At 39.8% G+C, this 240,888-nt stretch overlaps 2 protein-coding genes and 1 pseudogene across 3 annotated transcripts; 1 reads left to right on the top strand and 2 right to left on the bottom strand.

Moving 5' to 3' along the window:
• Positions 1-12,469: 12,469 nt before the first annotated feature.
• Positions 12,470-14,855, bottom strand: LOC135710533 (uncharacterized; annotated as a pseudogene).
• Positions 14,856-23,161: 8,306 nt separating this feature from the next.
• Positions 23,162-168,185, top strand: Dh44-R1 (Diuretic hormone 44 receptor 1). 2 transcript variants are annotated; one of them, XR_010518425.1, is made up of 12 exons: positions 23,162-23,243; positions 32,864-33,047; positions 33,138-33,231; positions 33,652-33,751; positions 60,092-60,172; positions 70,504-70,580; positions 71,493-71,603; positions 85,459-85,644; positions 86,283-86,410; positions 96,953-97,113; positions 109,655-109,714; positions 166,101-166,120. XR_010518425.1 is itself a non-coding variant. In XM_065233161.1 (12 exons), exons 2-12 carry the CDS (start codon positions 32,935-32,937, stop codon positions 167,388-167,390), a joined length of 1,134 nt encoding a protein of 377 aa, XP_065089233.1. In that variant the 5' UTR covers positions 23,162-23,243; positions 32,864-32,934; the 3' UTR covers positions 167,391-168,185. The 2 variants fall into 2 exon arrangements, 1 of the variants encoding a protein (XP_065089233.1); XM_065233161.1 differs by lacking the exon at positions 96,953-97,113 and adding an exon at positions 167,367-168,185 and having other exon boundaries at positions 166,101-166,260.
• An 8,436-nt stretch (positions 168,186-176,621) lies between these two features.
• Positions 176,622-178,656, bottom strand: LOC135710532 (ionotropic receptor 75a-like). Its single transcript, XM_065233130.1, has 4 exons — positions 178,034-178,656; positions 177,658-177,976; positions 176,940-177,598; positions 176,622-176,880 (listed from the first exon to the last, which is right to left on the bottom strand). The coding sequence occupies exons 1-4, from the start codon at positions 178,654-178,656 to the stop codon at positions 176,622-176,624; spliced, it is 1,860 nt and encodes a 619-aa protein (XP_065089202.1).
• Between the last annotated feature and the right edge of the window lie 62,232 nt (positions 178,657-240,888).

Genomic DNA, 240,888 nt, shown 5'->3' with positions numbered 1-240,888 from the left:
TTTTCGATGGTGCAACTTGATCATTTTCATTTTAGCGCCATCTAGTGAGTGAATTCTGTCATACACTATCCATAGTTTTGAAGACCTTGTATTTTTGAACATCTTTACAGAAAGAAGCAACATCCTATATGGTTGGGATCTCGTGATACAAACTTTTCTAATATCAAAATATGCCTTTTCATGGGTATATTTTTGTAATGACCCCTCCAAAGCCCACCCCCCCCCCCTCCTGAGATATCCACCCCAAAAATAACCTGATAATTGTAACGGGAAGTCCACTAAATTACCTATGCACAACATTTAAATTTAAGAAATCCATTGAAAATTCGTTAAGATACGGCAATTTCAATTTGGGGTCAAATTGACCCAAAAGTTAAAGACAACGTAAGTATTTAAATAAATGTTTTCCAACAAATATTTTTTCAAGTTTTTTTTAAGTAAATTTTATCGACTATTACAGAGCTCCAGTGGACGCGCCTAGTCGTGAAAGAATAAGAAAAATCCATTGACAAATAAAAATGTTACAGCCTATCAAAGTGGCCTGGGGTCAAATTGACCCCAAGGTACAGACAAAGGGTTAAAGATCTTAAAGATCGATTTTTACAATTTTTTAATAAATAAAGAATCGATCCTAAAAATCGAAAATCGATATCAAAAAGATCGATCTCCCAAAGATCGATCCAAGATCGCCCAATACTAGATCAACCTCACCTAAGTTATGTGAAAACGATCCCACGTTTTACAAATACTTCTTGGGTGGTGTCCCAATCGCCGAGTTAAATTTATCTCGTGGTCAAAAGTTACATTTCGAAAGTTATTTTCAATGTTCGAAAATCCCGGTGATTTCGAGCGATTGGTTTTCAAACAGAACTCAGCCACGGTTGCCAAAATTTAACTTCTAGTCGGTCATAAATAACCACGCTCGGATAGTAGGGTTATTCGATAACTTTCCATTTGTCACTTTTAACCACGAGTTAAACTTAACTAGCTATTTGGGACACAGGCTTGGCAGTAAAATAAGGGGCCAGCCATAAATAGTGTAGCATTTTTGACGTAGGACTAAGTCTGTGATTTCTATATGGGGGTACACTTTGTGAAAACCGAAAATGAAACATGTAACAAAATTATGAAAGATTGTTAACGTTAATAACTCAGCTGCCTCTGGACTAATTTCAATAATTTTAGCACCAATCGATCAGAAGTGTTTCTACGCATCTGTTAAATTTGAAACTTTATCATTTTCAAACTGTCACTGTTGGAAATTGCACGAATGTTAAAATTATCACCGATTGCCTGCGAAAAGCGATTTCCCTAACACAGATTTCAAAGTTGAATTCGATCTGGTCTCACCAAACGATGAGTGGTGGTGTTCTCCAGTACACAACGAAAGGCTGCCTGCAAGCAGCGAGCTGCAACCCACATGAGCATCCATAGAAAGAGGAAGAAGCCGGACTGCTATTGATCAGAATCAGTAGCTCTTCGTGAGTCACTGTGGGCCATCTATGTCAAGCGCGTCATACTAAAGAGCTGCAGTTAACAAATATAATTTATTATATAAGACGACGTAGTCCTACGTCGCCATTGCGTTCAATCCCATAGGGCTGTATCTTGTAGTGTTTGATCATTTAACCCCCCACACCTTGATAGCAACCTAAAGAAATAGTTCATGAACTTTGGCTGAACACTTTTTTTCACGAAATTTGTGCAACAAGCTAAAATTAAATGAAAATGGTTTTTTTTTTCATACATTTGTAACCGTCCCCAGAGAGCTAAAAAAATTTAATTCTGTCTCGAGCTCAATCTCTCAACATGGCATGTATTTTGATGACACTCGATTTGTGATTTCCCTCTCACAGATTACAAAATAGAGTACTACTACTACATGCATTTAGATTATCATCCATATACATATTGTCTGTGAGGACTACCCTAGCACTGCGATCATCAAATTAATCAGCTGACCAGCCGTATGATGTAGCAGTAGGAAGCTAGATTGTTCGAGCGTGGCTTTGTTCCAGTCATCGACAATCAACAACAGATCACTTTTGCTTTCTAAATGGATGAGTCTCACGGGAGATAAATTTTTGTTTGAGAGCGAGAGATTTGGTCTACGAACCGTTCTCCACGTCCACGATCGTATAGTGGGATTGGGATAGTTGGGTTTAGATACGAATTTGTATTTTTAGTAATAAGTGGCAATAAGTTGGTCCTGCGAGACCAACAATAAATATAGTTGTTCATGTGAATAAATGTAGTGTTGTAGTGCGATTGTATGAGTCCCAAGGAAACTGATGTGTTTTACCTTTGTTACTAGCGTAACATAGGTATTAGAATCGATTTTCACACGTCCTGCCGTCTGCGCCCGATAGCCATCCACACAAGCTATCTCACCTGTCCAAAACATTCTCAATCGATAGAACTCGGCGCGATCTGGCTCGACAGTTTAATTACGACATCGTATGATACCTGCAATAATAAATCAAGAATATGGTTGATACGTGCATGTCGGTTCACCCGTTTTTTTTTTTTTTTTTCAGAAGAAGGCTTTATGTTTAGTTTGGGCGTTATGATGAGAATAAGAAATCGTACACAAAATCGTGGAATGTAGGGGAGAATAGTCCATAATGCACCCCTGGGGTAAAATGGTCCCGTGCAGTTTTTCGATGCTTATCCATTACTAATTCTGGAAATATCATGTGCCAGAATGTTAGTTCAAGCACTGAACTAGCAATGCTGATTTTTAAATTCACGAATTGACAATCGGAAAGCTATGAAAAACAGCGCAGGGCCATTTCACGCCAGGGGTGCGTTGAGAACCATCGTACCCTACGTATTCCAATAGATCTTTTCGATGCTTAATCGTCTTTCTCTATCTACCACACATGTATGAATCGACGGTGTATTTTCCCACTAATGTGTTTCCCTCTTGCTCGCACTCGTTGGATTTAAATTGTACAGTAGTTGCGCCGATTAGACGTCGAGAAGCTCTATAAGACCAGTCAGATGTTGTCCCTTCATATATGTGCACGGCCGATGAGATCAACCCAAAAAAAGCCTCAATAATCTGCTGGAAAATGAAGAAAATTTACCAAAATTTAAAAGTAGTACCAATAGACCAAGAAAATCCAATCGTTAGAACTCTGGCATTTTTTCCTTGAAAAAGTGCGAAAAAACTGGAAAAACAGTAAGTAAATCGCACTTTTTACGATTAATGAGTAAAGTAAAATCAAATTTGGGTTGATCTCGTTGGCCGAGTGCAGAGAGTTTTTCCACCTGTCTGCACACGTTATTTCTAAACAATCCAAATTTAAGTAAGATCTACTCATTTCCATTAGAATTAGGGCTAAACAATATAGAGCGAACTAGATTGTAACTGACAAGATAACAAATTAACATTCGGATTCAGGTGTTCATTCGCCATCTTGTCAGTCCCAACTTTGTTTACTCAATTTTGGGGGATATGAGTAGATCCTAGTTGCTTAGAAATAGCGTGCATCCTGCATTTTTTTGTTCAGGATAGTGTATCTGACGCTTTAAACCTTGGTCTCTATATATTATATAATATATATAATATTCACAAGGAGGATAGTGTAACTAACGCTTTAGACCTTGGTCTATGTATCACCCTCATTTTTAAAAATCGCTATTAGAACTGGTACATCGTGAATCTCTCACCGATCAGCTCCTGCCGAGTTCACGGGTAAACTTATGTTAATCTGCTGAAAAAAATTGACATAACTACGTAGCCCTGTTTACTGTAAATGAATACCGGAATAATGCTCGCGTAACATTTGAACAGGAGCTATCAACTTTTGTAAACAATTTGCTACACTGTTAAATATCGACACATTTTTATTGGTAATTTTCCATGTAAAATATCACATGATTTTCATGTGTCCACACATAAACAGAATCCAGCCAGAAGTACACATGATATTTATGAGTCAAATGAATAGTATGTGTGGTTACACATGAATTTGATGTGTACACATAAGAACTATGTGTCCGACATATATAGATATATATCATTTGTTTATCACATTCCAAAAATTCATGTGTAGGACACATAAAAATTCGCATTGAATTTTTATTAGTGTAGGCCCTTTTCACAAGAACCGATGTACACCCTACCCGATGGTGTTGTAAGTTTGCGTAGACGCATTCGGTTCACGCGAAAAGGGCTTAACAAGTTTTGTGTACAAAAGTTGATAGGCCCGTCTCAAATGTTACGCGAGTATTCTTCATGTGTTCATTTTAAGAAAACAGGGCCCCGCTGTTGTGTCACTTTTTATCGAGTGAGTGAACTCAAATCCATCCGTGCACTCGTCTATTGGGGGTGCCGTAGGCAGTGATGCCACAATTCGACAGTGAGCATGCATAAGGGCCTATACGCGATGATCGATTCTCTTCGTCGATTTTCTCTTTTGTTAATAACTCGCTAGATTTAACGTTTCTCGGTGCGTTTGCTGTTGCTTTTGATAGCCAATACAACCTGTTACTACTCTGCATTGACCAAATTCTAGTTTTGCTTAGCTGTAGCAATGCAAAGAGAAAATCGAGGAAGAGAATCGATCATCGCGTATTCGCCCTTATGCATGCTCACTGTCGAATTGTTCGAATTTAACTCGCGTAACATTTGAAAAGGGCCTATCCTCGTTGATCGATTCTTTTCATCGACTTTTTCTTTGATTAACCACGACATCATAAATGAATTTCTCGCTAAGCTCACAAGACAGTTCGACAGAAGATGATGTTAGGTTTATAGTCGCTATATTTATAGCATGCCGGATAGAATCTCGCGAACTAATTGAGCTGTCAAATATCTGTTTGACCAATTGAACTGTCAAATCACGACCAACAACAGAAAAGAGCACATCAGCTATTGCGAACAAAACTTTCGGAACCCGTTTTCTCGTGACTTAAGACTCGCCTACGCAAACTAACACCATCTTTGGGGAAAATTTCCTCTATCCGATGATGCCGGTAATTTGCGTTCGATTGGCTAGGAAAGAATAATCCACGTTTTGTTTATAAAACTTGATAGTACCATTTCAATTGTTGGTCTACAATATATTGAAATTGTTCCGCTTTTTGATAGATTGAAATTCAATCCGCCAAACTATAAATATAGCTATAAATATAGCTTAAATCAACACACTGAATGGGAAATTCAATTGCACTCGGGTTATTCGCGAAAGAGAATATCGATTAAGAGAATCAGGCTGATTGATTATTTAACTTTATTGGTATATATTGTATATAATAAGATTGTGCTTAAAGTATGTAGAGCACAATAAAGCAGATAAATAATAAAGTAATAAAGCTCCAGTTGTAAGCCAAGAAGAAGAAAGTGATTTATATATACTTTGCACTACTAGATAAGCCACAATTATATCTTAAAATTATTGTCATGTCAGAAAATTAACGAGTGGACATAAATCAATTGATTATTAAATAATAATTGCTGTTCAATTGAGCAGTGCAGAAACTGAGACCAGTAAAAATAAAAATATCCTCTAAGGCCTCGTATATCTATGGATAATATCAAAAACGAGATTATACTGGGTAACAAAGGTTCTATTCACCTGCCCGGTGGATCAATTTGGGTTTTTTTTTTTTTGTGTGTGCCTAGAAGAAAGGTCTAAGAGCAAGAATTTGAGGCTCGCCTATCCATCACTGGCCTATATCCCATCGGTCAAACAACCTACCACTCAAATCTGAATTTGTACATTCACTGAAAAACAAAGGTAAGTTCTGTTTGACCCGGTTCATCATGCATATGATATACAGATTTGAGTTTTTCAAAAAAAAGTTGTAGCTAATCTCAAAACCTACAAAAGCTTCATAAATCATTTCATGGAATTCTGTTGATGAAAAAAGTTAGAGGCAAATGAATGTAAATCAATGCACGAAATGACTGTAAATGATTTGCCATGCCTGGGCACCAGACATGTTTTGCATTGCACTACCCTCTATGAACAATCAGCGGTAAACAGATTATGCGTAGCTTCCGATATATGTCACCGCAATCAACAGCAGTGACATCTAATGGAAAATGAATGCATGAATGAATGCAGTGATGGAAAAGTTCGCGAAAACTCACTATGACTCGCGAACTTTTCCCTTGGTGAACTTCGTGAAATATCGCGAACTTTTCCAACACTGAATGAATGAATGATTTTTTTTAGCGTTCTGAAGGTCAATCGCTGTGGTAACCTTATTTCTGATCAACCTCATTACTACAAAAATAAATTCAAGAGCACAAATATCAGCTCTTAAAAACTTATAACAATGAAACTGGAACTTCGCGTTTTCTGCAGTGCAGTACTCATGGAGTTCCAATTTTATGAGTGATGTCACAAATGCGTTTAAGATTTGTGCTCTAGAAAGTGATACGGAATATCAACCATCATGACGGTTGTAATTTAGGAACCAAAAGGTATTTAACATGTATTCGCATGTTTATGAAGTCATGAATATAACCAAGTTTTACTAAGTAGGAAATCCAAAATATCTACATACGACTGAAATCATAGATTAGTTCTATTGCATTTAAAATCAATATTTAGAAAAATGCACGAGAATTTCACTAAACAGCTGAACGTAGTCTACGTTAACCATGCAGTCGTGTCTTGTACACAACCCCACCAAATTTTTTTTAAATCTCTTATGAAGTTCATAGAGTAGACTTGTCCTTTCCTATTCTGAGCTGCATGGGAGTGATTCATACCTGAATGAAATCCCTGCTATCATTGTTTGTTGGTATTAAGAACTTACCAGTAACAAGTTCTAGAAAGTTTCACAAGCAAACACCTATTTGATGAATAATGTTGTAGATCAGTTTATTTGAAGAAAATTTTGTTCAAAAAAAAAAGTTTTGTCTCTAGTGGTTAATGTTTATTATAAGTTTTTTTTCAAAGCAGCAAAGGGTGATTTCTGTAGAATCGTTTTTTTAAAAATAAGTTCGTTACTTAAAGAAAATCATTTTCAACTTTCAACCAAAAACAGAAAGCAAATAGGCATCAGCAAAAATGTGCACCACGAAATGTTCTTAAGTTTCTAGAATACTAAGGGTTTTTAAGGGATCAACCTAAATTACTGATTCTAAATTATAAATCGTGAGAATCTTCCCATTGCCCGATTGGGTAGTATCAAAATAAAATGTTCGTCCCTTTACAACAAAGGTCATAAATTAATTTAAATTTTTTTTTTTGCTGCTTTCAGGACCGGAAAAAAAAACAACAGCATGCAAGCTGCAAGCCAACCGACTGAGTGAGAGGACAGCAAAAAATCTCTCCAACATAGAACAAAAGCCTAGCATCATTCCTCGCAAACCACACAAGGAACAAGGAAAAAGTTCTCCGCCCTCTGGGATCACAGCAGAACATTATTCCTCGAAAGCCGTACCATAGCAAAAAGTAAACATTCCAGAAAAGCATGAGGTGAAATGAAACTGTAGCCAGGGAAAAAAAAATACCCGGAAATCCATTTTCCTATTCTAATTCCATCATAAGGCTATTACGTCTTCCCGGATGAAAAGAGGCGAAACATTTCATTCTCCTGATTAAACCCAAAGAAACGACCAGGGGAGAGGTCAGTTTTTCTAGTGTAATTGCGAAAAGTAGTGTGGTGGAAGTATTTTACAACCATGAAGCAGCGGCGGGAAACACGTGCTAACGAATGGAGAGCGACGAGTTTTTCAAAGTAATTAAGGGCAAGTTGTGAACAAGAACCCAACCATAATAGCGAAACTCTACGATTATCACTCGAGTGCTAAAACTGTCAAGTGCGTTCGCATCTGAAGGGTGTTCGTGGGTGAACGGAAAACAAGTTAAGGGGAAATAAATAAAACCGACGACTACGGCGGCGGTGGCGACGGCTCTCCGAGCTTGAAACGTTCCGGCATAGTGGCGGACTACGGGGAACTGAGCACCCTTTTGCAGGATCCCTTTGCGGAGTTCGAAAACAGCACCGAGCTAGCATGCCATCTGCAGGCGCACCAGGATGCACTAGCAGAGGTGAGTGCGATGATTTGATTAAATGTTGTTTTTTAAGTTTTATGTGGTATAATTTGGTTTCTGAAGAACATCTACCCTCAGCCCCCCTTGCAGCACATTTTGCATCTCATTGCTTATCGCATATTAGCGTATTGTGTGCTCTCAACTTACTGCTCTAGATGCATTTTCACAGTTATTAATCGAGAGCATTCGATGCCCGTAACATTTTTTGCATTAGTATAATTGTGTGCAAGAAATTTCACTTGCTGCATTCCTTGACATTGAAGGAGCATTAGATAATTCATCTCACGATTCAATGACTACAGCTATGATGAAACGTGGTTTCGATCAAAGCATTAAAAATTTGATCAATGAGATGTTATCAAAAAGAGAACTATCAGCAAACCTTGGACCAATTTGTAAATTCAACCTCTTAAAATGTTCGTTTTGGTTTGAAAACAAACATATAAAAATTTGAAGTTCGTACGTTAACGTTTAGAGGTCGCTCATCGACTCTAAATCAATGGTAGTGTAGGAGACCACCCATGCCTCGGCGACCACGGTACCTTGGTGTACACTGCATAGGTATCACCATGAAGCCATGGTATAAGCCATGAAAAGATACTCGAACACGTATGCTGAACGTCAACATAAAACAGTATGTTACATAGTCACTCTTCTTCCAAGAAAATGTAAGAGTGTAAATGAAAGCTCTATCTCTCTCTCTCTCTTCAAAACTAGGACAACACTGTCATGCGTAAAATGTGAAAAAGAAAATGAAAGAAGAAGTTGCGGCAGTTGGCATTGGATCCGAAATCTTCTTGGTTTGTTAGGGGAAATTCCATGGCAACTAACAGTGCTTTGGAAACAAGTGAAAATTTAGCTACATATACATAGAGCTTACCTATGCCTATTGAAGTCATTCTTGTAACGAACTTTGAAGCAGACGTACTAGCAGCAGTAACAGCAGTAGCAGTAACAGTAGCAGCGGCAACAATACAGGTAGCGAGAAACCAATTGCTTTCGTGTAGCCGTGACAAAGGCTGGAAATCTCTGTCCGGTTACGACTGTATCCAGTTTGTGTCTTAACAGTGGCAACCCTTATTTCAGTGCGTTTAGATGCGTCGTTTCAGGCAGTGAAAAGCATCCTCAAAATGGCTCATAAACTTAGAAGTGAAACTCTCGTTAAATTTGTGGAACCTGAATGTGAAGTTACCACTGGAGCTCGTCTTCCGACAATACGGCAAGTGCTAGCTACCTTTTACTACCAGCATCGATCCGCAAAGCTTCCGGTCAGATTGAGTGCTAGAAATACCGCTAAACAGGTGTTGTGCTTCTGGCAGAAATCAAAAATACCGGTCGTTCAGGAAATTCACTGTATTAAGAAAATTGAAACACTGCATACCGAGTAGTTTGTAATTTGCTAAAATATGAAACGGGCAAATAGCAAAGCACAAATAAAACGCGAATCCCATTTTAAAACCAAGCTTGACGACTTGTTTGACATTGCAAAGAGCATGGCAATACCGGAAATGGAACGAAGCGCCCAGCAAGAAACGGATCCTGGTGTAAGACAGGCGATTCTCGAAGACATAGCATTTCTGAAGAATCAGAAAGATGGCCAACGACGCGTAGTGAGTGAAGCGTAAAGAAGAGAGGCAAAAGCTCTAGGCAGAACGTCGAAGAAAAAGTAATAGTAAATAGTAATAGGGTAGAGCGCTACTTCGTCGTAATCGTCCATTTCCGTTCTATCGATCAGAAAAGATCAATAATATCAATGATTTCACCGTGCACAAATCAATAATAGGTTTGTTCCGATGCGTTAGTTCATTAGCTACAACATAAATCCTGTTAGAGCGCATTGTATGAATATTTACGCTCATTGTTTTCAAAACAAAAGAAGCGCTCCTAGCGAATCCCCTTTTTCTACTTTTATCAGTAGGACGAAGAAAATCTAAGGGCGTTTCAATGCGTTAGGACGGAATTGAAACTCGTAGAATGAATTAGAATCAAGAAGCAGTATTAGATTTTAAACAATATCTCAACAATTTGTGACTCTATTTCAAATCTAACGTATCCATACGTATCGGAAAGGTGAATAAATTTAGAAGTCATTTTTGACAGAAATATTCCATTTTTGTTTAAACTGGTTCAGAAAAGAGAGGTAAAGCGCGGGCTGTGCTTAACAGGACGGAAATTAGATCAAAAACCCTATTCAGTTTCTTTGCTTGATTACAGTGCAGTAAATTTATTTCATTATAGTCACTTCGTATGACTCGACCTATCCGATGATGAGCCTGACGATGCAGACAAGCGTGTGGAGCATCGCTCACGACGAGGAACTCAAAATGTTGTAACCCCAGAATTATCCCAGGCTCTTGATGCAGCAAAAGTCAGCACAGATTCTGCCACAGTTATTCTGGCAGCAGCTGCAAAATCGTTTGGGGTTGATCTAGGGAATACTAACATCAACCGTTCCACTATGCATCGATTGCGATTGCGACCGGTCTGAATCGTCCTTGAAATTGATGGAGAATTTCAGTCCCGATGAAATCCTTACAGTTCACTGGGACGGTAAAGTGGTGAGTTCTTTGATAGGAAAGGAACTGGTCGATCACCAAGCAGTACTTGTGACAGGAAAAAGCACGACACAGCTTCTTGGCGTTCCATTTGTTGAAAGAGGGACAGGAAAAGCCATCGGAGAAGCTGTTGTGGAATTGATTAAAGCTTGGAACTTAACTGATCGAATTAAAGCTATGTCCTTTGACACCCCCAGTGTCAATACAGGTATTTATCATATCTTATGCTTAAGTCGTTACTTTCCTTTTTTGCTACTTAATGATTTTCAAACACGGTTACTAATTAAAGGCTGGAAGAACGGTGCAGCTTCGTGGATAGAGCGCCAACTTGAGGCGAACCTTCTATGGCTACCCTGTAGGCACCATATTTTAGAGCTAGCCCTAGAAAGTGTCATCCATACCATCATGGGGCCGACAAGCGGACCCGACATTATTATATTCAAGCAATTTCAAAGCCACTGGAAGTCAATAGATAAGGAAAATACGAAGTTCTGCTGACATACGAATTACCACATTTTTTGAGAAATCGCATAACTCAAGTTGCAAGCTTCGCGGAACACAACATCATTGTGAGTATTTTATCTTAACTCATATGATAAGAAAATGATATTATTTCAATGAAATTTCGTAGCTTGGACAGCCGAGGGATGATTACCGTGAGTTTCTGGAACTTACAATCATTTTTTTGGGCAAAGTTCCTCCAAGAGGAATTTATTTCCGTGAACCGGGACCTGGATGGCACGGGCTATCTACAGTCTAAAGATGTATCTCTTCAGGGCGCAGTTTCATCTCCACAAAGACCCGGCCGGATTGCTTGTAGTATGCGCTTTCATAGTTGGAGTGTATGTGGAAGCGTGGTTTTCCGCACCTTTCGCTGCATCTGCTCCTCGCAGTGATCTCAAGTTTATAGCGGATCTTAAGGAGTTCGAAAGTTTCAATCCAGATGCTGCTGGGGCTGCGCAAAGAAAATTTTCAGGCCATTTCTGGTATCTAAGTGAAGAACTAATTGGTCTCTCTGTGTTTGACACTGGCTTATCTTCCAAAGAACAAGAGAAGCTTGTCCAATCCATTCGAACAAGGCAAGGCAATGATGATCCGACAAAGAAACGGAATATTCTTCTCACTGAGTTGAGTACAATTTCGCTGGACCAGCTGACAACTACCAATACTGTTGAATTTTTTAGAGTATTGGGGACTGATATCAGCTTCTTCGATGAACCAGTAAGTTAATGGAGTACTAATAAGGAATACCAAAAAGGAGAAGAAATCGTTACTCGGTTTCAAGAGGTAAACGACCACGCAGAGAGAGCAATCAAATTGATGCAGGATCAGGGTTCAGCAAAGTCATTTTCAATTGAAAATCGTCAAGCTAACAACCATCACTTTCAATTGAAAATCATTATGTCTTCTCTTCGAGCAGATTCCCTTCAACATCAACAAAACCCCTTTCGATCAGTTTTCATGCTGTTTGTTTTTGCATAGTTTGTGTTCATAACGTTTTTCACTGTCAAATGAACTTATAGGCGTTTTGAAATGAAGCACTCCTTACCGAATTCACGCGGTTTGTTTTGATTTTTGACATATCACTCGGTTCATTTCAGCGCATGCATACACGCTATTTCAAAACTACCCAAATTTGGGTAGAATCCACCCAGATCGGTCAAAACTGAACCTACCCAAAAATGAGTAAACTGTGTTGGGAGAGACAAGTTGACAAATGAACAGCATCGACATGAATCCGATCGACGGATTGGATGGAAAGCGATTTTTTTTCTCACAAATAAATTATTTGAGGAATTTCTTTTCTCGTCCAAAATAAATTTATTTTACTTTTTAATCATCAGTAAGTTAAAAATAAGTAATAATAAAAAAAAATACAGAAAGAAATTGAATTCACTGGTTTTCATCTTTCCAGTTACACATTGTAGGCAAAATTTTGTCGAATACTTCCTTGTTGAGCTTCACTAACAACAATTTCTGCAGAGTGTCTTCCCCAAGTGTCGATCGTGTGTTTGTTAGAATCAGGGCCAAAGCACTGAACGCTCGCTCAACCGACACTTGATTGGACGGTGTGGCCAGCACGACGGAAACCACCGCACTGAGTTCAGGGTGGGTTCCCTTACGGTCCATCAAAAATCTCCAGACATCAAAATTGAAGCTTCGTCTTGGTTCAACTTCCACTGCCTTCAGTTGCTGCATGAAACCAGTTTCTTCACCAGCAACTATGGTTACCGTTGAGCTTCCAAAAAGTTGAGTGATGAAGATATCGTTTTCGTCTTCCAGAGAAATAGATGATGGCGGATCACAAGAGGTTTTGGATTTTGGGGAACGAATATCATGGATCCTGTTCCAGGTCTCTACGATGTAAGCTTAAAATAAATCAATAAATAAATAATTATAATTCAATGCATACGAGTGTAGGTGGAGAGAGATAGCGGGTGGGGTGCAATGGGACTTTCTTTCAATAAAGTAAAGTGGGTGTTAGGTTGATGTGGTGGTAGATAGGGTGGGAGGTAGATAGAGTGGGAGTTACAGTGGGTGGTAAATAGAGTGAGAGGTTAAAACCAAGAAGATTCGAGCTTCTATAAGGTGATCTCAAGTACATGTCCAAAGTAAACAGCCATATATCCTTTGATTTTTTCCATTTGAAAGTGGATTCCGATATCATATTTGCTGTCTCTGCTGCCTTTACCTACCCCGCTTCCCTCTATCCCACAAACTGAGTACTTGAGAACACCTCTTATAAGCTAGACTCATCTTGGTAGATAAAGTAGAAGGTAGATAGAATGAGTTGTAGATAGAATTAGTGCTAAATAGAATGAATGCTAGATAGAGTAGGAGGTAAATACAATGGGAGTTAGACTGTGAGATAGAGAGAGAGAAAGAGATAGATAGAGAGATAGATAGATAGATCTCGAGGTAGATAGACCGGGAGATAAATAATGTGCGAGGTGATACAATGGGGGTGGATAGAATGGATGGTAGATTAAGTGGGAGGAAAATAATATAGTTGGTAGATAGAGTTGGAGGTAGATACAATGGGAGATAGATAGCTAAGGAGGTGGATAGAGTGGAAGGTACAGTGACAGATAGATAGACCATGGGAGATAGATAAAGTGGTAGGTATATAGAATCGGAAGTATAGCTTTCTCCCAAGTTCCCATTGAGTTCAACCCACCGCTTTTTCTCGGCGGGTGTTCAAGCAATCGCTTTGATTTTCTGCGAGTGACTAGATCTTCATTGACACGTATCACATGCAGATCAGATTAACTGATTGAAAATCCGGCAAAAATAGCGGTGGGTACAACTCAGAGGGTAACGCGTTCTTCGGATGATAGCTGTAGAAAGAGTGGGTGGTAGAGTGCCAGGTAGATAGAGTGGGAAGTAGAGAAAAAAAGATATATGAAAATTGTATGTCTTACTTGAATCTCCTCTTTTTCCTCGTTGCTAAATAGCTTTGAACCTGCGTAGTTCAATCGCGGATCTAGATAAAGGGTCATTTTAAAAGCCCTTGAGTTTTTCAAGTTCCGCAAACGGTTATTCACACTAACAACCAGCACACCAGCGAAAGGATTCGGCTCGGTTTGTTTGACCTTTTGAGTGGCAATAATCCACTGCAGGTAGAAATCAGATAACGATACATGCTCGGCTTGCATGTCTTTTGTTAATACGTACAACGGTTTGAAAGCTTGCTCGTACTTTTCGGCGAATTCCCAACTGTCAGACATATCTATAACAAAATCGGCAATTATTTAAGGAAATGAAAGGACACTTTAAACATTACTCAATTCCTGAAACTGCTCTGCAAGTTGATCAAAAAATGGCCGCTGCATACATAAATTCCACCCCAACGCGTTTGCCCCCAGACCGGAGGATAGGTAGCGCCATATAGCTCAAAAAACGTTGTGTATTTTACCGACCTGCATTTTTTGGCCACTTTCGTCAGTTTCTGCACTTCTTCGTTGGATTTGTTTACTACGTCCAAAATAGCTAACTGTAACGTATGCACTGCACAGCGAACAAGATTCAGATGCTCCTGCAGTTGGTCACTCAACGCCGCTGTAAGCAACTCCTGCTGTTTTCCATCCTCTTCTTCAGTCGTTATGTTGACTCCATTCGGATCGTCGGTGGCATCGTATACTGTGAGGAAGTTTGCTTCGAACTCCTGCTTCAACTGCCGCACAGCAGCCAGCATGTTGGCACCGTTGTCACACGTTACAGAAAAAATCTGATCAACAGTCAAGCCGTAGCTTTGGATCACCATCATGATCTGATCCTTTAAAAAAGCCGCGGTCTGTCCCTCTTTGACTTCGATGACCCCTGGAGGTTAAACGTAAAAATGACCATTACGTAGGGTAACAGGGTTTAATTCGGCTTAATGTTCCTATTTTGGACCTCACTGAAAGCAAGTTGTTTAAATCCTAGGTTTTGTGTTAAACCCAAAATAGGAGCATACGCTGAGATAAAATCCCTTAACCCTTTGTGATAATGCGTATGTTACAAACCCAGTGTTCGCGTGGCAATTTTATCGTCGATTGCATACCTGGCCAAAATGGCCAGTACGTGCCTGTTGTGACGTGCCGCAGAATCAACTATTAACGAGACTAAGACTCCCTGCATCTCGCTGGCGATCGCATCCTTCACCATCTCCGCACTGACTGTCACATGGCCCTTCAATATGCGGGTATCCATCGACATGCCTACCGCTGCTGTAAGAGGATCAAAAAGCTGGCGCATAACTTCCCATTCCAAGCAGGATACGGGAAGATTATGGTTTGCGACCAGCTTTACTGATACTTCAACAATCAGTCGCTTGTCAATGGCGCATGGCCGTTTCGTGACAATCCTCGGCTTTTTAGCCGACGGTTCTCCTTCCTTTTGCAACCCTTCGCTGTTGGCCTTTTCCGTGTGGCGTGTTCGGAAATGTCGAACAAAATTGTTTATATCCAACTTTCGCTGTATATAGGTGCACCCACTACCGCTATCGATGTTACAGATGGCTTTAGCGCCATCACGCGTAATGAACTTAGCGGCCTTTTCTGCTAGCGTAACACCATCACTACGTTTTTTCTCGCATTTTTGTGGAGTCGAGGATGGTCCTGGACAATCCATTTTTTCGGTTCACCGATACAAAGTAATAAATAGGAAAGAAGGAACGACGCGACGCGTGACAAGTCGATTCAGCACCGAATTGAAGTGAAACCAAAGCAAATCGAAGGAGGCAGATTTCGAGTCGTTCATTACGTCAATTGAAACAAGTTTTTGCTTCAAATGAAATGAACTCATGAACTTGAAGAACGAAAATAACTGATAGACAAGTCTTGTTTGACAGAAAACACGTTCATCGTGACTCGATAACAAGATGCAGAATGAAATACACGAAAACGATCCTGCTCGAAACGAAACGATTGCGTGAAAAATTCATTTTCCTTTCTATGTTTCGAAAATGATGGACCCTGTGCAGGATTATAACAGAAATGTGACAAAAAAAGAAGAAGACTTCCAGAATCTGCTGTTAAATGTGGAAGATTTGCGGAAGAAGCTTCCAAATAAACAAAAGACAACACTACAAAACTTTGTTAATAAGTAAAATAAATTAATTGGACTGCCTTCATTACTTTGCTTTAATCCACTTTTGAACTAACGACTATATTGAACTAAAACACATTAAATGGAAAACATATCACTTAAAAACTACACAAAAATAATTAATATGCATATACACTATGTTTTGAAAAAGTTGCTTACACCAAATGAGATCAATCTGACGTTCCATTATCTGTTTGAGGAATACCCACAAACGACGTATTTTTACCTATAACGCATACACTACGGAAGCGTGCTTGCCGTGGCATGGGGGGTCTCCTACACTACCATTCATTTAGAGCCGATGAGCGACCTCTAAACGTTAACGTACGAACTTCAAATTTTTATATGTTTGTTTTCTAACCAAAACGAACGTTTAAAAAGGTTGAATTTACAAATTGGTCGAATTTTAGAAAATAAGGGACGACCTAATGCTCACTCATCAGTGCAAGAGCAACTAAAGGATGCCCGCAAGGAGGCGTGTTATCACCTCTATTGTAGTCTTTAATAGTCGATGATCTTCTCAAAAATGTAATAGCCCAAGGCTTCGACATAGTTGGCTTCGCAGATGATATAGTCGTAATTGTACGTGGCAAATATGATTGTATTATCGCTAACAGAATGTAAATTGCCTTAAATTTTGTCTCATCATGGTTGGGAAGGATTGAACATTAATCCTTCTAAAATTACTATTGTGCCATTTACGCGAAGGAAGAAATTTTCATTGGACAACATAAGATTGAAAGGCACACTGATTGAACTTTCTAATGATGTCAAATATCTTGAAGTAATCCTTGATAGAGTAAACTTAATTGGAGCATGCATCTAGAGCAGGCAATAAACAACGCTACTAATGCTCTATGAATATGCAAAAGAACAGTGGGGACTGAAACCGAAAATGATCCATTGGATTTACTCGGCAATTGTAAAACCCAGGGTTACTTATGGTGCATTGGTCAAAAGATAGAATGTTACTCAGAGACAGTTAGAAAAAATTCCAAAAGTGCATTGATAAGTACACCATCGAAAGCATTGGATGCTTTGCTTTATATGCTACCATTGCATCAATGTGTACATTTAGAAGCCGAAAAAAGTGCTCTAAGGATTACAAGGTTAAAACTCTTTGAAGGAGACCTCAGAGGACATCTTAGGATTCTAAAAACTGTTAGTATCAACTCTCTGCAGCTCGGAGATTATAACCAGCCTTTGCTCCGGTGGAGTAAGTCGTACGATGGGTCTTTCCAGGTTGAGCCTCAATCGGTTCTATCGGCTGCTAGTTCAACGCTTATCGACGGTTTCGCTTTACATGGCCTCACGCAGATCAATGGTGTAGGAACGCTCGCTTTCTAGACCTTGTTCTGTCTAACGAAGCTGCAACTCTGGCATGCACCGTTTCGGAAGCCATGCTTTAGACGTCCTGATGAACCTCCCAGCGCCAGTCGTTTTTGAGGATTGTTCCGAAAATAATCTTACACTGGATTTCCGTCGAGCCTACTATGTTGCGGTTAGTGCTGCTATTTCCGGTATCGATTGGCGACCATTAGTATTAGCTGGATTTGTACCTATTACCCGCACCACACCAAAGCCACCGTGGTCTAACGGTTACTTTCATCGAAAGTGAAACGGTATAGAGCTAAATCGCTACGAAGATACTGCCAAAATCGTTCGTACATTACGAAGCAGGAGTTCAACCGCACAAGTAACGACTTTAGGAAATGCAACAGATCCCTGTATCGACGATACGTCTTCCGTACGCAATCATTTCTTCGCAGAGATCCAAAGCGTTTCTGGTCGTTTGTAAACTCTAAAAAGAACGAAGTCGGTTTGCCATTGTCAGTTCATCTCGGTGAGCAAACCGCTGAATCTGAACCGGAGAAATGCCGCCTTTTTGCTCAACATTTCATGAGTTTGTTCAATGAATCTTCGGCCTCACCAAATCAAGTCACGATTGCTATAAGCGATTCTTCAACAGATGCATTTGAGCTCCGCCCGTTTCACATCAGTGAACATACCGTCAATCTAGCTCTTCAAAGGTTGAAATTCTCGTTTGCTGCCGGGCCATACGGCATTCCTGCTTCCGCTCTTAAGCTGTGTTCGGAGTCGTTGCTCACTCCCTTGGTGAAGTTATTTAATCTGTCACTACAGGAGAGTAAATTTTCTGAGGTGTGCAAATTTTCGTATTTGTTCCCCGTCCACAAGAAAGGTGATAAAAAGAATGTCCAGAATTACAGAGGCATCACATCACTATGTTGCTGCTCCAAAGTGGTTGTCTCCAGAACCACTGGGGTTGCACCCGCGAATTTGCTTGCCTTTGCTGGGCAGCACGAAGAGGTGGGAAATCCTCCGCCCTGAATGCCGGGGTTTTGTCCTTCTTGTTGCTTGCCGCCTGCTTTCGGATGCGTTTGAATTCTTTGCATTTGAAGCACTGTCTGTCGGAACCTTGATGTGCACCACCACAGTTGCCGCATTTTAACGCCACGACTCTATCCTCAAGGCTGTCAGAAGTGGCGTGTTCGTGTGCACAGTTGCTGCAGCGCGGCTTGAAGTTGCAGTTGCGGGTACCGTGTCGCTCGCACTGCGTTACGTCACGATGGCCGCCACGGTATGGCTCCCACCTTACAATGATGGAGTAGATCGAGCGGATGGCTTGCTGCGCATTGAGCGTCACCGTCCCTTTCTGTAAGTGCACCAGGTAAAGACAATCCGGGTACGTCTTCACGTTTTCGTCTCTCCATGTCATTCGGAAGACAGCGATTGGGGCCAGCTTTTGCCGGTTCTTGATTTTGGCTTCTACCATCTTGGGGTCGAAGTTTGATAGACCCCTGATGACTACCTTGAAGGGCTTCTCACTGGGGATGTCATGCGTGAAGAATTTCACCTTGGAATCCTTCAGATATTTCACAGGCACCTCGTACTCCGCTTTCGTACGGAGCATCACCTTGGTGCCGATCCTGCCGAGCTTAAACTCATCTGCAACGCCCAGCGATGAGAGATCGAAAATCAGCGTGTTGATTGGCACTTGTTTCACCACCAGTGGAGGAAGCTTCATTTTTACTGAACTCGGGCTGGTAGCAGTTTCGTTGTCGACGGCGTCACCGAAATCACCAATGACGCTGACGTTCGTCGCGGTGGCACCGCTTTCGCTAGGAGCCTGCTCCGGGAGCGCTGTCTTCCCATCACACGAAGCGACCGACACTACTGACGACACGATTAAACTGCGAATATTTGGAACAAACTAGAAACTTTCGAACAACTCAACAGAGTGAGCAAAAACCGATCTGTGTTCTGATCACATTCACTGAATTACAATCTGTTCACACCAGACCAAGCCGTGCTCCGACCAGCATTGGATTGGATTGTTGTGAAAGAAAAACTGGCGCTACTTGACTCTTTCACACTAGTGCAAGTCGATTCCGACTGGATTACGGCGCACAGTGGTGCCAATGGTATCAAAACACGCACTTTTTTATTTACGCTGAAATAATTGCAACCTGGGTTATTTCTAGTGACTAAAAAAATGACTCGGGATCAAAATCAGACCACCTCAAAGGCACCGAACAAAATTATTTTGTATCTCATCATATTAAAAAAAAGATTTTGCATTACTGGATAAATCATTAATTTTCTTTACCATAAGAAGGAGTGTTGTAAATTGAGAAACTTCTCAGAAGACACCTAGTACCTTTAATCAATCATTTCAGCGTAAATAAAAAAGCGCGTGTTTTGATACCCTTGGCACCACTGTGCGGCTGCCCAGTCATGCTGCCTATTGCGGGAAGCCTTTCCTCCGGACGATGTGGGTGCATTCGCCGTCGTTTTTGTATTGGTGCGATGCGTGCTCATACGTCGTGTCCGACGCTTATCCGTCCGTTGCTCGAAAGTAAATGACGAAGAAAACGATTTGGCAAGCGTTTCTATTATCGCTGCTTTTCTCCACCCTTCCATTCATTGGTTAAATGGTGAGCGGTCAACCGAGCGGTGAGCTCGCTCATGTGAGCATGCGCAATGTGTCGTGTGTTCGATTTGCGCTCTATCGTTACATCCGTGTTGGGGATTTTTTGTTACCTGCCTGAATTTTGATTTTTTTTAATGTGATCCCCAGTATAGAAATTTAAGACGTAGTCCTATGTCAAAACAATTGAACAAATTTTACCAAACTTTCTTGTTCTATGATTACCATCAATCATACTGTCATTGGTAGAAAGGTACAGTAGCAGCACCCCCCTTACCCGTGTCTCCTCGAGATCGTTAAGTTGACGATAACAGGAGTACATACAGCGGTAGAGGTAACAACAGCTACAATTTTCAAACCTATCGACTAGATGTTTACGTCACATGACAACTTCAGTGTGAAACAATCGATAGAACCATAGAGGTAACTCTAAGACCACTGGGTCCCGAAGAAAATCATTATTATTTTTGGCTCACTCAGTACCAGAACAACGGTCCCAAGCAGTCCCAAGCTATTTCACTCACCCCTGCATGTTCTGCATGAATCCACACACCCCTGATGTTATCTGTCAAACTTTCATAGCGAATCAAAACAAACATAGTGTAGTAATAGAATTTCAACTAGAATAGGGTACGTTAATCGTTTGCTTGGGACCAATAGGCTACTAAAGTGGTGAGCCAATTTAAAATCGTTAGTTTCGTATTGATTGTTGATAGAACTGTCTCCGCACATCGAAGGTACGTTAGCAAATCGTCGATCATCTCTTTGGCCAATGGTGGCGGGAGAGATACCCCTCACCATTCCTCCCCAACACACAGTGGGACGAATTAAAAAAAATTGGACATGGCTATTTGCGACGAAACTATTGAGTATAGCTTTTTGTTGTTTTCTAGAATGTTTCTTTATTTTTTAAGTACTTTATTTATGTAGTAAAAAATTTTGGTTAAGGACGGTATACACTCAGATAAAAAAAAAGTAACTTTTTTATGTCTTGTTAAATTTGATGAACACCTATGGAAACATTGAAGATGCAGTCTTTTTTAAGAAACTTTGTCTAGAGTGTAAACTTTCTTTCTCTCAAGTGGACAAAGCTATAGGGTAAAAATGGACTACAAACGGTAGTACTCCCTTAAAAAACGATTTTTCACAATAACTGTTTTCTTTGAATTTTCTCGTTTTTTTAAATATTCTACAAAGTTGTAAGTGCTTTAAAAATGCACATTTTTGCACGGAACAGTAAGTCGCTATCTCTTTGTTGAAAGGATTTACGCCAGTTTTTACAATTTTGTTTACACTATGTTTAAGGATGTGTACCTTGTAGGTTAGCAGGTATTAGCAGCTAATGACAACGTCATTTCATTCAGAAACTTATACCCTACTGTATCATATTCAATTCATAGGGGGATCCAAGGGGATGCTTAATAAATTTTCAAAAAATGTACCTCAATGTTTTGTTACGTTTTGCTTTTCATGAAGATTTTTCCAAGTATTTACATACATGAAGACAAAAAGCGTGTTGCTTACTGTTAATTATGGCAAAAGAAATCATTATTGTTAACATTTGCACTAGCTATCAATATTAAATGGCAATACAGCAGGTGGTAACACATTTATTTGAACTTAATTGCGTTTAATCCCGTAATTGATGTTGACACTAACGAATCCTGGAATTTTCCTGATTCACGGCGCAGACATTATAAGAGCTTCTATTCTTCCTGTTGGTACTCTACCAGAAGAACCTCAAGAATGCCGAAATAAGGACATCAAAAACTTTCGAGAACATCAGGCAAGGAAATGTTCACGGTACATATATGTGCTTTTTTATATTTTCTAATCATATTTAAGCTTTATGTTTTGTTGTTGTATTCAACAATGTAGCCACAAATCAATACATTTTCAGCCGACTGATGGTGTCTTCAGACCCATTGACTTCATCAATGCGAAAGATTCCAAGAAGGAAAAGCATTCCATTCAGAGGAGATGCATTGAAGTTTTTGAAAGAACCGAGTATTTTAAAGAACAAGATGCCATGTTCATCCAGCGATGAAGATTGGGAGGAGAACGATCAACTGCAATAAAAATTGTAACCAAACAGAAATCAAAAGAGTTTGAATAAATGTTTTATCACCTGCTTAATTGCCATTTACTTTTGATAGCTAGTGCAAATGTTCACCATAATGATTTCTTTTGTCATAATAAACAGTAAGCAACACGTTTTTTGCCTTCATGTTTGTACATACTTGGAAAAATCTTCATGAATACCGCAAAACGTAACAAAACATTGAGGTACATTTTTTGAATATTTATTAAGCATCCCCTTGGATCCCCCAATGAATTGTATATGAAACAGTAGGATATAAGTTGCTGAATGAAATGACATTGTCATTAGCTGCTAATACCTGCTAACCTGCAAGGTACACCCCCTTAAAGATAGTGAAAAAAAATTGTAAAAACTGGCGTAAATCCTTTCAACAAAGAGATAGCTGGGATAGTTTTTTTTTTATCTGAGTGTATACCCTCCTTAACCAAATTTTTTCACTACATAAATAAAGAACTTAAAAAATAAAGAAACATTCTAGAAGACAACAAAAAGCTATACTCAATAGTTTCGTTGCAAATAGCCATATCCCCATTTTTTTTAATTCGTCCCACTGCGCAACAGGAGAGTTTGGTAAAGGACATGATTAACTCGTGCCTTCCTCAAAATTGACCTTTGTTCGCATGAATATTAGACCAAATGATCATCAGGCCGAATGGTATTCAGGCTGAATGGTTTTCGGCTTACCCAGACTTAAATAAATGTTGATAAGCTTCCAGATACAGATAAGAATTGTAAAGCAAGCACCCTTATAGTTTCAAAATTTCAACTGGTATAACGGAAATAATAACTTCCTATGCTTCAGAGTGGTGTACACAAAACCACTTCTTTCATTTGCTTCTTATATTATAAAAATACTAACAAACATGTTCAGACACTGACAGTATTTTCCCTTCTCCCATTTCAGACGCCATACGATGGCTGCCCGGTCAACTTCGATAGCATCCTGTGCTGGCCGAAAACGCCCCGCAGTACCTGGGCAGTGCTTCCATGCTTCAAGGAGTTCAAGGGCGTTTATTATGATTCACTTCGTAAGTACTGCTAACGATACAACCATGTAACTAAAAGTTTCCAAGCTCCTAATTGTTTCAACTTTTAACCTCAAGCAAATGTACGTTCCCCTCCAGGGTGGGGCACAACAATGACTTTTCTTCACTTCCGGTTGCTGCATTCATCTCGAAACGTATCTAAGCCAAGGCAAAAAGTCCCCATTCAAAATAATTCTATTCAATTTGTTGCGGAAAGTTTTCACTATAGTCTGAATTTTTTCCCGGACAACGCTTGTGGAATTACCTCTCCTCTCCTCACCTATTACCCCGCTTTGGTGTTCACTTATGCCACACTCATCTGGGATCGGAAAGTTTTGCCCAAAGCTTTATCATGTTATTAAATTCACGAATTTTTAATGTGCTGTGGCTTCGCCGGTACACTTTGCTGCCGGTCGATTGCCGCTCTCTAGTGAAGTTGCATCGTATGACAATTTCGACTTTGCTACACACAGACTCACGGTGTTCAACTCTCCGCGTGTTGTCGTCGTCGTCGCCGCGCGCCGTAAAAGTTTCATATTTGACAGGGATGACTAGATGGTTGCAGCTGTTACCGGCAACGAGGAGGTCCCTTGACGGTGCGATGGGTTGATGGTGAGGTAATTTGAAAATCATGTGAAACAATGTTTTAATCAATGCTGGAATTTTTAACGTCAACGAAAGTATGTTTCCCAGTCTGAGTGCGAAGCCTGTTACACAGCACGACTGTCCCCGACACCAGCACGCAGTTGAGTTTAGAGTTGATAGCAATATTTCCGCTGGCAGTTTTTTTTATATAACCTAAAATTCCCTTACCGCTTGGGCGGCAATCAAAAACGCGATTACCATTAATAAGTGCAATCGTGAAATTAAATTATTTCAGCAGTGCCTTTTTCCTCCCCAACCAGCGACGCTGACGTGTCATCACAGTGGAAAACTGAATTTATGAAAGCGAGAAACCAGCAGCAAAACTAACACTCATAAACACAATGTACATTCGGCACTCAACGTGACTGACGGTCATTTTGTCATGATAATTACTTGACCCCCTTCTCGCGCATGTAGTGAAGAGTTGCAGGCGATGACAGTAGCTGCAACTGGATCCCGTGGTAATTTTTGTTTTTCTTGGCGTGAAAAAAATAACGCTCAAGAGATAATGGTTCGTGGAGTATCAGAGAAGAGGCTGCATTCAACGGTTTTAATTGAATTGAGTGCCCCGGAAAACGGCGCCGGTGGTGTAGTGGTAAGCGTGATTACCTCTCACCCCAGCAGGCCTGGGTTCAAACCCAGTCGGCGCCGCCGGGATGTTCTGAGGCATAATATCTCTGATCACGCCTTCCTTCGGATGGGAAGTAAAGCCGTTGGTCCCCGGTTCATAAGTTGATGGGTCGATAGGTAGGGTCCAGGTGTGGGAGCTGCCTTCCTGGCACGTCGGTAGCATTGGTGCTCAGCACGGAAAACAAGATCGACGGAAAAAAAAACAAACCAAAGGAGTGCCCGGAGAGGCATTTGTATTCGGTAATTGTCGATATCACGAAAAACTCAGCGGAGTCAATCATGAAACAATAAGCATGGATGGCAAGGTGGATGATGTGACGAGAAAATATTTACTTGATGAAAAGGGATCCTCTGTGATTCTGAGCTTATCGGTGTGTATCAAAATAAATCAAAATAATATACATAATATGATTAGTATGTTTACTATAAGCTCTATAATAATGAATCCAGGATGCCGGTTGCGCCGGATTGGGGATCGGATGCATTGTTTGCGGGAGCGGATGCGTATCTTCGGGGGAGCGATTGAGATTTGTTTTTATCGTTCCCTTTGGCCAGAGGCATGACCTCGATCGCGTGAAGCATGTTCTCGGGGTTTTTACGGTTGAGTGTCTGCGAGTGGTCCATTATGATTTTTTTTTTTGACGTAGGGCTACGTCTGTGATTTCTATATGGGAATACACTTTGTGAAAATCAAAAATGGAACATGTAACAAGATAATGAAAGATTTTGAACGTTAATAACTCAGCTGGTCCAGTACCAATTTCAATAATTTTATCACCAATCGATCAGAAATATTTTCATTTTTCAAAATGTCACTATTGAAAATTTCACGAATGTACAACTGTTGCTATGATAATTACACAGATTTCAAAGTTAAATTTCATCCGATCTCACCAAACGGTGTTTATGCAATCACCGCGTGGTGAGTGGTGGTGCTCTCCGGTACACAACGGAAGGCTGCCTACAAGCAGCGAGCTGCAGTCCACATAAGCATCCATAGAAGGAGGAAGAAGCCGCACTGCTATTGATTGGAATCAGTAGCTCTTCGTGAGTCGCTGTGGACCATCTATGCCAAGCGCATTATACTATAGAGTATAAACAGAGAGAACCCTGCTCAAATTCGAACGATGCAAATTTTCCACCGTTGATGTTCAATTAAAATTGCGAGAAGATTGGAGGATTGGTGCCGATTTCCTTTTTTTTTTCATTTTTCACCAGATATTTTCAATATAGCTTGCTTCTCCTATCATCAGAATTGTGCATGTTTTCCACCAAATAAAACTTGTCTCTATTTTCAGATTTTTCATCATAAATTTTCAAAAAAGCAGCTTCCCTCCAATCATCAGAATGGTGCAAATTTTACACCAGAAATTATTATTAAAATTTGTTTCTCTATTCAGCAAATTTAAGACCAAAAATTTTCCCTAAAGCTTGCCCATCCGTTCACCAGAACGGTGTAGCTTTTCCACCAGAAATTTTAATAAAGCTTGTGCGTTCATTTACCAGACAAATTTTCTATTCATTTCATTTATCAGAACGATGCAATTTTTGCACCAGAAAAATTAATAAACCTTGCTTTTACATTCACCACAGTGTTGCGAACTTTCCACCAGAAATTTTCAGTTAAATGTGCACCTCTAAATTTTAAGCACGATTCAATTTTAGAACCAGAGTTATTCATTTTGATTAGTCCTTCCATGCACCACCTTGATAATATAGTTACACCAGAAATATTCTATAAAAAGCTTTTTCTTCGATTTATCACCACGAAGGTGAATTTTTTTAACCTTAAATTTACCCTTTTCTTGTAACCCTCCATGATCCTAAATCCGATCGACGTTGTTCATTTGTCAACATTCGCGTTAACATTGTGTCCGCTAAAAGTTATTTTTAATTCGTTTGACTGTAGTTTTTAATCGTTTTTTCAACGTTGACGTATTATCTGGACCTGCTTTCATCGCTAAATTGTGGAGTTGATTTGTGAATTTGCTGTTTTGGACGATTCCGAAGGATTTAATTTTCAACCACATTCCTGTATTCGGGCTAACGCTATCATTTGTTGCTGTTCACTGAGTTTTTGTTCGCTGTAAGGATGGAGAAAAAACAATGCGGAGAATGCCAGTTGGAAATCAACGAAATCGAGCCGTTGCGCTGCGGTTTTTGTGAGGTTTACTTCCACATCAGCATGCAATGTTGTGGTTTCAACCTCAGTCGTGCGAGCAAAGACCTATTCTCGCAAGGCAAGGCTGTATTCGTTTGTTCAAATTGCCGGGATAAAATGAATGGCAGAAGTGTGAAACAGTATTTTACTGATGAGCTCACACACGACACGACTCCGTCACCTGATGGCTTACCGGCTCAGGTTCAACAACTGTTCAACTTGGTGGAATCACTGAGTGATAAAGTTGACAAGTGCATTTCCATGGATATTCCTGCTGAGCGACCATCGAATCGATCAAGGAAGGGAAATGCCTGGCCCAGACTTGGTGTTAAACGTCGTCGTGGTAATGAAGGTGGACCGATTGGCACTTCTTCTGTGCGTGGGACCAATGCAATTGATCTCAGTGACTTGTCTGTACCGTGTCTAACACCACCGATCTCCCCTCCAAAGTTCTGGCTCTACCTGTCCGGATTACACCCGTTAATAACTGCTGAGGACATTCAAAAAATTACTTCTCGCTGCTTGGATCTAACAACACCTGCTGACGTCGTGCGTCTCGTTCCCAAGGAAGTGGATATGACGAAGCTGACTTTCATTTCCTTCAAAGTTGGCTTGGATCCATCGCTGACAGAACTAGCTCTCGACGCTTCTACGTGGCCTGATGGGATATTATTCCGTGAATTCACCGACTACTCAAAAACCAGTCTGGATCCAACGGCAATCCACTGACAAATACTTAATACCCTGGACAGACTATGGCTTATATCATGTAATATAGGCTGTCTTGCAATGAGCACTCATACATAGGATTTCCAGTGAAAACTAGATGTATGAGTGCTCATTGCAAGACAGCCTATATTACATGATATAAGCCATAGTCTGTACGGGGAATAAGGCTCTATCATGTGGACGGTGGAAACCCTAGGGTTAGCACCATTATCAATAATCATTCTTTGTGACATTCTGTGGACGGTGAAAACCCTAGGGTTTCCACCAGAGGTGAGTATCTGTACCATTCACCAAATATTCCCGCGCCAAATATTTCCATGTTGCAGCACACGACCCGTGACGCTAGTCGTTTATGGGTTTATTACCAAAACGTACGTGGACTGCGTACCAAGATCGACGACTTTTACTGCAACGTCCTGGAGTGCAATTTTGACGTCATCATTTTAATCGAGACGGGGCTTAACGAGGCTATCAATTCGACGCAGCTTTTCGGAAGCAACTACAATGTATACCGATGTGACCGAAGCCATATAAACAGCAGCAAATCTCGTTTCGGAGGGGTTCTAATTGCCGTACATCACCGTTTCATCAGTAGCAGTGTCATTGCAACGAGCGGAGAAACGATAGAACAAGTGTGTGTATCGACGAGGATTGGATCCAAGCGACTATTGCTGTGTGCAATTTACGTTCCTCCAGACAAGAGCAAGGATCTCAGCGTTTTGAATGGGCATATTGAATCGATCCAAGAGCTTTGTAACAGCGGCTCTGACAGCGATTGCTTGCTGGTATGCGGTGACTACAATCAACCTGGGATATCCTGGAGTTGGGCTGATGGCGAGATTCGACCTGTGAACTCTGTTCCTTTACCAGTTGCTAGCTCATTCTTGATTGATGGCATGGATTTCCACAACCTGCATCAGAGAAATCTCGAGCGCAACCACTTAGGACGCATCCTGGATTTGTTCTTTTGCCATACGGACTTTCCTGTGGAAATCTCGAGATCTGTTTCACCACTCTTGCCAGTTGATCTTCATCATCCGCCACCAGTCATCTGCTTACCATCTCTAGTTGATGACGGAGCACTGCTGCTGAATGCGAGTGATGAGCTTGCGTTAGAATACAGCAAGATTGATTTCGATGTTCTAATGGACTTCCTTTCCGTCACTGACTGGGATCTTCTTTTCGATGGACTGAATGCTGATGAAATGGCTGAAACGTTGTGTGCTGTGCTAAATAATTGGATGGATACAAACGTACCGATTCGTCTGCCTGCTGTTTCTCCTGCGTGGAGCACCGCTTTGCTACGAAAACTAAACGAAAAAGAAATGCTTCGCAACGTAGACTTCGGCGATACCGTTCCCTGGCAAATAAGCGTAGTTTTCACTTGGCGTGTAACGAGTACCGTAATCTAAACTCTTCGCTCTACAAATCGTACGTTTTACGAGTGCAAACTAATTTAAGGCGAAACCCCAAGAGCTTTTGGAGCTATGTTAACTCGAAGAGGAAAAATTCAACAATGCCTGCAAGCGTTCTTTTCAATGACGTTGAATCGTCGATAGGCGGGGAGAAATGTGAGCTTTTTGCTGCTCATTTTTCGTCGGTTTTTGCCGCTGAATCCATCACCTCGACTGAACTTGTCTCGGCTGTTTCGGATGTGCCTTCAAACCTTGTTGACATAAACACTTTTGAAATAACGCCCGTTATGGTAACTAATGCCGCCAAGAAAATGAAATGTACCTTCTCGCCTGGACCAGATGGCATTCCTTCTGCAGTGTATGTATTGTCGTACCATTGGAGCGCTTGTTGAACCGCTTTGCAGAATCTTCAACAAATCTTTTGTAGAGTCGAAATTTCCTGCAATCTGGAAAGAGTCATTTATGGTTCCGGTAAAGGGTGTCCACGATGAAATTGCCACACTATGAAATTGCTCTAACTTTTTAACCGTTGGGTAGAATTTAATGAAAATTTGGGTGGATTTAGTTCATAGTGCATTATTTACATCCTGCAAGTTTTAAAGTCCTGTGATCAAAACTCGCGGAAATGGAGTCGAAAGAACAGCTCGTGCGTGATAAAATCTTGCGCATTCATCTCGAGAACAAGGATCTCTCGCATCGTTCCATCGCTAAAACGTTGGGAATCGTGAATTCCACGGTGTCGCGAGTGATTAAGCGGTTCGAGGAACGGTTGACCACCGATCGGAAGCCCAGAAGTGAAGGAAAAAGTATTCCGTACAACACCAAAAATCACAACCGCGTAGTTGGGGCCTTCAACCGAAATCCGAACGCCTCCGTTAGGGATGTGGCTAAGAAGCTGCACCTAAGCCGAAGTTTTGTCCAGAAGGCCAAAACTAAGGCTGGGCTTCGAACGTTCAAGGTACAAAAGGCCCCTAATCGCGACGAGAAGCAGAACAAGTCCGCCAAAACCCGTGCCAGAAAGTTGTACCTCAACATGCTGACGAAAGTTGAATGCTGCATCATGGACGACGAAACATATGTGAAGGCCGACTTCAAACAGATCCCCGGCAACCTGTTTTTCACGGCCAAGGATAAGTTCAGCGTTCCGGAGCATGTCCGCACTCAGAAGATGTCCAAATTTGCGAAGAAATTCCTGGTTTGGCAAGCCATCTGCACGTGCGGGAAGCGGAGTGCACCTTTCGTGACCCAGGACACGATGAACGGACAGGTGTACATAAAAGAGTGCCTCCAGAAGCGGCTGCTTCCTCTCCAGAAGGCCCACAACGTCCCAACAATCTTCTGGCCGGATTTGGCCTCATGCCACTACTCCAAGGACGTGCTGAAGTGGTATGCGGACAATAAGGTCAATTTCGTGCCGAAAATGCTCAACCCTCCCAACACTCCGGAGCTCCGCCCCATCGAGAAGTACTGGGCGATTATGAAGCAGCACCTTCTTAAAGGTAGGTAGGTCTTCCTAAGGTAGTGAATACAGTCGAGGAACTGAAGAAAGTATGGGTTTACATGCAAAAAACGGTTGATTCTGATCTAAAAGCAGCATTTGATACGATCAACCATGGCATTATGTTGGCAAAGCTATCCAAACTCGGTGCGTCGGACCGTTTGACGTCGTGGTTGTGCTCCTACTTGACTGACAGGTCTCTGCGAGTGAAACTCGATTCCAGTACTTCCTCGTATTTCACGAACTCGTCAGGTGTACCACAGGGTAGCAATCTTGGCCCGTTGCTGTTTGTGTTGTACATCAACGACGCACTTCTTCTACTTTTAGATGGCTGTAAGCTTGCGTATGCCGATGACCTAAAGCTGTACTTCGTGGTGCGGACTGCTGAGGATTGCATTCGTCTTCAATCGGTATTGGATCTGTTCGTTGATTGGTGTCGTCGGAATAAGCTTACCCTCAGCATTCCTAAATGTATGGTAATGTCGTATTACTGCATCAGGCAGCCGATTGTTTTTGACTATGCCATCAACGGTGTGGTTCTTCAAAGAACCGACCAGTTCAGCGATCTTGGTGTTCTACTGGACCATAAGTTGACGTTCAACCTCCACCGCTCTGCTCTGATCACAAAGGCGAATCGCCAGCTAGGTTTTGTGTCGAAAATATCGAAGGACTTCATTGACCCACACTGCCTGAAAGCTCCCTATTGCTCACTTGTGCGACCAATCCTGGAAAATGCCTCCTTGGTCTGGTTTCCTCATCAGTTGACCTGGAGCTTGAGGATCGAAAGTGTTCAGCGCAAGTTTATCAGGATAGCATTACGTAATCTACCATGGCGTGATCCGCAAAATCTCCCGCCGTATTCTGATCGCTGCAATCTGCTGAGCTTGAATACTCTGGAATGCCGACGGAAAAATCAGCAAGCAGTTTTTGTTGCCAAGCTATTGAATGGTGAGGTCGACTGCTCGAGGCTTCTCTCGCTGTTGGATATCCGAGTACCACCGAGAACATTACGAAGTGGCACCCTTCTCCAACCGCGGTACCATCGAACGGCGTTCGGTTACAACGAACCACTAACAACACTTGAATTGTTTTAGCTTTAAGGTTGTTTCATGTAGACAATAGTCCGATGAATAAAATTAAATAATAATAATAATAATAATAATAATAATGATCAACCTTGAAAAAATAATTACACCATAAATTTTTTGTATTCACCAATGTGGTGCAATTTTTTGACCAAAAAATTTCATTGAAGTTTGTCCCTTCATGCACCTTTGTGATGCAATTTTCAGGCACCATCTCAAAGGAATTGACGCAATAAAAGGGTTTCAATTTTACCTTCAAATCAAGTTATCAAGAAATCTAGAATTTTTTATCATAACTTTGTAAATTTGGAATTTAAAATCGTATTTATAAAAGGTGAGGCAATTGTCCCACCTTGCCCCACCCTGTGCTTGCCAGTGGTGCAGCTCCACTTGGTTGTTTGAGTGAGATCATTCCTTTTTATTTATTTATACAGTAACCCCTCCCTATCGTTAGGACATCAATTCAGTTTATCGCTTACCAAATCAAACCCTGCTGCAAACCCTACCCTCTTACCCAACATCCCAGAGACTCCTCGTGAAAGTGCAGAGGATTTCTCGGCTTTATTCGGCACATTCCTACCCATTCCTTTCTTGACCTGCGTTCGGGCGCGGCCGGTGCTGGTATTGCCTAGTTTGAGATCACCAGTTTTTACACATTGAGGATGATTGCTAGTCCCAAGCATCGTCTATTGGTTCTCTGTGTAATTACAGCTGATCTGGCAATAACAGAGTAGCAACCCTGGGCGGTCAATCATGCTCATGCTCATGCTGTTTTATTTGGTAAATTTAGAAACTATCCTTGTTCTAGTAGTTCTCACTTCGAAATGTAGGTGACGAAAGCTCGGGAAAGTTTCACTGCAAGACGCCAATTGTAATGTTGGAGAATTCATAACAACGCCGTCTGTGTATGTTTTGCCGCATCGACTGCTTTGTAAATGCCTTAATTAATGCATTAAGCAACACAACCACAAGCCTTTCTTTGCACAATGAATCCTGCATAAATTTTAATAGACTCATCACCATAAATTTATTCCATAATTCCCAAAAAGCAACACATAATTTAATTGCTCTGCAGCGGAGAAGCAACATTGTATTGATTGCCGTTGCCATCAATTAAGCCTATCGATATGAGCCAAATCTATTATTATACTCGATATTGTCGAGTAATAAATATTCATTTTTGCATCGTTTAAACCTGTTCCAACAGATTGAATGGCATATCCCGACTCCGATTAATCTCACATGTGCAGCATTTCAATTTAAACCCAGTCAGTTGGTTATTAAAACAATTCATTTGGACCTGTTGATAAATCGAATACCACCATGGGGTCCTGTTGAAAGCAGTTGAACAAAAAATAATGCACTCACTCACACCTCACACGTAACACCTAGGTACCTGCATCACTGCGGGTGCAATAATTAAACGCCTTTTTTCTCATTTTCATTATCCCTCATTCCAGAGAACGTCACCCGCTATTGCCACGCCGACGGCAAGTGGGACAACTACAGTCACTACACGGCCTGCCATCACATGACCGAACCACCGCCGGACATAGTCGAGGTCACGTCGATCATCTACTACTCCGGATATATTGTTAGCCTAGTTGCGTTAAGTCTCGCTGTGATAGTTTTCATCTACTTCAAGTAAGTTTTTCACATAATGACGACAACAGCGGAAAATGGGGAAAACGACGCTAATCTACTTGGGATTTTCTCTTGTCTCCTTTTCCATAGGGATTTACGTTGCTTGCGTAATACGATTCATGCAAATCTGTTCATTACCTACATCCTGTCCGCCCTGATGTGGATGGTCATTCTGACGCTGCAGGTGAGTTGCAAAATCCAGCAATAATTAGTCTCGATGTGGTAGGGGTTGCTATGCCGTGAACCCTTTGTAATTTATGGTGAGCTCACTAAACAAATTGCATTGGAGATCTGCAAAAGCTTCGATTCCTTATCCTTTGTTCAAAGAGCACTAAGTTGACATTTTAAGTTCCATCTATACCTACTACTCATTTATATCCCGCAGAATCAGTTGAAGCAAACAATACGCTTAGACGGGTTCTTTTTATATTGAAACAGAAACCAATCATTCCAATAGAATGCACACATCAAACGGAATCGAATAACTACTACTACTAGCACTGACTGCCACTAGCTCGTATATAACCTGTCCACTGCAAATATTGTTTAATCTGTTCTTTTCTTCTTTTCCATTCCATCGAATCCACCACCCTGCGGGGGACAGCTCTCTGGCGGTGCAAACAGTGGCACGACTAGTTGTGTAATCTTCGTTACCCTGCTGCACTACTTCACGCTTACCAACTTCTTCTGGATGCTGGTCGAAGGTAAGTCGGCACTGAATGTCCGATTGGGCAGGGTTAAGACTCTTGTTGTGGTTTCTGTTTTTCTCCAATTTCCGACCTCCGGGCCCATCCGACAACATGAGGTGGAAAACCACAAATGCTCCTCTCCTAACCAACATCATCCGAGCACAGCTTTGCTTTCAAGGCGATGGTAGGTGGGTTTTCGGTTTCGGTGGGATTCATTTTGTAATTCGTCCAGGACTTTCATCCGGTGCGGATGGCGATGGGCAATGTGTCTGGTCCGTAGCCAGGTTAATGGAACGACAAATTGAACTAATAAGTGTGTGGGAAACGACAGCTCTGTTGCAACTCCGTCACGTCACTGTGGTTGAACTGGCAGTGTCGTCATCGTCATCGTGTCGAGATGTGGTTTAGGAATCCTAGGATCATCGTGTTATTACGGTTGAAAAAGCATGACTTGCATAGTACCTGGCGAAGATGCTGCACTGTCTGCGGTGATTAGATGATGGCTGTGTTTTGTAGATCATAAATACTAATTTGTTAGTTGGTAAATGGACTGGAAAATGACAATCAAGTTTTGTTCTACATTAATCGCATGGAATCCGAGACACAGTCATTTAAGATTTTTGACATTTGACTCGATATATTGCTGCATTCCAGATTTTGGCCACAATTTTTCGAAACCAAAATATGAAAATTAATTGTTTACTTGTTCCTCTGTCCTCATCCGGAGTCATGTTTGACAGCTTCATTTAATTTCATCTTGTCGAAATGAAATCGATATAACTGTGAAACATGTGTTCATTTCATCTATCATTTGCTTTCATTTTGGAAATTAGTGACGGAAAAACGTAGAAGAAGAAAGTGGTGGCAGGTATACCCAAAACAAGTTGGCTGTGAACAACTTTATCGGGCATTCACGAACGCTCCATGTTGAGAAGGCTACGATTGAGGGTTTGTTTCGGCAACAAAAACCCCCCGCCAAAAAGCCAAGGGGTTATCTCAAAACGACCCTCGGCGGTTGACCAGCAATGCCTAACGGAATCAAAGGTAAAGCTAATTTCTTATCACAACTTCCCCCGGTCGTGTTTCGAATGAAAGGAATGAAAGAGCTTCTGGAGCCCCCTGGAAGAAAGCGATGGGTTTGTCTATGAATGCGAGGCTAATGAAATGGCATTTGGCTGATGAACCGAAGCTTGTAAAAGCGGGTATTGGTGGTGAGGTGAGATTGATTCGACGAGCCGTCACAACTGGCATGATATGGTTGTGCGAAGGTTATTTCAGACCACGATTGCAAATGTTCACCTCCCTGAGCATTTTTTTAACTTTTCCAGAATTTGATGATCTTTCCGTTCAGAAATTCTGCAATTTTCTCTAAAATTCGCTAGACTTCTCTGCAGTTCACTGAACTCCACTGAAAGACACCGAAACATCTTTGAGATGTTCCCTGAGTCTCTCTGAGATTTTCCTAACTGCAATGTACCTATTTGTTTGGTATTTGAAATTAGGAAAATTTCAGAAAGATTCAAGGAGCACCTCCAAAATATTTGGATGCATTTCAAAGAATTTTAGTGAGCTCCAGAGAAATCTGGTGAATTTTACAGAAATTTCCTGAATTTCTGAAATGTAGCTTTCTCTGAAGTCCACTGATCTTCTTTTGAATTTCGGAAATTTATCTATAAATTGAAAAATTTCCCTAGAAATCACTAAACTTCTACGAAGCACTCTAAACTTCTCTGAACTTCTCAGAAAAATGCTGAGATGATCAGTGAGCTAATGAAAAGAAGAAAATATGAAGCTTAAAGGACTTCAAAAGTGCTTAATAGATGATCTGCGAACTGCAGAGCTGTTAATAAAACTACTGAGAGGTTCAAAGAACTTCGGAGACGAGCTCCAAAAGAGTACATGCACCTCAATCGGTGTTCAGGAAAAGGATAAGGTCATGGAAATTCTGAGAGGTTTAACAAATTTCAGAGTTGTGAAGGGTTTCAAATATTGGGGTGATAGTTTTTTTTAAGATTATTCTAAATATTTTTTACAACAATGAACAATTTGCAAATTCTATTTTTTAACAAGTACCGTAAAATGGGGTAACATTGATAGTTTTTTAAAGTAGATTCTAAATATTTTTACAGCGATGACTGTTTTTCAAATTTTATATTTTTAAAACAAGTACTGAGGATCCAAGAGTTTATTCGTTACTAATATGTTGAACGAAAATTAAAGCATTTGCACTATTTTTTTTTAGTTTTGTGACCGAACTCCGATTTTGGGTTACTTTGATAATGCTCGATGAATGTAGAAAAAAAATGCGTAAAACTCAAACAATAGTTCATAAAATATGAAACTTTGAATGAGTATATAATCAGAAAATATCATAAGCAATAAGAATACCACATTGAATTTGTGATGGCTATATAGGAAATACATTTCATAAGTGATGGTTTGAGTGCTTTTTCAAACAGGCGAAAACACGAAAATTATTTTTTAATATGTTTGTAAAATATGTAACACATACTATATAAAAACTGTATACGATATCAACGGAAATACCCTAAGCTACAATATGGCCAATGTGGCCATTTTCTGCTGGAACGAATGGTTGGAAGTATAGGGGATAACTCTTTTAGTGCTTGTTGGTTTCCTGTAAATTTCGTATTCAAGCGAAGATGATGATGACGATTTCTTGATGACTAGAATATCGAGAAATGCGAGTTTCACGTTTTCTTCAACCTCGTGAGTGAATTTGATATCCTTGTGAATTCTGTTGATCTCATCTAAAATTTGTGGAAGGGCTTCCCGTTTAACTACGCTGAAGATATCGTCAACAAACCTCCACCAACGGTTTGGTAATAGTCCTTTCTCCTTAAGAATTGTCTCCAAGTTGGCCATGAAAAGTTCACACAGGAAGGGGGATAGGGGCTTTCCCATTGGGGCTCCTTTCGTCTGCTTGTAGGAGGTACCTCGGAAAGAGAAGTAGTTCCTTTGCATACAAAGGCGGGTCAGCTTAAGGTACGTCCGAACCTTGTTTCTCCATGCTGCATCCTCTCGTTGTGTTAATAGCCAGTCGTCCAAATGGTTGATCGCTTCCTTGACCGGTACGTTGGGAAAAAGAGCTGTGACGTCGAAAGATACCATAATCTCGTCCTCGTTGATGAAGATTGTAGTTGCTGGGCGAACTCCTGGGTGTTACTGCTTTACTCTGGAACTGATTCGACATACTCTGGAACTCTTTGACTAGCCACTTCGCTAGTTTGTGGGTGGGGGAACCAAATGCAGACACGATCTCTCGCATTTCATTTCCCGGTTTGTGGACTTTGGGGAGACCTTTGATCCTGGGTAGAATGTGATTGGGTTCCCGTAAACGGCCTGCTCCATCTCTTAATATTGATTTGCACTCATTCAGTGCTTTCTTCACCCGTTTCACTGTGTTCTGTAAGGGGTCTACTCGAAGCTGTCTATACGGTCCGTTGTTAATCTTCGTTGTCATTTGATTGTCTTAATCGTCTTTGTCCATGATAACGCCCGTGTTGCCCTTGTCTGCTTTAACGTAGTATACTGCTTTACTTTTCAGTTTCTTTACAATCCGAATTTCCTTCTCGTTGGCGCGACATTGTTCTTGTTCGTCCTTGATTATGTTCGAACCCATCAATGAAGTGAACCCTCGGCGTCGTGGTGGTCCAGAAAAGAACCGTTTTGTCGTGATGGTTGAGTAATGCTGTGCTATTAGGATGTTCAACACGGATGAGCTGTATGCTTTTTTGGAACGAGGGTGACACGCATGGTATAGATGGCCTACAGTGACTCGCGAAGAGCTACTGAATCCGATAAGTAGCGGTGTGGCTTCTTCATCCTTCTTCGGTGAATGGACGCTCATGTGAGCTGCTGCTTGCTGCATCCTTTCGTTGTGTACTAATGAACAATGTTCAACGTCACGCGCCGAAAGCACTGCTGCTGCTGATGACGACAGACCGGACACAACCACACACGGTGATTGAACAAGCACCGTTCGGCGAGATCGGATGGAATTAGATTTTGAAATCTGTGTTAGGGAAAGCGTTTTTTCCAGGCTATTGGTAAAAATTTTGATCACTAATGCAATAGTTGGACATTTGTGTAATTTTCAATAGTGACCTATTGAAAATTGATAAAGTGTTCATTTTAGCAGATTTTTATAAAAAAAATACAACTGATTGGCTTATTTCGAATTAAAGTTCATTCGCTATTGACAGAGTTATTTATGGTCAAAACCTGACCACTTTTCGTATCGCGGTCGATTTTGATTTTTTTTCCCTCAATATGTTGCCGAAAGACGTAATGATGTAGGATTAAATTAAGTAAACCAATACATTCACACCTTGTACAGACCAGGTTGAGACAACATGTATCACCGCAATGTTTCCCTGCGCATAGCAATTTCAACTACAGAAATAATTTTCAAATACCGCGAAGCGAAGTAAACTCTTCTCAGCAATAACTTTATGTGGGGTAAATAAAACGCATCAAGAGAATGTTTTTAGATCCGCATGGTTGCCAGCAAGCATGGGAAAAATCGATTCATTTTGCATTTACTACTCACTCACACGCATACAACATCAGAAACGAACAGCAGCTTGTGCGAGCCGCACTGATTTCGTTCGTATTCGCATTGCTTCTATTTCCTTCGATGAACGCAGAATTGAGCAAAACAGACAGCTGAGCGTAACATGAATGATTCTGGGTGTAGTAGTGTGGATCATTCCTCTCTTTTTATTTTTTCTATGCTGAACCTTTTACGATTGCATTCTGCTGAGTGAGCTGAATGAGAATTTTGCAGAAAGAATCACTTTTTATTTTCTAGCTTTAAAAATACATTGACACATTTAAATTGCTATTAATATGGAGAAAAAGGTTATACTGTAACAGATAAATACAAGCGTCAAGCAAATACCGTAAAACTGCTGTGGCCGATTCAAATGATTTAAATCAGTGAGCCAAAAACTATCTGACTCGGCTATTTAAATCGTTAGCATTCGGATCTTACGCATTCAATCTGGTTCTCCCTCGGTAGAGAAAATTTTTCGGCTGCCTTTCAGTTTATCCTTCTTTCATTCTATTGCTGTCAGTTCTGAGTCGACCTGCAGAGTCACTTGGTTGGAATAATTTACGCTCGTTCGGCAATCTGTTTGTAGGTGATGATGGCTATTTTGATTCTGTGGTGCTCGCGCGACTGAACGAATTTTCCCATGCTTGGTTGCCAGCTTTCCTGTTGGAGTTAGAAAGTTATTCTTTCCTTCACTGAAGTATAACAATAGTTGTAGTTACACTTTCAAATTTGGATTGTAAACAATAAACATATGACAGCTTGAAATAACATATTAGGTAAATCCAGGAAAAATACGGGATTTTTTATTCACCAGGAAACACCGGAAAAAAGTCGATAAGTTGAATAATCCACCAGGATATAATAATCTTGTTTCAATGATTTCAATAATTTCCAAATTTATACACACATTTAAAAACTTCTATCGGTTAAATGCATAAGTTTCTTCCCTAGGGATGACCGTACCTGCTGACTTGGTATAATGGTCATCCGTGCCACATGCTCGCTGTTCGTGGTGGTGGATAACAGCTACCTTCCCATAGCTTTAAATTCCCTCTGGTGGCTGCGAACTTTTCCCTCCAGACAATAACAGTCAACACTAATAATTTCGATCAAACTAATAATACTTCAAATTTGCTGTAAGTTGAGCAATATTTACCTCAAGTAAGAGTATAGTAAATGTACCGCGTATTTATAGTTATTTTATTTCTTCAAATCAATTGGATTGCAGATAGCGACGTGATTCGTTGAAAATTGTGCAAAAATTTACAGGACTAATTGCTGAGTCGCTTTCAAATAAAGTTATGATAGAGCAAATCAATCCTTATTTTAAACATATTTTTTTTATGTATTGATATGAAGATAAGAACAGTCGAATTTCACTCGTTGGGCTATCTTTAAGTGGGCTAAGTTTTAGTTGGGTTCCCGTTAGTTGGGCTGTAGCCCACCTAAATCGAAGTCAAACGTATTTTCTAACAGTGTTTATTCCTTTTCGAGGGACTCATGCATGAACAATTTGGGTAGTAAACGATTTTGATGATAATAAACAATCGGTGTATCCCTTAACCAATGTTCAACTATGACAGCTCAGCCAAACTAACGAAAGCCTTTCACTAAGTGGGCTAGGGGTTTAGCCCAACAAGAGAAAGTGACTGTACTATGTTTTAATAAATAAAATTAATCCAAATGGATAGCATCTACCACTCACTATAGCAACACAATATAGACTTAATAGATAGACTGTGGATTACCCTCGCTGTTCGACTTGATCAAGTTAAAAAACCACTAATTTATAAGGAATTGAAGTAATGCTTTTTCTTTAAGTCTATGACTAGACACTGAAGAAGTTTGCAAGTAGTAAACGAAATACGAATCTGGTATGTATTATTTAAAGTCTCAGTAAAATAACATAGTGAAAGTGGAAAGTTTTACAATATAGTTGTATCATTAAAACTAAAAAAAAAACAACGTAATAAGGTACACTAATTGTACTCAACCTGTAATTGTATGTAGGGCCATAAACGGTATGGATGAATCCGTGGCAACGTCACCCACGTGTATCCACGGGATAAATGAGAATATTGTTCCAACAACAAGATCATACAACCGGTCAAAAAACAGGCCATCCAACAGGAGGATGGCCCAATGAGTGGGGAGAAGAGCCCACCCTCTATTCACGAAATGTTAAAGACAGATAGTTGGCATTTCCACGTTCCCCATCCATCACGCTTCAATCGGATGCCCTGGTGGACCCTCCCGTACACGGTAAGAAAAAAAATACTCAAAATTAAGTTAAAAAAAACTCAACGTTGGGTTCTATCATTTGAGGTCCGCCGTTGAGTAAATCAGAAAAGCGGCGTTGGTTAAAATTTACTCAACTATTGAGTAATAACAAATAAACTCAAATATAAGTTTATTTTAATTGAGGTTGCTCTTATGCGACTTTAACCATTTCATTTTCACAAGCGTTGATAGACGAGTGGTCAACACACGGGCCCCGTAATCTCAACGTCCATGGTTCGGTTCCAGTCTGCTCCATTTTATTATTTTTTTGTCAACTTCAGGATTACTCAAAATTGAGTTTTCTTCTTTAACTTAATTTTACCTAGCCCCACGGAAGCCACGTGATGAGTGAAAGGAACTCAATTTTGGGTACTTTTTTCTTACCGTGTACCCAGCATTTAGTGGTTCATATAATAATGGAATGAAAGATAAAAGAAAAATAAAGAAAACATCTCACCTTATATGTTGGCACGGAATCCATTACATCACGATGATTTCGAAGAGCTCCCATAGATATGTGGCATAAACAGCACTCTCGCTTTTCCTTCCTCACACAGCAGCAAAAACCCCCAACAACCACCAAACACACTCTAGCTGCTCCGACTCGAGGGATCTCAGCATAGAAAAAAAAGAAGACTGCGACCTCTTTTCACACCAATCACTCGCGACACAAAGGCTTCAGTACACAGTCTGGAATACGCACCACTAACTTCTCACCGGCCGAATCAACTCGCGACCAACGCCGAAATCAGAACCGACAACTCCACCGACCGAAAATAAACGCGTCTAATAGCGGCCACGGAACAGTTCGATTCAATCCAAACAGGTAGCATATGTGCCAAAATTGACTCACTCACAAATTTTTGATCCAACCGTTGAGTCAATGAGAACGTTTTTCACATTCTTTAGACACCGTTAAACACAAGTGTTACCAAAAATGGGAAGGCACTGTGTTTAGGCAAATTTTCTTTTACGATTTTACTAACGAAATTCATCAAACTTGAACGTGCTTGATTTCCGACTAAACGTTCATTCGGACAATCGTGCATATACCAAACGTTTGTATGCCAAACGGGGTGCCTTTGTAAACAAACAACTGATATACATCGGCTTTAATGAAGGTATCATTTCGGCTTTTTCTATTGTTATAACACACACGGTAAGTGATTAGATCCATTTAAAATTCTGCAATTTCATCTTACACTCTCTTGTGTGATTATCATCAGCTCTCTTTCTCAGAAGCATTTAGCATAATACAACTGATTGCATTTTAAGTCATGATCTGAAAGCAATCTCGAAACCTCAAGTTCAACGATGCATCACCCCCTCACTCAAGCTTCTCTTGCAATCACCATAAAAGCTTAATCCTTTTTCATCTCCGCAACTACATGCCACAGAAACTGAATTAAATAATTCCGAACTGGAACAACGACCACTGGCTGCCATCGCCATTGTTACCCTTTTTAAGAACAGAACTTTTCTTAATTACACCAAACTTTCCAACTTTGGCTGTTGTACAGAACAAAGCGAACCCAAAGTTATGGAATGCATAGCTGGGTTTTTTTACTGCAACCCTAAACGCTCGTCATCTGCATCTGATTCGTGGATACTTTTCGTCGCGAATTAAGTATCTTGGCGAGGAATCCGGGATGTGCGGGTGGGTGGTGCTCTAAGAATAAAGAACTCGACTGCATAAGAAAATGGATGCAAGACTGACTCTGACGCTACGCTATTATGCACATGAAACCATCGCACAGTGGGACAACTCCTTGCAAAACCTGGACATAATTCTGAAATACCATGAAACGCACCAGTATTGGCCATGTTCCTAATTTGGCCATCTTTTGATGATATTTCACGTTGTTTAGAATTTTGAGATTTCCAGTTACCTTATTTTTTTTTTGTACAAATCGTATTCATCGGTGTACGACCACAAAATGTACGAATATTGTTATTTAATTGGTTTTATGAGGTGTGGCCAAAAATAAACCTATGGTCCAATTGTCTAAATTGTCTAAATTCAGCAGTAGTACTAGAACAGGTTATCACAAGAAAAAGGCCAAAATCTATTTCGAGTGGAAAATGCATCCTTCCCATTTGTACACGGTAAGAAAAAAGTACCCAAAGGAAAGTTCACTTTTACCTACTTTTGACTAGTTTGTCTCCTTTTCTTCTTCTAATGTTGTCAGAAACGGAGGAGCAAAAACACCCAACAGGGGCAGTAAAGTGTGGGAACCCAACGTTGACTATAATCATATTTACCTACTGTTGGGTACAACAAATTTTCTGCATCTCTCGCTTCGCCTGTGTCGATTATCTTCAATCGTTCGCTAGTTAGTGGTGTTTTCCCCACAATGTGGAAGGTTGCGTCCATCACACCTATTCACAAAGCTGGAAACATCCACAACGTTGAAAATTATCGCGGAATTTCGATTCTAAGCTGCCTCCCAAAAGCTCTGGAGAAGATCGTATATGAGGTCGTATATCAAGCGGTTAGGCCAATAATTACCGAACATCAGCACGGCTTCGTGAGAAAACGCTCTACAACAACCAACTTAATGGTGTTTGTCAACTCGCTGATCAACTCCATTGAAAAACGACGACAAGTTGATGCGATCTACGTGGACTTCAGTAAGGCGTTCGATAGGGTTCCACATGTGCTTGCAGTGGACAAAATGAGGTGTATGGAATTACCTAATTGGGCCACGAAGTGGCTACAGTCTTACTTAACTGACCGCTCAGCCTATGTGAGCATTAACGGTGTTAATTCGCCTAGTTTCGAGATACCCTCTGGTGTTCCCCAAGGTAGCCATTTGGGGCCTTTAATTTTCATCCTGTTCGTGAACGATCTGTGTAGTCGACTGTGTTCTTCGAAACTTATGTTCGCCGATGACTTAAAGATCTTTCGTACAATTAAGTCAAGACTTGACTGTTGCGCACTCCAGAAGGATATTGATTCCCTTTTGCGCTGGTGTACATTGAACGGTATGCAGGTTAATGTCACAAAAGGCTGCGCAATATCTTTTAGCCGTTCCCGCGAGCCCTTACGACATGACTATAGGATAGGACTCAGTAGTTTGCTCTTCGTTTCTTCAGTTAAGGATTTGGGTGTTATCATCGACTCTAAAGTCAGATTCAATGAGCACATCTCCATGATAACTGCTAAAGCATTCGCCACATTAGGTTTCTTGAAACGAAACAGAAACGCATTCCAGAACATCTACGCGCTGAAATCACTATACTGTGCTCTCATCCGCAGTCTTCTAGAGTATGCTGTTGTTGTGTGGGCACCCTTTCACGCTATTCAAGCTAACGGAATCGAAGCCATTCAGCGAAACTTCGTAAGATACGCTTTACGTGTTCTGCCCTGGAAAGATTCGGTAAATTTGCCGCCTTACGAAGAACGGTGCAGGCTGATTGACCTGGACACGTTGGCAGCAAGGAGGAAACTACTTCAGCGACTCTTTGTGTTTGGATTGCTTAACGGTGATGTGGATTGCAACTCTCTTGTGAGCCAAATCTACATCAATGCTCCTCAAAGAGTTCTACTTAGTAACACGCTTCTGTGGCAACCTACCCATCGGACCAACTATGGATTCAACGAACCGTGGACTTTGTGCTGTCGTGTTTTTAATGAAACATTTGATGTATATGATTTTAACATTAGTAAGTCTACTTACATACATAGAATTCGACACCTAGCCTAGAAAATATCTGTACAACATTATGTTGAAGATTTAATTAATTAAATAAATAAACAAACTTACTTTTGGGTAGAAAGCTAGTGGTAAATTCCATACGAATTGCACACAAGTAAATGAAAACTGCTTTGACCCGCTTTACCTACCTTTGGGTTCCTGCACTATAGTGCCGAGATAAGTGAAAAAAAGCTTACTTTTTAGGTACTGTTTTTTTTACCGTGTACTGTCATAATTTGTGTTAAAACCTACCTAGAATACTAGGGCTACTCATTTTTAAGAGCTGAAAATCATTCATTTCAGCCAAAAGGGAAGATACCCAAAAATGAGCAAACCTACATTTACTCAAATCTGGGTTAACGTGCCTACGGTGGAAATTGAGTAGAGTTGAGTCAGATATTAACGGGTGCTAACTTGGTAAACGTTAGTCATTTTTATAAAAATTAAATTTTGATCAATACTTACAATTATTTAACCTTCTTAGTGCATAAGGGTCTTGAGGGGCTTAACTTTTTTGAAACGAACATTTTGCTGTAAAAAGAAGCCTCTAAGCGCGGCCCTACAACAAAAGTGACACATTGTGCATTAGGGTCTAAAAAGACTCAGACTGCAACCCGCTTTCAAAAATCAATTTTTGAACCGATTCTTGAGCTATTCACATCAAAAGAAAAATAAAGGTTCCTATAATGGCACCCTGTCCGGGATTTTTCCAAATTGGGTTGTTTAGGATACCTGGTATCGGTACCAATAGGACACAAATGGATAATTCCAAAACCTAATATACTGCCCAAGTAACATTACAAGCTTCATAGAGTATAGCATTCTTCAAGCCTAAATCATGATCAACAGAACCCTCATAAAACCAAAATTGTTACTTGGGTGGTAACGTCTGATGGCTCAAAATTTATGATTTTTCATCCAGAAGCAAAAAGGCATTATGCCATGGATCGTATAGTGAATCTGGTCACATTCGTATACCCGAAACCGATTCCGGAAGGGCCTAAAAAAGTACACATGTTAAACGTCATGTGCATAGACATCATGCCATGCACCAACAGGTCGGTCTGGATACCCAGAACTGGTTCCAGCAGGGCCCAAAAAACACTTCCAGAACCTGTGGACCAGCAGATGGATCTCATCACATTTATATACTGGGAACTGGCTCCGGCAGGGCCACAAAAAGGACTCTTCCAAAACCTTATGTACTGGTACCGTCCGACGGCTTCAAATTTATGATTTTCCATCAAGAGCTAACTAGACATCATACCATGGACCAAAAGGTGGATCTGGCCACATTTGGATACCCGGAACCGGTTCCAGCGTGGCCCAAAAATCAAACACTTCCAAACACTCACGTACTGGTACCGTCCGACGACTCCAAATGTAATATTTTGCATCAAGAAGTAAAAAGACATCATACCATGGACCAACAGATGAAGCTGGTCTCTTCTAGATAGCCGAATCCAGTTCCAGCAGGGCTCCAGGAAGGATACTTCTAAAATCTGATATACTGGTAACGTCCGACGGCTCAAAATTTATGATTTTTCATCCAGAAATAAAAAGACATCATGCCATGGACCAGCAGGTGGATCTAACCACCTCTGGATAGCCAGAACCGGTTCTGGCAGGGCCTCAAAGAAGACACTTTCAAAACCTGATGTACTGGTACCGTCCGGTGGCTCAAAAAAAAAACGAACAAAAAGGTGAATCTGGCCACATCTGATAAACAGACCCGATTCCGGCAGGGCCCCAATTAGGACACATTTTAAACCATATGTGCTGGTACCGTCCGACAGCTCAACATTTATGATTTGTGCCCTATAGGAACTGGTGCCAGGTATCCTTAATGAATATCCTAAAAATATCACCTCAAGTGCATACTATTCCTTATATTTAATAATGTGATAATGTTTGCACCATCGTACAAATAAGGTTCCCGTTTCACCTGTGTATACAATGCCTTGGTTTACTTTGCATGCACGTAACCTATAGCTCATACCGCAGTAGGCTGTGTATAAAAGAAAATGATTTACTTAGTTTGACAGTTGCACCATGACGAAGTGACAGCGTATTCGTGATTTGTCCCACGCGCAAATGTCACAAAAAGACATTTCAATCGCCGTGGGAGTGTCCCGGTGGACCGTCAAAAGGGTTTTAGACCGAGAAAAGAAAGGACAACTATCCGCGAAGGTGGCCACAGGTCGTCCGAGGTCACCTCGGGCTCCGAGGGTTATCGTTGCTATCAAAAGGAAGATTCGGGTGAATCCAGTGTATTCAATAAGGAAAATGGCAAAGGAACACGGGATCAGTGACTTTACGGCACGGAAGATCGTAAAGGAAGATTGTGGGGCGAAGTCGCATCCGGGAGCTACAAGTCAAACGATGCAAGAAAATATTGAACTTCATTAAGCGAAAAAATCCGGTAATCCTGTTCAACGACGAAAGCATGTTTACCGTCGATCCCGTATCAAATTCTAGAACCGACCGGTATATTCGTTCTCTTCCGGTAAAAGACGTGGCCGACGAGCACAAAAACGTGTATCTGACCAAGCATCCTGCTAGCGTTATGGTGTTTGGATTGGTGGCTTCCGATGGCAAAAAATGGACCCGGTGTTTATTCCAGAAGGCGACAAGGTCAACACGGAGGTCCACATCGGGATTTTAAGTAAGCAAGTTCTTCCGTGGATCAAAGAACAGTACGGTCCGAAGCCAAATGTTGTATTTCAACAAGATGGGGCTCCGTGCCACACCTCGAACCGCACTCAGTAGTGGTTGCAGGAAAATCTTCCGTTCTGGGCGAAGGATATGTGGCCGCCATCCAGCCATCTTAATCCACTGGATTACTCAATATGGCGCGTCATGAGAGCCAAGGCCTGTTCTAAACGCCACCCGAGTACAGCAAGCCTCAGACAAACATTGACCCGTACCTGGAGAGAAATGGATCCAGACTACATTATTAGAACCTGCCGTGCATTCCGGAAGCGTGTGGAGGCCGAAATTGCTGCAAGTAGAAACTCGATCGATGATTAACATAGTTTAAGACTCTGAGAAACATCTCCCCTTTAAATAAATAAATAAAAACTTTGAAACGAAATTATTGAGATTTTTTTTTTAATTTTGACCTTGCTCAATGGTGCAAACATTATCACGCATACGGTACGACCCATTAAGTGGCGCACATCGGTTTCGTCCACTGTTTTGGCGATTTTATCCCACCAATTTTTCATCTGAGCTACAATTTTAATGACTGTACCTTTTACCTTCAGTTTCCTCTTCATAATTGCCCAGTAGTTTTCAATGGGCCTGAACTGGGCGGATTTAGGGCTTTCTGAACAAACTGAACTCTGTTGTCATTATACCATTGTTGTACTTCCCGGCTGTAGTGACAACTCGCAAGATCCAGACAAAATGTCACCAGACCATCATGTGACTGGATGAAGGGCAGAATTCACTTCTGGATACATTCAGTTTTGTAAACCTCCGAGTTCATCATGTTCTCAGTGACGAAAACCTTTGTCTTCTGACCGCAGCTGCAAATTCCCTGCTAGATCATATATTTTCGTGCGAATTTATCCGCTAAAACAAATTTTAATCTACCAGAACCAGGGTCGTGGAAGCTGCTGAAGTCGACCTTTACAGGTTATAGGTTTCTCCATCCATAAGAATGCACCCACCGGACTTAGTCAGCAGGTTGTCATGCAGCTTTCGAGCACGGGTTCTAGCTACGGTATTCTGTTTAAGTGATCGATTTGGTTTTGAGCACGTGCCATAAGCGAACTCCACACGTATCAATATATTGACGTGAAGGGGAATTATTCCCATTATTCACAGAAATATTGTCAATACCGATGTATTGACGTCAATATTGAATGTACGATTATTGTCAATAAAAGCAATCGTGTAGGGTTCACTATACGCTGTTTCTAGGAAAATTCAACACTTTAGCAAGCTTGGACGCGGACCACGATGGATTTTCCAGGTGACGATTTTTTTTTCTACGCTGCCTAGTGACTGTCTCCAAAACAAGAGCGTTTTATGAACTGAAAAAATACACTGTTATCAATCAATAGACGTCAAAAGCTTCTGAAAACGTCCACTAGGAACGCTGCAATCAGCAAAAGAGTTTGTTCCATTACTACGGTTTACGGCTACCGAAACATGCACTGCAACGCTGATTTCGTCTTTTCAATTCTTTGGTACAAGCAATGTAAATATTTACCTTATTTGACAAAACCCAGGTAATCATGACGTTTGATTATTGAAAACAATTTGAATGAAGAAAAGAGACCTACTGCTGTCATGCTTACCTGAGAATTGTCAAATAATGTAAATATTTACACCGATTGCATCGAAGAATGCTGCCTATCCTAAAGTCCATCAAGAACTGCTTTGTCCAGTCAATGAACGTCCTGTCATGCAGAATCCAAGAAAATCCAATCGGCCATCTTCAAGCAGGATCAAGGTTCATTGAATGACTTGGAGAACGTTGCCTGAAAAATTAAAAATTTAGAGGGTATCAAAACTAAAAATACTTACCAACTTTATTACCGAAAAACTTGTGTAACAATCCGTAATTTTCAAGAACCTGTAAGCGGGGGACGTTATTATGCTCCTCAAAAGTTGCCGTTTGTTTGATGCTCCATTCAGAATTTAAGGAAATTTTTATTTGAACCATTTACTCTAAACTTGGGAAGGTTTTACACACCAAAAAACATATCTACTCAGATTTTGACTACCTGATTTATGAAGCAAGAATGAGTTGGACCTACTCAGTCACTGGGTGGACTCAAAATAGCGTGTAGTTACAGCTATTCAGCTGTTTATCAGAATTGATGTAAAAAACTACCTCCCAAAAGCTTCCGATACATTGAGATGTGATTTTTGAAAAGCTGATAAAATTTTCTTTTACACAATGCCAAATTAGTAGAGACTTTTGTAATTTATGACTAAACACTGATGGTTATAAAAATTAGATTTTATCGATCGTACACCAAACCGGAGGATGTAAGATTTGCTTACAATTATGTGAGATTCATTATCGCAGGATGTTAGTGGAGATCGCATGAACGGAGGATGCGATATACCAAGCTGCGGTCCAATGCAAGAACATTGGAGATCGATAAATGTGGAGTGTAGTGCTGTTAATTTTCATATCATTCGATTGAAGATGAACCAATACAACCATTCAATCAATTCTGTGAAAACGAATTCTCACATGACCATAATTTGAAGAGCCCCTTTCTCATTCGAAGCTCATCGTCACTGTCAATTGAGTATGCTTATAAATACGAGAGTGAAGTATGGAAGAAACCCACCAAACTGGTTCCGAACAGACAAGGCGACCCGATGTCGGATCAATGTAAGGAAAATTTAAGGTCGATGTCGACCCAATGTCGTGTTGTTGGCGGGTCAATTATGGGTTTATGTCGGGTCAATGTCAGGTCAGCATCGGGTTGGAGTTTTGTAGACGTCAGGTTGGTGTCGGGTCGGCTTAGCTTTTTCGCCGGAATGTCGACCAGAGCTCTGTTTATCTGTAGGTTGCACTCAATTGAATTATATCAAGCGTTTCTCAAATGAGAATGATCCATGCCTTTGTCAAATGACTAAGCAACTGATATCACCCATTCGAAGGAGGTCCCCTTTGACAGCGGATAGCTGTTTTTGTCATTTTCATCAAAAATGTTCAATTGATTTTGAGAATTTACAGCACTGAGTGGAGTGTATAAGTGAGAGAACTTAATGCGTTATTCCAGCTCAAGTGGGTACACCACCTGTGGTCACCAATTTGAGCCAAACTTGGTCAAAACGCTTATTTTGGCATTCTGAACAAACGCCTTCTTTGATTTTGCTCTGAAGTGCCTGTATCCCCCTCGGCTACAACCCTGGATGTTCGAAATTTAAAAAAAAATCATCTTTCAGAAGATATTACTCCACAACCAAATAAGCTATTCGTGATATTAGAACGTCAATTTGAAGGTTTTTTAATGTAGATTCTTATAGATGCACCCATATTTTGTTTTTTTTTTATAGTATCTACAGGCTGATAACCGGCAGGTATTAAAATTGTTAAAAAATGGCCATCATGAGCGGGTTTTTTTGTTTCTTAATATTGTGACCAATGTGAATCTATATTGAAAAAAAAAACCTTTAATTTGACGTACTAAGATCACCAATAGCTTATTTGGTTGTGGAGTAAAGTTTAATTTTTTTTAAATCTTGAAAATCCAGGGTTGTAGCCCAGAAGGATCTAGGCACTTTAGAGTAAAATCAAAAAAGGCGTTTGTTCAGGATGCCAAAATAAGCGTTTTGGCCAAGTTTGGCTCAAATCGGTGACATCGACCACAACTTTTTTAAATTCTGTACCCACTTGATTACCCACATGACAAAAAAGAAAGGTAGCTGGCTGGACTCGAACCACGAACGTTACGATCATCAAACCTGTGCTTTCTCCACTGCTTTCAAGATAGGCTGAAACCGAATAAGAAGCGCTCACAGTACAATAATTTTATTTCGCATGCTTTTTCTATTGAATGGGAATTGGAGAGAATTATGGCAAGCGTGTGGGTCGTTCTACAATGCAATAAATAAAAAGTTGACAGCGTAGACAGAACACAAAATTAGAAAGATAAAATAAATCATTGCACCGTCTGCATGACCAACAAATGTCATTCTCTATGGTATTCGCTGCGAAGGATGGTAGGAAATGCAACTAACATTGAATGTATTTTTTTTTTTCGTGTAGGGAAATAAGTTGAAAGAACTTACAAACCTTTTTAATTTTATTTTATGGATATGATGAACACTTAGAAGAAAAATAAAACCTTTAATTAAATGACTAACCAGGAGTAGTTTTGTACTTTGAAATTCTCCCAAAAATATATTTCTCTACCGATTGAGCTGACAATTTGGATTTCCCAATAGAATTTAATTAGGATTTTGTGAAAACTATTCAAAGATCCTAATCCGAAAAATTATGTCCACCTTCACCACCACTGTGCATCAGCTCCCTTTTTTTCCGCCACCCGCCCGCCAACAATAACGACCGAATGAGCAAGGGGACAAAGGAACGTGATATAAATGAAATTTTTAGCGCTTCTATTCTGATCCCCACTCACCTCCCGGAGGTTCCTTCCTGCACGCCAAGGACCACGCTGGCGAAGGATAACAATAATTGGAAGCCGACGGGAGACGGACGTTCTGTATGAACTGGTTGAAAATGCAACGTGCTCTCGTTGTACCTTCAAGCAGAGACAGAAGCAATTCAGCAGAATGCTGGAAATAACTATGTATTAAAGTCTGTCACTGCCGGGAAAACTTTTTCCCGGACGTGAGATATATTCGAAGACAGCAGCACATGCCACAGATAGGGAAGATACACCAGCTGGCTGCTGCTGCTGCTAACTTAGCTGATGAAGCAGCACTACTTGACGGATTGATTAGTTATTCATATGCTTCTTCTCTCGCTCGCTATTGAACGACTGAGTGGCTGAGATTCATCACCAGCTACCGTGTGGAAGCACACTTGCAGCAGCTAATTTATAAACTTTATGATAGAGCTCAACTTTGGCTCTACCAGCAAGAGTACATTACGGTGATTGAGCTACTCATCGCCGTGCTGCGAATGTACCTTCTATTATGGTGTTACTACTGAATCCAACCGAGAAGGTAACGATAACGAATATATCAACGAACCATCAACAACGAACGACCCAAGGTAGGGAGGATGTCTGGTGCTTGTGCAAGGAATACCAACGAGTTGGGAATGAAGCATCATAGTGTGAGATTTCTTCAGCTGTGGTCGACACTTGCGTGCACAGGATTGGGTTCAAAGGTTGGGGCCATAACTTCTATAACCCAAGTCCTACAAATTCAAAGAAAAAACCTGAATTTTTCCACCTATGGGTAAGATCTGGTGGTATCCGGAACATGATCGGATGAAACCCTTATTTTTAATTTATTATGTTAATTGATGTGTAGTATGATGGGTTTTGGTCATAGCCAGAAACTGGCCACTTCCTCGGAGGCACCCGGAACACAGCCGGATGTGGCCAATGTGGTCCTGGACAAACGATGTGGCTGTCATCGATCTTGTTTTTGAATTCTGATGTTTGGCACAATGCAGATTCCTTCTAGTCGCCAGACCCATACTCACCGGACCTTGTTCCGGTCATTTCTCGGGAACAGGCTGTTCGTTTTCAAAAATATTCAATAGCGATCGATAAGACCCCTTGGTGGTTGTTGCGCCCAACTCGGTGCAGTGGTTGCTGCGAAACGCGCCTTGCTTTATTTCCTCATGGATGCACATTAGGGTGTTTCATTTTGAAAAAAGTGATGAATTTTTGATAGGCCACCCTCCAGTTCGATTCATAGCCCCAAAATATGAACCTGTGCAAAAAATGGTAAAGATTGATGAAGGTTTAGAGGTCGCGCCAATGATTTGGATTTTGTATGGAGATTTTGGTGAATTAGTATGGGAAATTATTGATTTTCGTTTACATTGCTCTAACTTTGGTTGTAGTTGTCCAAACGTTGAAAAAAAAAAATATGTGGTTGTCATGACAATGATCAACAAGCCTGTTGTTGTTGCGATGAAATTGGCGTTGTTGCCTTGTACATATTCATCTGTCAATTTACCCTATTTTGCCATTTTTTCACATTTTTATAATTCTTGATACGCTGCAAAACTGAGCGTAGCAACTGTAGGCTTTTTGTTTATTGCCATAGCAATAACATACTAAATTTTTTCGACATTTGGACAAGTAGAAGCAAAGTTATAGCGATATAAGCGATTTTTTAAATTCTTCCATAGTAATTCCCATACAAATTTCAAATCATTGGCGCGACCTCTAAACCTTCATCAATCTTTACCAATTTTTGCACAGGTTCATATTTTGGGGCTATGAATCGAACTGGAGGGTGGCCCATCAGAAATTCATCACTTTTTTCAGAATGAAGCACCCTAATGCACATGCACACGTACAGACATCTTCCGATCTCGTTGAGCTAAGTTGATTGGTATATGAAAAATACCTCGTATGAAAAATTGGTTTTCAAGCGATATGTATACCCTTCTCTAAAAGAAGAGTGAAAAGCCAAACGACACTGAAGTATTGATACTTTAACACGTTGATGGTCGCTGCCTTTTCAGGACCACCATAAATTTGTAAAAGAGTATTTTTTGGACATTTATCAAGGTCATCAATCGGATGTTAGTTCCTATATCAAGATAGAGCTGGATTAGGGCGTACAGTGTTGGGAAAATATCACAAAATCAAATCTCACCAACGCCCAAGATCACGCTTGATTTTCGTAGACAAAAATCAACAATCAAACAACTGCGGTTGATTTTGCAAGCTGTGATATCGCAGCTCGGAATATCAAGCTAACAAAACTCACCAACTGCAAATCTCACCAAACTGTGGTGAGATTGAGTTTAATGATTTTTGCTTTACTCCCGAATGCAACCGAAACTTCCATAACGGCTTGCAGCAGTCCCTTCGCGTCTGCCATCGGTGAAGATTAAAAAAATAGCAAACTATGCTTTCTCTTTCTAAGAAAACGATGTGCAATGGTATCATTTTTGAGTCGAGTCAACTCTCAGTTTGACTTTTGCACGTTGTGAATAGTCTTGCAATATCAAAGGAGCTTGTAAAATCAATATCAAGCATGATATTTTGTTCCAATATCACGCGTGATATTGCGAGCGCATGAGAGCGGAAAAATATCAATTGATTTCTGATTTTGTCAACACTGAGGGAGTAACAGTTTTTTTTTTAAACAATGACTTGTTTCGATGATGTCTTGAAAGTCAAGGCTCGCCCACGCAAATCAACATCACCATTAGGTAGGGTAAGACTTTCCCTACCCGACGGTTGATTGCGTGGGCGTGCCTTGAAATCCTAAAAATCATCGAGAGAAGTCATTATTTCTATCTAGATATGCTTCAATACATGTAAACATGTATTTTAAGGCAACATTGGGGGTGCAATTTCAAAAACCAAAGTCGGTCGCGTTAATCCTTAATAAGCCAATCGATAGGAAATTTTTCTACAAATCTGTTAAAATTAAGACTATAATTTTTCAAAATGTCACTATTGAAAATTGCACGAATGTATAACAGTTGCTATGATAATTAAATTTATCACCGATTGCCTGCGAAAAGCGATTTCCCTAACACAGCTTTCAAAGTTGAATTCCATCCGTTGTCACCAAACGGTGTTTATTCAATCACCACGTGGTGATTGTACTGGTAGTGTTCTCCAGTACACAACGAAAGGCTACCTGTAAGCAGCGAGCTGCAGCCCACATGAGCATCCATAGAAGGAGGAAGAAACCGCACCGCTATTGATCGGAATCAGTAGCTTCTTGTGAGTCGCTGTGGGCCATCTATGTCAAGTGCGTCATACTAAAGAAAAGAAACAGAGAGAATCGAAAATCGAGAAACAAAACACAAGCTCCTGCTGCAGTTAACAAATAAGATTTATTATATAAACATCGAGTGACAAAAGAAAAACTTGTGATTTGTTCTGACCTCATCACTGAGGATCCTTCCTAAGGACCCATTTGACAATTCCTGGAATATGGAATTGATGGCACACATATTTTAAGCTGAGATAAAAAATATTAAATTTAAAATTTTCAAGAAAATTCCGTTTCTTTCGACTCAAACGCAAAGGGCGGTAGTTTTGAAGAATCCGTTGAGCTGATTACCATTCTCAAAAACCCATTTGACAATCTCTGGAACATAGAAGTGATGCCATGAATATTTAAAGCTGACTATGGGAGATAGAAAATATGAAATTTAAAATTCTTGAAAATTCCATTTATTTGAACTCAAACACAAAGAGTGGTAGTTTTGAACTATCCTTTGACCTGATAATCATTCAGAATCATTCTTTAGGATCCATTACGTCATTCATCCATTCCAATATACGTCAGCTTCAAATATTAATGGCTTTAATTCCATGTTCCAGGAGTTGTCAAATGGGTCCATGCAATTTTACTTAATCATAGTTCCACCACATTTTGTTATTGAGGATTCAACTTAAATGTTGCCACATCTGCCTGTCAATTATTAGGCTAATTATTGAGTTAATTATTGATTTTAGGGTGCATTTTACATGTTACTAGTTATTGGTGAAAAATATGGCCTTCCAACGCCTTGTGACGAATCGATCCGACGCGATATTCTCCGATTTTAATTACACCATGCGTAATTTATTTGTTTTGGTCAATCATTCAAAGTTTCAAGATACAATTCAGCCGTTTGAAACTCGCAAAAAAATTAGTTAAAATGGCGTATTTGATATATTTTTTTTTATTTTTTTAAAAGTTTGTAGATTTTCAAGTGTCTAACTTGAAAAATTCACAGAAGATATAATTTTTCAGAAGGTTTTAAATCAAATAGGAAAAATGACGGCTTCGGCATGACAGACTATTTTCGGAAACCCAAATTGAAACGCTAATTTCACAAGATTTTCTTATGAGAACACTTCGCTGAATGCATTCAAACGATTCTTTAAGTTTTCAGATTCAATTTGATTGTATTTTTACCACTGAAAAAAAGCAATCTAGCCGAGTTTTCTTGAAAAGAAAACACACGCACTACAAAATGCTGCTGATTTCAAGCTGCCGATGAAAACACAGCTGTTTAACACGCAGCTCAAATAGAAAGGTTGCCGAATAAAAAGGTGTTGCCCATAATAGTCGCTCTCACTAGAGAAGTTTGAAGCTTTGTAAAAGCGTTTCAAAACAGTTTTTGACAATTATTTCGACTGAAATTGTTAGAGCAGCTGACAGCAAAATATTGTAAACAAACCAACACTGCATATGTGTGCGTTCCTGAGAGAAAAAGGCTATAGAAAAATGGTCGCTGCTTAGATTGCCGAGAATACGTAAATTCCTCTATATTAAAAAAATATTGAAGAGGCCCATTTTTTGTACAGTGTATTTTGATTTCTTTTTTTAAATAATATGCCTATAATTACTCATAAAATTTACCATTTACGCAGCCGTCATTTTGATTGGACGTTCTTGAGCTATGATTTGCTGAAAAATAGGGTAAATGACAGCTTCGGTACGCAATGACTGTTTTCGGTAACCTAAATTTAAACGTCAATTTCTCTGTATTTTATCACCACAACACTTCGCTGAATGTATTCAAACGATTTCTTAGTCTTTCAGCTTCTATTTTATGTGATTTTTACAACTTCGCCAGGTTTTTCACGCAATGAATCATACACACTTAGAAATACTTAAATTTACACGTGACGGAATCCGTCTTTGACATAAAGGATGAGACGTAAACAAATATGTCATGTAAAATTAAGTGCTCTGAGACTGAAAGGTTCGTTACTATGTCAAAATTGACGCTCGTATATGAGTTAACAACGGAGTCAACCCAGCGTCAACACTTAACAAGTCACCGGCACCGGCAGCACCAACGGGCACCTGCACCGAGACAGCAAAGTCAGCATTATCACCACGCGGCAACAGCCACATGGACGGATCGAGTATCGGCACCACGACGGACTACGTGACTGGAAGACCATCGTCGTTGCTAGGTGCTAGGTCAGCTCTTTTAGGGAACAGGCAAAGGTAGCTAGGTGTTCGACATGATTTAATAAAGACATTATTGTTTGAACCATCGACGTGTGTAGTTCGTAGTTTAGTTTTTATAAACCCGAAATTCCGTAGTACGGTTTTAAGTTATGTCAGTCTCAGTGCACATAAATTTACATGAATTTTTCTAAGTGTGTACATACTCTAAAATGTGGCTGATTTCGAGTTGCCGATAATAGAACAGCTCCTTAACACGCAGTTTAAATGGAAAGGTTGCCAAAGAAAAAGAGATTGCTATTGTCACAAACGTTTTTAATTAGTTTTGATCAGCGAATCCAAACACATAAAGCAACCAAATCGGTTGCTACGACTACCATGACAAACTCGCTCTGTAACATAGCTCGATCGGAGTGGTAGAAGGATAATGATATATTGCTTGCCTGCTTTGTTGCAATATACACGGATGAGGACATAGCTTTCTCTGAATCGAGAAAAGACATAACAAAAAAAATTCCATTAACACACGTGTATCATCTTCGGCTTTACTTTGGGAAGCAGCTAGCCAACAATTTGCTCGTTTCCTTCTACCGCCTCGAGTCATGAAAAAAAGGAAGAAGATTATATCATTATTGCTAAAGAGCCTGAATTTATAAAGAGACGACATCTTATCCATTTGACAGGTCTTCTGCTCGATTGGAATGACTTTTCCTATGACATTGACAGACAATCGATTGTTCCAATTTTGACATGTCGTCTCTTCATAAATTTAGGCTCTGCTTTCCCCTCCTAACATAGCGTTATCATTCGGTTCGTTGATCGCTTGTCATTTTGTCATTTGGAGATATTCTTGATTCCTTGGTTTTGATCCATTCTATAGATTGGAATGGTTAGAGCAGCATGCAACAAATAAATTTAAACAAACAAGTGACGAGAGTACGTTAATTCCCCTTTCAAATACGCCACTTTAAACTTGTTGGCGAAATTCAAAATGGCCGAATATCAACTCAAATGTGAATGTTTGACCAAAACTAACAATTACGCAAAGTTTCATACAAATCGAAGAAGGTCGAGTTTGAAAATCTTTTTTTTTTTTATTTGGCCTGGAACGGCTCTGCTCTGCTGCTGCGGCTGAGAAAGTTTGTTCTCCACTTCGCTCTCCGGTGTGGTTGTGGCAATCGTGACGTGACCAACAAAACCAACTCGTAGAAAGCACCGACTTCAATCGATGGGGGATCATAATCCGGATTAGGAAAGATCTAAGGAAAAGTGATATTGATTATCGTTTCGTGAGCAAACGGTCGTCTATCGGTGGAAAGATTGGCGCTTCATTGGATGTCCAACGAGCCTTATAAAACATACTTTTAGGAGCAATCAAATCAAATGGTTATTCACATTATCATCTTCAGTGAATTCATGAAAATGGAAAACCCCTCTAATCGGCAAAGACTGCAATTCACCAAAATGCCAACCCAACTCAGCTTTCGGGTCCACATTTTTACAAGCAATTATGTTTCACATCTGCATATTCCATTTCCTCTAACTCCATTCGACGGCAATTCCCGTTTCGCATGCACTCATTGCTTGCTTGCTTGCATGGTAGCTAGAATCCGGAAGCTGCTGTCGACTCTAATGAAAATTGATACCGATCTAGCGTCTAATGGTGCAACCACACGATACTGGCTGTCTTTTTTTCCGTCTTACTTCTTTCGAGTTGCTTTACTAGCTACCTAAGGTAGGTTTGTCATTTATGGACCATTAACGCTTAGTGGACCTCTATTGGATTTATTCAATTTTTCATCAAAATTTGAGAGATTTTCCGGCAATTTCCATCGGAAAACACCTTTTTCAACTAAATCTGCATAGGATTAATGAAAAACATTAGTCAAAATTTGCATTTAATCGAAGACATCATATCAAGAAGACTAGCAACTTTGCCAGAATCCAAGCGACAGATACAATAGCGCTGCGCTTGAGTGAAGGTGGAAGCAACGCATAGAAAAAAAATGAGCATATACACACTTAAATATTTTCGCCGAGATTCCAACAGCCGAGTAATTCTGCAATTGCCGAGACTCAGCTAACAAATAACATTTTGCTGAGCTGTCAGCTAACAAACAGATATTTTGCAGAGATATCAGCAAAAGAGAATGCCGAGGTAATCGGCTTTTGGAGATTTTACCGAGCTAGATTAAGTTTGTACACAAACCTGTCTTCTGAGGATGCAATCTTTGCTATCAAATTCGTTCGAAGCATTTACATTTGAGCGGCAGATGACGAGGTTGTACCTGTCTCATAGCGTTCGTATGAGAAAATGGAAGAGTTGCCAGTCTTCTTGATTTGTTGTCTTCGGTAAAGAATAAACTTGCACCTAATGGAAAAAAACATTGCTGAACAAACAATTTAAAAGTCATGAATTTAGTGTCAATGCGAGGCCAACATATCAAGAAGACTGGAAACTCTCCCGACCGCTATGAGACAGAAACAATCGTGCCATCTACCGCTCAAAAGTAAATGCTCCAAACGAATTCGTTAGTAAAGACTGCAACCTGCAAAGAGTGGTTTGTGTATTTGCTAAATTTTCTTTTCACTGCTTCCACCTTCGCTCGAGTGCAACGCTACTGTATCTGTCACGCTTGTATTCTGGCAAAGATGGCAGCCTTCTTGATATAGCTAATACGGGGTCCATAATAGACCAACTCACCCTTCCTACCGATACGATGTGTTCCATTTTCCACACCCAATCAACGTCCAGCGGCGGCTGCCATCTAGCTTCTTGCAGTTGCCTGATCCCATCCGAGACGGGCAGCTGGTCTGGCAGTCGTTCGATACAGTGGCTGTGGAAACTAATTGCGGTATAATTAAACCTTCAAACTGTCGCTTCCTCCTCCACTACCGAAATGGATAAACTACGATGTGCGAGAAGCGCATTATCCATCCAAGCCCCCACCGTGCGCCCTCTCTTTCCGCCATAAAACGTCACGCAAAGACGCGCGCTCGCTCCTTGATGGTCAGAAATCAGAAACTAATGACTCTTGAGCACGTTTAATCGTTTTCCATCAGACTGGTGACTATGGCTGCGTTCTGTCTTCGTGCTCAATATCACTTTGTTCATTCTGGAACTGATATGGGAATGGAAGTGACAGTGGCGTTATCAAGGTCACCTACTTACCATCTGTGCGGGATGCTTTGTTCTTCTTTTAACGGAGCTAATGAAACTTTTATTTCCTATCATTGCAGGACTCTATCTGTACATGTTGGTTGTGGAAACATTTTCCGGCGATAACTTACGGTTCAAATTGTATGCCGCCATCGGATGGGGTAAGTAACGAATGAAGCACTGTATTTTAGCAGTTCATGAAATAGATTTGGTCGACTATCTTCCATCATTAAATCGCAATGACAGCGTTTGAACGTAGCCTGAGTCAAAAGAAGGCTTAGAAAACTTGGAGGACCTAATTGGTGGAAAATGTCGTAAAGACATGACCTTTTCAAAACGGTGACGTAACATACAACCAGCGATGCCATGTATCTTGATTTTTGTACATGTTGGGACCCCCATGTTTACTTTTATTCCAAAAATTAACTAATTTTTGAGCTAACAAACTTGTCCCGGAACCTTACGGTATCAAAATAAGCAAAGGGGTCCAAACATTTGACATCGAGTTCTATGCCTCAGCAATAGAAGCTTTTAAATCGGCAAACCCTAGAGTGTGAGATTTCACGGGCCTCAGGCTTAACATATGCCATGCCCATTAGACTGATGCAAATTTTGACATTTTCGGTCCACAGTGCTCATACGGTTCCAAATTGGGTCCTGATTAGTCTCCCAAAATGTGAACTCATTTGCAAAGAAACTGACTTGGCACAAACCATTTGAAGTTTATATGGAAATTACTATGGGAAATCAAAACTTTTTGTTCATTGTCTCCTTACCTTTTTCCATATTGCACTGTTCAAAAATTCAAAAGCTATACTGATGGAAAATTTTCTCAGCTCCAACTTAGCAGAATGAGCCAAACGTCAAATAAAATAGTTATTAATTGTTTAAGAGATTGATAATCTTATGGCATGATCAAGCAGCTGTTTTGTGAGCAACACTGTATTTTGCAGTGTGACATAGTAGCCATGATATTTGTGGTCTATTCCAAGCACCAGAAACACCAATGTTGCCTGCTGAACAGTTGATTGAGCATAATCGTAAGACATTAGTGGCTTGAATTATTGATAACGTTTGATGCTTACATTATATTGATAGTTGTAGTTGTAGCTGAGAAAATTTTCTACGAGCTCAGTTATCATTTTTTAAAGCAGAGCGATATGGTAAATTGTTAGATGGATATGAACAAAACATTTGGTTTTCCTATAGTAATTTCCATATAAACTTCAAATGGTTTGTGCCAAGTCAGTTTCTTATCGAATGAGTTCAAATTTTGGGAGGCTGATCAGGACCCGATTTGGAACCGTTTGAGCACTGTGGAGCAAAAATGTCAAAATTTGCATCAGTCTAATGCCCATATCGAGAAGTTGAAGGTTCGATCAAGTCTTGACTACTAGGGATTAAAACTTCATTTTTGCAAATAGAAAGGTCATGTTCTCCTTCAGCAATTATTGGGTCGGCTTACAAAGATGACCTTTTTTTTTCCTTTGGTTTGTTTTTTCCGTCGATCTTGTTTTCCGTGCTGGGCACCAATGCTACCGACGTGCCAGGAAGGCAGCTCTCACACCTGGATCCTACCTATCGACCCATCAACTCATGAACCGGGGACCAACGGTTTGACTTCCCTTCCGAAGGACGGCGTGATCAGATATGTTATGCCTCAGAACATCCCGGCGGCGCCGACTGGGATTGAACCTAGGCCTGTTGGGGTGAGAGGTAATCACGCTTACCACTACACCACCGGCGCCGTTGTAAAGAAAAAAAAAGATGACCTTAACACCAGGTTTTATCATGAGGATGTTGAATCAGTGAAAGAAATTACACTATGATTATCATAAAATTTACATGGCTGAACTATAGTCGGCCATAATATTTAAGTTTTAAAAGTGTCCGAATTTATTGACAGTCCAGATTTCGATGCATTACAGTGACGGGAAGAATACAACAGGCTCTAAAGATTACCCAATATTGATGTTTGAAGGACGGTCTAAAAATTACCCCGTCAAAAGACGTAATTGTTCCTTTTACTAAAAAGAGGAAATTCCACCTAAAAGCTCTTAACCTTGGCGGAACAGAAATTCAATTTAGTGATCAGGTAAAATACTTAGGAGTAATTCTAAATGCTAGGCAACCAGGCAACCTGTGCTTTATGGTTATGCTCCAAAACCGTTGGACGGAACTGGGGCTTGCAACCAAAAATTATTATGTGGATTAACACATCTAATAAAGGTTGAACACGAAAAAATCCGGACACATTAAAACCGCTGCTATTAAGGCCTTTTTTGAGTAAGAGTGTATAGAATCACAGTAGACATTGGTAGTCAGGATAAGTTCATTTGTTTACACCATGGCTTCACCGGTGCAAGCACGTCGCGATTCGATCCTCGAAATGAAAATCCCGGTGTATCCGCTCCTGTCAGTTTTCGATCAAATTCTTGGGTAGGAATTTTATACCTCGGTTGATCAGAAGAGTGCCCAGAAGAATGTAAAATCAAAAGGAAGTCGAAATTCCCGCAGAAGTTCATTGTTTGGCAAAGCAAGAGCCATATACCTTCCTTTTACGAAGAAGACTACCCGGAACCACTGTTTTCGTTGTTAGTAAAGAGGTTGAATTTATAAAGAGACGACGTGTCAAAATTGGAACAATTGATTATCTGTCAAAGTCATACACGGATAGAAATTCGCTTATACATTTTGGCAAATTTCCTTTGTTGATTATTCATAAAATGTATAAGTCAACTAATAAGCAGATGCCTTGCAAAAAGTTGATGAAGATCATGTATCAAATAAAATGTATAAATGGTCACACATACCGTTTATGCGTTCTTATAGGACGTATGTGGTTTGTCTTATGGAATGTATAAGGCTGATGTTTTGGCAAAAATGTATAAGTGAAACACATGAATAAGATAATGAATTTTCGTTTCGTGTAGGAAAAGTGATTTCAATCAAGCAGAAGACCTGTCTAATGGATAAGATGTCGCCCGTTTATCCAATTCCGTCTCTTTAGTTGTTAGATATCCACTAAGCACAACAAAACGACAACCGAAACGATCAGTAAAAACATGTTGCTCAATGAAGAAAAATAACAGTCTACGACAAGCTCCACCTGTATCAAACAATTTCTAGCGTCACCTTTTAAATACACCAATCTACATTGATCGATTCTCTTCATCGACTCTCTCTCGCAGGTCAGTTCGACAGAAGATAATGTTAGCTTGCGCCTGAATCATTATTTATTAAAAGCCCTAACTCATAGGAGTGTTTCCCCGATCAATTACTTCTGACGTAGGACTACGTTTGTGATTTCTATATGGGGGTACACTTTGTGAAAAAAATAATGAAAGATTTCAAATGTTAATAGTTCAACTGCCCCTAGACCAATTACAATAATTTTAGCCCCAATCGATCAGAAATTTCAAAATGTCACTAGAGAAAATTGCACGAATGTGCAAATGTTGCTATAATTATTAAAATGATCACCAATTGCCTGCTAAAAGCGATATCCCTAACGCAGATTTCAAAGTTGAATTCCGTTCAGTCTCACCAAACGGTGTTTATTTAATCACCGCGTGGTGAGTGGTGGTGTTCTTCAGTACACAACGAAAAGCTCCCCACAAGCAGCTAGCTATCAAGGCTAGCCTCAACCGCTGATCGGATTCGGTTCCAATCACCGTGTGTGGTGGTGTCCAGTCGTCGGCATCAGCAACAGTGCTTTCGGCGCGTGCGTTGAACATTGTTCTCCAGTACACAACGAAAGGCTATCTGCAAGCAGCGAGCTGCAGCCCACATGAGTATCCATAGAAGGAGGAAGAAGCCGCACCGCTATTGATCGGAATCAGTAGCTCTTCGTGAGTCGCTGTGGGCCATATATGTCAACCGCGTCACCCTCATTCCAAACAACATACAGCTTATCAGCCTCATCTATGTTCAACACCCTAATAGCTCAGCATACTCAACCATCACGACAAAACGGTAAAAGAGTATGTTTTGGACATTTGTCAAGATCATATCATGATAGAGCTGGAATTGGGGCGTAACAGCTTTTTTAAACAATGACTTCTTTCGATGATGTCTTGAAAATCAAGGCTCGCCCACGCAAATCAACACCACCATCAGGTAGGGTAAGACTTCTCCTATCCGACGGTAGTTTAATTTAATTTAGTTATTTATTTATTTAATATTTCTCATCTGACTTTGTGTTGTCTTAATGAAATTTGATAATTTGATGGGGGAAAGCCGAAATGGCGTAAAAACCCCACATCTTTTCACAATACACAATACAAAATACAATATATGAATGTAATTCCAGGATCAAGCGTAATTCCTAAATCGCGGCTACTGCTCACACGTTGCAAAGGTTCATTGTTGATTGTATAGTTGAACTTGATTGGCTTCTGCTTGTGATGAAAAGAGATGATGCTACATTTTTTAATACTCAGCGTGACGAAGTTCCTGGAACACCAATCCTCAAAGCCTTCGATCATATGCTGTAACTGTAAACAGTCAGTAAGGCTTCGAACTACAACATAAATCTTAACATCATCTGCATAGAAAGAGAGACAGCTAGCCGCAATAATCAATCCAACCTCGTTAATGAAGATTGAAAATAGCAGCGGTCCTAAGTTGCTGCCTTGAGGGACACCGGATGTATTGGTGAAAGAGTTTGATTGTGCTGCTCCGATTTTCACGCAGAGCTCTCGATTTGTCAAGTAAGAATTGAACCAACGAATGAAGCCCTGTGACACACCAAGCTTATCCAGTTTAGCTAGCAAGATAGCATGATCAACTCGATCAAAAGCAGCCTTCAAATCCGTATAGACGACATCTGTTTGTGCTCCTGCTTCCGTATTCCGAAGACAGGAGGATACTAATGGTGCTAGATTTGTAGAGACAGATCTCTTAGAGTAGAACCCATGCTGGTCCGGAGAAATATAACTACAGCAGCTTGCAAATAGGGCGTCATTAATGATTATTTCAACCACTTTAGAGCAGGCACAGAGTGAAGCGATTCCGCGATAGTTTTCAATTTTGCGCTTTTCTCCTTTCTTGAATACTGGGAACATAAAGGAGGATTTCCAACTCCTAGGGAATTCACCTTGCTGCAGTGAAAGGTTGAACAACTTCGTTAATGGCTTAGTAAGTGCGGAGGAACATTTCTTCAGGATACATGCGGGGATCCCATCAGGACCAGCAGCAATCGAATGTTTCATCTTTTTAATGGCAGACTCCACTAGCTCCTCGGATATCTCAAAGATGCCGAAACGAAACACATCATTTGGCGTATCTCTGGTTGCCTCGTTCACTTGATCCGCTGAGGCAGTTGTGTCGTTGAAGGCGTGTCTGAAGCGTTCTGCCAGAAGGTTACATTTCTCGAATGGAGTGCGCGCATGTCTATCTCCAAGAGAGATTTCCGTAGGAAGGCCAACTTCGTTTCTCTTAGTGTTGACAAACGACCAAAACAATTTAGGGTTGGTGCGAAGGTTGTGCTGCATTCGCCTAGTATACCGTTTGTAGAGAAACCGATTATACTTCCGATAGTTGTTGCTAGCTCGAGAGAACCATCGTTTTGTGAGAGGGGTGGGTGTTTGACAGTATTTTCGAAGGGCTGCTGATCGCAGTCGCTTGAGGTGACGGAGTCGAGCGTTTGACGAAGCGGGTTGTAAAGGAGGTCTTGGTAATGGTACACAAGTAGTGATTAAGCGGTTGACAATCCCAATGAAATTTTCGACAGCCTCGTCGACGCTGGGTGATTGCTCAAGCATTTGCCAATCGACTTGTTCAAGCGCATGAGTCAGTGCAAGAAAGTCTGCTTTGCGGAAATCAAGACCTAGCACATCTTCGGTGGGTTCAAAGCTGATGGGAGCATGAAGGCTGATGGATGTTTCCAACGCGGGGTGATCGGCATCAAGACTTATCAAAGGATCTGCAGCTTCAGATAACGAGCATTCCGGGAGAGCGAGCTCGTTCGCCAGTACAAGGTCAAGCAGTCGAGCATTCCTACTTAAAACGGTGTTGATTTGCGCTAAGCCATGCAGGTTGAAACCATCAAGTAGAGTGCCACATGATGCAGATATACTTAAACGAAGAACATCAACAGTTGGCAGCTGATTGTTCGTGTCTGTATTCCAAATCAAGCCAGATTGATTGTAATCACCGAGTAGCAGAGCCAAGTCATTGTTGTCCAATCGAGATAACACTGCGCCAATTGAGTTGACGTGGTTTTCAATGCAGTTTAGGTCAGATTTTCGGTCCGGTGGTAAGTAAATAACGCCTACGCTAACTGTTCTGCTCGTAGTTTTGATCTTAACCCACAGTTGCTCAAGCGAAGCAGTGATCGGTGTAGGGTCGAGACAGCAATTTAAGCGCTTTGCAACAGCTATGAGTACACCACCTCCACGAGATTTAGTGCTGTTTAGACGGCTACGATCATTGCGAAATACTGTGAATAAGCTACCGAAAAGTTGCGATGAATTGATTCGACCGTCAAGCCACGTTTCGGCAAGCACCACAGCATCATAGTTGCACTCGAGAGCAGCCAGGAAAAATTCATCAATCTTCGTACGTAACCAACGAACGTTTTGATAGTAGATCAGCAGTTCACCAGGTGATCCAGATTGAAGCGCAGAAGTACGTTGTTCGGCTAGTGACGATGGTTGACTACCGATGGATGAATTGCCTGATTGCACAAGCTGGAAGCCTCCCTCACCAGATCCTATCACAGGACCGGGACGGCTGTTGAACGCAGGCTGGACGGTCACGACTGTGAAGGAGGGCTTGAACGCTTCCAAAATACTTTGCGTTGTGCGTCCCGGAAGGCATGGTGTCGGTGACTGTGTTGCATTGGATGTGATGGTACTGTGATAATGAAGGTTATCAGTGCGGATAGTGTTCAAAACGTGATTGTACTTGCCTGCGCAGGCAGTTTGGAAGACCCCATCTCCAAAATCATACACAGGGCCGGGACGGCTGAAGGTCGCTGGCAGGTTAGGCTCGACTGTGATGACAGGATTAGGGGCTTCCGTTCTGCTAAGATCGATGCGTCCCGGTTCCGAAAGCTGAGCAGCGAAAACATTGGCAGGCGTTTTAGGCAAAACATCTTGAACAACAGGTATTGAGACGTCATTACAGCAGTGTTGAAGGCTTCGTTCGTAACATCCAGGATTGGTATCAGGAACTTGATTGGGAATACGAGATGTGGTGCTGAAACTCGTAAATAAATCAGGCGGAGAATTGTTGCAATCATTCGGTAACTTACCTGAATTGAGAGCTTGGAAGACCCCGCCGCCATTCTCAACCACAGGGCCAGAACGACTACGATGACAGGAACCAGCAAGCACGACTGGGTTGAGAGGCTTTGGGGCTTCCATGAGGCAACAGGCAGTGCGTTCTGGTTCGGCGGATCCACGAGTAAGATTCAGCAGCTTATCTCGACATTCTGATGGGCTCGATTTCAACCACTCGGAGCAGGTTCCTCCGAACCGCCAGTTGGCCTATTTGATGCTGATCACTCGTCTTTCGTTTTTTTCATAATTTTCAAACTCTCGAAAGTAAACATTTTCAGGCCACGAATTGCTTGAATGGTTGTTGGTTTGCAGGGTTCGTGCCTTGAATTCTTAAAAATCATCTAGAGAAGTCATTGTTTACAAAAGCAGTTACGCCTAATTCCAGTTCTATCAAGTTATGTTTATATCTAACATACGATGCTCTTGAAGGCAACATTGGGGGTGCAATTTCAAAAACCAAAGTCAGTCGCGGCATGAGAGTGGTCTGATTTTGATCAAGAGATGATGGATTTTTATTCTTAATACGGCAATCGATAGGATTTTTTTCTACGAATCTGTTAAAATTAAGACTTCATTATTTTTCAAAATGTCACTTTTGTTGCTATGATAGTTAAAATTATCACCGATTGCCTGCGAAAAGCGATTTTCCTAACACAGATTTCAAAGTTGAATTCCATCCGGTCTCACCAAACGGTGTTTATTCAATTGCAGTTAACAAATAAGATTTATTATATCAGACCACGTAGTCCTACGTCACCATTGCGTACAACCTCATAGGGCTGTCCCTTGTAGTTTTTTTTTAGTCATTTTAACGCTTTTGGGTTATTCGTGACTTTTCTGGGGGTGAGATTTGTTCATGTGACTTTGGCGTGGTATGAATTCTAACCACTACACCGGGGTCGCCCCCTCGATCGATTACTTGTTTTGCACCCAATACATACTGAATTGATATCACATACGTTGGAAAAAAATTACCGGGTTTTTGAACAGTTAAATATGTTTTATCATTAAATAGTGTTAACTGAACAACATCTGTAAAAATTCACAATATTTTTATCACTGATTTTTAAACTTTTACCAAATAGTCTATAGTTATAAAATACCGACCAGTGGAGACCTGGATTAGTGTGTAGGAGTTACTTCACTTTTACCGCGTATCAAGTCTTTACTTATGAGTCTGCCCTTCGCTTTTGGCTCTTAGTATTGTTGGTGCATTTGGCATGTAGAACTTCAAAATTCCTTGGAGTAACTGCCAACTTGACAGTGCCATGCAGTTCTACATAAATACATACTCAACACCACTCAAGCTGTGAGTTTTTCAATCCACTCCAGAAAACGCGTCAGAGAGGATTGGATGCATATGTAACTCGAGAATTACGCTTTCAAGTTCTCGAAAAATAGATTCCAACAATTTGATCTGGAAAATCTACATTTGGCAAACAACAATCGTCACTTTAGCACTCCTTCGTCGACTGATTCACTTGCAGAAGAAAAATACAACGCTTTCCTTCGGCCACTTTACATATTTTAGCATCTGTAATGAATCGAGTGAAATTGGTTCCTTTCGTAGTTTTCCTAGTTTCAGCGTTGACTCCTGCACGACTAGCGAGAGTAGGTTAGTAACTGAGTTGAATTCAACTCAAAAGTGCAAAAAGTGTGGTTACTTGGGCTAGTTCGTGAGTAGAATTTTCCTCGATTTTCCTTTTATTCAAGTTTTACCTGGAAAATCGTGGAAAATTTTTCTCACTCACTGATTACTCCCACTTTTTACACTTTCAAGTCGAACTCGTATTACTCTCATTGGCCGTGTGTGATATTCCGGACAGCTCCGCAGTAAATATATAGTGCATTCCAGCGCTAGCGAGTGTAAGCAGATCAAGTTGCACTTGGCTCCATGCCTCTCCATCTCACTTGACGTCAAACCATTTGCAGTAGAACATAGAGAGTGATAAACGATTGCGATAGAGGCTGTGCAGTGTGCATCCTTTCACCATTATCGTATTGTGTCGTGTCGTCCTTGATAGCAACAACACAACACTCGGAGCTAACATTTTCCCACTTTAACTTGTTGCAAACGGCAAAGCCACCGCTCCAGCAAACAAACGTAGCTGAAGTTGGAAAAAATATTGTAATTGTTGGTTGGCAGTACCTACGATGTACGGTTGTTGTTTGTCTTGTACCGGAGAGCAGCACTACAGCAGAAAGTACCAGTCTGTGGGCGCTAATGAGTCGAAGGCGAGCTCTGAACTGATGGGAAACTTTTAACGAAATGAGAAATTTTAATTACATTTAAGCGCACAAGTACCTTCCTCCATCCCTACCGCCGCCCGTTGTTGCCACTTGAGAGCTGATGAAGTGGTTGCGATTATTGCTTCTTGGTCTTGAGCCAAGGGCGATGGTTCGTGGGCGTGAGCACTGCAGCGGTTCTGACGCCCTGTGCGATTGGTTGCAATTAGTCGTAATTTGATCTATTGTTCCCGTCGCTTTCAGAGATGGTTCTGTTTTGAAACTAAGCGAAATGATTTAAAAGTTTAGAACAAAAAATTTGATTTTGTTGGAATCCTCCTAGTGTAGAAAATCGACGTCAGATGTATTTTTAATTACGTGGAAAGTCTGCCTCCTCTTGTAGAGAAGAAGTCATAACTCATACATTTGATGTTGTTTGTATGACATAATTATGACGGAAAAGCAGAGTTGAAAAAAAAAATCTACCCCGCAATTATCACATCGTCCAAGTAACAACAAGTATAACGACCATCTAGCAGGCGTCCATCATCCTTATCCTTCTGACTTATATCCTATTCATAGACTCGCGAACACATCACAGACGGGATAATAATGATTATTTCCTTCGCGTCAGCTCATCCAGCCAGTTTCTATTTAGCAGTAATTTCTCACCCCGAGGGTGCAATATTCTTCAGCAAGCAACCTCCCAACTCACCCGCATTCCCCCCACACACATACACATTTATGACGCTGTTTGTGGCCGGTTTTTATTGCAACCGACATTCCACCCGCGCTCGCTAACGATGACGATGAAGTAGATTCTTTGACCTCGCAACCATCCTCCCATTCATAATGAATTCAGCTTCACTGGCGCAGCGGGTAATTACACGCTTCTCACACCCACATTCACTAACTGTGCCCCATTATCATCTCAACAATTCCTCACGGCCTCGTTTTTTTTTTTTTTAATTTTCTTCCAGGAGGTCCCGGACTGTTTGTGACCCTGTGGGTCATTGCCAAGGGCATCGCCATTTCCGGTCTTGATCCAGCGGCCGCGGTAAGTCAACATATTCTGCTCCTCGAGCATCCAATGATTCAAATTAATTGAAAGCCATCATGGCGTGTCATTAATGATTGCCCATCCCGCAAAACATGCTCCTCAAACAAACAAACAACATTTACGTCTTGGAACATCTGGGGAAAATGTTCGTCCGGATAAACACGCGCTAAAGTGATCCAATTTTCTCCAGCGAAAATAACTCGTGGATGGGAGGAGCTCTCGAATGCTAGGGTTGCCAGAGGACACCATTTTTGGCAGCGACGGGTTCGCTTCCTGATCCGGCCGACTTACCGATTTCCCTGTCCACAGAGTATCATTGTCATTGAAAACCGTTTACCTTGGCAACCCTAGCATGCTCCCCCAGCAGGAGGTCGTTTATTACCCAATTGCTAATGAATCATAATGCTCACTCTCCGCTTTGCTAGATCTACTAAAATGGCCATTCCAAAACACAACCCCCCAGCACCGCCTTCTTTCTGCCCAAGACAGTACACAATAAGCGAAACACTCGACTCGAACAAACGGAGCCGACATGACGCGACGACGACGACCTATGCTACATCCATCCATCAGCATGGAATGAGATTTTCCAAACGATTCTAGGGCAACCTCTCATACGCCCCCTCATTGACATTTCCTCCGACGCTGACCACTGACTGACACAGGCCAAGGTGAAATATTGCGATGCTAGGATTTTCGGCCGAATTTGATACGTGACGGCCGTCTTTGACCTCTGCTCGAACACGACGATCAATGAACATTTCTTAGCCCCGGGGAGATAAGTCGGAGCAGGAGGGTCCGTTGAGATTGTCCCTCGAGATGAGGTTATTTATTTTACGTGAGCATATCAATTTGAATTGCCTTAACCGAACCTTTCCGCCTGTTCCCTCTTTGTTTGTCCAATTGCAGCACGAAATCGACTGTTCCTGGATGCGAGAATCGGTCGTGGACTGGATCTTCCAAGGGCCCGTTTGTGCGGTGCTCATCATCAATCTAGTGTTTCTCATTCGAATTATGTGGGTAAGTATACTGGGAGAAGCGAAGGGTTTGATTTTGCTGTTTTGTCGGCCTGGAATGTTCCCTTTTATAGCCGTTTAAAGTTATTAATTGCTTCCGATATGGGATATTATTACCAGAACCGGAAAGGAAACGACTCTGGTTGGAATGTAAATGGCATTCATAAATTTAAGTCCGACTGGATTTGGTTGCATGGCAAAATGTGATATGATAAGAGTTTTGAACTCTAAATAGAATGTTCCTTTAAAATCCATGTACGAAAAAGCATAGCAGTGGTAATTTTTGAGTTCTGTTTCTCGCAAATATTACCAATTCAGAGAAAAATTAGCGTTTGGCGTCAGATTATCAGCTTTAATAGCATGCTGTGGCTGTCAATTGCATCAAATTATTTTCCCTGAAACGGGAATATGCCCAGAAATATTTGCAAGAAGCTGAACAAACCATGAAAATGTTAAGCCTTTCTTAATTTTAGCTTGACCCCAAATAACCTTTATTTTTTCTAAGCCAGATTTCTATAAAAAAAAATTATTGTCCATGAGTTTTGTTTTTCTGAGAATTATGAACAATACCATAACTTTTGATTTTCAGTCAGGAAATAAGGATTCCTTATTCGCGAATAAGGGTACCCACAGATCTCATTTGTTTCAATACATAAAGCTATACTGTTTCCGATAAAGTTGTAGTACTGTGCTATAACAAAAAGTCTGGGCCATTCCTAATGATCCTGGCCATATATTAAATTGCTGTCTTGAGCAAAGTTGTTCAGGTAACCAAGTCTTTTTCGAATGGCGGCCATACTAGCTCAGAACTCTCTCACTACATGGCGCTACTTTTTTTACGTAGTACTACGTCTTTGTGAGCTATACTGGGATGCAAATCAAAAAAAAAATATGTAACGAAATAGTGTTAGGTTTTAAACGCTTATAACTTTGCCATTTATTGATCGATTTGAATTCTTGTTATACCATTTGATTCAGAATTGATGTGAGATTTGTTTGGAACAAAGATTATAGTAATTTATTATATGTAAACTATTGACAAGTGATCAAACTTTTAGGCCGCAATCAATCAATCACGTGCTCGCTTGCTATGACTATCGAGAGAACAGAGAGAGATGACCGGTTGTGAGGTTATGAAAGAGCTTACCAGTACGTTTTGCTTCAGATCATCTGGAGATGTGACGGTTGTAACATCCTTAGACGCCGTACACGGCCGATGAAACTAACTCAAAATTGAGCAGGATTTCTCTCAAAATTGTAGAAAGTGAGTAAAATTTTCCTCAAAAATCTACTTGAAAAAAGAGAAATGTCACGCTTTTTAAGTCTATGAGTACACTAGTCTAAATTACAGCCCAAGTAACATTTTAAGTTTTAAGAAATACTACATAGCAACTATAAAACAACATTCATAAAACCCTGGTCAAGGTTATTTTGTCATTAATGCATCCACTAAAACCTCATGTCTATATGTCTAGTTGGCCCACCCTGGAGATGGTTCTGAAGGGTGTATTCTCGAAGCTCTTCAAGATTGATTTACTGCAAAAAGTTGTATGACGAACGCATTGAGAATCATTTGAAAGCTACAACAAAAGCTATTTAGCAACAATAAAAACCCTTTCCGAGCCATTTCCCCTAGCCGCATGCTGAATCCACTAGGAAATCATCAATCAAGAAATAGAAAAGGATTTATGAATCCGATCTTATCAAAATAATTAAAATAGAAACTGACGGTATAAAAATCTTGTTGAATATCCAAATTTATTACAATACTTCTCTCTAGTTTTAAGTACGTGAAAACATCGAAAAAATTTAGCCCACCCTCGTAAAACGTCGATTTGACTAATTATTTAAAATTGAAAAAAAATATATGTATTGTTCAGATCGAGCTTGGTCGAGATATTTTTTCTTTTTATTATTTTCGCATTAAAATGTTTGCTCATTACTAAATTTACCAAAATATAGTTTTATCTAAGGAAATACTGATTGAAAATCGAAGATTGTACAAAAAACAAGCAAACTAATTGTACATAACCGTGGCATAAAAGTTGATTTTCATGGGTCATTTGTGAAAAGTTGTTTTGCTTTCAAGAATTCCTTAACAAATTAATTAGGTTTTAAAATGGCTTTTATGAAGAAAACTTGGAGACTGAATTGTATTTATCTAAAGCCATTTTGCTTGAACCTAACCCGTTCAGATTTATGGCAGCATTTATGGAGACAAAGTTGCCTGAAAAAAGTTAAAAGTTAAGTCTTTCGATAGTTGCGCTGTGGGATCCAGTGTTCTTCCAGGCGGTTTTCTCCCGATGGATTGGGAGCAGTTACTCAGATAGTTTGCGATACTGTTTTACAACATTTCGCATTTCGAACAGCTGGAAGCACAATCGTTCCCGAAAAAGATTCCCTTCTTCCGGATGGTTACAGAAGTGCACCATCCAATGATGCAGAGATATACGGTTGAATGAAATTTTCGAAGAGTCTTTCGCCGAATAAAATCGCTGCTTTGGATCGGAAACCAGCTAATCTCCGCTAACTAACAGTTTCAGTGGTTTGCTGTTGGTTGTTATTTCGATTGTTATCGCAAGATCTGCAGAAGGCTGGTATGTTTTTATGTGAGCTGGTTCTTCTAAAGAAGTAAATTTATCTGAAATCGATTTTATTTTTTCATCCTACTTCGTCTATCCTTCGAGATTTCCTTGTCATAAATTTGGCATTTACTAACTGTGAGGAACCATCTTTTAACCTCAATTTGTAAACAAAGTAATTGGGGAGTTAATGATGCACTTTAAAAAGGCTAAAAAGCAACAATAAATGCTTTTTTATCTAATGTAAAACCTAATTGTTTTATGGTTGCTTTTATAATGATAGAACACGTTTATAAAGTATTTTAACATGACATTACTAAACAATTGCTAATGACGTTTATGCTTGAATAACAGAACAGTTTAAAGGAGGGATTGATAACTGTTTTAAATTTATTTTTAAAACTTAAGACAGTTTTTGAATTTCTTGCCAGACTATAAAAGGTTTTTAAAACATCAAAAAGCTGAATTACTCAGCAGGAATGTTTTACACTTTAAAATGCTATATTTAAACTAAATGGATTGTTCATTGCCGTTATAAAACCATCATAAATCAGAGTGGATGCTAAATGGTTGCTGAATTGTTACAAACTTATTCTTCAACGTTTCACGGGAAAAACTGAAATCAAAAATACAGGAAATATTGAAATATTGAAATATTGAAAAACTCACAGAAGGCCATGAATTCCACAGTTTGCGCTTTGCGTACGACGAAAAGGCAATCTTATTAATTAGTTATTTCTCAGACTACGCGCTCTTGCCTGCAGAGATCGATGTGCCAGTAGAGTGGGACAGTCATTATGCGCACAGCGTACAACAGAAACACAGAGAGCACTGGATCAGAGACAATGTTTAATAAGAGACGCGCGAAGACTGAAGCCAAAAGTTCCAATCGAACCGTCAAACGCGGTTCCAATCGAGCAATGTAAATAAATACGAGCGCTTCACGAGGAAAGCCAGTATTGGAGTATTGAGATGGCGGTTGAAATTTAATTTTTGAGATTTAATTATAATTAAGTTTGCGTATGAAAAGTGCAATGGGATGCTCTTGGACTTTTGGAATACAAATAAAACACAATTAAAATCTTTTGAGATTATTTTTTTTATATTAAAATCAATGTCAAAAAGCAAATATTAAAAAAATACAAAGCCGCTGTCAAGTTTTTAAAGGGTGATACGGTCAAAATTTGGTCAATATCAACTTGACGTATTTCTTTCAATTTTGCATTTAAAAAACCTGAACACCCCTCATTTTGAAGGTGTGTGTGTGTAGAATGTTGCTCCTATCTTGATTTTGGAATTCACTCTTCAGTTGTCAAAATGCCGTCCAAGCAAGAAGAGCAGCGTATCAAAATTTTGCTCGCGCATCGCGAAAATCCGAGCTACTCGCACGCAAAGTTGGCAAAATCGCTAAAAGTTGCCAAATCAACCGTTACAAATGTAATTAAAGTGTTTGGGGAACGTTTGTCGACAGCCAGGAAGTCTGGATCGGGGGGAAATCGAAAACCGGAAGCCGCTGAGACGACAAAGAGAGTTGCCGGTAGTTTCAAGTGAAACCCTAACCTCTCTCTCCGAGATGCCGCAAATAAGCTGGGTGTATCGTCTACAACCGTGCATCGAGCCAAAAAACGAGCCGGACTATCGACTTACAAGAAGGTAGTGACTCCAAATCGCGATGATAAACAAAATACGACGGCCAAAGCGCGATCCCGGAGGCTGTACACGACGATGCTGACGAAGTTTGACTGCGTGGTAATGGACGACGAAACCTACGTCAAAGCCGACTACAAGCAGCTTCCGGGACAGGAGTTTTATACGGCAAAAGGAAGGGGAAAGGTAGCAGATGTTTTCAAGCACATGAAACTGTCAAAGTTCGCAAAGAAATATCTGGTTTGGCAAGCCATCTGTACCTGTGGCTTGAAAAGCAGCATTTTCATAGCTTCCGGGACTGTCAACCAAGAAATTTACGTGAAAGAGTGTTTGAATAAACGTCTGCTGCCTTTCCTGAAGAAACACGGTTGTTCCGTACTGTTTTGGCCGGATTTGGCATCTTGCCATTACGGTAAAAAGGCCATGGAGTGGTACGCCGCCAACAACGTGCAGGTGGTTCCCAAGGACAAGAACCCTCCCAACACGCCAGAGCTCCGCCCAATTGAGAAATACTGGGCTATTGTCAAGCGGAACCTAAAGAAGACCAAAAAAACTGCTAAGGGCGAGCAGCAGTTCAAGGCAAACTGGCTTTCTGCGGCGAAGAAGGTGGACAAGGTGGCTGTACAAAATCTGATGGCAGGGGTCAAGCGTAAGGCCCGGCAATTCGGATTTGGAAAAGCGGAAGCCTAACTGAATATTTTTCCTGAATTTTATACTAATTGAACTTGAAAAAGAAATTTAATTTGATTTTTTAAATAAACGATTTCACCGATTTACACGCGTTTTCCCTTGACCAAATTTTGACCGTATCACCCTTTAATCACTAGATTTGTATGGCTGATGAATACAAAGTCAGAACATTTTGAACTTATCATCTAGTTATACATAGCATCATCAAGGTAGGTAACCGGGTTGGAATATTATTGTTATTCATCAACTGTATTCTCGTAATGTTCTCACGAAATATGCGCTCCAGTGCAACGAAAAACATAAACACAGGCCCTGTAACCTTTTTTCAAGGCGTTTCCGGTGTAATCTGTCAAGATAGTGAATTTGGGGAAAAATGTCTCCATCAGTGGGATTTCTCTATTACTTTTTAAAGGGACGCATCTGCTTTTGTAAACAATGCATTTGATCGTTGGTTTGACGTAACTCATAGCTCACCCACGGTGGTGTTAGCATGCGTGGGCGAGCTACCAGCTAAGCCAAATCGACGAGCAAATGCATTGTTTTCAAAATATGTCCATTAGAATAAGAAAGCGTTGTAAAAAAAATGATTATTCGAATACTTCGTTTGAATACCGATACTACTGAAATGATTAAAAAGATATTCGCTCAAATTTAAAGTCACTCGAAGTAAACACAAAATTGCGCGTTGTCAAACCTTGCAGACAAAATACCTTTGTTGGCCGTGCAACCAGATTAACTTTTATTCGCTCCGCGCGTCTCTTATAAAACATCGTCTCTGCACTGAATGTATTTCTTCTGACGCTGAGAGTGTCCAGACTATCAATGAGCGATCTTGGATCGAAACACAAAAACTCGATTCTTTTAGTTCGATTAATTGATTTTATTCATCGATCCCAAACAAGCAGTGAATCCAAACACATAAAGCAACCAACGATACAGACAAAATCGGTTGCTACGACTACCATGACAAACTCGCTCTGTAACATATCTCGATCGGAGTGGTAGAAGGATAATGATACAGGGGAAATGACGGCTTCGGCATGACAGACTATTTTCGGCAACCCAAATTGAAACACTATTTTCACTTCGCTGAATGCATGCAAACGATTCTTTATGCTTTCAGCTTCAATTTGACTATATTTTTACCACTGAGAAAAAGCAATCTAGCAGGGTTTTCTTGAAATGAAACACACGTACTACAAATTGTAGCTGATTTCGAGTTGCCGATAATAGAACAGCAGATTTACATGCAGTTCAAATGGAACGGTTGCCTTGCCGAAGAAAAACTGGTTGCCGACAATACTCGCTCTCACTAGAGAAGATTGGAGCTTTGTAAAAGCGTTTCAAAACAGTTTTTGACAATTCTTTCGACTGAAATTGTTAGAGCAGCTGGCAGCAAATGTTTGTAAACAAACCAATACTGCATATGTGTGCGTTCCATAGAGAAAAAGGCTATAGAAAGAAGGTCGCTGCTTAGGTTGCCGAGAATACGTAAATTCCCCTATTGCATGCCTGCTTTGTTACAATATACACGGATGAGGACATGGCTTGATCTGAATCGAGAAAAGACATAACAAAATAATTCCCATTAACACACGTGTATCATCTTCGGCTTTACTTTGGGAAGCAGCTTGCCAACAATTTGCGTTTCCTTCTACCGCCCCGAGCGAGCAGTGTAGCACGGGCTACTTGTCATGAAAAAGAAGCAAGAAGATTATATCATTATTGCTTTCCACATAGCGATATCATTCGGTTCGTTGATCGCTTGTCATTTGGTGATATTTTTGATTCCTTGCAATCAAGACAAAAATCGACTAGATCGATCCTTTTCATTCGATATTTGTTTCGATCCAAAAAGAAAATTTCAGTGCTTTTGCATTTGCAATTTAATATTGATTTTTTTTTGCCTTGCACATCACTTGCTTTGAACGTGGATTCTGCCAAACAATCAGTGTGACAGTTCAGTAGGCAAGAACGAGAAAGAGAAAGTTTGGGGCTCCAGAGATGCTTATAGACCTTTTTGACGATTAATTGTCTTTGTCTATCTATCACACATGGATGAACGGACGGTTTGTTTTCCCACTAATCTGTTTCCCTCTTGCTCGCGCTCATTCGATTTAAATTGTGCAGTAGAGCACGGCAGTTTGACGAGAGGTTCAAATACGTTGCGCTGGTGGATACATTTGCTTTTGCAACGCTCCTTGATCCCCGTTTCAAGACACTGTACCTGGAGCAGTGCTGAGATTTGTCATTGTCCTTGACAGACTTTCGCGCGATATTGACAAAATTGTTCGTCACACAGTCAATGATAGACTTGATCCTCAAAAAAACCTTCGTCAAAATCTCATTCATTTTTTCGTCTATGATAAAGATTCACCTGGTAAAAAAAAGTGTAATTTCGTACATTCTATGTTACATTATTGTTATCCAAACAGTTCAAGACGTATGTTCGTCACTGACAGCATTATCATTCACAATTGACATGGTTTGCCTTGATTGTGACTTTTAGCTCAAATGAGTGACCAAAGCAGAATTGTCAATATCACCGTGTAGTGTCGAGATTTTGCAGCACTGACCTGGAGTCTTCAGCTCACGCTCGGGCAGTTAAAATTGTGTCTGAGCAGATCTACAGTACCAAAATAGCATACGATGATATGCACACATCTGTCCCCTCACCAAAACCAACCGGAGGCCTGTGGGATATTCATGACGAAATGGTAAAGAAAGTTATTAATCTACATAGGTACAAACATTCATTTCTTATGAGATATTTCAGATTCATCAGTCCTCTGCTATGTCAGAACTAGATTGCCATGGGGGCATATCGGCAGAGTTACAAAATTTCTTGCATCAGCCGGTTTTTCCAAGTTCTGTCGATCGTTTTCAAGCATGAGAGAAAATCCGTTTTGAATAACCTCATGTTTACTCCATTGCTCGAGACTAATTGTCAAAAATGGTAAGAAGTGTTCCGTCAGAGAGTTCTCTAAAACTGGTGAAACCACACATATATCGGCTCAATGCAAATGCTCAACTCAATGCAAAACGCATGGCTCAAAGCTACTTGAGGTCCTTTTCGGATGAGTTTTGGGATATCTGAATTAAGTACTTTCCCTACTTACCTGCTTTTACACTCCGACCATTAGACTGATGCAAAGTTTGAAATTTCCGCTCCACAGTGCTCAAACGGTTCCAAATTGGGTCCTGATTAGCCTCCCAAAATTTGAACTCATTTAGTGAGAAACTGACTTGGCACAAACCATATGAAGTTTATATGGAAATTACTATGAGTAACCATAATTTCGGTTCATATCTATCTCAAAATTCACCAGTTTACTCTACTCCAGAAAATGGTAGGTGAGCTTGTTGACTACAACTTCGAACAAATGTAAGGAACAAAAATAATTAATGATTCAAGTTACTGATGTCTTATGATTATGCTCAATCAACTGTTCAGCAGGCAACATTGGTGTTTAGCGCGTTGAATAGAGGAAAAAAATCATGGCTACTATGTCACACTGCAAAATACAGTGCTGCCCACAATACAGTTGCTTAAACTTGCCATAAGAATATCAATATCTTAAACAATTAATGACTATTTTATTTGACATTTGGCTGAAAAACAATTTTCTGCAAAGTTGTAGCTGATAAAAATTCCCATAAGAAAAGCAATAGAACATGTTAACAGTACAATATGGAAAAAGGCAATGGACAAAAAGTTTGGTTTTCCAATAGTAATTTCCATATAAACTTCAAATAGTTTGTACCAAGTCAGTTTCTTATCGAATGAGTTTAAACTTTCGGAGGCTAATCAGGACCTGACTTGAAACCGTTTGAACACTGTGGAGTAAAAATTTCAAATTTTGCATCAGTTTACCGACCATTCAATCGTTTTGTTTCATATGTTAATGTTTCGTTTTTTAAATCGTTCATTGAATACCAATAAAACGAATATTATATCCTGTTAAATCACTCACCTAAGCAAGTATCCTGAGCAAAAACTTCCACAGTCAAAAGAAATCAAATTAGTCATTTACTATATTCTCATCACGTATGTATGTTACACTCACAACTTTAACTTCGTACGTGCTAAACAAATTTATTTCTAAATTATATCAATCATCGCACTAAATGACTATTATAACCGAAATGTCATAACAAGATAGCTTATGTAACGTAATATCAACTTATGACTGAACTTGGCGTTAATTTGCACTAACTTTCGTATGATCCGTTATATTTGAAACATTTTTGTGCCATTTTGAGAAATGAATCGATTCAAAAGATTGATTCAAAAAGATCGATTCAAAAAAATCGATTCAAAATGCTTGATTAAATCGGTGAAACGATTATTTTCAAAAAAAAATAAATCGATTCACTAAGATCCATTCTTTCCTCAAGATCGCCCAATGCTAGTCCAGACCAATCAGCTGACACCAATTTTCATAAGGTATCAGCCAGTAATGCCACATATACAGAATTATCTGTAATCATACAGATTTTTTGTCAATATTTTGATACAGATGTCTGTATATACAGATTACAGATTTTTTTAAATAAACAGTTTTTTTTAAATAAAGGGAATATATTTTGTATTGTTTTTTAATAAATATATATTGATTAATTCCGATGAATAATCGTATCTTCCTGTTGAGCAGCTTAAATTCAATCTGAGCATCAAACCCAAATCGTATTTTTAACTAAATAAATTATTATTGTTTTAACTTCAAATAGGCTTGGAATCTTTCGAATGGACTTCTGATGTTCAGATGTTCTGATTTCTCGTTGGCAGAAATATTGGTTTCCCTTTCTATTCCCCCTTCAGATACGAAGTTAATTAAATATATTTTGTTAACTCGGTAAACAAGTCATTTTAGAAAACCCCCAAAGTGGTTGATTACAGTTTGTGAGTCGAAGAATCAACTGGATATTTTTATATTTAAAAACGTAATTATAGATATAAAGAATATTGCATGCAATTCGACTAAACTTTCTGTAAAAGTTCTGTGTTACGTCCAATGTCCAGATAAAGGTTTGTGCTTAACTGGTGCTTAATGTTTTGTATTTTCAGACAGTAAAAAACATACAAAACACTACGTAAATTCGCACTGAGACCATAATATAGAAATTATACAGATTTTTTCAAAGATTTTTGTCAGCCAGATATAGATTAAAAAGATTTTTTGCGATGAAAATACAGATTGAACTTTGGAAGGTAACGCAGGGCCCAGCGAAGAAACCTGCGTGGAACGCTTTCTATCCTGTCGGATCAATTTTGGTAGAAAGGATTCCAAACTGCTGATTCATATTCCAGTATCGATCGAACGAGTGCACAGTATAATGATTTCAAACAGTACACGTCTTTGAAATCTTTAGTTACGCGTAAAATCAGCCCTAGGTTTCTCGAAGCTTTATCCGTTATATAAGACACCTGTCTACTGAATGTCATTTTGGAATCCAAGATCACCCACGACAAAGAATAGTCGTAGATATGGGGACTATCCAAGTAACCAACAAGCCTGCTAATCGCCTTTTTGCAATATAATGCTGATATACCACTGATATAAAGTTTCAAAGCCCTATAACAACTTTATATTGCAAAAAGGGCGATTAGAGTGCTATTAACGGGCTTGGTGGTTATTTGGGTATGGCTTCTTGTGAATGAAATTACAGCCCACTTATTCGGGTTTAGCACCAAAATATTTTGAAATCGTCTGCACATGATGAACGACCCAAGTAGTACAATTCTGTCCCAAAAAGTTGCAGCAACTTGTTTATAACTGAAATAAGTCGTATATAAGTTTTCAAGACCAATTTATAACATGGGTGCTACTAGGGGAGGTCCTTTTAGTAAAATGCTGATGTCATTCAGGTACAATAGAAAAATTCACGGGGCCAGATGGCTGCCTTGAGGAACTCCAGAAGAGGCAGGGTTAGGGTGGGGCTTATTTTTCAAAATCTTTTGGGGACACGTTTTCTCATGTGGAAAATGATTACTAGGGCCAAATGAACAACATATCCAAAAATGAGCGTTTTTTGTTAAGATTTAGAGGTGGCGCCAGAGGCCTAAGGGCCAAAAGAAATTTTTGTTGCACACTTCTCAAGTAATAATTTCGGTTTTATAAGGGTTCTGTAGACCATAATTTAGACTTGTAGCATGCTTTAAAACCTCCATAAAACTTGCAATGTTATTTGGGTTGGTATCTAAGTGAGGAACTAGTTGGGCTTGCTGTATTCGATGAAAGTCTTCCCGACATATGGAGCGACAGAATCTCGCAAAATTAGCTTCACTCTACTGAAAGGGCTATCCGTCAAATTCATGATTATAATCGTAATGTAACTCAAAACGAAAATTTCCAGAATCTTATTGTAAACGTGAACTTCCACAAGAAAAACCTAACTGACTTGAAGAAAAGTACTATTGTTGATAAGTACTCGTCATAGTGAGGTCATATTCGAGAATTGGATTTTATGGATTAATAAAATTTAACACAAATATAATGAACACATTTCTAGATAAACATTTCAAAATGTCCTATCTGCATTGATCGATTCTCTTCCGTTAATAACTCAGCTGTAAAAGCTTTCCCTATTGTATTTGACATTTTGGATGCTAGATATTAGAGATGAACTAGCCTAAGGCTAAAAATCTCTTAAATAAAGAATTAAAAAAAAAAAAAAAAAAAAGGATGCTAGATAAGAATCTCCTTTATCGAACTATGTTGTAAAATTAGCGCGAAATCTGTTTGCATAGCAGTGGTTATCAAAAGGTCAAAGCAGATAGGACCATTTGAAATGTTCATCGAGATTTAATCATTTTCTCTCTCTCTTCTCTCTCACTTTCTCTCTCTCACACTCTCACGTTTTCGCTCGATCTGTATCGTACTCATACCAAGGGGGGGAGGTGGCTGTCAAATACAAACAATTGTGGTCTACCTCGCATAACTGGTTCCAAACGTAAACAAGCCATAAGAAACCTACAGTGTTTGTTTGCGTTTGGAACCAATTTCATACAAGAATGATCAGTAGGCTAATTTGACAGCACGTCCCACCCCAGACTCATACGCTCACTGCATCTAGCACTGCCAAGAATACTGTTTGCGCTAGATCATATTCGCGGGTGTAAGTCGGTTTGAACTTACACCTACGAATATGATCTAGCGCAAACAGTATGCTATGCCGTATATCTCGAAAATGGTTAAAGATATCGCCAAACGGACAAAATTTTTGTCCTTCAGGTTAACGAAATCACGTGTTTACTTAAAAACGCACTAGACTTGTTCGAAAATCAGCTTCGTTCGATATATTGGACTTAGGCCTCTGGCGCCACCTCTAAATCTTAACGAAAAACGCTCATTTTTGGATATGTTGTTCGTTTGGCCCTAGTAATCATTTTTCACATGAGAAAACGTGTCCCCGAAAGATTTTGAAAAATAAGCCCCACCCTAAGGGTAGGTGTTATGGAGGCAGTCTCCAATCTTGACGTTAAGACCGGCCGACCGGTCAAGTAAAATTGGAACCAATCAAGAAGACAGCCGGTGAAACCAAACCTGGCGAGTTTAGCAACAGCAATTTTGTGGTTGATTTTGTCAAAAGCGGATGGCAAATCTGTGTAGATAACATACGTAGTGAAGCAAAGTATAAAGCGAGTAAAGTATCGATGCACTTCTTCACCAGAATATCAGGAATTCCATCGGGTCCAAGTGAAGTCGAAGATTTCAATTTAGAAGTAGCCATCAAAATCTAGGAGTCTATGGCTACAGCTCTTGCTGGAACGTTTGTAGCAGCTTCGGTAATCTGTTGCGGTTGCAGTAGGGCTGAAAAAAATCACTGAAATTCATCAAAGTTCACTATGGATGAAACATTCATTTCATAGAATACGTAGAGAACAGTAGGCAGAGTTCCGGTTCACTCGAAGCTTCAGCGTCATTCAACTTAATCGTCGATGGCAATCCATTTTCTTTCCTCTGACTTCGAACATAGTTCCAAAAAGGACTTCGGATTAGATTTCATGGATGCTTGAATGTTGCGCTGGTTGTGCTGGGCTGGGTTGTGATCCAATTCGTGTCCGTTGTTTTGCGCTTAAAGTCGTTGCCGTTAAATCAGTTCGAAGTCTTTCTCTGTTGGTTTCTTGAACAATTATAAAGGTTTCAGAGACAGTAGGTGGTTAGCCTAAGGTCTCATATCCGCCGGGGCCATCTTAGGTGTAACTTCCGGGGAGGAGCATTTCTTATTCAGCCGCTGGATGCCAGTCAGACGCTTTTGCCCAGTCATGGAGTTGGCAGTCTTTTGTGATCATATGAATCGTGGAGGCGTAAGGTACGAACTTGTGAGGACCGGAGCTAGGTAAATCGGTCCTTCCAGATTGTCACTCACCATTTATTTTAAAATTTTAATCGTGACGTGACAACGTACAGAATCTCGTTCAATCTGTAGAACATCAATATTTCTACTCCGGGATGATTAAGAGAATCAACAAATATAAATTTACTATGACATCGTACAAGCCTTTACGGATATATGTACATACTAAATCACTAAGCCCCATCTTTAGTAAAGTTCCGATTTTAGAAGCCTCCTTTTTGAAAATATTTCCTAATGTTACGGTTATGTGAAATTATTGAAAGAAAGTCAGATGCGTGGAGGGGCTGACAAAACCGGTCATTACTGTATGTGGTTCTCTGTGCAAATCCACTTGTTCTAATAAGTAACAGAGTAGCAACTACGATATCCACGGTTTTGAAAAAAAAATAAATGTGTCGTAGAATCTTAGATTTTCCTGTTGAGTGTTGAAATGCTGAACCACTGAATGTGATGTGAGCTGAAACTGTAACCACTATTATGTAACACGTGCAATACTAAGTGAGCACTGAAAGAAACCAGATTCATATGAGAATGCCTGAGCACATTAATTGCAACCACTTCTCCCCTTCGCTTCCACAGGTGCTAATCACTAAACTCCGCTCGGCCAACACCGTCGAAACGCGCCAGTATCGAAAGGCATCGAAGGCCCTGCTAGTACTGATTCCGCTGCTCGGTATAACCTACCTGGTCGTCCTGGCCGCACCGTCCGAGGGTGTCGTGAGTGACATTTTCGCCGTGGCACGGGCACTGCTGCTGAGCACGCAGGTAAGATGCATAACGAATGAGGTCATTAAATTATGTCTGAGTAGACTGTATATAATTACAGCAAAGGTCTCAAGTGCACAGAACTCTAGAGGATTTAGCTCCCGTGAAACTACTTTAATACTGCAACGTAACCTTCAATCTAGCATGGTTGGTAGAAACGGGCAGCTCCATATAATTAGGGGGTAATCATGGTAGTGTTTACACAAGAAACTGGAACGACTGAACATGGGAATCGGTTTGACGTGTAACTATGGGCTATCAGAACTTCACTGTTTGAACAGCTGAGTCGTTGTAATTTTCTTGATATTGAAATACCAACAAAATGGATTACGACAAAAAACAGTAATTTGCATAATAAAATAATATCTATAATACCGGGTGCAGCAGAAGCCAAAGGTCAAACAAGGCATTAGAAACACGAGCTCAGCAAAAACAAATCCCAAGAACAATATTAACTGCAACCCTTCTGTCACATGATACTGCAGATGAATCATAATCATTTTCCGTTCAATTTTTTTTTTTTTTTCGTCTTCCACAAATTGAAACTGAGAATAACCGATCGTAAAGCATAACCGGACCAGCCTTCTCAATTCCATGTTTTATACTCTTTCTCTCCTTCTCTATCTTAATTCCACCAGGGCTTCTCGGTGTCGCTGTTCTACTGCTTCCTGAACTCGGAGGTCCGACTGGCCCTGAGGCACCGGCTGGAGCGCTGGCGAGACGAGCGGAACATCCGAATAGGTCAGGTCCGGCAGCGAAGTCGCCGGTAAGTAAATGTTTCCGTTCAGATTAGCCGGCACGGGGACCAACCGGGCTATAGCGTGTCTATTGGGACGAGCACCGGGACCGACGGACGACAATAACAACAATAGCACTCCGCTAGCGCACAAATAATGGCAGCGATTCTGCTTTTCTATATAGTGACCGACCGTCCCTGTACTTCCTTGCTTAAAGCGATTTTCTTATTTATGTCCAACTCCCTTCCCCCCGGAGCCCCTACCATTATTGTTGTAGCTGTCCACTTTATACCCCTTTCTTGGGGTGCTGTAGCTCCGTTTGGCTCGGTCTAGGTATAAGTGCTATCGGCAGTCATTCTCCTCTGAGGGTGGTCAATTGCTTATTTCTTAAGTAGGTACCGGGTGTTTCTTTAAAAGCAATCGTATTTTTTCATCTCGCTCACTTCATTCAGTCTTCTGATAGATTGTTGTTCAAAATGGGGTGCCGTTTTTTAAACTGAGCGACATCGACCATTGTGACCCACCCAGAACATCCAGGAAAATTTACCAAATATTTCGTTTTTCGATTTCGGCGAAAGTGGTTCCCGGAAAACAGCCATTTTTTTACAGACGCCACCATGGTAAATTATAGAAGTACGAAGAAAATCCTAGGGATTATTCAGTAGGACTTCCGGAGGAAGTCGAATGAAGCCTTTGGGGATCAACAGCAAACAAAACAATCGATATGTAGGGATGTTCCGATATTTGCGATATGTATGTATTTACAATCCAGCTCCCACTGTGTCTTATGGCTGCAAGAAGATTGAATCTGGAAGCTAGAAGGTGATAGCTCTAACGCAGTTCCAGTAGCCCATTTCAAGAACGCAAGCTATTTTTGCACACAATAAGCCCCGCCCCAATAAATTATCGATGCTAATAAACCACTGATACTGTATCGAAACTTTCAATCAAGCAGAAGTGCAATTTTTGATTGACGCATATTTGATGAGCATCAGTTAAATGATTGTATTTTGTATTTTTTTATTTAAATAATATAACTAAGATGTAAGTCAGCACCATCTGGAACAAACTGCTGTCTTCCGGAATTCCACTATCCAACAGCATCTGAAAGAAGTGGAAATCCATTTGGTCCCCGTTGCGGAATTCACTTATATTGTTACTACACAATTTGTACAATTCCACTTCACACTGTTAATTATTTCAAATTTGAATTTAATTTAACACAAAAAAAAATCACGCAGCAAAACAAAAATACGTCAATTCAGCAGCGCAGCTTACTTTGATCATTATGTTCAGATATATGCGATACATCGCAATATCGATATTTTTCGCACTATTTCGGACACATTTGTGTGTCGATATTTTCGTCAGTATCGATTTTTTTTTTCTTATTTTGTTTTCCGTACTGAGTACCAATGCTACCAACGCCAGGGAGGCAGCTCCCACACCAGGGTCGTACCTATCGACACATCAACTCATGGACCGGAGGACCAACGGCTTTACTTCCCGTGATCAGAGATTTTATCCCTCAGAAAATCCCGGCAGCGCTGACTGGCCCTTTGTGGTGAGAGGCAATTACGCTTACCACTATACCCAGTGATGCAAAATATCACGACACTCACGTGACACTCGTCTTCGCATCAACCGACTATCGCTGACAGATCGTTTTGTCACGCAGTGAGAGTTAGAGCCATGGCAAACATCAATCACCAGTAATGGTCACTGCTCACAAGCAAATCGTTACACTCGCTGCTGATAATGAAAAGCACAACGAAAACATTAAAGACTTCTGCAGTACGATCATGAGAAAAAGCGAAGCGACAGAAGAAAATGAAAACAATGCCTACGCATTCCAAGTTCATCTCGGCAGGCGCGTGACTGTGTGAGTTACAAACAAAGTAGGCAACATTAAACGGGAGCTGTTGGGCTCACTCACCAACACACTCACATAAGCTAGCAAAGCAGCAACTGCTTCAAAACGAGCACAAATGAGTGTCGTGATTGTTAGGAATGACCAGATTGGTGATGGATCAGAACAGAAGACGACATTCACCAGTTGCTTTTTACTTCTTTCGTCAACTTGATGGATGGTCATGGAGAGAGCTTCGACGAGCACATTGATAGGAATGTACAAAGCGCTACTACCATCAGCTGTTTGATGATGGTGATTGTGTTAGGTCGCAACTCTGACTATACCACCAGCACCAGCATTTTCAAGCCGAATAGCAAACCGATTGGTCAGGATTGTTTCCGTGGCATTTTTCATTTAAATGACACTGAATCCCACGGTGATAGTGCGTGATTTTGCTGTGAAGATCAGTACTACGGTGAAATTTGAAAACAACGGTTAGGATTTTGATTTTTTTTTTAATATAGCTTGAAAACGACTTATTTGATTAAAATAAGATCTGAGAAAAAAGTTGTAGGTAATTAAATGTTCTTTGAGAGTTCTTTAATTAAATGTTCTTTATTATATACACTGAAAGATATAAATAAGTAGATTCATGTTAAAATAATAAAATTGTTATTTTCCCGGAAGCTTCTTCCCTTTCGATTCTCTTAATATTTTTTTGTGACGAAAACTAAAGTTATGTGAAGGTTAGCTGGTTGTATGTTTACATAAATTTTTTTTAATCATATTGAATTTTAAAACATACTTAAATTATACAAATTAAAGTAAAAAGGGATTCTACGCCTGATTCTACGCATAATTAAAAAAAAATGTATCATATTATTATGTTTTCCTAAGTCCAACCGTTTTAAAGAAATTGTGAGTTTTAAACATGAGAAACCGCAACAATAGACACAATTTTAACCAGGTAACGATTTAAGTGACACATTTCTCATATATTGGTTACTACCCAATTTTATCAATTAAATATGCTTATTTGTCTCATGAAATTTTTTTAAAACGGCATATTTTAACATGTTTATTTTACAAAAAATCAAAACTAAATATACGATGAACATGGCATCTGTGAAAAGACAATAATAGATTTTTTTATATTATTATTTATTTATTATTAGTAAATTCATGTAAAAAAATATAAAACGATGATTTTCGTAATATTTGCAAAGAAAGCTAAAGTTATGTGAACAATGTTAGTGGATTATTTCTTTAAATATTTTTTATTATTTAAAATATATTTTTAATTCTAGAACATATTTAAATTAAAAATTCAAATTAACTTAAGATCGGCTGGACTTAGACATTGAAAATATGAATGCTAATTTGTTAAAACTGATGCGATGTTCTGAAACTAAATAAAATTAAAAAAAAACTCGAATTACTGGCTCACACTTAACACCAACTTTAATGACATAACTTCAACTTTCATCACAAAAAATAATACGAAAATTGAAGTGGGGATCCACAGAGAAAATCAAAGTTGTATTATTATCTAATGTGAATATACTGATTTTTATCTTCAAGTGTATTTTTTTTTTCTCAAAGAACATTTAATTACCTACAATTTATTCTTATATGTACTATTACTAGCTAAGTGTGCCCGGCCTTGCTCGGGATTCAATATTAGCTTAAGTTTATGCACCGATTCAAAAAGCATGCTATACTTTTCTGTTTCATTTGTATATGAGCCCCCAGAGGGGGAGGTGTCTCGTTCCATCATAAGAACCTGTCGAGTCAGACAGACATACAGAAATTTATTTTCATATAGGGGAAGTGGATGTAATGTCGGCCTAAATGCCCTTAATTTGAGCCCATACCTAAATTTAAAATCGACTAAATTTTCAATAACGACAGGTTTTATGTGGGTTTAGGCTTGTATAATGCTATAAAACCTCTATAAAGCTTGCAATGGCAGGGTAGAGCACAATTTCGACCTAATCGCCCATTTTGGGCCTATCAAGCAACAAACATCAAACAAATCCATTGTTTCAGAGTTAACAAGTAGATTATGCAGTGTTCACTCGGCTGTCGACAGAAGCAGACCACTCTCAATGTGTGTCACACGATCGTCTGTTTACTCAGCACATTGTTGCAATGGAAGCACTCTGGTCCCTGTTGGCGAATCGGCCATACAATGAAACCACTGGAGGCGGCTCCCGTTCTGATGAAGGAGGCTTATTGGATAGCGGAAAATAAAATGTTTATTGTGTTGTACCTTTTGACTATAGTTTTAAGATGTATTGTATAGTGAACAAGAATCCTCGGCTCTGTAAAGTAAAGTCGGTTGAGCCTTATCAAATAAATTAATTAACAACAAGTAGATTATGCGTTTGGTACGATAATTTTGTTAAACAGCTACCGAACGAAGTCAATGAGAACGCGTGATATGAATGTTTGCACCCATTTTCCTCAAAATCAAAAGAAGCGCTTCGACCTAATCAATTTTTATCTTCATCGGATAGGCTGAAGTGAATTTAATGGTGTTTGAATGGTGTTTCAATGCATTAGGCCTAATTTAGAACCCGTAGGCCGAGTTTGAGATCAAAAAGTAGTGTTAGATTTTTAACAATAGCTCAACAATTTGTTTCCCTTTATCAAATCTTATGGTACGCATGGAAAGGTAAATAAATTTAGAAGTCATATGCAGTGAAAATATTCCGTTTTGTGAAAAAAAAACCTTAGTAGGCCCAAAATTAGATCTAAGCCCTACTTGGGTTTGCGTCGAAGCCGTCGGAGTGATGGCCACTTAACGCTTGACAAATCCGTCATAGCTGTCAAAGTCATGCAAAAGTTGCACAGTGGGGATTTTTGCTACAAAAGGCTTGAAATTGTCGGCCGCTGAAATCTCATATTATAACATATGACTTCCTCTGGGAAATATGTCAAGAATTCTATTCTGCATATTTTCAATCGGCGCACGCACTTAGCATGTTTGGAGCCTGTTTGCCCCAAAATCTCATATTTTCTGTAGTTTTGTTTTCCCCATTATGATACTTCACTGATTCAAATAGTCAGTAACTTTTATCAGAAGTAACCAATATTTCTTCTAGTAGTCAGCTTGTGCCTTTGAAAAACTATCAACAACATTTATAGGAGAGCATGGGGTCAAATAAACCAGATTTTTTAATAAAATATAAATATTTAAAAATTAAATATGAGGTGCACAAAACACCCAGAAAGTGGATTACAATAGTCTAAAGGACAAAACTGATTCAAGTACATGTTTTGAGCGTATTTTTCCCAGATATCTCATATCAAAACAATTCACTTTATTTGATAGATTTCTGATGACTGAACAGTTTCTGCCGCTGAAATACTAACACGAGATTTAGGTTTTATTGAAGTAAAAAGGAATCTAAGCATCTAGTGTGCTTGTTTTCATACTGTGTACGGACAAATAAATACATGTTTAGGACCTAATTTGCCCCAAAATCCTCTATCAGTTGAAAGCAAATAAACTGGTTTATTGGCTTAAATAGACAATATCTTTCTTTTGAAATTTCCATTTCGAAACCAGTAAGTGAGCTTTGACGCCGATTACAATGTGTGGTTTCAGCGGCAGACAATTTCAAGCCCTTTTGTTGCAAAAATCCCCACTGTGCGTTGCGTGAAACGGTCCGTAGCTAACCCCTGCAAACCATACACTAAGATAAATAAACCTAAGAATTTCATAAGGCACGACTTATGAACTATACTTTTGAATTCCATAAGCGCGACTTATGAACGATTATCGTCTTATATGAGGTTGTTTTTATCAGTGCTGCAACATCTCGACCATACACGGTGATATTGACAAAACAGTTTTGGTCGCTCATTCGACCTAAAAGTTATCTTCAAGGGAAACCATGACAATTGTTAATGGTTAACATGTGCAGGTTTTGTTATTAGTTAAATTTGTAACGAAATTAAATGTAATCAGCAAAATAATCCATGAAACCGTTGAGGCGAACAAGCATCTTAGTCCTTAAATGACTGGAAATCAATAATATGCCACATAATACACAAAATTACCCTTTTTCTTACCAGGTCATTTACGAAAAAAATTATGAGAATTTGACGATTTTTTTTTTTTTTTGAAAATCAATTTTTCCAGTTACGGTATCAAACAACATGTTGTCAATATCACGTGAAGTATTTCAATGACAATTATATATCTCAGCACTGGTTGCCTTTAGCCTTTTCCATATCCCAAGCATTGACAAACGAGTGGTCAAGACACGGAACCCGTAAAATCAACGATCATGGTTCGATCCCAGTTTCCTCCGTTTTAATATTTTTAATAATTAATTATTTTTAATAATTTAATAACTCCTAACGATTTCTTGTGGAGAAAAAACACAAGGCAATCTTATGAATACATCGATAGTTTATTTCGCTGGGTGTATAAAAAATGTGGACTCCCACGTGGCATCAATTCTGATGAATTTAAAAGAACGGAATCCTTTGCGCATCTTCACTTAAAAAGCTGTCAAATAGTTACACTTACAAGTGAATTTTGAAAAATACGCTATTGTAATAAATGAAAGATAAAAAAATGTGACATTCACATTGATGCTTAATTTGATTTGCTTTCAAGTTAAATTAAGACTGCTGCAAAATAAATTATACGATGCTATTTAATCGGAACATGGCGAAGTGAAATTAAGTTTGTCCAATTGGTGCCGCACCCTATGCATACATTTTGGATCGAAATAAGATAGAAACTTGAACACATACGCTGAGGCAAAAGAACGTGAGAATTTCATAAGAACCACTTATTTAATTTAGCCGGTATGAATTTAATTGATTTACCTTATGAAAAATAATGTTGACAAAACCATAATAAAATGGAGCAGACTGGAACCGAACCATGGACGTTGAGACTAAGAGACTTGTGTGTTAACCACTCGTTTTTAAATGGCTTGAATGAAATGGTTAAAGGTCTATTAGGTCGTTCATAAGTCAAGCTTTATGAAATTCTTAAATTTATTTTCCTCAGTGTAATCTAAGAAACCAACAACACCACTGCCTGGGACTAGCATTCATCCTCAATGTGTAAATACTGGTAATCTAAAATTGGACAATATCAGCGCCGGCCACGTCCGAATGCTGGTCAAAAAGCAATGGGTAGGAATAGGTTGACGTAATACTTGCTTTAATGAAAGCCGAGAACACCTCTGGACTTCCACGAGAAATCACTGGGTTGTTGGATAAAAGGGTTGGAATTGCAGCAGCATTCGTTTTGGTAAAGGATATGCTGAATTGATGTCCTAACGATTCAATAGCGTGAATGAGCTTGGGTTTGAACCCACGGTTTACTGCTCAGTAAGCAAAATCGATCGCCACTAGGCCACCGAGCTCTTTATATCAGAAAACAATTACGATCAAGTTTCCGTTCAATTTGTGTTTACTATGTTTCGATCCTGGCGGCGATCTCACCGACGACGACAACAACAATTGCTCTTGAGAAGAATTTGATATGGATTTCCAATCAACACGTCTTTCCTAAAACTCAAATATTTCGGTCAATAGTGTAAGGTTCTTGGGTTCTAACCCACGATCCTCTGCTTAGTAAGCAAAAGCGGTCGCGCTAAAGCCACCGTGCTTCTTACATCACAACAAGCTACGACCGACAATCGTTTATTATCGGTTACAAGAAGCTATTACAATGAAATTAAATCCCGAAAGTAGTTAGCAATGTCTCTCGAACCGGATCAGGCTTATGTCACATTTGTCTAAACATACGTATTACTTTTTCGAATCGTTCCACCGATTTCTATTATTAACAAGTTTCGACAGTAAATAAAGGCCTGGGTAGATCAACTCAGTAATGTAACTTGGCTTGGTCTTTTACTCAATAAGCAAAAACGGTTGCTCTTTAGCCACCATTTCTCTTACATTACCACAATCTATGACTGACTTAACAAAAAGCTATTCAAATGAAGCGACGTGCCCGAAAGCAGCCTAGAATGTCTTCCAAACTGGATCACGCATGCACCCTTTCCGAAAGTCATGGTTTAAACAATTCAACTTTTGGTTATTAGCTGCACTTTATTACTCTCGGAACCCAAGGACGGTGGTTTATTATGTTGTGGTAGAGCTTGGGATCAATCTTATTAAGCAAAAACGATCCCTCCACCCTGGACCCTCATCGATCATGTAAAAACCACAACACTCCACAACAAAATATGATTGAATTTTTTGCTTGGTATGTAATGAACAACAGAAATACGTTATACTTCGAATAGTTTCAGCGGTTGATGGTTAATTTTAAATGTACGGCAACTACGATGGCAAATACGACTGTGCCTAGGACGACAACAACAGCGAATTTGGAACTTACCATTTGTGTAGGATATAACCAACAATCAATACGAAACTAGCCTATTGGTCCTAAGCAAATCGAATAACGTACCCCATTCTAGTTAAAATTTTAGTACTAGTCAATGTTTGTTTGGATTTTCCTGTTGTTATTGGATTTTCCTATGTTTCGAGGGGTGAATCGACTAGCTTGGGATCGAAGATAGTACCAGAGCTGAGCCAAAAAGTTGAGCACGTTTCTTCGGGACCTACTAGTCTTAGAGTTACCTCTATGATATAACACCTTTGCCCGGCACCTCCTGCATCTTCATGTCCGCTATCTGTCACTGTTTAGAAAAATATGTAATAGCAATTTCCTTTCTTGCATTGTCATGGTCATCTGGGAGGAGATTCGCTTCTACTGCTTTCCCGAGGAACCGTTCGCGGCCACCAACCACTCTTGGGCGTTTCCAGCGAGGCATCCTTCAGATTGCTCGCAATATCCGACACCGGCGAGAGACCAGCAGGCGAGCACTTTTGCAAGCGGAAAACTTGTTGATTCACGGCAACGTCGGCCACCGAATCACCACCAAAACTCAGATTGTAGCCACGCAATATTTAGATATCCCCAAATAACCTACAACACACCACTAATGCAAAAACTGCAATGTAATGCGGATATAAGGCTAATATGAATATTGAAAGCCGTGAATCAGCCTTATATTGCTAAAAGGGCCCTTATCGTACTATAAATGGGCCTGGTTGTTACTTGAGATTTTTTCATTCATTATTGCCTTTCAACCAAAATTTAAAATAAAAATTTCAACCGACAAAGACAAACATTGGTGCCCTTTTCCCTAAAAATCCATACACATTACAAACAGCACATCGGCAGCCGATAGAGTACTCACAATCACCTGATGTTATCTAGCATTAATCACATTTTAGACTACGTAACCTTTGATAACAGCGAACGAATGGATTTTCAAAATTCATGATTTTGATAAAAAAAAATATCAGTCGATTCTTCACATCCACCGTTCGAAGCAACTGTGGGACAGTATGGCTAGTGCCAGAGCATGCATTGGCTGTATCCGTTCCCTTGAGGAACCCTGCGGAGCCGTATGCCACGGCTTAACCAGAACCTGTGGAGTGTTCATCAACAACTGGACGAGAGGTTGGTGTGGATGTGGCACGTGCTTTAGCCAAACCTTCCACTGCAGCGTAGGTCTTCTCAGTTCAACGATTCAAGCCGTCTTGGTGTTGCTGTTCATTTTGCTGATAAGTGTAATCGCGATTAGCGTATATTGGAACGCTAACTCCGTAACGGCTGGCGAGGTCGTGTACCATGCGACGACGGTGGATTATTACGACACAGTGCAGATGAATGTGGATGAGTTGGAGTCCACCAATAGCAATGTTACTACTGCTACCACTAGTTATGACGATGATGCTATAAAAAAGGAAATCGACGAAGGAATCAAACTTATCGGCAACAATTCTGAGTTGGTGCGAATGGGTAATCAATCGACTGAGCTCTACGGCAATTCTGAGCCTCCACTAGCAACAACCACTGCCTTCGATGAAGCTGAGCAGAGTGCGGTGACTAAATTCGATAAAGTCGAACACGACCAAGAGATCGAAACTGTGGGAGGGCTGCACTGGATCAAAGAGAAAGTATGGGGAACATGAAACAAATTCGCAACGAAACTGATTTGAAAAATATTTAAAAATTAATTAAATAAAAAAAAAACTGAAAACAACTCTAACGACACTTTTTATGCGTGAGAAGGAAAACTCGTTATTCATTTGTGCTGTTTTTCTTCGATACAGCTTGTCCCATATTCTTCGCTTTTCTCCTTCTGATTCTCTCTCTCTCGCTCTGGCCATTCCGCAAACGACTATAAATTCAACGTGTGGGACTCTCGAACCCAGGCCGTAAATAGTAGTGATTATGAGATTCAACTTCGATTAACGACTCTCTAGCAAGTACTCGAATACATGGCAGCACTTACCCGGTGCACAATCCGATGGCACCACCAGTCTGTGCCAGGAAGAAATTATAAAAAGTGCTCTCATTCAGAGAAACATAAAACCCCCTTTTTTAAAGCTGTCGGGAAGTTTTTAGAACCAAGTTGCAGCAGGAAAAATAACATCATTATAAAACTATTCTTTTTAATTTGCTGTCCCCTTTCGAATCTTCTGTTGGTAGCTTTTTGCATCTGGTTATTCGTATTGTAGATTCCACTATGCTCAGTTTTAATTTCCTACGACTTCCCACGCAGAAGAAGGTTGGATAATCATTATTTTATTGTTTGTTTCCGTCAGTTTAGAATATTAATTTCCCATACCATTCTGATTTAAGTTTACTGTGTTCTTGCAGGTGCTTAAGTTTCGAAAATCAAGACGGTTTTGTGACCTGTACCACCACGGTTGAGTGTACAGTTTAGAATCACATCAAACCTCACAAAAACACACACACACAGAGAGAACATGGGGGCAGCAAGTCTGCCCTGTTACTGCTAGAGCATGCTGCAGCTGATGGTAAGTGTTTCTCGATGTCTTGTCAGTTATCTTCCCCTCATGCCCCCTCGGATTCCCTGGGGAAAGCTGACGGACGGTGATGGATTGTTCCGTGTACACTGTAAACCTACTCTTCACCATCTCGCACACGTGTGATGCACATATGTCTACTATTGCCACAGTAAAATACTGCCTGGACACACACTCACACACACATACATACACATTTTCTGCCAAAAAGCTTCTATCAGTTGCTCCTGCTTTAGACCTTACCGCATGCTCTAGCAGTAGATACCTCTTCTAATCGTAGACCTATGAACTCTCCTGTCGAGATTTTCGCTGCAGTACATATTCGTTAGGGTGCCAATGAATGTATATTTATTACCTCGAAAAAATACCCACAACAAAGACGACAAAATTTAAGATTTTTTATGAGCAGTTCCACGCCAACGGACGAAACGATTTTATTTTTCCCTTTCCAAATTCTATGAAACTTTGCATAAAGGGTGTACGGAATCAAATTGCATCACAAGAAAAGATTCGGCAAAATTTACCTATTTAACCTATCACCTTCAAACTTTTTCCATGTTCGTTTAATTCAATTTCATTGCCATATCCAAATGCACGTACCAACTTTTTTTGACGTATGATTACGTCTTCCGGCAACATATTGGGGGTGCAATTTCAGAAAACCAAAATCGACCGCAATACGAAAATAGGTCAGGTTTTGACCACATATAACTCTGTCAATAGCAAATGGATTTTAATTCTAAACAAACCGAACGATTGGAAATGTATCTACCAATGTGCTAAATTGAACACTTTATTCATTTTCAATAAGTCACTATTGAAAAATACACAAATGCCCAACTGTTGCAATGATGATCAAAATTATCACCGATTGCCTGCGAAAAGCGCCTTCCCTAATACAGATTTAAAAATCAAATTCGATGCGGTCTCACTGAACGGGGCTCATTTAATCACCGTGTGTGGTGGTGTCCGGTCGTCGGTGTCAGCAGCGGCAGTGCTTGCGGCGTGTGGCGTTGAACATTGTTCTCCAGTACACAACGAAAGGCAGCCTGCAAGCAGAAAGCATCCATGAGCATCTATAGAAGAAGGAAGAAGCCGCACCGCTATGGATCGGAAACAGTTTCTTCGTGAGTCGCTGCGGGTCATCTATGCCAAATATGGCCCCGGCCATTTGTGGAGTCCACGAGGAATCACCTTAATAGTTTCGCATAACGTTACATATTAGACTTATAATTGTCCGAAGCATGACATGATCAGCTCTCATAATAAGGAAAAAAAAAACTAACACGAAAGCGTAACATGTCATATGACATTTTAGCTAATTACTGTACTGCCACTCATGCCAACTATTTTTTTCAATTGAAATGCTAGATATTCACCAATATTTTCGTTTCGCGCCACCCTTGCTCCAAACAACATACAGCTCGCCAGCCTCATCCGTGTTGAACACTCTAATAGCTCAGGATTACTCGACCATTACGACAAAACGAATGTTCGCTCGCCTTTCTGCCAGCCACGTCACCCCCAAATCTCTTTCATACTGTACCCAGCAACCAAACGTTTGTCGTCAAATGCGTAACAGTATTGAAGTGGTACATACAAAGAATTATTCTCGCAATGACCAAATACCACATGACCATGTCAATTAACCAGAGACACTTCGTAAGATTTTCTCCAGGGGGCTAGAAAAAATTAAAAAAAATCGTATTTATAAGATTAGTTGCGATTGGAAAAATTTAAGCAAGAAATTCCTCCAATCAATATTCGGTTTTTTTTTTCTTATAATATATTGATTAAAACAAAAATTCCGAAAATGCGCATCACAAAACGAGGCGCTTCCGTGATGGGAAAAGTGGTTTCCCTAACACAGTCGCCGAATATTGATACCAAGCACTGAGCATGCCTAGGCTACAAAATGGTGAGTTGACAACCTGGAAGGAGCGGAATACCTAGCCCTGGTCCTCACAAGTCCCTACTTCACGCCTCCTCGAGTCATATGATAACAAAAGACTGCCAGCTAAAACATGGACACAGCTGGGTGGCGTAGCCGGGGCAATGTTGCCAGTCCTGCAATAGCAAAGTGAAGAGGTGCGACGCGAACACTGGCGCGGTAACCATAGTACGGTGATAGAGGAAATGCTTCACCAAACCCGATCGTCTGTTCATCATGGAGGTGCGGCTCAAAACGGCGTCTGTTAGGAGCGGCTGATCACCGTCCTAGTGCCAGCGTGGGACTCTAAACAAAGCTGTGCACCATGGTCCCCCGGCGAGACAGGGGGTTGGGGCATTAGCATTAGCATTAGCATCGAACAAGTTGCACAATATCGTAGGTGGTACGAATTCAAAACTATTAAGAGCAGTACGGATATCTATTACTGGACAGATAGTAAGAAGGAAATAATTACTATCTCCCAGATAAGACATATCCCGCTCCAACAGTTAAGGATTGTCCTGGCCACGTCCTTACAACTGGTAGGGATAGGAAAGGTATGTTAGTCCAACATTTACTTAAGAGAGATGCAGAGAACTCTACGACCCCTCATAAATGTCTCGGGAATTTAGGAATTATGTTAGTAGGGAAGGTAAGCCATAGGATACACCTAGTCAGTGTTGCTGGCAAATTTAGATTTTTTTTTTATAAATGGTGAAATTGCTGTCCAGAGCGTCTGCTGAAAGATAAGGTTGCTGAAATAAAATGAAGATATAACATAGTGAACTCACCATCGTTGTCACACCCGTAGCTAATTAAAAGGAAGGAATTATGTCGTGTTTTATCATTTTTTTTAAAGATTGAGGGCAAAACCCGCGGGAGTGAAAATAATGTTACTACCTCTTCTCCCGTAGGCACAAAACCTCTATATATTTTCAATTTGAATCATGATCAATTAGAGAAAACTTAAGTTCTTGTGATGTATTCAAATTATACGAAATTTATTTCTTTTTTGTTTTTGCGGTAGCTACACCGGTGCTACACTGCCGTACACCGAAATAATTTAGGGTGTAGATATAGGATGCACCTTTGTTTACAAACAAATGATGTTGAGCTGTCAAAGACTCGCGCTTATTCCTGCTTACACTACACCGGTGCAACACCGCAAAAACGAAAACGACATATAACTGGAACAAGCCCACCAAATACAATAACCATGGCAGAACCAACACAACCAAGTTTTGTAAAATTTCTAAAAGAAAAGGGTGAAAACATATACGGGGAAAAATACAACCCAAAATTTGAGCTCTTTTTACTCAATATTGAGTTCAGCCTCTCACTCTTTATAGTTGTCAAAAAAGGAACGATATAGTTCAGCCCAATAAGTTACTTTATTGAGTAAATTGTATATTCTCAAATTTACGTGAATTAAACTTGATTTTGGGTAGAATATACTGAAGAGTAGGTTTTTTTTGCTGGTGTTAAATGGAAACTACTATATGCGATTTACTCAAATTTGGGCGAGACAGGGGGTTGGGGCAGGCCCAAAAAGCCGCCCTGAAAAAAAAACAAGGTTGCAAATACTGAAGAAAGAAATACGGATCGGCACAATCGGCACAGACCTACGCGACGAAATAAGGACTACGATTGGAAACTCGGAACATGGAACTGCAAATCGCTCGGCTTCCCGGGTTGCGATAGGTTAATCTATGACGAACTTCAACCACGCAACTTCGAAGTCGTAGCACTGCAGGAACTTTGCTGGACGGGACAAAAGGTATGGAAAAGCGGGCATCGAGCGGCTACTTTCTACCAGAGCTGTGGCACCACCAACGAGCTGGGAACCGGCTGTGTAGTGCTGGGTAAGTTGCGCCAACGCGTGATTGGTTGGCAGCCGATCAACGAGAGGATGTGCAAGTTGAGGATTTAGGGCCGTTTCTTCGACTACAGTATCATCAACGTGCACTGCCCACACGAAGGGAGAACCGACGACGAGAAAAAAGCGTTCTATGCGCAGCTGGAGCAGGTGTACGACGGCTGTTCGCAACGGGACGTCAAAATCGTCATCGGCGACATGAACGCTCAGGAAGGACGGGAGGCAATGTATAGACCGGCAATCGGGCCAAACAGCTTGCATACCGTATCGAACGACAACGGCCAACGATGCGTGAACTTTGCAGCCTCTCGGGGTATGGTAGTTCGAAGTACCTTTTTCCCCCGCAAGGCCACCTGAAGATCACCTGACCAACACACAGAAAACCAAATCGATCACGTTCTAATCGACGGTCATGTACCGCAGTGCGAACATAGATTCGGACCACTACCTAGTTGCAGTATGCATGCGCTCAAAACTCTCGTCGGTGCATAACACACGTCGAAGTCGAACGCCGCGACTCAACATTGAGCAACTACAGGACGCCGGAGTTGTCCAGGACTACGCGCAGCAGCTGGAAGTTGCACTACCCACGGAAGATCAGCTTGGCGCACGTTGGGACATCCGTTCCACCATAGGTAGTACTGCTGCAGCGGCACTAGGTACTGCAATCCCGGACCGAAGAAATGACTGGTTTGACGGCGAATGCAAACTGTTAGTAGAGGAGAATGCTGCAACACCGCACGAGATTGAATGTGGAGCGATACAGACAAACGCGGAACAGACAAAACTCGGTTTTCCGAAGGAAGACGCGTCAGCAGGAAGACCGAGATCGCGAGACGATGGAAAATCTGTACCGCGTAAACGACACACGGAAGTTCTATGAGAAGCTAAATAGTTCACGCAAAGGCTACGTGCCACAAGCCGATATGTGCAAGGACTTGGACGGTAACCTTCACACGAACGAGTGTGAGGTGATTGAGAGGTGGAAGCAGTACTATGACGAGCACCTCAACGGGGAAGCAGTAGAAAACGAAGGTGGCACGGCAACACGGCTTGAATTCAAGACATATCGTCCAGGACTGGCTTGTACAACATGAACATCGACAGAGCACCTCATAACTCTCAAATTGCTTCCGAATTTCAACCTATCGAAACTTTTCACTGATAACGAGTTAAGAAATCAATTTAATATTTACTATACTTTTGCTGTGACATTATAACTACCTTTCGTAATCCTACGTCAAATCTACGGTCTAGGGGTCATACAACCCCTTACTTTTTTGTGAAAAAATCCATTTTTTTCATATCTTCCTCTGGTTTCACTTCCTTAGGGTGTTTCCGAAGTGCCTGCTTCATGATGGCCTAGTACTTCTCAATTGGCTGCAGTTCCGGTGCGTTCGGGGGATTGAGATGCTTCGGCACGGAAGTGAGCTCCTTAGCCTTGTACCACTCCAGAACATCTTTCGAGTAATGGCACGAGGCTATATCCAGCCAGAAAAGCGTTGGACTATTGTGTGACCTCAGAAGTCGAAGTAGACGCGTTTGGAGGCATTACTTAAGGTATTTAGGCTGGGACACGGATATATGAAAAAAATAAATCTCGTTCCAGTATGATTTCCAGGCGCCCTATGGGCCGACCATGCTGGAGGTGGCCTGGTTCGATTCCCGGTCCGGTCTAGGAATTTTTCGGGTTGGAAAATTTCTCGACTTCCCTGGGCATAGAGTATGATTGTACTTGCCACACAACTATACTAATGCAGAAATGGAACAGGCATCGAAAGCTCTCAATTAACAACTGTGGAAGTGCATCTAGAAAACTAAGTTGAGAGCACTCTATAAGCTAATATGCTATATGCAATAAGCTTGAAATGCGAAGAAGAAGAAGAAGAACCGAAAGAGAGTGATATATTTTCATACACATTGTTCCGATTTTGAACAAAAAAAGTGCTTTAAAATTATTGAAAGTGACGGCGGTTTTTTTTTTTTCTACTTAACAGCGCAGCAGCGAGTTCAAGCTCTTGAGGTTGTGAATAATGTCGTGGAAAGGGCCGTAAAGCTTGTTTCCGACCTCAACAGCTCGGTAACCAAGAATCCCGAACAACATGAATACCTACTGCAAGTTGTGGAGTACCACCGAAAAATGAAGCCGATGAAATACTGAAGTCTGAGCAGCAGCACATCGACTGATAAGGTTTGAATAAATTGTGCGCCAAAGCAAATACACCCTTGTGAAAAATCACGCTTGTTTCCAAATGACCCCCGTGAAACATAATTGTTGTACTATACCGGAAACCTGTGTAATGTTTCATCAAAGTCGAAGATTCTTTGCGCATGATATTGGCTTTCCTCCATGCTGAGTGCATACGAGCTAACCAGTTTTACAATGAAGATCTAGAATACTCAATTAAGCCACTCTGGGCAATTAAGGCAATGCTTGTCTACGCATCTGAGAATCATTATTCAACCATTAAAGTGGTACTCCATGCAATACCATTATCCTAAATTCCTATATGATTATCTGAGCTAATCAGGTTAGTAAGAATACAATGGGGAAGAAGAACTACAAGTAGATACTGTACATGTTCGCTAAATAGCTGGGAATTATTCGCAGTTATACGCCAAAAATAGACGTTACATTTTGTTTGATATTTCGTGGTCATAAATGGTAAGGGGCATTTGAATGGCATATTCAGTGTTAATATAAATAATTTTGTAATTATGTTAAACCTGGCTTAACTCCACATAACATACCGTATGCGTGATAATGTTTGCACCATTGGGCAATGTCAAAATTAAAAAAAAAAATCTCAAAAATTTCATTTCGATTATTTTTTTATTTATTCAAAAGGGGGATGTTTCTCAGAGTCTTAAACTATGTTAATCATCGATCGAGTTTCCATTTGCTGCAATTACGGCCTCCACATGCTTCCAGAATGCACGGCTGTTTCTAATAATGTAGTCTGAGTTTGAGAGTTTGTCTGAGGCTTGCTGTACTCGGGTGGCGTTTAGAAAAGACCTTGGCCTTCATGACGCGCCATTTTGAGTAATCCAGCGCATTAAGATCGGGGCTGGATGGCGGCCACATATCCTTCACCCAGAACGGAAGATGTTCCTGCAACCACTTCTGAGTGCGGTTCAAGGTGTGGCACGGACCCCCATCTTGTTGAAATACAACATTTGGCTTCGGACCGTACTGTTCTTCGATCCACGGAAGAACATACTTACCTAAAATCCCAATGTAGACCTCCGTGTTGACCTTGTCGCCTTCTGGAATGAACACCGGGTCCATTTTTTGCCATCGGAAGCCACCAATCCAAACACCATAACGCTAGTAGGATGCTTGGTCAGAAAACACGTTCTTATGCTCGTCGGCCACGTATTTTACCGGAAGGTAATATACCGGTCGGTTTTGGAATTTGATACGGGATCGACGGTAAACATACTCTCGTCGGTGAACAGGATTACCGGATTTTTTCGCTTAAGGAAGTTCAAGATTTTCTTGCATCGTTCGCCTACGGCTTTTTCAAAGGAGTGAAAGGGTAAGGAAATGTTCACCAAGTTTCACGCACAGACTGATGTTTGCTTATGGGATTTTACCATAAGAGTGAAGAGTTACAGAGTGACCGAAGAGGCGAATTGTCAATAGTAACGGTAATGCGTAATGAGATGGTGTTCTTGCGCTGTTCAAATTTTTCTTCTAGCTCGACAGGGGGCTTTTCAAAGGATTTTTTTTGGCTAGTATTTTTAAGTCAGTCAGAAGCCAATCAAGAGCGTTGTTATTCAGTAATATCAACCGGTGGCTACTAAACATTTTAAATTGGCTCACTACTTGACTAGCCTATTAATCCCAAGTGCATCGATGAATGTACCATAGAGGTAACTCTAAGACCACTGGGTCCCGAAGAAAATCATTATTATTTTTGGCTCACTCAGTACCAGAACAACGGTCCCAAGCAGTCCCAAGCTATTTCACTCACCCCTGCATGTTCTGCATCAATCCACACACCCCTGATGTTATCTGTCAAACTTTCACAGCGAATCAAAACAAACATAGTGTAGTAATAGAATTTCAACTAGAATAGGGTACGTTAATCGTTTGCTTGGGACCAATAGGCTACTAAAGTGGTGAGCCAATTTAAAATCGTTAGTTTCGTATTGATTGTTGAATGTACCCCATTCTAGTCGAAATTCTAGTACTACACTATGTTTGTTTTGATTCGCTATGAAAGTTTGACAGATAAAATGAGGGGTTCGTGGATTTTGCAATGTTTCGAGGGGTGAATCGATTAGCTTAGGACCGAAGAGAGTACCAGAGCTGAGCCAAAAAGTTGAGCACATTTCTTCGGGACCTTCTAGTCTTAGAGTTACCTCTATGGTAATATTGCCTATTTACAGATGCATTATTTCTTCGTCTTATTTGCATTGGATTCATGACGGAAATTATGTTAATTGAATATAATTTAATGCTAACAAATCGAAGATTTGAGGATTACGCTGAATAGGTGTAAAACTATCATTTTGTCCGTGGTATGTTGAAATATTGTTAACTGTGCTTTTAGTGAGTCAACTTATGATTACATCACGAAACATCGAGTTGATGCATATTAACGATTATTTTCCGTTAGTAAATAGTGCTTAACTTTGATACAGCTAGCTAGGAGTCCCACCCTGAGACCTTACCCATAGTTGCCGTTTCGATCAACCAGGATCAACCTTTCAATTGACGGCAAGTGAGAAAAGGGAGTGTTGAAATCTTGGTTGTTACAGGTATCGATAAGCGCTCGATTTCATTTATCGTTCTGCTTACAAAATTCTTGCGAATGGAACAATGCAAAGTCAGCTCAAAGCACTGAATATTTTTCAAATGGTACTTCTGACTCTTGTTCCAAATTTTGCTGCTTCTCTCTAGACTTCAAAATGTAAGCACTTAATTCCAAATTTACGCGGTCATGTTTTTTCTCCAACGAAACCTAATGAAATCAAAGTTTGATGCAATTGGGTTCTTTAAGGGTAATGAGGTTATTGCATTTTCGTAATCTGCATTACAAATGGAAACGAAATCCAAAATTTCATCACTTTTGGAGCACTATTTTAAATAAATGTGATTACATTAGGAAAATTCACCACCTTAGCGCCCCTTGGAAGTACTTTGTATGGGAGTGAGCTGTCATTTTGTTAGGCTTGTGTCAAACAGTGAACTGATTATTTTGCTTTAAATCTTGATTTAAAAATCGACATGGATGTAAATGAGGTCGGAAAAAATATCGTTGTGCTCAGAAAACGAAGCCTTTTTAGATGATCTATAAATACCAATAAATTTTTCAAAATTAAAGAACCCAATTGGTCCCAAAAAATGAAAAAAATGTTCAAAGGAGGAAATGTTACTTACATGTTTCTTCTAAATTTACCACAGTTTTGCTGTGTGAATCAAGGTGATGAATTTGTGAAAGTAAGCTATATAATTATAAATAAAGCACATAAGTGGTTAAGGAAATAGTAAGACATGAGTTCAGGAGTGCTACGAACACATAGAATTATAAACCACGGTAGAATCATTAGAAAGAGTTGACAAGCCCCTTGATTCCCTTTTTCATTTTACAGCTGGTATAATCAATTTGACAGATCGATGTCCTTCTATACCACTTGAAATCACTGAAATGGGGTCGACTTTTAATGATCGAGTTCCACATATGTTATGTGTTAACTCGCTAGTGCAATGCAGTGAAAATATCATTAAGAAACTTCACACTGTTTCAACTCAATGCACGTGATTTTTTTAACGTAGATCAAACAATCCATTGAAGGTTCCCTCGGTGATTCTTTGGTGTTTGACCAGCTCAGTTAGCAAGGAGAATTCTCAAACTGGGCTGCACTTTTAGCCCAGCAAGCAAACAAGTACTGTATTTGGAAGAAACATCGTTCTCTTCTCTTAATTATTTACCATTCGTGAGTTTACTCAAAGGTGCTCCAATGCGCTCAAAGAATTGCTTTCTGTTGAACTCAGCTGGATCAAGCAGACGCACCAATCTACTCAAAGGATAAATTTTGTCCGACCCAACTAAGTGCAACATCTGTTATGAGACGCACATACTCATTTCGAGATTAAATTTTGCAACAACTAACGGTGCTAGCGACTTCGGAAATGGATTTTAATCAACCCTCAGGATCTCAGTTGAACTCAGGAATGTGTCAACACCCAGTGGGAGCAAAATCATCGAAATACCATTTTATTTCAGTGATGTTTGCTCAATTCGCAAAAATGCAAGTTCGCAACTCTATTTAAAATTTGAAATGAACAACCATCTTCATAGGCTCCGTAAAGCTAATGCGATTGAGCCTTCCAAATAAACGAACTGGATAAAAAAACATCTTCATACTATACCTAGTTGTTTAAGTTGTTTGAAACTAGTGAAATCAATCATACATATATATTCATAAGTTTCTGTGATTAAGAAACAATTCCCTGAATTTTAATAAAATTCCCTGCGATTCCCTGATTTTCCATACATAAAAATCAATTCTCTGATATTCTCTGATTTTCCATGTTTTTCCAGATAGTCTACACTCTGATAGAGAACAATTCGTATTATAGTGAGGGGAGCGTCATGTTTTGGTTAGGATGACCAAAACTTAGAAAAATGCTTTCATATTTAATAAGAAAAACCTAACATAATTTCAGCACATCAACCATAATAAGTACATATTTAAAAAGTTCTAAGCTTTTCCTTTCCAAAACCGTTTGAAAATTAAAAATCGATTGAAAAATTATTGAGTTAATCTCTTACTAATAACTTTAAATCTTGGGGGTGCTAGAACAATTGCAATAGGTCACTTGAAAAGTGTTTTTGTCGTGTAACACCGTGTAATGGTCGTAAAAAGAGGTTGGAGCATATATTCCACAAAGACATACGACAATTTTTCTACGCCTCGAATCATACACTGAGACAAAAGAACGTAAGAATTCCATAAGAACCACTTATGAATTTTAGCCACAAGAAATTGGCGTATAAGAGCTACCTCATGTTAGACGAAAATCTTTCATAAGTCGCGCCTTATGAAATTCTGAAGTTTATTTGCCTCAGTGTAGTTTTTTCATAAACGATAAATCAATAGAAAATAACCCATAAATTTGCCAAATTCTCCCATTCTTCCCTTTCTAATATTTGGATGTATTTTTTTTTCTCGTTGTGTGGGCTCTATATTCGCAAATGTTCCATGATTGGAGAATGGGATGTGTTTCAAGTGAAATTCATAACAGCCCCCCATAAATATGATGAGCTCCTTAAAGATAACCGCTTTTCCACCTTGAAGAAGCTTTAAGTTTTCAGCCCTCTTCACAATGCCTCCCATCAGAGTAAAAGCCCACATGCGACCTTCAACCGTTCGTTGGTTGTTATCTACCGCGGTGTAAAGCAGCGAGATACAGTTGCTGGTAAGAGGTCATTTAAAACAAGTAGGTAGAAGAGCACACAAACCAAAGCGTGAAGAATCCAACAAACATGCAGCCAAACAAATAAATTCCTAGCAAGGAAAATAAGACAAGAAATGTCATCACTGGAAATGAATGGAATGAAAGCACGACGACTTGAGTCAGCAATTTAATATGGTCCGTATTTGACTTTCATTTAGCTGCGTGTGTTTGTGTTGATTTCGTTTGGCGTATTAGGCAAAGGAAAAATAGTTAGTTTAGTTTCAAGTCTTCAATTTCGGAAAACTTTTAAAGGTGATCATCGATGTCATAAGCAAACCTTTAACTCTTTTAAGTCTTCTTTTCTCCCCATGGCTGTTTCCCCACAAATGCCAAGCGACTCAGCTTCATCGTGCTCTATGCAAATACGGTTCATGTTGGAGGAGTTACTTTCAAAACTGAAAATAGCGTACCATGGCATAATGTGTTTGCATCGCCGGGTATAACGAAAAGAAATGTTTTCTTCTAATAATGCACATGAAGAAAACAGGAAACACACATTAAATGCCAGTGAGCTTGGGTTGGATGCTTGAGGGAGCTACAGTTCGTAAGAATGAAGCAGATGCATTCGGAGCTTTGCCGGAAAATGCGAAAACTGCTGGAAATGCAAATATGAAGTGACATGACAAGAAATATGTATGCTCGGAAAGTGAGCAAGTGGAGCAGCTTTGTTGCATCAAAACGTTCGCTGATGAAGTTTGTACAGCTGTTGGCATTCGGAGGAGAAGTTGAATTTCAATTGAAAATGGTGTGGAATTAAATTAAGACTAGAGCATATCCTAAATAAAATTTAAAGGTGCAGGAAAGCAAAATCGTACTCGGTGATATAAAATGTCCAATCAAATATAAGGTCAGTTTTCATGAGCGCTGCAGAGCGAATTCATCTGAAAGAACTTATAGGCTTGGAAGAACATTTCAGAAGTTGAAATCCGTTTTTTTTTTGCGATGGAAACTATGACAGAGTAGCAAAATGCATATAAGTGCCTTCTTTCGACGTTTCTGTGTGCTTCGACGACTATCTTCTCTCTATACTCACTACACCCTCAGTCGTTGTTATCAGCCTTCTTCCCATGTCACAAATCAGAAAACTTCACATCATTTTCTTCCCTCTGAACTCGACTGGCAATCTCGTTTGAGTAGCTGAAAATTTTATACGCATCACTTCCCTTCTCTGTATTTTTATCTGCTCCACAATAGCACTGAAATTCACTCGCAAAATGGCATATTCCACTATTTCCCATTTCCCGTCTCGTTTCAGATTCACCAACTCCGGCCTCTCGAAGGAATGCTCGCCTCGCTCTAGAACTGAAAGTTTCCGGTAAGCTATAAGACTTGCTCCCATTCTTCTTGCACCCCTTTTTCTCCAGCAAAATCTAGCAGGTACAAAGCAACTTGCAACTCTGCGGGCTTGTGTCATTTCTTTCGTCCTTTTTCCTTTTCCTCAAATTGCCCCGTGGCTTTCAACAACGGAGCAGTTCCAGGTCAAATAGCGAAAAGTACCAATTTAAGATATTTCCCTTGACTAGACCTATAAATTGGAACTCCGTTCATAGCGATTATGTAACTACTACTTGGTTTCAAAAAGAAAACTTCAGGCTTATGTGGGATTATCATAAGTTGAGTTTTGGAACCGTTCAACGAATTGAATTGGTAACTCTTAAGAGTTGATGAGTAGTTGAATGCCCATGGCGGAATCCAAACTACTCATCTGCAAAAATTGAGTTCGTATTGATGTGAAGCATCATGCTATCCAAAATATCTTTTCAAAAAGTTTACTTATTGAAGAAAGCAAACTTATTGGACGGTAGCTAGAAACTTCAACTGGATTTTTATCCGGCTTCAAAATAGGAACAACTTTTTTTCCGTTTTCCATTTATCAGGAAAGTATGCCAAATGGAAACATCTGTTAAATAATTTAACCAAAAAGGGCAAGACATGAAGAGGATATTGAAAATTCCATCATTACCTGGAGCTATTGTATTTTGAAACACTTTAGCTATAGATCTTACTTCGTCCAAATCAGTCCCCCAGGAATCATCCAAAATATATTCCCGGGTGACAATATTCAGATAATCCCGCGCAACCTGATTCCCTAGAGGTCTAGTAATACCCAAACTGAAGTTGTGGGAACTCTCAAAATGCTTAGCAAATATCTGAGCTTTTCGAATTTGTGTTCGAAATTTTACCACCTCCTTTAATCACTGGAATAGGCTTTGAAGTTTTTGTTTTTAAATGTGTGAGCTTTCAAAAGGGTTTGGAACTCGGGTCCAATTTCAAATCATTATTTTCAAAAGTTTTGTTCCTCAGGGCAGAGAATCACGCTTAATTTTTTTTTTTTTTTTGCAAATTCCGTCCAATAACATTCATGGCAGGATCGCGTGTTCTTTGATATTGCCTCCTACGGACATTTTTCAGAAGGATCAAGAGCTGAAGATCATCATCTATTATAATTTAATCGAATTTAACCTCGCATTTTGGTACTGAGGCAGCTGTTGCTTCAATTATACCGTATGCATGATAATGTTTGCACCATCGTACAAATAAGGTTCCCGTTTCACCTGTGTATACAATGCCTTGGTTTACTTTGCATGCATGTAACCTATAGCTCATACCGTAGTAGGCTGTGTATAAAAGAAAACGATTTACTTAGTTTGACAGTTGCACCATGACGAAGTGGCAGCGTGTTCGTGACGCGCAAATGTCGCAAAAAGAAATTTCAATCGCCGTGGGAGTGTCCCGGTGGACCGTCAAAAGGGTTTTAGACCGAGGAAAGAAAGGACAACTATCCGCGAAGGTGGCCACAGGTCGTCCGCAGTCAGCTCGGGCTCCGAGGGCTATCGCTGCTATCAAAAGGAAGATTCGGGTGAATCCAGTGCGTTCAATAAGGAAAATGGCAAAGGAACACGGGATCAGTGACTTTACGGCACGGAAGATCGTAAAGGAAGATTGCGGGGTGAAGTTGAGGGCACGGAAAAAAACTCACATTATAACCAACCGCATCCGGGAGCTACGAGTCGAACGATGCAAGAAAATCTTGAACTTCATTAAGCGAAAAAATCCAGGTATCCTGTTCACCGACGAGAGCATGTTTACCGTCGATCCCGTATCAAATTCCAGAACCGATCGGTATGTTAGTTCTCTTCCGGTAAAAGACGTGGCCGGCGAGCACAGGAACGTGTATCTGACCAAGCATCCTGCTAGCGTTATGGTGTTTGGATTGGTGGTTTCCGATGGCAAAAAAATGGACCCGGTGTTCATTCCAGAAGGCGACAAGGTCAACACGGAGGTCTACATCGGGATTTTAAGTAGGTATGTTCTTCCGTGGATCAAAGAACAGTACAGTCCGAAGCCAAATGTTGTATTTCAACAAGATGGGGCTCCGTGCCACACCTCGAACCGCACTCAGAAGTGGTTGCAGGAACATCTTCCGTTCTGGGCGAAGGATATGTGGCCGCCATCCAGCCCCGATCTTAATCCGCTAAATTACTCAATATGGCGCGTCATGAAGGCCAAGGCCTGTTCTAAACGCCACCCGAGTACAGCAAGCCTCAGGGTACGGCCAGGGTAGACGCGACCAATTCAAAAGAATCTTATTATTTATTATTATTCCTTGCGTGAGTCGCTTCGCGTCGCGTCGCGTGTCGCGTCTACCCTGGCCGCAGCCTCAGACAAACATTGACCCGTACACTGAACGAATTTGACATATTTCTGTTATGTGGAAGTCTAATAAATTTGCGCTATAAGATAATCCATTGAAAATGATATGATTGAAAATGGGTCAGGTAAATTCTATATGAATATCTGATACATTTACAATGCTGATAATTTGGTAACTTTTATATGATCGTCATATGATAAATGAAAATCGATCAAATTATAATAATTAACTGAAATGGATTTGAAACCCATAAGCATAAGCTATACTTTTCACCACAATATAATATATGTGTCATAAATCAATCGAAGTAAAGTTTATGTGAAAATAACATGAAATTTACTTCTTCTTTTGACACATATATTTAATCGATTTCTAAAAATAAATTCGAAAAATAAACATCAGGCAGTGGGAGCTTTCACAGTTGTGCCTTTTTTTATTGTAGCTGATTTGGGATTCGATCAAGATCTGTTGAGGTGTGATGCTTTCGGTGTCTGTGCTCGATTCAACTGGGCCACGGCTGACTTCAAGATTGAGCTCGTTCAAATAGCATGAAGTAAGAACAGCTCTCCCGACATGGAATGTAGTGCAACTTTATGCTCGTTTTGCTAGAGTGAAGACAAATAGCACTGACAAATTTATGTTCCGTTTCGGTGGTGTGGTTTGTTCAAATCTTTCTTAATGCACCTGTGTGCAATAAATCAACGACTAAATTATATGATTTGATAGAACTGGCTCATGAAGTTCGAGTACTACTTAGGGCTGGAATCTGAATTAGCCATGTAGAAGGCTTACAATTAGAATAATAGCAAAGTAAATATTACAGTAGAACCATTTTTTTTTTCAATCTCAATACATTCTTTTCTGGAACCAATTATCATATGAATGAGTGTACGTGTTAACATCGTTGAAAATTGTTTCAATAATTTATGAAGAACAATCATATAAGATGTATTTTATTGGGAGCGATATTCATCCCAGAAAAACATGCAAAAACAAATGCTTGCTGTTGGATTTCTTAAAAGGCATTTCTATATGACTATTTAATGCTTGGGATAGATCTGTTTACAATCTTTAAACGTCAAAAATCAAAGCAAGCTATTACAATGAGATATACATGTTTTCCTATACTGCAAAGTTAAATGACAGTCCAAAAGTTTCTACATGTCTATTTACACGCGACATATCAACAAACGTCAAAAATCAGTAAAAGCAACTCCAATAAAATATACATGATTATCTTATAAGATATATATTTTAGTGAGCAATATTCATCATGAAAACAGGTATATTTTACTGAATTTTCTCATAGTGCAAACTTATATGATTTTCCATTAGTTTCTAGATGTCTGTTCCCATCCATGACATATCAACAGTTTTTCACCATGAAATATATCAGACAATATTCATATACTTCTTACCTTCGCTAACCACGTTCGAAGCAAAGTATTATCAAGTACTAAGTATGTGAAATTACGATAGAAATCATTCCATATCGCAGTCATAGTTTTTAAGTGATAATCCAATGGAATCTATCAATCATCACATAGAATGAATAAATCTGCTGACATTGCTATGTTATAAGATGGATCCAATAAACGGTACATGTCGATTTGTTTCAGTGTACCTGGAGAGAAATGGATCCAGACTACATTATTAGAACCGGTCGTGCATTCCGGAAGCGTGTGGAGGCCGTAATTGCAGCAAGTGGAAACTCGATCGATGATTAACATTGTTTAAGACTCTGAGAAACGGGTTGTTTCTTTGAATAAATAAAAAAAACTCGAAAACGAAATTTTTGAGATTTTTTTTTAATTTGGACGTTGCACGCATACGGTAGATGAGTGGTTTTCGTGCTATGCAGTGCTGATAAAAATAATTTCTAGATAAACATTTTAAATGTTCCTATTTGCTTTGATCGATTCTCTTCATCAACTTTCTGTTCGGTCATAGCTCAGCTGCAACACCTTGCCCAGTTGTATTCGACATTTTGGACGCTAGATAAGAACCTCCTTTATCAAACTATGTGGTAAAATTTGCGCGAAATCAGTTTGCATAGCAGTTGTTATCAAAAGTGAGAGTCGATGAAGAGAATAGATCAAAGTAGATAGGTACATTTCAAACTACCTGCACGAATTTGAATTTCGTCATGACAGCATTCTCTTGATCAAGGCAAGTTTCGAACCAACATTTCTAGATAGAGCTGGAATTAGGGCGTAACAGCTTTTGTAAACAATGAAACCATGGCACTCCATGGCAAATCGACATCACCATCCAGTAGAGGAGGACTTCTCCTACCCGATGGATATGATGCTTTGTGTAGGCGAGCCTTGAATTCCGAGAAATCAACGAGAGCAGTCAAAGGCTGTTTTGCCCTAATTCCAGCTCTATCAAGATTTGTTTTTGATAATTCGTGTACACTCAAAAATAATACTAATCAAGAATATACTGAGCTTTAATCTTTATTATATTTAGCAGTCTTTATACGTCTAAAATCTATTCTATGAAAAAATACGATTAATTCTTTACAATAATTACAAATGATTGTAAACATTATCAACATAGAAAACTGAAACATCAAAATAAACCGGTTTGAAGGAAAGCAGCAAAAGCTAATTCAACCGTTTGACGTGATATTGATCAGATTCTTACTTGATAATAATTTTAAAGCTTATTCCGAACGTTACAAAATATTGTCTCATTCAAGCAATTGTAAACAAATAATGAGAAAGTCACGAACGAGTTCTTATTTTTGCCTCGTGATGTTTGTAATTCCGCTCAACAGTGCACCCTTAAGGCCCAAGCGCAATGACAGCGGAAGCGGAACGGCAGCAGCAGCGGGAAAGCCCAATCTGAGTAAGCCTACTTGTCGGATTGAAAACTAGTTAGAATCAAATCGACTTCGGTTAGGCATCTTGATGTCATTTGTGACAACTGTCAAACTTTCCGTTTCCGTTCCGCTTCCACCCACATTGCGTTTGGGCTTTTATTCCCGGTTGATAGGGAGCGTTAAAAAAGAACAGCGAATAACCCACAGTTTATGGGATTTTTACAAATCTCTGGTCAAATCTTCCTTCGGAAGGGAAGTAAAGCCGTTGGTCCCAGCCCATGTGTGTTGAATGGGTGCGATATCCTACGCAGGTGTGAAAGTTGCCTTGCACATTCGATTGCCATCAATGGATGTTCGTCGGTGATTGGCACTAGATTGTGGAAGAGAGACCGACGTTAAATAAAGGAATGGAATCTGTCAACGACAACATGAAATGATTTGGGCGATTTAATTTTCTCCATTGGTAATATAGGAGTTTTGTTTTTTTAATGCCTTAGGCCGGAACAAATATCAAATTTTTCTTTTGTCACCCCCCCTTCAAAATTTTAGAATATCACCAAGGGGGAAATAAAATAAAACTTTCAGTGAATATTTATTTTTCGCAAATTCATTTGGGTATGTATACTCGCTTTGCTAGATTTTATTGTTGTTGTTGTTGTTGTTGTATCACCTTGTTCTTTTAAAGAATTTTCACATAAATTGGTACTTGACCCGTACGGCATGACAGGTCCTTGAAATCGGATCAGCCGGTTTCAGTTGTTGAAAACGGATTTTATCGAACATCATTCCTAATCTTGTTTGGCAACTCACTAGGTAAGCCACCTTCAATCTGATCGATCCCTCGTGTTCGTTGCGCACATCTTCGTCTTGTCCCAGTCGGATCACTACAAAGAACCATTTTCAGTGGGTTGTTATCCGACATTATTACGATGTGCCCAGCCCACCGTAGTCGCCAGATTTTCACATTCGATCTACATTTCTTAACTTACAAACCTTCTGCAATGATACTTAATGATTCACTTATTTTCTACAGTGATTCAACAATTTCCGAGCTAAATCCAATCTTTTCAAAATTGGTTTAAAATTTTTAGAAGTGAGACCAAATCAGAAACGATTCAGGAAATTCCTAACTGAGGTGACACTTTTCAAAGCAGATTCAAAACTGAGTCTGAACTTTTTCGAAGTGAGTTCAAACTTTCGAATAAGTCATCAATATTTTTCAAACTGAGTCTTAACATTTCTGTTATGTTATTCAGTCCTTTTTAAAGTTGTCAAAACTTTCCTGAAGTGATTCAACGTATTCCAAATCCAATCTTTCAAGAATTGGTTTCGCATTTTCTGAAGTGAGGCAACTGATTAATCCTATTCCTAAATGAATCCAAGGTTTTCTGCATTGATTCAACTTTTTCCGAACTGAAACCAAACTAGTCAGAACGGGTTTGATATTTTCCTAAGTGAGCTCCAGATTTTTGTTAACTGCTTTGGCATTTGGCAAGGACACAATCTTGCTTAGTGAAAGTGTAGAAAGTTTTCCGAAGTGAACCGACAATTTTTTGAGCTTAAATTTTCCAAATGGTGTCCAACCTTTTCTGAAGTGGTTCAAAACCTTCCCCAGGAAGTTCAAACTTTTCTGTTGAGTGATTGAATTATATTGAATATTAGTCTGAGCTTTCCTGAAGTGATTTACCTAACTTTTAACGTAGATTCCGCTCCCTTAGATCCCTTCCTCGTTCTTGTGAGATTCACATCCTTTGAAAATTAGGCTGAGATTTTAAAGAATGGACTTTCGTGTGTTCATACCTGATGGTAGATTTTTTTTAAAGCAAGCACAATTGTTGATAAAACTGGGTTTACATCCACAAAAGTAGTTATTTGGGTTCCTTGATCAGCCGAGTTGGATTTTGGCTCCGTCCTTTGAAAAACAGGCTCGGATGTTATGATAGCAGATTTTTTTTTGAAGCCAGGTTGGATTTCGGTTCAATCTTTTTGTGCTTGGATTTTTTAGAATGGAACTTGCTGAATACCGCAAGGACGAACCTGATTAATATTCACAAAAGAAGGTATTTTCAAAGAAAATTAATTTGTCTGTTTTTCCGAACTGAATTTTGGCTTCCATTTTTGAAAAATAGGCTTGTATTTTAAAAGAAGTGGCTGAATCCATACTTGAGGGTTGAATTTCTTCAATTTTTGAGAATACCGAGTTTAAATTCACAAAAGTACGTATTTTCATAAAAACTTTGATTTTCTGTTCTGCCAAGTTAAATTACGGCTTCGATCTTTGAAAATAGACTTGAATTTTATAGAATGGACTTTCCTGAATCCATGCGTGATGGTAAATTTTTGAAGCATGCACAATTTTTTAGAAAACTGGGTTTGAATTCTTAAAAGTACGTATTTTTTTATAGAAATTTGGGTTTCTTTTTCAGCCAAGTTGAATTTCGGCTCCTTCCTTTGAAAAATAGGAGTGGATTTTACCGAATTACTGAATCCTTCCGTATTTTCATAGAAATTTGGTTTTTCGGTTCTACCAAATTGCATTTTGCCTCATATCTTTGAAAAATAGGCTTGTATTTTTTAGAATGGATCTTGCTGAATCCATAAGTGAAGGTTGAACCGGGTTTGTAATTCGAAAAGGTTTTTTTTTTGGTTTTCCATTTCTGCTAAGTTGGATTTTGATACTGTCCTTTGAAAGTTAGGTATGCTTAGATTTTATAGAACTGACCTTGCTGAATTCATATGTGATGATTATTTTTTTAAGCACACCCAAAGCCAGGTTTAAATTGGCAAAACTACGTATTTTCGTTAAAATTTGGGTTTTATGTTCATCCAAGATGGATTTTAGCTCCTTTCTTTGAATATTACGCTTGGATTTTGTTGAATAGACCTTCCTGAATCCATACGTCTAGTAAGATTTTTTGAAGCACGAACAATTGTTGAGAAAACTGAGTTATATTTGGATAGAGAGGAAATATCGAAAACAGAACGTTTTTTTTCATAAGAACTGTTACGTTTGTGGTATTCCGCTTGATGGTATTGATGGAATTTATCAATACTTAAAAATCAATTGCTTTGATCCTATTCATCTACATTATTACCAATTTTCTTCCTTGAAAGGATACAAAAACTTATGCGCGAAATGTCTTGTTGATAACTCGAGTGTTACACATAATAAAGTGAACATTTGTGGCATTAGTGTCAAAAATCACGGCTTCAAAGAAGTATAAGGCTAAAGCGGAGGCTAAGAAAAAAAGTTAGCGTTTGAGATATAGCCTGGTTTAGATATAATGTAAAACGAATTTTAAATGTTTTATTTTTTTGGTTTATTTTTTATCCCCCCCCCCTCCTTGACTGGTGCGAGCATCGAGTGACAAAAGAAAATTTTGTGATTTGTTCCGGCCTTATAAAAAAAATAAATTAATAAAAAATCGATATCAACGATATCAAAAGATCGGATGAAAAAAAAATGATTCTGTAAAAATCGCATCGACATCGCCTATTCCTTAAATGTCCGAATTCCGGCAAAAACTTGGCTCATCACCCCTAGCGAACAATTAGTTTCATGAAATTCGGAGAGAGCAGGCATGGAAAATCATTTGCATTCATTTCGTGCATTCATTTACATTCATTTGCCTCTAACTATTTTCTTAAACAGTATTCCGCAAAATGAAGTATATAGCTTTTGTAGGTTTTGTTATTAGCTACAACGTTTGTTATTAAACCAAATCCGTATCTCTTATGCATGACGAACCAGAGCGGATAGAAGCCACTACTGTTTTTCAGTGAATGTGTTTTACATTCACTGAAAAACAGTGACAAGTTCTGCCCGCTCTAGTTCGTGATGCATAAGAGATACAGATTTGAGTTATGAGCAAAAGTTGTAGCTAATAACAAAACCTACAAAAGCTCTATACATTGTTTTGCAGAATACTGTTGATGCAAAAAGTAAGAAGCAAATGAATGTAAATGAATGTATGAAATGAATGTAAATGATTTGCCATGCCTGGGAGAGAGACATATAAAATCGCTTCGTCAGTTGACGTGGAACTGCTCAACTGGCACGATTTGAGGGTGTAATATAAGAACATCAACAGGATCATTAATCAATTTCGAATGATTGCGCGGAGTTGAAAAAAAACCTAGCTCAATCGATCAGATTGCAATTCTAACGCACAACACAAGCATAAGCACATTTCAATCAAATCAAGAGCATCAATGGCGACTGGAAAGTAGCGCTGATGAATGGAAAAATTGAATCGATTGGAAATTCGATGGCGGTGGCAGTGATAGTGGCTTTGATTGCATTGCACGTAAAACCAGATTGTTCGATTGATTGAACGAACTTCTACCGGCGCCATTAGAGGAAGAGCTTTGAGAGTGCAATTATTGTAGCTGTGTACTAAATTAAATTACTATTGGGTTTGGATAAACATACCGGTGCGAATCATGATCACTAACATGATTACCATTAAACCCTAAGTGACCAAGGGGAGGCACCGTCGTTGTTATACCTTCCACACAGCTGCCAAGAAATCGGCTCTTACGCCACTTACTTAATTAGGATCAATGTACGATTTGCTTGGATCGACTGAGATTCCCCAAGGAGAGGGAAATGAGACCATTCCTGCATGGGCTCTATCGAAACTGCGAACAAGCGGTTACTGTAGAAGGATCGACTACCGGAAAAGTCCTAACGATAACAATACACGACCCAAAAGTTGAGCTTTTGCAACTCATCGAAAGTGTATTCCCCCTTGGGGTAATTCGATTTCCCCAGCATGCTGCTCCCTGGCCCAAATTTCGCCCAAATATTATCTGATAGCCTTTTCGCCAATGGAACGATAAACTGATGCACAGAGATAGGTGTATCAAATTACGCTTTGTTCACCATTTCATTCCGGACGAAATCCATCCCTTATCCATCACCAGCCCCCCTAACTAGGGTCACATTCCGGCAATGACTCGGGGGAATTGCTGTTTATAGTCCCAGCTACTAGACTTATGTTTGTATGTTTGATTAAGATTTTCCCCTCTCGGACTGATCCGAAAATAAATATATTCTTGGCCGTCTGGCCGTACTACTCGATCCCCTCCAGCAAAAACCCGAGTCAGATTGGAGCGCAAACAATGTAGCAGTAGCACGACTGCCTTGAGGGATGGGAATTTCCGTAAGTAGATGTCTAAGGTAGAATGGATGATGGCCGCTTTCGCGTAAAAATTAAACATTTCTGGAACGTGCCTTTCTAAAAACATTTTGAAATGCTTTGCATGCCAGAATACACTTATTTCAGAAAAGCCAATAAGTAGGGGAAATGGATGTAATGTCAGCCTAAATGCCCCTAATTTGGGCCCATTCATAAATGCAGCAATCGAGTAAATTTTCAATAGCGACCAAAAATATTCATTAGTACCGGGACCAATGACGCGTTAATCTGGAAAAAAAAAAATCATAAATAGCAGATTTTCAGCGATGGACCCAATCTTAGATCGATAGACCAACATTAAAGTCATTTCCCCTATATCCAAATTTTTCACCACTTGAAATAAAGATCCCTTGCGGTTTCAAATGTATGGTAAATATTTACATTCTACCGTATGCGTGATAATGTTTGCACCATCGTACAAATAAGTTTCCCGTTTTACCTGTGCATACAATGCCTTGGTTTTCTTTGCATGCACGTTACCTATTGGCGTTGACGGCGACTCTGTAGCTCTTTACTCCTACACTGAACCAAAACATCCTCCTATCATTGAATGAAAACTGATTCGCTTGCGCCCTTTAACAATATGCTGTCGAATTCTGGATGATTATCTTTTGGTTGAATTTCTCAGCAGATGATGAAGGTTCATATGATTATCATTTAATTTTAGTATGAGATTTGCATCAAAACTGATTGTTAAAAATTCAGAGCTTAGGGGATAATAATTTGCGAATAGAATTGTGAACACAAGCTTTTAAAATGTTTTTAGGCTTAAAACCGTGTGTGAATTTGCTTCATAAATGTGTGTAAAATATACAACATTCAGAGGAATGACACTGATGAAGACTGCACATTGTAGTCGAAATACGTATCTGTCATGGATACCAAAATTAATTAAGTGGAATTAAATGGAAGATAACCTTTTTTGCTGTTTTATTTAGCATTCCGCTAACAACCCAATTTCATTACTTCAACATTCAGAGGACAATAATTAGCGAACAGGGTTACAAGAACAAGCTTTTCAAATGAATTGAGACTGAAAAATGAAGGTGAAATCAAATGTTTATTTTAATATTTTATTTTGAATTTCTCCGTTAGTACTAGCCCTGATTGCGTCAAAAGAAATTTGTCATTCATGACGCAATCAGAAATAGCCCAGAAAGCTTGAATACATATACTAAATAAAGTAAATTTTTTTTATTCATAATCATTATACGTATACAATTTTCTTCTTAACATTAAATAATTCTGTATTTTTTCTAAAGCAACTGGAGGGCCATCAAATATATCAATATTTAACAAATAGTATCCTTTTTGCTTATCTCCTACAATATAAGCCTGATAATGTTCATCAAAGCTTTTAACTGACCATTGTGAAACAACAACAAAATAATCTCCTTTAATTTTAATAATTTCAACGATTTGATAGATCTCGACATCTGAACTTAAAGAAACTGTCAGGAAGTTTCCAGCTCTATACAATTTATTTCGATACGTTAGCGTATCACTAGAAAAAATGTAATCATGCTCTGCTAGAAGACACAAGTTTGTTAGCACGTCCTGCTTTCGTTTTAAGTTCAGTTTCTTTGCCTGCCGATGTCACCCCGGTAGCTCCTGGTGGCAGCGTGTGTCCTTCGTGGTTCTCCAGTTCTGATGATTGTTGCTATGCAGAGAAAAATGGGTAAAATAAGTAAAAGTCTTCTTTCGGTTATTTGTAAATTGCGTAAATAATGTGTATGTAACCTTGAAGGTATGTAGGTATAAGTCATGGTCATTACGATTACTGTTGATTATTTCAGCGTTAACGTTTGCAATGATGAATTTGCCTTGCGGACGTTAACGTAAACGTTATCGACAATTATCGATTGACAACCCTGGTCCTCACAAGTACCTACTTCAAATCTCAACCGATCAGTCGATAACAACATGGACATAGCTAGAATATATTAGTCATATTCCTGGTCGTATTAGTTGACATACCTGATTGTCACAAGTCTCTGTTTTAATTTGTTGTATTGGCATCGTCTGGCGTTCATCATCGTGTTCTGGGTTCGTTTTTAGCTCAGATTCATTTCCTGCTGAGGCGGCTCCGTATGCTCCGGTAGCTCTCTGTGGCAGTGTGAATTCTTCAGATGATGCTGTGTGTTCTTCGTGATCGTCCAGTTCTGATGGGTGTTGCTATGTGTAAATAGAAAAAAAGGATTAATCCCTTTTTGTTACGGTTATTTATAAATTACATATAAAAGATCCTATCTCAAGTCATCATGGATCATTCCATAACAATTTAGTGTTATACCTGGTCGTCGTAATCAAATTGTTGGTTTGGCATCAATTGAAGAGACTCCAGGACTTGCCTATCATGCTCTATATTCGTTTTTAATTCAGGTCCGTTTCCTGTTGAGGCCGCTCCGTATATTTCGGTAGCTTCCGGTGTCAGCGTGAATATTATGGATGTACTGTGTCCTTCGAGATCCTCTTGTTGCTATATATGAGTAGAGAAACAAGTTTAAAACAAGTAATTCTACTAGGCTATCTAAGGCTCCAATAAGGTGATCCAAGAGACGTTTTGCAGTTGGCCTGACAACTAAAACGCTGTGTGTGTGATTAATCAGTGTTACCAATTCAAGATGTAAATATAAACAAAACTATTTTCTACTTACTGAATGAATGAATTGTCAAAACATAAAAAAAAATATCAGTTGACCGTGTCTCATGGAATACACGGTCAATGGGAACAACTCAGAGAAAGAGAGTCACTTCTACTCAGTTATATGGATAAATTTCTAAAAACTGCAGGAACTCAGCGCTGAGTATCTGCAGTTTGTTTTTAATTTCACATACAACTGAGTAGAAATGTCTCTCTCTCAGAATTATTCTCATTGGCCGTGTGCCTTATGGAACAGCATAATAGATATCAAGGGTAAATTTACAAATAGACATAAGTGTGCTATAAACAGTTGTTTGCATGAGCGAGTAAGCAATAACGGACGATTGAAATTAAAATTATAATGGTGTCAATCAAATATTTTTAACTCAACTGAACAACTAATGTATACAACAGCAACATTCAATTTGATCGGAATCATGAAAATCAGATTCTGCAAAAATATTTAAATTGAACATCTCTTTATCGACTAGGATTGTGAGGTTTGAGAATCTCCGCGTCTAAAGACTGTTAGAGATGACTTTGATCTCTTCGAAAGCATGATAATGCTTTATTGGACTTATCTAAAAATTATGCATGAATATTTGTGCATACTTGAACATCGTTCTCCACTGGTAGGGACTGAGGCATTCCTCTGGTATGATGAGCTGATTCTGTCTCTTCTATTGGATCCAACTCCGTATCAGAGGATTGCAACATGCTTGATGGTGGCGGTGTCTTTTGGATGTGTATAAATGTGCATGATGGTTCCAATGTTGGTATGCACGTACCCTCGCCGATTCCCTGCAACGAAAAAGATTTTTTCAATATAAATAAAATGCAGATAAAGTGAAAATTAGGTAATAATGAAAGTTGAATTTGTTTTATTTTGAATATGCCATGGACATATTTTGTTAAACAAAAACAAAATGATTTTAATCGTCAAATTGTTGTAACTAATAGCTACTTAGGGAAAATTTCCCATACCTAATAATAGTGTTATTTTTCGAGGGAGAGTTTGCAATAGCAAAAAATTAATGATTGAAGTAATTGTTTACAAAACCACACGTCTATCTGAATATATATTTTTATGTATTTTTAAGGTTCAGTCCAAGGTTCTACCGTTTCAACTTCCGGATCTAGTTGTGTTCTAACAAACGACAGGAAAATTGACACTCCGATGCAAAAATTAATCAAGTAGCCCACTAGTGTAGCGGTGGTGTGGTATCACCCAACATCTTGAACAAAATGTTCACTACTTACACTGAATATACTATTTATACTTGCCGTTTGTAATTTCCAATCAGATATCGCCTGATACACAGTAGCCGCATCAATATTGTGATCCTCCAATAGAGAATTCCAATTATCCGTGGTAAGGGTGCCAAATGCATCAGCCGGAAGACCGTGATCTAAAAATGCAGAATATTTTTCACTTAGTAGTCGGACATTTTCTAGTATCCTACATAATTAAAAAAAAGACATTCCGGTTAAAAAATCATGGGGACTTAAACATTATTTGCCTCACCCATTAATGCAACCACAACATCGGCTGGGAGGCCAAGTTTTACGGCCACAATCAAAATAAACATAAAATCTTGGTTGAACACTCTTACATCCATTGCTTAGGATGATATTTATCATAATTTTCTTGGCATTCAATTCACTTCACACAACTTGCAAAATATTCCACTTTCTACCTAGCTTTCTACTCGCAGAACTAATTACAAATGGAGAACTATTTTCCGAGCACGAGGAATAATCGGTTGAACAGTTCGCATCCACATTTTGAATGATTTTCGTAAAGGGGCTGAACCAATACTATTAGCATTTACATTTTGAAAGGCAATAATTTAAACAGAGTGCGATACACATTTCAACTGCCGAAGCGTTCGTTTTGCATATCACGGTACATTCAAAATTCAAAAGTAAAATCATCCGATTTTGAAAGCATCATCGTCCGATTGGAGATGTCATTCGGAAAAAGGATTTCTACACGGTAAGAAAAAAGTACCCAAAATTGAGTTCCTTTCACTCATCACGTGGCTTCCGTGGGGCTAGGTAAAATTAAGTTAAAGAAGAAAACTCAATTTTGAGTAATCGTGATCATGAACCCACGTTGACCAAGTCGATAAAAAATAATAAAACGGAGCAGACTGGAACCAAACCATGGACGTTGAGGTTACGGGGCCCGTATGTTGACCACTCGTCTATCAACGCTTGTGAAGATGAAATGGTTAAAGGCGCATAAAAGCAAACTCAATGAAAATAAACTTATATTTGAGTTCATTTATTATTACTCAATAGTTGAGTAAATTTTAACCAACGCCGCTTTTCTGATTCACTCAACGGCGGACCTTAAATGTTAGAACCCAACGTTGAGTTTATTTTAACTTATTTTTGGGTATTTTATTCTTGCCGTGTATGTTTCAATATCAAGGGTCTGAGGAATCATACGAACAGAGGAAGATGTTTTGGTACAGTGTATGAGAAAATCCATAAGCAAACGTCAGACTGTGCGTGAAACATGGCGGACTCTGTACTATCCTTTAACTCCACTGAAAATTCCAATAAGAAACTGTCTATATTTGCTGGAAGCGCAAATTTTTCAACGCCAATAGCTCATACCGTAGTGTAGTAAAGATGGTGAATTTCGTGGCATCATCTTGAACACCAGCCAACCTCATCGTATCCTCAAGTAACTCTCTCCACGCCTCGTATGAGTACCGATAGATCTCATCATCACCGTCGAGTGGCTTACACTCGGGAATATTGATTGATGACACAGATAGCTGGTTTACTGACGACATAAACCGCGATCCTTCCACATCGTTTAACGGGATTGACGCTTGTGCCCTTTGCGTGCTGGTTGGACCTAGAGCATGATCAAACCCGATGCTACCATCATCACTTATAGGTGCTTCCGATTGTTGTCGTTGATCCAAGCTGCCTTCGAGAGCATCCTTCTCTTTGCGAACTCGCACCAACTCTTGCTCAACCTGTGCACGTTTAGCCTTTTCTGCCTCCAAATCCTTACATAGTGCTTCCAGTTTCGCGCTTCTTTCAACGTTGCTTTCTTTTTTTGCTTTATTTTTCGTCTTCTTTGGTAGTTTATTGAATAAATTTTCTGTAAAAGATCCAAATGCGTCTCAAGTTAGCATGATCGTTTGCAACACTTAATAAAATTGAGATTCAATGTTTAGATAATAAGATATCAATCATTATTTTCATTAGCATCACTTTTACATATCCATTTTTTTTTTTTATTATTTTGTCCTAACGCAAGTTCCGATTTATTCTACCAGTTTACACATTATCTTCTTTTTTTTGTGCTTGTCCTCTCGCAAGCAGATTTGTTCGTACCTGTCCTCACGCAAGTATCAAATTTAATTTACTTTAATTCTTATTTGACCTCTCGCAAGTTTATCTATTTAAAATCGTGTTTCTACAATTGATAACTTGACCTTTCGCAAGATTTTTCGAACCATGAGTAAGCATTTTTTTTGGCTCATATTTTAAAATGGCCGCCATTTTCCATTTGTTTAAACAAATAAAAGAAAATAAAATAACTTCCTTTAACAAAATGTCACATATTCAGGATCGTCTTCATCGAGAAAATTATCAATTATTTTCCTACAGTTTTTTTTTTTTTGTTTTGCACAAGTTAGTATACTTACCCTCGGGAAGCGTTCGCTGCGCATTGTGGTGACCACCCGGCTTCATTTGTTTTTGCCGAATAGGAAAACACTCCTCTGTTACGTCCATTGCTTCAGGAAATCGTCTAAAGAATGACTAGAAAAATTGGTCTTTTGGGTTTCTGCTTCATCCTTCATTTCTTCCCAATGCCAACACATATACATGTTTACCAAGATTATCGCTCTCCCCTTCTGCAGAGAGTGTGTTCAGGGTGTTCAGGGTTCCTTCCACTGATTTGCTAGATAGAGATTCTCGTCATTTGACGAACTTCTTTACTGAGTTTGGGATGTTCCGGTGCGTAAGATTGCCATTTGGGCTTTGCAATGCACCGGACCTGTTCCAAAAAATTTTGCAGAGGAAGATATTGAGCGGCTGCACTGGAGTAAAAAACTATCTCGACGATATTCTCGTGCATGGCAAGACAAAGACGGAACACGATGCAAACCTAGCAGTTGTTTTAGCACGTTTAGAGAACCACAATGTCAAGCTCAACACATCCAAATGTATCTTTGGAAGTCAAAAAGTTAAGTTCTTGGATTCGTCCTTACGGAAAATGGCTGGGAGGTACAAGATGAAAAAGTCAATGCGATCAAGAAGTTCAGGACACCAGCAACCTGTGCTGAAGTTAAGAGTTTCCTCGGATTAATTACTTATATAGACAGATTTATCTTGAACAGGGCCGATAGAACCCAGTACCTCCATGCTCTAGCTAACGCCAGAACTTTCAACTGGACCGAACTAGAAGAAAGGGAGTTCGAACTTCTGAAGAACGATGCTTTGAATGTGATCAAGCGCCTAGGGATAAGATTGAACTCAACCCAAAGGATAAGATTGAACTCTTTGTCGACGCTTCGCCAGTAGGGCTCGGAGCAGTTCTAGTGCAATTCAACGCTGCCGGTACTCCAAGGATTATTGCTTGTGCGTCTAAGGCCCTAACTAGTACAGAACAACGATATCCTCACACACAGAAGGAAGCATTGGCAGTAGTGTGGGGTGTAGAACGTTTTTCGTCTTACCTTCTCAGTAAACCGTTCGTTATACGTACCGATGCGGAGGCTAACGAATATATATTCAACAGTTCACATCGGTTGGGGATAAGAGCCACATCAAGTGCCGAGTCTTGGGCTTTAAGGCTCCAATCGTACGATTACAGCATGAAAAGAATCTCAGGAGGCGAGAACGTAGCCGATTCACTTTCTAGATTGGTCAGGCAAACCCAAGCCTGCGATCCTTTTGACGATGATGATGATGATGATGAAAGCCACTTTTTATAGTCCCTGGACATTGCACAATGGTCCCAAAGCCGTATTTAGGAAGACAAAAATGTTTGCGCTAAAACCGTTGGTTTTAGGCATATGGTGTTTTGGGGAAAGTTTCTTCATATTTTTTGGTCAATCTTTTCATGTTACTGAAATTAGGGTGGTCCATAAAATTGGTGAATTGAAAATGCAAACTTTTTTATTGTTTGAGATAGACCAATGTAGTTTTGTACAAAGTTGCCGAACAATCAATTTGCAGCAACTTTGCAGAAGACACCAAATTTCCATCTCTTATGGTTCATGAGTTATGATTTTTTCAAACAAGCAGGTTAGGGTGGTCCCTGAAAAATAGGTTATCTATGAATATCTTTTCATACGTTCGTTTCTCGTAAAAATAATGTTCTAGACACTTTTAGAACTTTTAATGGCAAATATTTTTGCTGAACCAACCAATTTGCTTTTTTTTTATTGGAAAGTTAAAGGCGATTTTCTTCAAAAAAAATGACACTTTTCAATGGTCAATATCTCTAAAAGGAGCAAACCGATTTTCAAACTTTTAATTCCATTCGAAAGATCGTTTTTTTATTCATTTGTGGTGGGAAAACTGCGACAGCGATTTTTGTTTAAAACATTTAATTTAATTTTAAAAAATTCATATTTTTATGCAAAAAACTGCCATAACTCTTCAAATGAAGGAGATAGTATTTTGATTACTTCGACAAAAATGTGCGCCATCAAAAGTTCTAAAAGTGTCCAGAACAAAGTTTTTGCGATCAAGTATAAATGGGGATGTGACGGCAGCAGTAACCATTCTCGTTATAAACAGAATTTCGTTGATGAAAATGAGGACGGTGAATTAGTTGACTACAATGATTCACACATATTTTCTATTGCTCTGGTTCCTCTTCAGATTTCCGCAAAGATCTCAGAACATGAACATAAGGTTTTCTGGAACAATGATTTGCCATCGTCTGTCTCCCTATGCAGGCCAATCAAGCTTATTTTTTCTAAAGAAACTTCTCAGCTTACGCAAACAGAAGTTAAGAAAGTACGGCAGCAGATACAAAATCTGAAACCGACAGAAATCCCTCACGATGGTCGAAAAATCACCATATTTTCAACCTTGATATTAAGTATGATGGATACCAAGGTAGTAAATGACCTAACAGGGACAAATTCGCAATCTTGCTCTTTTTGTGGTAAGAGTGGAAGGAAACTTAATGACGCTGCAGACAATCATGTTCCAGATGATCCCAAAATGTTTTGCCGTGGATTTGCTCCTCTCCATTGCTCCATAAGGACGATGGAGGTGTTCTTAAAGATTTCCTATCGATCGAAGATGGACAAGCCAACGTGGCGAGTGGCAAAATCGAATGAAAGTGTTCGTCAGCGAGAAATCACAATACGGAGTGAGTTAAAACGGAAACTTGGGCTCAGGATAAGTGAACCATTACCAAGCGGAGGTAACAGCAATGACGGGAACACTGCACGTAAATTTTTCAGAGAGTGGCGTACAGTATGTGAAATAACTGGACTGAACAAGGAGTTGCTTGAAAGAATCTACACTATTCTTGTCGTAATCAACAGTAAGCGCGAAATAAACGGTGAAGCATTTCGTCCCTATCTATCGCTGTCGCAGTTTTCCCACCACAAATGAATAAAAAAACGATCTTTCGAATGGAATTAAAAGTTTGAAAATCGGTTTGCTCCTTTTAGAGATATTGACCATTGAAAAGTGTCATTTTTTGAAGAAAATAGCCTTTAACTTTCCAATAAAAAAAGATAGCAAATTGGTTGGTTCAGCAAAAATATTTGCCATTAAAAGTTCTAAAAGTGTCTAGAACATTATTTTTACGAGAAACAAACGTATGAAAAGATATTCATAGATAACCAATTTTTCCGGGGGCCACCCTAACCTGCTTGTTTGAAAAAATCATAACTCATGAACCATAAGAGATGGAAATTTGGTGTCTTCTGCAAAGTTGCTGCAAATTGATTGTTTGGCAACTTTGTAGAAAACTACATTGGTCTATCTCAAACAATAAAAAAGTTTGCATTTTCAATTCACCAATTTTATGGACCACCCTAATTTCACTAACATGAAAAGATTGGTCAAAAAATATGAAGAAACTTTCCCGAAGACACCATATGCCTAAAATCAACGGTTTTAGCGCAAACATTTTTGTCTTCCTAAATACGGCTTTGGGACCATCGTGCATTGGCTGTATGGAAATATCTTGGAGCGAAATTGAGAAACACTCCGAAACGGATAATGAACTTCAGCTTGTCCTCGATGCCCTGCAGTTCAACGTATGGCCAGATAAGCTGCGGAAGTGTGAAGCACAAAAGAAAAGCTTGCACTATCTGGGATCCATGATTTTTAAAGACGTCAAAACCGTTCTACCGTTAGCCCTTCGGACGAAAGCAATGAATGCTGCACATAGTGGACATGCGGGTGAAGTAGCCATGAAAAGGATCATGCGTGACTTTTTCTGGTGGCCAGGTATGTCCACTGAAGTCGAAAAGTTCGTAAAAAGCTGTCAAACGTGTGTTATGCTGTCGAAAAAGAATCCTCCACTGCCTCTATCTAGTAGGATTCTCCCAGAGGGACCTTGGGAGATCCTGCAAATAGACTTTCTGTCCATGCCAAACTTTGGATCCGTTGAATTCTTAGTTGTCGCAGATACACCATGGTGTGACACCATTCGAACTCATGGTCGGATGGAAATATCGTGGGACATTTCCGAGTCTGTGGGGTCCGGCAGGGTCAAAAGTCCTTGATACAGTCGATCTTCAAAATTGGCCGGCAAGAAATATGCGGACAAAATAAGCCATGCCAGAGATTCAAATATCAACATAGGTGATTCAGTATTGTTGGCACAACATAAGAAGGGCAAAAGTGATCCCACTTTTTCGTCAGAGCGGTTCAAGGTGGTTGCGAGGAATGGTGCAAAGGTGGTCATAATCAGTAAAAATGGAGTTCAATACGCAAGAAACGTCCAAGATTTGAAACTTGCACTGCCAATTTACGAAGAACTAGAAGCAACAACAGACAGCCCAGATTATTCCGGTTCAAACCAAGATGCTGACGATTTGAATCCAATCCCCAAAAACGACTCAGGAGCATCCGTCAACGATCAGCAAGGCGAATTGAAGTCGATACCAGAAGAAGGTGCAGCTAATCTGCCTGTTCCTAAACGCTTAAGAGAACGAATTGGTATCAAGAAACCAGCACGATTTGATAACAAATATGTTTATAATTTATTTTATTAGTGTTCATACTATAACACACCGTCATGATTATTACATCGGACGCTTTGCACTCACTTTTAATATCCAGAAACTTTCTTTGGCAATTCAATTTGTTTTGGTTCCTAAGTTCCAGCGGCAGTGATCATAGTTGGCAAGTTACCTTCACCCCAGCAATCAATAAATATCTTCTTCCATTATAAACTTTCACAAATTATTTAATAGCAAGCAAACTGATCTATACAACTCAGAACACAAGGGACTTTATGATTCAAAACTAAAAACGCGACAAATTAAAACAACTGACAACGAATAGTTCACTGAACTGCAAATTTTGTTTACCATGTATGATAGTTACAAGCGGATGCAGTGTGTACGCTCAAAGTGTGGAACATGTGGAACGGCCTAAAGGAAACAAAATCAACTGACAGTTAGGTACACCCGACTAAAAAAGTAACGCGAATGGGATAACAATAAATCACTTTCAATCGAGTAGCTTTGAAACGACTTTCTACCAGAGGTGTTATGAAAATGAGGCTAGAGCTTAATTTTTTTTTTTAGGAGATGCATAAATAGAACCCTTTTTTCACTAAGTTATAGACTTAAATCCCATTATGCTGTTCCATATTTCGAATGCCAGTAAACATTATTTAAAACTGCTCCAATGATATTATTAATAAGAGTACAGGTGGAGGAAGATGTAGTGAAGAGAAGAGAGAGCTTAAAAGAGTTGAATAAAATTGTATAGTTTATGCATTTGAATATCCGGCATCACGGTTTCTGCTAGCAATACTTTGCAACAAACTAGTTACGCAACAATATCTTGAAGAAGATGTAGCTCAACTGAACTCGAGTATGTGATAATAAATACTAATACAAGCAAAAGATCTGAAATGTTCTCCGTTACTAGGAGTTAGGACGTAACAGAGTAGTGTTTTCCTAAGCGGCAAAAAAATGAAGCCGGGTGGTCACCACACGTAGTAGGCTGTGTATAAAAGAAAACGATTTACATAGTTTGATAGTTGCACCATGACGAAGTGGCAGCGTATTCGTGATTTGTCCCACGCGCAAATGTCGCAAAAAGACATTTCAATCGCCGTGGGAGTGTCCCGGTGGACCGTCAAAAGGGTTTTAGACCGAGAAAAGAAAGGACAACTATCCGCGAAGGTGGCCATAGGTCGTCCGAGGTCAGCTCGGGTTCCGAGGGTTATCGCTGCTATCAAAAGGAAGATTCGGGTGAATCCAGTGCGTTCATGCGTTCCGTGCGAAAATGGCAAAGGAACACGGGATCAGTGACTTTACGGCACGGAAGATCGTAAAGGAAGATTGCGGGGCGAAGTCGAGGGCACGGAGAAAAACTCACATGATTACCAAATGCATCCGGGAGCTACGAGTCGAACGATGCAAGAAAATCTTGAACTTCCTTAAGCGAAAAAATCCGGTAATCCTGTTCACCGACGAGAGCATGTTTACCGTCGATCCCGTATCAAATTCCAGAACCGATCGGTATGTTAGTGCTCTTCCGGTAAAAGACGTGGCGGACGAGCACAAGAACGTGTATCTGACCAAGATCCTGCTAGCGTTATGGTGTTTGGATTGGTGGCTTCCGATGGACCCGGTGTTCATTCTAGAAGGCGACAAGGTCAACACGGAGGTATACATCGGGATTTTAAGTAAGTATGTTCTTCCGTGGATCAAAGAACAGTACGGTCCGAAACCAAATGTTGTATTTCAACAAGATGGGGCCACACCTCGAACCGCACTCAGATGTGGTTGCAGGAACATCTTCCGTTCTGGGTGAAGGATATGTGGCCGCCATCCAGCCCCGATCCTTATCCGTTGGATTACTCAATATGGCGCGTCATGAAGGCCAAGGCCTGTTCTAAACGCGACCCGAGTACAGCAAGCCTCAGACAAACTCTAACCCGTACGTGAAGAGAAATGGATCCAGACTACATTATTAGAACCTGCCGTGCATTCCGGAAGCGTGTGGAGGCCGTAATTGCAGCAAGTGGAAACTCGATCGATGATTAACATAGTTTAAGACTCTGAGAAACATCCCCCCTTTAAATAAATAAAAAAAACTCGAAAACTAAATTTTTGAGATTTTTTTTAATTTTGACGTTGCTCAATGGTGCAAATTAGACCTGTGCGCCGCCGCGCCACGCCGCCGCCGCCGACGATTTTCGTACGCCGCCGCCGCCGATGAAATTTAGCCGGCGCGCCGCCGAAGTAAAATCTTCCACGCCGCCGAATAAATTTATGTCACGCCGATGACAAATCCGTAGCACCCTTTAGGTTAAATTTATCTTGAACGCGTTGAAATTAGCGTGTGGTGCAGCGATTGTCATTTAGTCTTTTGACGTTTGTTTGCACTTTCTCGATCTAGCACACAAGAATGAATAATTCAAGTCGGATTTACATAAAGGAGAATAAGTGAATATAGCGTATCCCAGAATGTCTAAGCACGACTTTCGAACACCCCTGCTTGTTTCAGATGCCGTTTAAACAGCTGATTATCACGCTGAATTATTGTTTACATTTCGACCAACAGTTTCGTGTATCGCAAGTTGCGGTTCTTTACATTTCCGTGACAATGCGAAGCATTTCTCCGGAAAAGCGCAAACAGATCGTGCACAAATGATGTACTATACCCATTTTCTTTTAAATATCATTATTAAGGAAACTTTCAGCCCAATTCCCAACATTTCTCTGAGTAAATTAGCGAAATTGGAAGGTGTAAGCATCGGAGCCGTTCGAAACGCGATTCAGAAGTATGGTGATGAAGCAACTTTCCAGGACAAGCAAAAATCTGGAGGTAAACCGAACCCTTTTGACCAAAATCTGAACCGGAAAATCGTGCAAGCTTTCACTCACAAGAAAAGGCAGGGCTGGTAGCAAGTCACTTTTTAGTGACTTGGTCACTATTTTGAAGCCAGTCACTAAAAAGTCACTTTTTACACCAAAAAGTCATTAAAGTCACTATTTCCCTAAAAATAGCCACAAAAGTCACTTTTTCACTACTAAAATAGAGTGAAATTTAAAAATATCAACAATATATTTAAATTGAGTACTTAGCACTAAAGTCTAAAGTAGTTTTAACAAAATATACGTATCTGTTAAAAAAAAAATTAAAATTTTAAACAGGGTGATCAGTGAACCGCAAAACTTTTGAACACCAGGAAAACTATTGGGAAATGCCTTCAAATTCGATTAAAAATCAGGGAAAATATACCTCCATTCCCAGAAAATACATTGTTAACCTTGGAAATTTGCCAAATGTATTTGTCTGTGATAGATTTTCAAATGTCTTTCAAGGATGATTAATAACTTAAAAAATCCAAAGTATATTTTAATAGAATTTTGAAGGATATCAGAGAAGAATACCAAAGTACAGACTACGAAAGTCTCTTGTGAAATTAAGTGCTCTGAGGACCGATTTCTTCATCTCCACTTAAATCTTAAGCCAGGTTAACCTATATAGTTAAACTTGGCTTAACACATACATGCGTCGCTTTTGATTATTGTTTAAATTATTAGAGACGCAAAATTTAGCTTTGACACAATTTTGGAAATAATTCCAATATAATTGAGGGTGCATTTAACGAGAGTTCTGAGGAAAATTCTATGATGATTAGTTGAGGATTCTAGGTCCAATTCTAATAAGAATTGAGGGGGTTAGAAAAGGGGTGTAAGTGTGTAAGTGACCTTGGTTCGATTCTCTTCACCGACTTTTTCTTTTGACAGTCACAGCTTTACAAACAGATTTTGCGCTATTTCTCCCACATAGTTTGATAAAGGAGGTTCTCATATTGCATCCAGAATGGCACACGAATCAAGGAATTATTATCGAAAGAGAAAGTCGATGAAGAGAAGCGATCAAAGTCACTTACACCCTTTTCCTTCTAACCACTTCAATTCAAAATTAGTTCTGAAATTCTAAAGAGTTCGAAATAAATTCCGAGAATTCCAATGGAATCGAATTTTGAAGGTTCAATCTCGAAGGAATTCTGAGAATAATTTCAAAGTTATTCTGTGATGGATTTCAATTTTAAGAATTCTGAGAAAACACTATGGGAATTCTAAGGAGAATATGAATTGAATTTCCAATTGAATGCAGGGGAGAAATCCATGATTATTCTAAGCTGAAATTTATTAAATGTCTCGAAATTCTAAGGAGAATTCAAATAAATTTAAAATGGATTTATGGAATGGGCCTTCAGGGAGTTCCTAGAAGAACCAATATCAAATCGAAAATGATCTACTTTAACTGTTCATGTGTTATTACTTCATGCGTAAATTTAACGATTTAATTAGTAGGAGATGCTTAACGTCAAATATCAGACTTAAAGTTGAGATTTTATACCATAGATGAGGAGATTAAATTATAGAGTGGATAGTTCCGTTATAATAAGGCAGAGTAAAAATTGTATATACAAAGTAGAAAACGAGCAAAGGAAAATTTTGAGGAAGATACGAATCGGGTAGTTGTTTACGTCAGATGGCGACTTGAGTGTGAAACAATCGATAGAACTGTTTCCGCACATCGGAGGTACATGAACAAATCGGCGATCATCCCTTTTGCCAGTGATGGCAGGGGGAAACACCCCTCAGCATCCCTCATTAACGGATGAGCTTGGTAAAGGAGATGCTCTACTCGATTCGTACCTTCCTCAAAGTTGTCGTTTGTTCGCTTTCTACTTTCTGTATACAAATTTCACACTGCCGTACTATAACGGAACTATCAACTCTTTACTTTCATCTCCTCATCTATTTTTCACTTTAATTCTGATATTTGATGTTAAGCATTTCCAACTACGAAAATAATCTATTTCAAAGAATCTTGTTGATTGTTCTGCAAAGAATTTAAAAAATGCAGTATCATTTTTGTTAAAGCTTATATGCCTCTATGTTTAAGAGGAGGGGAATTATTCTAAAATTCTTGAGATCATTCTGATGAAATTAGCGAATTATCAAAGTTATCTACCTAGATATATCAAAATTTTAAATATTTCGAACGCAGAATCAAATACAAGATCATAAAAATATGAGAATTACTATTTGCTAGTCATCATGTATAACGCTAGCAAAAGTAAATTATTTAAATCATTTCAAATGCTCTTCACAGGAGATTCCGTTGAGAAATTTGATTAAATTAGAGGAATTTATGAAATTTGATTTTAAGTTCCATGACATAAAAAGTTTATTTCAATATCAAACTGTATTTGAATTTCTAAGTTACCATATAAATGGTTACTTATTTCGTATTTACAAGTCACTATTTGGTCACTATTTCCGTAATTTTAGTCACTAAAGTCACTACTATTATATCGCATCAGCTCTACCAGCCCTGAAAAGGGCTTCGGTTCAAGACGTGGCTAGAAAAGTGGGATCCTCGAAAAGTAACGTCCAGCGGGCCAAGGCAAGAATGGGTCTACAGACGTTTAAGAAGCAGAAGAACCCAAAGCGAAGTGAAAAATAAGCCACATCCTTCAAAGCGAGGGCTCGGAAGTTATAGAGAGTTTTGACGTTTAATCGGCGCACACTACTACACCATTTAAATCTAACGAGTACGAGCAAGAGGGAAACAGATTAGTGGGAAAACAAACCGTTAATTCATCCATGTATGCTAGATAGAAAAAAAACTATCAAACGTCAAAAAGGTTTATACGACCAGTTGCTGTGCGGAAAATCGGTGTTTGAGATTATGGAAGTTGAATCATACGTTAAATTTGATTCCAAAACTCTTCGTAGTCATCAGTACTACACCGTAAGTGATAGCCGAAGTGTTTGACGACGCGGATAAGTTGGTTTTTTTTTTTCAAAAAAAAAATCGGTAAAAATGCTATGGGTAAGCCATTTGTGAGTGTGGTATGCTTTCCGAACCGTTTGTGACAACGGAGATAATGACAGCCGATGTTTACGTGCGTGAGTGTTTAAACAAGCGTCTGTTACCCATGATCCGCAAACACTGTTTTGGCCGGATTTGGCGTCGGTTAATTACTCCAAGGACACGATAGCCTGGTATAAAGCCAACAAGGTCCAATTCGTACCCAAGGAGATGAATCCGTTCAACTGTCCCCAGGCCAGGCCAATCGAAACTTTTTGGGCCCTGACCAAAGCATACCTGCGGACACATGTAAAGGCAACGGATTCTGTTACAAAGTTTGTGAAAGACTGGGAAAAAGTATCCAACCGACCACTATTTAACGAGTAGACAGCTAATTGCCTGGACACATCTTTTCCCAGTCCGGTATAATATGGTTTATACAACCATTTTTGCAGACTAAATATCACTAGGTTGTAAGCTAATACTTCCAAGAAATTTGGATCTACGCTTGTGTAATGCACCACAACTGCAGAACAGATGCTCCGAGGTTTCACGTTCCAAATTACAGACACGACAGATATTACTCTGAACCCGACCAATGTTCTTCATGTGATATCTACTAGGACAGTGCCCAGTTACTAGGCCAGTGTATATACTAAGAGCTCTTTTATTGAGCTCTAAGAGCTTTTTGGTGTATGTTATATTAGGAGTTATAAATCTTTTCGGCTGGTTGCAGTTTGTGACAGTCATCTAATTGGCCATCATCCTTTGCTCTTCCCAGCATTTGAGTTCCATTTTTACCGTGCAGTATGATATTCCACAGTATGGCTCACTTTTGGAAAATGTCCCATCGCAACTGAAATATTTGTCCCGGGGCCAAAGATTCCTGCATCTGTTCGTATTCCAATTTTTGAGCCATCTGTGAAAAATATGATTGAGCCTTGACGAATGTTAGAACCACCAGTTTCCCAATCCGAACGTGCCGTTTCACAAACGTTGAAGGGAATTTCATAGTTGTCCTCTGGTTTCATCCAGTCTCCATTCATACTCATCACTGGTCCTCTTTGGATGTATTGTAACCCTAGTAGTGTTACAATTCAATTGTAGAAACTTATATACGACTTATTACAGTCATAAACAAGTTGCTGTAACTTATTGTGATGAAAGTGTGCTACTCGGGAAGATGCTTAGATGACCAACAAGATCACCTGGCACATGTTCATGAAAGGGCAGCAGATTGAGGATTGCTTCTAATGCTTTTTATGGGGTGCTACGCACCGCACCCGTTATTGCAATGCATGCTAGACGTTGAAGTTTTGCTAGTTTCCTCTGTGCAGTAGCCTCTTTTGATTATGACCACCACACTAACGCAGCATGAGAGTTAAGATTACTCAAATTCGCGAAATCGTAGGTCACTCATAGATTGAATAAATTTTCCGACGCTTTTCTGAGGAAAACTTCTCGAATATGAGAAAAACTGATTGAGGGTTTAATCAGTCTTCTAGTACACTTCTAACCTGTGTACAATTTTCTTAATTTTTCCCTGTATTCGAGAAGTTTTCCCCGGGAAAGTGTTGGAAAATTTACTCAAACTCTGAGTGACCTACGTTTTAGCGATTTCCAGTAATCTGAAATCAAATATGGGTAGCATTTTTTGTCAATGTGCGATTGGTTTGGAAAGATTTTTTTTTTTCTAAATCAGGTGAAATAAACTCACGCCGACCCACGCCGCCACGCCGCCGCCGCCAAAATCAAACGGCGTGACGCCGCCACGCCGCCACCGCCGGCAGAAAATAACATATCACGCCGCCGCCGAAAATATTTTGATCGGCGCACAGGTCTAGTGCAAATATCATCACGCATACGGTACTCATTAGCTTTTATAAGAACCGAAATCGAATACTAATTTTTAATATACTTATATTCGTATTCTACATAACGCAAATTCGATGTTGATAGCACAAATAAAGGGTGGAACGGTCGAAAAGAGGTCGTCTAAAAGTTGCTGTATTTTGTTTTTTAATCGTGCACTTAAGAAACATGAACACCCCTCATTTTGTAGGTGTGTGCGTACGGAATGTTATGGAGACAATCTGACTGTAGTTCGTTTGTGTAGGCGTGTTCTAATTCATGAAGAATCGACGTTGTTTACGTTTAGCTTGTATGCCTTTTTCACATGTTGCTCGATAACGTTTTGGTGAACACAAAGCTATGTAAATCCATTACCAAAATTTGGGTTAAGGATTATTAACGTCTTTTTTTCAAATAGACCAATCGATTCTCTTCATCGACTCTCTCTTTCGTTAATAACTCGGCTCCAAAAACATGTTCAGCTGTTCTTAGCGTCCGATTAAAATTATCCAAACAATTACCTTAAGCATCAATGCAGCCAACGAAAGAGAGAGTCGATGAAGAGAATCGATCAATGTAGATTGGTCTATTTGAAAAGTGACGCGAGAATTCTTTCCTTTCCCGACGACCGTCTAGACGTGGCGGACGCTGCTATTGATCTTGAGAATACTGATTCATCGGAATCGGCACACTGAGAATGGATTGCCAATCCCATGCCCCATGCATTTGGTTCTTCGTGCAAATTTCGCTGGATCTAGTCAATAGTGGAATAGCAACGGTCATCACTGCTCATTAGAGTGATGCAAAATTTGAAATTTTCGCTCCACAATACTTAAACGATTCCAAATCGGATCCTGACTAACCTCTCAAAATTGGAACCCATTTGGTGAGAAACTGAGATGGCACAAACCATTTGAAGTTTGTATGGGAATTACTATGGTAAAACCAAGATTTTTGTTCATGTCTATCTAATAATTCACCATATCGGTCTGCTTCAAAAGCTTTCAACTGTACTTGTAGGAAATTTTCCCAGCTACAACTTTGCTCAAGACCTCTTTTTGATTAAATGCAAGGATCGAAAGTTATCAAAGGTTCAATGCGCTGATGTCTTATGATCATGCTAAATCAACTGCTCAGCAGGCAACATTGGTGTTTCTGGAGCGTTGAATACGACACAAAAATAATGGCTACTATGTCACACTGCAAAATACAGTGTTGCCTACAGAGCAGCGACTTGATCATGTCATAAGTTTACCAATCTCTTAAATAATTAATAACTTTTTCCTGTCTCGTTTTACATAGAAACGATTTTCAGCAAAGTTGTAGCTGAGAAAATTTTCTATAATAATGGCTATCGAACTGTTTCGCAGCTCAATATGAAAAAAGACTAGAAGGCAATGAACAAAAAGTTGAGATTTGCCATAGTAATTTACATTTCTAACCAAATGAGTTGTAACTTTGGGATGCTAATCAGGACCCGATTTGAAACCATTTAAGCACTGTGGAGCGAAAAAGTCAAATTTTGCATCAGTCTACTGCTCATTCTCATTCACATGTTCAATATTTCTTGATTTGGAACGACCTGAAAAAAAACGCACCATTCTACTATAGTGCGAATTTTGAATAATGACACTATTTATTGTTATACCTATCTAGATCGATAAAAAGGCGATTGAAGCTTGATAGTGTGATAAATATGAATCGTGATAATTGCATGATTTACTTCACCTCGATAATTCAGTAAACTTTGACCCACAATCGAAGAAGCGAGCATCCCTTACTACATAAATGCTAAAGGCAGATAGCAACTCCAAGCAATCGAATTACAATCGCTTCACAGATCGAAACCCCAAAAAGCTACCATTTGCATACGTGTTCAACCAATATCTCAAAATGTTATTTGGGTACAACCTGTGTTCATTAAACACGCTCGGTAGACGCCAGCCCGAGCCCGTGCCTTTCAGGTAACCCAGCCAGGATCGAAAGTTAATAAAATTTTATGCCAATACCTTCACACACAACACTATGCTTCCGGTACAATCAGAAAGTACGGTCGTTGGTCGTTGGGAAATTAAATTTTCCCAAACTGCTAGCCTGCACACGTATGTATGTAGGTACGTGTGCAACACGGTTCTTCTGTTCGTACAACGTAGAGTCATGCTTTCTCTTCCGGGCTGAGTGGGGGATCTGAAACATGTATTGATGTTCATGGGCATATGCTTTTTGCGAGAACACAAGCCGACGCCAACCCGACACGACCACAGTTGGAAGCATGTTGTATTTTAATTTTAGATGTACTTTGATAACCCGCCGACAGCTGGTGGAACACGAAATTCGGATGTTCGTTTGGACTCCCCTAATAAAAATTGTATGGTTAATTTGCTTTACGACGTGTTCTGGGTATCATCCAAACCATTTGTGGAATAGTTCAATGATTTGGGTTATCGTTCGTTTATGGTTATTTTTTATTAGGGTCGTCTGTTCAATGGGAAAATGCCATCTACCAGCACAATAAGTGCATTAAATACTACATCGGACTAGATAGGAAATTGTGAGCATTTTCCAACTAACCAATTTGCTGGTCCCTATTTGCAAATATTTTACAGAAACCTGCCCAACCACAAATTTAGGGTCAATCACTGCCTCTTTGATGTGAGCATTTGTTTGGAAATTGATATTTTCGATGAGGATTCAATGCCTGGCTTAAAATTAATAACTTCATTGCAGTTGGTTGTAAATGCACAACCGGTGAAATGAAAATTCATTTCATTTCATTAAAAAAAAGACTCACAGCGACAGCAGGATTCCCCCAAAACCGTCAACCATAACGAGGAAATTGAGCTGTTCCAACACAGAAAATTGCCCATTTCCCAGTTGACCTCATTTCGGTGAATGTTCCGGCTGTGGCCAGCCTATCTCAAATGGTTCGATGCTCAGTCATCCAACATACAACATCGCCATTTATGATGAAGGTCACACGAAAACATGATGCTGAAGACCGAGTAACGATATCTCTGGCATTGTTGCAGGACTACATGGTCTATCATCATCGGTATGTTTTGCGTTCCAGAGATGGCTTCTGTGCTGTGCTACAGAAGAGTGCTGTCGCTGTCTGTCTGTCGTCAAGTTTGTTTGCTACCATTTTTTTTTTCAACTTGAAGCTACAGAATAAATAAAGGAGGGAGAAGGGGGGATTCCAGGATTTGATCTGTCAGCTAGTCAGTCGGACTTATGTTATGAGGATTTGCGAGAATTCTACAACATGCCAAAAGAGGGTATGTGAATGGTAGAAGCAGACATTGTTGCTAAGCAGAGTAATTATTTTTCTTTTCACAGAATGTATCACGATAGCCCTTATGGTTCAGAAAACTTAGGAGACAGAGGGTGGAGTAAACGAAGGCGAAACCAATCATTTCGTCGAAAAGCTGTTTTGTTTTTAGTAAATCACAGATGCTCGAGAATTCAGAGAAATTTGTTTTTGCATAAGCAGAAATTCGCTTAACCAGAATTTCGGCTTTTCAATTGTGAGAAATGATTATTCCTTCAGACTAATAGGGGAAATGTATGTAATGTCGGCCTAAGTGTCTCTAATATGGGCCCATAATATGCCCATTCCTGCTCCACCCGTTCTGAACCTCACGGAGACTCCTTGTGCGTCGTGCGATGAAGTTTCGACCGAAAATGAGGAGATGATCGGTTGTGATGGTTGCCAACGTTGGTACCATATCCGTTGCGTCGGGATTACTGATGCGAAGAAGGAAGGTACGTGGTACTGTACCCAAGAACCATGTCAACGGATCAAGAAGAAGAAGAGTCGCAGCAAGAAAAATAACGATGAACAGGATCGCTCTGGAGCATAAGTTGAATGCGATGGAGGAGAAACAAAAACGGATGGAGCAAGAGCTGGAGATGGAGATGAAGATTTAAAAGAAAGAGATGGAGTTCAAGCGATCCATTGAGATGAAGCGGATGCTGTTGGAGAAGCAGTTACGCGAAGAGGAAGAAGAAGAAGAAAAGCTGTTCCAGGAGGAGATATTGAAGCAGCGAAAAGAGCAGTTGAACCGGATGAAAGCCAGGCAGCAGTCGTTCGCGGACGAAATGAAGGAACTGGATGAAGCTATATCGGAGACGAAGAACACCGAAAAGAAGCGAGCAACAAAGGACGTCGATACCGGCGAAGGTACTTCAGGAGTAAAGCCAAAACTGCGCCATTCGAAGATCGGAAAATTGACGGAGCAGAATTTGAAGAAGTTGAGAGCTGCTCGATATGAAAATTCGGATGCATACGATGAAGAGGAGACAGCTGATGAAGTGGAGGATGATCAAACCGAATCCGGCGAAGAATCCGATGGTGTTTCGGAGAAAAATGTAGCTACGAAGAACAGCAAGTCAACGAAAAAGTCCGGTAGATTGAGCCAACACGGGCTGGGGCAGGCACGATCCGGGCCGACCAGAATTCAACTGGCAGCGAGAAGTGGCGTAGGTAAAAGACTATCCACATTCTCTGGAAAGCCGGAATAATGGCCGTTGTTCTACGGAATGTACCAAGCATCGAATGAAGGCTGTGGTTACTCGGACATTGAACACCTGGTGCGGCTGCAAGAATGCCTGACGGGTCTGGCTCTGGAGATGGTGCGTGGACAACTTCTTCTGCCGAAATCGGTTCCGAAGGTTATTGGAAAACTTCACCAGTTATACGGCCGCCCGGAACAGCTACTGCAGAGCCATTTTGGAGAAGGTCCATAAGCTGGAACCACCGAAAGTGGGTAAGCTGGCCAGTTTCATTCCGTTTGGCACGGCAGTCGAGCAGCTGTGCGAACACTTGGAGGCGGCGGAACTCAAACAGCACCTGATAAATCCGCTGCTAATTCAAGATCTGGTTGAAAAGCTCCCAAATAACGGCAAGCGCGAGTGGGTGCACTTCAAGTGCGGGAAAAAGAAAGTAACCCTAAGGACCTTCACCGATTTCCTCTCCGAAATAGTCTCGGAGGCCTGCGAAGCGAACGTCAGCATGGACTACAGGTCAACCGGAAAGTTTAGCAGCGACAACCGTTCGGAGAATGCCCAAAGCAAAGCAAAGGAGAAGGGTGCGGTATTCAACCACAGCGAAGCTGAGAATCGTCAATCCGGCGATGGAGAACGAAGGAATCTAAAGCCGTGCAGGGCGTGTCAGCGTACAGACCATCGGTTGCGGTATTGCCAAGATTTCAAGAACCTGTCGTACGCGGACCGGATGAAGGTTGTGGATCGCTGGAAGCTGTTCCACGTGTATCTGAACGAACACGGTTCGGCGCAGTGTAAGTTCAAGCTGCGATGCAACGTTGGAGAATGCAGACAAGCTCACAATTATCTTCTGCATCCGATCGATGGTGTAATAATACCGATTAGTCTTCACTGCGGAGAAATATCCATCACTGTGTTGGCTTTCCTGGATGAAGGTGCATCGGTGACTCTGATGGAAATGAACTTGACGGATCGCTTGAGAGCAGTCGGAGTCCACCATAAAGTGGAGGCCGACATTGCTAGAATGGAGAAGGAGCCAAAGCGGATGAATTTGTGGGTCTCAGCTGTTGATGCGACGTGCAGACGGTCCGCACTGTCGAAAAGCTGATGTTGCCTACACAAGCTTTGGGCGCAAAGGAGCTTTTGCGGCAGTATAAGCATATGCGAGGATTGCCCATCTCCTCGTATGACGGACGGCCGGAAATACTCATCGGGTTGAACAACATCCACTCGTTCGCCCCGATTGAAGCAAAGCTCGGTGCAGTGGTTGATCCGATAGCCGTGCGGTGCAAGCTCGGATGGACGGTCTATGGACCGTAGCAAGCGAACGCTGTCGAAGCGAGCAGCGAATATCTTGGAATCCACCAGGAAGTGACAAACGAAGACCTAAGCTGCTGAAGGCACACTACGCACTGGAAGAATCGGTCGTTGGCGTACCGCGGGAGTCTGCTGAGGACGAGAGAGCTCGCGAGATCCTCGAGAAGGCCACGAGACGAATCGGTGACCGCTTCGAGACCGGGCTACTGTGGAAGACGGACGATCCAAGGTTCCCGGAAGCAGTTGGAGAAGAAGCTAGAGAAGAATCCGGAACTTCACGTGAACGTTTGTAATCAGATCGATGAGTATCAGGAGAAGGGGTATGCGCACCTTGCTACTCCGGAGGAGCTCGTTGGAACGGAACCCGATAAGGTATGGTACCTTCCACTAAACGTGGTACTGAACCCCAAGCCGATCGAAGAGACGTACGAGGAAGCCAGGGGCCACGTGACATTCCATGGCGTGGTTGAACTAGACCGATTCTCGAGATGGACAACGCTTCAAAGGGTGATGGCGTGTGCGGTCAGGTTCATCGACAATTGCAAACGCAAAGTAGCAGGGCTGCCAATAGTCACCTTGAAGGCAACAGATAACCAGCAACATCAAATCCTGGTACCGATGCAATCGATACAACGTCCGCTCGAGAGAGATGAGTTTCGAACTGCGCAGATCATCCTGTGGAAGCAAGCGCAGTTCGAAAGTTTCCCAGATGAGATGAGCATCCTCACCAAGAATCTGGAACAACAGCCAGATGCAGTAATGGAAACGGTGAAGAAGAGCAGTTGCCTGTACAAATTGACTCCGATGCTGGACAAAGAAGGTGTGCTGCGGTTGGGTGGTAGAATGGAGATGCCTTTCGACAAAAGGTGTCCAATAATTCTGCCAAGAAAGCACGCGACGACGGAGAAGCTGATCCAGTTCTACCACGAGAAGTATGGACACGCCAATCGAGAGACGATGATGAACGAGCTTTGCCAAAGGTTCTGGATTCCGAACACCCGAGCTGCAATCCGTTAAGTGATGAGCAATTGCGTGTGGTGTAAAGTCCATCGTTGTCAGCCGCATGTTCCCAGGATGGCGCCGCTTCCGATACAGCGAGTCACACCCTATCTGCGACCGTTCAACTCGGTAGGTATCGACTATCTAGGTCCGATAGAAGTGACTTTGGGACGAAGAAAGGAGAAACGATGGGTCGCGGTGTTCACTTGCTTGGCTGTACGAGCGGTACACCTAGAAGTGGTGCGTAGTCTCTCAACGCAATCCTGCTTGATGGCCATTCCAAGGTTCAGCTGTAAGCGAGGCGTACCACAGGAAATTTTCTCGGACAACGCGACGTGTTTCGTAGGTGCCGATAACGAGTTGAAGAAGATCAACAGCGACTGTGCGACCAGCATAACGAACGATTATACCGCGTGACACTTCAATCCACCGGCTGCGCTGCACATGGGCGGGATCTGGGAGCGGATGGTGAGGTCGGTAAAGGAGGCGATGAAGGCGCTGGACGATGGGCGAACATTGTCCGACGAGGTTCTGCACACAACACTAGCTGAAGCAGAGGACATGATTAACGCCCGGCCGCTAACATACATGCCGCAGGAATCAGCTGAGGAAGAAGCGATTACCCCGAACCATTTCCTTCGTGGGTCAGTGACAAGTGCGGACTTCGTGGTCCAGCCAGTGGACATTGCGGAGGCTCTACGAGACACTTACAAGCGTTCTCAATACCTGGCGAACCGAATGTGGGAAAGATGGTACAAGGAATACTTGCCGACAATCAACAGACGGACGAAGTGGTTCGAGGAGCAGAAGCCGCTACAGGTGAGCGACCTGGTCTTCTTAGTGGATGGAAAAACCCGGAAAAGCTGGATCCGAGGGATCGTGGAAGAGGTAGTCCGAGGACCAGACGGAAGAGTGAGGCAAGCGATAGTGCGGACTGCTAGAGGAGTCTACTGGCGTGCTGTAGCGAACTTAGCGGTGATGGAGGTCTGAAAGTAAATCCGGGACTTCCGGAAGAACTACCGGATGTTACGGGCTGGGTTATGTCAACACCGTAGGGCAGCAAACCCAAAACAACGGTGTGCGTAGCTGCGGTTGGCGTACCTAATATTATTGCCGTTTCGTACCGTTGTCAGAAGTGAAGAAAGGGAAGAGAAAAACAATATCAAAACAAACCAAACACAATTTATAAATGCATATTGTTAGCATCTAGAATAAAATTATAGAGGAATTTATCAAAACAAAAAGTGTTGAAACGTGAGAAATTTATTTTGGATCATAAAGTTTGTCTATACTGTGCATCTGGTTTACCGTCGGCGACCTGAAAATAGAAGGAAATTATAATTTTCTTTTGTTGAAGCAGATTAAATTGTAAGTAGTTCTAGCAGTTACCTGGAAAAGGAAAAATTAACATAAATTAATTAATTAGTGGAACAGGTATATAGGAAAGCTAGCGACGATTTGAACGGGAGAATTCGTGGTAATTAGAAGGAAGAGCTATAACGAGGAAACGGTTGTATAGCGCACAAAAGCAGAATTAGACCACTTCTTGTAAGTTCTGAATCAAATTTATAGAAATTTATTTGCTAATAAAATCATAATATTACAGTTTGAGCTGCCTCAAAAAAGAGGCTGCTATAAAAATTTTGGTTTGGTATCCGAATAGGCAGTATCACCAGCAATGAACGCAAAACGTGGTTAGCACTCACACACTCATCACGAAACGATTGCTTTCCAAAGTCGACGACGCATCGACCGAAAGAACTGCTGATGAAGAACAATGAGGAGGACCACACAATGGTTGCGGCCTAGTAAACAGACGATCGCGTGACAGCCGAGTGAACACTGACATTCACTTATATTATTAACCATTACGATTGTTTTGTTATTCTCAGGTCTGTAGAGACCTGGAAGTACAATGATGTCGTTAGTCATCAGATAGAAATCGACATTTTCAAGATCAGTGAGAAGTTCAAGAGATAGGTATTTCGTCGTGTGAATTTATGTTCACCGTATAGGAATTGGGCCTATTAGGCTGTTGTAATTATTGTCGTCACAGCCTACACTTCCATTATCTAATCAATTACTGAAATTTAGTGGCAATATTCGTATAATTTGACATCTGCGGTTGTTTTTTCATCTTCTTTATGAAATTTCGATGCATGTTAGGATTCCTGCACGGAACGAAAATGACACTTAAAAACTATTGATTTTCTTTCATTTAAAATTGCACTATTGGAAAATCCTATAGACCGTATCCTTTATCCAGGTGGTTACTGTTTTCCGAAATATGACTCCTAATTGATGGTCATATAAAAATCATTGGCTCATAACTTTCATTAGATTTTTCAAAGCGATATCATTGGAATCCAATTAAATTTAAAGGATTCAGCCAATGTCAATTACGTGAAATTTTGCTTCAGTGTGTGAACCACAATATTTTGCATCACACAACTTTCACGCCAGATTGTACATCCCAAATGAACCCTGCACGCCATCTCCATTAAAACCATGAACCAACATAACCGTATAACACTCGTCCGGTAATAAATCCGTAAAATTACGACACTATAATAATTGCTAAGGCATCAAGTCCATACTGCAAGAACCACGATAGCACTCTTTAAAAGTGATACGGGGAAGGGGGAAGCTGCCAATTTTATGGCACTTTTATTAGGTCAATTTTATATCGTTCGCTCCGCCCCGTTCCGACCGCAGCACACACGGGAACCGGGTGAGGTGCTGGCGCTGCAGCGATGGCGACGATGCAACTGCATCGTTGTTATCATAAAAAATAAATGCGGAGAAAAACGATTGCCCATTCAAAATCCATTGAACAATTTGTCACGTAATGTCGTGCAAACGCGTCAACGATCACACAATGAGGACCTACGGATGTGGCCCACTCTGCTTGCTATCACCCCAAGGAACGAAGAAAACCTGATTTATATGTATGTATGTAGGTGTACGGGTACCGTGAGTCAATATTTGCGTGCACTCGGATGTCGCTACGGAACCGCGTGTGTTTTTCGATCTTGAATGGAAATTAAATCTTCCAGAATCAGAAGCAATGCTCGGTAGCAGCGCTGGAAGAAAAATCCACTCAGAGCTGCTGACGAGGTGGACGGGTATTTGCACATATTGGCATATTTGTTAACAAACGCCATTGCGGTGATTGCGGTGCGGTTGGTCGTTGACAGTCGCAATACGTTGACAGAAGCTCGTGTTAAATTCAACGGAAAGCTGTTCAAAACACTTCAAAGGCGGAAATCTTTCTGCTGGGAACTTTCAGAGCCGTGGGATTTGAATTCAGCGTTAACAACTTCTTTCCCCGAAGCCAAACAGGAAAGGGAAACGAAAATATGTTTACTTATTCGATTCTTTTCTTCTGCGGTGCTTCCTCACATGGTACAGTACGATTGAAGTCACTCATGAATGTCGTCAATTGAAATGTTCAATATTCAAATTCAAGACTCTTTATGGAGGGAGTCTGACTCGATGGAATATTTGTTCTACACAATCAAATTCGAGTAGATAATTCCACCTTCAACCATAGATTCACCTGCTTTGAATCGACCTAAATCCATGTCCATATCCCTCTCTTAACACTCCACCAGGAGCGGTCCGGGGCAGAACGATGAAGAATATATGAGAACGTCATCCGCCTTCGGCTATAAAGCAGTTAAACCAGAAGCTGTTCTGATTTATAGCGGTTTACCAACCTATTGGTTAGCATTCGAAAGTGTACCGGAAGCCCTGGCGCGTACTTCTAAAGATACCAACACAGATACATGCAAATATATGTGCACCGTACATCGTCACATCGCACCATAGAGACGGGTATTAATTTATTCTCTATGTGACCTCTGTTGTGAGCTCCAGTCCTCCTCCGATGATATCACTGATGTGGTGAACGCGAATTGTCGAGGATTGTGCCTAGCAATCAGAATCAGGTCATGCAGAACATCCGAACTGAAAGTGTGCGAATGTTGTCACAATTTTCCTCGACCAACAATGCAACCGACAGACAGCTTGTCCAGTCCGCGTGCCCGGGTCGGTTGAACATTTGGCGCGTCGTGTCGGCAGCATCATAAGTGAAACCGCACAGTGCGGTGTCAAAATGTCATTGTGAAAAAGTCAATTTGCTAATTTGATTGACGGGATCGGTGGTGATGAATTTGTTTATGAAATTTGGCGAAAGGATCCACCTGACCAATGGCAATGTCTTAAAGACATGGTTAAGAAAATCCACAAAAAGCCATTGCCATGGCTGATTTTACAAGGAACATCAATGGGCATTTGTGGATTATTTCAATCTTGTTCTTAAGAACAGACGATTGGAAACTAGGGGAAGGACAGATCCAAGTATCAGCATCAATAGCGACGGCAGAACTATTTTAAATATTTAAAATGTGTGATATTTGCGAATCTTTTACTTAGTCTGACAGTTGTTTTTTTTTTGTCTTTGACTATTTTTGGTTTTAAGTGTTTGACATTCGTTTAAACAAAATTGGATTTCACACGACAGGTAAGTCATTTCTTTGCTGGCCACCGGCACTGAAATCTGCTCATTTTTTTCATAAATTCGGCATTCTTTGGTAGCTGATCTCAGTGCACATAATCGGCCGCACTTCCGGTCCCTGGAAATAGTCATTAATTTCCACGAATTCTTCGTCGTCTGCGAACCAATGTGCTGTCCTCTGATGGAACGAGAACCAGCTGACTACGCCGCCCGTGTACACGGGAGTCCCAGAGTGATGGTCCCGGGTCGTATTACTTCTGGGGGAACGGGGAAAGCCTAAGCCGAAAACGATCAGAACTGTCAAAAACGAAAATCTACACGGTAAAAAAAAAGTACCCAACGGCCAGTTCACTTTTACCTACGTTTGACTAGTTTGTCCTCGAGTTTGTCTCCTTTTCTCCTTGTAATGTTGTCAAAAACGGAGGAGCAAAGTGTAAAGTGTGGGAACCCAACGTTGAGTATAATCATATTTACCTTCTCTTGGGTACAACTAACCTACTTTTGGGTAGAAAGCTAGTGGAAATTTCCATACGAATTGCTCACAAGTAAATGAAAACTACACGGCGAATGAGAACGACTCAAATTTGAGTTTAGTTCACGCCAAAAGTAAAGTAACTTAGCGATGAGTAAAATTTGTCTCATGTTTTCCCAGGTTTTTCCAGGATTTTCCAGGGAAAAATTCCCGAGTTTGAGAAAAGTAAAGATTGGATTCATTCAGTCTATTGGTACTACTAGGAGACTGAATAAAATTTTCGTCAAATTTACTCATCGCTGAGTTCCTGCACTTTTGGCGATTATGAGTGAACTAAACTCAAATTTGGGTCGTTCTCATTCGCCGTGTACTTTGACCCGCTTTACCTACTTTTGGGTTCCTGCACTATTTTAGCAACAATCAATACGAAACTATCGATTTTAAATTGGCTCACTACTTGACTAGCCTATTGGTCCCAAGCAAATCGATTAACGTACCCCATTCTAGTCGAAATTCTAGTACTACACAATGATTGTTTTGATTCGCTATGAAAGTTAAATAGATATAATGAGGCTTTAGTGGATTGTTCCATGTTTCGAGGGGTGCATCGATTAGCTTGGGACCGAAGATAGTACCAGAGCTGAGCCAAAAAGTTGAGCACGTTTCTTCGGGACCTACTAGTCTTAGAGTTACCTCAATGATTATAGTGCCGAGATCAGTGAAAAGAACTTTGGGTACTTTTTTTCTTAGCGTTCTTAGCCAAAAATTAAGCTGCAGTAAAACGGTGAAACGTCATTGAGTGTATGCGTTGAAGTTAAACTGTTTAAAATTGTTTGCTTCGTAGCTATATCTCAAAAATTTGTTAATCTTTATCAAATCCAACGGTACGTATGGAAAGCTGAATAAATTTAAAAGTCATCTTTAACAGAAACATTCCATTTGGACGTAGGACGTCTTTAATTTCTATACTGCGGGTCCATTAAAAAAATTAAAATTCAGACATGTAGGGTAAACGCTCCTATAGTTGCGGTACGTTAGTTCCTATAGTTGTGTATTGAGTCTCCATGCACAACTATAGGAACCTAACGCTTCTAACTACAGGAGCGTTTCCCCTAACGAAAAATTCCAAACACGTACGTAACGATGGAGCGCAAATCGAATACACGACACATTGCACATGCTCACATGAGCGAGCTCACCGCTCGGCTGATCGCTCACCATTTTACCAATGAATGGAAGGGAGGAGAAAAGCAGCGGTAATAAACACACTTGCCAAACCGTTTTCTTCGTCATATGCTTTCAAAGCAAAAAATGGATAAGCGTCGGATACGACGTAGGAGTGGAACAGCACGCATCGCACCAACACGAAAACGACGACGAATGCACCCAAGTCGACCGGAGGAAAGGCTTCCCGCAATAGGCAGCATGACTGGGCCGCCGTCATCCCGTGGTGTGAAAGAGTCAAGTAGCGCTAGGGGAATTTACGTATTCTCGGCAACCTAAGCAGCAACCTTCTTTCTATAGCCTTTTTCTCTAAAGAAACGCACACAAATGCAGTATTGGTTTGTTTACAATCTTTTGCTGCCAGCTGCTCTAACAATTTCAGTCGAAAGAATTGTCAAAAACTGTTTTGAAACGCTTTTACAAAGCTCCAATCTTCTCTAGTGAGAGCGAGTATTGTTGGCAACCAGTTTTTCTTCGGCAACCGTTCCATTTGAACTGCATGTAAATCTGCTGTTCTATTATCGGCAACTCGAAATCAGCTACAATTTGTAGTGCGTGTGTTGCATTTCAAGAAAACCTTGCTAGATTGCTTTTTCTCAGTGGTAAAAATATAGTCAAATTGAAGCTGAAAGCATTAAGAATCGTTTGCATGCATTCAGGAAAGTATTTTCGTAAGAAAATCCAGTGAAAATAGTGTTTCAATTTGTGTTGCCGAAAATAGTCTGTCATGCCGAAGCCGTCATTTCCCCTAGTTGTTTTTTCACAACAATCCAATTCAATGCTGCCATATACTTGCAACTAGGAACGCTCTGACGGAAAATACTCCAAAAGGGACGGGCATTAGTACCATTCTGCAAGCATAAAACAGACTGTAATTCAGCGAATGGCTACGGCATCCTTCGAACGTTACACAGCTGAGTTTGACTACAATGGCCTGCTTAACGCTGTTGCTGCCAGGAAAGCCAACTGAGTCTCTAGAGATACCGAAGCAAACCAGTTTATTCGCTTCGATTCAAAATGGCAGTATCATTTGCGACGGAGCTGGTCACTACAAATTTGGTAGGACTCTGAAGGACGTGGACATCGGAGGCTTTCTGAGTAGCTTCACCATCTTTCGGACGTTCCACTGCAGTCCTTCCGTTAGGCTGACTACAACATTGATCACCTGCAAAATTTCAACCGCTGTGCAATGGTGTAAGTAAGCCACCACGAAAGTACCAGCCTCATGTAAATCTCTTGGATCCCAAATAACCTTTTCTAGGGTCACTATATTTCTACACTTTAGAATTTCTTTTAAGATCTCTAGATGGTGGGTAAAACAGGTTCACAAAATAGAATTATTTTTGAACCATGGAGAGAAATAACAGCAAAGAATCATCAATCAGTGCCAATAGCAGTGTTCAGAAAATCACTATCAGCTTTGGGTCATTAAGTCTCCGTGAGAGAATAAACTTACGTAAATCATCCAGCTCAAAACCTTCCCGGAGATGTCAATTAGTTCTCCATCCACTGAAGTAAATACAACAGTGATTACCTCTCACCCCAGCAGGCCTGGGTTCAATATCCAGTCGGCGCCGCCGGGATGTTCTGAGGCATAACATCTCTGATCACGCCTTCCTTCGGATGGGAAGTAAAGCCGTTGGTCCCCGGTTCATGAGTTGATGGGTCGATAGGTAGGGTCCAGGTGTGGGAGCTGCCTTCCTGGCACGTCGGTAGCATTGGTGCTCAGCACGGAAAACAAGATCGACGGAAAAAACAAACCAAAAGGAACAGTAATATCAACAAATAGCGCCTAAATAAAAGGAGCGCCAAAAGGCAACAGCGATTAGTGCCTATTCGCGAGGGGGGCGACACATCTAAATCTCGATTCTAGATGCTCAAAAAATCTCACACTAGCGAATAAATCTTCGAAAAATCTTCTTTCATTTCTCGCATCTATTTGCATCGCGCATCATCTTTTTGCAGGAAATATTCAAAATCGTGATAAATCTCCTTTCTATCTACTCAGCGTACGCGCAGCTAGCCACAGCAAAACACTATATTTTCTGCATCGTAGATAGAGTCGTCCCCCTCGCCTATTCGTTCCTACACTCAAAATAATTTTCACGTTAATGCTACGTGAAAACATACATAGATTTTTTCCATCGCACTTTTCACGTAAACGTTACGTGATTCTCATATGGAAGCACTCATTTGAGTGAGCTTCAACGTCACTGGATTATCACGTAGAATTTACGTGATTCCTTCAGTACAGCTCATGGTGATTCGGTGGTTCATAATGATGTTAATTCTGGTACGATTTAAATAAAATGAATTCTTGATTTCGCATTAGGCTAAAATCCAGTCTTATTTTATGCATATGCTTTTATTTTGTCTAAAAATATATACATCGGCATAAAAACCAGATTGAAATAAAGTCGACCGGGACAAGGATCGGGGATCACACATATCCGGCACTTGATCTAACTCCATGAGGCTGCTGTATTCACACTAAAACAGACTAAATTATTCTCTATATGAATGTTTAATTCATTAAACTTACCATATTAAATTTTCCCACAAAGTAACATCTACAATAATCTGAAGTAACAGTGGTATGAAAATATACCCACTGAACTAGCACCATATTGTTTACAACTATGAGTGTCACTCATTTTTTTCAGACGTGAAAATCACTTAGGGTTTACGTAAAACGCACATTGAATGTGTGTATGGGCAAATCACGTAAACTTCATTAAAAAATGTAGCGGCTTCGAATGGAATTCCCCCTCATATATAAGTGGTGCCATATAGATTCTACTTGGATCATGTAAAATTGACGGCAAAGCAAAAAGAGATACTCTACGTAATTTTTCACGTGTCGATTATTTTGAGTGTATTCCGCCACCATTTGAAAAACAAAAGGCTTTTCTCAGGGCCACCAATTCAAATACAGTGACTGATTTACGAATAATTAAAAGAACTAAGAGCAAACACGTGTATTCCGACCACTCACAGCCTTTGCGCAACATATACCAGATTTTAGATGTAAAGTATTCATCACCTATTTCTGTTACCATCGGCCTATACTTAGTGATATAAAGGGTGATACGGTCAAAATTTGGTCAAGGGAAAACGCGTGTAAATCGGTGAAATCGTTTATTTAAAAAATCAAATTAAATTTCTTTTTTCAAGTTCAATTAGTATAAAATTCAGGAAAAATATTCAGTTAGGCTTCCGCTTTTCCAAATCCGAATTGCCGGGCCTTACGCTTGACCCCTGCCATCAGATTTTGTACAGCCACCTTGTCCACCTTCTTCGCCGCAGAAAGCCAGTTTGCCTTGAACTGCTGCTCGCCCTTAGCAGTTTTTTTGGTCTTCTTTAGGTTCCACTTGACAATAGCCCAGTATTTCTCAATTGGGCGGAGCTCTGGCGTGTTGGGAGGGTTCTTGTCCTTGGGAACCACCTGCACGTTGTTGGCGGCGTACCACTCCATGGCCTTTTTACCGTAATGGCAAGATGCCAAATCCGGCCAAAACAGTACGGAACAACCGTGTTTCTTCAGGAAAGGCAGCAGACAGTCCCGGAAGCTATGAAAATGCTGCTTTTCAAGCCACAGGTACAGATGGCTTGCCAAACCAGATATTTCTTTGCGAACTTTGACAGTTTCATGTGCTTGAAAACATCTGCTACCTTTCCCCTTCCTTTTGCCGTATAAAACTCCTGTCCCGGAAGCTGCTTGTAGTCGGCTTTGACGTAGGTTTCGTCGTCCATTACCACGCAGTCAAACTTCGTCAGCGTCGTCGTGTACAGCCTCCGGGATCGCGCTTTGGCCGTCGTATTTTGTTTATCATCGCGATTTGGAGTCACTACCTTCTTGTAAGTCGATAGTCCGGCTCGTTTTTTGGCTCGATGCACGGTTGTAGACGATACACCCAGCTTATTTGCGGCATCTCGGAGAGAGAGAGGTTAGGGTTTCGCTTGAAACTACCGGCAACTCTCTTTGTCGTCTAAGCGGCTTCCGGTTTTCGATTTCCCCCCGATCCAGACTTCCTGGCTGTCGACAAACGTTCCCCAAACACTTTAATTACATTTGTAACGGTTGATTTGGCAACTTTTAGCGATTTTGCCAACTTTGCGTGCGAGTAGCTCGGATTTTCGCGATGCGCGAGCAAAATTTTGATACGCTGCTCTTCTTGCTTGGACGGCATTTTGACAACTGAAGAGTGAATTCCAAAATCAAAATAGGAGCAACATTCTACACACACACACCTTCAAAATGAGGGGTGTTCAGGTTTTTTAAATGCAAAATTGAAAGAAATACGTCAAGTTGATATTGACCAAATTTTGACCGTATAACCCTTTAGATAAGTAGTAATATCATCGTTCCGAATTTAATGTCACAAACAAACTTTTAAAATTACAGGTATCAATAATCACTATTTTTTGATCAGCTACACGGTAGCCGTCCCAAACGGCCACCAACTCAAAAACGGAAACAGTTAAGATAATAGATTATCGATCAATTAAAAGAACTAAAGGCTCAACATATTTGTTCCGTTCACTAGCAGTCCTACGTCAAGCTTCCGTTTGTGCCCCTAGGCACAGATCCTTCTACTTTTTGTCGTAGACTACATCTTACGGGAAGATACTGGGGGTAAATCGAAAATCTAAAACTGCGACCGTCACGAAAAGGTGTAAGGTTTTGAACGCTTATAACTTTGTCATTTGTAGATGAAAATAAAATCCAAACCCACTAATCGATAGGAAATAGCTCTAAAAATCTGCTACAATAAAGGCTTTTCCAATTTGTTGAAAAATGTTCATCTAAAAAGTGATAATTATATCACTGTTTTCATGAAATAAACGTGTTCCCCAAAGCAAGTCGTCATAATCGAGTGCCATTTGGTTGTGCATCGGTTCTGCTTGAACCTGTAAAACTAAATAAGTCGTTCCTCCGCTCATGGTCATTGGTTGCTGACCGTCTAGCAGTATAGTTCGTTCGTTCGTTCGCTCTGGTATCGAGTTTCTTCTAATTAATTTTATTGTTAAGTTCACGTCGTAGAAATGCCGTCATTGACAGGCACATTGGCAAGTCTAATTGCACTTGCCACTAAACACTCCTACTACTCCTGCATCGGAGAGCCCTAGTAAAAAGGCCCAAATGGACGCCAGCGCTGCTTCGGATGACGCAGCTAATCGGCTGCTACAGAGCAACCAATTCTCGCTGCTCGGAGTTGAAAATGGCGGTGGTGACGCCACTGAAATTGCCAAAAAGGAGCGGATTGCCCCACTGTTTACCACGATGAAGGACGTCGCCAAGCTTAGGAATGAGCTGGCAAAACTCAAATTGTTCCCGCTATTCAAGATCTGTAGCGTAGGAACAAAGATCATGTGCCCAACCGTGGGGAAATATCCATTCGGAGAAGAGTTATGGATATCAGGAAAACTGCGGGAGCTTAAGGAAATTTCCGTGCAGTTTAGGGAAGTCCATAGCTCTAATAAATTGAGAAGTTAACAGAACTTCTGTGGAGTAAGGATATCTTTAGGGAAGTCCCGACTATCGGGAAAGTTTAAAGATCTTGAAGAGAATATTCAAACAACTACGTTCATTTCAGGAAAATGTTGAAAACTTCATCGAAGATCTAGAGTAGCTTTTAGGAGAACTTCAGAATAGTTCTAACGAGAACTTAGTTCTGAGGAGAACTTCAAAGTAATTCTGAGGAGAACTTCTGAGTAGTTCTGAGGAGAATTTCAATGTAGTTCTGAGGAGAACTTCAAAGTAGTTCTGATGAGAGCTTCAGAGTCATTCTGAGAAGAATTTCAGCGTAGTTCTGAGGAGAACTACTTAAGTATGGTCAATACTTAATATGGTCACCAATGTTCTTATTTTTGAATTGTCTTGTAGTTTGATGCGTCACCACTAGCGTGCCCAGGAATCTTATTAAGGAGGGCATTTTTTTGCTATGGTGCATTTAATCTGGGGATGGGGAGTATTCCAAAGTGCGTGGTGGATGGTGCTGTGCACACACCACTGTTTCCTTACTGTTCAATTGAGCTCATTTTATTTATTTTTTGCTCCGATGGTGGTTCATCTTCTTCAATGCAAACTGCTTTCAGATAGCCTATGAAATTGGCAATATAATCCCACCATTATCAATATACCTGATGACAATGACCAACTGCTCGTGGTGGCCACAATCGCTCGTCTTATCTGGAATGATTGCCACTGGTTTTCCTCGCAAGGTTTTCGCAATGTTCCGCAACATTACATTGTGCAACGACATAATCAAGTCATTTTGAATACGGTTACTTGTGTACTGGAAATTTTTGGCACCTTCCGCCAAGTGTTTTTCCAGCACAGGATCGTAGTTAGCCACCAACTGGGTGGCACACTTTCCGCTCCTTCCGAATGTTCACGAAGTGGTCGGACACCTTTGCAAAGTATGCGCATAATATCGATGAAACGTTTCATTATATAGCGATTTTGTAGCCGCTTTGCCTCACCAGCAGCAATCATAGCTGTTTTTTTGGTGGTCCAGTTCTTCGTCGATACCAGTCCTGGTTTTGAAATTCTTCCACGCTTCCATACTACCAACATGGGTATCACTGCGATTGTGATTGCCCAGCATCTTGGTCGCTTTCTTCCAATTTCTGAACCTTGTAGGAATCGTTGTAATAATGTTTTGCGTCATGCTCTTCTTTACAGGTTAAAAATATAAACCAAAGAAAATATATTCTTCAAGGTACTGGTCTCATCTTTTATTCAGTTACCTTTCTGAAATTTTGTGCAGTACGTTTTTGTATATTTGAAAGACATCGTAACAGTTTATTTTTAACTATTTCAAGGTTTTGTAAGCCCTTATATGCTGTTGTAGTTACACTTTACTATTACCGTTGCAAGTACGTTGAACTTAGTCATTTTCAGCGAAAATTGTAGTTCTTATTTTTTTCAAATTTTGACCTAAATGCCAAGGCTAATAGGATCATTAAAAAGGTTTAAAAATATGTAACGATTGGAGCAGCGCACAAAACTACATATTTTGACAAGCGAGTACAGTATTGTTAACGGAATGACGACTTGTTTTCAATAAGGGAATCCAAAAGCTGTCTTTAAACTTTGTACAGTTGCGAAAAAGTCCATCCTCAGAATTTCTTGAGGTTCGTTTCGAAATTTTTAGAACTCTATGAGCTCTTTTGAAATTCTTCTCAGAAGTCCACTGGAGTTATACTAAGAACTCTTCATGTTTTTTTTCTTAGAACACCTTGGAACTGAAATTCCTTTAAAATTTCAGAAATTTTTCCCGGAATGAGCTAGAAATTATTTACGGAATTCCCTTGAAATTTTCTTCAACATCCCTTTGGAATTTCACTCAATATTTTAGAACTTTTTTTCTCAGAACACTTTGGAACTGAAATTCCTTAAAAGTTTCAGAAGAATTTTTCCCGGAATGAGCATGAAATTATCCTCGGAATTCCCTTGAAATTTTCCTCAACATCCCTTTGGAATTTCATGAAGAAATTGGATTCTTTCGATTCTCTTTTGAAATTATCTTGGAACTATCTGCAGGATGGATATCATTGAGATTCTTCTCGGAATATTTTAGAAGTTTTTTTTTCTCAGAACACCTTGGAACTGAAATTCCATAAAAGTTTAAGAAGAATTTTCTCTGTATTCTCCAGAAATTCTTCCCAGAATGAGCTTGAAATTATCCTCGGAATTCCCTTGAAATTTTCCTCAACATCCCTTTGGAATTTCATGAAGAAATTGGATTCTTTCGATTCTCTTTTGAAATTATCTTGGAACTATCTGCAGGATTTACTAGAAATTATTCGCAGAATTTTCATGGAATCATCCCCAGAAATCTTTTCTTTTGGAACTGCCCTCAGAATTCAATACCCTTGAGGTTCTTCTCGGAAGTCAAGTTTGAGTTGTCCGTCCATTCACCAGAACTGTGTAATTTTTACATTAGGAATTTTCAATTCAGATTGTGGCAAATCTTACACCAGAAATTTTCAATACAAACTTGCCCCCAGGTAATTTTACACCAGAAAATTCCAACTGTCCGTTCTGGGCAAATTTTTCACCGTTATTTCAAATAAATAAAATCAATAAAAATTGCTCCTCCAATCTTCTGATTGGTGAAGATTTCCTTTTTCCATTTTCCACCAGACATTTTCAATATAGCTGGTTTCTCCTATCATCAGAAAGTTGCATGTTTTCCACCAAATAAAGCTTGTCCCTATTTTCAGATTTTTCGTCATACATTTTCAGTAAAGCAGCTTTCCTCCAATCATCAGAATGGTGCAAATTCTACACCACAAATTATTATTAAAATTTGTTTCTCTATTGCAAACAAGTGAATGCAGGATGCAAATTTAAGTCCAAACATTTTCCGAAAAGCTTGTCCATCCGTTTACCAGAACGGTGCAGATTTTCCACCAGAAATTTTCAATATACATAGCTTAATTTTAAATAAAGCTTGTGCCTTCATTTACCAGAACGGAGCAAGTTTTCCACCAGAAATATATAGAGCTACACTATCTTGGACAAAGTTTTTGTACTGGGATAGACCAACAAGCCTGTGTCATTGGATTCAGGTTTCATTAGGAACTAGGCCGCTAGAGGCACTTCACTTTTATGTTACTTATGACGGGCGCTATAATATATGGATCTTAGGTCCAACATAGAATATTATGTGATCCTGGCCATATAGAAAGATACTGTCTTGAGCAAAGTTGTTCAAGTGACCAAGTCCTTTCGGATAGTCTCAACATTAGTTCAGAACTCTCTCACCATGCAGCGCTAGTGTGCACATGAGCTTCGTATATAAGTTGTATCTCAAAATCCTGGTCATATAGAAGGTTACTGTCTTGAGCAAAGTTATTCAGGTGATCATGTCCCTTTGTATGGTTTTCATATTAATTCAGAACTCTCTCACTACGCAGCGCTAGTGTGCACATGAACTTCCAATATAAACTGTATCTCGAAGACCTGGCCATATAGAAAGTTGCTGTCTTCAGCAAAGTTGTTCAGGTAACCAAGTCCTTTCGTATGGTGGTCATATTATTTCAGAACTCTAGCATTACGTGGCACTAAAGGGTGATACGGTCAAAATTTGGTCAAGGGAAAACGCGTGTAAATCGGTGAAATCGTTTATTTAAAAAATCAAATTAAATTTCTTTTCCAAGTTCAATTAGTATAAAATTCAGGAAAAATATTCAGTTAGGCTTCCGCTTTTCCAAATCCGAATTGCCGGGCCTTACGCTTGACCCCTGCCATCAGATTTTGTACAGTCACCTTGTCCACCTTCTTCGCCGCAGAAAGCCAGTTTGCCTTGAACTGCTGCTCGCCCTTAGCAGTTTTTTTTTGGTCTTCTTTAGGTTCCGCTTGACAATAGCCCAGTATTTCTCAATTGGGCGGAGCTCTGGCGTGTTGGGAGGGTTCTTGTTCTTGGGAACCACCTGCACGTTGTTGGCGGCGTACCACTCCATGGCCTTTTTACCGTAATGGCAAGATGCCAAATCCGGCCAAAACAGTACGGAACAACCGTGTTTCTTCAGGAAAGGCAGCAGACGTTTATTCAAACACTCTTTCACGTAAATTTCTTGGTTGACAGTCCCGGAAGCTATGAAAATGCTGCTTTTCAAGCCACAGGTACAGATGGCTTGCCAAACCAGATATTTCTTTGCGAACTTTGACAGTTTCATGTGCTTGAAAACATCTGCTACCTTTCCCCTTCCTTTTGCCGTATAAAACTCCTGTCCCGGAAGCTGCTTGTAGTCGGCTTTGACGTAGGTTTCGTCGTCCATTACCACGCAGTCAAACTTCGTCAGCATCGTCGTGTACAGCCTCCGGGATCGCGCTTTGGCCGTCGTATTTTGTTTATCATCGCGATTTGGAGTCACTACCTTCTTGTAAGTCGATAGTCCGGCTCGTTTTTTGGCTCGATGCACGGTTGTAGACGATACACCCAGCTTATTTGCGGCATCTCGGAGAGAGAGGTTAGGGTTTCGCTTGAAACTACCGGCAACTCTCTTTGTCGTCTCAGCGGCTTCCGGTTTTCGATTTCCCCCCGATCCAGACTTCCTGGCTGTCGACAAACGTTCCCCAATGATTTTGCCAACTTTGCGTGCGAGTAGCTCGGATTTTCGCGATGCGCGAGCAAAATTTTGATACGCTGCTCTTCTTGCTTGGACGGCATTTTGACAACTGAAGAGTGAATTCCAAAATCAAAATAGGAGCAACATTCTACACACACACACCTTCAAAATGAGGGGTGTTCAGGTTTTTTAAATGCAAAATTGAAAGAAATACGTCAAGTTGATATTGACCAAATTTTGACCGTATCACCCTTTAGTGTGTACATTAACCTTCTTAATATGTTATGTCTGGAAAGCTTGTCCATATAAGATGTTGTGCAATGTGAGGACACGAAACGGAATAGGGATGACGTGTAGAGAGACTGAAAATCGATTTCGAAAGCCATTTTAAAATCCAAGATGGCGGTTATCGATTCAATAAAAGCTGTCAAATACCCTACAATATAGGTATTTCCGGAAAGAAGACGACGTGTAGAGGCCGGAAATCGATGCCAAACGCCATTTTTAAATCCAAGATGGTGGCAATCAGTTCAATAAAATCTGTCATACACCCTACAATATGGCTATTTTCGGAAAGGGGATGACGTGTAGAGGCTGGAAATCGATGCCAGACGCCATTTTGAAATCCAATTACAAAATGGCGTCTGGCATCGATTTACAGCCTCTACACATCGTCCCCTTTCCAAAAATATCCATATTGTAGGGTATTTGACAGTTTTTCTGGAACCGATTGCCGCCATCTTTGATTTCACCTCTACACGTCGTTTCCTTTCCGGAAATACCCATATTGTAGCGTATGTTAGATTTTTTCTTGAACTCATGAACGCCATCTATAATGAACCGGGAAAACCGGAAAATAACAAAATTTGAAGACTTACCAAGATATTCCTTCATTTATTTATTTTTTCCTAAAATTCCAGGGTTGTCCTCAGGATTCTTTGAATTGTTTTGCAATTTTTTATAACCCTTACATTTCTTCCAAGTCTCAGTATCTTGACAATTTTGACTTCAGTTCATAATTACGTTTTACGTAGGACTACGTCTTTGATTTCTATATGGGGGTACAGTTTGTAAAAACCGAAAATGGAATATGTAACAAATTAAGAAAGATTTTGAATTTTAAAAACTCAGCTGCCCCTGGTCCAATTTCAATAATTTTATAACCAATGGATCAGAAATATGACTACGCATTGATAACAATGCTTTTGAATGTTGATTTTTTAACAAGAAACTATTGAAAAACTGGTAAATGTCCAGCATTGTCCTAAAACGTCGAATTAACTGACAAATCCACCAATTACCTACATGCATATGCTGCTTCCCCAGCACAGTCGTCAGAGAGTAGTAAGTAGACGCAACAAGTCGAAGTGGCATTCGCCTCCGATCCTCGGGCGCGTGCGAATAGGGAGGATGGAATTGCGTAATATTTTGCACACTCATCGCCATACTCAGAATCACACGCTCCCAACGACCACACCACTGTGTGGTGGTGTTCGGTCGTCGAAATTAGTAGCAGCAGTAGCAGTGCTTTCGGCGTGTGGCGTTGAAAATTGTTCTCCAGTAACAATGAAAGGCTGCCTGCAAGCAGCGAGCTGCAGAGCCCACATAAGCAATAAGTCCCTCCTTTTTTACATATTCTGCACAAACGATACTTTCCGCCCCGCCCCATTCATATAATTCGGAAGGAAATCCTGTGGGGGTGAATTGAATACATTTTAATACCGAAATGCACAAAACTTTCAAAATACACCTTTTAAAGACGGGTAGATGAATCGAAAATACTCAAGTTGACAGTCCCTTGGATTCTCTTCATCAACTTTCTCTTTGAAATAAATACTACAAATTTGATACGCTTACAAATTAAAAACGGAAAGAGTTAAGATAATTGATGATTGATCAATTAAAAGAACTAAATGTTCACATTTGTTCCGTCCAGTAGCGGTCCTACGTCAAGCTTCCGTTCGTGCCCCTAGGCACAGACCCTTCTACATTTTTTTTTAATTTGTCGTCTTGGAAAATTTTCAAAATCCCGCATATTAATTATTTTTTCTCTAATTCTAGAAGATTGCTTTTAATCACAATTGTTGTTCTCCTAGAATCTTGGGAATCTTGGCAAATCGATTTTTTTTTAATATTTGTTTGTACCTACAGATAACGGAGTGAAGACACATTTTCCTGATCCGTGATCTTCAACAATTTTCTTTCAATCTTACTATTTTGTCTTATGACCCATTCAGTCAGATAGCATTTGGCCTTGTGACATTAATCCATAACTTTTTCACTTAATAAATTCTGGGGCTTAGAAAACATTAGATGTACCTTGCTTCAAAAAGTTATACAAAATCAATGTTTCAAAGTACCTCGAAAGTTAATTATTTGTTTTGTATAAATTTAGTGGCTCAAAGATTTGAATTAAACATTCAGTTTTAAAATATACCTCCTGTAATTTTGCTTCTGAAGATAATTTTCCCACAAATTTCCAGTTTTTCACGTTTTAATAAAAAATGTTTTCAATTCAGTTTTTTGGGTAAATTTTAGAGATAAATACAAATGAAAAAGTCCCAAGCATCATCTCTTGGTTCTATGTGTAATTACAGCTGACCTTGCAATAGTGGAGTGGCAACCGCCGGCGGTCAATCATGCTCATGCTCATGCTTTCAAATATGAACCGATCTTCTCACAGCTATTTTTATTTCTATTAGAGTTATACAAAACCAGTTAAAATTCCAATAACCATTTACCAAACATAAAGGCCGGGCAACATCATCTTGAAAATCGATTTTTGCACTCCAGACACGAACTGCTTCATATGGGTTATCAGTCAAACAGTATCCGTTATGCTCTGTCCCACCTTTTATCCCCATGATGCGGAAGAAATCCCATAACTGACAGCCACCGGATCGAAGGAAGGTGATACTTTCCAGCCGAACAAAACTCTCCGGAATGTTGATGAAGGATAACAGGAAAGAGAGTAGCAAAATGAACTTTTCTAAATTGAATTTAAAGTTTTTAAATTACATGTCAGAAGGTTGACTTTGATTCCCCTTGCCTTTCATGTGTGCCACCATGAAAGTGTATACGTGCTCTTAGTAGAAAACCGAAACTGTGGGAAAACTACTGGTTGCACTGTGTCAAATAACTTCAAGTGACAGTACAAGTGAAAGTCGTTGGATGTTAGCGTCAGATAATTTCACTGCAGGATTCTTGAAATTGTGGCATGTGATCGCAAACTTCAGCATCGGTGCCCATCGGATTAATCCATAAATCTTTTCACTTTCTTTTGATAGTAATCTCAGTCCGATAACCTTCCAGCCGCCATATTAGCTAACCGTTCCATCTTTGTTGGCCCGGCTGACGACCATGACTAATCGATTACCCATATTGGTTAGCAATAAACTTCCAATCTTCAACCAGCTGATCCGTCATAATATCCGACGCTTCGTCGTCTAATGCCGCTGGAGGGTGATTTATGGAAGTCGTCAGCTCAATCAACCGCACCAATAGCCCTCGCTCTCAGTGTGCTCGTTTCGATGATTGATTTACATGATGGTCATGTTCTGTTCGATTTTGTGGAAATACTCTTCAGACGTGACCTTGGGAAATGAGATTGGATCGTTCGTCATAAAATGGCATTTAGTAAGTGTGTATAAAAGTGATTGATTTCTTCTGTTGATCATATGGAATCATGCAAGTGACCAACAAACGAACAATTCAACAATTTATTAGATCTACAAACATTGTTTCAAAGACCAACACCGTACTCGATGTTCGGCAGATTTTCTCTTTCCTGGCGAATAAATTAATTTGTCTCGCAGCAGTCACTATAGCTACCACCCTAACCACCACCGAGGAGCATATTGAATGGTCAAAATGCCAGAAACGCGTCCCGAACAACACGTGAACATGACTGAACGAACATAGTGCAGCCAACCCATTTTCTCGCACCATCAGCACCACACCACCGAACTTTTGATTTTATTCTTTGATTTATGAGTGTTTGCTTTTAATTAAATGGCTCCCGAGAGTGCCAGATTCTCACGTTCCCTGGCGCACAGTCTGGTGTGGTTCCATTTTTTCGGGAAGAGAATGTGGACGGGATGCAGAAGGTTGCAAGTTGCAAGTAGGAATTTCCCCACATATGAGCCCGTTCAGTCGTCGACACATTCCGTTAGCATTTCGCGATTTGAAGCAGGGAAAATTTCGGAAAGCATTTCGTATTCCCGGGGAATTATGACACATGAAATAATATTCCACCACGAGCGAAATTCTGTGAATGCATTTTTTTTTTATTTCTGTGGAATTGTTTTGCATTGAATTGTCAGTCATGAGAATTAAAGTTTGTAATAGTTCAATTCAATTTCTCTCCATTCCTCAGGCCACTAACCTACAACAAACGAGAGAGCTGCGCATCTTCGGCGACGACAACCACCCTGCTGGGGCCTCCGGTGGGGCCCCATGGTACCGCGATGCGAGGCTCCAACGGTGCCCTCCACATGCACGCGATGGCACCGAGGGCCATCAGTCCACTGATGCAGGTACGCAAGGCACACTAGACTGATGCAAAAGTTGAAATTTTCAACCGATTCCAAATCGGGTCTTATACCCCGTTCACATTACAGCGTATATCACGTGATATACGGTGTCTTGCAATGAGCACTCAAACATCTTGTTTTCACTGGAAATCCTATGTATGAGTGCTCATTTCAAGACAGCCTATATTACGTGATATAGACTGTAATGTGAACGGGGTATTAATTAGCCTCCGAAAATTTGAACTCATTTAGTAAGAAACTGACTTGGCACAAACCATTTGAAGTTTATATGGATCTTTATCCATATCTGGATTTCCATATAAACTCCAAATACCAAGTCAGTTTCCTACCAAATAAGTTGAAATTTTGGGAGGCTAATCAGGACCCGGTTTGATTATAGTCGCTATATTCATAGTCTGGCGGATAGAATATCAGGAACCAATTGAGCTGTCAAATAGCGGAACCAATCGAGCAAATCACGACCAACAATAGAAAAGAGCACAACAGCTATTGCGAACAAAACTTTGGTAACCGTTTTCTCGTGATTCAAGGCTCGCCTACGCAAACTAACACTATCTTTGGGTTTGTGGAAAGATTCCCCTATCTTGATGCCGGTGATTTGCGTTCGATTGTCGAGGAAACAATAATCAACGTTTGGGTTATAAAAGTTGATAGGACCTTTTCAATTGTTGGTCTAAAATATATTGAATTGGTTCCACTTTTTGATAGATCGAAATTCTATCCGCCAGACTATGAATATAGCGACTATAGGTTTGATAACCGTTTGAGCACTGTGCAGCGAAAATTTTCAATTTTGCATCAGCCTACTGCACACATCAAACCGGTAAACAGAACCGAATTGAAATTCTAGATAGAGCTGGAATTAGGGCGTAACAGCTTTTGTAAACAATGACTTCTCTCAATGATTTCTCTGAAGCAAATCGACATCACCATCGAATAGAGGAAGACTTCTCCTTCCCGATGGATATGTTGGTTTGTGTAGGCGTGTCTTGAATTCCGATAAATGGACGAGAGAAGTCATTGTTTACAAAGGCTGTTACGCCCTAATTCCAGCTCTATCTAGAATTCTGGTTTTCCTCCAATTCCAGGGCCTTAACGAAAACTCCGTCTAAGTGTGAAAAAACAACGTTTCCATCATAGCAAAATAATAAAAAAAAAACAACCCACATCAAAATCTGCACCCGTACAGTTGATTTCCCTATCGGATCTATGTCCTCCCGTAACGCCTCATTTTATGAGTTAACAAAAAGTGTGAAAATCCAGTTGGATCATCGTACAGAGCTGTGTGCAAAACTAGAATAATTATATTTTCGCAGATGTTGTAGGAAGTGCAAAACTGCTGATCTGACTGCTTCGAGTAAATCGAACTTTAGGAAAGGGACATGGGAATTGTTGAAGTTTTTGTTGGTTTAAACCAAATTTAAAATTTATTAAACTGTAATCTGATGTGAAAACGTTTAGACAAATTTATTAATTTTTGTGATGAGAACAAGGGAATTTTAAATAACAGTGTACTGCTAGGATCTAAATTGTCAAATTGACAGAGGTGTTTTTGCTAATGGATATTTAAATTCGAAAAGTCACATGTGTCTACCCATTATAGCATAATAATTCGATAAGCGATGGGCGTTCTTCGTAAACGTAAATTATCCGTACAAAACCAGTAATGCAAGCTAAGAAAGGTGTAAGGATGTTCACATTTTACAAAATTGGATAACCAATATGCCAACTAGACAAATATCACAAAACGTAAATACCGAAGCAAAATTGAAAGCAACTGGAACTCTTTATCTCTCTATCGATGTATGTGTCAGGCGGGTTTGTAAACTAACTGTAATGAAAACATACACACACTCTTTACAATTTTTTTTTTCGAGAATTAAAATACAATGTAAACCAAAAATGCAGCCAACTCATGTACATATTACATCATCCGAAAGCCTAATCTGCACTTACGGTCAATCTCCGAACGGTTGCAGGATGTTCACTGTACAGTACTTTAGAATTCATGGAGACGCGTGGTGTTCAATTTGCAATCTTCAAAAGCTTGCTCGCATGTATCCTCCTAACATCCGTGGGCAGGGGTTGAAACAGTTGACGTTTTTTACTACACTCGCTTCGTCGTCGTGCGCGAGAGTCTGTTTGTATTCGTACACTCATGCTCTACCGTCGTCTCTTTCACAAAACACAAACGGTAGAATAACATTCGAGCAAAAAGAAAATTATCAAATAACTATCATATGACAAGTGTGATTTCGTTCTAATTTCTCAATTTTGTGTAAATTAAACTATTTCTGATCAGAAATGTTATTACTAGGACATCATTGCTTGCTATTTTCAGAATTCACACAAGCACAACATCAGTAGCTCTTATTATGTGAATAACTAAAATAAACACATTCGTGACGGTCTTCGGCGGCAGTATCGTATGACAGAGCCTGTCATATGACATTTTAGTTTGGTACTGTACTATGATAGCTTGTTTTGCAAATGTCGGTGGCAAAGGCAGTCGATTATCATAGAAAATGTGTCGACTACCGTGACCGCTTACAAGACTGTCCGTGGGACGCAAATCCGAAAGTAGCTTGAACATCACAAAGGTTGTCCACATACCACGTGGACAGTTTTCGAGAGTAAATTGTTGTTTTAATCTGATGTCAGTTGAACACATCTTCAGCAGAGATCATCGAAAAAATTATTGTGAGTGCGATAAACCGAACTACTCCATATATTTGCTGACGTCATCAGACAGTATGATTGCACTCACACTTGACCATTCCGCTTGAAAGAATACCGTCATGATACGATGATGTTGATTCCTATCTGTCAAATGATTCCATAATTTATCGGATGAGGAAAACGACTGCATTCATAAGTGTGTTTCCAGTTGGTGAAATTAAAGAATATATCAAGCATAACTTTTAAAAAGGACGTAAGTCGCAAAAATAAACAAATCGAGTTTTTCCCTCTATCCGGTTGTAAATTTTATGCTTTACTCTTTAGTAATTGCGAAACAAAGTTTAAAAACTTAATCATCGAAGAAAAAATAAATTCAATTACCGCCCTATGTGTTCTTCTTTCAATGTTTTGAAAAAGGTTTAGATACACCCTATTGCCGTCAATATGACGCAACTGTCAAAAATTGAAAATAACACGCAAACCGCAGATACGCTAACAGTGAAACGTCTCGTGTGCAAATGAAAATCGAAAATTTGAAACAGCAGTTGCGTCGTGCTGCTTCCGAATAAATTCAAAATGGATTTTGATGCAATACAGCTGCTGCTAGGTATGTTTTTGTCAATATTCATAATAAAAACGTAGTTGAAAATATTTTTTTTAGACGCAGCCACTCAGCTTGACGATCCACAACCAGGGTCACAACAGTTTGCTGTTTCTTCGGCGTTTATGGCCCAATTTCCCAGCGTCGAGTACTACGAAGAAGTTGAAACCGTTTCGCTAAACTCGCCGGCAAATGAAATGCCCCCAGAACAGGATCTGAACATAAACAATGATGCTTCTCGTTGGTTGACTTTTCCTGCGGAGAAAATTTCCGTTAGCAGTTTAAATCTATTCAACATCATCCATTTCTTTGAACGCCAAACGCGCCCAACCCGTCGTGATAGTAATTCCTATGGTGACGATTTCGGTGCATTTTGCTTCCAATGAAACAGATAATATTTCAACCATGATAATTGTCATCATCATGACCATGGTGGTTCAGCATAATTTCCATAAGACTAACCTGAAAGGTATAATTCGAACCGGTGCGCACGCCAAGATGATCACCCCAAGTCTCGTTTTCGAACGAATCGAAACGTTCATACAAAAAAAATCTTTCGTCTCGCCGGTCGTTGTCTTCCTGGCTGCCGTCTCAAACAGCTTCGATTCCACGTACAGCAGCGCTCGCTGTTCCGCTTCCAGCAGCGGCAGGAAACCCGTTTCTGCTCTGCATGTTTGTTTCTGACAGGACTTTCTGAGGTGACAGGAAAATTGTCTTGTCCGGGACTTCTTTGTATAGGTCGAACAACTCACTACCTGATACTGGATCCCGTTATTTTAGTCCTCAGTTATACTCTTGTTCCAGATAACCTGCTCCTGACTAAGGATCTCCTTCTCCGTTCTTCAAAATGACGAATTTCTTTGTGAGAGTTAGCAGACCGACGTATTTCTGCTTCCAAATAAAAACTGGTGTATCTGACGCAAGTGTAAAACGATCTGTCAAATCGACGCATCTCACAAGGTGTATATAACAACCAAGGTACTATAACGACGAATCAATCAAGGTGTATGTGGGAAGTTCGGAACCAAAAGGGTGTATCTTTTAATTTTATCAAAATTGTTGCTAATGTATGCAAAACCCCAGCATTTTTCATAATAATCATAAACTACAATCCTGTATGTAACATTTGGCAGCAACAGATCGTGAAAAATAACGAAAACTTTTGAATAGAGTTTAATAATATAGTCTGAATATTGCTACCCCATTTTTCTCATTTGATGTCAAATGTTACATACGTCCTTTTGAAAAATTATGCTTGATATCTCAGTGGATACAATACAGTTTAGTGTTTTGCTACAGCTGAGACACAACAGTGGTAAGCCAAATAGGAATAAATACATTTCTTGTTATTAATTTCAATTGTCACAAATCAGCTTCAGATATGGCGGATATTTAAAAAAAAAACTTCCTTCTGACGCGGAAAGTGCAAGGGATCTTCAACCTGCGGACTGCTGCGTCGATAATGAATTTTGTGAAACGACGAGTACTGAATGAAGAAGTAGCACGCATGGCGGCCAAAGACGGATTCTCTGTGAATGGCATAATCAACAGTGAATTCCCGAGAAGTGATACTGGCAACAAGCAACACATCGGTTATGAAGCTGGTTCGTGATTTCTATTGTGAAGCCAAGACAAAAAACCATGCAGGAGATTCAAAAGTGAGTTGCTGATGGACAATCTGTTAGTCTTACTCTAGACGGATGCACCAGCATGAGCAATAAGCGGTACATCAACATTAACACATTTCACGGACGGTGTGATGACCAATCTTGGTTTGGTTTTGGTCGCTGGATCGCTTTCTGTCCGCAAAATTGTGGAAATCGTCAAAAAGGTTATGCGTGTTGCAATTTATCCCGTCTTTTAGAGGCGAACCAGCCTCAGGCTGAAAGCCTCCTAAATAAAGATAAATCAATCAATTTATCCCGTTTTGTGTAGTTTTGCCGCCGAGTGTAACTTAGCCGTGTTTCACACGAGCGTGTGCCATGTTTGTTATGCTTTGTTTTTGTTTTCATTGAACGGCCGGCGACATACTCATCACTATGCCTTCGTGAATAATTTTAATTTGTAAATTTTGCTCGTTATTTTATTCGTTTTTTGTAGTTGTAAGTTTAGTTAGATACGGAAAAAAATATCGTTTTAAACTGTATCGTGTCGCAAATAAAATTAGGCCCTTAAAGCTCCTCCCGCTGCAAAGAAGACGAAAAACAAAAGCAGGACAGTCGAGCGTGGTTGCAGGAGCGATGGCGGTTTTTTGTCTTTTATTTTATTTTTTATTTTTGTAATTGTGACGTTGTGAAAAAGGAGAACAATTCGAGCCACGGTGGAGTCTACGAGGGTTTTTTTTTTTTTGTTCGGAGACGCTTTTTCCGTTAGTCCCGAGAAAAAAGACTTTAACTGGGAAAAGTTTGCCCAGCCGCGACGCGAGTGCCAGTCCGCAGGTTTTGTTTGTGCACCTCGAGTGAAAGTTGTGAGTGCAACAGAGTGTCGGATCGCCATTGTGGGAAGCTAAATACTAAGGAGCTAATCGCTTCCCCGGCTAACCACAAAGGATCCGGTAGACACTCGCCGTCCTGACTGCGGTGGCTCAGCCAATAGAGCCAGTCTCGCCACCGCAGTTAATCGTCAAGCAGGACGAAGCAGGCAGTACTACAGGTGAGTTTGCCTGGGCAGAAACACTGCGATGTCTGCCGGGGTTGCCTACGGCGAGTAGGCAATCCGGTGATTCGTCACCAACGTCGCCGGGGGGGTTCCAACAGACCCCCCCCCCCGCCGCTAAGTGTTAAGGATCACTGCTAGACAGCCAAAGGTGAAGTAGGTGTAACCGCTCAGCACAATCCGTGCTTTGTAGCAGAACCGCCGCCATACCGTCGTCGAAGGGCCCCACCGAGCAGCAGCAGCAACAGCGAGGAGCAGAAGATACGTAGCGAGTAGTAGTAGTCTAAAATTGAATTTTCTTTTTGTTGTTTTATTTCACCCAAATCCGAACGACTTTCGGGGAAGTACCCTTGCTTAAGGCCGCCCCGCCGGAGTAAAATCGGGCCAGCTATAGGCTGGCAGGTAAGCCGCAACTTACAAAGGTTCTGGTGGATTTTTGATTCAAACCGAACGATGTGTTTGCGGCTACAACTGATGCTACCGCCGTCATGGTCAAGTTTAGAAGGATGTACAGATATTGGCATAACTTGTGTTACAATCACGGTCTCCATTTGGCAGTGTGCGATGTTTTGTATGAGACATGTTCAGTAGAGCCAGAGGATGAATCAGATGATGATGATGGAATGTTGAATTTATGTCGTATTTGTAGTAGTCAGTTATTGGAAACTTGCTCTGAGAGAACTTAAGAGAGGAAAGGGATTTTAGAAGAAGTTCAGCATGTAACGAACAGGCGAAACAAATCGTAGTCAGAAATGTTTAGACAAGCAACCGAACAACACCTATTTTTATTGCTACCCGATCTTATACCCCGTTCACATTTCAACCTATATCACGTGATATACGCTGTCTTGCAATGAGCAGTCATACATCCAGTTTTCAATGGAATGTGCTACATTTTGTTGAGTTTCGCGAGTTGTTAATTAATTTATTTGATAAGGCTCAACCGAATTAACTTTACAGAGCCGAGGATTCTTGGTCACTATACAATACATCTTAAAACTATAGTCAAAAGGTACAACCCAATAAACACTTTATCTTCCGCTATCCAAAAAGCCTCCTCCATCAGAACTGGAGCCGCTTCCAGTAGTTTCATTGTATGGCAAATTGTTGTACGCCAACGAGGGTCAGAGCGCGTCCATTGCAGCAATGGACGCAAAACGTGGTCAGCACTCACACACTCATCACGAAACGGTTGCTTTCCAAAGTCGACGACGCATCGACCGAAAGAACTGCTGATGAAGAACAATGAGGAGGACCACACAATGGTTGCTACCGAGAAAACAGACGATCGCGTGGCACACATCGAGAGTGGCCTGCTTTTGTCGACAGCCGAGTGAACACTCAAGTTTCGCGAGTGTTAGCGTGCATTTGCTGATATTTCGTAAATTTATTTTTCCTAGGAGCTCGGCGTAAGTAGTCCATTTTTTACTATTTGTGAAGTGCGTTTGTTAAAATTTTGCATTTGGTTGGCCATTGTTCTGAGGTCTATTGTTAGAAATTATCCATTTTCATCCATAACAATAACCGGGCTCATTCTTTGTGTTTAAGTAAAACGCTGAAAAGTGAATACGTTTGGTAAAATGTTATAGAGAATGACCATTAGAGTGATGCAAAATTTGAAAATTTCGCTCCACAATACTTAAACGATTCCAAATCGGATCCTGACTAACCTCTCAAAATTTGAACCCATTTGGTGAGAAACTGAGATGGCACAAACCATTTGAAGTTTGTATGGGAATTACTATGGTAAAAACAAGATTTTTGTTCATGTCCATCTAATAATTCACCATATCGGTCTGCTTCAAAAGCTTTCAATTGTAGGAAATTTTCCCAGCTACAACTTTGCTCAAGACCACTTTTTGATTAAATCCAAGGATCGAAAGTTATCAATGGTTCAATGCGCTGATGTCTTATGATCATGCTCAATCAACTGCTCAGCAGGCAACATTGGTGTTTCTGGGGCGTTGAATAGGACACAAAAATCATGGCTACTATGTCACACTGCAAAATACAGTGTTGCCTACAGAGCAGTGTCTTGATCATGTCATAAGTTTACCAATCTCTTAAATAATTAATAACTTTTTCCTGTCTCGTTTTACATAGAAATGATCTGCAGCAAAGTTGTAGCTGAGAAAATTTTCTATAAGAATGGCTATCGAACTGTTTCGCAGCTCAATATGGAAAAACACTAGAAGACAATGAACAAAAAGTTGAGATTTCCCATAGTAATTTACATGTAAACTTCAAATGGTTTGTGCGAAGTCTGTTTCTAACCAAATGAGTTGTAACTTTTGCAGGCTAATCAGGACCCGATTTGAAACCATTTAAGCACTGTGGAGCGAAGAAGTCAAATTTTGCATCAGTCTACTGCTCACGCTGTTGTACCATGGAGGTACCCAACAAAAAACTGCATGCTTAATCATACTTGTACTATTTTTAATAATAACTTCTGTTCAGGCAACTGGGTCACTTTCGTACCCAAGGACATGAACCCCACCAACGCACCGGAACTAAGGCCCATCGAAAAATACTGGGCTAACCTCAGTTGTGTGTAAAGGTCTTAAGCGAAGTTGCACGAACGTCTGGGCAGTTCTGCAAAATCAGGAAAACTGCGGGAATTTCAAGGAAGTTCTGAGTGCTTCAGGTAAATCGAAGACTACAAATCAAGAAGACTGGCAACTCTGCCAAAAATCAGGAGACAGCAACGGCAACGTCTCTTCTGAGCAAAAGTGGAACCCGTGTATGATGGTGTGTGTTAATTCACAAGTGAATTCACACACATAGGCAGAAATAAATAGCTGTCAATTATAGGTTTTGTTATGATTGTTGTAAAAAGTGGAACGTTTCTTTCATTGCTTTATGCTGATAACGAGTAAAATTCCAGCTGAAATTGAACAGATACGTACGTAAATTTGTTTTGAAAATTAAAACTATGGCAATGATGCCATTCACAATGGTGGTGGGACTTTCCTAGATCATTAATTTGATATCTCAGAATTATCTTCCACTTTCCCTAAGCCCTTTAGTGATGCATTTATGGGCATTCGTATGGTGCATTAGTAAAATGCATGCCCGTTCCGCACGGCTTTGACACCTAGCCACAGCGGGGGGAGTTAAGTTGTGACGCTTGGCAATTTGGCACAGTACTCGCTGGCCATTTGAATGTCACTGGCCAATCCGACACTTTTGTTATCATTCTCTGGAAGGAATCGGTCGATTCCAATAATCGTTAAAGCATACAGTCCTTCAACCTTTCATATTCATTTTCTCCAACATTAGAACCTGCTACGCCTTCCATTGGATTGTTATGTAGGTACCAGATAGTTCTTCTTTTTAAATCCTTGCATTTTTAGCAGCTTCCGAATGACGGTAGTTCACTCAATGATGATGGAAGCATCCAATTCCTTATAATTGATTGCTTTGAACAGGCAAAATAAACAATATTTCGGTTCCTCGTTCACAAGTAAAAGTTACTTTCACAAGGCATCGATCCGAATTTCAATCCTCTACCTGATCCACGATGACAAGTTTTTCGGTTTGTAGTTGGAAAACCACCGGCTTGCTGAGATTAGGATACAAATTGCCGTGATATTTTGTAGGGCAAAACAAAAACAACAACGAGTACCGTGTTATGATTATTCGTTTCGGTGACATTAGGGTCACTGTGCCCATTTGTTCAGGGCAAATGATATGACGTGATAAATACGTAAGTGCAAAAACTTGCTCCATGCAGAACAGTAACGGCTCTCTCCCCGAACTAACTATGGGAATCCAGAAGTCCAACACAATGCGATTCAAAAGCCTCTAAAGGTTTCATTTAATTCAATTTATTCAATTCCCAGCAGGGCCGTAAAACTGAAAACTACCTGGTAAAGCTCCATGAATCCCTACGCGTGAATCTACAGGTGGATGTAGAATCATAAACACAATCTCCTGGTTGCAGCCCGCCCAACTTTGTTGCCACAGTAGAAGTACTGAAGTAAAAATAAAATGTGATATTACGCCCCTCCTTCCTTCCTCTGTTCATCCCTTACCGGCCAGACAGGAGTGGTGAAATAGAAACTTGCTCATATGAGCGGGGAAAACCCTGTGGGTGTTTTCATTTCATCAGAGCTGTGCCTAGTTCTACTATTTTCTGTGACGGTCGTTGTTTAACTTTACTACAAAAACTTTATCCTTTACGCTTTGTCCTACTTCCTACTTGTGTGTGTGTGTGTGTGTGCGTGCTGCTTGTGATACATGTGTGTTCCCCAGTGATACAAGAAGCAATAACGATGTACCCCGCCATATGCTTTATAGGTCATAGAACGAACGAGCTGAATTAGCAGTAACTGACACTATGAGTCGGTTCAAACAAAGCATGTTACGAAAGCCAATCGATGCATAATGGGGAGGGGAGGCGCTAGCTCTAGTCAGAGTACACCATTTGCACAACGTGCGACCCCTTCCAATCCTGATACCGCCTCAAACTTTTCACCCAAACCAGCTCGCCGGTGAAAATCGCTGCCGCTAATCCAGCTCCCCAAATGATGACCAGAATGGCCGGTTCTGTGTCCACCAGGCTGACTGGGACGAACTTTCCACCGCCTCCGGTGCACTTTGGCTTTTTGGTGTACAGATTGGAGTTTTCCCGGTGCTGAATGCCGTGTTCGTTGATGCGAAATAGTCTGGAAATATTGTAATCGAATTAATTCAATTTCACACAGGAACAATTGTAAACGCAAACCCAATCTTAACATGCTCTTTGAAGGAAGAATTCTTCTGAATCGCATAGTATGGATCGATCACTTGCAGATATTGGATCTCCTGCAGACCGCACTTTTCGTCTTCCTGATAGGTTTCACTGATCACTTTATATCCGACGCCCTGTTCCACGTGGAACGCATACAATCCCTTCCTAATCCGATCGATCCCTTGCTCCAGAGGAATAAAGCTGGCCGACCCATCCAGCTGTTTGATCTTCCGTTCGTAGATCGCTTGTCTCGTGGGTTCCATCGCGTGGGTAAAGTAGTATCGATTGAACACCGTATCGTGTGCTCCAAACTTCAACCTCGAGGCCAGCAGATCGTCCAGGGTTCTTATCTTGGTCGAAGGACTTTGCAGCAAAGCTACAATGTTGGCCGAATAGCATACGTAGAGGAACATCAGGATGGTGAAGGTGATCATGGTGATCGTACGGGCGGATAAACTGCGCGGTAGAGTCGAAGAACCCTGCTGACACGTGGCACCGTAGATCATGAGCAGAGTGTCGCGGAAACTGGCCCGAAGGATTGAAGCATCGCTGGAATCGTCTGCGGCGAGAGGCACGTGCCATTCAGCATGAGCAGTGATGACCAGCAGAAAGGAGGCTAGCAGGACTACGGCGGCAGTGCAAACCCAGACGAACTGTAACGATCGAAAATGTTAAACTGAAAAAGGTTTGAGAATATGCAGCAGTTTCGTACATCATCAAATGGCAGCAGAAAAACATTCTCCGTGTACGAAAGCTTCGGCGAACGGAAGATGAACTTCGAGCGGGTTGCCGAAGTCATGGCCACGTACTCGATGACGGCGATTCGGTCGGTGGTGAAGAAAAGCGGTGACGCGCCCAGATCGGCTAACCCGTGGGACAGTTCACCGATCATGCCGTCCCACCGTTTGGTGGAAGTGTTGAAGTAACCCCAGGTCGACACGATCGAGTAGTTCACCTGGGCTCCCATGTAGTGCACCAGGCAGTTCGTTAGGATGTAGTTAACTTTCGATATGGTGTCGATGTGTTTGTCTCTGGAAGTCGACTGAGATATTCAAGATTTTGGTTTCAAATTCATTCAAACTACCCACCTATAATCGGTCAAGTGATGCATCGTGTCCGGATTGGTCACGACCAACGACGCCCGCAGATTGTGCCCGTTGAGATTCAATCTACGGATCGAGGTCACTTTCAGCGTCCGATCGTCCATCAAACTCCCATTGATCCAAGTTCCAAACGATTCAACCAACAAGGAAGAATCCACGGATTGTTTGAAAATCTGCTCTATTCGATAATGGCGATTCTTCTCCTTGATTATAACGAAAATTTCACTGCTGACTAGCAGAGGGAGCTCTCGTAATTTTTCCATAAAGAACTCGACTTGTTCTTGCCCATTTGGCTGATTTGCTTTGTAGAAGTTTGAATTCAAGATCAACCATCGATACTTAATGTACAGCAACTTCCCGGCAGCTGTCAGCAACTGGACGGTGTTCCGACAGCTCAAATCCACTACCAAGAAAGTCTGATGGTCGTTGATGTCTTCCACAAACTGACTAATGTGGTCATCACTGAACGAAGTCAAATACCGATCGTTTAGCGCGTTGAAAAGCTCAAACTTATCCACTCGGTCCCAACAACTCATTACGGTTACTTTTAGGGGATATTTGATTGTCCTCAAAACATCCAGCACGACAAAGGGAACATCCGCTTCCATTGCCAAGGCGAACGAGCAGCAAATAACGAGCAAAAACGAACAGATTTTTCCTGCCATAGCACTAAAAAGTCGTATACTAACGAGGTTGAGAAATTTTCTGTTTTATATCCCTCCGGGGATGTTAGAAAAACTGACCCTTCTCCCTCCACTTTATCCCCCCCCCACCAAATAGACCGAAGGGTAAAGGTAAATATAATTAAGAACCAAATTACTCCATTCAAGCGCCACCGCTTCCAAGGGGTCGGGTGCGGTTCTTTGAAATATTCAAACGAGCAATTCAATTAATATTTAAAATTCAACCTTGTCGGCCTCGGCGTCGTCGAACTTAATTTTCATCTTCCGACATTCGAATGGGAAAAAAGTTTGGACTCAGTCCGGAAACGTGCCAATCTCCATCAATGGTTCGATCCCGAAGCATCGTCGTCGTCGTGGTCATCAAGGTTTCGCATAAGAAGGGTGGAAAACAAAATCACATCCGATGACCAGCGGCTCAAGGTCAGTTTAAGTTTGCCGGAAAAGTGGATGGACTGGGTCGGTGCGGTGTGTTTCACGTGTGCTTGGCAAAACTGGAAACGAAACTGAATGCTTGAATGCATTGCTGCGTGAAACAGCGCTGGTAAAAGGATGGATAGTGGACTGTAGGAGCATTTCGCAAGAAGAATTGGTTTCTAGTTATCATCTAGTTATTATCAAAACATCTGTCTTTGTGCTATGACAAAAATGTTCTGCGCCCATGAGGTACAAACAATTTGATTTTATTTGGGCCACCTTATGCACATGCATTACTGTGTAGACAGCTACAAATTTTAATCATAGCATTGGAAGTTGATACAATATTGCTCCGCCTATATTGTATCAACTTCCAATGCTATGATTAAGTGATGAAACAATTGTAGATAAATTCCACCTTCAACTGAACAATGATTTGCTTCCATCAGATAACTACAAACAGTTTGATGTTATTTTTAATGTGATGTGATGTGATGTAAAGGATACCACTCATTGTTGCAAGGCACAGCCATTAGACAGTGGATCATCCTCCAAGTATGACTTGATCAAGTACGATACCTGGTTGTATTCAATTTTCCATTGTAAGAAGGGCCAAAAACGGAGGGGCGGACCCGTAAGCAGATACACTTACGCGCAATCCGTGGGATCAGGAGAATTGCCTTCCAATGATAAAATCCTACAACCCGATGTAGAACAAGCCATCATACGAGGGAACGTCCCAATGAGTGGGGAGAAGAGCCCGCCGTCAATTCACGAAATGTTAATGACAGGGAGTTGGCAATTCCACTCTCCCCATCCAAATCGCTTCAATCCGGTGCCCTGGTGGTCCCATCCCTCCCCTTTGCATTTAATGTGTGTATATATATATATTTATATCGGCATTACCCGTTAGATTTTGAGGATCTGAAATGATAATTTTACCCGTTAGATTTTGTCAACACAATTTTGACTTCTTAGCTTTTCAAAATCTTTAATAAATGCCAATCTTATCATCTGACCTATTCCGCGAGTCGTGCGAATCTCCACCACCAATGAGTCAACAAAAGTCACGCACTAGTGGGGTGACTCTCCGTGCAATCAAATAAAGAGTCACCTCACACGAGGCGACCACCGTCACCCTACTAGCGACAGAGAGTCATACTACTCGCAGAACAGGCCTGCAGGTGACGTTTAAAACTCCACAATTTTACTGAAAATCTAAGAAAATTATTAGACAGAATTTAATAATATAACTGCAGAGCACAACGAGGGGTGCGACACATCTAAATTTCGATTTTAAATGGTCGAAAAATCTCACACTAGCTAATCAATCTACGAAAAATCTTTTTTCATCTCTTGTATCTAAACCCATCTACTCGCATCGCTCTCCACCTTTTTGCAGGAAATCTTCAAAATCATAATCAATGGTGTTTCTATCTATTAAGCGCGAGTGCATCTCACTCGGAGCACAAGCAGTTTAAATATACTGAGGACGTGTTGCCAAAATCGAACGGATACTTTATATGTTTATTAATTTATCTTACCTTTGATGGACCAACTACTTACCTGTCCTTAATGGTCATAAGCTCCAATCGGTATTTCCCGGTAAATCCGATCACGATCCTTTACAACATTTGGCCGACCTAGTTGGAGGTTATCACCCTAAATCGACGTGATTTTTTTTTTTAACACCCACAATTTAAAACAATTAAAATCTTCGGTAACTGCAACTGTTTGCTATTCTTCTCATATCTCTTCTCATAACTAACTCGCTGCTCTCCCATCACATTCTTATTTTCTTCTTCCAATGTTTATACGTCTTTCCTTTATTGTCCTTATCTGATGACTCTCCATCGGAAATTTCACTCTCTTCATTATTGTATACTTCATTTAATGTTCTTTTCATTTTTTTCTCTATCCTTTGAAAGCTCCTCAAAACTTATTTTGTCCATGTTCTGGAATCTTTGGAAGTCTTGCCCTAACGATTTTTTCCAAGTTATACTAGGTCGACCTTCTTTCTTCTTTTCAAAATTTAAATTATATGCTAACTTCAAAGGGTGATTTTTATCCCTTCGCAAAACATGTCCAAAGTAACTAATACGCCCCACCCTAATTCTCCTATTAATAGTTTTACCGTCTAGTAGCTTTCTTGCATTAAACTTAATTTCTCTAGGTTTTACGCAGAACTGGTATATACTCCTCAAAATAAGTTTCTCATAGTTAGCTATTGTAATTCTACTTTTCTTTGTCAAAACTGCTACTTTGGTGCCGTATTGTAAGGGCGGTGATATCACTGTTTAATACATTAATTTACCTAATTCCCAGCTTGGTTTAAACTTCTTGCAAAATTCTACTATAATCTTAGATGATTTAACCGCTTTTAAACATCTCTGCCTGCTATTTGATTTTCTGTTCAATGTAGATGTTAAACAAACTCCTAAATATGTTATACTGTCACATACTTTAAATGTCTTGCCGTTTAAGATGATTTCGTTAGGAAGTTGCTCTTTATCATTAGGATATCTAATTAAAACCTGACTCTTTTTGCAGTTTATTTCTAGTCCTACGACCTCCAGCTGGATTTCTAATTCTTTAAGTATCTCTTCCATCTCTGCTTTAGACTTCGTTATAATTAGAATATCATCTGCAAAAACAAGTAGTAAAGGAAGTTTTAATTGATTAATATCCAACAATTTTAGTTCCGGTATTTTTGCAATAACTCTGTTTAAATTATCTTGCATTATATAATTGAACAGCAGAGGTGAAAGAGGGCAACCCTGTTTTATTCCTTTTCCTCTCAGTCCGCATCGTGCTCTCTTGCCGTGCGGATCTATTTGCTTTTTGCTTAAGGAAGTGTTACTACTACCTAAAGCTACAACAAATTTAAACAGCACTTTTCAGTGCTCAACCTGTAAAAATTTTCTACCTTGTTCAACTCCTCTTATTCCTCTTCGATCCTTGTTTGGACCCTACCCAAGGTAATCCTTCTTGGATATCGATTTGGAAAATTCCTCTTCGATCCTTCAGATTCTTATAGTAATCTGCTTTGAAGTCGATTTGGATAAAAAAAAATTACTGCCGCCATGGCGCCTAAACGCAAAAGAAAGGGGCAAACTCTTGACCCCCCTTCTGAAGAAATTAATTTGAGTAATCAATTTGATTTGCTCACGGATGATGAGAATGATCCATCATCCAAGAAAAATTCTAGTAAACTTTCCCGGCTTAATGCCAAGAAGGAAAAGATTCCCCCTATTGTGATAACCACTACCGATTTCCATGCTCTTCGCATGGAACTTTTGAATTTCGTGAAAGTTAAGTTTTCACTACAAATTGGACGTCGGGGTGAATGCCGTGTATTGGCTGAAACCTTGGACGGATTTAAATGTCTTCTCAAGTATCTTACTGAGAAGAAGCACAAATTTTTTACTTACGACACCAAAACTGAACGTGTGTTCAAGGTTGTCATGAAAGGACTGCCCAGTGGTGAATCCCTGGATCAGATCAAAGATGAACTGGCAAAATTACTTGGAGTTGTGCCACTCCAAGTAATCAAAATGAAAATGAAATCCCGTCCTGGCGATTCGCGCAACGGGATTTCTAATGATTTTTATTTAGTTCACTTCAAGTCTAGTGAACTAAACAACCTTAAGGCCTTAGAAAAAGCTAGCCTTATGCTCCATGTCCGAGTGAAGTGGGAACACTTCAGGAAGACTGGAGGAAATTTCCAAAGCCTCACCCAGTGCCGTAAGTGCCAGGGATGGGGTCACGGAACTAAAAATTGCTACATGCCAGCTAAATGCATGAATTGTGGTGATTCCTCTCACGCAAAGGACGACTGTCCTGTGAAGGAAGATCCTAAGAAATTTAAATGTTCAAATTGTGGTGAAAACCACAAATCCAATTTTTGGGAATGTAAGACTCGCAAAGCGATCCTACAATCTCGTTCTAACCGTCAGGTAGGAAACGCTCCACGTTTCCGACCAGGTACAAATTCCTCTGCTGTTAACAACGGTCAGCGAGGAACAAATTCTACATTCGTACCCGTAGGTACAAATATCTACACACACAAAATTATCGTTACTAAAATTAAAAATACCATGGGTAGAATTAAAAGTTTTCGTTGGTTCTTTTGGGTAGAAAGTCCAAAGCATTCATCATAAAAATGTGTAACCTGTCAAATCAAAAGTTTACGTCCTCGATAAATTTAAAAGTTGAAGCTTTTGAATCAAATTGTAGAACTGTCAAAAGGAAAATCAATGTTTTTAAAATAAAGTAGAAATTGTTTCAGTTCAAAAGGAGTCATTTTTATCATGACAATATATGTTTTTATCTCAAATTTGAAATATTTTCAGATTAATAGTTTTCAAAATTTAAATAAAATTGGGTACTCATATATACACGAAACGAAAAACAATTATTTTATCTATGTGTTTCACTTATACATTTTTGCCAAAACATCAGCCATATAGGTCCTATAAGAATGCATAAAAGGTATGTGTGACCGCTTATACATTTCATTTGACACATGATCTTCATTAACTTTTTGCAAGGCGTCTGCTTATTAGTTGACTTATACATTTTATGAATAATCAGCAATAGAAATTTGCCAAAAAGTATAAGGAGATTTCTATCCGTGTACATGATTTATAAAAATAATGTTTATTCATATATTTTATAAACAAAAAACAAAATCATACATTGTTAAAATTACCAGAGCAAATTTGGTCCGAGTCCTAGTAAATAGAGGAAGGTATTCGGTCCAACCTCGGGTCAACGGCATTTTCGGAATTTTTCTCGTTCAAAATGACGATAAACAAAAGGAAGGCGATGATTACGAAGAGTGCTTTGGGAACCGATCCCTTTACAATGCAATCCCAATATCACTCCATGGAAACGGCATTCTTGACGACGTCTTCCTGCTGGAGCAACATTGTTCTCCATGAACTGACGATAAGGAATCTACTAAAAAAAAATTCAACCTTTGAAATACAAGCCACAACCATTGCATACCACAAAAGTGGAACACTCACCGTAGCAATATCCAGCAGAATGGTGAAGACATTCATAAATGTCATCAGCATCGATTGGAGGTAGTTTTCGTACACTGATTCCACCGTAAAATGCTTTTTTTTTACTTCGTCTGGTCCACTCAAATTCAATTTTGGCGGCAAATAAATTTGGGTTCAGAGCTTCAGTGCTGCCAAAAACTTTGCTATGAACAGGTATTTTTGACAGTTGAACAACTTTTATAAAAACGTAATGCACTTTTAAAATCACAAGTCCAAAGTGAAAGAAAAACTTTCAAACCGAAGATATAACTTTCATTTTGAAAATTTTCACTGTTAAAACAACGAAATTTGGGAAACTTTCATTTTGAAATTGCATTATTTTTATAGCAACAATTTTTGTTTTTTGTGTGTACCCTGCTTCAAATGTTTCATCTGTACCTACTCCCCTCGCTGCTAACAATGTTCAGCGAGTTAATGGAGCTACCTATGCTGCTATTGCACCGGGTAGAAATCAAAATACTAACCAACGTTCTAACGGAAATTTTGACAATTTTGACTTAGGAAGCATTACTGCTCCTAAAATGGAATTTTTACAGAATTCATTAATTGACATGATTTCTGATATGCTTAAATCTAACTCCATGTTTGATGCTATTCAAACTGGAGTAAAATTTGCTAATAATATTGTCATGACTTTAAAATTCAGTAATGGATTTTAAAGCATTAAACATTTTAAATTGGAATGCTCGATCTCTTAAAGATAATGAAGACGAGCTATTTAATTTTTTGAGAGTTCATAACGTGCATATTGCCGTTATAACTGAAACGTTCCTTAAACCTGACCATAAGGTTAAGAAGGACGCAAATTACATGATTTATAGAAATGATCGTCTTGATGGACCCTGTGGTGGCGTTGCCATCATTATTCATAGACGAATCAAGCATAAAATTCTTTCTTCATTTGAAACCAAAGTTTTTGAAACTTTGGGAGTTTCTGTTGAAACAAAATTTGGACAACTTACGTTTATAGCTGCCTATTTGCCATTCCAATGCGTAGGCCAGCAAAAGAATTTTCTCAAGGGTGACCTCCAGAAACTTACCCGTCATAGGTCTAAATTCTTCATGATTGGTGATTTTAATGCAAAACACCGCTCATGGAATAATGCTCAAAGCAATTCCAATGGTAATATTCTGTTTGATGATTGTTCTGCAGGTTATTACACTATTCAATATCCAAACAGTCCAACATGGTTTTCTTCAGCAAGAAATCCCTCAACTATTGATTTGGTCTTAACTGATTCATGTCAACTTTGTAGCCAATTGGTTACCCATGCTGACTTCGGTTCTGATCACCTTCCAGTAACTTTTGAAATATCCCAAGAAATAATTTGTAATCCCAACAGCTCTACTTTCAATTACCATAGGGCTGATTGGGAGCAATATCGAACATTTATGGAATATAACTTCGATCCAAACATTCCTTTGCAAACCAAAGATGAAATTAATTATGCTCTTGAATCTCTGACTACTTCTATAGTTGAAGCAAGAGCTGCCTCAGTACCAAAATGCGAGGTTAAATTCAATTCAATTATAATAGACGATGATCTTCAGCTCTTGATCCGTCTTAAAAATGTCCGTAGGAGACAATTGCAAAGAACACGCGATCCTGCCATGAAAGTTATCTGGCGGGATTTGCAAAAACAAATTAAAAAGCGATTCTCTGCCCTGAGGAACAAAACTTTTGAAAATAATGTTTCTAAATTAGACCCGAGTTCCAAACCCTTTTGGAAACTCACAAAAATTTTGAAAAAACCTCAAAAGCCAATTCCAGCGCTTAAAGAAGGTGGTAAAATTTTGATCACAAATTTGGAAAAAGCTCAGAAACTTGCTAAGCAATTCGAGAGTTCCCATAATTTCAGTTTGGGTCTTACTAGTCCTATTGAAAATCAGGTTGCTCGGGATTTTCGGAATATTTTCTCTCGGGAAAATATTTTTGATGATTCCTGGGGGACTGATTTGGACGAAGTAAGGTCTATAACTAAAAAGTTTCAAAATATGAAAGCTCCAGGTGATGATGGAATTTTCTATATCCTCATCAAAAAACTCCCAGAGAGTACCTTGTCTTTCCTGGTAAAATTATTTAACAGATGTTTCCATTTGGCATACTTTCCTGATAAATGGAAAAATGCAAAAGTTGTTCCAATTTTGAAGCCGGATAAAAATCCAGCTGAAGCTTCTAGCTACCGTCCAATAAGTTTGCTTTCTTCAATAAGTAAACTTTTTGAAAAAAATAATTTTGAATCCTCAATTGCAACGATTAATTCCCTTTATACTTAGATAAGATTTAGTTTTAGTTATTTAGTTTTAAGCTATCAATTGTTATACTGACATGCAGGTTTAAAAAACCTGGTTAAAATACTGAATTGCCAAGACAGGAACAATGTAAAAACATTTAGATATATATCATAACAATTAAGGCTGGTAAGTTACTGTAGTAACTGGAGCACCTAGGTTAAAAATGAAATGTAATTTATTTTGAATTTGGAACAAATAAAGAGTTAAAAAAAAAAAAAAAATTCCTTTTCCTCTCGTTACTTCTTTGGAAAATTGACTCTGCCACAAAACTCTTGTAATCTCATCTTTAACACATAATAATACCACAGACAAACAGACATAACACATTGAATATTTCTCACTGTAAAACATCGTCGCTAAAACATAACATCTGTTGAGTACACTGTGGTGGGCACTACACTGAACAGATGGCGGTAGTGTGTAAATGTCAAACGCAAGCGAATTGACTATGCGCGCCACAGGTGGCGGTACTACCAACTACGATACGTTTAAATTGTCCGTTAAATGCTTGTTCGATGAACAACTTGCGAGTGTTATGTATGTTTGTCTGTGATAATACTCTATCTATTAGTCTCGATGGAACTCCAATCTTAATCAAAACTTCTGATAAACATTGTAATTTTACATTATCAAACGCTTTGCTAATATCTAGAGCTAGTATATAAAGATCCTGACCTGCGTTCCAATACTCTTCCATAATACGTCTAGCTACGAATATATGATCATCTGTAGACCTTTCTGCAGTAAAAGCCGCCTGATGCAATCCTGGCTCACCTGCATATTTCCTTAACTGTTTAGCTATCCACTTAGCATAAGTTTTGTAAGCTACATTACACATGGATATTCTTCTAAATTGATCTTCTTCCGTGGCTCCTGATTTCTTGGGAATGGGTATTTGCGTTGTTTTCTTCCATTCGTTAGGCATTTCATTTCTAATATACACTTCCTGTATTATCTCTGCTAATCTTTCTATTTAATTTTCATCGGCATATTTAATATATTCCGTAAATATTCTATCCGCTCCTGATGACTTACCATCACTAGTTGCATAAAGTATGCTCTCAATTTCATATAATGTTGGTGGATTTGGCATATAATCATTGTTTGAACCAAATTCTATTTCTGGGCCCTCACAAGTTTTTAAAATGTCTTCCCAAACTCTAGTACTAATTATTGCAGATTTCCTCTTCTTTTGCTTAACAAACTGGTTAAGATAATTGCACAGCAAAAAAAAATGTAATATCGATCAACGTAATTCAAGCTGATGTATGAAATAATGATGTAATAGCAAAAAGCAGATACAATATTACATCAATAGATGTAATTTTGTTCGCAAAATCAATGTACATAGCACAATGTGATATTACACAACCGATGGATTGACCTGGTTGCAGCAGTTTCGATGTAATATTCAACAACTTTTTTTGCTGTGTGTAGGTTTTTCTTATTCTTATGCCTGCATCAAAATCTTTAAGGTTTCTGAAAAATTTCATGATTTCCTTTTCATTATGTTCTTTGACTGCTTGCTGATACTCTTGTCTACGATTTCCAACTCTGTACTTATAATTCTGCATATCTGGGTGTTTATGAGAAACCTTTATCGCCACTCTTAGATTGTCTAAGGCTTTTCTTCTACGTGGTGTGTTGGGAATTCTAGAAATTTAATGGTTTTATTAGCAGCTATTCTCATTCTACTAGCTAGTTCTTCATAGCATTTATCTATTGTGTCTGTTTTAACGTCTGTTTTAGTAGGCAAGGTTGATAATGCTTCCCTGTACTTTTTTCTTATTCCTGGATCTTTAAGCAAATCAATTTGAACTTTAGTTGACTCTTTTCCCTTCCTTGTTTTACTGGAATAATTGTCTAATAACAAACCTATTGTTATTAATTTATGATCCGTTTTCAAATTTGTCCAATATCCCTTAATATATCTTACTCTGAATTTAGTATATTGTGATACTAATACGTGATCAATTTGGCTACTTTTATCCTTGCTTCTCCATGTTCTGCTAACATCCTTTCCTATCTTGGACAATACATTTTTGAGCCTCGAAAGGTGTAAGAAACATTTGAATAACTCTCCGTTTTCATTACAATAGTCATGACCTAGTGTTTTACCTATCCATACATCATCTTCTGGTTGTTGATCTTTTAAGCCAAGCTGAGCATTAAAGTCTCCTAACACAATTAAGGTTTTACGATCGTGCTCAGCAATCAGCTCACTAAGACTGACAAGAAAAGTTTTCTGATTAGAATTCGGCTCATGAACATTTATGATTATCAATTTTGACCCACTTAATGAGAGTTTAATCCACATGATCCCTTTCCTTGGCTCTTTAACTTGAAGTATATCAATCCCCTGATTCTTCTGTACAACTATGGCTAAACCTCTGGTCTTATTAACATGATTGTCACAGATCTTGACGGAAGTTATGTAAAATTTGGAGCAGTTCTGCGAATTTCAGTGTATTTCCAAAATTGGACAGTTCCACTAGTTTTAGGGAAATTGTTCATTTTCCCATGAAAACTCGTCATTTTTCTAATTTCGCCCGTAAATGCGGAACGTTAAGAATACGCCCACTTTTGCTTACTGAATAAAATATCATCTACTTGAGACGTGTTGATCGGAACTCCATATAAAATCCTTCTCAAGAGTTGTCGTCGTCTGTGAGGTCACCGCCGGGACCGAAATCTAGTAACGGCAAGTTTAACGGGAACTTAATCGTAATTGTTTTGTAATATAAGGACCTCGGTGGCCTAGTGGCGACCGATTTTGCTTATTGAGCAGAATATAATGGGTTCAATCACAAGCTCCTTTACATCATAGAGTTTTAGCACAGACAAACAGACATAACACTCACAAACAAAGGTGCGTGAAGGGACAAACTTCAATGAAAGTCAAAAAATACAAAAAAATCTGGTGCTTTACTGAAAATGTATGATGAAAAATCTGAAATAGGGGAAAGCTTTATTTGGTGGAAAAACTGCACCAATGAGAAGATTGGAGAAGCAATTTTTATTAAACATTAACGTTTTAAAATTTGCATCGTTCCGGTCAAATGAAATTTTCTGGTGTAAAACTTTCTGGGGACAAGTTTGTATTGAAAATTTCTGGTGTAAGATTTGCAACAATCTGCTGCATGGAGGGTCAAGCTGAATTGAAAATTCCTGATGTAAAAATTGCACAGTTCTGGTGAATGGAGGGGCAAGCTTTATTGAACATTTCTGGTAGAAAAACTACAACGTTTTGGTGGACAACTTAAACTTGACTTCCGAGAAGAACCTCAAGAGTATTGAATTCTGAGGATTGTTCCAAAAGAAAAGATTTTTGGGGATGATTCCATGAAAATTCTGCGAATGATTTCTATAGTGAATCTTGCCGATAGTTCCAAGATAATTTCGAAAAGAATACCGAGAGAATCAAATTTTGAATGAAATTACAAAGGTATGTTGGGGAAAATTTCAAGGAAATTCCGAGGAGCTCATTTTGGGAAGAATTTTTGGAGAATACAGAGGAAATTCTTCTGAAACTTTAGGGGAATTTCTGTTCCATAGTGTCCGGAGAAAAAAAGGGTCTAAAATATTCCGAGAAGAACCTCAAGGATATTGAATTCTTAGGACAGTTCTAAAATATTTCTGGGTAGAGTTCAAAGAAAATTCTGCGGATAATTTGTAGTGCATCTTGCACATAGTTCCAAGATAATTTCGAAAAGAATACCGAGAAAATCAAATTTGAAGTGAAATTCCAAAGGGATCTAATCTAATGCTCATTCCGGGAAAAATTTCTGAAACTCTAAACGAATTTCAGTTTTAAGGTGTTCTGAGAAAAAACATGAAGAGTTCTAGATATAATTCCAGTGGACTTCTGAGAAGAATTTTAAAAGAGCTCTTAGGAGAGTTCTAAAAAAATCCAAGAAGAACCTTAAGGATATTGAATTCTGAGGACCAGTATCAACGGATTTCTGGGGAGTATGCCAAGAAAATTCTGCGAATAATTTCTAGTGAATCCTGCAGATAGTTCCAAGATAATTCCGAAAAGAATACCAAGAAACATTAGATTTTGAGTGAAATTCCAAAGGGATTTTGAGGAAAATTTCAAGGGAGTGCCGATAATTTCTAGCTCATTCCGGGAATAATTTCTGGACAATACTGAGGAAATTCTTCTGAAACTCTAAGGGAATTTCAGTTCCAAGGTGTTCTGAGTATAAGTCGAGATGAGTTCTAAAAATAATTCCAGGGGACTTCTGAGAAGAATTTCAAAAGAGTTCATTGAGTTCTAAAAATTTCGAAAAGAACCTCAAGGTATTCTGAGCATGGACCTTTTCGAAACTGTACAAAGGTTGAAGATGCTTTTGGATTCCCTAATTGAAAAGTGGGTATAAGTCTGCTATTTATAAATTTTATCTAGATTATTATTATTATTTATCTTTATTAGGGAGGCTTTCAGCCTTGGGCTGGTTCGCCTCCAATGTTATCTAGATGAATGCGTCATTGGGACGGTACTAATGGATATTTTTGGTCACTATTGCAAATTTAGTCGATTGCTGAATTTATCTATGGGCCCAAATTAGAGCCATTTAGACTGACATTACATCCATTTCCCGTTTATTGATAATGATCGGTCGACGGAAACATTCGTGGATGTGAGACGGGTGTTGAAAACAGACGCGACGACCATCTTCAATACCATTGCTGAGGTCGTGACAGCGATGCAGATTTCTTGAGAGCAGGTGATGGCAGAATGTTTTGACGGTGCCAGCACAATGGCTGGCAGCACTGCTGGAGTACAAGCCAAGTGCAAGGACAAAAACAACCATATACTTTTATGAAGAGCTTTGAGTGTGTTGGTTTATTTCCTTTTAATTCCGTTATAATTGCTTATCTTTTGACAGATACGCGTAATTCATCATTTTTTCACTGCTATGCGCACTGTTTGAACCTTGTACTTGTCGAAGCAGTGTGCATGCGATTCTTACTGGTCATTCATGTCGGTTTGTCGGTGCTATCACCACCATCTGACGTGACTTCAGCTGAATCCAACCCGGGACGGGACTTGACAATCGCTCTTCTCACTCTTCTTAATGTTTTTGAAGAATACCCTTCGGAAAGTTGTGTGTGGTGTTTGACGGAGTTGACCAATGATGCCAGGAATGTAAAATATTATTCTATTTTAATTTGGATTTGATTCGGAGTTTCTACCGCAGTTTAGCAGCTTGTACATCATTTTTGTTCAACACAATAAAAACAACCATAAACCAACAACAATATCCATTGCTTAAAACAGGCAGTGCACTGGATTTTTCAACTTTCCTTTCGCAAATATAAACAATTAACAACGCCATTGACGTCAACATTGACTCCAGCATCACTGCCAGCCAGATTGATACGATCCCTGTTTCCTTTTTATTCCACGATTGCTACTGTCAAATCGACCAATCAGAAACTGGCTCGGATTTGACAGAAAATTGGCTCGAAATCGCTACCCGATTGTCAAGTCCCGTCCCAGAATCCAACCACCAAGGCAACAACATTGCAGCAAATGTATTATTTCGGTTAAAGCCCTAATCTAGCAACCATTTGACGAACCGATCATTATCGACATCGTCTATGGGATTAAATTGCAAATTTCCATTGGCTGTCTGAAAGCAGTTTGCGTTAAAGAGGATGAACCACCACCGGAGCAAAAAATAAATAAAATTAGCTAAATTGAACAGTAGGGAAATAGTGGGAGGTGGACAGCACCATCTTCCCCGCACTTTGGAGTACTCTCCATCCCCAGATTAAATGCACCATATAAAAAAAATGCCCCTCCTTAACAAGATTTCTGTGCACGCTAGTGATTTTAATATAGTAGGTTAGGTGTATATAGTAGTTGTAGGTTAGTTGTAGTTGTAAATAGTAGTTATAAGTAGACTCCATTTTCCAATTCAAATCAAACCAATCCCACCAAGGTGGTCATACTTTAAAATAGGCCTGATAGGACTAGGAACTGTAAATAATAATTAAAATATCAAATGTACTAAAGTTGAAAAGACGCATCTGTGTCACTTAAAAAATTCATACATGTAAACCACACAAACACAAGAAATAAAGATCATTTAAAGTCAAAAAACAGCAGCACCAGCACCTATCCGACAATAAGTCGAGTATGCGAGTGACATCGCTCTCGTCTGTTAGTAAAGATTTTCGAGGAACCTGCGGCCGGATCATCCAAACCAAAGAACATGGCAGATCTGCCTGGGTTCGATTGTCCAGCCGGTCGCGACAAATGGGAATAGTTTAATTTATCAGTGTGGCGTTTCAATTGGAATTAGATGTCATAAAAGAAGCAAATATTTATGATGGTGAATCTCGTGATTCTTTCAATGCTCCAGCCAATAATTGTCAGTAGCGATTTCATTTTAAAATGTATGTGAGTAAAATATTTGCTTATTTTTTCAACTGATCTTTAGATGTGATGACCAGCAAAGTCATTTAAAAGCATATTTTTTCAACGGTCAACATTCGCTACGCTTACCATCAACTTTGGAAACAATCCCATAAAAAGCCAAGTCTTATTGTTTTTGGTACGTAGCCAGCCACAGCTCGGGGCCGAAGAAACTTTCCGACACTTTCATCGGTCTAGGCAGAGAACTATGCACCCGTTCGTTTAGGTGCTCTATCTCTCACTGAAAGTGCCATCCAATTTGTTTTAATGCTTTATGTGCAAGCACCGGTCCGAAAAAAAAGAAACCAAACTTTGCTTCACTCAAAACACTTTTCTTTGAATTTCTGTTCTCCTTTTTTTCTCGTAGGGTTGAATATATACAGTGTATCTCAAAATTGAGCATACGAGCACCATTTTAATCAATAGATTTCGGATTTTTCGGCTTCTGACTCGTCAAACATTTATCCGTTATTGCCACAGTATAGACCTTTTTGACGTTTAATCGTCTTTCTCTATCTAACGCACATGGATGAATGGATGGTTTGTTTTCCCACTAATCTGTTTCCCTTTTGCACGCACTCGTTCGATTTAAATGGTGCAGTAGTGTGCGAAGGTTAAACGTCAAAAAGCTCTATTGAGCTTATTTGGTTGAGTTTGTAAAAAGTTAGAGCTATTTTTAGTTGTTTATTAATTTATTTGATAAGGTTCAAGCGAATTAACTTTACAGAGCCGAGGCTTCTTGGTCACTATACAATGCATCTTAAAACTATAGTCAAAAGTGTTGTGTGTTGTACCAATAAACACTTTATCTTCCGCTATCCAAAAAGTCTCCTCCATCAGAACTGGAGCCGCTTCCAGTGGTTTCATTGTATGGCAGTTACGCCATCGGGGAGCAGAGCGCTTCCATTGCAGAAATGGACGCAAAACGTGGTCAGCACTCACACACTCATCACGAAACGGTTGCTTTCCAAAGTCGACGACGCATCGACCGAAAGAACTGCTGATGAAGAACAATGAGGAGGACCACACAATGGTTGCTGCTAAGAAAACAGACGATCGCGTGGCACACATCGAGAGTGGCCTGCTTTTGTCGACAGCCGAGTGAACACTGAAGTTAGAGCTATTTAAAAAAAAAACGAATTTGTCTAAAAAAGAACACATTTTCGTTCTAAAATCCATCGACTATGAAAAAAGTTTAAAATTGAGCGTTTTATACAAAACTATACCAATAAATGAATAAATAGCTGTTAAACCACTGCCAAGATTTCAAAAATCTATCTATTCAGTATTTCAGGTGTACGCGCAATTTTGAGATACACTGTATAATGTGTCTCTACTTGTTTGCTTTGAAGGATGAACGTGTATTCCCCTATTGTGCAGAAGATGTTGTGTATGTACTCGCCGTAGCCGATTTTTCTCTATAGATTGATAATACAAGCCAACAATTTCTCGAAAACACCCACACATATCTCCCTCAGCCGCAAATCAATAGGGTATCAAACTTTTCACCATACTCATAATTCAATAACCGTCGTAAATGCGTTCCCATCAAAATCAAATTATCGTTCAGTGGCGAAAAGTTTTGTGCTGCTTCAAGCTTTCAGACACAATAAATTCCATACGAGGAACATGTGCTATTAGTTTGTGTGCTACCGACCGACCACAAGGGACGGCAGTCGATCAAAATGAGGTGCAAGCGAATTAGTCAGAATTATGACGGATTGTTCAACACGAATGGTTATGTTTCATCAAGTTTGTTGTTCCTGATGGTATTGCATGGGTTTCTATTAGCAATACTATATTGATATATGTCAACATTTCAAAGAGGTGTAAATGCCTTTGTAAACAATGGCTTTAGCCATCGATTTCTCGCAAATTTAAGCTCACCCCTCCAAATTAACAATGCTAGCTGGTAGAGGATACATTCCTCTACCTGTTGGAGTCATTGATTTTCATGTGTGAGATGTTATTCGCGAGAAAGGCAGTTACACCCCTTTGAAATGTTGACACTGATATATACAGATTCGTGGAAGCGGTCATCTTGAGCCAATCGAGCAGCAAGAACTGTCAAAATGTGTGCCAAACGAGCAAGCATCAAAATTGTCTCTATCCATTATTCATTATCCCTATCCCTATTCGGATAATTTTAAAACGGATAATATACGGATAGAATACGTTTTAAAATTTAAACAAAAAGTAGAATCACCATTATCATCATCAAATTTTAAGGTGAATCGCTGTGACATCCTTTTTCACGGAACCACTTTGAAACTTTAAGTGCACAAATATCAGCTTCTACGAAACGTCCATGCAGCATACATGAAGTAGCAATTTCAGGTGAAATTGGGCACTGTTTTCCGAAATTTGTGTAATTGAAAATTCGAAGTGGAAGTACATACATGTATAGCCTACGTGGCGGCCATTTGTGGACTCAACAAGGAATCACCTTAAGTATATTCTAAATATATTTTACCAAATATATAATATTAACAATATATATGATCCATTCATGCCTTTTCTAAATGTTGCAATGGCGACCCGCAAAATATTGCTTCACGCACCATCTAGCGTTGAAAAAGGTCAGCAACAATCATTCAATTACAATCGAGGGGTGCAAATACAGCACTTATTACAAAAGTAAGAGTCAAATTATTTTCATTAATTACATTGTGTATATTACTTTCAAATTGGTCTGACATGTCACTGTTGTCATCAAATAAAATAATGAAAAAAATTTCAAATTTTATTTACATGTACTGAGGATTCGACAGTCAATTCGTTAGTAATATTTCCAACGGGAATTATCGCATTTGTACTATGTTTGTTTTGTCTTGTGACCTTACATCAGTTTTCTGTTTTCGGCTAACTTTGATAATACTCGATGAATGTAAAACTGAAATAGGAAACTTTGAATTAGTATATAATAAGAGAAAATCATTAGCAATAAGAAAACAATATTTAATTTGTGATGACTTTATCGGAAATATATTTCATAAGTGATGGTTTGAGGCCTGTTCAATCAGACGAAAAACAAGATAATTGTTTTTTTTTTAGATATTTGGAAAATATGTAAAACTATACGATATCAAAGGTAATACCAACAATCAATACGAAACTAACGATTTTAAATTGGCTCACCACTTTAGTAGCCTATTGGTCCCAAGCAAACGATTAACGTACCCTATTCTAGTTGAAATTCTATTACTACACTATGTTTGTTTTGATTCGCTATGAAAGTTTGACAGATAACATCAGGGGTGTGTGGATTCATGCAGAACATGCAGGGGTGAGTGAAATAGCTTGGGACTGCTTGGGACCGTTGTTCTGGTACTGAGTGAGCCAAAAATAATAATGATTTTCTTCGGGACCCAGTGGTCTTAGAGTTAGCTCTATGGTAATACCAACAATCAATACGAAATTAACGATTTTAAATTGGCTCACTACTTGACTAGCCTATTGGTCCCAAGCAAACGATTAACGTATCCCATTCTAGTCGAAATTCTAGTACTACGCAATGTTTGTTTTAATTCGCTATGAAAGTTTGACAGATAAAATGAGGGGTTATTGGTTTTTCCCGAGGGGGGCGACACATCTAAATCTCAAGTTTAGATACTCAACAAATCTCACACTAGCTAATCAATCTTCGAAAAATCTTCTTTCATTTGTCACATCTACTTGCATCACACATCATCTTTTTGTAGGAAATCTTCAGAATTGTCATCAATCTTCTTTATATCTACTCAGCGTGCGCGCAGCTAGCCACAGCAAAACACAATCTTTTCTGCATCGTAGATAGAGTCGTCCCCCTCGGTTTTTCCTATGTTTCGAGGGGTGAATCGATTAGCTTGGGACCGAAGAGAGTACTAGAGCTGAGCCAAAAAGTTGAGTTCGTTATTTCGGGACCTTCTAGTCTTAGAGTTACCTCTATGGTAATACCACAAACGAAGTGACAGACGGAGCGGCTCGAAAACTTTGGTGACTAAACTGCTATTGCAATTTTTCAGTTTACCACATGGCAACACCACTACTATTGGATTGTACCACATGGCAACACTACTACTGGATTGAACTAGCATTTTCACCAAATGTACTAGAATGTTTTGGTTCTATCTCTTTCACTCCACTCAAAACTGAAATTCATAAAAAAAATTACAAAATGATACACTCTTTGCCCACTGTCAAAGAATCATTTTACACAAAATCAACTTTGTGCAAAACCAAAACAAAAATACTATACCATCTGGTGGATGATGGCACAAGCTTCTAAGAAAATTCTATTACAGCGAACCACATTATTTTAATTGATTTCTTCGCCAGTTAGTCGTCTGTCACTTCGTTTGTGGTAATATCCTAAGCTACCAAAAGGAACCATAGCGGCGCCGGTGGTGTAGTGGTAAGCGTGATTACCTCTCACCCCAACAGGCCTGGATTCAATCCCAGTCGACAATGCTGATAGCTGGCAAGTTCAGATAGCCCGACAAGTAAAACAGGACATAGCAACAATCACAACCCCAGCCCGATACGAAACAACCTGGTGGTAAGTCTAGCCAGTCAAGCCTGCTGGAGCCCGGAATCGATCGCAACGGCCACGAAATAAAATGCAACCCTCGACCCAACCACAACCCATTCGATGATTGCTACATGCCCGGTGAGATGATCACGATGGCGATGATAATTACACTAGTTTAGAGCATTTTTGAACTCGGTAAGGTGATGAACATTTCCAATGCAAAATCCTACGCTGAATTCAATGCCGTGGTCAGAAAAAATTAAAGTAGAGCCATTTTTGAGATATACAAAAAATTTGATTTTTTGAACTTTGGACAAAAGTACGATTACTAAAATGTCAATATCTTTGGAACTAGTGCACCAATTTTAAATTTTTTTTTTAATGAAAATGAAGCTAAATAAATTTGCTATCGTTCACTAGAATACTATGTCTTAATTAAAAATTTAATTTTGAAGTCATTTAAAAATTTACAGCATTTTTTTTATTTTTCCAGCGAATTTTCCATAAAAATCTTGTTTTAATCAACATTTTTAATGGGATAAAAAGATTCAAAAAATCATTCCATAATTTATTCTTAAAGTCCATTCAAAACCGGAGAAAATGAGCCTTTAATGGATAGAATCGGTTGGAAATTGTCGAAGTTATGAGCATTTTTGCAAAACACTTAAAAATGTTGCTGAAATACAACAGCTTTAGAGTTCCTTTTCTAGGTGTCGTTGTAAGCATCCAAATCGCATGTAAAGTTTTCATGGGAGATTCTTTTCTCTACATATCAATTTGATTAAGGCATATCAGGATTTAAAACCGAGTTGATACAAAAGAAATTTATTTAGGTTTTATTAAAAATGATTGAGAATCGAATGACTTTGTCTTCGATGTTTTGAACTCGAATCAGAAACCAACAATAGTCACCCATCATTGCTTCATCCCAAAACCCTTGGTAACGACGTTCCATCATCTTCATTTGTTGGTGAAAACGTTCGCCGTGCTCGCCGATCTCGTCACCAAGATTTTCCGGGAAAAAATCCATGTGAGAATGTAGGAAATATATCTTCAAAGACATATTCACACCTGTGTTCAGTGAAATAAAAGGATTTGAAATTAATTATGTAACAAACACAATATTTTTGATTTATACCTATTTTCTCATAATTTTTGAGCAATTCATCGACGGCTTCCTCATAATCTGGGCTTCTGAAATTTCCTAAAAAGGTTGTGACAACACGCTGGAACGATTTCCACGCTTCTTCCTCATCTGGTGTCAAAACTGTATTGAATGCGGAATCATTGAGCAGTTTTTTGATCTGTGGGCCAACAAATACACCTTCCTTTATTTTTGCGTCAGATAAATTTGGAAATACTGATTTCAAGTACTGGAATGCCGGCCCTTCTTTTTGCAACGCTTTGACGAAATTTTTGAATAGCCCAAGTTTTATATGTAGTGGTGGAAGTGTTATGCGTTCTTTTACCACAAGAGGATCATTTTTAACGTTGTCTTTACCAATTGTGAAATTATCCCGTTTTGGCCAATCTTTTCGGACGTAGTGTTCCTTACGAGCTCGACTGTCCCATTTACACAAAAATCACATATATTTTGTGTATCCCTGTTGCAATCCAGTCAACATTGCAACCACTTTAAGATCGGAACAAATTTTCCAATTGTGTTGATTGTAATTTATCAAATTGAGCAATAGAGCCATTGATTCATACGTTTCCTTCATATTAACGGCATGAGCTAATGGAATAGAAGGTTTCTCATTCCCTTGATGCAGTAAAACGGCTTTCAAGCTCAACTTGCTGCTATCGATGAATAAACGCCATTCAGCTGGATCATATGGCTCACCAAACTCTTCAAATAAGCCGTTTACGTCATGGCAAAAACATGCCTTGTCCTTTGTAGAATAATATTTGTCAAATTTCTTGTGACGATTCCTGTGACAAGAAATTTTGACCTCCTTGCTCAGCATGTTGTGTTCTTTCAAGCGTGATGCCAGCAATTCGGATTTCTCCTTCGATAAGTCGAGATCTCGCACCAAATCATTACATTCGGATTGTGTAAATAGTTTTGGGTTTCTTTCCAATTCCACCTCGAAGTCTTCCTCGCATTCCTCCTTGAATTCCTCCTCACTTTTTGTAACGTTCGATTCAACAGAGGGCGCTCGTTTCCGCTTTGGATAAACAGGATACGGGACCGAACTTGAATGTGGAACAGGTTTTGTCATAGAAGCCACTTGTGGATACTCAACTGTTTTGTGACGTCCTTGTTGCTTAACTTTTGTCAAGCAGAAATAACAATCCGTTGCATGACAAAACGGTCGACGCCATATGGTGGGCATGTCAAAGGACAAATAGCGACTGACAGATAACAAATAAGTGAGTTAGTAAGTAAGACATTAACACTTATCAAAAATGAATGAAGTAAGATAATGTCGATCAGGAAAGAACAAAGCACTACCATGCTGTACATAAATTGTTTATATGAAAGTTATTCAAAAAATCAATTTACCTTGCGCCTGACATCCACCTAGCCAAGCACGTTTTGCACGAACTACATAATACTTTTGGAATCCACGGTTCGTCAAAGTCTCCAGGGTCAATTTTAAAATAAAACCTGTATGCAGTTTGCAAAAAAGCAGTGAAATTGACCGATTTTGTAAATATATAGTTGCCACACGCGTAACAAAACTTTTGAGGATCATTTTTACACTTGAATTCACGTTTTGTCGTATACATCGTTAAACAATGTTAATGAAAGAAAGCTGTCAAATTGAGTTGGTTGCGTTAGGTTCTCGCCGAGCGGTCTCACAAACACTAGCGTAAATTATATTGTTGAAAATATCCCATTTAATTTTGCGTGACAGCTGGTAGTGTTTGTGAAATGCACCGTATGCGTACACGTCCGCAGAAAGGCTAACTGGAAGTGGTGCATGAACCTAGGAGCTGGACAACGGCCAATCTTGGAACATTCAATTTCCATGATTTTACAAAAAATTTCATATTCGACAATTTCCAACCGATTTCATCCATTAAAGGCTCATTTTCTCCAGTTTTTAATGGACTTTAAGAATAAATTATGGAATGATTTTTTGAATCTTTTTATCCCATTAAAAATGTTGATTAAAACAAGATTTTTATGGAAAATTTGCAGGAAAAATTAAAAAAAATGCTGTAAATTTTTAAATGACTTCAAAATTAAATTTTTAATTAAGACATAATATTCTAGTGAACGATGGCAAATTTATTTAGCTTCAATTTCATAAAAAAGATTTAAAATTGGTGCACTAGTTCCAAAGATATTGACATTTTAGTAATCGTACTTTTGTCCAAAATTCAAAATATCAAAATTTTTGTATATCTCAAAAATGGCTCTACTTTAATTTTTTCTGACCATGGCATTGAATTCAGCGTAGGATTTTGCATTAGAAACGTTGGTCAACCACTAAAGTTCACACTTTTTATGTTGTTTTGTAAACTAGTGTTACAAGTACAATTATTGTAAGGAAAAATTCAAAATAAATAGCTTTCAATGTTTCTTCATACTTCGTTTCTCTATCCATTTAAAATGAAAATAAAATTTTAGTTCTGACAGCAGCCAGAATACAAGCAAACCAAGTTTTAACTAAGATTGTATACTTGCAGAATATACATTATGACGTATAATCCATTTTTATACTAAGTGTGTATTAGGGTGCTTCATTCTGAAAAAAGTGATGAATTTCTGATGGGCCACCCTCCAGTTCGATTCATAGCCCCAAAATATGAACCTGTGCAAAAATTGGTAAAGATTGATGAAGGTTTAGAGGTCGCGCCAATGATTTGAAATTTGTATGGGAATTACTATGGAAGAATTTAAAAAATCGCTTATATCGCTAAAACTTTGCTTCTACTTGTCCAAATGTCGAAAAAATTTAGTATGTTATTGCTATGGCAATAAACAAAAAGCCTACAGTTGCTACGCTCAGTTTTGCAGCGTATCAAGAATTATAAAAATGTGAAAAAATGGCAAAATAGGGTAAATTGACAGATGAATATGTACAAGGCAACAACGCCAATTTCATCGCAACAACAACAGGCTTGTTGATCATTGTCATGACAACCACATATTTTTTTTTTTCAACGTTTGGACAACTACAACCAAAGTTAGAGCAATGTAAACGAAAATCAATAATTTCCCATACTAATTCACCAAAATCTCCATACAAAATCCAAATCATTGGCGCGACCTCTAAACCTTCATCAATCTTTACCATTTTTTGCACAGGTTCATATTTTGGGGCTATGAATCGAACTGGAGGGTGGCCTATCAAAAATTCATCACTTTTTTCAAAATGAAACACCCTAGTGTGTATTCTCTGTCTTTATTCCAGGCTATGCGTCGGTCAGGAGAGTTGTGATTTAGTGTAACTTTTAATCTATTTAGATTCTTTTGAGTGTATATTGACATATGTAATGGGCGCTTATAGAGAAGCAAGCAGATAAGATTGACGACAATACGTAAATTCTCCCACTCTTTATTTTTTTGGAATCGATTTTGATTCGAAAAAAAAAATCAAACATTACAGTTAAGGAGACTTTCTATTCTCGTCGTACACTTGGTAGGTATAGCGAACCAACCTATATCCATCGTAGATAGCCCAAACGGTGAACAGGCCGGGAACTATCCCCTTTACGATGTAATTGTTGGCGTGAACTCCGGAGGCTACGGCAGCAGCCCTCAACGAAGCAGGCAGATGCAACCAGCTGTACAATTTGACGGAGCTACGAATACAGCCAGCTCGTAGGGCTTCTCTCGCTGCGCGACTTCCTAGCGCTGTTAACCAGAGGTTGAGCGTGAAGACTGATCCCACCGTGGCACCGGTAAAGCGAACAACTGATGTTTCAGTAGGTGTGCTACCGGTGATACCCTGAAAAGTTTGTTTCCCAGCTTGAACGGCCGATTTCGTCCATTGAACCACTTGCCCCGGAACAGGGGTTGCTTTCACAAGATTTGTCATCTGCTGCATATAGCTGGGTGGCGGAGGGGGTTTTGAATCGATAGTGTTACCCATCTGCAAAATGAAACGATACGATTGGAAAGGTATATGATTTCAATTATTGGAATTATTAAGATAATAATTACTATGAATAATAACAGCACACAATTTTAAACTCTGCCAAGTGTCTTTTCTTCACTGACTGACTCATCCCTCGTTTATATGAAGTACTCACAGGGAGAGAATGTGCTCAACAAGCGATGCGTTGTGGCAGCGTTCCACACGGGCTTCTATGTGCACTCCACCCACACTATCATAGCATGCTGCCTATCTTAACTGCAGGCAGAAGATGCCTTCTACCCCTAGCACCTAGCGGTAGAATGCATCTTCCACCACTCTGCGCACCGCTAGTGTTCACCAATGACGAGTGAAACCACATTCATCTGAAGTTCCACTTCTGTTCTGCGCTATAATATCATTTTTTACACACTAATACCAACCGGTGGAAACTAAAGATTTTAAATTGGTTCACTGCTTGACTGGCCTATTGGTCCCAAGCAAATCGATTAACATACCCCATTCTAGTCGAAATTCTAGTATTACGCTGTGTTTGTTTTGATTCGCTGGATTTTCCTATGTTTCGAGGGGTGCAAAAATTATGAGTAAACTGAACTCAAATTTGGGTTTATCTCATTGACCGTATGAATAGTATATTGGCTCTGGAATAGTATATATTATAAAATGCACAACAACATTGATAATTTTCGCTTCATAGCGCACTGCTTATCAATCGCTCAGTTGTTATCAGTAGATTATCATAGCCAGTTGAGTTGATATCAGCATATTGATGTTAAAACTGATCGTCTCTCGAATGACCATTTTTTATTGCTGGAATCCAGCATTATTTTGCTGGATTATACACACTATTTTTATTTCGCTAGAAACCAGTAAAATTTTGCTGGATTTTGCCGAGCTGGAAATCCAGCAATTCTTCCAGCAAAAAAATATTGCTGGATAACCAGCAAAATAATCTGACATAAAAATGACAGCACTTTACTGTAGAACCAGCTAAATTTGCTGGTTGTTCAGTAATACAAAATAGGAATTTATTTTGCTGTATGATCAGCAAAATTAGTGAAGTATTATTTTGAGAAAAAATCAAAGATTTTATTTAATTCAAACTTAATTTATTTCATACTTTAGCATCATAACTGCATTTCAAATAATGTAGCGATAAATTCAGTAAAAATGAAGAAATACTATCAAAAACGATCAAAAACGCCGACTAATTATCCACTTCCTCCTGCAAATAAATAAAAAAAAGACGTCACATTACAGATGCACTGTTATAACGGATATTTGTATGCAAATGTACCTTTAATTATGATTTTAAATCACATTCAATAGCAACACACATTGAAAACTAGTATAAAACAATCAAAATATATCAACTTTCGATCAGGCATGCGATAAAGAATCCACTTACGAAATTGCAATCTATTTGACAGTTCCCGTATTTTACTGATCATCCAGCAAACAAACATGTTAGTATTTTTGGAGTCAGGGTGACGTGTGGGGACCGAAAAACTGTGTCTGACGTCTCTCTGAAATTCAATATGGCGGCTTCCGGTAAAAGAAAAACTGGGAAATACTGTAAAATTACCCACAATATTAGTATTTTTGGAATTTTGATGACGTGTTGTACCGGAAATAGATGTCTGACGCCTATTTGAAATTCAATATGGTGGCTTCCAGTTGGATAAAAACCTGTAAATTCTGTTAAATACCCCTCAATGTGGGTATTTTTGGAATCCGGGTGACGTGTAGGGACCGGAAAACTATGTCTGATGTCTTTCTGACATCCAAAATGGCGGCTTCCGGTTGGTGAGCTATAAAACTTGGAAATTCTGTCAAATACCCCACTATGAGACATCGATTTCCGGTCCCAACACGTCACCAAGATTCCTGAAATACTCATAAGGCGGTGTATTTGACAGAATATCCCAGTTTTTATTTAACCGGAAGCCGCCATCTTGTCACCCCGATACCAAAAATACCCATATTGTGGGGTATTTGATAATATTTTCAAAAAACTGTTTTCATGAAATAAATCCCAGGTAATGGGTTTTTGTTACGTCTGGTTCGATTTACGAACCGCCGCGCCGGTTTGGTTCGTAAATGAAGGTTCCAGTGTATGAATAATTAAAAAAAAAACACGATCGGAAAAAAAATCTTCGCTCGCAATCGAAAACAACAAACAGCAAAAACTGAAAGGGTCTAGCACAGACCGAACATTTTCAATTAATTTTAATGATATTTTTATGCATGATTTCAAACATGTGAACGCGGATTATGTTTAAGAAAAAAATAAAATATTTTAATCTACCTTGTTTGACATGGAATACGACTCGAAACGCATGTTTATAGTAAAAAATAAAAACCTACGATTAAACTGATAAATGAACCTACAAAAACTGTGTAGGCCCTTTTCGAAAAACAAAGCAAACTGACATTTCGGCGAATGAACACCGAGTCACTTTGCAACTCACCTAAGAATGAACCTCTCACCTCACCCGAGTCGACTGTCGGAATAGAGTGAGAAGAGTCATGTGACTGCGAGGTGAAAATTGTCGTCTCACCTCATACGCCACGCAGAATAACCCTGAGTGAGACAGAATGCAATTCATCTTTGAAATCTGTGTTAGGGAAATCGCTTTTCGCAAGCAATTGGTGATAATTTTAATTATCATAGCAACATTTGCACATTTATGCAATTTTCAATAGTGATTTTTCGAAAAATGATAAAATCTAAAAACTAACAGATGCTTTCTGATCCGAGGGGGACGACTCTATCTACGATGCAGGAAAGATTGTGTTTTGCTGTGGTTAGCTGCACGCACGCTGAGTAGATAGAAAGAAGATTGACGTCGATTCTGAAGATTTCCTGCAAAAAGATGATGCACGATGCAAGTAGATGCGAGAAATGAAAGAAGATTTTTCGAAGATTAATTTGCTAGTGGGAGATTTGTTGAGCATCTAGACTTGAGATTTAGATGTGTCACCCCCCTCGTTCTGATCGATTGGTGATAAAATTATTGAAATTGGTCCAGGGGCAGCTGAGTTCTTAACGTTCAAAATCTTTCATAATTTTGTTACATGTTTCATTTTTGGTTTTCACAAAGTGTACCCCCATATAGAAATCATAGACGTAGTCCTACGTCGAAAAATCTTGTCTAGCTCAAGGATCTTTCAATGAACCAATCCTGATGAGTTTTCGGCTATAAAAAACAACAAATGAACAAACACAAATGCCTTTGAAATTACTCAACTCATTGCTTAGGATGCTTACTTCATTATAACAGCAAGATTAATTTTATTTCTACGATGAGTTGTACGACGAACACTTTTAAGTTCAAAAATAATCAAAACCGCGGACAACTCATACTATTTGCTGAAACATCCAGTAATTTTTGTGAATTGCTGGTTTTTCAGTACGCAGTGCTTTTGCTGGAAGCAGTTCAGCAATTCGCCTTGACACCAGTCCCGAAGTGACGTGTCTGCACACACATTTTGACAGTTCCTTATGGGGTTTTGCGTTGGAGTGAGAGAATAAGAAAAAGTCCGCCATGTTTCACACATAGACTGACAGTTACATATGAGATTTCTCCATAGGAATAAAGAGTTACAGAGCTCTCGTCAACGCCAATCCATTTAGCTGGAACTCAAGATTGATTTTTGGTGTGTATACTGTAACTGTAAAGTATCTATTAATGGGAAGATTTTCACCTATTTTGAAGTAAAGTAGGTTAACCCATTTAATGGGTAAAAACAGTTACTAATTAATGGGTAACTTGTACCCATAAATGAGTAATTGATACCCACTAGTGGGTAAACGTTACTCATTAAAAGGTGTTTGTCACTTCACCACGAACCACCTTTGAGTTCGGACGCGCGTTCACAGCGTTCTTGTATATATTTTACCATTCAAACTTTATTTTATTTTTCATACCTTTTAATAACTGACCCGTGCGCGAGCCCCGCGTTAGCATTTTCAAGTAGCAAATTTTTACTTTTTTTTTATCACCCGACGCGAGTGCAATGAAGTGCGGTATCGTGAATTGCGTGCAAAATGACAATCGTTTCCTATGGCGCTGCCATGGTGCCTGCAATCGGACTTTCCACGCAGCTTGCGTAGGCGCACAGCGGAATCATGAAGAAATTTTGCGGACCTTCATGCTGCCTCTTTGCCAAGACTGTCAGGAAAAGTTCACCGCTGAACTTAACATGAAGGAACTGTCCAAGTCTTTCCAAAATATCACGGAAAACATCGGACATACATTGGCAGCAAACCACAAACTCCTCATGAATTTCAAAAGCCTAAGCGCGACTCATGACGAAACGCTCGACCACATTGAGAAAATGCTTGTCGACGTAAAACAAGCCATTTCAAACCTCGCCAGCAGCAGCAAGACTAGTTCCACTGAAATAAAAAGTAAACTGTCAGCACTTTTGGACACACCTCCAGCAGACGCCTGTATCGCTGTAGAAAAGGCGGTCAACTCGGCAGCAACAGCAGCAGTAGAAGCCATCACATCAACAACAACAGCAACAGTGCACTCAATTGACCTAATTCCACAATTAATTATGGAAATTAAGAACGACTTAGCGGACTCAAATGCTATTCTAGCTTCCGATGTAAAAGCACATATGGAAGAAATGGCAAAAACCTTTTCTGAAGCAGCACATACTGGCAATCCAATTGCATGTAACAACATAGAAATTGAACTGCAGAACGTCGGTGCCGAACCAGCCCCCAGCTGGCGACAACAACAACAACAACAACAACAACAACAACAACAACAACAACAACAACAACAACAACAACAACAACAACAACAACAACAACAACAACAACAACAACAACAACAACAACAACAACAACAACAACAACAACAACAACAACAACAACAACAACAACAACAACAACAACAACAACAACAACAACAACAACAACAACAACAACAACAACAACAACAACAACAACAACAACAACAACAACAACAACAACAACAACAACAACAACAACAACAACAACAACAACAACAACAACAACAACAACAACAACAACAACAACAACAACAACAACAACAACAACAACAACAACAACAACAACAACAACAACAACAACAACAACAACAACAACAACAACAACAACAACAACAACAACAACAACAACAACAACAACAACAACAACAACAACAACAACAACAACAACAACAACAACAACAACAACAACAACAACAACAACAACAACAACAACAACAACAACAACAACAACAACAACAACAACAACAACAACAACAACAACAACAACAACAACAACAACAACAACAACAACAACAACAACAACAACAACAACAACAACAACAACAACAACAACAACAACAACAACAACAACAACAACAACAACAACAACAACAACAACAACAACAACAACAACAACAACAACAACAACAACAACAACAACAACAACAACAACAACAACAACAACAACAACAACAACAACAACAACAACAACAACAACAACAACAACAACAACAACAACAACAACAACAACAACAACAACAACAACAACAACAACAACAACAACAACAACAACAACAACAACAACAACAACAACAACAACAACAACAACAACAACAACAACAACAACAACAACAACAACAACAACAACAACAACAACAACAACAACAACAACAACAACAACAACAACAACAACAACAACAACAACAACAACAACAACAACAACAACAACAACAACAACAACAACAACAACAACAACAACAACAACAACAACAACAACAACAACAACAACAACAACAACAACAACAACAACAACAACAACAACAACAACAACAACAACAACAACAACAACAACAACAACAACAACAACAACAACAACAACAACAACAACAACAACAACAACAACAACAACAACAACAACAACAACAACAACAACAACAACAACAACAACAACAACAACAACAACAACAACAACAACAACAACAACAACAACAACAACAACAACAACAACAACAACAACAACAACAACAACAACAACAACAACAACAACAACAACAACAACAACAACAACAACAACAACAACAACAACAACAACAACAACAACAACAACAACAACAACAACAACAACAACAACAACAACAACAACAACAACAACAACAACAACAACAACAACAACAACAACAACAACAACAACAACAACAACAACAACAACAACAACAACAACAACAACAACAACAGCAATACCAACAATCATAGCAATGGAATAAGAACGTCGACACTTATTAACTCCACACATGCACATACGGCATTACCTCTGGACAAAGAGCTTTTGGCTGCTGCACGTATACAATTTTCTCGTCCACCAAGCACAGACAATGGACTAAAATTCATTAACTTCGAAAAAGGGGAAACTATTCACCCTTATCGCGCCGAAAGGCCAACCGGACATGAACACCCTCCAATCCTGGACCCAATGCGTCCGCCTATAGTCAGACTCACGGAACAGTCTGCAATTGGCGACCGACGCTTTTTGAAGGCACGGCTGCGGGACCCCAAAATTATGGACATTGTGCGGACTTATCTTTCATACTTGCACGACCAGCCACCTTCAGTATGTATTCGCGGAATCACTAAAACTAGTGCAACTTTAATGCTGGCAGCAGAAGGACTACCAACGGAAACAGCCCTTTTACGCGAAATTTTCCTGGACGTTCACGAAGAACTCGGAATTCCACGCACCGACGCTTTGGCAGACCTGAATTCACACCGCGCGTTCCTACTTAGTGAACGCACACAACGACTGCAGCAAACTAGGGAGGCCGCTCGCAAATTTTACAGTCCTCCAAATTTTCAACGGCACTGACGCACTCTACTAAAGGAAGTAACGACGACTATTCCCATGCAAGGGAATTATTATTATCGAATGACGACACTCTACATGAGGTAGACCCTACTAATGTAAGTAATACTGACCCTCCAAAAATCTCTTCACTTCCTCAACAGAATGCGACTGAAATTTTGGTGTATTGCCAAAATTTCAATCGCATGAAAAGCCCAGCTAAAATGAAAGAAATCCACCAGAACATATGAAAGAAATCCACCAGAACATTCTATCTTCTTCTTTTCAAATAATTCTTGGAACTGAAACAAGCTGGGACGAAAGCGTCAGAAGCGAAGAAATTTTTGGAAACAATTTTAATGTATTCCGGCACGACAGGAATTTTCAACTCTGTAATAAAAAGTCTGGTGGTGGAGTGCTCATTGCCATCAATGCTGACTTTACTTCTGAAGAAATCATAACAAATAAGCACAAGGAATTCGAAAATGTCTGGGTCAAAGCACTTATTGCCGGTGAAATACACATTTTTTCTTCTGTGTATTTTCCACCTAAACATGCCCACAAGCAGTCTTTTGAACTATTTTTTCAAATTGTTGAAACTATAATGTCAAATATGGAACCAGAAGTAAAACTGCATATTTATGGCGACTTCAATCAACGAAACGCAGACTTTATTACAGACATTGAAAATGAATCATTTTTACTCCCGGTCGTAGGTGAAGACGAAACATTACAATTATTATTCGACAAAATATCTTATTTTGGTCTTAATCAAATAAACTATGTAAAAAATCAACAAAACTCATATTTAGACCTTTTATTTACAAATTGTACTGAAGACTTCTGTGTGGATACATCATTAGCACCTTTATGGAAAAATGAAGTGTTTCACACAGCAATTGAATACTCAATCTTCGTACAAAATTCTTCTTCCTCCAGCGACTGGGAATACGAGGAAGTGCCGGAATACCGTAAAGCAAATTACGAAGAAGCCAAACGTAGACTATGTACAATAAATTGGCAAAATTTAATAAGTATTGAAGGAAATGTCGATACTGAAGTAGAAAAATTTCACTTAATTCTACAAAACCTAATCTTAGAAACTGTACCATCAAAAAAAAGAAGACGAACACAAAACAATAAACTACCCGCATGGTTCAATCCACAACTGAAAAATTTGAAGAATAAAAAACAGAAAGCTCATAAACTATACAAAAAAGAAGAAACTGAAACCAATTTGCGAAACTATCACAACTTATGCAACCAATTACATACAGCCACCAACTCTGCATATGAGGACTATAACCGCAAAGTCGAAAATGAAGTCAAATCATGTCCTAAGAACTTTTTTAATTATGTAAACACGAAATTAAAAAGCAGCAATTTTCCTTCGCGAATGAATTTGGATGCAAATGTAGGTGAGAATTCTTCTGAAATTTGCAGTCTCTTTGCAAATTTCTTCCAAGAAGTATACACCACATTTTCCGAAGAAGATCGTGACCGCGATTTCTTTGCATTCATTCCTGAAATTTCTAAAAACATCTCTGTCAACCAACTTTCTCAACATGAAGTCCTCAATGCACTAAAAAACTTAAACGCGTCGAAAGGGTCTGGACCTGACGGCATCGCACCCATATTTTTGAAAAACCTTTCTGAAGAACTCGCATTTCCTCTAGAGCGTCTTTTCAACATGTCTCTGAAAAATGGAAAATTCCCTGAAATTTGGAAATCATCTTATTTGGTACCTATTTTCAAATCAGGTGCAAAATCAGACATTCGAAATTATCGTGGAATTGCTATTATTTCTTGCATTCCAAAACTTTTTGAATCAATCGTAAACGGCAATATTTTTCAGCAGGTGAAAAATCTAATTACAAGTAAACAGCACGGCTTTTTTAAAGGTCGTTCAACTACCTCTAATCTTCTAGAATATGTATCTTTCATTATTAAAGCGTTGAACAGTGGCAAGCACGTTGAAGCGCTATACACCGACTTCAGTAAAGCATTTGACCGCATCGACATACCATTATTAATCCTCAAATTGCAGAAAATAGGAATGGAGCCTGGACTTTTGAATTGGCTTCAATCATACCTAACACATCGTAAACAAATAGTTCGCTTTCAAAATAAACTTTCAGAACCAATTTCAGTCACCTCTGGGGTACCCCAGGGTTCTCATTTAGGCCCACTTCTTTTTATTTTGTACATAAACGACATTTCCTACATACTTAAAAAAATAAAATTGCTTGTATATGCAGACGACATGAAGCTCTTTATGGAAATAAGTAATTCTAGCGATGCAGAAGAATTCCAGAATGAAATCAATATATTCCACACCTGGTGTAGTAAAAGTCTACTTAAACTGAACGTAAAAAAATGTACTGCAATAGCATTTAGCAGAAAAATTGAAACACCGCATATTGAAATATCATTAGGCAACCAAATAGTAGAAAAAAGCAAAATTGTAAGAGATCTAGGTGTAATCCTAGACTCCAAACTAACTTTTATAGAACATTATAATACTATCATTAGTAAAGCAAACAGAATGCTAGGCTTCATCAAAAGGTTCAGTCATAATTTCGAAGACCCATACACTATTAAGCTATTATATACCACATATGTAAGGCCAATTCTGGAAAACTGCCACCTAGTATGGAATCCATACATTTCCATACACGAAGAACGCATAGAATCTGTCCAAAAACAATTCCTTTTATATGCTTTACGTAAATTGAATTGGACTGCATTTCCATTACCATCTTATGAAGCGCGCTGCATGCTCATCAATATACAAACACTTAAGGAGCGCCGCCAATTTGCAATGCTTTTCTTCATCAACGACATTATTTCAATGCGCATAGATTCGGCAGAAATTCTCGCACAATTAAATTTTTACACACCTTGTCGATATCTTAGAACACGGAATTTATTTTCAGAAACATCGTACAGAACAAACTATGCAAAAAATAGCCCAATCAATCGAATGATGCGCCTATATAATTTGCATTGCGGAACTATTGACATCACTATGTCCAAGTAGCAAATACAAACTAAGCTAAAACAGAATAGAATTAATGCATAGTATGTAAGTAAACATTGTAATAATCATTGTATGTAGTCTACACTGGCTTGACGAAATGGAAATAAAACAAATCTAACGGTTTACCCATTTAATAGGTTAACCTTTACTTCAAAATGGGTAAATTGTACTCATTAATGGGTATTATAAAGCTAGAGTGTAGTGATTCAATTTCCCGATTATTTTTGACTTCCCGGGAAACGGGAAAACGCTAATGGCTTTTCCTGGGAATTCCCGGGAATTGGAAGATATTTTATTTCAGAGACCATCGGAAACATTTTTCGAGCTGCCCCCGAATTTTTGTTTACGACTTCTCTTGGCAGTTTTTTTTTAACATAGATAATATTTTCAACTTCTCCTAGAATTCTCTTCCAACTTTCTCATTTTTTTTTCATCTGATTTCAACGGAAGATTCTTTCATAAGTCGTTGTGGCCATCAGTTGGATATTTTTTTAAGCCATTAATGGCAGTAAGCTCCAACTCTGATTTATTTTTAATACCGTCCCTGTTTGGATGATCTGCAAAGTGTTTGCTTAGAGTCGTGTTGACTAACTCTGCTGTCTGATGCCTGACTCTGACCATCATTTAAGCAGCTGGACATTCTTGATCAGGATTTAATCCGAGGATAATACCGGTTGGAGCTTACGACCATAAACAATATTTCGAGTGAGTCCGCACCACTCAGGAAGTAGTGGTTTCGTGCTATGCTTCATTGATAAACATTGATAGCTTCATTTTGATTTTATGTGCAAAATTATTAATGGCTAAATATTAGCACAAAACAATCAATTACCCGAGGGGGCGACACATCTAAATCTCAAGTTTAAATGCTCAACAAATCTCACACTAGCGAATCAATCTTCGAAAAATCTTCTTTCATTTGTCGCATCTACTTGCATCGCTCATCATCTTTTTAAAGGAAATCTGCAGATTCGTCATCAATCTTCTTTCTATCCACTCAGCGTGCGCGAAACTAGCCACAGCAAAACACAATCTTTTTTGCATCGTAAATAGAGTCGTTCCCCTTGCAATTACCCGAGGGGTATTGGGAATTCGGGCAGTGGTAACGGAATCGGATTAAGAGAAAACGGACAACGTATTTAATTAAACGAACAAGATTTTAATGAAACGTGTTTTCTTTGCTAGGTACAGGTCAAGAATGAAAAACTATTGTTTACTTCCGGTGTCTAATGACAGCTCATTGTCGAGGGGTTGCCCGATGGGGTTTGTGGTATAAGGGATAGGAAATTGACATTCCCAAAACCCCCGCTCAATTTACAGAGCCCATCAACCCTAGATTTGCTCGATGTTTCTGGAAAATCCCAGCTGGCAGACCCTTGGTCATCATATCCGCCAACTGGTCCGTCGTCGGCACGTACTGCAACATGATACACCCTTGGTGGATCTCGTTCCGGACGAACATGTGCTTCACGTCAACGTGCTTCAATCAGCCCACTCCACGCTCATCCTCAGCAACACGGATCGTCGATTGATTGTCCTCAAAGTACGTAACGGGGTCGCTCATCTTGATTCCCAGATCTTCCAGCAACCGCACCAGCCATGTCCCCTGACATACCGCTGTAGTCAAGGAAACTAACTCCGCCTCGGTAGAAGACAGAGAGATCGTCGACTGTTTCCGCGTCAGCCAACAAACGGTACTGCCATGAATACGGAAAACATACCCGGATAATGACTTCCTGTCCATCACGTCGTTCGCCCAGTCTGCGTCTGCGTAGGCTTCCAGTATCGATGCGCCGTCGTCTCCTCTATAGACCAGTCCGAGATCAAGAGTTCCACGAATGTACCGCAAAAGTCTCTTCAGGTGTACCCAATGCTGTTCGGTTGGACAACTCTGGAACTGGCTGAAGTAGTTGACAGCCGTGCACAGATCGGGTCGCGATGTAAATGCCACGTACATCAAGCATCCGACTAACTCGCGGTAGGGCTTGTCCGTCCGTTCCGCTTCTTTTCCTCGTTCCAGGCGAAGGCGACACTCCATCGGTGTCGAGATAGGCTTGCAATCCTGCATGTTGAACCGGCAATGAAGACTTTCCAGGAACCCACGCTGGCTGATTCTTAGGATCCGATTCTCGACGTCTCGCTCCACCTTCATCCCGAGGAAACTCTTCACTGCGCCAACATCCGACATTTCGAACTCGTCGACGAAACGACGTTTCACTTCCTCTACTAGCTTCAGGCTCCGAGATGCGATAAGGATGTCGTCGACGTACAGAATGAGAACTATCATCGAACTACCTGTTCCCTTCACATACAAGCACGGATCGTTAGCACTCCTCCGGAATCCCAACTCCTGCATGAACCGATCGAACCGCTGATTCCAAGCTCTCGATGACTGCTTTAACCCATACAGGGCACGGTTGAGGCGACATACCAAGCCATCCCTCTGCTTGTATCCCTCTGGTGGGGTCATATAGATTTCCTCGGTGATCTTTCCGTTTAAGAACGCGGTCCGCACATCCATTTGGTGGACGTGCCATCTCTCCTGGTTCGCTACCGCCAAAAACGCTCGGATCGTATCTAGTTTGGCTACCGGAGAATACGTCTCCGAATAGTCGAATCCGTGCCTTTGCGAAAAGCCACGCGCCACTAGTGGAGCCTTACAACGGTCCGGCTGACCATTGTCAGATCTCTTAACCTTAAACACCCACTTACAGGAAATCGGCTTTCTCCCCTTCGGCAGCTTCATCAATGTCCAGGTGTTATTCTTGATAAGGGAGTCCATTTCTTCACGAACAGCTTGCTCCCACTGCGGCCAATCCTCTCGCATCTTCATCTCAGCCAACGAACAAGGTAGATTATCGACGAAACTGGCGGCATTCAAAGCGAAACCAGTGTAGTTGAACTGGTAGTCTTCATGCCACCCTGGAGCATTTCGCTTCCTCCGCGGTCTTCGCTCCTCATCGGCCAAATTTTCGTTCACAGCTTCCAGATCGGACTGCTCGACTTCCGGATCGGACTCCTCGCCTGCGCTACCGAATACCTCTTCGTCATCCTCGGAATTAGCATCGTCCTCGTCCTCGGAATCAGGATCTTCCTCCTGGTCACTTCGTACACTTTCGTCGTCTGCATCTTCGGTTTGCCCGGGTAGAATCCCGAACTGATCGCTTCCAGGATCTTCATTCACTTGCTGAACGCCATGATTTCTTTCTTCTACGAATATCACGTCACGAGCCGAAACGATTTCCTTCCGCACAGAATCCCAAATCCGGTAACCGTTGGCAGTATACCCGACGAACGTACCGCGCCACGATTTCGCGTCGAGTTTCTTCCGGAACTCTTTCGGAATGTGAACGTACACATCCGCACCGAACACACGAAGTCTCTTCACATTTGGCTTTTCCCCATTCCAAATCTCAAACGGAGTCTTTTTCGAGTCAATAGCATTGGCAGGGCTACGGTTAGCCAGAAACGCCGCGGTTTGGATTGCCGTACCCCACAGCCTTTTGTCAACACCACTGTCCTCGAGCATCGAACGCGTTTTCTCGACCAACGTTCTGTTCATACGTTCACTCGTGCCGTTCTGTTCGGGCGTGTAGGGTACCGTCCACTCAATCACAATTCCCTTCTCCTTACAAAAATCAGTGAACGCGCGGCTCTTATACTCCCCTCCGTTATCGCAACGGAACCGAGAGATGCCCCTGCCAAATTTAGCACTCGCGATCGCCTCGTATTCCCGGAACTTTTCGGCGACTTGGTCCTTCGAACGTATCAAAAACACAACAGTGAACCGGCTCCAGTCGTCTATGAACGAGACGAAATATTTCTCTCCGTGTATGCCCACCGGCGTCACTGGGCCACAGACGTCCGAGTGAACCAGTTCCAAAACTCTTTTGGACTGTTTGCCCACGCGCGCGGAGAACGGTTCTCGAGTCTGCTTACCGGCGATGCACGACTCACACACGGTTCCGACGTCAGTCTTTTTCGCGGTTCCAAAGTCCAATCCGACGACCATATCGTTACGAGCAAGCACTGATAAGTTCTTCGCACTCAGATGCCCGTACCGACGGTGCCAAAGTTCGAGATGTTTCGGAATCCGACCGCAAAAATACGACGACTTTTCTGCAATCTCACTTTCTCGGCGAAAGTTCATCTCGTACAGTTTTCCGCGCCGTGAACCGACCACGATTACTCTCGAACTTTTCTCGACGCACACTTTCCCGTCAGCGAACACAATCTTCAACCCTGCGGTTTCCATCTTCCGCACGGAGAGCAAATTAACTCTTGCCTCCGGAATGTACAAAACGTTCTTAAGGGTAATTGGAATGGACTTACTGTTGATGATGGATGTCAGTTTCACCTCGCCGCTGTGCTTCGCGGTGATGCACTCGCCCTCCTTCGCGACAGCAATCTGCATCGGCTCTGCCATCGGGGACAAACTCTCGAACAAACTCCGGTCGTTTGTCAAGTGTTCGGACGATGCCGAATCGATGATCCAGCTGACTTGCTGCGTGGGTGGAGATCCAGACGATCCACTCATGAAACACACACCATCTTCACCCTTTCCGTAATGCGCACTGTTTTTCTTCTCAGGGCAGTCGGAAATTTTATGGCCTTCTTTGTGGCAGCCGAAACACTTCCACTTCTTTTGTTGTTGTTGCTTTGCGCGAGGCTTTCCGGTGCTCGAACCGGCGAAAGCGGCATCGTCACTTCGGGGAACCGACATGTCAACACTGGCACTCTTCCGCTTGATTTCTTCGTCCAGTAATCGGCACCGCACAAAATCAAGGGACAGATTTTCTTCTGGCATTGTTTCCAGTGCCGTCACTACCGTCGCGTACTCTGACCCGAGCGTCAGCAGCAAATGACAAACGATGTCAATATCTTCCAGCACGGCGCCCGTTGCCTTATAGTCACGTACAACACGGTCAAACACAAGAAAATGTTCTTGAAGAGAACCACCTTCGTGTCGCAACGACAACAACTTCTTCTTCAGGTGCAAGCGACTCGCGATGCTTTTGCGCTCAAAAATCCGCTGCAGCGCCAGCCAAATCGCTCGCGGGGTCGGCTTGTCCTTAATGTACTCGAGTTGGCTATCGTGAATCCGCGAAATCAGGAGGGACTTGCAGCGACGGTCCTTCTTCCGTCGTTTTTCCGCTGCTCTCTCCTTCACCTCCTTCACGGCATTCGTGTCCTCCTGCTTGACGACGTATTCGTCGACTTCCTCCAGTTCCGCCTGTATGCACTCGGCGAGCTCGTGCTCCTCCAGCACCACCTGCATACGGAACTTCCAGGAGGGATAGTTGCTTCCGTCGAATTGCGGCACACGCGCGATTTCGCCTTCTCTCTCCATTTCTACTTGACCGGAAACGACGATTCAAAAACACTTCGATCCCGACACTCGCGAATCCACTGGGCCCATAACCTATTGGGAATTCGGGCAGTGGTAACGGAATCGGATTAAGAGAAAACGGACAACGTATTTAATTAAACGAACAAGTTTTTAATGAAACGTGTTTTCTTTGCTAGGTACAGGTCAAGAATGAAAAACTATTGTTTACTTCCGGTGTCTAATGACAGCTCATTGTCGAGGGGTTGCCCGATGGGGTTTGTGGTATAAGGGATAGGAAATTGACATTCCCAACAAGGGGGACGACTCTATCTACGATGCAAAAAAAGATTGTGTTTTGCTATGGCTAGCTGCGCGCACGCTGTGTAGATAGAAAGAAGATTGATGACGATTATGAAGATTTCCTGCAAAAAGATGATGCGCGATGCAAGTAGATGCAACAAATGAAAGAAGATTTTTCGAAGATTGATTCGCTAGTGTGAGATTTGTTGAGCATCTTAACTTGAGATTTAGATGTGTCGCCCCCTCGATATAAACTTACAATACCGGATAGTAATTAAAACAATTCTGATAATACAATAAAATAGTTGAATACACGGAACGTAAGTGGCGGCGGTGGAGTAGTGGTAAACGTGATTGCCTCTCACCCCAAAGGGCCTGGGTTCAAACCCAGCAGGCGCCGTCGGGATTTTCTGAGGCATAAAATCTCTTATCACGGAAGTAAAGCCGTTGGTCCACGGTCTATGAGTAGATGGGTCGATAGGCAGGGTCCAGGTGTGGGAGCTGCCTCCCTGGCGTCGGTAGTATTGATACTCAGTACGGAAAACAAATCAAGGGAAAAATAATATTGCGCATTTTACACCAAATTGGACTAATAAGCGCGTTTTCACTTATTAAAAAGTGTGATAAAATTGCAAGTTTACGTCTAATCGTCTTGGTGTCTTCGGTGCACTTATTCCTTATGATGCAATAAGTGCTCCGAAGACATCAAAACGATTTGACGGAAACGTGCACTTTTATCACACTTTTTGCATTTTTGGGACAGTCCAGTTTCAGATGCAATTAGCAATACACTGAACGTTTTTATTTCGAGACATTGGAACACCAATTTTACTTCAATAGCATTATTTTAACACAAGATTTCCAAGTGAAAATAATTTTGAAAAATATGTTTACATTCTTTATAAATAAAAGTGGTGTTAGTTTAGTTATTTCAGAATATTCCATATTTGTATTTCAATTGGACCAGATTTCCCTGACCTGACCTGACAACGCTGATGGTATGACGGAATATCTTCAGAAATGTATTATTCACTGAATCCCCTGAGTTCCCCATCATGTTCTGACTAGGACTTGAGAGCTGTTATTACAGCAAAGATGTATTACCGGGCAGCAGGTCAGATTTGTTCTAAACGACCCCAACCCGCCCAATTATCTCCAGTTCACGAAAGAACTGCTTTTCACAATAGTTACACCAGTAATTCTTCTTCACACATATAGCATATGTTGTAAGAATCTAGGGCAAACCCATTAACCCACGTAGACCCACAATTTGATTGCACAAAACACCAGTCAATTAGACTGAAACACGTAAAAAAAATATACCTTTATGCTTCCATAGATATCACGCCAACAGGTGGAATTAATAGCTGCAGCCAAACGGATCCAGGTTATCCTGAAAGCAATAAAAGGCTATTGCTCCTGGGTCAAATGATTTCAGTCGCCAGTGGACCACCGTTTCGAAAAGATCAAACGCCAACCCGGTGGCCGAGCAACATGTCCATCCGTGAATGGCCAAGCACTCTGATTGCCACGTTGCTATTTGTGGTGCTCATTGGACTGCAATCGGGCAGTGGCACACTCCTCTCTAGACCGGGAACTTCGGGCGGTGGATTCTTTGGTGGTGGAATGGGTGGAGGAAGGCCCATACCTACCGATGGGTTGCATTCCGGTGGACTTGCTGGTACTGGTAATGGTGGTTCCATCGTGTTTCCCGGTCCGAACGATAGACGGAGTGCTTTTTTTGGACTGCTAAAGTTGCCTTGTGAGTGTTTTGGATTAGATCCTCTGGAGATTTACTTATTTAGTGGAAATCTGTGTGTCTCGTTCCTAGATATCATATGCTACTATGCGGCCTCCGGCAATTGGCCATCATTTCCACCTCAGCTGCATTCAGCTGTTCTGGATCTGGGACGACACGTGTTTGCCATGGACGATTATGGGTTAAGGAACTACTGTAGCAAATACTTTCGTGTGGCGGTTGCGCATCGACCTTGCTGCGCTGTTCCAGGTTAGTCTTCCTCGTGATGTTGTGCATTTTCAAGCTTCCTTATTGGACCGTTGCGTTTTCAAAATTTTTGGCTTACATTCTATCAATCATTTTGAGTGTCTCTCAAGATGTTCAATACCTTTAGAACCTCCCAATGTCGCGTTCACTACTTCGACAACCACAACCACCGAAGCCCCTACCACCTGTGTCTGTACTTGCGGTAGACTGTAGTAGTACTTCAAAGGTTTGAATTCAAAGAGTTCATTATCAAATAAGTTTATCATCTTATCAACTACGAGCCAACTTTGTCAACATCCTAACCTTCAACATTCTTTGAAAATTCCACAAGTTTTCCCCATAGCCATCCGCCCCGGTTCGAACACCGGTCACAGCTTCGATGAAGTTCCCAGCAAAGCCAAACCCACTAGCAAACGACCCCAGAAGAAACCAACGCCAGCACCGGACGAGATCGACGCCGAAGTCGTCACCGGAATCGACACGGAAGGGGAAGGTGATGGAGAAGAACCACCACCCGAGTACGCATATGAAGAACCAGAAGAGGAACCAGTAGAAGATTATGGCCGGCTCCAGCTGCCCATGATTGATGGCCGTAGAAAGCTCCAGTGTCCAGCGGGAGGTAAAGGTTGCACATCCAATACGGTACCATTTGTACCCTTACGAAATGGGAAGACTCCGTCAGAGGTGGCGGACATGAATAGGCAGAAGGCAAAGAAGATTCAGCTAACGGTGACGGCAAAACCCGTGGCCGTGGTTCATGGGAAAGTTGAACGGAAGAGCATTCCGAAATAGGACTAGCTCAACAGCTGGTAGTTTGAAATCTATGTTGAAAACGTGCTTTTGATGTGTTTGTTACTTGCAATCCATGTTTAACCAATTTTCTTTAACCTTACTTGGAGGTTTTAACAAGTGTTTATGCATCATGCAGGAAGGAATAAATTAAATAAATAAATATTCATTTAAATTTTGCATATTTTTTTATTAGCTGATTTGCTGCTGTGAGTTCCAAGTGTACCCCACAACAACACGATCCACTCCTTAGTCTCAAAAATCGAGTGACTACGGAGAGCGTTCGTCATATTTGAAGGCGGACACAGACCGACTTCTGGAGTTTTTTTTTCTCTGCAAACGAAAAAAAAACCAAACGATGATGCTGAGATCCTTATACGAAGGAGCATGGGATTGAATCCACGATATTCTGCTCCACGATCGAATCCACGATAGGATGCAAAATCGGTTACTACTCGGTCAACGAGCTTATTACATCACAACAATCCATTTTGACTAACGATTCTTCTTGCACCAGCACCAGCACCGTCTTGGTAAAGCAAGTTTTCCCTATATGAATCCCAATCTAAAATCCGTATAATCCTAAGAGGGATACAGAAGAATTCCATGTTGGGTTCCGTATTATGCAAGGAGAAACCCGGTGAATTTCAAGAATTATTCTATAAATGAATCTGCATTGTGGCTCTGTCACTACCCCCAACCAACCAATCAATCCCAGAAGGTGTTCGGTGAATCACCAGAGTTAATTTAGAGAACTAAACATTCATTCATATTAACGGGGTTCATTTTTAATTTGTCCTTCTAGTCAGTGCTGATAAAAATCATTCCTTCTACACTCAATTTAGCTGAAAATAAAAGACAACCCTAACAGATAGACCAACTACCTACATGAATTTGAATTTTGACATAAACATATTCTGTTGATCAAGGTAACCTCTGAGTATGCTGGCGCCGGTGGTGTAGTGGTAAACGTGACTGCTATCTAACACCCCAATGGGTCTGGGTTCAATCCCAGCCGAGGTCGGTGGGATTTTTCTGAGCCATTAAAATCTCTGGTCACGTCTTCCTTCGGAAGGGAAGTAAAGCCGTTGGTCCCGGCCCATGTGTGTTAAATTGGTGCGATATCCTACGCAGGTGTGGAAGCTGCTTTCCTGCACATTCGATTGCCGTCAATGGATGGCAATCGATGTCCGTCGGTGATTAGTACTAGATTGCGGAACAGAGACCGACGTTAAATAAAGGAATGAAGAAGAAGAACCTCTGAGTATCGAAGTTAAGCCTAGTATACAGATCGAAGCGAAACGAAAATTGAAGCACGCGAAAAATCATGAAATTTCGCTAGCGAAAAAGGTTGTGAAAAAATGTTTGTGGAACATTTTCCAGTTTCCTTTTTTCGCAGTTTACAGTTCATGTGAAACGAAACCGATCAGTTTACACCTCCGGTGAAGTGAAAATCTGACAGATACGCTGCCGAGAAAACAGACGATCGCGTGGCACACATCGAGAGTGGCCTGCTTTTTTCGACAGCCGAGTGAACACTGAATTCATCTTCATCTTGATGGGGATGATTTTGAGGATCAAATGCAAAATGATTATTTTCATATTACACATATATAGAGCTGTACAACGTGTTGTGTTGGTTTTTATACACAGATTGATGAAACATTATTGACTCAATTGTTGATAATATATAGGCTAGGTTGATAATTTTAGGCTCTGGAGTCGACAATATTAAAAAAAAAATCATTTTGCTCAAAATGAATTTGATTATTTTGCTTTTGAGGATCGCTTCTGATATTGACAATCTTGGGTTGGATAATCAAGCACTGGTGAATATCAACAAACGCGTATTCGTTGATGTATAATGAACTCATTTCAGTGCCAACATTTCAAGGGGGCGTAATTGCATTTGTAAAAAATGGCTTCAGCCGTCGATTTCTCGCAAATTAAAGCTCACTCATGAAAGATAATGACACCAGCAGGTAGAGGAATGTCTCCTCTACCAGCTAGCTTTGTAATTTTGGAGAGGTAAGATTTCATTCGCGAGAAATTGACGGCTAAAGTCATTGTTTACAAAAGCAAATACGCCCCTTTGAAATGTTGGCACTGATTTGCTCATTTTGATCGTACGTGACAGCGAAGATATTCAAAACGAACGTATTTCATCCAAACTAGGTTGAAGCGCTACTCCTTGCGTGTGATCTTAAATGATAGAAAAAGACACTGCAGTACCTTATTGTTTTGATTCTGCGTTCTGTTCACAATGTTCTATTTCACACAAGTCCCCGGCAAGATGACAGATAACCTTAGTTTCACGTACCCACTTGCAAATAGTAGATGTCGGATGTCGCTACATAACGTAAACAAAGGGATTGTCCTTCACCGCCGCAACGGCGTTTCTCTATGAGAAACAAAAATTTTGTTTCACCATGAGTGGATGTCAAACCACAGGCAAGAATGCCATATGAAAAGAGCGAATTTATGATTTTCGTGGTGAAATTAAATAAATCCATACATATTGAACCGATTGATTGAGTTTCATCTTATATCATCGAATGGAAATTAAAATACTTTGGTTTCTTCAGTTTTATTTTGCTCTTGATCAGCCTTAAGATTATTGCTTTGAACATAGTTGTGCGATGAAGGTATACTTTCCCGTGTTTCTCTTACGGGGTAAGTAAAGTAAACGGTTTGAGAGGCTGAAATTGGCCTTCGACAGCATACAAAGTACACCGCTGAACTAACGTTGTACTTTTTTAAGCAGCTTCTGGCGGAACTTGAACTTTTAGAAAATAAATTAAGAAAGGTTTTTGTTCCCTACTACATTATAGTTAGTTCGCACTTTTATGAAAGTTAATTCTAAAGTCAGGTCTTTATGAATTTTTTTTTTCTAAAGGCAGGTATGAAGTGTATTGATTTATCAGCATTAGTAGTAAAATTGGAGCTGTTTGAAGAATTAAACCCAGTCCTTCTGCGTGAGAGCCCCAGCATGAACTGCTTCGTCATCTGAGATATATTAAAGTGAGCTGATGTCCTGCCTTGTAGGAGTTTTCAGTGCCAGCTGACTGACTTGAATACGAAACACAACACCTTGATGAATTGGTGTTTGCCCGCAGGCTATTTCAACACACTTGTGGCGCACTTGTTAGCGTTCGTAGATCGCATGCCAAACACACGGGTTTGAATCTAGGAAATTGATCTTTATTTTGTTTGGATTAAATCTTGATGCACTGCATAAATATAAGAATTATGATTCATTTGACCCACTGATCATTTCATATTTACGTACATTAATGTATGTTCCTGAAAAATATATGTGTGGATTGCTTCGTGTGGGCTATGACGGACCTTTTAAGAAACTTTCAAGTTGCTAAGAAGTTCCGCAGGGATCTTTTAAGATACTTAAAAGTTGCTAAGAAGTTCCGCTGGGAACTTGATCGGAACTTTATTGTGGCCTTGTTTCAGCTTTACCTGAAGTTCCTAAAAAGTGTTTGAAACTTTTTTTGAACTTCAAGAGCCTGAAGTTCCTATAGCTGCTAAAGTAGCAAGAAAGTTGTGTTGGAACTTTATATGCACTTTATGGAACTTTAAAGCGCGTTTTGTCGTTGAATGTGGATCTTTTGGTTGCTTGGAGTACTATCGGAACTTTATTTGAAATTCATGGAACATGAAAGTTCTGTCGTAACTTTAATTGAACTTTATGGAAGTTGAAAGTTCTGTCAGAACTTTACCCGAACTTTATTAAACTTGAAAATGAGTTTTATCGTCGAATGCGGAACTTTTGATTAATTGAGTAGTCGAAATCACCGAAAGTATTCTCGCTCAATTCTCATTTGTTCCGATTAATTCGATGTTAACCACATATTTTCGATTTACAAATCATATGTTTAAGCTTTTGGTTCTGTTCTGCTCAAAGACATACGAGACTACATAAAAAATATAAACTGATTATGAATTGTGCATACGACTGAAAATCACTAGACATCACGCTGGATCGTATCTGTTTACAGTTCAAAGCGAAGCGAAATATTTGCCAATTCTCGATAACTTTTTCAAAGGGACGTATCAGCTTTTGTAAACAATGCATTTGATCGTCTATTTGGCGTAACTGGTAGCTCGCCCACGCATGATAACACTACCATCAGATAGAGGACATTTTCCCCTACCTGCTAGTGGTGTTAGTAAGCGAGTGCGAGCTACCCGTTACGCCAAATCGACGATCAAATGCATTGTTTACAAAAGCTGATACGTCCCTTTGAAGAAGTTATCGAGAATTGCGTTTTTCACGCAGGTGAAAAATGTAGTATTTTGTATGAGATTTTCGCTTCGCTTCGATCTCTATACAGGCCTTTACCGGGGTTCCACGGTATACTAATGATGATGATTGAAGAATATTTCAAAAAAAAAGAAGAATCCTAATTTAGTGACGGTGTCTTGAACCTTAAATCGGAAGAATATTCCAGGGTAAGCTAGGAGAAGCTCAGAAAAACATTCCAATAGAAATCGGAAAAACCTCCGGAAGAAGCTGATGGAGAAACTTCTAGATGAAGGCAAATTAAACTTTTGGGAGAATTCAATATAGACTTCCGGTAGAAGTTTGAAAGAACTTCCTCGAGACGCTGAAATAAACATCCGGAGATAGTTTGGAAGAAACTTCTGAAGAAAGTCGAAGGGTTTTAACGAGGGGGGCGACACAGCTAGATTATTTTCATTTTATTGCTAATCTCACATATCTTTTATATATTTATTTACCGTACACTATCTGTTTCCATCTGTGACATCTATTTTCACCTCTTTCGCATTTTTCCATATCGTCTCGCATCTTCTCGCGATCGACCAAACGCTGAACGAACAAAAAGCAGCAAGCGAGGTAGCGAACCAAAGTTGTTTGTTTACATTTTGCTGTGAATTGGAGGTTGAGTAGTGACCGTAGTGATGAAATTGTAAATCGTCAACGCCGGAATTTGAGTTTCATTAATCAGAGATGATCTGTTCGACGAGTGCGCTGGTGTCACTGATCGATTGTCCAATTGAGAAGCTTTGCAGATTGTAAGATGCTGTGTAACGTTGAATTACTTCCAAGTGCTTTTATTTTAACCAAGACCCTTTCAGTGATACGACATTCGGTTTGTGGAGATGAGTACCCTGTTTTGGAAGCAGAGAATGGAAATCATTACCTACCCTTCGACTTATGCCGCATCATCAGAAGTTCCTGTGGAATATCTACGGGGGATCAGGTACCGTTTGAAAGTGTTAAAACGGTTTCTTTTAGAAAACAATGTGCTCTCAACACAGCTAGAAGTATTCTTCCACTCAATCACATACACCTATTCCTGGAGGTGGTATGGAAGAAGAGCATACGAGCTAGAATTTTACTTTTGTAATGTACATATTTTCTTTCAGCCGTCATTAGAGTGCTACGGTGCTACTCTTCGATCGTGTTTGCCGCTATCCTGTCCGATGACGAAGAACTGGGAGTTCAACAACGAAGAGCATACGGGAGAACAAACCACGAAGAGAATAGTTAATTTTCTGGTAAAGTGTACCGATAAACGTTGAACTTATTCGGTGAATGAGTCGTGCAGTACGTGATCATGGAATTTTGGTATATATTGCAAGACGAAGAACTTTCCATGCCGAATGATAAGGAGAAAGTGAAACGATGGAATTAAACCAGTACAAGTTCTTAAACTGAAACGTTAGTATGATAACAATAGGAGATTGCAGATATGGTTTTGCCCTATCACGTCGTATTGAAAGATTTATTACTGGACGTTCTGTTCGAAGTTTTCGATAAATCTATCGCGGATCACAACTTCGGTCAGCAAAATACCAAAAGCTCCTGTTGTACATCCTGTCGTACTGTCCAATAGCAAATTTCTTGATATGCAAATAAAAATGAAATAATTTTCGATGTTGTCCTTTTAAACCGTACAAAGTCCAAAGAAACAATTTCCGTGGTTCTCAATGAATTAACGCTGACAAGGACGAAACGTGATTCCGGAAGCGATATCGGGATCTGACCCTCAACAGTAACGTGTGGAAACTATTATAAAGCTACACTAATATATAATTACTGGACGAAAAAAGAAGCTAAAATAAACAGGAACATTATTTTGTACAAATGACTGTGTTTTCAATAATCGATTAATAAATCATAAACAGATGATATATAAAAAAATATAATAAATCTATGAGGACCATTCGAAAACTATTCGTAGATGTCAGATAAATTCGGGAACACTTCATGATGGAAGAGATCAATCCCGAGCCGGATGTCCGTACTAAACCTAGAGAGTGAAGCAAGTCGGTATTAGCCAAATAAATCACATTACATCTGTGTTTCACAACAAACCTGTGTACCACGCTTTCCTTGATGACATTTTGAAAAACCTGCCGAGCTCTTTGGAGATATTCTACAGTTCCTTCGTCAGCAGGTAGGCTTTTGAGTGGTGAACGTCAATTGCAATTATTCGGTGGTTCTTAATCTTACCCAGTTCCTCTTGCGGACATGGTACACAACTATGTTTACGGAGCTGCTTTGGACCCTAACTTAACTGATATTGTTCTTGGAAATGTTCATCATATTCACAAACTTTTCGCAAACCAGGTCCGCTAGAAAAGTTTTGACGCTGTTGGAGTCACTATAAACAATACAGTATTCCTTATTTTTAATAAATCACTACTAATAACCTGTTGGCATTACACAGTATATTACGAAATGTAATAAAACAACACTCATCACACTTAAATATAATTTCTCGTTTCTTGTTTTGCCATTTACGACAAAAACTACGTCTATCTTCTGTATCTTTTGTAGCATCGAAAAAGTAGATGCAGCCTGATGCAGCGAATGAGGCAGCGAACAGTAGGAAGTCGAATCTGAAGAAACTACAATGATCGAAAAAAGTAGATTCATCTTATCTGCCATCCACATGCCATTTTAGATGTGTCGCCCCCCTCGGGTTTTAAGACAGTCAGAAGAAGATGGGAAAAATTCCGGAAGAAATAGATTTCTGGGGGATGTCGTAAGCGAGGTAGAAAGAAATATCCTATAGATAAATTCGAAGGAAAGCATTTTTGGCCATTTTTCACCAGCATCCAAATTGTATTACCCAGCATGGTTCTAAAAATGAATCAAGAACTGGAAATTTTATCGATGGACCCAATCTTTAGACCCATAGAGCCATTCAAAACGTTAAAAGTCTATCCCAATTGTTGTCTCTGACATTTGAGCACGTGCAGGCCATTATAATGCAATGAGGTACAGAGAGAGGTGGCGCAGATCGTGAAATAGGGTTGTATTAGTAAACCAAAAAATCAACGTAAACGCAAGTAGTGACGTCACTACTTGCGTGTACTTGCGTGTATCGTACAGTGGTTGTGTGAGTGATTGCTTCACCTCGGTAATCCAGCTCATTGATTATAATGGTGATTGAAGCCTACACTGAAACAAATCGACATGTACCGTTTATTGGATCCATCTTATAACATAGCAATGTCAGCAGATTTATTCATTCTATGTGATGATTGATAGACTCCATTGGATTATCACTTAAAAACTATGACTGCGATATGGAATGATTTCTATCGTAATTTCACATACCTAGTACTTGATAATACTTTGCTTCGAACGTGGTTAGCGATAGGTAAGATGTATATGAATATTGTCTGATATATTTCATGGTGAAAAACTGTTGATATGTCATGGGTGGGAACAGACATCTAGAAACTAATGGAAAATCATATAAGTTTGCACTATGAGAAAATTCAGTAAAATATACCTGTTTTCATGATGAATATTGCTTACTAAAAGATATATCTTATAAGATATTTATGTTTATTTTATTGGAGTTGCTTTTAACGATTTTTGACGTTTGTTGATATGTTGCGTGTAAACAGACATGTAGCAACTATTGGACAGTCATTTAACTTTGCAGGATAGGAAAACATGTATATATCATTGTAATAGCTTCCTTTGATGTTTGACGTTTAAAGATTGTAAACAGATCTATCCCAATCATTATATAGTCATATAGATTTGCCTTTTAAGAAATCCAACAACAAACATTTGTTTTGGCATGTTTTTCTGGGATGAATATCGCTTCCAATAAAATACATCTTACATGATTGTTCTTCATATATTATTGAAACAATTTTCAACGATGTTATCGTACACTCATTAAAATGATTAGTCGAACTAAATATAGCTAACAACAATGATACTGTATTGAATAATCCTTCTTTGTTATTGTTCCATAAGATAAGGGGTTCCGAAAAAGAATGTATTGAGATTGAAAAAAATATTCTACTGCAATATTTACTTTGCTAAGATTCTAATTGTAAGCCTACTACGGCTAATTCAGGTCCAGCACTAGCACTCGAACTTCATGAACCAGTTCCATGAAATCATATAATGTAGTCGTTGTTTTATTGCACACAGGAGCATTAAGAAAGATTTGAACAAACGACACCACCGAAACGGAACATAAATTTGCCAGTGCTATTTTTCTTCACTCTAGCAAAACGAGCATAATGTTGCACTACATTCCATGTCGAGAGAGCTGTTCTTACTTCATGCTAATTGAACGAGCTCAATCTTGAAGTCAGCCGTGGCCCAGTGGAATCGTGCGCAGACACCGAAAGCATCACACCTGAACAGTTCTTGATCGAATCCGAAATCTGCTACAATAAAAAAGACACAACTGTGATAGCTCCCACTGCCTGATGTTTATTTTTCGATTTATTTTTAGAAATCGATTAAATATATGTGTCAAAAGAAGAAGTAAATTTCATGTGATTTTCACATAAACTTTACTTCGATTGATTTATGACACATATATTAAATTGTGGTGAAAAGTAAAGCTTATGCTTATGGGTTTTAAATCCATTTCAGTTAATTATTGTAATTTGACCGATTTTCATTTATCATATGACGATCATATAAATGTTACCAAATTATCAGCATTGTAAATGTATCAGATATTCATATAGAATTTACCTGACACATTTTCAATCATATCATTTTCATTGGATTATCTTATAGCGCAAATTTATTAGACTTTCACATAACAGGAATATGTCATATTGGTTCAGTGTATCCACGTTAAACTTTGGACAATTTTCTTTCGGTGTACTTTTTGAAATATTTCACGAACCGCTGAAACGTTTGACTTATATGACAGCTCTCCACTTTATTTCGTGGTGCAACATGTTAAAATTCTTGTTCAGTTTGGTAAAATGGCGTCGAATCAAATGGAAGTACGCAAACACATTATGTACGAACGGCAGCAAAATCCAACGCAAAGTTGGAAATCCAAAATCATAAGTACAAAAAGTGAAGCAGAGGCATGGGCTGAAGACGTACAAAGTGAAAAAGATACTCAATTGCAAAAGTCGTGCTAAGGAGCTTTTCACCCAGTATTTGCAAAAAAAATCTTGCATCATAATGGGCGATGAAACATACGTACTCGAAGACTTTCAACGGGTGCCGGGTTTGGCATTTGACGTAGGACTACGTCTGTGATTTTTATATGGGGATACACTTTGTGAAAAACGAAAATGGAACATGTAACAAAGTTATGAAAGATTTTGAACATTAATAACTCAGCTGCCCTTGGACCAATTTCGATAATTTTATCACCAATCGATCAGAAATATTTCCACGCATCAATAGCAATGCTTTTGGCTGAGGATTTTTAATAAGAAACTATAGAAAAAATGGTAATGTCAAGCATTGACCAATGTACAAATAAAAAGTGATCATTTTATCACTGTTTTCATGAAATAAACGTTCTTCCCAAACCCAGTCGTCATAATCGGGTATCAGTTGCTGGCACATCATTCTGCTTTAACCTGAAAATATATAAAAGAGCGCGTCAGTCCGCATCGTGCTCTCTTGCCGTGCGGATCTATTTGCTTTTTGCTTAAGGAAGTGTTACTACTACCTAAAGCTACAACAAATTTAAACAGCACTTTTCAGTGCTCAACCTGTACAAATTTTCTACCTTGTTCAACTCCTCTTATTCCTCTTCGATCCTTGTTTGGACCCTACCCGAGGTAATCCTTCTTGGATATCGATTTGGAAAATTCCTCTTCGATCCTTCAGATTCTTATAGTAATCTGCTTGGAAGTCGATTTGGATAATCGCATAATCGCACTTTTCAGTGCTCAACCTGTAAAAATTTTCTACCTTGTTCAACTCCTCTTATTCCTCTTCGATCCTTGTTTGGACCCTACCCGAGGTAATCCTTCTTGGATATCGATTTGGAAAATTCCTCTTCGATCCTTCAGATTCTTATAGTAATCTGCTTGGAAGTCGATTTGGATAAAAAATTTACTGCCGCCATGGCGCCTAAACGCAAAAGAAAGGGGCAAACTCTTGACCCCCCTTCTGAAGAAATTAATTTGAGTAATCAATTTGATTTGCTCACGGATGATGAGAATGATCCATCATCCAAGAAAAATTCTAGTAAACTTTCCCGGCTTAATGCCAAGAAGGAAAAGATTCCCCCTATTGTGATAACCACTACCGATTTCCATGCTCTTCGCATGGAACTTTTGAATTTCGTGAAAGTTAAGTTTTCACTACAAATTGGACGTCGGGGTGAATGCCGTGTATTGGCTGAAACCTTGGATGGATTTAAATGTCTTCTCAAGTATCTTACTGAGAAGAAGCACAAATTTTTTACTTACGACACCAAAACTGAACGTGTGTTCAAGGTTGTCATGAAAGGACTGCCCAGTGGTGAATCCCTGGATCAGATCAAAGATGAACTGGCAAAATTACTTGGAGTTGTGCCACTCCAAGTAATCAAAATGAAAATGAAATCCCGTCCTGGCGATTCGCGCAACGGGATTTCTAATGATTTTTATTTAGTTCACTTCAAGTCTAGTGAACTAAACAACCTTAAGGCCTTAGAAAAAGCTAGCCTTATGCTCCATGTCCGAGTGAAGTGGGAACACTTCAGGAAGACTGGAGGAAATTTCCAAAACCTCACCCAGTGCCGTAAGTGCCAGGGATGGGGTCACGGAACTAAAAATTGCTACATGCCAGCTAAATGCATGAATTGTGGTGATTCCTCTCACGCAAAGGACGACTGTCCTGTGAAGGAAGATCCTAAGAAATTTAAATGTTCAAATTGTGGTGAAAACCACAAATCCAATTTTTGGGAATGTAAGACTCGCAAAGCGATCCTACAATCTCGTTCTAACCGACAGGTAGGAAACGCTCCACGTTTCCGACCAGGTACAAATTCCTCTGCTGTTAACAACGGTCAGCGAGGAACAAATTCTACATTCGTACCCGTAGGTACAAATATCACCCCTGCTTCAAATTTTTCATCTGTACCTACTCCCCTCGCTGCTAAAAATGTTCAGCGAGTTAATGGAGCTACCTATGCTGCTATTGCAGCGGGTAGAAATCAAAATACTAACCAAAGTAATTCTAACGGAAATTTTGACAATTTTGACTTAGGAAGCATTACTGCCCCCAAAATGGAATTTTTACAGAATTCATTAATTGACATGATTTCTGATATGCTTAAATCTAACTCCATGTTTGATGCTATTCAAACTGGAGTAAAATTTGCAAATAATATTGTCATGACTTTAAAATTCAGTAATGGATTTTAAAGCATTAAACATTTTAAATTGGAATGCTCGATCTCTTAAAGATAATGAAGACGAGCTATTTAATTTTTTGAGAGTTCATAATGTGCATATTGCCGTTATAACTGAAACGTTCCTTAAACCTGACCATAAGGTTAAGAAGGACGCAAATTACTTGATTTATAGAAATGATCGTCTTGATGGACCCTGTGGTGGCGTTGCCATCATTATTCATAGACGAATCAAGCATAAAATTCTTTCTTCATTTGAAACCAAAGTTTTTGAAACTTTGGGAGTTTCTGTTGAAACAAAATTTGGACAACTTACGTTTATAGCTGCCTATTTGCCATTCCAATGCGTAGGCCAGCAAAAGAATTTTCTCAAGGGTGACCTCCAGAAACTTACCCGTCATAGGTCTAAATTCTTCATTATTGGTGATTTTAATGCAAAACACCGCTCATGGAATAATGCTCAAAGCAATTCCAATGGTAATATTCTGTTTGATGATTGTTCTGCAGGTTATTACACTATTCAATATCCAAACAGCCCAACATGCTTTTCTTCTGCAAGAAATCCCTCAACTATTGATTTGGTCTTAACTGATTCATGTCATCTTTGTAGCCAATTGGTTACCCATGCTGACTTCGGTTCTGATCACCTTCCAGTAACTTTTGAAATATCCCAAGAAATAATTTCCAATCCCAACAGCTTTACTTTCAATTACCATAGGGCTGATTGGGAGCAATATCGAACATTTATGGAATATAACTTCGATCCAAACATTCCTTTGCAAACCAAAGATGAAATTAATTATGCTCTTGAATCTCTGACTACTTCTATAGTTGAAGCAAGAGCTGCCTCAGTACCAAAATGCGAGGTTAAATTCGATTCAATTATAATAGACGATGATCTTCAGCTCTTGATCCGTCTTAAAAATGTCCGTAGGAGACAATTTCAAAGAACACGCGATCCTGCCATGAAAGTTATCTGGCGGGATTTGCAAAAACAAATTAAAAAGCGATTCTCTGCCCTGAGGAACAAAACTTTTGAAAATAATGTTTCTAAATTAGACCCGAGTTCCAAACCCTTTTGGAAACTCACAAAAATTTTGAAAAAACCTCAAAAGCCAATTCCAGCGCTTAAAGAAGGTGGTAAAATTTTGATCACAAATTTGGAAAAAGCTCAGAAACTTGCTAAGCAATTCGAGAGTTCCCATAATTTCAGTTTGGGTCTTACTAGTCCTATTGAGAATCAGGTTGCTCGGGATTTTCGGAATATTTTCTCTCGGGAAAATATTTTTGATGATTCCTGGGGGACTGATTTGGACGAAGTAAGGTCTATAACTAAAAAATTTCAAAATATGAAAGCTCCAGGTGATGATGGAATTTTCTATATCCTCATCAAAAAACTCCCAGAGAGTACCTTGTCTTTCCTGGTAAAATTATTTAACAGATGTTTCCATTTGGCATACTTTCCTGATAAATGGAAAAATGCAAAAGTTGTTCCAATTTTGAAGCCGGATAAAAATCCAGCTGAAGCTTCTAGCTACCGTCCAATAAGTTTGCTTTCTTCAATAAGTAAACTTTATGAAAAAATAATTTTGAATAGAATGATGCTTCACATCAATACGAACTCAATTTTTGCAAATGAGCAGTTTGGATTTCGCCATGGGCATTCAACTACTCATCAACTCTTGAGAGTTACCAATTTAATTCGTTCAAACAAATCTGAAGGCCACTCAACTGGAGTTGCTCTTCTAGACATAGAAAAAGCATTCGACAGTGTTTGGCATGAAGGTTTGATTGCTAAATTGAAAAAGTTTAATTTTCCACTTTACATTATGAAATTAGTTCAAAATTATTTAACTGACAGAACTCTGCAGGTAAATTATCAAAATTCCAAATCTAATCGACTACCTGTTAGAGCAGGAGTTCCTCAGGGTAGCATTCTTGGGCCTATATTGTATAACATTTTCACTTCGGACCTCCCTGATTTGCCTCAGGGTTGCCACAAATCTTTGTTCGCTGATGACACAGGCATTTCCGCTAAAGGAAGAAGTCTTCGTGTTATTTGCAGCAGACTTCAGAAAAGTTTAGATATTTTCTCTTCTTATTTACAAAAATGGAAGATTTCTCCCAACGCTTCCAAAACTCAACTTATAATATTTCCACATAAGCCCAGGGCTTCCTTTTTGAAACCTAGTAGTAGTCACATAGTCACTATGAACGGAGTTCCAATTTCTTGGTCAAACCAAGTGAAATATCTTGGATTAATACTTGACCAAAAATTAACTTTTAAAGATCACATTGAGGGCATTCAAGCCAAATGTAACAAATATATAAAATGTTTGTATCCTCTTATAAACAGGAAATCCAAACTTTGCCTGACGAATAAACTTCTAATATTTAAACAAGTTTTTAGACCGGCCATGCTTTACGCTGTGCCAATATGGTCTAGTTGCTGCACTACCAGGAAAAAAGCACTTCAAAGGATTCAGAACAAAATTCTGAAAATGATTTTGAAGTTGCCTCCCTGGTACAGTACAACCGAAGTACATAGAATTTCGAATGTTGAGACTTTAGCACAAATGTCCAACAAAATAATTAATAATTTCAGGCAAAAGTCGTTGCAATCCTCAATTGCAACGATTAATTCCCTTTATACTTAGATAAGATTAGTTTTAGTTTTTAGTTTTAAGATATCAATTGTTATACTGACATGCAGGTTAAAAAACCTGTTTAAAATACTGAATTGCCAAGACATGAACAATGTAAAAACACTTAGATATATATCATAACAATTAAGGCTGGTACGTTACTGTAGTAACTGGAGCACCTAGGTTAAAATGAAATGTAATTTATTTTGAATTTGGAACAAATAAAGAGTTAAAAAAAAAAAAAAAAAAAAAAAAAATATAAAAGAGCGCTGTTGTCTAGCCTGAACTTATTTTTCGCTTCGGACGGCGTGGTGAGTAGGCAGCAGAAGCAGCAGTAGAGAGGTGGTGGCAGGTTAGGTAGTCCACGCTTCTACCTAACAAGCAACAAGACTAGTCGTGGCAAAGGAGGAAAAGGTCTTGGTAAAGAAGGCGCCAAGCGTCATCACAAGGTTCTTCGTGATAACCGCCATCCGTCGTCTGGTTCGCCGTGGCGGTGTCAAACGTATCTCCGGTCTGATCTACGAGGTGTGCTGAAGATGTTCCTGGAAAATGAGATCCGTGATGAACACGCCAAGCGTAAAAGGCCATGGATGTCATCTACGCTTTGAAGCGACAGAGACACACGCTCCCAATGACCACACAAAATGCTCTCCAGAGTTGTTATCTTGTAACCAAACTTGGAAGCAGAGGTGCAAGTGATTTTGATCGATTCTCTTCATCAACCTTCTGTTTGAAAAAAAAAATACTACAAATTTGGTACGCCTACAATTCAAAAACGGAAAGAGTTAAGATAATATAGGGTAGGTGTTCCAGTAATAGTGGTGTACTTATAGTTGCGGTATGGAGGTTGTGCCGGAATAGTGAGGAGAACCCGGATAAGAATATTTTTCATCGGTAGCTCTCCTTAAATAAAGCATATTTGCATATTTCAAACATAAAATCTGCCCGAAAGTAAGGGAAAATAATTAATTTTCCTTAAAATTTTCACTCCTTTCCACCTATAGTTGGGGTAGTTTTCCTATAATTGTGGAACCCATAAGAAACCAACGCATTCCACTATTATAGGAACCAAAGTTAGCAACTACTGGAACAGTGTTTCTATTGATGGAGGACGAGTTTTCTAAAATTGTATGCAATTTTATTACAATGTAATATTTTTCTATAAAATAGAAGTTGTGTGTACATCGTATATTAGTTTTTTAATTAATAAATTGGCTTAGTACCTCCACTACTGGCTCACCCACCCTATAATATATTATATTATATGATCGATCAATTCAAAGAACTAAATGCTCTTCACATTTTTTCCGTCCACTAGCGGTCCTACGTCAAGCTTCCGTTCGTGCTACTAGGCACAGACTCTTCTACTTTTTATACTGCAATGCAACGGAATGCCGTTTCTGAGTGTTTCCGGCCAAAGAAGCTTTCGAAATTCTCCAGTAAGTCGTTGTTTTGGCAGGCCATATGTAGTTGCGGCCGGAAATCCAAAAGTTTCATCTCTACCGGCACCATCAACAAAGATGTGAGAAAGAATGTTTGCAAATGCGGTTGCTAGACAGCACAAAATTAATTTTGATGTCACATCAAAGTGGATGCACTTCAAATATGGTGTAATATTACTTGCCAAACTGAATTTACACTGCTTTTACCATAGAGGTAACTCTAAAACCAGAAGGTCCCGAAGAAACGAGCTTAACTTTTTGGCTCAGCTCTGGTACTATCTTCGGTCCCAAGCTAATCGATGCACCCCTCGAAATATAGGAAAATCCACGAACCTCTCATTTTATCTGTCAAACTTTGATAGCGAATCAAAATAAACATAGTGTAGTACTAGAATTTCAACTAGAATGGGATACGTTAATCGTTTGCTTGGGACCAATAGGCTAGTCAAGTAGTGAGCCAATTTAAAATCGTTAGTTTCGTATTGATTGTTGGTATAATGCACAATAGGTCAAATACGAGCATGCATGAGTATGAACATTATTGACCGCCCACGGTTGCTACTCTGTTATTATCAGATCAGCTGTAATTACACAGAGAACCAATAGACGATTCATAGGACTAGAGTCCATCCTCAATGTGTAAAAATTGGTGATCTCAAAGCATTCCGCTAACAACCCAATTTCATTACTTCATAACTTCATCTTAAACTAGTCATGAAAGGAATAGGGAAGGAATGTGTTGACGTGACACTCGCTTTATTGGAAGCCGAGAACATCTCTTCACTTCCACGAGGGATCACTGCGATGTGGTATAAAAGGGTTGTGGTTTGCAGCAGGGTTTGCTTTGGTAAACGATAAGCTGAATTGATGTTCTAAAGATCATATAACGCGAAGGACATGGGATTGAACCCACGATATTCTGCTCAGTAAACAAAAACGTTTGCCACTAGACAAACGAGCTCCATTTTCATCACCGAGTTGCTGTTATTGCCATGAAGTCATATTAACAAATCTAACGATTGACGAATCTTGAATGTGGATGGGCTGAGATTAGACTCATGATGTTCTGCTCAGTAAAAAAACGGTCGCTCAAAGGCCACCGAGCCCCTCATATCACATCATATCGTTACCCGAGTTGTTGTAACTATTCAAAACCGACAGACTGTACACAGCTACACACCACAATGGTTTGTGCCATGTCAGTTTCTTACCAAATGAGTTTACATTGTAGGAGGCTAATTAAGACCCGATTTGGAACCTTTTGAACACTGTGTAGTGAAAATGTCAAATTTTTCATCAGTCTAGTGACCACCTATCGGGAAAAACAAGAAAAACCCACCGTGTACGCCTGTTTGTCTGTGAAACTGTGTAAAAACTTGCCATGACTGGCGCTTCCATCATCACTCCAGCAGACATGGTATAATATCAATGATCTCGAACTTCATTCAAAATTTTGAACTCAGAAAAATCTTCAACAGCTTTGGCTGAGAAAAAGTTTCAGAGTGCCAGTTAAAGAATACAGGTGCGAATGCAGGCATGTCAAGAGAAATAAAAAATCCGATTTAATGACAAGTAAACTCAAGCGTAGGTTAACTGTTCACTTTCATCTTCTCGCTATTACTGGAGGGAAACTTGTAACCCAAAAAGAATCCCCAGAAGGTAGGAAAAAGCCAGCAAATTTCTTCCGAGATTAATGGACCGGAAGACAATGGGCTTCCCTTTTTCCCGGTAGTCGAGCCACTCCGCGAGGCACTCCGGTTTGTTGCCATGATTTTCCCTGAAGGCGTGAAGATTTTTTTCTTCCTCAACGAGTGCGTCGCTGAGCTTCTTATCTTGGGAAAGCATTTCCTGCCACAGTGGATTTCTACTCCATTTCAAAGTTTCATGGAGTGTGCTGCATTAACGTCATCCACTTTAATTCCATTGATTTCGTTTGCGTCTTCACATGTGTGTCTAATGTCTTCGTTCAATTTCATTTCAATTAGGGTATGCTTGCCTATTATGGACCCTTAACCTTTGGTGGGCCAATTACGTATTAGCGCAATTAATTTGAAATAGATTGATATTTTCATTAGCTTTCAGAGAGAAATATGTAAGAGGTTAGGTTATCTTTATTGACGACGTGACGGCACTTTCAGCCATAGCTTTAGTCAATACGCTCTCCGATCAAAGTGCAGGGCTGATAAATTTATTCAGCTGAGTTGCTCCAACACTTGATCTACAGTTGAAAAACTTAATTCAGTAGAGTTTTTGCAAGGATCCTGCTGGTTGTTCAGGAATATTGTTGTTGAGCAAAATGAAAAGTTAGAATAGTACCTTAGTGGTTATATAAAATAAGACAATTACTGATGGACAAAACAAACGGTTTGGTTGACGTTTGCCCTCGAACTCGCCTGACGCATATAATTGTGACATCTAATGATTAGATGATCCCGAAAAAAATGATTTATAGCGAAGACATCATATCAAGAAGACTGGCAACTGTTCCAGAATCCAAGCGACAGATACAATAGCACTGCGCTTGAGTAAAGGTGGAAGCAACGCTTAGAAAAAATAAGCAAATACACAAACCTTTCTTCTGAGCATTTACCTTTGAGCGAGAGATGAAGCAATTGTACCTGTCTTATTGCGTTCGTATGAGAAAATGGGAATAGCCAGTCTTCTTGATTTGTTGTCTTCGTTTATAGCGAAGTGAACCGAAGTAACCTTGCGTGGCTGATTTATGCGATATTTCACGGAAATTTAATTGACATCGTGTGAATTTAGGCTAAATCTAGCATAAAGTACGTGTGCGCTATATATGCAGAAATTTATATGAATTTTCAAAAAGGTTCATCATAGGCTAATTTACCCCTATACAATAAGTAGCAGCTGAAAGAGCATTCATCAGATAATCACTTGTCCCTTGGTTTGTCACCATCTACCTACCTATTCCTTAGTCACTTATGCACGCCCTCGAAAGTAGAAGAAGCTGTCGCTCTAACGACCGCACTGACCCAGATACAGCTGTGTATTGCATATCACTCCAAGAAATTGATAACGGCTGTGGGTGGTGATGGGGAGAGGTGGAACGCCTTCATGTTTCATTATATGAGCTCTGCTCGGAACACACTGCTCGCATAGGCGAGATTCCCTGCTCGTCATTAGTGGTTTCTTGGAAATGTTTTCGACTGTGCACCGTTGCCATCACCGTCGTATTGAATTGTCCCAGCCAGACAGCTTTCGTTATGAAGATGGCTAACCCGAAGTGACAAAATCGGTTCTAGGTAGCAAACGGTTACAACAGGCTCTCTGGAATAATTCAATCATGCGAGAAAAAAAATCTAATGAGAAAAATATTAAAGTGTTTGAACTGCACGTCAAGCATACTTTGTCAAAAGTCGGAGTCTGAGTCTGAGTCGAAGAAAAAAACTATGTATGTTTTGATTTGCTATGAAAGTTTGACAGATAAAATGAGGGATTCGTGGAGTTTCCTATGTTTCGAGGGGTGCATCGAATAGTTTGGAACTGAAGATAGTACCAGAGCGGAGCCTAAAAGTTGAGCACATTTTTTCGGGACCTTCTGGTCTTGGAGTTACCTCTATGATCATAGCAAGCGTAACTATTCAAATCGACCTATCTGCTTTTGTAAACAATCAGTTCAATCGACGATTTGTGGCAACTGCTAGCTCACACTCAGAAACTAACAACACCAGCTAGTAGGAGAGTGTTTTTTTTACGTGCGTGAGCTAGCAGTTAAGACAAATCGTCGATTGAAGTGATTGTTTACAAAAGCAGATACGTCGATTTGAATAGTTACGCTTGATATAACAAAAGTTTTGTGATGAAATGATAAGGAAATTACCTCAGCAATCCACATAAAATTTAATCTGAAAAATGTTTCCCACGAAAATTTCCACGATGGAGGAAAATCACAAACAAAAGCAGGAAAAACCAAGGGAAGGCGTGAGATTCAAGAGGAAATCTGAAATGAATTTTAAAAAAATCTGATAATCCTTCCAACAATTTTTTGAGGAATATTTCAATGGAATGGCAAGAAATATTCTAAGTATTTTCTGGAGATATCGTTAAGAGAGTTCAGAGAAGCGTTCCATTTCTAGAATAATTCCATGAGAATTTCGGGAGAATACAAAGCGAATGCTGAGGAGAACTCCAAGAGAATAGGCGAATCCAATAGAAACTAAGCGATTGTTTCAACCTCTGGCGGTGAATAGGGGAGCCCTCAAAAGAGTGATGAGAGCGAGGGGGGCGACACATCTAAAATGGCATGTGGATGGCAGATAAGATGAATCTACTTTTTTCGATCATTGTAGTTTCTTCAGATTCGACTTCCTACTGTTCGCTGCCTCATTCGCTGCATCAGGCTGCATCTACTT

Source organism: Ochlerotatus camptorhynchus, unplaced genomic scaffold, assembly GCF_037179485.1.
Source record: "Ochlerotatus camptorhynchus isolate MF236.1 unplaced genomic scaffold, CSIRO-AGI_Acam_v1.1 ptg000391l, whole genome shotgun sequence".
NCBI lineage: Eukaryota > Metazoa > Arthropoda > Insecta > Diptera > Culicidae > Ochlerotatus > Ochlerotatus camptorhynchus.
Note: the sequence above shows the minus strand (reverse complement) of the source record. Positions and strands in the feature narration are given on the sequence as shown.

Excerpts from the sequence above, each read along its gene's own strand:
- LOC135710532 (XM_065233130.1), bottom strand. The coding sequence starts at position 178,656 with ATGGAAGCGGATGTTCCCTTTGTCGTGCTGGATGTTTTGAGGACAATC. Across the intron at positions 177,599-177,657 it reads TTCTGCTGCCATTTGATGAT|TTCGTCTGGGTTTGCACTGC; the intron begins GTACGAAACTGC and ends CGATCGTTACAG. Across the intron at positions 176,881-176,939 it reads AAAGAGCATGTTAAGATTGG|ACTATTTCGCATCAACGAAC; the intron begins GTTTGCGTTTAC and ends CAATATTTCCAG.
- Dh44-R1 (XM_065233161.1), top strand. The coding sequence starts at position 32,935 with ATGACCGAACCACCGCCGGACATAGTCGAGGTCACGTCGATCATCTAC. Across the intron at positions 33,752-60,091 it reads CTTCTGGATGCTGGTCGAAG|GACTCTATCTGTACATGTTG; the intron begins GTAAGTCGGCAC and ends CTATCATTGCAG. Across the intron at positions 71,604-85,458 it reads TTCTCATTCGAATTATGTGG|GTGCTAATCACTAAACTCCG; the intron begins GTAAGTATACTG and ends TCGCTTCCACAG.